General features: G+C 42.5%; 1 protein-coding gene and 3 pseudogenes across 1 annotated transcript; 1 reads left to right on the forward strand and 3 right to left on the reverse strand.

The window, feature by feature from the left end:
• Nucleotides 1-6,892: 6,892 nt before the first annotated feature.
• LOC138078779 (antigen WC1.1-like) lies at nucleotides 6,893-96,233 on the reverse strand. The gene is made up of 14 exons (XM_068971524.1): nucleotides 96,161-96,233; nucleotides 80,329-80,663; nucleotides 65,854-66,166; nucleotides 58,676-58,996; nucleotides 56,184-56,504; nucleotides 45,375-45,695; nucleotides 41,683-42,003; nucleotides 38,260-38,580; nucleotides 35,309-35,629; nucleotides 31,461-31,781; nucleotides 19,405-19,713; nucleotides 18,972-19,313; nucleotides 7,368-7,460; nucleotides 6,893-7,269 (listed from the first exon to the last, which is right to left on the reverse strand). The coding sequence occupies exons 1-14, from the start codon at nucleotides 96,231-96,233 to the stop codon at nucleotides 6,893-6,895; spliced, it is 4,089 nt and encodes a 1,362-aa protein (XP_068827625.1).
• LOC138077995 (DNA-directed RNA polymerases I, II, and III subunit RPABC4 pseudogene) lies at nucleotides 92,079-92,252 on the forward strand (annotated as a pseudogene).
• Nucleotides 96,234-111,249: 15,016 nt separating the features above from the next.
• Nucleotides 111,250-165,168, reverse strand: LOC138077649 (antigen WC1.1-like; annotated as a pseudogene).
• Nucleotides 165,169-178,564: 13,396 nt separating this feature from the next.
• On the reverse strand, nucleotides 178,565-237,247 carry LOC138077648 (antigen WC1.1-like; annotated as a pseudogene).
• Between the last annotated feature and the right edge of the window lie 2,435 nt (nucleotides 237,248-239,682).

Raw genomic sequence — 239,682 nt, forward strand, 5'->3', positions numbered from 1 at the left:
TAGGTTATTTTCTTTCATCACTTTAAGTATGTCTTGCCATTCCTTCCTGGCCTGAAGTTTCTATTGAAAGATCAGCTGTTATCCTTATGGGAATCCCCTTGTGTGTTATTTGTTGTTTTTCCCTTGCTGCTTTTAATATTTGTTCTTTGTGTTTGATCTTTTGAAATTTGATCAATATGTGTCTTGGGGTGTTTTGCCTTGGGTTTATCCTGTTTGGAACACTCTGGGTTTCTTGGACTTGGGTTATTATTTCCTTTCCCATTTTAGGGAAGTTTTCAACTATTATCTCCTCAAGTATTTTCTCATGATCTTTCTTTTTGTCTTCTTCTTCTGGGACTCCTATAATTCGAATGTTGGAGCATTTCATATTGTCCTGGAGGACTCTGAGGTTGTCCTCATTTCCTTTAATTCGTTTTTCCTTTTTCCTCTCTGATTCATCTATTTTTACCCTTCTATCTTCTATTTCACTAATCCTATCTTCTGCCTCCGTTATTCTACTATTTGTTGCCTCCAGAGTGTTTCTGATCTCATTTATTGCATTATTCATTATATATTGACCTTTTTTATTTCTTCTAGGTCCTTTTTAAACCTTTCTTGCATCTTCTCAATCCTTGTCTCCAAGCTATTTATCTGTGATTCCATTTTGATTTCAAGATTTTGGATCATTTTCACTATCAATATTCGGAATTCTTTCTCAGATAGATTCCCTATCTCTTCCTCTTTTGTTTGGTTTGGTGGGCATTTCTCTTGCTACTTTACCTGCTGGGTATTCCTCTGTCTCTTAATCTTGGTTATATTGCTGCATTTGGGGTGGCCTTTCTATATTCTGGGAATTTGTGGAGTTCTCTTTATTATGGAGTTTCCTCACTGTGGGTGGGGTTGTATCAGTGGCTTGTCAAGGCTTCTTGGTTAGGGAGGCTTGTGTTGGAGTTCTGGTGGGTGGAGCTGGATTTCTTCTCTCTGGAGTGCTATGAAGTGTCCAGTAATGGGTTATGAGAAGTCAATGCTTTTGGAGTAATTTTGAACTGCCTGTATATTGAAGCTCAGGGGTGTGTTCCTGTGTTGCTGGAGAATTTGTGTGGTATGTCTTGCTCTGGAACTTGTTGGCCCTTGGGTGGTGCTTGGTTTCAGTGTAGGTATGAAGGCATTTGATGAGCTCCTATTGATTAATGTTCCCTGGATTCAGGATTTCTCTGATGTTCTCAGGATTTGGACTTAAGCCTCCTGCTTCTGGTTTTCAGTTTTATTTTTACAATAGCCTCAAGACTTCTCCATCTATACAGTACTGATGATAAAACATCTAGGTTAAAGATGAAAAGTTTCTCCACATTGAGGTTCACCCAGAGAGGTTCACTGAGTTACATGGAGAACAGAAGAGGCAGGGGGTAGTTAGAGGTGACTGGAATGAGATGAGATGGGATCAAAATAGGAGAGAGCAAGCTAGCCAGTAATCACTTCCTTATGTGCGCTCCACAGACTGGACCGCTCAGAGGTGTTCACGGAGTTATACAGGGAAGACGAGAGGGAGGAAGTAGACAGAGGTGGCCAGGAGGATAAAAGAGGGAAATGAAAAGGAGAGAGACAGATCCGGCCGGTAACCAGTTCCCTGAGTGTTCTCCACCATTTGGAACACACAGATTCACAGAGTTTGGTAGAGAAGAGAAGGGAGTGGGAAGAGACAGAGGCCACCTGGTGGAGAAAAAGGAGAGTCCAAAGGAGGAGAGAGTGGTCAAGCCAGTAATCTTGCTCTCAGGTAAAATTGGGTACTGAAGATTGGGTTTTTAAATGTACAAAATTGACAACAAATACCAAAAAGCAAAGATTAAAAATCTGGAGTAGAGATTGGATTTTCAAAAATACAATATTAAAGAAAAGAAGAAGAAGAAGAAAATAAACAAACAAACAAACAAACAAAAAACAAAATAAAACAAGAAATCAAAGCCACAAAAATTATTAAAAAACAACAACATCAGCCACAAAAAGACTATATACAGCGTTTGCTTTAAAAATATGGTATTTTTTTGAAAAGCAATAGTAGATTATAAAAATAATAATTATAGAAATAGAGGGCTTAAAAATTTAAGAAAGTTAAAAAAAGAAGAAAAAGAAAAGAAAAATCAATCATGCAACAACATCAACTCGAAAAAAAAATAAGAAAAAAGAAAAAAAAGAATGATCATAAAAATAGTAAAGGTATATCTGGCATTTTCTCTGGTGTTGTGGACAGTGTGGGGTCACTTCCAAGGAGGTTCCCTCTGTTCCCTCCTTCCAAGGAGGTCCTTCTTCTGTTTGCTGGTCTCTTCAGTGTCTGATTTCCGTCTTGATGCAGGGAGGGTGGTGGTGGGCACTTTTTTTTTTTTTTTTTAGGTTCACTTGTTCAGTCGCACTGTGGGGAGGGAGGGATGCTGCAAACAAATATTACTGGCATGTGCTTGCATTGTTTCATCCATGCTGGGCTTGCCCCTGCTCACAGTGCACACCGCTCAGGCTCTACGTTGCTCTGCCAGGGAAGCATCTGAGGCCGGTCCTAGGCTTCATCCACCTCCCCAGTCTAAGCTGCTCAGGCTTGGCACTCAGGGAGCCCTCAGAGGCTCAGATTTGGTTGGGCCTGCGTCTTGTGCCCTTCCCAGGTCCAAGTAGCTCAGGAGTTTGGTGAGCGCAGTCGCTGCGACTAATCATCTTCCCTGCTGCTTAGTTTTCTGGGTGTACCGCTGGCCTTCCTTCTCAGGTGGATGTTGACTGTCTGGAACCCCTAGAAGTCTTAGTTAGCAAAGAAGCCTGCATGCATTTTGGTAGGTAATGTCTCTCTTGGGCTGCAATTGCCCCCTTCCAGCCCTTAAGTCTCTGGCTGCCTGTCACCAGAGGGGGATGGTCTGCAGCCAGCTATTTCCATTCCATCCTTTGTTCTATGCACGGTCCTGGCAGTGTCTTATGTTATAGCATTTCACGTGGCAGCTATCCCAAGTTAGTTCTCTCTGGCCATGTGTGGAGTGTTCCGGCCCGATTCTTAAAAAAGCACTGCAGCCTGCACCTCTCGCTCCTCCCTGACCAGCCCCCACTTGCTAGTGGTGGATGCAGGCATCTGTGCTGCTTATCTGGTGGGAGAGTTACTGTTGGGCTAGTAATCTGTTGGTTTTAATTATTTATTTATATTTCCTTCCTGTTATGTTGCCCTCTGTGCTTCCAAGGCTCACCACAGACTCGGCAGCAAGAATGTTTCTTGGTGTTTGGAAACCTCTCTTCTTAAGAGTCTCTTCCAGGGACGGGGGACAGGACTTCCTTTCCAGGATGGAGCTTCCTCCCTACCTCCTTTGTCTCTCTTTTCATCTTTTATATTTTTTCCTACCTGTTTTTGAAGCCAATGATCTGCTTTTCTGGGTGCCTGATGTCCTCTGCCAGGATTCAGAAGTTGTCTTGTGGAATTTACTCAGCATTGAAATGTTCTTTCGATGAATTTGTGAGGGAGAAACTGGTCTCCCTGTCCTATTCCTCCGCCATCTTAGGACCACCCCCTGTTTTTTTTTTTGTTTTTTTTTTTTTTAAAGACACTTAATGTTGGCAGTGGGGAAGGCAATGGCACCCCACTCCAGTACTCTTGCCTGGAAAATCCCATGGACAGAGGAGCCTGGTAGGCTGCAGTCCATGGGGTCACAAAGAGTTGGACACGACTGAGTAACTTCACTTTGACTTTTCACTTTCATGCATTGGAGAAGGAAATGGCAACCGACTCCAGTATTCTTACCTAGAGAATCCCAGGGATGGGGGAGCCTGGTGGGCTGCCGTCTATGGGGTCGCAAAGAGTTAGACATGACTGAAGCGACTTAGCAGCAGTGTTGGCAAGGCTGTGGAGAAATTGACACTCTATCTGTACTTATCCACATTAAATGTATAAATTGTACTAATAAAACTATGTAATCCAGGGGTTAAATCTCTGGGCTTTCACTGTCATGGGTCAAGGTTCAATCCGTGACCTGGGAACTATGAGCCCATGAGCAACAGCACAGCCAAAAACCAAACAAACAACAGCACAAAAACTATGACCGAAATATCTGTATGATTTATACTGATGTCCCTTTTCATTCTTGGTATTGTTAGCTTCATTTTCTCTCTGCTCTGCATTAGTATTGCTCAGTGTTCATCAATTTTCAATGAGCCACGTTTAAAGGGTTTTCTTCCATATTTTCTATCTTATGCTTACCTTCTTTTCCATTAATTTTTGTTCCTTTTTAAATTAACCCCAACATTCTACATTCTTTAGACTTTCTCATCTAGTTTCTTAATTGGAATCTTACTTTTTTTCTTTTTCAGTCTTTCCTCTTCTCTAAATCTAGGCTATAAACTTCCCTTAGGCACTACTTGAGTTTTATTAGAGGAATTTATCATACCATTATTTTGTGTTTATTATCATTATTTCACAATATTTTGTAAGTTTTAAATTTATTCCCTGACTCAGGTGGTGTTTGGAACGATCTTGCTGAATTTCCCCAAATAGAGGTGGCTATAAATATTTCCTTATTAGTTCTTAATTTTATTCCACTGTGGTTAGAGCAAATATTCTGTATGAATCCAAATATTCAAAGTATGAATTCAAAGAGTGAAAGATTTTGTCCTATTACGTGGTCATTTTGGTAAAAGTTCCGAGTGCATTTGCAGTAATGTGAACTCTTGCATTGTTGGGTGCATTGCTCTATGTGTTACTTAGTTAAACGTGCTGACTATGTTGTTGTACATCTACTGAATTCTTCTTTGTTTCTTGTATGTTTGGTCTGCATGCTATTGAAAAAGATCTGGTAATAATCCCCCATTTTGATTGTGATTTTGTCTATTTCTTCTTTTGACTCTGTCAAGTATGTTTCTAAGTTATGTTCTGTTACCTTGAATTTTGTTGTCTAAAATATCTTTATTAAGGGTGCATCACATTATAATCATGACAATTCCCTCTTTAATTCAGTGTATCTTGGCTAAAAGTCTGCTTTCTGGGACATCGATATAGCTACTCCAGTTTGTTACAGTTAGTACATTTTTTCCATCATTTTACTTTCAACCTTTCTTTGCTTTCATAATATAAGGTGGGCATTTTGCAAGTAACATTTGTGTCAATTTTGTTTTTTCTTAATCCATTCACTGTGAATGCAATTACTGATATTGATGTGTTGGTATCTGCCATTTGCTTTTAATTGATCCACATGCTTTATGTTCCTTTTTGTCTCCTTTTTCCCCCTCCTTTTGTATTAAATAAATCTGTTATTATTTCAGATTTTCCTTTTTCCTTTTGATTTTCAGCAGCTTTATTAGGAGTGGGGGTTTTCATACTCCTCCATTTATTTTTTTCAAAAAATTCTCTATTGTTATATCTTCAGATATTACTTCTGCAGCTCTGTCTGTCTGTCTCTGTATCTCTTCTCCCCCTCCTCCTCCTCTTTCTTCTCTTTCTCATCTCTCATCTTTCAGTTCAGTTCAGTTCAGTTCAGTTCAGTTCAGTTGCTCAATCGAATCTGACTCTTTGCGACCCCATGAATCGCAGCACGCCAGGCCTCCCTGTTCATTCAGATTCACATCCATCGAGTCAGTGATGCCATCCAGCCATCTCATCCTTTGTCGTCCCCTTCTCCTCCTGCCCCCAATCCCTCCCAGCATCAAAGTTTTTTTCCAATGAGTCAACTATCACATGAGGTGGCCAACGTACTGGAGTTTCAGCTTTAGCATCTTTCCTTCCAAAGAAATCCCAGGGGCTGATCTCCCTCAGAATGGACTGGTAGGATCTCCTTGCAGTCCAAGGGACTCTCAAGAGTCTTCTCCAACACCACAGTTCAAAAGCATCAATTCTTTGGCGCTCAGCCTTCTTCACAGTCCAACTCTCACATCCATACATGACCACAGGAAAAACCATACCCTTGACTAGACGGACCTTAGTTGGCAAAGTAATGTCTCTGTTTTTGAATATGCTGTCTAGGTTGGTCATAACTTTTCTTCCAAGGAGTAAGCGTCTTTTAATTGCATGGCTGCAGTCACCGGACTCCTCTAAATCACTATATTCTAATTTCATGAGAAGACTGACTTTTGCCTCCCTTTCACCTAACTTTGTCCATTTGTATCTGTCTTTCTATTTCAACCACAAGGATGTAGTGGTTACGAACAGAGGAAGACCAACCAGGCACTTACAGGTCAGGGGAGCTGAATCCTGCTTCCTGACAAAACTTCTAACGACTGTGTGAAAATATGTGATGTGCCAGTGAGGTGGTTGACAGTGTGAACCCCCAGAAATGTGTTACCTTACATTTTGAAAGGGGCTTCACAGATGTGATTAATAAGGACCTTGGGATGGTGAGATTAAGCTGGAACAATGTGGATTAATCACCTGAGCCCAGCCTAATCACCTCCTTAGCCCTAATACTCTTAGATGGATCACCTTGCAAAGCTCCAGTTAGAGGGAAATGTGAGTGAGGAAGAACAGTTGGAATATTCACTGTTGCCTGCAGAAGAAGAAGAAAGGGGGCCCTGAACCAAGGAATGAGGCCACGTAGAAACCAGGAACGGCTGGGAAAGGAGTAATCCACAGAGCATCCAGGAAGAACACAGCCCTGTGGACACTGGGATGTTGGCTCACAGAGGCCATTGTCAGACTCCTAGCAAACAGAACTGAACAGAATAAATCTATGCTTTCATTACAACATCACCAGGATCTTCAGACTGTATTACGACAGGGAACTGCAGAGTGAGCCCTGCTTTCATGTGGAAACTGTGAGAAACGGCTCTGGCAGGAAACACTGCTGAGAAGAAAGGACCAGAATCTCAGCCGCTGCAAGCACCTTGTCTTCTCGTCTGCTGGAAACACAGGCTCCATGGGAGGAAGCCTCCTTCTCTGATCCTTTCAGCATCTCTCCCTCAGCGCTCAGACCCCCGTCCTCCTGGACATTCCCCTCCCCCAGCCTGTGGACAGTGTGGAGTGCTGACCTGAGCAGATGAGCCCCGCGTCCTCCTTGTGTCTGCAGTCGTGCCGCCCCCAGCCCCGGGAAGGGCATCTCCACACATGGGACTCATTTCCTGTGCAGTTCAGGTCGTCCAGCCAGATGGGCCCTGATCCCGCCCCAAAGTGAGCAGACTTCATGGCATTGAGGGCGTCTCCACAGCCCAGCTGCCTGCACACCACGCGGGCATCGTCCAGGTCCCAGCCATCATCACAGATGGTGCCCCAGGAGCCCTGGTCAAGGATCTCCACTCTCCCGGCGCAGGGACCGCCCCCGTCCACCAGGCGGAGCTGTCTGTTGTCTGAGGAGAGAGAAATGGGACAATGGGGCGGTGACGGGTGATGAGAGGGGCAAGGAGCCAGGGGGTAAGAAGGATCGTCTGTCCTGTGGGACTCTCACCTGAGCAGTAGGGGGCGCTCTCCTCTGAGGCTGCAGAGCCTGCTGGTTCAGACACGGAGTCATTGCACTGGGGCAGCACCTGGGTCTGGTTTCCTGCAGAAAAGGCAATGATCAGGGGATTGGGAGGGTTAAAGAACAGAAAATTGAATTAAGGTGAATAATGACCTAAGTGGTGGAGCCTGAGATAAACACTGTAACATAGTAGTAACCTTATGGTAATTTTAGAGTTCACCTTCTCTATGGAGAGTTCTGTGTCTGACAATGCCAAAATTTCTGTTTTAAGCCAAGTGCTGCACTAAGAATAAATTTACAAAAGTGAGAAATTATCAGTACTTTTGATATTGTTGTTGAGCTACCCAAGCAGTGAAAGTTTTTGGAGCCAAGCTCTCAGAGAGAATAAAGGGCAGAGGTAAGCCACTTCTCTGAGGCTTTTGTCAATTCAGAGGTAAGAGCTGAGACTCTGAAAAGCTCAGCAGAGATTCTGCCAGACACACTAGCTCAGGGAACATGAAGCACTATTCAGGGTCTGCCTGGGAGAAGGTTAGCCAGGATCAGGGCATGGTAAAAGGAAAGTGAGCTAAAAGTTGATCCTTTCCCAAGGAATGGATGCCCAGTTTCTATTTTCTTCACCCTCTTTCAAGTAAGGTGATCGACCCTAAATTGGGTGCCTGGAGGAAGCTATAAAATAAGATCCTTTCTGAAGGAATTCTACAATTTTTCACCTATAATGCTTGTCAATCAAAAATACTCAGTCACAAAAGATAAAAAATTTGACAAAAATGTATGAAGAAAAAAATGCATTAGAAAGAAATGTATAGGATACCTGGCTACTGGAGTTAACCTGGCAAAAGTTTAAATCACCATGGATGAAATGTTCAAAGAATGAAATGACAAGATAGAATTTTGGCAGAGAAATGATCACAAATAATTTAATAAAAATTCTAGAATTTAAAATATCAGTTTTTGAAATAACTCAGAGGATGTGTGTAATTCTCCATCAGACCAGCACAAGATAGCAATACTAAAAGGGGGCATAATGAAGCACAGAAAGAAAAAAATGGAAAATGTAAAAATGTACAGAAAGATGCTAAATAGGTCTGGCATTCATATATACTAAGTCTTAGATACATAAAGCCAAAATTGACAGAACTAAAGGCAGAAATTTAGAATCAACAATTTCCCATTTTATACACCCTGGTGGGTTTTAAACATCCACAAAATCTTAACATCCACTGAGAAGTGAAGTCTATGCCTCCCTCCGTTGAAGCTCTGCTGACCATGAATTCCCTGTAAGCAATAGAAGGGAGTGTATGTATCACTGCTCGAACTTTGCACTAGGTCTGAAGACCATTCAGCCTCCTCTGAAATCACTGAGGACTTTTGCTTTAGGGCAAGGAGAGACAAGAAAGCCTTCTTAAGTGAACAATGTAAAGAAATAGAGGAAAACAATAGAATGGGAAAGACTAGAGATCTCTTCAAGAAAATGAGATACCAAAGGAACATTTCATGCAAAGATGGGCAAAATAAAGGACCTGGAAAGGACATTTAGGAAATGGCAAGAACCTAACAGAAGCAGAAGATACTAAGAAGAGATGGCAAGAAGACACAGGAGTGCATGCTAAGTCACTTCAGTCGTGTCTGACTCTTTGAGACTCCATGGACTGCAACACGTCAGGCTTCCCTGTCAATCATCAACTGCCGGAACTTGCTCAAACTCATGTCCATCGAGTCAGTGATGCCATCCAAGCATCTCATCCTTTGTCGATTCTTCTCCTCCTGCCTTCTATCTTTCCCAGCATCAGGGTCTTTTTCAGTGAGTCAGTTCTTTGATTCAAGTGGCCAAAGTATTGGAGCTTCACCTTCAGCTTCAACGTCAGTCCTTCCAATGAATATTCAGGACTGATTTCCTTTAGGATGGATTGGTTTGATCTCCTTGCAGTCCGAGGGACTATCAAGAGTCTTCTCCAAAACCACAGTTCAAAAGAATCAATTCTTGGCCCTCAGCTTTCTTTATGGTTCAACTCTCACACCCATAAATGACTACTGGAAAAACCATAGCTTTGACTAAACAAACCTTTGTTGGCAGAATAATGTCTCTGTTTTTTAATATGCTGTCTAGGCTGATCATAACTTTCCTTCTAAGGAGTAACCGTCTTTTACTTTCATGGCTGCAGTCACCATCTGGAGTGACTTTGGAGCCCCCCAAAATAAAGAAGTGTCTCACTGTCTCCGTTGTTTCCCCGTCTATTTGCCATGAAGTGATGGGACCAGATGCCATGATCTTAGTTTTCGGAATGTTGAGTTTAAGCCAACTTTTTCACTCTCTCTTTCATCAAGAGGCTCTTTAGTTCTTCTTCACTTTCTGCCATAAGGGTGGTGTTATCTGCATATCTGAGGTTATTGATATTTTTCCTGGCAATCTTGATTCCAGCTCATGCTTCATCCAGCCCAGCGTTTCTCATGATGTACTCTGCATATAAGTTAAATAAGCAGGGTGACAATATACAGCTTTGGCCTACTCCTTTCCCTATCTGGAACCAGTCTATTGTTCCATGTCCAATTCTAACTGTTGCTTCTTGACCTGCATGCAGATTTCTCAGGAAGCAGTTTAAGTGGTCTGGTATTCCCATCTCTTTAAGAAGTTTCCACACTTTATTGTGATCCACACAGTCAAAACTTTGCCATAGTCAATGAAGCAGAAGCCAATGTTTTTCTGGAACTCTCTTGCTTTTTCTATGGTCCAACAGATGTTAGCAATTTGATCTCTGTTTCCTCTCTCTTTTCTAAATCCAGCTTGAATATCTGGAGGTTCTCGGTCCATGTACTATTGAGACTAGCTTGGAGAATTTTGAGCATTACTTTACTAGCGTATGAGATGAGTGCAATTGTGTGGTAGTTTGAAGATTCTTTGGCATTGCATTTCTTAGGGATTGGAATGAAAACTGACCTTGTCCAGTCCTGTGGCCACTGCTGAGTTTTCCAAATTTGCTGGCATATCGAGCCACTTTCACAGCATCATCTTTTAGATTTTGACATAGCTCAACTGGAATTCAATCACCTTCACTAGCTTTGTTCATAGTGATGCCTCCTAAGGCCCACTTGATTTCATATTCCAGGATGTCTAGCTCTAGGTGAGTGATCACACCATTACGCTTATCTGGGTCAATGAAGATCTTTTTTGTATAGTTCTTCTGTGTATTCTTGCCACCTCTTTGTAATATCTTCTGCTTTTGTTAGGTCCATACCATTTCTGTCCTTGATTGTGCCCATCTTTGCATGAAATGTTCCCTTGGTATCTCTAATTTTCTTGAAGAGATCTCCAATCTTTCCCATTCTGCTGTTTTCCTCAATTTATTTGCACTGATCGAAGAGGAAGGCTTTCTTATCTCTCCTTGCTATTATTTGGAACTCTGCATTCAAATGGGTATGTCTTTCCTTTTTCCCTTTGACTTTAGCTTCTCTTCTTTTCTCAGCTGTTTGTAAGGCCTCCCTCCTCTGACAACCATTTTGCCTTTTTGCATTTCTTTTTCTTGGGGATGATCTTGATCTCTGTCTCCTGTACAATGTGATGAACCTCCATCCATATTTCTTCAGGTACTCTGTCGATAAGAACTAATCCCTTGAATCTATTTGTCACTTTCACTGTATAATCGTAAGGAATTTGAGTTAGGTCATATCTGAATGATCTAGTGGTTTTCCCTACTTTCTTCAATTTAACTCTGAGTTTTGCAATAAGAAGTTCATGATCTGAGCCACAGTCAGCTCCTAGTCTTGTTTTTGTTGACTGTATAGAGCTTCTGCATCTTCGGGTACAAAGAAATCTTGCACATCTTTGTGCAAAGTCACACATCTTTGACTGTGTGAATCACAACAAACTGTGGAGAATTCTTAAAGAGATGGGAATATCAGAACACCTTTCCTGCCTTCTGAGAAGCCTGTTTGCAGGTCAGGAAGCAACAGTTAGAATTCGACATGAACAATAGACTGTTTCCAAATTGGGAAAGGAGTACATCAAGGTTGTATATCGTCATCCTGCTTAATTAACTTCTATGCAGAGTACATCATGTGAAATGCTGGGCTGGATGAAGCTCAAGCTGGAATCAAGATTGCTGGGAGAAATATGAATAACCTTAGATATGCAGATAACACCACCCTTATGGCAGAAAGTGAAGAGGAACTGAAGAACCTCTTGATGAAGGTGAAAGAAGAGAATGAAAAAGCTGACTTAAAACTCAGCATTCAAAAAACTCATTTGAATCAGTTCTGATGAGATGGATGAAACTGGAGCCGATTATACAGAGTGAAGTAAGCCAGAAAGAAAAACACCAATACAGTATACTAACACATATATATGGAATTTAGAAAGATGGCAATGACGACCCTGTATGCAAGACAGGAAAAAAGACACAGCTGTGTATAACGGACTTTTGGACTCAGAGAGAGAGGGAGAGGGCGGGATGATTTGGGAGAATGGCATTCTATCATGTATACTATCATGTAAGAATTGAATCGCCAGTCTATGTCTGACGCAGGATACAGCATGCTTGGGGCTGGTGCATGGGGATCACCCACAGAGATGTTATGGGGAGGGAGGTGGGAGGGGGTTTCATGTTTGGGAACACATGTAAGAATTAAAGATTTTAAAATTTAATAAATAAATAAATAAATAAATAAAAATAAAAATGAAAAAAAAAAAACTGAAATCATGGGGTCTAGTCCCATCACTTCATGGCAAACAGATGGGGAAGAAATGGAAACAGTGACAGATTTCATTGTCTTGGGCTCTAAAATCACTGCGGACAGTGTCTGCACACATGAAATTAAAAGATGTTTGCTCCTTGGAAGAAAAGCTATGACCCACCTAGATAGCATATTAAAAAGCAGAGACATCACTTTGCCAACAAAGGTCCATCTAGACAAAGTTATGGTTTTTCCTGTAGTCATGTATGTATGTGAGAGTTGGACCATACAGAAGGCTGAGTACCAAAGAATTGATACTTTCAAACTGTGCTGCTGGAGAAGACTCTTGAGAGTCCGTTGGACTGCAAAGAGATAAAATCAGTCATTTCTTAAGGAAATCAACCCTGAATATTCATTGGAAGGACTGATGCTAAAGCTGAAGCTCCAATACTTTGGCCACCTGATGGGAAGAGTTGACTCATTGGAAAAGACCAATGGGAAAGATTGAAGGTGAAAGGTGAGAGGGTGTGAAGGAAGAGTTGTGGTTCACTTTTTTTTTTTCCCCATGAAGATATTCAGCCAGTACATCATTTTTTTTAAAAAAAATTATATTTTCCCTTTTGAGATATCTTGATGCCTTTGGAGAAAATCAACTTATTATACATAGGTTTAGGCCTGTTACTGAACTTGATTATGTCCTGTTGATCTATTATCAATCCTAACTCAAAGACTGTGTTGCCATGGACACATTGTAGGAATCTTGAAGTTAGTTTACTTCCATTTTTGTTATTATCTTTCAAATTTGTTTTATCCATTTTAGCTCCTTTCCATTTTAATATGTACACAAATGTTTAGAATAGGCGTATAAATTCACCTCACTGCTCTTTAGCCAAGACAGTCTGTGTGCATGGATAAATCATGTATAAACCATCAATCTACGGTCCTGAAGGATGTGAACAAGCTGTTCCTGGGTGCTACCAAGGGAGACATTTTTAAACAACACATTATAGGAACTTCCCTGACAGTCCAGTGGTTAAGACTCCACGCTTCCACTGAAGGGGTATGGGTTTGATCCCTGGCAGGGGAACTAAGATTCTGTGTGCAGTGAGGTAAGGCCAAAAAAAAAAATCTTTTTTTTTTTTAATTTAAACATAAACAGCACGTTATAATCATTTAGTTCTTCCACCTCATTCTTAGTCTGTCCATTAATCAGTTCCAAACAATTTGGCATCTGCAAATATAAGCACAGAGCAGACTCAGCAGACCCAAGGATGTCAGAGCCTCAGAGTTGGTGATTTATTTTGTAAAGGGGAGGATTGTAAGGAGCTGGAAGGATATCTTTGCCCAACAGGTGATTGATCATTAAGAAAATTACACAGGCTGCAGGGGAGAGGTTCAAGAAAAACAAAACAGGAATACTAACTAAAAGAATTAAGCCACTTTGTGGGTCAGTATAAACAATTTTCTTTTAAATCCTCTAGTGAAGTAGATTTGTGCAAAAGTGCCAAGAACTACTTCAAATTCTACTGAATGGAAAGGCAGGTCGAGTCTTACTCAGAACTCTTAGTTTGCTGCAGCTTCTACATACATGTGGACAGAGGAACAAACAGCCTCTTGGTGGGCTCGATAAAGGCATGAGTACTTAGCGCACATCCTGATTAAGAGAATTATCCAAGTCTACCCTTAAATGAAATATTCTCTTGGAGCCTGCTGAAATGAAAATACAAGCAACTTTGGTATGTTTAATGGTGATACTAATATTCTCTGAAGCTATAACTTTCATGAAAATGATGGTTGAAGCTGAGACAAAAGAGATTCCTGCTGGTTGGGTTCTTTATGTGACTTTATTATTGTAAAGATAAGATGATTTGTCAAGGGAGATGTCACAGATAGCTTTCCAAGGCTACTGTAAATGTATCTGAGTAATGGGGAAATGACTGGGGTTTTTTAAAAGGATAAGAATCAAAGACAAAATGGCAAAAAAAAAAAATGGAGGGCATCTAAACTTACTGAAAGTATACAGATGGTTGACTGGAAAATAGCATGAAAGATGAGGAGACAGGTGGAATAACTGCTAAAAATTTTACTGATTCTCTATAAGAGATTATATGATCAGATTGCCTGGAATATCTCCTCAAACTGTAAATAAACATGACAACTTAATTCATCATAACCTTTATGAATCATTAAAATATTATGTAAGAGATGAATCTACAGGCCCTTTAGAGTCAGTACTGAATAAATTAATGCAAAGTAAAGGAGAAGATTATGACTCTGAGTGACAGGTGGGCCAATATGTTTTGGCACAATGCCCAGCAGGCAGCAGCCTGAAGGTGGTAAAGAAACTTTAGTGGGGTTGATGGACACTGGTTCTCAAAGAATTGTAATACAAAAATGAAAGTTAGATGGCAGTATACAGTATTTAGGGCTTCCCAGGTGGTGCTAGTGGTAAAGTATCTGCCTGTCAAAGCAGGAGATGACAGAAACGTGCATTTGTTTGATCCCTGGGTCAGGAAGAACCCCTGGAGTAGGAAATGGCAATCCACTCCAGTTTTCTTGCCTGGAAAATCCCATGGACAGAGGAGCCTGGTGGGCTAAAGTTCATGGGGTCACAAAGAGTCAGACATGACTGAGCAACTGAGCATGCACCCACACAAATGTCTGTTAGATCCTTCATTCTGAAGTATGGTGCAAGCCTCATGGTTTGTGTGGATTTTCTCTCTGGATGATTTGCTGAAAGTGCAGTATGAGTATTCCCTACTAATACCGTATATCGGTCTCTTTCTCCCTTTAGATCTGTTCAGTTCAGTTCAGTCGCTCAGTCATATCCGACTCTTTGTGACCCCATGAATTGCAGCACGCCAGGCCTCCCTGTCCATCATCAACTCCCGGGGTTCAATCAAACTTATGTCCATCGAGTCGGTGATGCCATCCAGCCATCTCATCCTCTGTCATCCACTTCTCCTCCTGCCCCCAATCCCTCCCAGCATCAGGGTCTTTTCCAATGAGTCAATTCTTCACATGAGGTGGCCAAAGTATTGGAGTTTCAGCTTCAGCATCAGTCCCTCCAATGAACACCCAGGACTGATCTCCTTTAGAATGGACTGGTTGGATCTCCTTGCAGTCCAAGGGACTCTCAAGAGTCTTCTCCAACACCACAGTTCAAAAGCATCAATTCTTCAGCTCTCAGCTTTCTTCACAGTCTAACTCTCACATCCATACATGACCACTGGAAAAACCATAGCCTTGACTAGATGGACCTTTGCTGGCAAAGTAATGTCTCTGCTTTTTAATATGCTATCTGCTTTTTAATATGCTTCAATGGGGAAGTATATATTTGTGACTATTAAATCTTCTTGATGAATTGACCCCTTTATCATGATATAATTACCTTCTTGTTTTCTTATTACTATTTTTGGCCTAAATACTATTTTGTCTGACATAATGTAGCTACCCCTGCTCTTCTTAGGTTTTCACTTGCCATGGAGCATCTTTTTCAGTCCCTTTACTTTGAGCCTTTGTGTGTTCCTAAATCAGGAGTGACTCTCCTTTAGGCAGCAAATAGTTTGGTCTTGATTTCCATGCAGCTAGTAACTCTTTTTGAGTGATGAATTTAATCCACTTCCATTTTGACTGATTATGGATATGTAAAAATCCCTAATGCCGTCTTACTGCTTTCTGACTGTAGTCCCATTGCCTTGTTTTTACATTAGTAATTACTATTTATTACTACTAGTATTACTATTTATTACTATTATTATTTATTATTACTATTTATAAGAGATTTATTAAATCTCTTACTGTGTTAGTATATTATTCTTCTGATTTCATTGAATTGCCATTTTGAGTTTTCTTATAGCTCATTTGAAGTGGTAGCCTACTTTTTTACATTGGTAATTTTTCATGATGGTCTTCTATGATTCCCCTTTACCTTTTGTAAGTATACTCCACATTTTTGCCATGCAGTTACCATGAGTTTTACATGAACATACTATATATAAAACAGTTCATTTTATATTGATAGCAAATTAAGATGCCTACAAACACTCTACTTTTTAACCTTCCCTTACATATTCCAATGTCACATTTTATCTCTTTTTATGTTGTGTATTTGTTAACAAATTATTAAATCTACATTTGTTTTTACTACTCTTTTCCTTTAATCTTTATTCTAAAGTGAGATGATTAACACAGACTGTTGTATATACATTCATTTTTTTTTTTCCATCTCACAAATTAACAGCATTTTGTTTAGGCTTGTAAAACCCCTTTCAGCATTTCTTGTGAGTCAGGTCTAGCAGTGATGAACTCCCTCAGCTTTTATTTTTGTGAAAATCTTTCCTTCTCTTTCTTATGTGAAGGATAATGTTGCTCGATAGAGTATTCATGGCTGGCAATTTTTTTCTTTCAACACATTGAATATGCCATTCCACTCTCTCCAGGCCTATAGAATTTTTGCTGAGAAATCTACTGATATGGTTATCTCTTGAAATTTTTGACAGTTTCATTATACAATATCCAGGAGAAGATATTTCTGCATTCAGATAACAGGGTTATTACCTTTATAAACTTGGATGTCCAAGTCTCTTCCTTATGCTTGGAAAGATCCTGGCTATTATTTATTTAAATAAACTTTCTTACAGTTTCTCCTCTCTTCTCCTTCCTGAACCTTAATTATTCTAATATTTGTATGTTTAATGGAGATTAATAGATCACATAGGATATTTTGTTCTTTTCTATTCAATTTTCTTTATTTTCCACTGATAAGAGCTGTTTCAAAGTTCCTATCTTGTAGTCACAGATTCTGTCTTGAATTTGGTCTACTCTATTTTAGATGCTCTCTATTACATTTTTCTCATTTCATTTATTAAATTCTTCAGGATCAGAGTTTCTGTTGGTTCTTTGTTATCATTTCTATCTATTTATTAAATCTCTTACTGTGTTAGTATATTATTCTTCAGATTTCATTGAATTGCCATTTTGAGTTTTCTTATAGTTCATTGAGATTCCTCAAAACAACAGTGTTCGATTCTTTCTAAGTTAGATCACAAAATTCTAAGTCATCGACATGTCCCTCTGTCAGTTTGAAAGATATTTGTCACCCTTTGTGATGATGATATCTTTCCACCTTGATGGGCCTTGGAATTTTGCACTGGTGCTTTTGCATTTGAAGTGGTAGAGAACTCTCACCGCCCCCCCCCCCCAAATCTTCAGTGATTACTTTCAGATGATACATACTCTTCTCTGACCTTGTATGGATACACCCACTTCACTCCCTCAGCTTTTATTTCTTTGTGAAAATCTTTCCTTCTCTTTCCTATGTGAAGGATAATGTTGCTCGATAGAGTATTCATGGCTGGCAATTCCCTGCTCCTTCTGCAGCAAAATTTTAAACTTTGTTGTCTTCTCTGGTTCTTACCACTCACCAGGCTGGCTGCTGAAAACCTCTTTTTTGTTTTGCACAAGATTCTACTTCTGCTCAAGTGTGTGGTTACCCCCTTGCCCACAGGACTGTCCTGTTTTCCTGAAAACATTCCATTTACTGAAGTTTACTCTCAACTCCACACTTGAGAATATACACAGGGAGCTGTCAACAGAGTAGAGGTAGGTGTAAATTGAGTACTCAGGGCACTGGGGGCACCAATAGGCCCAGAGAGAAGGATCCTCCTTTGGGGTTTCCCCAGAGGCTTGTGTACAAGTTTTTTGTTGAAGTCTTGAGCACAGTCAGCAAGAACTGAATCCATCTTCTACCCTTTGACATTCTTAATGACCTTTCACATCGTTTCTCTGCCCCCAGTCATGAGGTCTGGCCCCAGAACTCTGGGTGCTATCAGAGAGAAATGGGTTTCTTTGTGCCTCCCACAGAACTGGGGAGCTGGGCACTGACAGATTTCTTTTCTTTCTCCTAAAGGGAAAGGCCCCACTGGCTAGTTCAGCTCCATAGTGCTTCACCTTGGGATGAGGGAAGCACTGGAAAATGACTCTTACTATCTGCAATCTTTCTTTTTTTCTCCAATGGAATGTTAAAATCTGCTTTCAGGAATCCTGGACTCTACCAAGTTTCCTTCATGCATAGGTGTCTGACCAAGTCAGAATTCTCCAGATTTCTCCAGGTTTTCCCCATGGCCTAGAGGACATGGAGCAGGTTCCCTGGCTTCTGCTAACTCCTGTGACATAACAAAGGACTTAGATCCTCACTGGGAGCACAGGTGAGTAAGTATCCTCCTGGCCCCCTGGCACTAGATACTGGCGCCTTCAACATTCACAGAGGCATTTGAGATAATGGATGTCCATGATGTCCATAGCTGCAAATGCAGGAGACCTGGGTTTGATCCCTGGGTTAGGAAGATCCCTTGGAGCAGGGAACAGCTACCCACTCCAATATTCTGGCCTGGAGAATTCCATGGACTATCCATCAGGTTGCAAATATTAGGACATGACTAAAGAGAAAGCCCACAAGCAGCAATGAAGCCCCAGCCCAGCCAAAAATAAATAAATAAATCTTTAACAACAATAATAATATTGTGTGTAATTAACATTTTTCTGAATTTCAATGGATGTCTTTGTACTTAAAAAATGCATGCTGGGTAAAGGAACCTGATATGTATAAGTCATTTTTAAATGGTTCAGAGGGGAAAAAAAAAAAAAAAAACCCTGAATGAAGTATATGCTTATTATTTACACATTGTTCTCAGTGGTTATATGTTCAGTTCAGTTCAGTTCAGTCGCTCAGTAAATATTAATGTTTATTTTTAACTGTATTATTCTTCTTAACATTTCTGCCCTGACTTGAAAACGGATGAACAATTAAAAGAATCATTTCATAAAATATAAGGACGTTTCATGAAATATCTACCTTTTGAAGCCAGTTTTCCCTCACTCTTTACTCTTGGAGACATTTCATTCCAGGAGCATCCTGAGCACCAGTAGCCCTTCCCTCTCTCTTTCCTGAGCAGATCACAGAGGCTGTGTTACCATGGGAACAGTCAGGACCACCCAGGACAGTCACAGGGCAACTCCACAGGAAGGACTCTGCCCCCAAACAGTGAAATCGGACTGTTGAGATCTGATCACTTCCTTCCACAAAGTGTGGTCCTCTGGGAGTGGAGATGGCAACTCCACAGCCGAGCTGATGGCAGACAACATTGGCACTAGCCAGACTCCAGTGGGAGGCACACAGAGCTCTCCATCTTCCAGAAGTGTTCATCTTCACTTGCCCCTCACACTGAGAGGTGCCATTTGACATGAGCTGGACTTCTGAGTATGCTGGATACAAGAGGACAGGATTTCAGAAACATTTCATGATTTCTCACCTGAGCAGAGTGTGCAGGGAGGTTAGTCCTGACCTGCATCTCACCTGAACAGACAACTTGAGCAGCTCCACTGTGGTGACAAGTGCCCCCTGGACAGGGCACTCTGGGACAGAACTGGAGCTTAGGCTCCTCCCCTTTACACCTGAACTCTTCAGCCCAGACCTGGCCATCAGACTCTCTGAAGGGCATGGGTCCCAGGACAAACCCTGCTGTGCCGCATTCCAAGTCTGCACAGATGACGTGGGCAGTCGAGAGTGCAAAGTTGCCATCAGACACTGGGGTCCAGTCTTCTCCAGAATGTACTTCTACTCGCCCTAAGCAGGATCCATCCCCTTCAACCAGACGAACAAATCCTAAGGGAAAACAACAACAAAGCAGTGAGTCTTCATGATCCTGGCTTGACAAATGGAAACAACACATCACAGGCAGCGATGTGAAAGCTTTTCGTTTCCAGGAGTGGAGCATGAAGAGAGAACTTGACAGTTACTCCTACAATTACATTTTCATAAGCAAGTTTCTGAAGAGAAATTCAGAAAAACCAGCCAGCAGGATCAATTTGGAATGAATGAATTCCAAGAATGTATACTTTGAGATTGGTTAGAAAAGACTATTCCTTGGTCTAGGAGCCTGCAAACTACAGGGCTTAAGACAGATGATTGGAATTGCTGAATACAAGGAATATATAATTTACCATTAGATACCAGATGACTTTCCATTTATTTTTATCTTTATTAATTTCATTCATTGCCGGGAGCCAGCATGAGGAATCCCGCCCATGACAAGGTCATGAGGAAGGAAGCCTGACAAAATGCAAGGACGTGATCAGGCTTCAGGGTTTCCCCCTGGAATTTCCTGAGCATATACCCCAAAAACCAAAAATCTGCTGGCTTTTGTACTCTGCTTCTCCACTCTTCTGATATTCTCTGGAAAAAGTCAAATCAGGGCTTTAGTCTTCTGCATTTGAAAGGGATGTTTCGGTTAAACCCCCTCTGATAGCTCTCTAGCTTGCCTAACAGGTTCCCCCGACCTCTTACAGCTTGTGAGTTGCTTACAGCCCCCCAACCACAAGAGGCACAAAGCTTAAAAGCATCTTAAAGATACAGAGCCTTTTCTAAAGAGTTAAAAATTATATCGGTAGAAGGTTTTCACTGTTGACTCGATGACTGCTGCCTGGCCTCCATATTCTTTATCTTTTAGGCACCTGGGAGGATGTTAATCAATGTAATCAGGATATGGAAAAAGATATATAGTAGTTTTGATGTTAGCAACACTAGACTTTTGAGTTAATTACTTTTCTTTTGTTGTAAATCACTGTACTCCTTTTACTTGTTATAAATTGCTGTATCTTTGCTATGTAAGAATGTAACTTTATTTAGTGCTTTCTGAGAGTGGCACCAGACTTTGGGAAGATCAACACAAATAAGTATTCTGGTTGACAAACCCTTATCAGAAAAAAGGCTGTAAAATGTTCATTGGCCCTTTTGGCCAGAAGATGATGTAAATCACCTAAGACTTGTGTATACAACTAGGTATGCAGAGAGAAAAGCATAGTTTTGATAATAGTCTGGGCTGCTAATGCTGCATAATTTTGTGTTACCCATTGATCTCCATGTACTATCAAAAGTATAAAAGGCCTTCTGAACAATAGAGGACGGGCCAGTCGCTGGACTGGTTTCCCCCGTGTCTCCTCTTTAATTTCAGGCTGAATTCCCATCTGGGGTGTGGAGGCTCACCATGTGTACTTACTTGTCCTGGCTTCTAAGATCCATAAGAGAGAGAGCCCAAGGCGGGGCACTCTCCAATATTCAAACGGACGCCGGTGGCCTAACGTAGATGGTGTAAGTTCCTTGTCTGGAACTTTATTGGTTTTCCACGTAAACCAAGTTATACAGCCTCTTTTCTCCACTTAATTTTCCTACTATACTATTGTTTTTTAATCTAATCTTATATCAATAAATAAATAAGTTTTCCTCGCCTGTGCCGTCCACACTTCGAATCACCCTGGATCCACTGGGGCTGGACCCCGACAAGAAATATTTTGCTATTGTAAAAGAAGCTGACATGCTGCCTATGGATAAAGAGGAGGAGATGGAGAATGAAATGAAGGAGGCAGTGAACAAATACACCAATTTGAGGAGTTCCAAGTATCCAATTTGGCAATAAGGAGCTCATGATCTGAGCCACAGTCAGCTCCTGGTCTTTTTTTTTTTTTTTTTTTTTTTTTTTTTTTTTTTGCTGACTGTATAGAGCTTTTCTGTCTTTGGCTGCAAAGAATATAATCAATCTGATTTCAGTGTTGACCATCTGGTGATGTCCATGTGTAGAGTCTTCTCTTGTGTTGTTGGAAGAGGGTGTTTGCTATGACCAGTGCGTTCTTTTGGCAAAACTCTATTAGACTTTGCCCTGCTTCATTCTGTATCCCAAGGCCAAATTTGCCCGTTACTCCAGGTGTTTCTTGACTTCCTACTTTTGCATTCCAGTCCCCTATAATGAAAAGGACATCTTTTCTGGGTGTTAGTTTTTAAAAATCACTTCATGGGAAATAGATGGGGAAACAGTGGAAACAGTGTCAGACTTTATTTTTTTGGGCTCCAAACTCATTGCAAATGGTGACTGCAGCCATGAAATTAAAAGACGCTTACTCCTTGGAAGAAAAGTTATGACCAACCTAGACAGCATATTGAAAAGCAGAGACATTACTTGGCCAACAAAGGTCCGCCTAGTCAAGGCTATGGTTTTTCCAGTGGTCATGTATGGATTGAGAGTTGGACTGTGAAGAAGGCTGAGCGCCGAAGAATTGATGCTTTTGAACTGTGGTGTTGGAGAAGACTCTTGAGAGTCCCTTGGACTGCAAGGAGATCCAACCAGTCCATTCTAGAGGAGATCAGCCCTGGTTGTTCTTTGGAAGGAATGATGCTGAAGCTGAAACTCCAATACTTCGGCCACCTCATGCAAAGAGTTGACTCATTGGAAAAGACTCTGATGCTGGGAGGGATTGAGGGCAGGAGGAGAAGGGGACAACAGAGGGTGAGATGGCTGGATGGCATCACTGACTCGATGGACATGAGTTTGAGTGAACTCTGCGAGATGGTGATGGACAGGGAGGCCTGGGGTGCTGCGATTCATGGGGTCGCAGAGAGTCAGACAGGACTGAGCGACTGAACTGAACTGAAGTATCCAATATGGATAAAACATATAAATATTTGGGGAAATATGAGTGGAATAAGTTTCTAGACATTACATCACCCTCTTCTTCTCCCGTCTGCCACTTAACCCTGCCATCCTTTTATATTTCTTCCACTTCAAACAAGTAAACACCATCTTAAAAGATTCAGATTGATGGGAAAATGAATCAAAAAGGAAGCAATTGCTATAGAAGTGGAGTGTAGTGTATGTGGCAGGTAAGGTGGGATCACAAATCAAAATAAAAATTTATCACTTGGTCATAAAAGGAATACATTTTGAAGAGAATGAAGGTAACTCAATGGAAAAAAAAAAAAACATTTAACTTTTCAAGTACGACTCTCTTGTTTCTGAGTGTGTTCTGATCATTTATTGCTAGAGTTCTTACTAGTAAAGTATTGCCAAACAATTTCCAGCATCCAATCAAAAAATTACCAGAATTCCCCCCAAAATAAAAAAGTGACCCATAACAAGTTTTTAAAAAAGGAATCACTGAGGGGGGTTCAGGATGGGGAACACGTCTACACCCGTGGTGGATTCATGTTCATGTATGGCAAAACCAATACAATATTGTAAAATAATTAACCTCCAATTAAAATAAATAATTTTATATTAAAATAAGAAAATATACTGTATTGGTGTTTTTCTTTCTGGCTTACTTCACTTTATAATCACAGACTTTTGGACTCTGTGGGAGAGGGAGAGGGTGGGATGATTTGGGAGAATGGCATTGAAACATGTATAGTATCATGTAAGAAACGAATTGCTAGTCTAGGTTCGATACAGGATACAGGATGCTTGGGGCTGGTGCCCTGGGATGACCCAGAGAGATGATATGGGGAGGGTGATGGGAGGGGGGTTCAGGGTTGGGAACTCTTGTACACCTGTGGTGGATTCATGTCAATATATGGCAAAAGCAATACAGTATTGTAAAGTAAAAAAATAAAATTAAAAAAGTAAATAGATTCAGAAATTACAGATATGATTGAATTGGCTGATAAGATCTTTAAACCACTAATATTAATACATTTAATGAAGCATAAAAAGAGGAAAATCTAGAAAGAAAACAAATGGGACTTCTAAACAGTATCTGAAATGAACAATTATTTGGATTACTTTAACAAGAGGTTAGACATCGCAGAATGAAAGAATTAGAAGTTAAACAAATAGCAATAGGAAATACCCAAGCTGAAGCAGAGATAGAAAAAAGAAAAATATAAATGGAAACTCAGTGGCATGTGGGAAAATATCAAATTATATAAAACATGTGTATTTGAAGATGCAGAATAGGAAATGAGGAGAAAATGTTAAGAAATGACAGATAGAATTCTTCCAAATTTAATGAAAACTGTAAACCCACCAGTCCAGGAGGTTCAACAAATCCCAAATGAAATCAAGAAAACATTCTTAGAAAACCCTATAATACAATTGCTGAAATCCAGTGATAAACAACCAACCAAACAAAAAGAAACAGTCTTAAAAGCAGTTTAAAAAGCTGACACATTATATACAGGAAACTAAGACAAGTTGTCCTGACTTTTTGTTGGAGGCAACATAAGTTCCTTAAAAGTCAAAACATATTTTAAGCACTGGAGCTGGGGGAGGTGTTACCTAGAATTCAGTCACCTATGAAAATATTTTTCAAAAGTGAATGGAAATTTAAATGATTTCAGATAAATAAATGATAGTATTTGAGGTGACCAGACATATGCTGCACAAAACTGCTACAAAATGTCTTCAGGCTAAAGGCAAACGATAAAAGATGAAAATGTTGATCCACCCAAAGCTATGGACACTGCACTAAACAGTAATTTTGTGGATAAATATAAACATTTTTTCTCTCATTTTTAATATAATAGAATATTTAAGGCAAAATAATAGCAACATTTTATAGGATTCATAATGTAATTATAAGTAGAATGTATGACAACAATAACACAAATGACAAGAACAGGGAAGTGGAAGTTTACTACAGTAGGTTTGACATTGTGTGTTGTGACAAAATGTCATTTCAAGGTAAAATGTGATTGTTTTTCTTGTTCAGTGGCTAAGTCGTGTCTGACTCTTTGTAACCCTACGAACTGCAGCATGTCAGGCTTTCCTGTCCTTTACTATCTCACTCTCTTGAGTTTGCTCAAACTCAAGCCCATTGAGTCTATGATGCCATCCAACCATCTCATGCTCTGTCAAACCCTTCTCCTCCTACTCTCAATCTTTCCCAGGATCAGGGTCTTTTCCAATGAGTTGGCTCTTCACATCAGGTGGCCAAAGTGTTGGAGCGTCAGCATTGGTCTTCCCAAAGAATATTCAGGGTTGCTTTCTTTAGGATTGACTGGCTTGATCTCCTTGAAGTCCAAGGGACTCTCAAGAGTCTTCTCCAGCACCACAATTCTAAAGTATCCATTCTTCTGGGCTCAGCTTTCTTTGTGGTCCAACTTGCACATCCATACATAATTGCTTGAAAAACCATAGCTTCATCTATATGGACCTTTGTTGGCAAAGTGATTTCTTTGCTTTTTAATACATTGTCTAGGTTTATCATAGCTTCTCTTCCAAGGAGCAAGTGTTTTTAATTTTTATGGCTGCAGTTACCATCTGCAATGATTTTGGAGTCCAAGAAAATGAAATCTATCACTTATTCTACTTTTTTCTCTTCTATTTGCCATGAAGTGATGGGAGCAGATCCCATGATCTTAAGTTTTTTTAATGTTGAGTTTTAAGCCAGTTTTTTCACTCTCCTCTTTCACCCTCATCAAGAGGTTCTTTAGTTCCTCTTCACTTTCTGCCATTAGAGTGATAGTATCTGCTTATTGGAGGTTGTTGATATTTCTCCCAGCAATCTTGATTCCAGCTTGAGCTTCATCAAGTTCAGCATGTTGCAGGTTGTACTCTGCATAAAAGTTAATTAAGCAGGATGACAATATACAACCTTGATGTACTCCTTTCCCAATTTTGAACCAGTCCATTGTTCCATATCAGGTTTTAACTGTTGCTTCTTGTCTTGCATACAGATTTCTCAAGAGGCAGGTAAGGTGGTCTAGTATTCCCATCTCTTTAAGAATTTTCCACAGTTCATTGTGATCCACACATCGAAGGCTTTCCCATAGTCAATGAAGCAGATATGGATGTTTTTCTGTAATTCCCTTGCTTTTTCTATGATCGAATGGATGTTGACAATTTGATCTCTGGTTTCTCTGCCTTTTCTATGCCCAACCTGTACATCTGGAAGTTCTCCATGCACATACTGCTAAAGCCTACCTTGAAGGATTTTGAGTATAACCTTACTAGCATGTTAAATGAGGACAATTGTACAGTAGTTTGAATGTTCTCTGGCATTGCAATTTTTGGGGATTGGAATTAAAACTAACTTTTTCAGTTTTATGGCCATTGCTGAGTTTTCCAAACCACTGACATACTGAGTGCAGCACTTTAACATCATCTTTTAGGATTTTAAGAAGTTCATCTGAAATTCCATCACCTCCACTAGCTTTGTTCATAGTAATGCTTCCTAAGGTACACTTGACTTCAGACTCCAGGATGTCTGGCTCTAGGTGAATTTCCACATCATCATGGTTATCCAGGTTATTAACACATTTTTCATATTGGTTCTCTGAGTATTCTTGCCACATCTTCTTGATATCATCTGCTTCTGCTAGATCATTGCCCTTTATTTTCTTAGAGTCCTCAACTAGTATCATCAAAAATTTGCTGAAGGTGAGATTGGAAAATATCACTTTTCCAATGATCTTCCCAACATAACACAGGGAACTGATTGACTGTGGCTGCTAAGGACCCACTACAGATATCCTCAGGGATCCCTTGTCCCACCTTCTCATCAGGTGGGATAACACGTTCCTGAGACCCAACAACCAGTATCAGAGAATTTGCAGGGATATATGATAATATTACCTCAATTCTGGCTATTAGCATGGAATTAATGTCCTGGACAATTCATCAAACATTCCTATAACAACTGAAAATATCTCTTGCAAAAACTGTGACCACCCAGTCACATTCTAATTTCCACCTTGGCTCAGGTCAAATACACTTAGGCAGCATAGAGCCCTTATTATGTATCAGTCATCCTCTCTTAACCTCACTGCCCTGAGTTTTGCTCCAGCTTCTGTGTTGTAATTACCAAACTTCAGGTTTTCCTGCAGCTTCAACATCCCCATAAATAGGATGTGAACTCCCCACCTAGGTGAGAAGGTGCACCGGTATGAGACAAACCCTTGACACAATTCCTCCATCTTTTTCTTCCCTGTGACCTGGTGACCTTCAAATGCATCGATGATATCATCTCAAACCTTTTCATAGTGAAACTAAACCCTGGCCCTGAGTACTGTCATTTGTTCATGGGTCTCCACACCCCATTTTGGGTCACTGCTCCTGTTTTAAGGCTTTTCTATTGGTCCCTCTCCCATGTACCCAGCCACTGGCACTCTGTCTCTCTAGGACTTGGGAGTATAATACACTTTGTTTGCCCGCACCTCTCCTATGTCCCCCTCATGTAACTGCACTTATCTGACCATCCCATGAAAGAATACAAGCTACCATGATGAACTTAAATCCTACAAGTTCAGCCTGGCAATTGTACCTGTATGAAGCATTTGACCTCATCTCCCTTCCTCCTATGAAGACCACATGACTGGAAGGGCTCGGTGACCAGTGAGTATGGCTTGATTTCTCTCCAGGGACAAGCAAGCCCTTCTGCTCCCTTGAGCACCTAACATTCAAGGAGTCACTGACTCTTGGAATCTTCAGCCAAGAACGTCCTAAAGGCTGTGATCCATATTCTCATAGTTATTCTGGGAATGAGACTGAGGCTTCTTCTACTAGGGATTCCCTTTTGGACCAGACAGCACTTACCTGAGCAGACTGCTCCAGCATCCTTGCCATGGGAATGGTGCTCTGGACGATGGTCTTTCACAGTAGGATAACTGCATTTGGTGATAGCTGACTCTGGCCCTTTGCAGTAAATATAATGAAACCAAATGGGTCCAATTCCTGGTCCAAATTTAGCCCCTTTGGGAGCATCAACAGCAGTTCCACACCCCAGTTGTCTGCACACCACAGATGCCTCCTCCAAGCTCCAATTTAAGTCATTCACTGTACCCCATTCTCCTTGGTGCTTCACTTCCACTCTCCCCTCACAGCGGTGGGCTCCATCCTTCAGTCTCAGTTCCAGAGCTGCAAGACAGACACAGACACAGGAAATGGTTCACAGAAGAAATTTTAGAAGAGCATGAAATAGTATGCTGGTTAGGTATTTAAAAAATGAATAATCTCTGGGGAAAAAAATCACTGTGAATAGCACTTGTTGACCTCTGTGGTATAAATTTTCCTGCTGACCCAACTCGAAGCCCCCAATATGCCTTCACTGAACCTGGAGCAGGAAGGGAGGCACCAGGTTTTCTCACGAGTCTGTAGAACCAGCTCTAGGGACACCACTGAGGACAGGCCTTCAGAGACTCTGGATGCTGCCCCCCACCACCCCCTGTAGATGTGCCCAAGGCTACTAGGGCCCAGCTTCTCCATCTCAATTACAGCTCATGGCCCCGGATCCAGGGAGAAATCTTCCCCCTCCTTCCCTGTCCATAGGGAGCATCTCATCCAGCTCAGGAACAGAGGGCTGTGGTAACAGGCTGTTAAATGCCCAGTTATTCCTGCCACCTGTGTTCACAACCTTGTGTAATTCCCATTCTTGAATGTACCTAGAAACTTGCATCTAACAAATGGAATTTGACAAAAGTGTTGAAATGTCAGTTAGATTAGGTTTCAAGATGACTCTGCTTTCTCCCTTGTTGACCTTCCTGCTCTCTCTCTTGCTCTGTTGAAACCAGCTGCCACATTGTGAAAACTTATGGAGTGCCCCTCATGACAAGAAATGGAGGAAGGCCTCTAGCCAACAGTCACCTAGGGACAGAGGCTCTCAGTTAAACAGTCAAATAGCCACCAGCATCCAGGTGAGTATGTTGAATGATATCCACCCCTGCTTGAACCTTCAGATGACTACATCCTTGTAGGCATCCTGAGTCAGAGGACCCAGGTAAGCCATGTCCATTCCTGGTCCACACAAAGTGTGAGATACTAGGTGTTTGCTGACTTAAGCTGCCAAGTTCAGCAGTAATCTGCTGCACAACAACATGTAACTAATGCATGACTTCCCTCCAGGGTCGGAAGACGGGGGGTGAACAAGCTGGAGGGTTATACCCGAGCCTTCACTACTTCATCCAGATGAGACTTCTTCCTGTGTGACCAGGTCTGCTGCTTGGTCCCAAGTGGAACTGGGACTCAAACCCCCTCTCTCTCTTACATCAGATCTCACCCAGTGTCCCAGGTTCCTGCCATCCTGTCGGGAACTGAGAAGTGAGTTTCCTGAGACCTTAAATCAGCTCCATTAGCTTTGAATTCAGGTCAGAAAGTGAGAGTTTTTCTTATAACCTAATGAAATGTGGTCCCTGGGGCACCATTCACACTGCTTAAGTCTACACCTCGCCCCCTGTCCTTTTACTCTGGAAACAGAAGAGGTGCATCACAGAGGAAACATCTGGGAAAATAAACTGGAGAAGATCCTGGTGTGTAGTCAGATTAGGCAGGTCTCCATGACAGAATACCACTGACTAACTGGTTAAACAACAGAAATGCACTTATCTGATCACAGTTCTGGAAGCTGGTAAGTCCGTGGTCACAGGGCTGGCAAGGTCTCATTCTGAGTGCTCTTCTCTTGGCATGCAGGTCATGGCTGCCTCACTGTGTGCTCACCTGGCCTTTTCTAGGTTATGGGCACCCAAAGAGAGGGAGGGAGATGCGTCTCTTCCTCTTCTTATAATGTCATGTACCAGATTAGGGCTATATCCTTATGGCCTTATTTAATCTCAGTTAATTCCTACAGGCCCTATCTCTGGTGCAATAACAGTGGGAAGTAGGACTTCAATATATGAACTTTGGAGGGACACAGCTCAGTCCATAGACCTGTGAGTCTCATCCATGATGGTAATAAAGATAAGTGGGGATAGTATAAAAGATAAAGTATATTCTAGTTGGAGTTAATATCAAGACATAAATTTTCTTAAATTGTAACATTAGAAGCTCCAATATGGCTCAAAATTTCAAAAGTTCAGTCCATTATTATTCACTGACTGATTTATCAAAATAAGACAGGGCCGCCTGTAATGCTCCACAAGTCTATCCACAGTTGGAACCATGATTACGACATTGTGACAAAAAGGACAGTTGTTTGAAATGCTAGAAAACAAGTTTTCTTAAACCAATTGCTCCTAACTGAAATCAAATGCCCTTTGAAAATAATTCTTTTTATCATAACACGGTAATAAAGAGGATGAAGGAAAACTTTTGAGGAGATGAACAGGCTTAAGACATAAATTGTGGGAATGATTACACAGATGTATATTGATCTCCAAACTCAAAAGTTGTAAATATTAACTATGTACAGTTTTTGTGTGTCAGTCACACTTAAAATGCTTAAAAATAAAGGAATTTTTAAAGAGGAAAGAATTGTTTCCTTAGAGACCTCAAGAGTATCATCAAACATCTGCTAAAGGTGTGGTTGGAAAAAACTACTTTTCCAGTGATCTTCCCCAACATGACACCAAAGAGTTGACTGACCGTGGCTGCTAAACACTTAGCGACAATGTCCTCAGGTCTCCCCAGTGTCACATCAGATGGCATGACACTTTCCTAAGACCAATCACCAGTATTAGAGAATTTGCGATTATATATGATAATATCTTACTCAGTTCCAGCTATTTTCATCAGGTTAATGTCCTGGACAATTCATCAAACATTCCTATAACAACTGGAAGTGTCTCTGCCAAAATGCTCTAACCATCCAATCACATTCTACTTTCCTCCTTGTCTCAGGTCAAATACACTTAGGACTGAATCCTTATGTATCATTTCATGCTCTCTTAACCTCACTACCCTTAGGTTTGCTTCAGTTTCTGTGTTGTAATTGTCAAGCTTCCGGTTTTCTTGCAGCCTTAACATCCCCACAAATAGGAAGTGAGCTCCCCACTCAGGTAACCAGGTGCACCAGGGTGATGAGACTACCCCCTGAAACATATCCCCTCTTCTTGTCCTCTCTTGTGACCTAGTAACATTCAAATGCATCAGTGAAATACCCTCATGTCTCCTCCTTCTCTAACTCCACCCAACCCCCATACTGTATCTTGTTCACAGGTCTTCATACCCCATTTTAGGTCACCACTCCTGTTTTATGACTTTCCTATTGGTCCCTCTCCCATGGTGGCTCAATCAGTAAAGCGTCTGCCTGCAATGCAGGAGACCCGAGTTCAATCCCTGAGTCAGGAAGAACCCCTGGAGAAGGAAATGGCAACCCACTCCAGTACTCTTGCCTGAAAAATTCCATGGATGGAAGAGCCTGGTGGGCTACAGTCCATGGGGTTGCAAAGAGTCGGACACGATTGAGCGACTTCACTCTCCCATGAACCCACCTGCTGGCGCTCTGTCTCTCTGGGACTTGGGAGTATAATACACTTTATTTGCCTGTACCTCTCCTACATCCCCTCTTGGAGTTGCACTTTTCTGACCATCCCATGAAAGAATACAGCAAGCTACCATGATGAACCTAAGTCATAGAAGTCCAGCCTGGAAGCTGTACCTGCACGAAGCATCTGACCTCACCTCCCTGCCTCCTATGAAGACCACAGAGCCTGGAAGTGCTCAGTATCAATAGGTGCGGGGACTTTTCTCTCTAGTGACAAGTAAGCCCTTCTGCTCCCTTGAGCACCTAACATTCAAGGAGTCACTGGATCACTGGAATCTTCACCCAAGAATGTTCTAAAGGCTGTGATCCATATTCTCATAGTTATTCTGGGAATGAGACTGAGGCTTCTCCTGCTAGGGATTCCCTTTTGGACCAGACAGCACTTACCTGAGCAGACTGCTCCAGCATCCTTGTCATGGGAATGGCCCTTGGGACGATGGTCTTTCACAGTAGGATAACTACACCTGGTGATAGCTGACTCCTGCCCTTTGCAGTAAATATAATGAAACCAAATGGGTCCAACACCTGGTCCAAATTTAGCCCCTTTGGGAGCATCAACAGCACCTCCACACCCCAGTTGTCTGCACACCACAGCTGCCTCCTCCATACTCCAGTTGTGATCATTCACTGTACCCCATTCTCCTTGGTGCTTCACTTCCACTCTCCCCTCACAGTGGTGGGTTCCATCACTCAGCCTCACCTCCAGATCTGCAAGAGAGACACAGACACAGGACACAAGAGATTTTAGCAGACCATGCAGTGGACTGCTGGTAATTATTAAAATATGAATACTCTGATGTCTGAAAACAAATCCTTGTGAATAGCATTTATGACCTTTGTGATATAAACATTCCCACCATGGCCAACGCTAAGCTCCCAATGTGCCATCACTGAACCTGGAGCAGGAAAGGAGGCACAGGTATTTCTCACAAGCCTGTAGAAACAGCTCCAGGAACACCACCAAGGACAGGCCTTCAGAGACTCTGGATGCAGCCCTCCCTGCAGATGTGCCCAAGGCTACTAGGGCCCAGCTTCTCTGTCTCAGTTACAGCTCATGGCCCGGGATCCAAGGAGGAATCCTCTCTCTCTTTCCTTGTCCATAGGGAGCATCTCATTCAGCTTAGGAACAGAGGGCTGGGGTAACAGGCTCTAAAGTGTCCAGGTTATTTCTGTCACCTGGTGTTCATCTAATCCCCTTGTCTAATCTCCAGACAAAAAATGAACCTAGTAACGTATATCTAGAAAAACAATTTGCAAAGTGGTGAGATGGCAGTTAGATTAGGTTTCAAGGCGACTCTGGTTTCCCCTTGGTGACTTATCTCATTCTGTCTCTTGCTTTAATAATGCCAGCTGCCATTCCATGAGCTGTGTATGAAAAAAAAAAACCCTCATGACAAGGAATGGAGGCAGGCTTCTATCAACAGCTGGCAAGGGACTGAGACTCTCAATCAAAGAGCTAACCGAAGGTCTGAACACTGCCAACATCTGGGTGAGAACATTTGCGCGATATCCATCCCTGGTTGAACCTTCAGATGATTGCACCTTGTGAGTCATCTGAAGAGATAGATTCTAGGCTATAAAAATATCACACAAAGAAAACTGCCACTTTCAATGGCCAGCACTTCCACAGAACTCAGAAATGACTCCCACATCAGCATAAAGGAAGAGAGGGCAGGAAGGAATGAGGGCAGGAAGCGAGTGAGATGGAGCTGTGGTGAGCACGGGCGCTGACCTGGATCGCGGCCCGTCTTCCCTCCTGCATTTCGTGCATCTTCATCCCTTCCCCATTCTGCACCTCAGGCCTCAGTCTTTTCAGCTAGTGAGTCTCCTCCCAAATCTGTCTCTGGAACCGCCTGGAATCTACTCCTTCATTCATACAAGCTCCTCTACATTACTGTTTTTTCATTCAGTCCCTTATTCATGTCCAACCTTTTGGGACCCCATGGACTACAGCACGTCATTGTTTCCACAATGGGATTTCTCCTAAACACAATTCATCACTTCTAAAAATCCACTGCAGAGGATAGAATTTCTCTTCCATAATCAACTCTTGTGATTGAGAGGAAGAAACTCCAAGAGTTGCATTTCAGTGAAAATCATGAAAAGTCATTCTGTTCTAATCTCAGTTCTGCTGCATCAGCACCACATTCACCCACCATCACATCACTAACCATAGTTCCTGAAAATACAGAAAATACAAACCAGTAGGAGGAAACTGGTGACTAAAATTAATAGAAGGAAACTGGAGCAGTTCATAAAAATGTCAGAGCCTAAGTTAGAGCAACGACATCAGGGAGTAAAAACCACAGTCAGGGTTTAAATGCCAGAGCACTCTCAAATCCTTATATTTTAAAGTATATCCTACCTGGAGTTAATATCAAAACGTAACTTTTTTAAAAACTGCAATGTTAGGAGCTCCAATATGATTCAAAATGTCAACAACTCAGTCTATTTCTATTCACTGGCTGATTATTCAAAATAAGGCAGGGCTGCTTGTAATGTTTCCACAAGTTGATCCACAGTTGGAACCATGATTATGACATTGTGACCATAAGGACAGTTACTTGAAATGCTAGAAAAGAGTTTTCTTAAACCAATAATTCTTAACTGAAATCAAGGGCCTTTTGAAAATAATTCTTTTTAATCATAACGCGGTAATAAGGAGGATGAAAGAAAACTTTTTGAGGAGATGTACAGGCTTATGGCATAGACGATGGTAATGATTACACAGATATATACTGATGTCCAAACTCAAAAGTTGTAAATATTAACTATGTATAGCTTTTGGTACGTCAATCATACCTCAATAAAGGAGTTTTAAAAAGAAAAGAACTGTTGTCTTAGCCTCAAGAGTACCATCAAAGACCTGCTAAAGGTGAGTTTGGAAAAGATCACTTTTCCAATGATCTTTCCCAGTAAAACACAGAGAGCTGATTGGCTGTGCCTTCTAAGGGCCTACTGCTGATGTGCTCAGAGCTCCCCTGTCCCACCACCTCAGCTGCTGGAAGAATACTTTCTTGAGACCCAACCATCTCTGTTAGGGACTTTGCCGTGATATCTGATATTATCTTCCTCATTCCAGCTATTGGGGTGGGTTTATACCCTGGAAGGACATCTCTGATGACTCAGTGGTAAAAAATCTGCCTGCAATGCAGGAGACACAGGTTGAGTCCCTGGATTGGGAAGATCCCCTAGAGGAGGGCCTGGAAGCCCTCCTAAATTTTTGCCTGGAGAATCCCATGGACTGAGGAGTTTTGTGAGCTATAGCCCATTGGGTTGCAAAGTCAAACACAACAACTGAAGGGAATGAGAACTCACACACGTATACCCTGGAAAGTGCGCCAAACACTCTGAAAACAACAGGGGACATTTCTCGCAAATACTGTGACCACCCAATCACATCTAGTTTCCACCTTGGCTCAGGTCAAATAACATAGAAAGAATCGATCTCTTGATATATATCATTTCAAGTTCTTTTAACCCCATTGTCCAGTTTCTGTGTCATAATTGTTGAATTTCAGGTTTTCCTGTAGCCTCAGTATCCCTACAAACAGGATGTGAGCTTCCCACCCAGACAACCAGGTGCACCAGAGTGGTGGGTCTATTCCCTGCTACAAATTCCTCTTCTCATCCTTCCCTGTGACCTAGTGACATTCAAATGCACCAGTGAAGTGCTCCCTTGCCTTGTCCTTGTGTGACACCACCCAGACCCCCAGTAATGTCACTTGTTCATGGGTATCAACTCCCTTCTTTGGTCCTCATTTCTAGATTGATCTTTGCCAATTGGTACCTCCCTCATTACCCACCTGATGATCTGTCTCTCTAGGATCTGTGAGTATAATGAAATATGTTTGCCTGAATCTCCCATGTATTCCTTCTTGTCTGACCATCTCATGAAAGAATAGAAGAAGCTACCATGATGAAATTAATTCATACAGGTCCAACCTGGCAGTCGTACATGTATGAAACATTTGAGCTCACCTCCCTGTCTCCTATGACACATCACAGAGACTTGAGGGACCAGTGCCTATGGGTCTGCAGACTTTCTCTCCAGGACCAAACAAGTCTTTATGTTCCTTTGAGCACCTAATATTCAAGGTATTAGTTACTGTGTGAGTGGAATTTTCACCCAAGTATGTTCTAAAGGCTGTGATCCATAGTCACAAATTTACTCTGGAAATGAGACCTAGGGCTTTTCCTACTGGGGATACCATCCAAGATCAGGCAGGGCTTACCTGAGCAGACTGCTCCAGCATCCTGGTCATGGGAAAGGCCCTCAGGACGATAGTCTTTAAGAACAGGATAAGTACAGGTCGCGAGCACTGACTCTGTCCCTTTGCAGTAAATATACTGAAACCAAATGGGGCCAATCCCTGGTCCAAAATGAACCCCTCTAGAAGCATTAATGGCAACTCCACACCCCAGCTGTCTGCACACCACAGCTGCTTCCTCCAAGCTCCAATTTTGGTCATTCACTGTGCCCCATTCTCCTTGGTGCTTCACTTCCACTCTTCCCTCACAGCTATGGGCTCCATCCTTCAGCCTCAACTCCAGAGCTGCAAGAAAGACAGAACAGAGCAGAGATTTTAGGAGACCATGTGGTAGTATTCTGATAAGTACTAAAAAAAGGAAAATTCTGGTGTCTGAAAACAAAGCCCTGTGAATAGCATTTCTTGACTTTGTGGTAGAAATATTGCGATCATGGTCAACTCTAAGTCCCCAATGTGCCATCACTGAACCTGGAGTAGGAAGGGAGGCACCAAGTGTTTCTCCTGAGCCTGTACAACCAGCTCCAGGGATACCACCGAGGACAGGCCTTCAGAGACTCTGGATGCAGCCCTCCCTGTAGATGTGCCCAAGGCTATTAGGGCCCAGCTTCCCCGTCTCAGTTAGAGCTCATGGCTTGGAATCCAGGGAGGAATCCTCCCTCTCCTTCCTGTCCACAGGGAGCATCTCATCCAGCTTAGGAACAGAGGGCTGGGTAACAGGCTCTAACATGTCCTGATTATTCCTGCCACATGGTGTCATGCCCTTGTATAATCCCCACACTCGAATGTACCTAGTAATGTGTATCTAACAAATGGAAATTGGTAAAAGTGATGAGATATCAATTAGATTAGGTTTCAAGGTGAGTATGATTTTTCCCTTGGTGACCTTTCTTGCTGTCTCTCTCTCTTGCTCTGATTAAGCCAACTTCCATGTTGTGACCTAATTTGGAGAGAAACCATGACAAGAAATGGAGGCAGGCCTCTAGTCAACAGTCAGCCAGGGGCTGGAACTGTCAGTTCCATAGTCCACCAAGGTCTGATGCTGCCAAAGTTCAGGTGAATATGTTGGACGATATCCTCCCTTGGCTGAACCTTCAGCTGATTGCATCCTTGTAAGACATCATGAGTCCAAGGACCCCATTAAGTCATGTCAATTCCTGGCCCAGAGAAAGTGTGAGATACTAGGTGTTTGCTAACTTAAGCTGCCAAATTCAACAATAATTTGCTGTATAGCAACACATAACTAATATAGGGTTTCCCTCCAGAGTCAGAAGACAGGGGGTGAACAAGCTGGAGGGTTATACATCAACCTTCACTACTTCATCCAGACAAGACTTCTTCCTGTGTAACCAGATCTGCTGTCTGGTCCCACCTGGAACTGGGACCCAAACCACCTGTCTCTGTCACCAGGTCTCACCCAGTGTCCCAGGCTCCTGCCTTCCTGTCAGGAACTGAAAAGTGAGTTTATTGAGACCTTGAATCATCTTCATTAGCTTTGAATTCATGTAAGAAAATGAGAATTTTTCTTATAATCTATTGAGATGTGGTCCCTGGGACATCATTTACACTGCTCAGGTCTCACCTGGCCCGATATACTTCACTCTGAAACCAGCAGTAGTGAGTTAAAGAGAGGAATGTGTGGAGAAATACTGAACTGGAAAAGATCCTCATGCATTAGAAGTCTCCAGTTGCTGCCTACCACAAGATACCACAGATTGGCTGGTTAAATAACATAAATGCATTTATTATATCAGGTTTCTGAAGACTGGGAAGATCACTTTTCCAATAATCTTCCCCAGTGTAGCATCCAGGAGCTGCTTGTCCATGGCTGCTAAGACCTAATGCAGGTGTCCTAATGCCCTCCCCTGCCCCACATGCCAGCATCTGGCATGGCCCTTTTTTAAAGACCAATCAGCTCTATTAGGGAACTTGTTGTGATGTCTGATCATTTCTTCCTCAGTTCCAGCTATCCTGATGGGATAAATGTCCTGGACAATTCACCACAAATTTTGATAACAACTGGGAATACCTCTGGCAAACGCTGTGACCCACCCAATCACATTGTAATTTCTACCTTGGCTCAGTTCAAATACATTTAGACGGGATTGAGCCCTTGTTATGTATCACGTCAGGTTCTTTTAACCTCACTGCCCTTAATTTTGCTGCAGCTACTGTGTTGTAATTGTAAAACTTCAGGTTTTCCTGCAGCCTCAACATCCCCACAAACAGGATGTGAGCTCCCCACCCAGGTGAGCAAGTGGGGAGAGTGATGAGTGTGATGAGACTAGCCCCGGACACAAATCCTCCACCTTGTCCTCCCCTGTGACCCAGTGACCTTCAAATGAACCCATGAAATCCTCTCACACCATTACATAGTATAGCTACACCTGGACCCCAAGTATTGTCACTTCTCCATGGATCTTCACTCTTTTGTGTCACCGCTGCTTGTTGAGCCTTCTCTCTTGGCACCTCCCCCATGTACCCACCTGATAAAACTCTCTAGGATGTCTCTCTAGGATCTGTGAATATCACAAGCTTTGTTTTCCTGCACCTCTCTTCTATCGCTTGTTATAACCATACTTTTCTGACCATCTCATGGAAGAATACTACAGGCTGCCATGGTGAACCTAAATCACAGAGGTCCAACCCAGCAGCAGCACACGTATGAAACATTTGAGTTCACTTTCATGCCTCCCATGACATGTCACAGAGACTAGAGGGACCAGTGACTGCAGATCTGGAGACTTTTTCTCCATGACCAAGTAACTCCCAATGTTTCTTTGAGCACCTAACATTCGAGAAATCCCTGGAATTCTCAGCCAAGAATGTACTAATGGATGCGACTTGTATTCTCATGTTATTCCCAGAAAGAGACTTTCTCCTGCTGGAAATCCCCTCCCAGATGAGACAGGACTTACCTGAGCACACTGCTCCAGCATCCTTGTCATGGGAAAGGCCCTCAGGATGATGGTCTTTAAGAGGAGGATAACTACACTGAGTGAGCATTGCCTCTGTCCCATTGCAATAAACATACTGAAACCAAATGGGGCCAATCCCTGATCCAAAATAAGCCCCTTGGGGAGCATCAGTGGCAGCTCCACACTTCAGCTGTCTGCACACCACCTGTGCCTCCTCCATGCTCCAGTTGTCATCATTCACTGTGCCCCATTCTCCTTGGTGCTTCACTTCCACTCTCCCCTCACAGTGGTGGGCTCCATCCTTCAACCTCACCTCCAGAACTGCAGAGGGACAAGGACACAGGAGACATTTTAGGAGGCTATGAAGTGGCATACTGGTAAGTATTAAAAAATGGAATATCTGATTTCTGAAAATGAACATGAGTTTGAGCAAACTCCATGAGATAGTGAAGAAGAGGGAAGCCTGGCCTTCTGTAGTCCATGGGGTCACAGAGAGTTGAAAATGACTCACCGACTGAACAACGATAACTAGGCACATGGAAATACTAACAGTTTCTTGCTTATTTGAAATGAAGCATAACCATGTAATCTGACTTATCCCATGAAGTGTGAGAACAAATAATGTCACTTTTACAAAGAAACATTTAAGAGTCAATATATTTTCTACTGAGGAAAATCTTGCAGCCTTTTGTTAAGATGGTAGCATAACTATATGGTGGGGCATTCAACAACCTGGTGCTTGATAAATTATGATAAACAGAGACCTGGGAAAACTGAATACAATACATCATATGAGAAGAAAATAGCTATTAGTTAGTACGTTATAACCTGACTTACTTTGTCTATAGTTATAAGAAATAGAAGAAGATTAAGAAAGTGAAAATATTAAGATAGAGACTTAGCATATATTACTTGAAATTGCAAGGCAGTTACATTAAAACCGAAGTCCCTAAGAACATGAGAAGCAAATAACGAGTAAACTGAAGCCTCAAATGTACTAAGAAAAATTGCCAATCTCAAACTTTATAATTAAAAAACACTTTTAAAGAATAAAGCCCTCGGAGAATGGCATTGAAACATGTATAATATCATATAAGTAATGAATCACCAGTCCAGGTTCGATGCAGGATATAGGATGCTTGGGGCTGGTGCACTGGGATGACCCAGAGGGATGGTACGGAGAGGGAGATGGGAAGAGGGTTCAGGGTTGGGAACACATGTACACCTGTGGTGGATTCATGTTGATGTATGGCAAAACCAATACAATATGGTAAAGTAATTAGCCTCCAATTAAAAGAAATAAATTTAAAAAAAATTAAAAAAAAAAGAATAAAGCCCTGGAAAGTGACTTCACCAAGCTGATGATGTTGGAGACAGGAGTTTCCATCCCCCCCAAAAAAGATCAACAATTAAGCAGTTATCTACAGACAGAAACAACTCTGGACAGATCTGAAATCCCCTGAATAAATTTTAGCAACACAAAGATATCATCATTTTTCCAGATCATTCCATCCCCCAAGCCAGCATCATTCGATGCCAAGAGAGTTCCCCTTGCCAGGAACCTCAGAGCAGTCTGAGAAACCAGGGTTCTGGCCTTGTGGGGCAACATGTGAAGGTTGTGTTTGAGTTTCACCTCACCCAGACCCACACAGCTGAGACACATATAAAGGCCTGGAATAAGGAAGAAAAGAAGGGGCTACAGCAGCTGCCACCCAACAGGAACAACTGCAGTTCATGGTGTCCTGCTCTGTAAACGAATTCAGCAGATTCTGCCCCTGAAGAAACCAATGCTGCAGACCTCCTGCAAATTTCACCAGATCACCCGCCCCGGTAACACATTCACTGACATCAGATCCAGAGTATCTCCAGCTTCACTTCCTCCAGAGCCCAGCAACAGCATTGGCAACAGGCTCAGTTTTCTGGCTGAACAAGTGCAAGTTTCTGTTCAGTCGCCCAGTCATGCTGCCTCTTTGCGACCCCATGGACTGCGGCAAGCCAGGCCTCCCTGTTCCTCGCCATCTCCTGAAGTTTGCCCAAGTTCATGGCCCTTACATTGTCTGCAAGACACTAGTCTAAACCCACGGTGCTGACCCCAACACCATGTACGTGTTCATGGCTAGACCCTCCACTGTGCACTTGAATCCCACCAGCCTGGCACCTGTCAGCCGGCTCCACTGCAGTGCACGTGCCCAAGGAAGAGAGTGCAGGAATGGGAGAGCACACCGAGGGCTAGAGTCCCCCAGGCTGCCAGGGAGCCCTTCAATGGCCCAGGCACTTACTGCCTTCTTGGGTCTCCACCACTACATGTGTGTATAACTGGCACCTCCTCCACACAGGCTAAATCTGGTACCCCGAAAAACCAAAACAGAAAACAAATTTGAGTAGAAGTACTTGTGGAAGAAATAGATTTCATATAAAAATTTCCCACAAAAAACTGCAACTTTCAAGGGTCAGCACTTCCACAGAGATCTGGAACAACTCCACATCACTCTGCTTGAGTTTTTGTGTTGTAATTGTCAAACCTCAGGTTTTCCTTTTCCCTCAACATCCCCACAGATAGGATGCAAGCTCCCCACCCAGGTGAGCAGGTGCACCAGTGTAATGAGCCTAGCTCCTGCCACAAATCCCACATCTTGTCCTCCTCAGTGACCTAGTGACCTTCAAATGCTCCAGTGAAAGCCCTCACCCCGTTCTTTCTGAAACTTCACCCTGACTCTCAGCATTGTTCATGGGTTTTCACACCCATTTTGGGAAACTGTTTCTGGGCTGAGCTAGTGCTATTGGTACCTCCCCCATATACCAAGCTGATGATACTCTCTCCGGGATCTGTGAGTATAATAAACTATGTCTGCCTGCACCTCTTCTGTATCCTTTCTTTCAGTCACACTTGTCTGGCCATCTCATGAAAGAACACAGCAAGCTACCATGATGAACCTAATGGATACAGGTCCAACCCAACAGTTGTACACGCATGAAACATTTGAACTCACCCTCCCGCAGACCTGGGTTCGAACCCTGGGTCACAAAAGTCCCCTGTAGAAGGGAATGGCAACCCACTTCAGTATTCTTGTCTGGAAAATCCCATGGATAGAGGAGCTTGGTGGGCTCCACTGCAGGGGGTGGCAAAGAGTAGGACACAACTGAGCAAGTAAAACTTTCACTTTCTTCCTCCTGACTTCTGTGACACATTACAGAGACTGGAGGGACCAGTGACTATGGGTCTGGAGCTTTTCTCTCCAGGGCCAAGCAAGTCCTTTTTTTTTTTTTCTTTTTTGAGCAGCTAACATTCACGAAATCACAGTGCGAGTGAAATCTTCACCCAAGTAGTTCTAAAGGCTGTAATCCATATGCTCGTAGTTAATCTGGGAATAAAACTGAAGGGTTTGTTGCAGGGAAGACCCTCCCAGACCAGACAGAACTTACCTGAGCAGACTACTCCAGCATCCTTGTTATGGGAATGGCCCTCAGGATGGTGGTCTATAACAACAGGATAACTACACTCGTTGATAGCTGACTCCTGCCCTTTGCAGTAAATATAGTGAAACCAAATGGGTCCAATTCCTGGCCCAAATTTAGATCTTTTGGGAGCATCAACTGCAGGTCCACACCTCAGCTGTCTGCACACCACACGTGCCTCCTCTATGTTCCAATTGTAGTCATTCACTGTGCCCCATTCTCCTTGGTGCTTCACTTCCACTCTCCCCTCACAGCTGTGAGCTCCATCCCTCAGCCTCAACTCCAGAGCTGCAAGAGAGACAGACACAGGACACAGGAGATTTTAGGAGACAATGCAGTGGTATGCAATTAAATATTTAAAAAATCTTCTCTCTGAGGGGAAAAAACATCCTGGTAAATATCATTTGTTGACTTCTGTAATACACATATTCCCACTGTGGCCAACTCTAGGCTCCCAATGTGCCATCACTGAACCTGGAGCAGGAAGGGAGTCACCAGGTATTCGTCATGAGCCTGTAGGACCAGCTCCAGGGACACCACCGAGGACAGGCCTTCAGAGACTCTGGATACTGCCCAAGGCTACTAGGGCCCAGCTTCCCCATCTCAGTTGCAGCTCATGGCGCAGGATCCAGGGAGGAATCCTCTCTCTCCTTCCCTGTCCATAGGGAGCATCTCATCCAGCTTAGGAACAGAGGGCTGGGGTAACAGGTTCTAAAGTGTCCCAGTTATTCATGCCACCTGGTGTTCTTGTCCTTGTGTAATCCAAATACCATATTTGAAAAATATTGGCTGAGAATTTTGCAGAACTGATGACAGATACCAAGCCTTAGAATGAATAAGTGCAATAAAACTAAGGGAACACATATGAAAAGCTATTAATTTGTAGGCACATCACTGATGTAAACACCATTCCTGTTTAGTGATTAGTGAAATTCTCTTTTCCTGAGCACATGGAATAACTAATGCTTTCTTGTCTATTTGAAAGGAAGCATAACCACATGTTCTGACTTATGCAATGAAGTATAGTAACAAATGATGCCATTTCCACAGAGAAACATTTATGAGCCAATGTATTTTTCCTGCAGGGTTGTGCTGAAGTGGTACAATAATAAGATAATGGGGAATTCATCAACCTGGGTGCTTAAAAAATTATCATAAGCAGAGGGCCTGCCAAACTGAATAGAACACATCCTGTGCAGATAAATTTGGGTTATTTGTTAATACTTTATAACCTAGCTTATTCTTTCTAAAATGATAAGAAATATCAGGAAATTGACAAAGAGAAAAAATATTAACATAGAGACTTAGTGTGGATTACCTAAGACTGAAAAACATCTACACTAAGTTGCTCAGAATATGAGAAGCCAATATTGAGTAGACTGAAGACTTAGATGTGGTATAAAAATGCAAATTTAAAACTGCATACTCAAAACCTCTCTTTTAAAGAATAAAACCCTGGAAAGTGACATCATGAAAATGATGATGTAGTAGACAGCAGACTTTATCCCCATAGAAACCTCAACAATTAGACAGTTATCCACCAACAAATACAGTTCTAGAGTGAACAGCAGTCCTCCTCAGAAATTTTAGCAACACAAAGATATCATCATTTTGCCAGCATTCCATCCCCCAAGCCAGAATTATTCGATGCCAAGAGAGTTCCCCTTGCCAGGAAGGTTAGAGCAGGCTGAGTAAACAGGGTCCTGGCCTTGTGGGGCAACATGTGAAGGTAGCTCTTCCATTTCACCTCACCCAGATCTGCAAAGCTGAGATACATATAAAGACCTGGAATAAGGAAGAGAAGGGGCTACAGTAACCGCCACACAACAGGAACAACCGCAGTTCACAGTGTCCTGCTCTTCTGTAGGCAAATTCAGCAGATCACACCCTTGAAGAAACTAATGCTGCAGACCTCCTGGGAATTTCACCAGATTACCCACTTTGTATGCACATTCATTGACATCAGACCAAGAGTATATCTACCTTCACTTCCTCCAGAGCCCAGGAAGAGCACTGGCAGTCAGCTCAGTTCTCTGGCTGAACGAGAGCAAGACACTAGTCGAAAGCTAAGGTGTGAGCCCAACATCATACATGTGCTCATGGCTAGACCCTCCAACTATGCACTCGAATCCCACCAGCCTGACACCTGTCAGCAAGCTCCACTGTAGTGTGCATGCCCAGAGGAACAGAGTGCAGCCACGGGAGAGTACACCAAGAACTAGAGCCCCTCAGGCTGTCAGGGAGCCCCTCAACGAGCCAGGCCCTTGCTGCCTTCTTGGGGGCCCACCACTATAGGTGTGTCTATAACTGGCACCTCCCCCACATAGGCTAACTCTGGTATGAAAAAAAAGAGAGAGATATCTACATAGTCTTATATTTGCTAAAGAAATAGATTCCATATCATAAAAATTTCTCATAGTCTATTCTACAACCCCGAAAGGCCAGAACTTCTGCAGAGCCCAGAAATGACTCCCACATAAAGATATAGAAGAGAAATCAAGAAGGATGAGAGCATGAAGGAAGTAGAACACAGAAACTGTGCTGAATATGGGACTTGACCTGAACCTTGATCCCCAGTCTTCTTTCATGCAATTCTTGCATCTTCATTCCATCACCAGTTTGCTTCCTAGAAGCTGGGATGTCCTATTCCTAAGACCCAACCACCTCTAGTAGCAACTTTGCTGAGATATCCGATAATAACTTCCTCAGTTCCAGCCATTATGATGGTATTTATGTCCTGGACAGTTCATCAAACATTCTAAAAAGAACTGGGAACATCTCTGGCAAACACTGTGACCACCCAGTTACATTCTAGTTTAACCTCGCCTCAGGTCAAATACACATAGATAAGATTGAGACCTTATTATGTATCATCTCAAATTATCTTAACTTCAGGGTCCTTAGTTTTGTTCTAGCTGTTGTAATTGTCAAACTTGAGGTTTTTCTGCAGCATCAACATCCCCACGAATAAGATGTGAGCTCCCCACCGAGGGGATCGGGTGCACTAGTGTGATGAGACGATCCCCTGACACAAACCTCCCCATTTTGCCTCCCCTGTGACCTAGTGACATTCAGATGCACCAGTGAAATCCCCTCCCACCTTTTCCTTGTGTAACTCCACCCTGATCTCCAGCACTGCCACTTGTTCATGGGTGTCCGCTCCCTCCTTGTGGTCCTCACTTCTAGGTTGACCCTTGTCTATTGGTACCTTCCTCATTACCCATAAGATGACAGCTGTCACTCTAGGATCTGTGAGTGTAACGAACTATGTTTGCCTGCACCTCTCTTGCATCCCTTCTTACAGCTGCGCTTGACTGACCATCTCAAGAAGAAAACAAAAATGACTATGATGAACTGAATTCTTGGAGGTCCAGCCTGGAAGTTGTACCTGCATGAAACATTTAAGCTCACCCCCCTGCCTCTTATGACACATCACAGAGACTAGAGGGACCAGTTACTATGGGTCTGGAGCCTTTCTCTCCAGGGACAAGCATGTCCTTATGTTGCTTTGAGCACCTAATTTCAAGGAATCATTGTGTGAGTGGAATCTTCACCCAGGTACATTCTAAAGGCTGTGATCCATAGTATCATAGCTACTCTGGGAATGAGAGTAGGGCTTTTGCTACTGGGGATGCCCTCCCAGACCAGACAAGACTTACCTGAGCAGACTGCTCCAGCATCCTGGTCATGGGAAAGGCCCTCAGGACGATAGTCTTTAAGAGAAGGATAACTGCACACTGTGAGCAGTGACTCTTTCCCTTGGCAGTTAATAGAATGAAACCAAATGGGGCCAATCCCTGGTCCAAAATAAGCCCCTCCAGGAGCATCAATGGCAGATCCACACCCCAGCTGTCTGCACACCACTTGTGCCTCCTCTATGTTCCAGTTGGGATCATTCACGGTGCCCCATTCTCCTTGGTGCTTCACTTCCACTCTCCCCTCACAGCTGTGGGCTCCATCCTTCAGCCTCACCTCAAGAGCTGCAAGACAGACACAGACACAGGACATGGGAAAGAGGTTAGGAGATCATGCAGTAGTATACTGACAAGCATAAAAAAAGAAGATTCTGATGTCTGAAAACAAACACTTGTAAACAGCACTTGCTGACTTCTGTGATATAAATATTGCCACCATGGCCAACGCGAAGCTCCCAATGTGCCATCACTGAACCTGGAGCAGGAAGGGAGGCACCAGGTTTTCTCACGAGCCTGTAGAACCAGCTCCAGGGACACCACCAAGGACAGGCCTTTGGAGACTCTGGATGCTGTCCTCCCTGTAGATGTGCCCAAGGCTTCTAGGGCCCAGTTTCTCTGTCTCAGTTCCAGCTCATGGCCCAGGATCCAGGGAGGAATCCTCCCTCTCCTTCCCTGTCCATAGGGAGCTCCTCATCCAGCTCAGGAACAGAGGGCTGGGGTATCAGGCTCTCAGTGTCCCGGATGTTTCTGTTACCTGTGTTCACATCCTTGTGTAATCCCCATGCTCGAATGTACCTAGTATCATGCATCTAACAAAGTAAATTTGCCTAAGTGAAGTCACTTAAGAGAGTAAGTTTCAAGATGACTCTGGTTCCTCCATCATTGATCTATCTTACTTCCTCTCTTGCTTTAATGAAACCAGCTGCCACGTTGAGAAAACTTATGAAGAGACTCACATGACAAGGAACGGAGACAAGACTGTAGCCAACAACCAGCCAGGGACTGAGGTTCTCTGTTCAACAGTCCACCAAGTTCAGAATGCTGCCAACATCCAGGTGAGTATGTTTGGATGATCTCCATCCCTGGTTGAACCTTCAGATGATCACATCCTTATGAGAAATCATGAGTCCTAGGACCCAGGTAAGCCATGTCCATTCCTGGCCCACACAAAGTGTGAGATACTAGGTGTTTGCTGACTTAAGCTGCCAAGTTCAGCACTAATTTGTTGCACAACAACACATAACGGTATAGGACTTCTTCCAGAGTCAGAAGACATGGTGTGAACAAGCTGGAGGTTTATACTTGAGCCTTCTCTGCTTCATCCAGATGAGACTTCTTCCTGTGTGATCAGGCTTGCTGCTGGGTCCCACTTGAAATTGGGACCCAAACCACCTCTCTCTGCCACATCAGGTCTCACCCAGTGTCCCAAGCTCCCGCCTTCCTGTTGGGAACTGAGAAGTGAGTTTACTGAGACCTTGAATCAGCTCCATTAGCTTTGACTTTGGGTCAGGAAGTGAGATTTTTTCTTAAAATCTAACATGATATGGTCCCTGGGGACCAGGCACACTGCTCTGGTCTCCGCTCTGCCCCATGTGCTCTCACTCTGGAAACAGAAGTGGTGCATCACAGAGGGAACATCTGGGAAAATGTTAAACTAGAGAAGATCCTGGCATGTAAATGGCTCAGGCCAGCGCCTACCACAAAATAGCACAGACTGGCTGGTTAAATAGCAGAAATTCATTTATTTTATCAGAGTGCTAGAAGCTAGTAAGTCCAAGGCACAGTGCTGGCAAGGCAACGCTCATCCTGAAACCTCTTTCTTTGGATTTCAGGCCACTGCTGTCACACTGTGTGCTCACCTGGCCTTTCCTAGGACATGTGCACTTAGAGAAAGAGAGGGAGGCCTTTCTCTTCCTTTTCCTGTAATGTCACCTATTAAATTAAGGCCACATCCTTCTGACCTTAATGAACCTCAATTACCCTTCCTAAAGGCCCTATCTCCTGCGGTCACTGTGGGGTTAGGTCTTCACGATATACCTTATGGAGGGTCACAGTTCAGTCCATAGATTTGCAGAGGTTCATTCTCAGAAGGAAATAATGATAAAAGGGGAGGAGATGAAAGAGACAGTAGACACAGGGAGATGTCCTGTGATACTTACTCAGATGTTTTAGAATCTGACACTGAAGCGACAGTAAAGGATTGAAATAGGATCCTGAAAGTTCATGAGAAGCTAGTTTTATTAATAATAAAATTATCTAGGGATATTGGTTCAAGATGGCGGTATAAAAGGACATGTGTTCATATCCAAAAATGGACTGGCTGAGTGGATGAAAACATGTGCATGTATGCACTTCCACTTACCACGTCTCTCTATTTAACTGCCCGATTTGTATGTAATTATTTTATATTGTTAGGTTAATCATGTTTCTATTATGGCTTGCAATTGTAATTATCTTTTTTTTTGGTCTGGCTATTGATTGTGATAAACATATTTTGCTATTGTGATTATGTAGCTATTATTCATTTTAATACCACTCTTTCATGACTGGTCAACAGAAAGTAGTAGAATTCTGTATCACCAAAACTACCATTTAAGAGAAAAATCTTAATCACTTTTTAAAATCCAGATGCACATTAGAATTTATCTTGGAATTTTTTGAAAAATACAAGTGTCCAGGTATATTTTTTTCTCCAAAGCTTCAGATGTAATTCTGGTGAGCATCCATGTTTAAAATAACTGGATTATATGATCTTTTCCTAGTTTGTTTCACTTTTTCTACTTCATATTCAGTGCTCTCATTCCACTTAGTTTATGTTTGCTAATTTTTCCATCTCTTTGTTGATGTTCTGTCTGAAGCCTTTAACAATTGTAATGGAGAAGTTTATACATACAATGTATAATGTGGTAAAAGAATCCACCTGCCAATACAGGAGATGCAGGAGACACAGGTTAAATCCCTGGGTGGTGAGGATCTCCTAGAGGATGAAATGGCAACCCACTCCAGTATTCTTGCCTGGAAAAATCCCATAAACAGAGGAGCCTGAGGCTACAGTCCATAGGGTCACAAAGAGCTGGACACACCTGAGCTACTGAACACAAGCCCATAATGTAATGTATATATTTCAGTAAGCTTTTGAATTTTTGCTTAGTTAAAACATTTATGACATTTTGGTTCCACTTGCTTGACTAAATATGAATAGAATGCTAGATTTCTAATTTATATTCACTCAAAGAGTTGATATAGCTCCATTTATTCTGGTATCTAGGATTACTGCTAAAAGTCTAGAAAGCATATTATTTTAGTGATTTTTAAAAGAAATTTGAATGAGGCTTGAAACTTCCAATCCAATCTGAAGATACCATGTTTAAAAAAAGGGAAATTAACCATGTTTTTTAAAACACAGGAAAATTAACATGTGATACAATATTACTAACCAAAGTACAGATTTGTTCAAATTTTATAAAATTTTATGCTAGTGTCCATTATTTGTTTTCACATATTGTTCAATATTTAGTTGCACTGAGAAGTTTCAGCTGAATTTAAAAAATTCTGATAAATTTTCTTTTCATTTTTTTCTGTTACAAATATTGTCTGATTTTCCTGGTTATGGCTTCTTAGATACACCCATTATTTAAAAGTGAATGCTTAATTTCTAATTAAGTAACCCCAATATAACTTCAATTACATAGGGTTTTTAGGGTATCATTGACGCTAATTTCTCATTTTGATATTAATTTCTCATTTAAAGGCTTTCTTCTCTTCAGTCATTCTCTGTATTTTTTGAGTCTTTTAAGTTTTTTGAGGATTTCAATGGCTAAATCAAAGATCTCTCCTGGTAAATGTCACATTGCACTTGAAAATATGTGGGTTATTTTCAAATATTTTAAACATAATTCCATTGTGATAAGAGAACAGACTCTGTATGACTCCAATACCTTTAGACCATAAAAGTTTTGCACATTGTTTTATGCCCCTGGATATGTTCCAGTGTCTCCTGGTTTATAGTATCTGGAAACTTGAATAGAATTTGTATTCTGTTGTTGTGTGAAAACTGTGCAAATCTTAATTATGTTGAATTGGGTCATAGTGTTTTTCAGGTCTACTACATCCTTCTACATTTCTGTTTATTCATTCAATAAATTTTTGAGAGTTTGATATTTAAACTTCAACTAAAAATCTTAATTCATCTAGTTAAAAAATGGTAATATATAGTGGAACTATATGTGGAAGTATGTCAAGGCTGTATATTGTCACCCTGTTTATTTAACTTATATACAGAGTACATCATGAGAAATGCTGGGCTGGAAGAAGCACAAGCTGGAATCAAGATTGCCGGGAGAAATATCAATAACCTCAGATATACAGATGAAACCACCCTTATGGCAGAAAGTGAAGAGGAACTAAAGAGCCTCTTGATAAAAGTGAAAGAGGAGAGTGAAAGAGTTGGCCTAAAGCTCAACATTCAGAAAACTAAGATCATGGCATCTGGTCCCATCACTTCACGGCAAATAGATGGGGAAACAGTGGAAACGCTGTCAGACTTTATTGTTTTGGGCTCCAAAATCACTGCAGATGGTGACTGCACCCATGAAATTAAAAGACGTTTACTCCTTGGAAGGAAAGTTATGACCAACCTAGATAGCATATTCAAAAGCAGAGACATTATTCTGCCAACAAAGGTCCGTCTAGTCAAGGCTATGGTTTTTCCAGTGATCATGTATGGATGTGAGAGTTGGACTGTGAAGAAAGCTGAGTGCCGAAGAATTGATGCTTCTGAACTGTGGTGTTGGAGAGAACTCTTGAGAGTCCCTTAGACTGCAAGGTGATCCAACCAGTCCCTCCTAAAGAGATCAGTCCTGGGTGTTCATTGGAAGGACTGATGCTGAAGCTGAAACTCCAATACTTTGGCCACCTGATGTGAAGAGTGGACTCATTGGAAAAGACCCTGATGCTGGGAGGGATTGGGGCCAGGAGGAGAAGGGGACGAGAGAGGATGAGATGGCTGGATGGCATCATCGACTCGATGGACATGAGTTTGAGTGAACTCCGGGAGTTGGTGATGGACAGGGAGGCCTGGCATGCTGCAGTTCATGGGGTTGCAAAGAGTCAGACACGACTGAGCAACTGAACGGAACTGAACTGATATGTAATTTTGTTGTATATTTTCTGAGTCTCCTATAAATGTGTTATCATACTCTCATAGTTTAAAATATAAAACGAAAGAAGATTTCAAAAAATAATAAAAATTATCTATTGGGAGGCAAGTCTTGTGCTGTTAATGCAGAAAAAAGTAAGAAAATGTTCCTGCTTTCATGTAGCTTTTACCTAGTTGATGACACAAACAAGGAAGTACGTGATTTCATTACTGTGTTAAGTTCCAGACCTCATAAGTTAAGACCTCATAAGACTGGAACAAAAGGTCAGGGCAATCTAAGAGTAAATGGAAATTCATGGAGTCAGTAATCTGCATTTGCTCTGAGGGCTCTAAGTTATTCAGGAAAGTGTGTGGTGTTTCTTGTGGCCCTTGGTGTGCAGAAGGGCTTCCCAGGATGTGCTAGTGGTAAACAATCTGTCTGCCAATGTAGGAGACATAATACATGAGTTTTTCATTCCTGACTCCAGAAGATCCCCTGGAGGAGAGCATGGCAGCCCACTCCAGTATTCTTGCTGGAGAATCGCATGGACAGAGGAGCCTGGCAGGCTACAGTCCATGGGGTCACAAAGAGTCGGACACAACTGAAGCGACTGAGCATGCATGCACACAAGGTGGTAAGGAGACATAAATCAAATCGGAAAACCACACCCAGATGAGAATCCAGCAGAAGGCATTCTCCACAACATGCTGGCAGTTAAAACAGGCAGGTTTTGCACAGAATTAGATTCAGAGTGTGAATCTCTGGATCGTCTAGGTAATATCCATTTCTGCACTTGATAATACCAAAAAACCATGAAAAAGTATCTATGTATTCCTTTCTATAGTAAATTACCTTCATCCAAGCTTTTAATTATCTTTATAAATATTTTTATAGAGAAAGTGACCAGTATATTGTCAAAAAAGAAAAGTATATCAAGAAAATGGTCCATGAACACAAACCAAGAGAAACAACTGAAGTTGAAGCAGAGACTTCTCATATTCAGTGTATCAGACACTAGGCTGTATATCTTCCACATATACCATATTTAAAGAAATAAAAACACTGTTGAAGGATCTTCAGAGGACTAAAAAGTACACAGAAAAAAAATTTTAAACTGAGCTTCTATGAATGAAAAATATACTTAAAATTACAATGTTTGCATCAAATTAACCTCAGTAAAACATAGAATCAGTGAATTTTATAATAAGTCAGAAGAAATCATCAGGAATACTACTGCACAGAGCAACAAAAACATGAAAAATCCAGAGACAGAAAATGGAGCAAGATGTTTCAAATAAGTTAAACTGACATATGGGCATAAAGAGAGAAAAAGAGGTAGAGAAGGAGAGACACAAAGAAAAACAAAGAATTGAACAGAAGAAATAATTGAAAAACACTGGCTGAGCATTTTCCAGAATTGATGAACAATATCAAGCCTTAGAGTGATAAAAGGGGGCTACCAGTGGCAAAAAGAAAAAAAAAAACTCAAGGACACACATAGATAGCAATTAAATTCCAGACACTTCAAGGATATAAACATCATAAATGTTTAGTCATATTTAAAATTCTCTTATTCTGAGTACATGGAAATACTAATAGTTCTTTGCCTACTTGAAAGGAAACATAACCATGTAATCTGACTTATCCAATGAAGTGTGAGAACAAATGATGTCACTTCCTCATAGAAACATTTAAGAGTCAATACATTTTTTTAAAATAGCAAATCCTGCATCCTTGTAGTGAAGTAGTAGCATATTAATAATAAAATGATGAGGCATAAACAATATAGATACATGAGTAATTATGATAAGCAGATCAAAAAAACTAAGATCATGGCATCTGGTTCCATCACTTCATGGCAAAAAGATGGGTAAAAAGTGGAAACAGTGACAGATTTTATTTTCTTGTGCTCCCAAATCACTACAGACAGTGACTGCAGCCATGAAATTAAAAGACGCTTGCTCCTTGGAAGGAGAGCTAGGACAAACCTACACAGTATATTAAAAAGCAGACACGTCACTTTGCTGACAAAGGTCCATCTCGTCCAAGCTATGGGTCTTCCCAGTAGTTATGTGTGAGTGTGAGAGATGGATCATAAAGAAGGCTGAGCACCAGAAATTGATGTTATTGAACTGCGGTATTGGAGAAGACTCTTGGGAGTCCCTTGGATAGCAAGGAGATCAAACCAGTCAATCCTAAAAGAAATCAGTTCTGAATATTCATTGAAAGGACTCATGCTGAAGCTGCAATACTTCGGCCACCTGATGCGAAGTGCTGACTCATTGGCAAAGACCCTGATGCTGGGAAAAATTGAAGGCAAAAGGAGAAGGGAGTGGCAAGGAAGAGATGGCTGGATGGCATCATCAACTCAATGGACATGAGTCTAAGCAAACTCTGGGAGATGGTGAAGGACAGGGAAGCCTGGCCTACTGCAGTCCATGGGGTCGCAAAGAGTTGGACATGACCTAGTGATTGAACAACAGCAAAAGGAGAGCAAAGGTAATCAGGGGATATAAACCACTATGAGTGTTAAATCCCATGGCACTCTCAAATCTTTCTATTTTTAAGTATATCTTAACTGGAGTTAATATGAAGACATTATTTTTCTTAAAATTATAACATTAGAAGCTCCAGTATCACACAAACTTCAACATCACACAGTCCATTTTATTTCAGATGCTGATTTATCAGAATAAGGCAAGGACTCCTGCAGTGTTTCCACGAGCTTTTCTGCATTTGAAACCATAATGAAGACATTGTGACAATAAGGGATGTCATTTGAAATGCTAAGAAATGGGTTCTCTTAAAACAAAAATTTCTAACTGAAGCTCAAATGCCCTTTGAAAACAGTTACTTTGATAGTAATACTGTAATAAAGAGGATGAAAGAAAACTTTGGAAGGGATGAACAGGTTTATGGCATAGATTGTATTCATGGTTTCACAAATGTATACTGATCACCAAATTCATCAGGGGTAAATACTAACTATGTACAGTTTTTGTAGGTCATCTTTACCTCAATAAAGTAGCTTTTACAAAGGAAAGAATTGTTTTCTTAGCAACTTCAAGAGCATCATTAAAGTTTTGCTAAAGAGATTCATCAAACATGCTGATAACAACTGGAAACATCTCTGGCAAATACTGTGACCACCCAACCATTCTAATTTCCACCTGGCGTGCATGCTCAGAGTCATATCTGACTCTGTGTGACACTATGGACTGTAGCCCACCAGGCTCCTCTGTTCATGGGATTCTCCAGGCAAGAATACTGGAGTGGGTTGCCAGCGTATCTTTCTGACCCAGGGATTGAATGCATGACATCTCTGGCGTCTTCTGCTTTGCAGTCAGATTCTTTACCACTGAGCAACCCAGAAAGACCTATTTCCACCTTCAGTTCAGTTCAGTCACTCAGCTGTGTCTGACTCTTTGTGACCCCATGAATTGCAGCACGCCAGGCCTCCCTGTCCATCACCAATTCCAAGAGTTCACTCAAACTCACGTCCATTGAGTCCGTGATGCCATCCAGCCATCTCATCCTCTGTCATCCCCTCCTTGTCCTGCCCTCAATCCCTCCCAGCATCAGGGTCTTTTCCAATGAGTCCACTCTTCGCATGAGGTGGCCAAAGTATTGGGTTTCAGCTTCAGCATCAGTCCTCCCAATGGACACCCAGGACTGATCTCCTTTAGGACAGGCTAGTTGGATCTCCTTGCAGTCCAAGGGACTCTCAAGAGTCTTCTCCAGCACCACAGTTCAAAAGCATCAATTCTTCGGCACTTAGCTTTCTTCACAGTCCAGCTCTCACATCTATACATGACTACTGGAAAAACCATAGCCTTGACTAGACGGACCTTTGTTGGCAAAGTAATGTCTCTGCTTTTGAATATGCTCTCTAGGTTGGTCATAACTTTCCTTCCAAGGAGTAAGCGTCTTTTAATTTCATGGGTGCAATCACCACCTGCATTGATTTTGGAGCCCCCAAAAATAAAGTCTGACAGCGTTTCCACCATTTCCCCATCTATTTGCCATGAAGTGATGGGACCAGATGCCATGATCTTAGTTTTCTGAGCTTTAAGCCAATGTTTTCACTCTCCTCTTTCACTTTCATCAAGAGGCTCTTTAGTTCCTCTTCACTTTCTGCCTTGGCTCAGGTCCAATACATTTATACAAGATATGGTTTTTCCAGTAGCCATGTATGCATGTGAGAGTTGGACTGTAAAGAAGGCTGAGCACCGAAGAATGGATGTTTTTGAACTGTGGTGTTGCAGAAGGCTCTTGAAAGTCCCATGGACTGCAAGGACATTCAACCAGTCCATTCTAAAGGAGATCAGTCCTGGGTGTTCTTTGGAAGGAATGATGCTAAATCTGAAGCTCCAGTATTGGCCACCTCACACGAAGAGTTGACTCATTGGAAAAGCCTCTGATGCTGGGAGGGATTGGGAGCAGGAGGAAAAGGGGACGACATAGGATGAGATGGCTGGAGAGCATCACTGACTTGATGGACGTGAGTTTGAGTGAACTCCAGGAATTGGTGATGGACAGGGAGGCCTGGCGTGCTGCAATTCATGGGGTCACAAAAAGTCAGACATGACTGAGTGACTGAACTGAACTGAACTGAACTGAGCCCTTATTACATATCATTTCAGGTTTTCTTAACTTCACTGCCCTTAGTTTCACTTCATCTTCTGTGCTGTATTTGTCAAACTTCAGATTTTCCTGCAACCTCAACATCCCCACAAATAGGTTATGAGCTCCCCACCCTGGTGAGCAGGTGCACCAGTGATGAGGTGGTCCCCTGCCCAAATCCCCATCTTGTCCTCCCCAGTGACCTAGTTATATTCAAATGCACCAACGAAATCCCCTAATGCTTTTTTGTCGTGTAACTATACCCTGACTCTGGGTATTGTCATTTGTCCATGGGTCTTCAATCTCTCCTTGTGTCATTGCTGCTTCATTGAGGCTGTCTCTTGTCACTTTCCCCATGTACCCAACCTGATAATACCCTGTATCTTTGAACATAATAAGCTGTATTTGCCTGAACCTCTCCTCTAACCCCTCTTGTAGCCACACATGTCTAAACATATCATGAAAGAATACAACAGGCTATCATGATGAGGTCCAACACAGCAGTTGTACCTAAATGAAGCATTTGGGCTCAGCCTCCTGCCTCCTAGGATTCCCTGTTGGCTCAGATGGTAAAGAATCTGCCTGCATTGTGGGAGACTCAGGTTCAATGCCTGGGTCAGGAAGATCCCCTGAAGAAAGGCATGACAACCATCCCAGTATTCTTTCCTGGAGTATTCGATGGACAGAGGAGCCTGGCGGGCTACAGGTCCATAGGGTCAAAAAGTTGTACACGACTGAAGTGACTTACTTTACTTTTACTTTTTTCCCTGCCTCCTATGACACACAATAGAAACTGGAGGGCCCAGTGACTATGGGTCATGAGACTTTCTCTCCAGGGCCAAGCAAGTGTTCATGTTTTCTTTGAGCACCTAATGTTCAAGAGGTCACTCTATGACTGGAGTCTTCACCCAAGAATGTACTAAAGACTGTGATCCATAGGCATATGCTATTCTCAAAAAGAAAAAGAGGATTTTCTAGCTAAATATCCCCTCCCAGACCAGACAAGACTTACCTGAGCAGACTGCTCCAGCATCCCTGTCATGGGATAGGCCCTCAGGAAGGTGGTTTTTAAGAGGAGGATAACTACACTCCATGAGAGAAGATTCTGTCCCATTGCAGTAAATATACTGAAACCAAATGGGGCCAATCCCTGGTCCAAAATGAGCTCCTCTGGAAGCATTAATGGCAGCTCCACACTCCAGTTCTCTGCACACCACAGCTGCTGCCTCCAAGCTCCAGTTGTGATCATTCACTGTGCCCCATTCTCCTTGGTGCTTCACTTCCACTCTCCCCTCACAGTGGTGGGCTCCATCCTTCAGCCTCACCTCCCGAGCTGCAGAGGGACAAGGACACAGAAGACATTTTAGGAGACAATGCAGACGTATAGTGGTAATATTTAAAAATGAAATCTCTGACTTCTGAAAAAAAAATCCTGTGTTCAGCATTTCTTGACTTCTATGGTATAAACATTCCCACATGGCCAACCCTAAGCCCCCAGTGTGCCATCACTGAACCTGGAGCAGGAAGGGAGGCACCAGGTGTTTCTCAGGAGCCTGTAGAACCAGCTCCAGGGACACCATCGAGGATAGGCCTCCAGAGACTCTGGATGCTGCCCTCCCTGTAGATGTGCCCAAGGCTACGAGGGCCCAGCTTCTCTGCCTCAGTTACAGCTCATGGCCCAGGATCCAGGGAGGAATCCTCCCTCTCCTTCCCTGTCCATAGGGAGCATCTCATCCAGCTCAGGAACAGAAGGCTGGGGTAACAGGCTCTGAAGTGTTCCAGTTATTCCAGCTGCCTGGTGTTCATGTCCTTATGTAATCCCCACACTCAAATGTACCTAGTAACATGCATCTAACAAATGAAATTTGGCAACAGGATGAGATGTAATTTAAGAGATTAGATTTCAAGATGACTATGGTTTCCCCTTGTTGATCTATCTTGCTCTTCCTTTTGCCATAGCAAACTGAATAGAACACATCGTATAAGAAAAAAAAAAATTGGCTGCTCACTAATACATTAAAACCTAGCTTACTTTGGCTATTGTGATAAGAAATAGAAAGAAATTGACAAAGAGAAAAAATATTGAGACAGAGACTTATTTTATATTACCTCAAATTGCAAAATATCTGTGCTAAAACTGAAGTCACTAAGAACATGAGAAGCCAATGTCATGTAGGAAAAACCTTAAATGTGCTAAGAAAAATTGCCAATCTAAAACTATATTCAAAAAGCACTTATTTTAAAAGAATAAAGCCCTGGAAAGTGACATCATGAAACTGATGATGTAGGAGACAACAGCTTCCTTCTCCTTCCTCAACAAAGATCAATTCCCTTGAATCTTTTTGTCACTTCCACTGTAAAGTCATAAGGGATTTCCAAATTCATCATTTTGTAAATATTAACAATGTACAGCTTTTGGCATGTCAGTCTTACCTCAAATAGGAATTTTTAAAAAAGAAAAGAATTCTTTGCAACCTCAAGAGTATCATGAAAGATCTGTTAGTGGTGAGATTGGAAAAGATATTCCAGTTGTTATCAGAATGTCTGATGAATTTTCCAGGGTTTAAACCTACCACAATAGTTGGAACTGAGGAAGATATTATCAAATATCACAGCAAGCTGAGAATATCCTTGGTAAATACTGTGACCACCCAATCACATTCTAGTTTACCCCTTGGCTCAGGTCAAATACATGTAGACTGGACTGAGTCATTATTACGTATCATTTCAAAGTTCTCTTAACTTCACTGTCCTTAGTTTTGCTTCAGCTACTCTGTTATAATCGTCAAGCTTCAGGTTTTCCTGCAGCCTCAACATCCCCACAAACAGGATGTGAGCTCCCCACCCCGGTGAGCAGGTACACCAGTGTGATGAGAGTGCCACAAATCCCAAGTCTTGTCCTCCTCTGTGACCTACTTACATTCAAAAGTACCAATAAAATGCCCTCAGGTAGTTTCTTTCTATAACTTCACCCTGACCTTGTTATTGTCAATTGTTCATTGATCTTCACACCCATTTTGGCCTCCACTTCTGGGTTAAGCCTGTTCTATTGGTACCTACCCTGTATACTCATATGAGGATACTCTCTGTAGAAATTGTGAGTATAATAGAGTAAGTTTGCTTGCACTTCTCACATATGCTCTCCTGTAGTCCCACTTGTTTGACCACCTGATGCAAGAATGCGAGCTACCATGATGAACCTAATTCGTAGAGGTCCATCCCAGTAGTTGCACCTGCATGAAACATTTGACCTCACACTTCCACCTTCTATGACAGACCACAGAGATTGGAGGGCCCAGTGACTATGGGTCTGGAGTTTTTTCTCCAGGTCCAAGCAAGTCTTTATGCTCTTCTGAGCACCTAATGTTCAAGAAATCATTGTGTGAGTGGAATCTTCAAAGAAGTATGTTCTAAAGACTGTGATCCACGTGCCCATAGTTTCTCTGGGAATAAAACTGAAAGATTTCCTACTGGGAATCTCCTCCCAGACCAGATAAGACTTACCTGAGCAGATTACTCCAGCATCCTTGTTATGGGAATAGCCCTCAGTACGATGGTCTTTAAGAGGAGGATAACTGCACTCGGTGATAACTGACTCCTGCCCTTTGCAATAAATATAATGAAACCAAATGGGTCCAATTCCTGGTCCAAATTTAGACTCTTTGGGAGCACCAACAGCAGCTCCACACCTCAGCTGTCTGCACACCACATGTGCCTCCTCCATGTTCCAGTTCAGATCATTCACTGTGCCCCATTTTCCTTGGTGCTTCACTTCCACTCTCCCCTCACAGCTATGGTCTCCATTGATCAGCCTTAGCTCCAGATCTGCAAGACAGACACAGGCACAGGACATAGGAGAGATTTTAGGAGACAATGCACTGGTGTGCTATTAAGTATTAAAAAAATCTTCTCTCTGAGGGGAAAGCTCTGTGAACAGCATCTGTTGACTTCTGTGGTATAAATATTCCCTCCGTGGCCACCTCTAAGCTCCCAGTGTGCCATCACTGAACCTGGAGCAGGAAGGGAGGCACCAGGTATTTCTCATGAGCCTGAAGAACTGGCTCCAGGGATACCACTGAGAACAGACCTTCAGAGACTCTGGATGCTGCCCTCCGTGTAGATGTGCCCAAGGCTACTAGGGCCCAGTTTCTCTGTCTCAGTTATAGAGCATGGCCCAGAATCCAGGGAGGAATCCTCTCTCTCCTTTCCTGTCCCCTAGGGAGAATCTCATCTAGCTTAGGAATAGAAGGCTGGGTAACGGCCTCTAAAATGTCCCAGTTATTCCTGTCACCTTTTGTTCACATCCTTGTGTAATGCCCACACTCAAATGTACCTAGAAACATGAATCTACCAAATGGAATTTGGCAAAGTGATGAGATGTCACTTAGATTTCAAGATGATTCTGATTCCCCCTTCCTAACCTGTCTTGGTCTAATAAAACAAGATGTCATGTTGTGACCTACTTATAGAAACACTTGCATGACAGGGAATGGAGGCAAGCCTCTGTCCAACAGCAAACATGGACCGAGACTCTCAGTTCATCAGCCTGCCAAGGTCTGAATGCTGCCAACATCCAGTCAATTACATCTGGACAGTTAGCACTCCTGGTTGGACCTTCAGATGATTGCATCCTTGTGAGACATCATGAGTCAGAGGACCAAGGTAAGCCATGTCAATTCCTGGCCCACCAAAGGTGTGAGGTACTAGGTGTTTGCTGATTTAAGCTGCCAAGTTCAGCACTAACTTGTTGCACAACAACACATAACTGATGTCAGGCTTCCCTCCAGTGTCAGAAGGCAGGGGTGAACAAGCTGGAGGTTTACCTGATGTGACCTCTTTCTGTTTCATCAAGTCTCACCTAGTATCCCAGGGTCCTGTTTTCCCATCAGGAACTGAGAAGTGATTTTTCTAAGACCATGAATCAGCTCTAGCAATTTTGAATTTGATTCAGAAAATGAGAATTTTTCTTATAATAACAAGATATGGTCCCTGGGGCATCACTAACACTGCTCAGGTCTAGACCCCACCCCATGTGCTCTCACTCTGGTAACAGAAGCGGTACATCACAGAGAGAACAACTGGGGAAATGCTGAGCTGGAGAAGATTCTGGTATTTGGTCAATTCAGGCAGGTGACCACCCGAAGATACCACAGCTTGGATGATAAAACAACAGGACTGTATTTACTTATCACAGTTCTGGAGGCTGAGCTCAAGGTGCTGACAAGGATGTGCTCATTCTAGTTCTCTGATCTTGGCATGCAGGCCATGGTCCCTCACTGCGTTCTCACCTGATCATTCTTAGGACATGTGCACAGGGAGACAGGAGGATGGTCTGTCTCTTCCTGTTTTTGTAATGTCACATGTTGGATTAGGGCCGCAACTGTATGGTCTTATTTAACCTCAGTTACCTCCTAAAGGCCATTTCTCCAATCCAGTCACTGTGGGGCTAAGACTTCAAGATATACATTTTGGAGAGAAACAGTTCAATCCATAGAGCTGGGGAGGCTCACTCTCAAAAGGAAAGAAAAGGATACAAGGTAAGGAGGTGAAGGAGACATCGGGTGCAAAGAGACAGCCTGTGATGCTTACTCAATTTGGGTGTTATTTTTTACAGTCAAACCCTGAGAGGAGAGTAAGGTTTGACAAAGTATCATGGAAGCACACAAGAAGCTACTTTTATGAATTCTAAAATTATTTATGGAAAGGCAGTGTAAGTGCTGTAAATGCAGAAAATGGTGAGACAATGACCCTGCCTTCATGTATCTTTTATGTAATTGATGAGAGAAACAAACAAGTACATGATTTAATTACTGTGATAAATTCCAGGAGATTATCTCAGTAACTGTCAGCTTGGTTATTGAGGGTATCTTTTCTGCTGAAAATAAATAAAATGGAATAAATTCACTAAAAATTATCTTAAAAGCATTAAAGACCTCACATGATGGCTAAAAAATTCAGGAGAAATCAGAAAACTTAAATTTTTCACTGAGGTACAGGAACGTGGAATGCAGTTTTACCCTGACAGCACTAGGCCATTCAGGAAAATGTGTGGCTTTTTAATGGCCCTTGATGGTGAGGAGGTATAAATCATATAGGAAATCCACACCGAAATGAGGATCCAGCAGAAGGCATTCTCCACGTGAGCCGGACACCAGTTGAAACAGACCTGCTGTTGCATAGAATCAGAATTAGGGTTTGACTTTCTGGATTGTCCAGGTAATATCCATTTTTGCACTTGTATGAAGGTGGCCCACTATTGATAATACCACAAAATCATGAAAAAATAAATATGAATATCTTTCTGGAGTAAATCACCTTCATCCTAAGTCTAAATTACCTCTACAAATAGTTTTTATAAATCAAGTGACCCAGTATAGTGTCATAAAAAAGTACTCCAAGCGACAAAATGTCAAAACACAAACCAAGAGAAACTACTGAAGCAGAAACAGAGATTTCTCATGTTCAAATATCAGATATTGGCTATATATCTTCTACTATACCATAGTTGAAGAAATATAATCTTCACAGACTGAAAAAATGCATACAAAAAATTTAAAGCATGATTTTTACAAATGAAAAATATGCCTTCTTAAAATTAAATGTGTGCATCAGATTAACCTCAGAAAAAGACAGATTAGAGAAGTGAATAATAAGTCAAGATAAGTTATCTGAAATACTGAACAGAGGAGCAGAAGGATAAAAATACAGAAGAGTAAATTAGAGACAAAACATGGAGGGAAAACTTAAAACAAGTTAAATTTAAATATGGGGAGAAGGAGAGGGTGCCTGAGACAAGGAGACATAAAGAAAGGGAACTGGCATATGCCATATTTGAAAAAATATTAGCTAGAATTTTCCAGAATTGATGACAGATGCCAAGCCTTAGAGGCTTCCCTGGTGGCTCAGATGGTAAAGAATCTGCCTGCAATGCAGGAGACCCGAGTTTAACCCCTGAGTCAGGAGAAAGACATGGCAATCCACTCCAGTATTCATGCCTAGAGAATCTGATGCAGAGAGGAGTCTGGTGGGCTACATTCCATGGGGCCGCAAAGAGTTCGACATGGTTGAAGTTATTTACTTTACTTTTTTTTCCAAGCCTTAGAGTAAGTGCAACAAAATTCAGGGGACACATATTGTAGACATATCACAGATGTAAATATCCTAATGCTTAGTGATAATTAAAATTCTCTATTCTGAGCACATGGAAGTATTAATACTTCCTTATCTGTCTGAAAGGAAGCATAACCAAGTGATTTGACTTATGCAATAAAGTATGATAACAAATGATGTCACTTCCACAATGAAACATTTAAGAGCCAATAGTTTTGTCTACCACAGCAAATCCTACAGCCTTGTGTTAAAGCGTTAGAGTCATAAGATGGTGGAGCAAAATCAACCTGGGTGTATAAAAATTTATGATAAGCAGATACCCTGCCAAACTGAATAGAACACACCCTGTGAGGACAAATTTTGGCTATTTGTAAATACTTTATAATGTAGTTTATTCTTGCTAAAGTGATAAATAGCAGGAAATTGACAAAGAGAAAAATATTAAGAATACATTTCCTCAACTTGAAAAATATCTACATGAACCCCTAAGTTGCTAAGAACATAGGAAGCCAATACAGAGTAGACTGAAGACTTGTATGTCCTATTAAAAAAAAAAAGTGCCAATCTAAAACTCTATATTCAAAACCACACTTTTAAGAATGTGTGTGCTTAGTCGCTAAGTCGTGTCTGACTCTTTGCAACCCCATGAACTGTAGCCCACCAGGCTTCTCTGTCCATGGGGATTCTCCAGGCAAGAATACTGGAATGGGATGCCATGCCCTCCTCCAGGGGATCTTTCTGACCCAGGAATTGAACTGGGGTCTCCTGCATTGCTATAGTCCATGGGTTCACAAAGAGTTGGACACAACTGGGCCACTTTCACTCCACTCCTGCATTGCAGGTGGACTCTTTACCAGCTGAGTTACCAGGAAAGCCAACTTTTAAGAATAAAACCCTGGAAAGTGACATCATGAAAATGATGATGTAGTAGACAGCAGCCTCCCCTCCCCCACTTTCTGCCTGAAAGATCAACAATTAGACAGCTATCCACAAATAAATATAGTTCTGGAGAAAACAGGAGTCCTCTTTAGAAATTTTAGCAGCAAAAAGACATTTTTATGCAAAAAAAAATTTTAGCAGCAAAAAATGATGAGTCATTTGCCAGCATCTTTCCATTTCCCAAGCCAGCATTACTTGATGTCAAGAGATTTCCCTTGCCAGGAATGTCAGAGCAGGCTGAGGAACCAGGGCCCTGGCCTTGTGAGGCAACACGTGAAAGTTGTGCTTGAGTTTCACCTCACACAGACCTGCAAAACTGAGACACATATAAAGACCAGGAATAAGGAAGAAAAGAAGGGGCTACAGTAGCTGTCACACAACAGGAATAACTGCAGTTCAGTTTCCTGCTCTGTAGACAAATTCAGCAGATTCTGCCCTTGAAGGAACTAATGCTGCTGGCTTCCTGCAGATTTCACCAGTTTTAACCAACCCCAGTAACACATTCACTGGTATCTGCCAACAAGCACCTCCCCCTTCACTTCCTCCAGAGCCCAGGAACAGCACCTGCAACAAGCTCAGTTCTCTGGCTGAACAAATGCAAGACATTAGTATAAACCTAACGTGTGACCACAACACCACGCATGTGTTCATGGCTAGATACTGCAACTGTACACTGGAATCCCACCAGCCTGACACCTGTCAGCAGGCTCCACTGTAGTGTGCATGCCCAGGAGAAGAGAATGTGGCCATGGGAGAGCACATGGAGAGCTAGAGGCACCCAGGCTGCCAAGGAGCCCTTCCATTGCACAGGCCCTTGCTGCCTTCATGGGTGCCCACCACAGCATGTGTCTACAACTGGCATCTCCCCCATGCCGGCTACATCTGATACCAGAAAAAAGAGAGAGATCTGCACAGTCCTCTACTTGCTAAATAGATTCTATGTTATTAAAATTTCCCACAAAGAAAACTATGATCTTGAAAGGCCAGCACTTCCCCAGAGCTCAGAAGTGACTCCCACATCAAGAAAAAGAAAAGTCAGGAAGGAATGAGAGCAGGAAGGAAGTGTAACACAGGAGCTGTGGTGAACATGGGACTTGACCTGGATCATGATTCCCAGTCCTCCTGAGATATCAGATAATAATTTCCTCAATTCCAGCTCTTGTCATGGAAATTATATCCTGAGCAATTCATCAAACATTCTGCTAACAACCTGGAACATCACTGGCAAAAATTGTGACCACCCAATCCTTCTTCTTTTAGCCTTGGCTCAAGCCAAATACGTATAGACAGGACTGATCACTTATTGCGTATTCTTTCAAGTCTCTTAATTTCACCGTCCTTAGTTTTATTCCAGTCTGTGTCATAATTTTCAAACTTGAGGCTTTCCTGCAGCCTCAATATCCCCACAAATAGAATGTGAGCTCCCCACTCAGATAAGCAGGTGCACCGGTGTGATGAGACTAGCCCCTGCCACAAAATCCATTTTTGCCACCCCTAACTGTGACCTAGTGACCTTCAAATGCACCAGTGAAAGTCTCTTGTGCCTTTTCCTTGTGTAATTCCACCCTGACCCTCAGTATTGTCACATATTCATTCCCTCCGTATAGTCCTCACTTCTAGGTTGATCTGGATCTACAGGTACCACGCCCATTTTCCAACTGAAGATATCTGTCTCTCCAGGATCTGTCAGTATAATTAACTGTGTTTGCCTGCACCTCCCCTATATCCCTTCTTACATGCGCACTTGTCTGACCATGTCTTTAAAGAATACAAAGAGCTACTGTGATAAACCTAATTCATAAAGGTACAACCAAGCAGCTATACATGCACAAAACATTGAGCTCAACTTCCTGCCTCCTGTGACATATCACAGAGACTGGAGGGACTAGTGATTATGGGTGTGGAGCCTTTCTCTCCAGAGACAAGCAAGTCCTTATGTTCCTTTCAGCACCTAATGTGCAAGGAATGACTGTGTGAGTGCAATTTTAGTATTGTCTAAACTGCTTGGAAGAAAAGTTATGACCAACCTAGATAGTATATTGAAAAGCAGAGACATCACTTTCCCGACTAAGGTCCATCTAGTCAAGGCTATGGTTTTTCCAGTAGTCATGTGTAGATGTGAGAGTTGGACTGTGAAGAAGGCTGAGTGCCAAAGAACTGATGCTTTTGAACTGTGGTGTTGGAGAAGACTCTTGAGAGTCCCTTGGACTGGACGGAGATCCAACCAGTCCATTCTGAGGGAGATCAGCCTGGGGATTTCTTTGGAAGGAATGATGCTAAAGCTGAAACTCCAGTACTTTGGCCACCTCATGCGAAGAGTTGACTCATTGGAAAAGACCCTGATGCTGGGAGGGATTGGGGGCAGGAGGAGAAGGGGGTGACAGAGGATGAGATGGCTGGATGGCATCACTGACTCGATGGATGTGAATCTGAGTGAACTCCGGGAGTTGGTGATGGACAGGGAGGCCTGGCGTGCTGCGATTCATGGGATCACAAAGAGTCGGACACGACTGAGCGACTAAACTGAACTGAACTGAACTGAAACTCTGTGATCCGTAGTCTCATAGTTACTCTGGGAATGAGACTAGGGCTTTTTCTGATGGGGATCCCCTCGCAGACCAGACAGGACTTACTTGAGCAGACTGCTCCTGCATCCTGGTCATGAGAAAGGCCCTCAGGGTGATAGTCTTTAGGAACAAGATAGGTACACGCTGTGAGCACTGACTCTAGCCCATGGCAGTAAGTGTAACGAAACCAAATGGGGCCAATCCCTGGTCCAAAATGAGCCCCTCTGAGAGCATCAGTGGCAGCTCCACAACCCAGCTGTCTGCACACCACTTGTGCCTCCTCCAATCTCCAGTTGTGGTCATTCACTGTGCCCCATTCTCCTTGGTGCTTCACTTCCACTCTCCCTTCACAGCGGTGGGCTCCATCCTTCAGCCTCACCTCCAGATCTGCAAGAGAGACACAGACACAGGGCATAGGAGGGATATTAGGAGATAATGAAGTAATGTGCTGGTAAGTATTAAAAAAAGAGAAAATTCTGATGTTTGAAAACAAACCTCTGTGAATAGCATTTCTTGACTTCTATGGTATAAATATTCCCACATAGCCAATTCTAAGCTCTCAATGTGCCATCACTGAACATGGAGCAGGAAGGGATGCACCAGGTATTTCTCATGAGGCTGTAAAACTAGCTCCAGGGACACCACCAAAGACAGGCTTTCAGAGACTCTGGATGCTGCCCTCCCTGTAGATCTTCCCAAGGCTACTAGGGCCCAGCTTCCCCATCTCAGTTACACTTCACAGCCCGGGATCCAGGGAAGAATCCTCCTCCTCCTTCCCTGACCATAGGAAGAATCTCATCCAGCTTAGGAACAGAGGGCTGGGGTAATAGGCTCTAAAGCTTCCCCATTATTCCTGAAGCCTGGTGTTCATGTTCCTGTGTATCCCCATATACTTGACTATACCTAGTAACAGGCATCTAACAAATGGAAATTGGCAAAAGTAATGAGATGTCACTTATGAGATTAGGTTTCAAGGTGAGTATAGTTTTTGTCTTGTTGACCTATCTTGCTTTCCCTTTTTCTTTGATGAAACCAGCTTCCATTTGTGACCTACTTTCAATAAACCTTCTTGACAAGGAAAGGAGTCAAACCTCTAGCCAACAGTCAACCACAGACTGGGACTCAGCTCAACAGTCTACCAAATTCTGAAATCTGCCAACATCCAGGTGAGTATATTTGAGTATCTACTCCTGGTTGAACCTTTAGATAATTACATCCTTGTACTGAGCTAGAACTGTGTTTGAGTGTCTCCTGTGAAGGTACAGGTCAGCAGTGGACTGCTGCAGGGGCAGGGGCTCTGGATGCAGCAGACCTGGGTAAGGCATAAGCCCTCTTGGAGGAGGTCACCATTAACCCCATCATAGAGCCACCAGGGAAACAGACTCTTGAAGGGCACAAACAGAACCTTGTACAGACCAGGACTCAGGAGAAAGGAGCAGTGACCCCACAAGAGACTGTCCTAGACTTGCCCATGAGTGTCCAGGAGTCTCCAGCAGAGGCGTGGGTCAACGGTGGCCTGCTGTAGGGTTGGGGACACTGAGTGCAACAGTGAGTGCATGGAACCTTCTGAAGGAGGTCCCCATTATGCTCATTACTTCCACCATAGTTTGGTCTCAGGTCAAACAACAGGGAGGGAACACAGCCCTGCCCATCAACAGAAAATTGGATGAAAGATTTACTTACCATAGCTTCTCCCATTAGAACAAGACCCAGTTTCCCTCTCAGTCAGTCTATCCCATCAGGAAGCTTCCATAAGCCACTTATCATTATCCATCAGAGGGCAGACAGAACAAAAACCACAATCACAGCAAATTAACCAAACTGATCATATGGACCACAGCCTTGTCTAGCTCAGTCAAATTATGAACCATGCAGTGGAGGGGCATCCAAGATGGACAGGTCATAGTGGAGAATTCTGAGAAAACACAGATGACACCACCCTTAGGGCAGAAAGTGAAGAGGAGCTAAAAAGCCTCTTGACGAAAGTGAAAGAGGAGAGCGAAAAAGTTGGTTTAAAGCTCAACATTCAGAGAATGAAGATCATGGCATCTGCTCCCATCACTTCATGGGAAATAGATGGGGAAACAGTGGAAACAGTGTCAGACTTTATTTTGGGGGGCTCCAAAATCACTGCAGATGGTGACTATAGCCATGAAATTAAAAGACACTTACTCCTTGGAAGAAAAGTTATGACCAACCTAGATAGTATATTCAAAAGCGGAGACATCACTTTGCTGACTAAGGTCCATCTAGTCAAGGCTATGGTTTTTCCAGTAGTCATGTATAGATGTGAGAGTTGGACTGTGAAGAAGGCTGAGTGCCGAAGAATGGATGCTTTTGAGCTGTGGTGTTGGAGAAGACTTTTGAGAGTCCCTTGGACTGCAAGGAGATCCAGCCAGTCCATTCTGAAGGAGATCAACCCTGGGATTTCTTTGGAAGGAATGATGCTAAAGCTGAAGCTCCAGTACTTTGGCCATGCGAACTCATGCGAAGAGTTGACTCATTGGAAAAGACTCTGATGCTGGGAGGGATTGGGGGCAGGAGGAGAAGGGGACGACAGAGGATGAGATGGCTGGATGGCATCACGGACTTGATGGACGTGAGTCTGAGTGAACTCTGGAAGTTGATGATGGACAGGGAGGCCTGGCGTGCTGCGATTCATGGGGTTGCAAAGAGTCGGACACGACTGAGTGACTGAACTGAACTGAACTGATGGACTACTGGAGAAGGGAATGGCAAACCACTTCAGTATTTTTGCCTTGAGAATTCCAAGAACAGTATGAAAGGAAAAAAGATAGGACACTGAAACATGAACTTCCCAGGTTGGTAGGTGCCCAATATGCTACTGAAGATCAGTGGAGAAACAATTCCAGAAAGAATGAGGAGACAAAGCCAAAGCAAAAACAACACCCAGTTGTGGATGTGACTGGTGATAGAAGTAAAGTCCGATGCTGTAAAGAGCAATATTGCATAGGAACCTGGAAAGTCAGGTCCATGAATCAAGGCAAATTGGGAGTGGTCAACAAGAGATGGCAAGAGTGAAAATCGACACTTTAGGAATCATTGAACTAAAATGGCCTGGAATGGGTGAATTTAACTCAGATGACCATTATATTTACTACTGAGGGCAAGAAACCCTTAGAAGAAATGGAGTAGCCACGATAACAAACAAAAGAGCCCAAAATGCATTACCTAGATCCAATCTCAAAAATGACAGAATGATCTCTGCATTTCCAAGGCAAACCAACTATTCAATGTCATGGTAATTCAAGACTGCCCTGACCAGTAATGCTGAAGAAGCTGAAGTTGAGCAGTTCCAGGAAGACCTACAAGACCTTCTAGAATTAACACCCAAAAAAAGACATCCTTTTCATTATAGGGTACTAGAATGCAAAAGTAGGAAGTCAAGAGATACCTGGAGTAACAGGTAAATTTGGCCTTGGAGTACAAAATGAAGCAGGTCAAAGGCTAACAGAGTTTTGCCAAGACACCACACTGGTCATAGCAAAAACCCTCTTCCAATACCATAAGAGAAGACTCTACACATGGACATCACCAAATGGTCAATACTGAAATCAGATTGATTATATTATTTGCAGCCAAAGATGGAGAAGCTCTATACAGTCTGCAAAAACAAGATCAGGAGCCAACTGTGGCTCAGATCATGAACTCCTTATTGCCAAATTCAGACTTAAATTTAAAAAAGCAGGGAAAACAAGTAGACCATTGAGGCATGACCTAAATGAAATCCCTAATGATTATGCAGGAGAAGTGAGAAATAGATTCAAGGGATTAGATCTGATAGACAGAGTGCCTGAAGAACTATGGACAGAGGTTTATGACATTGTACAGGAGGCAGGGATCAAGATCATCCTTAAGCAAAAATGCAAAAAGGTAAAATGGTTATCTGAGGAGGCTTCACAAATAGCTGAGAAAAGCAGAGAAGTGAAAGTCAAAAGAGAAAAGCAAATATACACCCATTTGAATGCAGAGTTCCAAAGGATAGCAAAGAGAGATAAGACAGCCTTCCTCAGAAATCAATACAAAGAAACAGAGGAAAACAATGGAATGGGAGAGACTAGAAATCTCTTAAAGAAAATTAGAGATACCAAGGGAACATTTCATGCAAAGATGGGCACAATTAAGGATAGAAATGTTATGGACCTAACAGAGGCAGAAGATATTAAGAAGAGGTGGCAAGAATTCACAGAAGAACTGTACAAAAAACATCTTCACAACCCAGATAGTCATGATGATGTGATCACTCACCTAGAGCCAGATGTCCTGGAATGCAAAATCAAGTGGGCCTTAGGAAGCATCACTATGAACAAAGCTAGTGGAGGTGATGGAATTCCATTTGAGCTATTTCAAATTCTAAAAGATGATGCTGTGAAAGTGCTGCACTCAATATGCCAGCAAATTTGGAGAAGTCTCCAGTGGCCAAAGGACTGGAAAAGGTCAGTTTTCATTCCAATCCCAAAGAAAGGCAATGCCAAAGAATGCTCAGACTACCATACAATTGCACTCATCTCACACACTAGTAAAGTAATGCTCAAAATTCTCCAAGCCAGGCTTCAACAGTATGTGAACCGTGTATGTGAACCATGAACTTCCAGATGTTCAAGATGGATTTAGAAAAGGCAGAGGAACCATAGATCAAATTGCCAACATCTGTTGGATCATCAAAAATGCAAGAGAGTTCCAGAAAGACATTGTTTTCTGCTTTATTGACTACACCAAAGCCTTTGAATGTGTGGATCACAACAAACTGTGGAAAATTCTTAAAGCAATGGGAATGCCAGACTACCTGACCTGCCCGCTGAGCAATCTGTATCCATGTCAAGAAGCAACAGTTAGAACTGGACATGGAACAACAGACTGGTTCCAAATTGGGACAGGAGTGTGTCAAGGCTGTATATTGTCACCCTGCTTATTTAACTTATATGCAGAGTACATCATGTGAAATGCCAGACTAGATAAAATACAAGCTGAAGTCAATATTTCTGAGAGAAATATCAATAACCTCAGACACCACCCTTAGGGCAGGAAACGAAGAACTAAAGAGCCTCTTGATGAAAGTGAAACAAGAGAGTGGAAAAGTTGGCTTAAAGCTCAACATTCAGAAAACTAAGATCATGGCATCTGGTTCCATCACTTCATGGCTAATAGATGGGGAAACTGTGGAAACAGTGACAGACTTTATTTTCTTGGGCTCCAAAATCACTGCAGATGGTATCTGCAGCTATGAAATTCAAAACGCTTGCTCCTTGGAAGCAACATAGACAGCATATTAAAAAGCAGAGACATTATTTTGCAACAAAGGTTCATGTAGTCAAGGATATGGTTTTTCCAGTAGTCATGTGTGGATCCAAGAGTTGCAGCATAAAGAAAGCTGAGTGCCAAAGAAATGATGCTTTTGAATTGTGCTGTTGGAGAAGACTCTTGAGAGTCCCTTGAACTGAAGGAGACACAGTCAATCCTAAAGGAAATCATTCCTGAATATTCATTGGAGTGACTGATACTGAAGCTGAAACTCCAGTACTTTGGCCACCTGCTGTGAAGAAGTGTCTTATTGAAAAAGACCCTGATCCTGGGAAAGATTGAAGGTGGGAGGTGAATGGGATGACAGAGGATGAGATGGTTGGATGGCATCACTGACTTATGGCCATGAGTTGAGCAAGCTCCAGGAGTTGGTAATGGATAAGGAGGCCTGGCATGTTGCAATCTATGGAGTCACAAAGAGTTGGACATGACTGAGCAACTGAACTGAATTGAGACATGCTGAGTCCGAGGACACAGGTAAGTAAGCCATGTCAATTCCTGGCCCGCAAAAAGTGTGAGATACTAGGTGTTTGCTGACTTAAGCTGCCAAGTTGAGCACTAATTTGTTGCATAGCAACATGTAACTAATGCAAGGCTTCCCTTCAGAGTCAGAAGACAGCAGGTGAACAAGCTGGAGGTGTATACGTGAGCCTTCACTGCTTCATCCAGACGAGACTTCTTGCTTTGTGATCAGGTCTGCTGCCTGGCCCCACCTGAAACTGTGACCTAAACCACCTCTCTCTGTCTCATCAGTTCTTACCCAGTGTCCCAGGTTCCTGCCATCCTGTCAGGAACTGAGAAGTGAGTTTACTGTGACTATGAATCAGTTCCATTAGCTCTGAATTCGGGTCAGAAGTGAGAATCTTTCTTCTAACTTAATGAGATGTGATCACTGGGGCAGCATTCACACTGCTCAGGTCTATACCCTGCCCCATGTGCTCTCACTCTGAAAACACAAGCGGTGAATCAAACAGGGAGCATCTGGGGAAATGCTGAACTCGAGAAGATCCTGATGTATCAGAAGGTTCAGTCTGGGGACAATCACAAAATACCACAGACTGACTGGTTAAACAACAGAAGTTATTTATCTTATCAGAGTTCAGAAGGTTGAGAAGATCACTTATCCAGGGATCTTCCCGAACGTAACACCCAGGAGCTGATTGGCCATGGCAGCTAAGGACCTAGTGCAGCCGTCCCCAAGGCTCCCCTGTCCTACTACCCCAGAGCTGGCATGGTTCATTTTTATGACCCAATCACTTTTATTAGGGAACTTGTGATATCTGATAATTTCTTCCTCAATTTCAGATATTCTGATGGGATTAACATCCTGGACAATTTATCAAACATTCTGTAACAACTGGGAACATGTCTGGCAAACACTGTGACCACCCAACCATATCCTACTTTCCAACTTGTTTCAGATCAAAGACATTTAGACAGGATTGAGCCCTTATTTTGTATCATTTCAGGTTCTATTAACCTCACTATCCTTAGTTTTGTTTTAATTGTCAAACTTTTGCTTTCTGTTTCAAAATCCCCAAAGTAGGATGTGAGCTCCGCACCCAGGTGATCAGGTATGATGAGACTATACCCAGCCCAAATCTCCTGTGACCTGGTGACATTCAAATGCACCAATGAAATCCCCTGAAACATTTTCATAGTGTACTTCCCCTGGCCCCAAGTATTGTCACTTGTCCACAGGTCTTCACTATCTCTTTTGTATCACCACCGCTTCATTGAACCTGTTCTCTTGGCACCCCACCTCAAGTACCCACCTGATAATAATTTGTCTCTCTGGCATCTGTTAGTACATCAAACTATGTTTTCCTTCACCTCTCCTTTATCCTGTCTGGTAGCCATACTTATCTGACCATCTCATAAAACGAAACAACAAACTACCATAGTGAACCCAATTCATAGAGGTCAAACCAAGCAGCTGTACGTATGTGAAACATCTGAGCTCACCTCTCTGCCATTAACGACACATCACAGACTGGAGGGCCAGGGGACTATGGATACAGAGACTTTTTTCCAGGGCCAAGGAAGTCCTTATGTTCCGTTGAGCACTTAACATTCAAGGAATCACTGTGTGACTGGAGTTTTCACCCAAGAATGTACTAAAGGCTGTGATCCATATTCTCATGCAATTCCCAAAAAGATAATGAAGATTTTCCTGCTGGGGATCCACTCCTAGAGCAGACAGGACTTACCTGAGCAGACTGCTCCAGCATCCCCGTCGTGGGAAAGGCTTTCAGCATGATGGTCTTTAATAGGAGGATAACTACACTCCGTGAGCACTGACTCTGTCCCATTGCAGTAAATATACTGAAACCAAATGGGGCCAATCCCTGGTCCAAAATGAGCCTCTCTGGAAGCATTAATGGCAGCTCCACACTCCAGCTGTCTGCACACCACAGCTGCTGCCTCCAAGCTCCAATTGTGGTCATTCACTGTGCCCCATTCTCCTTGGTACTTCACTTCCACTCTCCCCTCGCAGTGGTGGGCTCCGTCCTTCAACCTCACCTCCAGAACTACAGAGAGACACAGACACAGGAGAGATTTTAGGAGACCATGCAGCAGTATACAAATAAGTATTAAAAAGTGGAATCTCTAATTTCTAAAAAAAAAAAAAAAAAAAAACCAAAACCAGAAAAACCCTCTGTTTAGCATTTCTTGACTTCTGTGGTGGAAACATTCCCACATGGCCAACTCTAAGCTCCCAATGTGCCATCACTGAACCTGGAGCAGGAATGGAGGCATCAGGTATTTCTCATGAGCCTGTAGAACCAGCTCTGGAGACACCACTGAGGACACGCCTTTGGAGACTCTGGATGCTGTCCTCCCTGTAGATGTGCCCAAGGCTTCTAGGGCCCAGCTTCCCCATCTCAGCTACAGCCCATGGCCCGGGATCCAGGGAGGAATTCTCCCTCTCCTTCCCCATCCATAGGGAGCATCTCATCAAGCTCAGGAACAGAGGGCTCAGCCAACAAGCTCTGAAATGTTCGGGTTATTCCTGCCACCTGGTGTTCACATCCTGGTGTAATCCCCACAGTCAAATGTACCTAATAGCATGCAACTAGCAAATGGGCTTTGGCAAAAGTGATGAGAAGTCGCTTAAGAGATTAGACTTCAAGACGACTCTGGTTTCCCCTGTTGACCTGTTTTGCTCTCTCTCTTGCTCTGATGAAGCCAGCTGCCATGTTGTGAGCTGCATGTGAAGAGACCTTCATGACAGAGAATGGAGACAGGCCTCTGGCCAACAACCAACCAGGGACTTGGACTCTCAGTTCAACAGTCCATCAAGGTCTGAATACTACCAACATTTAGGAGAGTGTTTTGGACGAGAGAGTTGGACTGTGAAGAAGCTGATCACCGAAGAATTGATGCTTTTGAACTGTGGTGTTGGAGAAAACTCTTGAGAGTCCCTTGGACTGAAAGAAGATCCAATCAGTCCATTCTAATGGAGATCAGTCCTGGGTGTTCTTTGGAAGGACTGATGCTAAAGCTGAAACTGCAGTACTTTGGCCCCCTCATGAGAAGAGTTGACTCATTGGAAAAGTCCCTGATGCTGGGAGGGATTGAGGGTAGGAGGAGAAGGGGATGACAGAGGATGAGATGGCTGGATGGCATCACCAACTCGATGCACTTGAGTTTGTGTGAACTCTGGGAGTTGGTGATGGACAGGGAGGCTTGGCATGCTGCAATTCATGGGGTCGCAAAGAGTCGGACGTGACTGAGCGACTGAACTGAACTGAACTGAACTTTGGACGCTATCCACCCCTGGTTGAACTTTCAGATGATTGCATCCATGTGAGACATCAGGAGTCAGAGGACCAGGTAAGCCATGCCCATTCCTGACCCACAGAAAGTGTGAGATACTAGGTGTTTGCTGACTTAAGCTGCCAAGTTTAGCACTAATTGGTTGTACAAGAGTACATAATGAATACAGGGCTTTCTTTCAGAGTCAGAAGATGGGAGTGAACAAGCTGGAAGTGTATACGTGGGCCCTCACTGCTTCATCCAGATGAGACTTCCTGTGTGATCAGGTCCGCTGCCTGGTCCTACCTGGAACTGGGACCCAAACCACTTCTCTCTGTCTCATCAGGTCTCACCCAGTGTCCCAGGCTCCTGCTTACCTGTCAGAAACTGAGAAGTGAGTTTACTGAGACCTTGAATCCACTCCATTAGCTTTCAATTTGAGTCAGAAGATAAAAATTTTCATAATCTGATGAGACATGTTCCCTAGGCCACCATTCACACTGTTCAGGTCTACGCCCCGGCCATGTGCTTTCACTTTAGTAACAGAAATGGTGTATCACAGAGGGAACATCTGGGGAAATGCTGAACTGGAGAAGATGTTGGTGTGTAGGCAGCTCATGCAGGTGATGACAAGAAGATACCACAGCTTGGCTGATTAAACAGTAGAAATGTTTTTATCTTATAATAGTTCTGGAGGTTGGGAAGTCCAAGATCAAGGTGCTGGCAAGTGGTGTCATTCTGAGTACTCATCTCTTGGCTTACTGACCATGACTCCTCATTGTATGTTCAGGTGACCCTTCCTAGGACATGGGCACCCAGAGAGAGGTTGGGTGATGTATCTCTCTCTTCTTATAATTCTTCCATTGGATTAGGGTCATGGACTTCTCCAGTGACTCACCAGTAAAGAGTCCGCATGCAGTGCATGAGCCGCAGGAAACACAGTTTTGATCCCTGGGTTAGGAGGATCCCCTGGAGGAGGAAATGACAACCCACTCCAGTATTCTTGCCTGAAGAATCCCATGGACAGAGGAACCTGGCGGCTACAGTTTGTAGGGTTGCAAAGAGTTGTACATGACAGAAGCAACTTAGAACTCATACACATTCGTATATTTAACCTCAGTTACCTTCTAAAGGCCCTGTCTCCAACATTGTCATAACTGGGGCTAGAGCTTTAAGATACACATGTTGGGGGGGGGCACAGTTTTGTCCATAGGCCTGAGGAAGCTCATTCTAGGAAGGAAATACAGATACATGGGGAAGATGTAAAGGTGACAGTAGACACAAGGAGTCATCCTGAGATGTTTACTCAGAGGTTTTTTTAAGAAATCTGACATTGAGGTGATAATAAAGAATTTAAATAGAATCCTAAATGTACACAAGAAACTACTTTCATTAATACTACAATTATCTCTTGGAAGGCATGTCCTGTGCTGTAAATGCAGAAAACAGTAAGACCATGTTCCTGCCTTCATGTACCTTTAATCAAGTCAATGACACAAACAAACAAGCAGATTGCTTCATTACTGTGATAAGTTCCAGGAAATCCTGTCAGTAAATGTAGGTGTGCTCATTGAGGGTATCTTGTCTGTTGAAAATAAAATGGAATAAATTCACCAAGAATTATCTGAAAAGCATTCGGTTCAGTTCAGTTTCTCAGTCGTGTCCAACTCTTTATGACCCCATGAATCGCAGCACTCCAGGCCTCCCTGTCCATCACCAACTACCAGAGTTCACTCAGACTCATGTCCATTGAGTCCGTGATGCCATCCAGCCATCTCATCCTCTGTCGTCCCTTTCTCCTCCTGCCCCCAATCCCTGCCAGCATCAGAGTCTTTTCCAATGACTCAACTCTTCTCATGAGGGGTTCAAAGTACTGGAGTTTCAGCTTTAGCATCATTCCTTCCAAAAAATCCAAGGGCTGATCTCCTTCAGAATGGACTGGTTGGATCTCCTTGCAGTCCAAGGGACTCTCAAGAGCCTCCTCCAACACCACAGTTCAAATGCATCAATTCTTTGGCGCTCAGCCTTCTTCACAGTCCAACTCTCACATCCATACATGACCACAGGAAAAACCATAGCCTTGACTAGACGGACCTTAGTCGGCAAAGTAATGTCTCTGCTTTTGAGTATGCTATCTAGGTTGATCATAACTTTCCTTCCAAGGAGTAAGCATCTTTTAATTTCATGGCTACAGTCACCATCTGCAGTGATTTTGGAGCCCCCCAAAATAAAGTCTGACACTTTTTCTACTGTTTCCCCATCTATTTCCCATGAAGTGATGGGACCGGATGCCATGATCTTCATTTTCTGAATGTTGAGCTTTAAGCCAACTTTTTTGCTCTCCTCTTTCACTTTCATCAAGAGGCTTTTTGGTTCTTCTTCACTTTCTGCCATAAGGGTGGTATCATCTGCATATCTGAGGTTATTGATATTTCTCCCAGCAATCTTGATTCCAGCTTGTGTTTCTTCCAGTCCAGCATTTCTCATGATGTACTCTGCATATAAGTTAAATAAGCAGGGTGACAATATACAACCTTGACATACTCCTTTTCCTATTTGAAACCAGTCTGTTGTTCCATGTCCAGTTCCAGCTGTTGCCTCCTGACTTGCATACAGATTTCTCAAGAGGCAGGTCAGGTGATCTGATATTCTCATCTCTTTCAGGATTTTCCACAGTTTATTGTGATCCACACAGCCAAAGGCTTTGGCATAATCAATAAAGCAGAAATAGATGTTTTTCTGGAAAGCATTAAACACCTCAAAGATAGGAACAAAATGTCTGGCCAAATCTGAAGATAAAGTGGAAAGTCACTGAGATCCAGGAGCATGGAATGTGGTTTTGCCCTGAGGACACTAGACCATTCAGGAAAATGTTTGGCTTTTTTATCACTCATGATGTTGAGTAGGTAGAATCAAATCCCACACTTACACCCAGATGAGAATCCAGCAGAAGGCATTCTCTGTAGTAAGCCAGACACCAGTTGAAACAGGCAGGTTTAGCATAGAATATGATTCAGAGTTTGAATCTCTGGACTGTCCTGGTAATATCCATTTTTGCATTTGTATGAATGTGGTCCACTAATGATAACACCACAAAATCATGACAGAAAACATGTGAATCCCTTTCTGGAGTAAATTACCTTCTTCCTAGGTCTCAGTTATCCCTATAAATTTATAAATAAAGGAATCTGTATATTGTGTTAAAAAAAAAAAGAACACAAAGAAACCAAGGTCTATGAACACAAACCAACAGAAACTACTGAAGCAGACACAGAGACTCCTCATATTAGATATACCAGACTCTAGACCATACAACTTTCACATGTACTATATTTAGAGCTTTGCAGGTTGGGCCAGTGGTAAAGAATCTGCCTGTCAATGAAGGAGATATAAAAGACATGGGTTCAATCCCTCGGTCAGAAAGATCCCCAAAGTAAGAAATGGTACAGTATTCTTGCCTGGAAATTTCCATGGACAGAGTAGCCTGACAGGCTATAGTCCATGGAGCTGCAGAGTCAGACAGGACAGAGCAAATGAGCACTGGAAGAAATAAAAATTCACTGCTGAAGAATCTTCAGGGGACTAAAAAATGCATAAGAAATTTAAAACTTAACTGTGTGTATGAAAATGTACTTCTTGATATTAAAAAAGTGTGTATTAGGTTACCCCTCTGAAAAAAATAGAAATAATAAGTGAAAAAAGGCTGAAGAAATTACCTGAAAGACTACACAGAAGGACAACAACAACAAAATATGAAAAATACAGGAAAGAAAATCAGAGACAGAAAACAATGAAAAAAGTTTAAAATAGGTTAAACTGAAATACCTAGAGGAAGACAGGAAGAGAGACACATAGAGATGCAATATAGGAAAGAGAATTTAACAGATGCAATAATAGAAAAGTATTGGCTGAGAAATTTCCAGAAATGATGATAGATTTCTGGATGTATAAAAGGTAGAAGAATCAGAGATTAAAAGGCCAACATTGGTTCAATCATAGGAAAAGCAAGAGAGTTCCAGAAAAACATTTACTTCTACTTCATTGACTATGCTAAAGCTTTTGACTGTGTGTATTACAACAAACTGTGGAATTCTTAAAGACATGGGAATAAGAGACCACCTTACCTGCCTCCTGAGAAACCTATTTGCAGGTCAAGAAGCAACAGTTAGAACCAGACTTGGAATAATAGACTAATTTAAAATTGGGAAAGGAGTACATAAAGGCTGTATATTGTCACCCTGCTTATTTAACTTATATGGAGAGTACATCATGTGAAATGCCAGGCTGGATTCAAGATTTCACAAGCTGGAATAAAGACTTCTGGGAGAAACATCAATAACCTCAGACACGCAGATGACACCACCATAAAGGCAGAAAGCAAGGAGGAAAAAGAGTCTCTTGATGAAGGCGAAAGATGAGTGAAAAAGCTGGCTTAAAACTCAAAAATGAACATCATGACCTCTGGTCCCATAACTTTATGGCAAATGGATGGGGAAACAATGCAAACAGTGACAGACTTCATTTGCTTGGATTCCAAAATCACTGCAGATGGTGACTGTAGCCATGAAATTAAAAGATGATTTCTCCTTGGACTTCCCTGGTAGCTCAGACGGTAAAGCGTCTGCCTACAATGCGGGAGACCTGGGTTCAATCCCTGGGTCTGGAAGATCTCCTGGAGAAGGAAATGGCAACCCACTCCAGTATTCTTGCCTGGAAAATCCCATGGATGGAGGAGCCTGGAAGGCTACAGTTCATGGGGTCGCAAAGAGTTGGACATGACTGAGCAACTTCACTTCACTTCCCTTTCTCCTTGGAAGATAACCTATGACCAACCTAGACAGCATAATAAAAAGCAGAGACATTACTTGCTGACAAAGATCCGTTTAGTCAAAGTGATGGTTTTTCCTGTAGTTAAGTATGAATGTGAGCTGGACTGTAAAGAAAGCTGAGTGCTGAAGAATTGATGCTTTTGAACTGTGGTGTTGTAAAAGATTCTTAAGAGTCCCTGGGATTGCAAGAAGATGCAATCAGTCAATCCTAAAGGAAATCAGCCCTGAATATTCATTGGAAGGACTGTCGCTGAAGCTGAAGCTCCAATACTTTGGCTACCTGATGTCAAGAACTGACTCATTTGAAAAGACCCTGATGCTGGGAAAGATTGAAGGCAGGAGAAGGGGACAACAGAGGATGAGATGGTTATATGACATCACTGACTTGATAGAAATGAGTCTGAGCAAAATTCTGGGAGTTGGTGATGGACAGGGAAGCCTAGCAAGCTGCAGTTCATGGAGTCACAAAGAGTCAGAAATGCCTGAATGACTGAACTGAACTGAACATTCAAGAACTCACTCTGTGAGTCGAATGCTAAGCTAAGTATGCTCTAAAGGCTGTGATCCATATGCTCATAGTTTCTCTGGGAATAAAATTCAAAGTTTTCCTGCTAGAAATACCCTCACAGACCAGACAGTACTTACCTGAGCAGACTGCTCCAGCATCCTTGTCATGGGAATGGCCCTCAGGACGATGGTCTTTAACAGTAGGATAACTACACTCTGTGATAGCTGACTCTGGCCCTTTGCAGTATATATAATGAAACCAAATGGGTCCAATTCCTGGTCCAAATTTAGCCCCTTTGGGAGCATCAACAGCAGCTCCACACTTCAGCTGTCTGCACACCACAGCTGCCTCCTCAATGCTCCAGTTCAGATCATTCACTGTGCCCCATTCTCCTTGGTGCTTCACTTCCAACCTTCCCTCACAGTGGTGGGCTCCATCCTTCAGCCTCAGCTCCAGATCTGCAAGAAATACCCAGACATAGGAGAGATTTTAGAAGACAGTGCAGTGATATGCTATTAAGTATTTTTAAAAATCTCTGAGAAAAGAAAAATTGCTGTGAATAACATTTGTTGACTTTTATGGTATAAACATTCCCACAAGGCCAACTCTAAGCTCCCAATGTGCCATCACTGAACCTGGAGCATAAAGGGAGGCACCGGGCTTTTCTCACAAGCCAGTAGAACCAGCTCCAGGGACACCACCGAGGACAGACCTCCAGATACTCTGGATGCTACCCTCCCTGTAGATGTGCCCAAGGCTACTAGGGCCCAGCTCCCCCATCTCAGTCACAGCTCATGGCCCAGGACCAGGAAGAAATCCTCCTCCTCTTTCCCTGTCCATAGTAACCATCTCATCCTGCTTATGAAGAGAGGGCTGGGGCAATAGGCTCCAAAGTGTCCCGATTATTCCTGTCACTTGGTGTTCACATCCTTGTGTGATTCCCCACACTCAAATGTACCTAGTAATGTGCGTCTAACAAATGTAATTGGCAAAAGTGATGAGATATCACTTAGATTAGCTTTTAAGATGACCATGGTTTCCTCTTGTTGAGCTATCTTTCTGTCTCTCTCATTCTGATGAAGCCAGCTCTCACAATGTGTCCTACTCACAGGGAGACCCTCATGACAAGGGATGAAGGCAGGCCTCTATCCAACAGTCAGCCAGGGACTGAGACTCTCAGTTCAACAGTCTGCCAAGGTCTGAAGGCTGCCAGCACCCAGCTGAGTATGTTGGATGATATCCTCCTCTGGTTGAACCTTCAGATGATTGCATCCATGGGAGACATCATGTCAGAGGACTCAGTGCCATGTCCACTCCTGACCCCCAGAAAGTATGAGATGCTAAGTATTTGCTGACTTAAGCTGCCAACTTCAGGACTGATTTGTTGCACAACAACACATAACTAATCCAGGGCTCCCCTCCAGAGTCAGAAGACAGCGGGTGAACAAGTTGGAGGTTATACATGAGCTTTACCTTCTTCATCCAGATGAGATTTCTTCTTGTGCAACCAGATCTGCTATCTGGTCCCACCTGCAGCTGGGACTCAAACCACCTCTGTCACATCAGGTTCTCACCCAGTGTCCAGGGTCCTGCTTTCCAATGAGACCTTGAATCAGCTTTGAATTCAGGCCATATACTAAGAATTTTTCTTATAATCCAAAGAGACAGGGTCCCTGGGGCACCATTCACACCGTTCAGGTCTACACTCCCCCCATGTGCTCTCTACTCTGGAAATAGAAGTGGTGCCTCACAGAGGGAACATCTGTGGAAATGCTAAACTGGAGAAGATCCTGGTGTGTAGTTGGGTCAGGCAGGTGACCTCAAGAAGATACCACAGCTTTGGCTGATTAAACAGCAGAAATGCATTTTTCTTATCAGAGTTCTGGGGGCCGGTAAGTCCCAAATCAAGGCGCTGGCAAGCTGTGTTCATTCTGACTTCTCTGATCTTGCTGTGCAGTTTGCATCCTTCATTGTGTGCTCACCCAGCCTTTCCTAGGACATGTGCACAGGAAGACAAGAAAGGTGATCCCTCTCTTCAAGTGCTTATAGTATCACCTGCAGTGTTAGAGCTACATGCATATAATCTTGTGGGTGCGTACTTAGTTGCTCAGTCATGTCCAGTTCTTTGCGTCCCCAAGGACTGTAGCCCACTAGGCACCTCTGTCCACAGGGTTATTCAGGCAAGTACACTGGAGTGAGTAGCCATTCCCTTATCCAGGGGATCTTCCTGACCCAGGCATCGAGACCCAGTCTCCTGCACTGCAGGAAGCTTCTTTACCATTTGAGCCCCTAGGGAAGCCCCACTGTAATCTTAAGTTCAGTTCAGTTCAGTTGCTCAGTCATCTCCGACCCTTTGTGACCCCATGGACCTCAGCATGCAAGGCCTCCCTGTCTATCACCAGCTCCTGGAGTTCACTCAAACTCATGTCCATTGAGTCAGTGATACCATCCAGCCATCTCATCCTCTGTCGTCCCCTTCTCCTCCTGCCCCCAATCCCTCCCAACATCAGGGTCTTTTCCAATGAGTCAACTCTTCGCATGAGGTGGCCAAAGGATTGGAGTTTCAGCTTTAGCATCAGTTCTTCCAATGAACACCCAGGACTGGTCTCCTTTAGAATGGACAGGTTGAATCTCCTTGCAGTCCAAGGGACTCTCAAGAGTCTTCTCCAACACCACCATTCAAAAGCATCAGTTTTTCAGTGCTCAGCATTCTTCACAGTCCAACTCTCACATCCATGCGACTACTGGAAAAACCATTGACTAGACGGACCTTAGTTGGCAAAGTAATGTCTCTGCTTTTGAATATGCTATCTAGGTTGGTCATAACTTTCCTTCCAAGGAATAAGCGTCTTTTAATTTCATGGCTATAGTCACCATCTGCAGTGATTTTGGAGCCCCCCCAAAATAAAGTCTGACACTGTTTCCACTGTTTCCCCATCTATTTCCCATGAAGTGATGGGACCAGATGCCATGATCTTCGTTTTCTGAATGTTAAGCTTTAAGCCAACTTTTCCACTCTCCTCTTTCACTTTCATCAAGAGGCTTCACTTTCTGCCATAAGGGTGGTGTCATCTGCATATCTGAGGTTATTGATATTTCTCCCGGCAATCTTGATTCCAGCTTGTGCTTCTCCCAGTCTAGCGTTTCTCATGATGTACTCTGCATAGAAGTTAAGTAAGCAGGGTGACAATATGCAGCCTTGACGTACTCCCTTTCCTATTTGGAACCAGTCTGTTGTTCCATGTCCAGTTCTAATTGTGGCTTCGTGACCTGCATATAGGTTTCTCAAGAGACAGGTCAGATGGTCTGGTATTCCCATGTCTTTCAGAATTTTCCACAGTTTATTGTGATCCACACAGTCAAAGGCTTTGGCATAGTCTATAAAGCAGAAATAGATGTTTTTCTGGAACTCTCTTGCTTTTCCAATGATCCAGTGGATGTTGGCAATTTGATCTCTGGTTCCTCTGCCTTTTCTAAAACAAGCTTGATCATCAGGAAGTTCACGGCTCATGTATTGCTGAAGCCTGACTTGGAGAATTTTGAGCATCACTTTACTAGCGTGTGAGATGAGTGCAACTGTGTGGCAGTTTGAGCATTCTTTGGCACTACTTTTCTTTGGGATTGGAATGAAAACTGACCTTTTCCAGTGCTGTGGCCACTGCTGAGTTGTCCAAATTTGCTGACATATTGAGTGCAGCACTTTCACAGCATCACCTTTCAGGATTTGAAATAGTTCAACTGGAGTTCCATCACCTCCACTAGCCTTGTTCATAGTGATGCTTTCTAAGGCCCACTTGACTTCACATTCCAGGATGTCTGGCTCTAGGTGAATGATCACACCTACAGAAGCTTAAATTTCTCATACATACCTGACACCTAAAATTGAGAGGAATAAACTCCAAAAGTTCAATTTCAACTGAAGTAATGAAAAGGTCAGCTCTTCTAATCTTATCTCTGCTGCATCACCACCACTTTGACTTACCTTCATATCAGTAAAACATTTCCTGAAAATATAGAAAAGAGATAGCAGTAGCAGGAAACTGGTGACAAAGATTAATAGAAGAAAATGGAAAGCGTTCATGAAATCTTGAGAACCTAGGTTAGAGCAATGGTAAATAGGACTTCCCTTGTGGTTCAGATGGTAAAAATCTGCCTGTAGTGCAGGAGACTCGGGTTTGATTCCTGGGTTGAGGATGGAATAGCAACCCACTCCAGTGTTCTTGCCTGGAAAATCCCATGGACAGAGAAGCCTGGCAGGTTAGAGGCCATGGGGTGACAAAGAGTCAGAACGAACTTGGAGACTAAATCACTGCTGCCGCCAATCAGAGAGTACAAATCACAGTCAAATTTTAAATGCCAGAGCACACCCAATCTGTTTCTTATTAAGTGTGTCCCCACTGGAATTAATATCAAGACACCAATTTTCTAAATATAATATTAGAAGTACCAAAATCACACAAAATTTCGAGAAAACACATTCCCTTTTTATTTAGATGCTGATTCATCAAAAGGTAGGGCCTCCTGTAAGGTTTCACAAGTTCATCTGCAATTTGAACCATAATTAAGACATTATGACAATAAGGAATGTTACTGGAAGAGTGACTCATTGGAAAAGACCCTGATGCTGGGAAAGATTGAGGGCAGAAGGAGAAGGAGGCGGCAGAGAATTAGGTGACTAGATAGCATCATCAACACAATGAATGTGAGTTTGAGCAAATTCTGGGAGATAGTGAAGGACAGGGAAGCCTGGTGTGATGCAACTCATAATATTGCAAAGATTCATACATGACTTAGCGATCGAACAACAACAACTGGAAATGCCCAAAGCCATGTTTTCTTAAAACAATAACTCCAATACAATAATGCAAAGTAATAAACCTCCAATTAAAATAAATAAATTTATATTAAAAAAACAATAATTCCTAACTGAAATTCAAATGCCCCTTAAAATAATTATTTTAATAATAATATTGTAATAAAGAGAGTGAAGGAAAACCTTTGAGGAGATCAACAGATATGTGGCATAGACTGTGGTCGGGATTTCACAAATGTATACTGATCACCCCACTCATCAAGTTTTACTAACTACATATGGCTTTTTGTATGTCAGTCATACCTCAATAAAGTACTTGTAAAAAAGGAAAGAAGTGCTTCCTATGAGACCTCAAGAATCCCATCAAAGATCTGCTAAAGGTGAGATTGGAAAAGATAATTTTCCAGTTATTTTCCCCAACAAAACACAGAGAGCTGATTGGCTGTGGCTGCTAGGGAGCTACTGCAGATGTCCTCGGGGTGAACCTTTAAACCACATCATCAAGTTGAGTGACCTTTTCCTAAGACTCAACCACGTGTTTGAGGGAACTTGCGATATCTGATAATATCTTCCTCAATTCCAGCTATTCTGCTGGGATTAATGTCCTGAAGAATTCATCAAACATTCTGATAACAACTGGAAACACCTCTGGCAAATACTGTGACCACCCAATCACATTCTAGTTTTAACCTTAGTGCAGGTGAAATACATATAGTCAGGATTGAGCCCTTTTTTTATGTGTCATTTCACGCTTCTTACCCTCACTGCCCTTAGGTTTGCTCCAACTTCAGTGTTGTAAATTTAAAACTTTAGGTTTTTCTGCAGCCTCAACAACCCCACAAATAGGAGGTGACCTCCCCACCCAGGTGAACAGGTGCACCTGCATAAGATTAGCCCCTGCCACAAATCCCCCTTCTTGCCCTCCCCTGTGACCAAGTGATATTCAAATGCACCCATGAAATCCCCCTTTTCCTAGTATACCTCCAGCCTGACCCCCAGTATTGTCACTTCTCCATGGGTGTTCACACCCCATATTGGGTTCCCACTGCTAGGTGGATCCTGGTCTATTGGCCCCTCTCCCATGTACCCATCTTATGGTCTCTGTCTCTCTAGGACCAGTGAGTATAATACACTTTGTTTGCCTGCTTCTCTCCTATATACCATCCTGTAGTTGCACTTGTCTGACCATCTCATGAAAGAATACAAAAATGAAATGATGAAACTAATTAATCAAGGTCCAACCTGACGGTTATACATGTATGACTCATTTGAGCTCACCTCCCTCCCTCCTATGAGACACATCACAGAGACTGGAGGAACCAGTGACTGTGGATCTGAAGACTTTCTGTCCAGGGTCAGTTCAGTTCAGTTGAGTCACTCGGTCATGTCCAACTCTTTGTGACCCCATGGACTGAATGCATGCCAGGCCTCCCTGTCCATTACCAACTCCTGGAGTTTACTCAGACTCATGCCCATTGAGTCGGTGATGCCATCCAACCATCTCATCCTCTGTTGTCCCCTTCTCCATCCCCTTTCAATCTTTCCCACCATCAGGGTCTTTTCCAATGAGTCACTTCTTCACATCAGGTGGCCAAAGTATTGGAGCTTCAGCTGCAGCATCAATCCTTCCAATGAATATTCAGGACTGATTTCCTTTAGGATGGACTGGTTGGATCTCCTTGCAGTCCAAGGGACTCTCAAGAGTGTTCTCCAACACCACAGTTCAAAAGTATCAATTCTTTGGTGCTCAGCTTTGTTTATAGAAAGCTCAGGGCCAAGTCAGACCTTAGGTTCCTTTGAGTACCTAATGTTCAAGAAAGCACTGTGTGACTGAAATCTTCAACCAAGTATGAAGTATAAAGACCATCCTGGTAGCCAGTGGTTAAGTATAAAGACCACCATCCAAGTAAGTTCTAAAGTATGTGATCCATATTCTCATAGCTATTCTGTGAATAAGACTGAGGCTTTTTCCGCTGGGAATCCCTCTTAGACCACAGGGCTTACCTGAGCAGACTGCTCCCGCATCCTTGTCATGGGAATTGCCCTCAAGGCGATGATCTTTAACAGGAGGATAACTACACTCCGTGATAGCTGACTCTGGACCTTTGCAATAAATATAACGAAACCAAATGGGGCCAATTCCTGGTCCAAAATGAGCCCTCTTGGGAGCATCAATGGCACCTCCACACGCCAGCTGTCTGCACACCACAGCTGCCTCCTCCATGCTCCAGTTCAGATCATCCACTGTGCCCCATTCTCCCTGGTGCTTCACTTCCACTCTCCCCTCACAGTGGTGGGCTCCATCCTTCAGCCTCACCTCCAGAGCTGCAAGAGAGACACAGGACACAGGAGAGATTTTGCAGACTTTCACAAGTGGTGTGCTGGTAAGTATTAAAATATGAATACTCTATTCTCTGGAAAAATCACTGTGAATAGAAAGTGTTGACTTCTGTGGAATAAACATTCCCACCATGGCCAACTCGAAGCTCCCAACGTGCCATCACTGAACTTGGAGCAGGAAGGGAGGCACCAGGTATTTCTCAGGAGACTGTACAACCAGCTCCAGGGACACCACCGAGGACAGGACTTCAGAGACTCTGGATGCTGCCCTCCCTGTAGATGTGCCCAAGGTTACTAGGGCCCAGCTTCCCCATCTCAGTTACTGCTCGTGGCCCAGGATCCAGGGAGGAATCCTCCCTCTCCTTCCCTGTCCATAGGGAGCATCTCATCCAGCTCAGGAACAGAGGGCTCGGATAACAGGCTCTGAAGTGTCCCAATTATTCCAGCCGCCTGGTGTTCATGTCCTTGTGTAATTCCCATTCTCGAATGTACCTAGTAACATGCATTTAACAAATAGAATTTGACAAAAGTGATCAGATGTCACTTTAGCGACTCTGGTTTCTGCATTAAAAAGGAGTTCATTTGTAGGAACATTATAGATGGAGACATTACTAGTGTTCAGCAACATTTAAAATTCTCTTTTTGTGAGCATGTGGAAATAGTAATACCCAGGAATGTTCTAAAGGCTGTGATCCATATTCTCATAGTTATTCTGGGAATGAGACTGAGGCTTCTCCTGCTAGGGATTCCCTTTTGGACCAGACAGCACTTACCTGAGCAGACTGCTCCAGCATCCTTGTCATGGGAATGGCCCTCAGGACGATGGTCTTTCACAGTAGGATAACTACACTCTGTGATAGCTGACTCCTGCCCTTTGCAGTAAATATAATGAAACCAAATGGGTCCAACACCTGGTCCAAATTTAGCCCCTTTGGGAGCATCAACAGCACCTCCACATCCCAGTTGTCTGCACACCACAGCTGCCTCCTCCATACTCCAGTTGTGATCATTCACTGTACCCCATTCTCCTTGGAGCCTCACTTCCACTCTCCCCTCACAGTGGTAGGTTCCATCATTCAGCCTCACCTCCAGATCTGCAAGAGAGACACAGACACAGGACACAAGAGATTTTAGCAGACCATGCAGTGGACTGCTGGTAATTATTAAAATATGAATACTCTGATGTCTGAAAACAAATCCCTGTGAATGGCATTTCTTGACCTTTGTGGCATAAACATTCCCACCATGGCCAACGCTAAGCTCCCAGTGTGCCATCACTGAACCTGGAGCAGGAAGGGAGGCACAGGCATTTCTCACAAGCCTGTAGAAACAGCTCCAGGGACACCACCAAGGACAGGCCTTCAGAGACTCTGGATGCTGCCCTCCCTGTAGATGTGCCCAAGACTACTAGGGCCCAGCTCCCCCTCATCTCAGTTGCAGCTCATGGCCCGGGAACCAGGGAGGGATCCTCCCTCTCCTTCCCTGCCCATAGGGAGCATCTCACCCAGCTTAGGAACATAGGACTGTGGTAACAAGCTCTAAAGCATACCAGTTGTTCCTGTCATCTGGTGTTCATGTCCTTGTGTAATCCCCACACTTGGGTGTATCTAGTAACATGGGTCTAACCAATGCAATTTGATGAAAGTGATGAGATGTCACTTAAGAGATTAGTTTTTAAGACAATTCTGGTTTCTCCTGGTGACCTATCCTGCTCTCTATGTCTTGATGAAGCCAGTTGCCACATTGTGAGCTATGTATGAAGAGACCCACATGATAAGGAATCAAGGGAGACCTCCAGCTCATGGCAGAAAGGGACTGGTGCTCTCAGTTAAACAGTCCAACAAGGTCTGAATGCTGCCAACATCCAGGTGAGTATGTTTGGGCGATATCTACTCCTTGATGAACCTTTTAATAAATGCCGGCCTGTGATACATACCATATGTGTGTCTATAACTGGTCCCTGATGTATATGGGCACCTGTACCTGGCCCCTCAATGCCAACTGGGTGCTCACTTCTGGCACTGACTCTAGCCACTGCCACTGTCTGCCATGGTCCATAGCCACTGGACCTGGGGGTACTGTTGTGTATACTAACAAACCCTACAGCCACTTCACATCTCCTGCAATGCTTGCCAAAGTCCTCAGAGTTGTCAGAGCACCTGAATTCAGTATACATCATTCAGACAGATAATCAATTAGAAACAGGGGATTTGAAGAACCTAATAAACAAATGGAATTAACACACATATACAGAACATTTTATCCAACAGCAGCAGAATACATATTCTTATCAAATACACACAGAATATTTTCTAGAATAGATCATGTTAAGCAACAAAACAAGTCTTAACAAATTCAAAAATATAGAAATATTGTCAAATATATTTTCTGAGTACAGCTATTTGGAATTTAAAAATCAGCAATAGGAGGAAACTGGCAAAATCACAAATATGTGGAAATTCAATAACAAGCTCCTGAATAGCCAATGACAAAAAAGAAATCCAAAGGCATATCAAAAATATTCTGAGATAAACAAAAGTAGAAACACACATTCCAACACTATATACTGCATCCAAAGCAGTTATGAGGAAAATTTATAGTGATAAATGCATACTTAAGAAAAAAAGAAACATCTCAAATAGACAGCCTATTATTACAAATCAAAGAACTAAGAGAGAAGAACAAAGTAAACCAAAATCTAGCAAAGGAAGGGAAAACAAAGATTAGAGCATAAATAAATGAAATAGAATATAGGAAAGCGATAGAAAAGATTAACAGAGGTCATTCTTGAAAAAAATAAACAAAAATGACAAACTTTAAGCTATACTAACCAAGAAAATAAATGAGAAGATTGAAATAAATAAAATCAGATAGGAAACAGGGGCCATTAAAACTGATACAACAGAATACAAATCATAAGAGGCTACTATGGAAAATTATAGGCCAACAACTTGGATACTACAGAAAAAATGATTCAGAAATTTTCGCTGGTGAATTCTATCAAATATCTATACAAGAAAAACATCCATTCTTTTTAAACTCTTCTAACAATTGAGAAATGAGCACTCCACAAATCATTTTATATGGCCTGCATTAGCCTGATACCAAAGCTATGTAAAAACACTACAAGAAAGGAAAATTACAAGCCAATGTCCCTGATTAATATAAATGCCAAAATTCCTAATAAATTTAGCCAAGTGAATTCAACAACACATTAAAAGGATTATACACTGTGAGCAAGTGGAATTAATCTCTAGGATGCAAAGATAGTTCAACATGTGTAAATCAATAAATGTCATACACCACATTAATACAATGAAAGATAAAAATCATAAGACTATCTCAGTAGATGCAGAAAAAATGTTTGACAAAATTCAACACTCTTAAATTTTTTACCTCTCAAAAACTGGATATAGAAGGAATATTTCTCAATATAATATAAATCGTATATTAGAAGCCCATAGTTAATATCAAATTCAATGTTTCTCTAAGATCAGGAATAACATAGGTATGTCCTCTGTTACCAGTCTTAATCCACATAGTACTGGAAGTCCCAGCCAAAGAAATTAAGCAAAAAGAAATAAAATTATCCAAATAGAAAAAGAAACTTTTCTCTGTTTGCAGAAGACACGATACTATATATAGAAAATTCTAATAGTATACCAATAAAAACAACTGTTAGAACTAATAAATTCAATAAAATCACAGGGGACAAAATCAATCTACAGAAATTGGTTGCATTTCTACACACTAACAAGGGAACATCTGGAAAAAAAAGAAAAAATCTCATTAAAACCGTATAAGAAACCATAAAATATTAAGAATAAATTTAACCAAAAAGATGAAAGAGCTATACACAAAAATCAATAAGACTAATGAGAGACATTGAAGAAGATACTAATAAAATAGAAAGAGAGCCCATGTTCATAGATTGGAAGAATTAATATTGTTAAAATGTCTATACTACCCAAAGCCATCTATAGATTCAAAGCAATTCCAGTAGCATTTTTCACAGAAATAGAAAAACATCTTAAAATTTGTGTCAAACCACAGAACCTCAAATAGCCAAAGCAATTTTAAAGTGAAAAAGAGAAAATAATAGCAAAACTGGAGGCGACTTGACTGGTGGTCCAGTGGTTAAGAATCTGCCTAGCAATACAGGGGACACAGTTTCCCTCTTGGGCCCAAGAAGATCCCACATTCCACAGAGTAACAAAGCCCGTGTACCTAGAGTCTGTGCTCCCCAATGAGAGAAGGCACTGCAGTGAGAAGAGTGCGCACCACAGGGAAGGGCAGTCCCGACTTCTGCAACTAGAGAAAGCCAGTGGGAAGAAACAAAGACCCAGTGAAGCAAAAATAAAGATAACACAAAAACAAATAAAAAACAAACAAACAAAATAAAGCTGGAGAGACTTCCCTGGGAGTCCAGAGGTTAAGACTTTGCCTTCTAATGCAGGGGGTGCAGGTTGAATACCTGGTCAGAAAGCTAAGATCCCAAATGCTTTGTGGCCAAAAAAATAAATAATAAAAAGTAAAAATAAAACAGAAGCATTATTGTAGCAAATCCAATAAAGACTTTGAAATGCTCACATCATCAGGAGACTTCCCTGGTGGTCCAGTGGTTAAGAATCCACCCAGAAGGGGGAAGTCGGCCATGGCACAGAGGAAAGTTGGAATCTGTCTGGAAAGGCTGAGAAGATTCTCTGTGTTACAGACAACAATGGACACCCAGAATGTTCAGCCCCCTAAGCAGGAACCAATGATATATATCTGTGGAGAATGCCACACAGAAAATGAAATAAAATCAAGGGATCCAATCTGATGCAAAGAGTGTGGATACAGAATAATGTACAAGAGAATGACCAAAAGACTGGCGGTTTTAGATGCTTGGTGAAACATGAAGTTCAGAGGAATATCTTACTTGGATTTGGTGTTAATGTTGTATAGATTTTGATCAGTGTACTTTACGAATACAACTATATACATATGATTTCATTTAAAAAACCTTATTGTATTTAGATAATCACAATGGTGTGATCACTCACCTAGAGCCAGACATCCTGGAATGTGAAGTCAAGTGGGCCTTAGAAAGCATCACTACGAACAAAGCTAGTGGAGGTGATGGAATTCCAGTTGAGCTATTTCAAGTCCTGAAAGATGATGCTGCACTCAATATGCCAGCAAATTTGGAGAAATCTCCAGTGGCCACAGGACTGGAAAAGGTCAGTTTTCATTCCAATCCCAAAGAAAGACAATGCCAAAGAATGCTCAAACTACCGCATAATTGCACTCATCTCACATGCTAGTAAAGTAATGCTCAAAATTCTCCAAGCCAGGCTTCAGCAATACGTGAACCATGAACTTCCAGATGTTCACGTTGGTTTTAGAAAAGGCAGAGGAACCAGACATCCACTGGATCATCGAAAAAGGAAAAGAGTTCCAGAAAAACATCAATTTCTGCTTTATTGACTATGCCAAAGCCTTTGACTGTGTGGATCACAATAAACTGTGGAAAATTCTGAAAGAAATTGGAATACCAGACCACCTGACCTGCCTCTTGAGAAACCTATATGCAGGTCAGGAAACCACAGTAAGAACTGGACATGGAACAGCAGACTGGTTCCAAATAGGAAAAGGAGTATGTCAAGGCTGTATATTATCACCCTGCTTATTTAACTTCTATGCAGAGTACATCATGAGAAACGCTGGGCTGGAAGAAGCACAAGCTGGAATCAAGATTGCCAGGAGAAATATCAATAACCTCAGATATGATATGCAGATGACACCACCCTTATGGCAGAAAGTGAAAAGGAACTAAAAACATGGTAATGATAACCCTGTATGCGAGACAGCAAAAGAGACACAGATGTATAAAACGAGCTTTCAGACTCTGTGGGAGAGGGAGAGGGTGGGATGATTTGGGAGAATGGCATTGAAACATGTATACTATCATGTAAGAAATGAATCGCCAGTCTATGTTCGATACAGAATACAAGATGCTTGGGACTGGTGCACGGGGATGATCCAGAGAGATGATATGGGGTGGGAGCTGGGAGAGGGGTTCAGGATTGGGAACTCATGTACACTCGTGGCTGATTCATGTCAATATATGGCAAAACCAATACAGTGTTGTAAAGCAAAATAAAGTAAAAATTAAAATTAAAAAAAAAAGAAAGTGAAAAAGGAGAGTGAAAAAGTCGGCCTAAAGCTCAACATTCAGAGAACGAAGATCATGGCATCTGGTCCCATCACTTCATGGGAAATAGATGGGGAAACAGTGGAAACAGTGTCAGACTTTATTTTGGGAGGCTCCAAAATTACTGCAGATGGTGACTGCAGCCATGAAATTAAAAGACGCTTACTCCTTGGAAGGAAAGTTATGATCAACCTAGATAGCATATTCAAAAGCAGAGACATTACTTTGCCGACTAAGGTCCGTCTGGTCAAGGCTATGGTTTTTCCAGTAGTCATGTATGGATGTGAGAGTTGGACTGTGAAGAAAGCTGAGCGCTGAAGAATTGATGCTTTTGAACTGTGGTGTTGGAGAAGACTCTTGAGAGTCCCTTGGACTGCAAGGAGATCCAACCAGTCCATTCTGAAGGAGATCAGTCCTGGGCGTTCTTTGGAAGGAATGATGCTAAAGTTGAAGCTCCAGTACTTTGGCCACCTCATGCGAAGAGTTGACTCATTGGAAAAGACTCTGATGCTGGAAGGGATTGGGGGCAGGAGGAGAAGGGGATGACAGAGGATGAGATGGCTGGATGGCATCACTGACTCAATGGACATGAGTTTGAGTGAACTCCGGGAGTTGGTGATGGACAGGGAGGCCTGACATGCTGCAATTTATGGGGTCACAAAGAGTCGGACACGACTGAGTGACTGAACTGAACTGAACTAATGGCTTATATAAAGATATTAGTTTTTGTAAAAAAAAAAAAAAAAGAATCTGCCTTTCAATGCAGGGGTCTCAACTAAGATCTCACATGTTGCGGGGCAACTAAGGCCATGCACTTCAACTACTGAGCCCTCTGTGCACTCGAGTCTATGCACCACAACTAGAGAGAAGCCCGTCTGCTGCAAGTGGAGAAGCCCATGCTGCAACAGATGCCACATGTTACAGCTAGAAGTTCACATGGCATAAGTAACACAGCATGCTGCAACTGAAGAACTGCGTGCTGCCTAAAGATCAAATATCACAGGTACTGCAGGCAAGACCTGCTGCAGCCAAATACATAAAAACAAACATTATGGCAATGGTATGAAAATAGACACATCAAGCAATTAACAGAACTGAGAGCCCAAAAATAAACCCATGCATGGACAGTCAATGAATGTTTGACACGAGAGGCAAGAATACTCAGTGAGGCAAGCATGGTCTTTTCAGTAAATGCTGTTAGGAAAACTGGATATTTACATGCAAAAGAATGAAACTAGATCCCTATCTTAGTACCACAGAAAAATAGACTCAAAATAGATCAAAGACATAAATCTATTTAAGACCTGAAACCACAAACTCCAAAAGAAAACATAGGGGAAAGCTCCTGGAAGTGGATATTGGCAATGAATTCTTGGGTGTGACAGCTAAAGCACAAGCAACAAAATCAAAATAAACAATGGGAGCACATTAACATCAAGCTAAAAAGCTCCTGTAGAACAGAAGAAACAGTACACAGAATGAAAGACAATGCGCAGAACGGAGAAAAAGAACTTTCAAATCATGTATCTCATGAGGGGTTAATATCCAAAATATATAAGGAACACATATGACTCAATGGCTAAAAGAGTGCTCCCTACAGAGTCACAGCAGATCCTGGGAGGGGGAAAGACCATCCCAGGCCCCCAGCACATCAGGAAATGTCACAGGGACTGGGGCAGGGACTCAGGAACTTATACGCCTGGGGCTGCACATCAACTGATCTCTACAGACAAGAGGTCCCCTCTCCTGGCTGTGGACTCCCCTCCTCCACAATGGACACCTGGTGGGAAGAGGTGAAGCCAGCAGGCAGAGCCTCTCACAGAGCCCAGTGCTGGGCAAACATGGCGATAAGCAGAGGGGAGCCCAGGGGACGGAGGAGAGGAGCCAGAGAGAGGCAGGCAGGTGCACAATTATCTCTGGTCCGGTTACATGCAGCAGCATGACACCCAGCCCTGTGGGGACCCTGTGTGCTTCACAGACCAGAGGACTCAATTCCTGCTCAGCAGCCCTGTTTCTCTCAAACAGACAGGCTCCACACACACTCACTCTCTCTTCTCTCTCTCTCTCTCTCACGTATACATGCATCCTCATACACACAGACACACACACACACACAACACACACACACACATCTTCAGACACATGCACACACCCTCACTCACCCTCACACACACACACAGCCTGACACACTACATATACACACCTAAGCACAGAGCCCACAGGAGCATAGACACAGGAAACACAGGGACCCTGGGGCAGTGCTCACACACCAGGCATGTGGAGCATGTGGGAACAGTCCAGAGTCCCAGCTGGGGTCAGTCATTGGATCTCCTACACACTGGGAGTCACTGGGACTCTAGAAGCTTCCTGAGAACAACGGAGATAGTGGAGGGACTCAGGGTGACCCAGCTCACTCCAGACCAAACCTCACTACTCTGCTCTTACAACCAGTAGCCCACCCACAGGTGAGGGACCAGTATTCACAGTCACCGTGGTTCCTTTTTGGTCAAAAACACTGAGGCCAGGTTCCACAAGTCCAGACACCTTTCCCTTCACCAAGGCATCCACTCCCTGCTGTGGACCCAGGACAGAGGGGCAGCTCTTACCTTGACCACCCACCACGGTTGCAAGGAGGAGGACACAGAGTCCCCGCAGGGAGAGGTGTCTGCCCAGAGCCATCCTGACCCCACGTCCTCAAGGTCACAGTCCCAGCTGCAGGATCAGCCTGTGAGGAGGCGTCAGGGTGCCGACTGGGGCCTATATAGACCACCCCTTACACCCTCCCTCCTGAGAGCCAATAGCGACACCTCTCACCATTTCAGGCATTATCGGAGGCTGCATCAGCCACTTTCTGCAGCTCAGACACCAATGAGCTTCTGAATATTCAACATCTCCTTATATGAGCAACATGGTCCTTTGGCCTTCTGCTTCTGTGGTCCCTGAGAGCCCCATGACAGGGGTTGGCAGAGAAAAGTTGCCTCAGAAAGCATGAGTGGTTTTTCTTCCCCAATCACACTGGCCGATCACTACAGACTGTGAGATCTCACAGGGTCAGGGTGTGGGATTGGTTGGCCCTTGGAGAATATCTCTGGTGGAATCAAGCATTCATCTTCCCCTGGACTGAGTTCAAGGCCAAAGCAGAGAAGTACAAGAAGGTTTGAAATATGAGAGTAATTGTCAGGCCAGCAGAAACTGAGGACAGGAAAACAGGAATTCACAGGTGAGCTTGGAGGGGTGAGGTGGAAACCATCAGGTTGCAGGGATGAGATTGTTGGTCTTTCCTCCCTTCTCAGAATGATCTGGAGACGGGCCCCTGGAGCACATGGGGGTCATAATAACACAGGACTTTGACAGAACCTAGCTTTTCCCATCAGGAATCTTTCTTATCCTCTCAGACCACTCTGTCTGGCAGGCACAATTCACCTGGGCTATACTCGCCTTCTGAAGAGTGAGAAGGGATGCAGTCTTCTGTATTTACAGACCCAACTCTTCCCCTCTGTGCAGCCACCCAGAAGCAGCAGTCCTTGTCCAACACATGAAGGTATCAGCTTCTACATGGATGCTGCTTGTCTAATAGCATCCTATTCCACTTTGTAAGTGTGCAGTTTATAGGACTGCAACAAGGTGACAGACTGGTGAATGACAAATTCCTGGAAACTAGAGTCACAGGTTTTATTTTCTTGAGCTCCAAAGTCACTGCAGATGGTGACTGCAGGCTTGAAATTAAAGGATACTTGCTCCTTGGAAAGAAAGCTTTGACAAACCTAGACAGCATGTTAAAGAGTAGAGACACCACTTTGCTAACAACAGTCCGTACAGTCAAAGCCATGGTTTTTCCAGTAGTCATGTATGGATGTGAGAAGTTGGATAAAGAAGTCTGAGGGCTGAAGAACTGATGCTTTTAAATTGTGGTGTGGAGAAAACTCTTGAGAGTCTCTTAGACCGCAAGGAGGACAAACCAGTCAATCTTAAAGGAAATCAACGCTGAATATCCATTAGAAGGACTAATGCTGAAACTGAAACTCCAATACTTTGGCCACTTGATATGAAGAACCTGCTCACTGGAAAAGACCCTGATGTTGGGAAATACTGAGGGCAAAGGAGAGAGAGGTGACAGAGGATGAGATGGTTTGATAGTATCGCCAAGTCAATGGACATAAGTCTGAGCAAACTCCAGGAGATAGTGAGGGGCAGAGAAGCTTTAGTTGCTGCAGTCCATGGGGTTACAAAGAGTCAGACATGACTTAAGCAACTGAGTAACAACAATAGCAAAAAAGTCAAGTAAGATTTAAGTGCTTTTTATTTTTTAAAGATCATAATCATATTACTTTCATATTTAAACTTCTTAGAATAGTCTATTGATGAAGACAACAGAGTCATTGTTTGAACTATAAAGAAACTAATTAAAATAGCGATGTCGATAGACGCTAAACAAATAGATCAACCCTGAATATACGTTGGAAGGACCGATGCGGAAGCTGAAGCTCCAATATTTTGGCCACCTGATGTGAAGAGCCGACTTATTGGAAAAATCCCTGATGCTGGAAAAGCTTGAGGGCAAGAGGAGAAGGGGCTGGCAGGTGAGATCATTAGATAACCTCATTGACTCAATGGACATGAGCTTGAGCAAACTCCAGGAGATAGTGAAGGGCAGGGAAGCCTGCTGTACTGCAGTTCACCGGGTTACAAAGCTAGACATGGCTTAGTGACTGAACAACAACAAAGAAATAGATTAAGGAGACTGGATGGATTGATGATGATGGCAGTGGTGGGCTAATAGATTAATAAGTAGATATAGAGAAACAATAGGTATATATAAGGGGCTTTTTAGACAGGCTAAATCCCTTTTCCTTAATTGCATTTCAACTAGTCCCCAACTGTGGTTTTAGGGAGAGAGAGAGATTGCTGCTACAGGAAATAAGCACAAGGTAAGAGTCATGGTTTAACTCTAGCCCTCCAAGATAGGATTCTGGAATCCCAAGAAGAATATATATAATTTAGAATGATGAACTTCCCATTTTTCCCCGTTGTATATTGAAAGTTTTGTTTGATAGGATTTTGAACATAATTGTATTATAAACCATAACTAAAGATGCCAAATAGAACTTATGGGAACAGCTCCCGACAGAAGGGGAAGTAGAAAGCCTTCTGCTAGAGGGTGGCTGAAGGCAGGGGGCAAAGAAGAGGCTAGTGAATCAGAGAAGAGAAGGGATTCGTGCTGTCTCCAGCCATCAGTGACCCCACATCCTCCGTTCTGCATTTGAGAGGAATGGTGGTGACAAGAATGGGAGCGCAGGTGGGTGGTGGGGACAGAGCCAAGTGGAAGGGGCTGATGTCCAGTGTGGCCATTGCTGCCTTGTTCCGTTTCCACTTAGCAGAGAAGCTCCCAGATGGTCCCCAGACTGCAGTGCTGGGATGAGTAGAGAGACTGAGAAAGGTCCTGAAGGGATATAAGACACTGACAAAATTCAAGGTCACTAACATGCTCCCCACAATCCTCACACCCTCTGAGGCTCAAGATTCCCCTGATGCACTCCTGAAGCCCACATAAGCCCACCCTGAGGCCTGCTCACCCTGACTCTTGTCATTTCAGCACACATGTGGAAATGACCCACCTGTGACACACACACTCCAGAGTCCCCGGCAGAGCCCAGAGACAATTTCACACCCTCCCCCTCCCACACCATAAGGTCTCAGTGGGGTGAACACGGAGGACAGCTGTGGGCCAGTCCACAGCCCTGTCACATCCCCACTGGAAGGACCCCTCAACCCGGTCAGCAGACACAGCTTCTCTGTCCTACGTTTGTGCTTCATCCTTGAGCCTCAGGTAAATAAAAAAGGAGAAAAGACACCTGAACATATGCATTTCTCCCTTTCAGTTCAGTTCAGTTCAGTTACTCAATTGGGTCCGACTCTTTGCTGTAGCATGGACTGTAGCACGCTAGGCTTCCCTGTCCATCACCAACTCCCAGAGCCTGTTCAAACTCATGTCCATCGAGTCAGTGATGCTATCCAACCATCTCATCCTCTGTTGTCCCCTTCTCCTCCTGTCTTCAATATTTTCCAGCATTGGGGTCTTTTCCAATGAGTCAGTTCTTAGCATCAGGTGGCCAAACTATTGGAGCTTCAGTTTCACCATCAGTCTTTCCAATGAATATTTGAGATTGACTGGTTTGATCTCCTTGCAATCCAAGGGACTCAAGAGTCTTCAACATCAAAGTTCAAAAGCATCAATTTTTTGATGCTCAGCTTTCTTTATGGTCCAATTTTATGGTCCATCCATGACTACAGGAAAAACCATAGCTTTGACTAGATGGACCTTTGTTGGCAACGCAATGTCTCTGCTTTTAAATATGCTGTCTAGGTTGGTCATAACTTTCCTTCCAAGGAGTAAGTGTCTTATAATTTCATGGCTGCAATCACCATCTGCAGTGATTTTAGAGCCCCCAAAAATAAACTGTTTCCACTGTTTCCCCATCTATTTCCCATGAAGTGATGGTACCGGATGCCATGATCTTCATTTTCTGAATGTTGAGCTTTAAGCCAACTTTTCCACTCTCCTCTTTCACTTTCATCAAGAGGCTTTTTAGTTCCTCTTCACTTTCTGCCATAAGGGTGGTGTCATCTGCATATCTGAGGTTACTGATATTTCTCCCAGCAATCTAGATTCCAGCTTGTGTTTCACCCAGCCTGGCATTTCACATTATGTATTCTGCATATAAGTTAAATAAGCAGGGTGACAATAACAGCCTTGACGTACTCCTTTCCCAATTTGGAACCAATCCTTTGTTCCATGTCTGGTTCTAACTATTGCTTCTTTACCTGAATACAGATTTTTCAGGAGGCAGGTAAGGTGGTCTGGTATTCCCATCTCTTTAAGAATTTTCCACAGTTTGTTGTGATCCACACAGTCAAAAGATTTGGCATAGTCAATGAGGCAGAAATATATGTTTTTCTGGAACTCTCTTGCTTTTTCCACAATCCAGTGGATGTTGGCAATTTGATCTCTGGTTCCTCTGCCTTTTCTAAATCCAGCTTGAACATCTGAAAGTTTACAGTTCATGTACTGTTGAAGCCTAGCTTGAAGAATTTTGAGCATTACTTTACTAGCGTGTGAGATAAGTACAATTGTGTGGTAGTTTGAGCATTCTTTGGCATTGCCTTTCTTTGGGAATAGAATAAAAACTGACCTTTTCCAGTCCAGTGACCACTGCCGAGTTTTCCAAATTTGCTGCACTTTCACAGCATCATCTTTTAGGACTTGAAATAGTTCAGCTGGAATTCCATCACCTCCACTAGCTTTGTTCATAGTGATGCTTCCTAAGGCCCACTTGACTTGGGGCTCCAGGATGTCTGGCTCTAGGTGAGTGATCATACCACTGTGGTTATCTGGGTCATTAAGTTCTTTTTTCTATAGCTCTTCCATGTATTCTTGCCACATTTTCTTAATATTCTTAATATCTTCTGCTTCTGTTAGGTCCATACCATTTCTGCCCTTTATTGTGCTCATCTTTGCATGAAATGTTCCTTTGGTATGTCTAATTTTCTTGACGAGATCTCTAGTCTTTCCCCTGGAGAAGGGAAAAGCTACTCACTCCAGTATTCTGGCCTGGAGAATTCCATGGACTGTATAGCCCATGGGGTAGCAAAGAGTTGGACATGACTGAGAAATTTCTCCCTCTAAATATGCTAATATTTATCCATTATTTATACAAGAATAGGGTTTCCAAGATGGCTCAGACAGTAAAAAATCCACCTGCAATGCAGGAGACCTTGGTTCTATCCGTGGGTTGGGAAGATCCCCTGGAGAGGGGCATGGCAACCCACTCCAGTATTATTTTTTTAATATAAGTTTATTTATTTTAATTGGAAGTTAATTACTTTACAATATTGTATTGGTTTTGCCATACATCAACATGAATCCGCCACGGTTATACCATGTTCCCCATCCTGAACCCCCCTCCCTCCTCCCTCCCATACCATCCCTCTGGAGAATCCCTATGGACAGAGGAGCCTGGTCAGCTACAGTCCATAGGGTCGCAATAAGTCAGACACAACTGAGCGACTAAGCACATATATAAGGACTGCTTACTTTTCATTTGGTCCTCTCACTCCCTGGCCCCATGACTGTACTTGAGCCCTATTTCCTTCTATATCTGGGCCTTTAACATATTAATGATAAAAACTGATCATAAATATCGGAACTAGAATTTAAACTCAGGTGCTGGAATAGGATCAGGATCTGCTGATTCACTTAGAATTGATTCTCTATTCCCTCTGGGCCCAGAGTCATCATTCCTTACCCAGTTATGGACTCTACACCATCTCCAGAAACCACTGGCCAGACACCTAGAACACAGGACGTGCCTTCTGGGGTCCAGTATCCCTCCCACCAGATGACACAGGGATTTGTTTAGTGAACCAGGTACACATGGTCTCACCTCAGGATGGAGCTCTCACAGGTAAGACACTCTTAAAGGCTCCAGACCCTGTTATAGGGAATGGTGGGCTGGAAAGTGAGGCGAAAGTATTAGTCTCTCAGTTGTGTCTAACTCTTTGTGACCCCATGGACGTTAGCCCACCAGTTTGCCCTGTCCATGGAATTCTCCAGGCAAGAATACTGGGGTATTTTTCTGCAGGGGATCTTCCCCAAACATGGAGGAGTTAACAGGGCTGGCATGTGATGCCCACAACTCCCCGTACCTACCCCAGAGCTGGGGGTGTGGGGTCAGCAAGGACCAACACACCCTCGGATGAAGGTGCATCTTCTCTGACACATAAGGAAATATCAGTGTCCAAGCTCATCAAAGATTTGAAGAAAGAAGGTTTTAGGGAGGACTGCAACCAGCTGCGTCCACAGTGAACTTGAGAGAGTGCAGTGCAAGGGTCAGGAGAACAGACTCAGGAGTCAGTCTGCCCTGTCCTGATTCACAGTTCAGCCATGTACCATGCATGCAACCTTGAACAGGGTTCTTGCTTTCTCTCTGTGTAGTGGTTTCCTCTACAAGTGGAGGGTTTTGTTTGGGCCTAGATGGCAGAATTTTGCTGAGGCTTAAATGAGTTGGCATTAGTAGTGATATTATAACCACTAGTTAGCAGTAGGACACAGTAGTGATACAGAAACATTATTAGGGCATCTTTCTCTATCCCTTCCTGGGAATCACAGGTGCATTAGAACAGGAATTCAATTCTGTTACCTGGAGCCTGGGTTTCCCTGATAGCTCAATGGTAAAGAATCTACCTGCAATGCAGGAGAACCTGGTTCGATCCTTGGGCTGGGAAGATACCCTGGAGAAGGGAAAGGCTACCCTCTCCAGTAATCTGGCCTAGAGAATTCCATGGACTGTATAGTTCAAGCAGTCCCAAAGAGTTGGACACGACTGAGCAACATTCACTTTCACTTTCACTTTTCACCTAGAGCCTTGACTGGAGCTGTCAGAAATCTCCCAGAAACCACATATTGTGATGGTAATTGGTGCCAATCAGAGTTGTGAGTCTTCCATACTTCACCCCTTCTCTCTCTGCCCCATTCTACTGCTCATGAATCTAACCTTACCGTCATGAATTGAATTGCTTCCTTGCTAATTTTACTTTATAAGCTGGAATCTACTTGGTAAAAGTCTGTGTCTAATTCACCTCTGTATCCCCAATGCCTGTTAATTAAAAATGTCAAACTATGTCTAATGAATAAATGAATGAATGAATGAATGGTACTCTGATAGATGTTTCACACAAATCATTCCTATCAAAAAGAACTGTTTTTCTTTGAAAACATAATTCAACTTGTTATGCGAACTTAACACAATGCAAGTTGCACCCTTTGTTGTAAAGGGATTTCAAAACTATTAAAAGATATGAGCTATGCGTGGCTCACAACAATGCCTTTCTGCAGTGAATGCAGTGAATTCCAATATCCAGAAAGGAACACAGCCCATTTCCAGAGCAGGGCTGAGATAGCCAGTTCTAAAAATGCATAGATGCTGTCAGTTTCCTTGTATCTGAAGATACAGAAGAAAAACCGCAGCTTACTGACAGTGAAGACCATGAAGTCTCATGCTCTGATCTTAATCAGATATGATGGTGAAGGGTTAATGCGGCCACAATAGGGAAAGTGGAGATGTGCTGCTTACAAACAAGATGTTCTGCCAAGGAGACGGACACAGCCTTGAGACTAATGGTCCCTTGCAAACGAGGGAACATTTCCTTCTTGTGATAAGGGCTCTGGACAGACTCTGCAGTAGGCCGGAATTTCACTCCCTGTTGCTGTACGATAACATGTATGCACCTGCGCTGTACTGAAAAGGCTTATTCATGCAGTCTGGAATTCTGCCTAGGGGGGCTTTATAATAATAAAGCGCAAATAGTTCGCGCTTCCTCTGGCTGGAGTGTGTGTATCATCTGTCTCGTGTGTGTGTGTCTTGTTTTGTGTCATTTCACTCGTAATCTCCAACATGACGGGGTGGGCAGGATGTTGATATATTTATCATTCAGCACGTTTTCAATGAAAGCAACATATGACTGTAACAGGAAGGAAATTTTGTTATAAAAAAGTTCGACAGATTCTATAGTGAATTAGAAGTGCTGAAGTAAAGAACAAAAAGAATTCCCTTCTTTCACTTAGGATAACTATTTCATTGGCCTTATGGATTGTAAAGCAATTCAGCACATTACAGCAGCATTATAATGTAGCATTATTATTCCCAAATTACACATGAGAAAATGGAGGTTTAAGAGACTAAATTCATCTGTTTTCTGAGGAAGGTAATAATTAAACATCCTTGCACAAGTGACATTTCCTCAGGACCAATCAGAGTGACTAAAATACAATACAGTTTTGACTTAAAAATTATCTATACAACATTACGGAATTGGCAGGTGGTCTAGTGGTTAGGACCCCATACTTTTACTGCTGAGGGTCTGGGTTGACACACCCAAACAATGGATACTCACCTCATCATCTGTGTTTCTTGCATGGATATTACAAGGTTTAGTAAAGGCTCCTTTATCAATGACCACTTAATCACAAGGGCATGAAGGAAGGCACAAGGTCATGAGCTGGCTGAGGCCTAGCCCATCATCCTTGTTCAGCACTTTGCAGTCTATGATCAGCAATATCTAACAAAGTGCTTGGCACTGAGTTGGCCTCATTCATTTCTCCACAGGCCCAGCTTCTGATGTCTAGAAACCAGAACAGATCAAAGCTACTAAATCAAAGACAGGCTGATTCCATATGGAGAGCATGCAGACCAAGGATGCTTCCCCATTGCCACTGGAGAGTAAGAAACTCCCTTGTCCCAGACACCATCTTGAGGGGATAAACAGTGAACATATCTGTTGAAAAACCAATTTTGGCAGGGAACCTAGAATCAGCGAGATAATTACTACTGAATTAAGTTGAAGGCCACATTTTAAATGAGAGAGTCTGTTAATTTTATTGAAAAATTTAATTATACAAATACTACTCATAGATGAGCAAGATTAAATCAATTATAAAAAACAGAAAATACTACATTTATGCACAGATAAATTCTGAAGGGCATATTTTCAAGTCCACTACAAATAGATGCTTCTAAATCTTCATGTTTTTAAATGCACAGAGCTGTCACCTCTGTGAAGCTCTTTCTGATCATTCTAGCTCAAAATTACTGCTGTGTCTATTTAGTCCATAAAAACTTGCTTACTATCTCCACCGTGGGAACTTCCTGAGAGCAAGTACTGTGTCTTATTCTTCAATGTCTCTTTAAGGCCAAGTAAACACACATAGTAACAGCTTAAGAAATATTGGATAATTAAATAAATGAATGAAAGAATAAAGGCTGAAAATAACCCTGAAGTTAGTGAAAACTCGGAGAAGACGGAGACAGTGGAGACACAGATGTGACTAATCCCACTCAGCACAGGCTGAAGTGGAGTAAGGAGTCAGAGACACACCAGATGAAGCAATTAAACAGACAATGCCTTCAAATCCCACTCGGGGTGGACCAGATCACATTCAATTCCTGCACAAAGCAGTACCTCAGAAGCTTCTCCAAGGTGAGAAAAAACTGACAGCACCACTATCAAGAGTTCCACTGAAGGGTGTGGATAGACAGTAATGCTCATCAAATGATTTATTTCTAGTCCTCAGTGACTCATTCTGGCCAATGAAACATGGGTGGCGTCTCCTGTGTCACTTTCGAGTGGAGGCATGAAAAGCCCAAGTGTAACTCTAGTCTCTCTCTTTCCTGCCCCAGAAGCTGTGTGTTCCAGATGGTGCAGTTGCAAGAGCCTCACTGACCACAGACATCTGTAGGTTGTGATGAATGTGTGTGTCCATGCGTGTGTATATATGTGCGTGTGTGTGTGTGTGTGTGTGTGTGTGTGTGTGTGTGTGTGTGAGATTTGGGGATCACTTGTTCCATCAGCAGAGCAGAGTCTCTTCTGATGGATACAAAGGAGAAGGAAAACTTGAAAAGAAGACAGAATCTGTCACATGAAGCAGGTACTTTCCTGGATCTGTGCGCTCGTCCCAAGCTGCTCCCTCAGGTCTCAGCTTGCTTCCCCTGTTGGGCTTGGTTGGTTCCCAGGCACCGTGTCTGACTGACCAACAGCTAGATCTAAGTTCTGTTTAAGAGCACCCACCCCTGCGGCATCTCCTTTTGCTTTTACACCAGTCAGCGCTGACAGTCAGGCTCCCATTTTCTCAGTTTGACCCTTAGCATCTTGACCTTCATTTTTAAACAGCTCTCTTTTCCTCTGAGTTAGTTAATTGTTGATCTTATTCTTACCTTCCACCAATACTGTACTAATGAAAAGGCAGCATGTGCTTTCTAAACCTCTTCAGTTTCTCCTTGATTTCCAGAACAAATATGATTCCTGGATTTAGTGCTCATGCACTAAATTAATTAACTTCTTCTTCACCTTTGGGTAAGAAATAATCTTACTGAATTGCTTCTTTTCCTCAACCCAAGAAAATGGCTCATTGAAAACCTATGTCCTTGTGAGCACAGTGCTAGGGGGCCCTTCCCTGCCTCCAGGCCTTGGAGCGGCTGGTGCAATGAGAAGCCCTGAAGGTGAAGCCTCATTAGCTTCACGATTAATCCACCTCGGCTCACAGTTGATGTACCAACTCCCAAGCTATTCAGTTCTTGTGGGTGGTCACTCTTAAACCCAAGGTTAGTGCCACTGGGGTGATACTCAGGATTCAAAGGCTGAACTCTATGAACTGATGCTCTATTGCACATGGAGCTTTGGTGCAGCTGAGTCCAGCCTGCAGACCAGCCTAAGAACACTAGAAACACAGCAAAATGCGTTCCTCCTTTAACATTTAAAAGTCTATGAACAGATTCTCTTTTCCTTCCCCATCTGGGCATGCTAACCAAGGCCTCTGCCAGGGCCCAGAATTGGAGTGAGGCCTCTACTTGTGTATAAGCTCTGCATTTCCAGTCTTTGTAACTTAATAGATGCTCAACTAATGTTTATTGAATGATTGAATGGCACTGTGCCAGACATTTAAAATAAATTATCACAAATATAAAGAACTGTTTTTGAAGACATCATTTAGCTAACTGATATTTTTGTTTTAAAGGCAAATGTTTTCAGCAATTACCAAGGTAAAATTTGATTTTCAAGAAGGAGCTTATCATCAACAGACATGTCACAACAAACGGTGCAGATCTCTATCTCTAAGGATACACAAGACAAACCACAACGTACTAACATGTGGCTTCTTATTAAGTCTTGATCAGAACCAACAGCGGAGAAAGGCTATTTGTATGATTTACCATTTGGCAGTTTTTCAATAAAACCACACAAGAATATCACAGGAAGAAGACTTGCAGTTTAAAAAGTATAGCTGCACTGTCTGTTTGGCATAAGGAAGGATATGACCTGCAGAAAGAATTCTTTGGCTTAAAAAAAAAATCCTAATTAGTCTTTCATGATGTGTAAGGAAAGTCCTCTTGTGCTTTAAGAGACCAGGACAACTCAACTGTTCTGCACAACAGCTAGAACTGTGAACTGATAATTTTGGATAATGTCACACTTTGATTCTCTTCTCTTTACTTTTTGTGAATCTACTGTAGGTTTTTACATTTTTGTTGGCATGGGGCTCACATGAAACATCTCATAGATACAACTGGTGGCTCAGAAGGTGAAGAGTCTGCCTGCAATGCAGGAGACCCATGTTTGATCCTTGGGTTGGGAAGAGCCCCTGGAGAAGGAGTTGGAAACCCACTCCAATATTCTTGCCTAGAGAATTCACGGACAGGGGAGCCTGGTGGGCTACAGTCCACGGGGTCAAAAAAGTTGGACATGACTGAGCAAGAAAAATGCACATAGACACAGTCTATATAATACTCACCTGATAACAAATTAATTTCAGTCACATACTAAAGCTCTACATTTTTATCCCCTCCTATGCTTTCTGTATTTGATGTCAGAATTTACCTCTCTTTATATTGTATACTGGATGTAACAAAATATTTTTCTCTATAGTTATTTCAATATTTCCTTTAGACTAGAGTTAATTGGTTAGCACACTACCATATTACAGTGTTAGAGTATTCTGAATGGGATTACATATTTAGGTTTACAAGTTTGTTGTATATTTTCACTTCTTTCATATAATAATTAACATCCTTCATTTAGCATGAAAAACTCCCCTCAGCAATCTTGCAAGGCAAACCTGTGTTGGTGAGCTCCCTCAACTGTTGTTTCTTTGGGAATGTCTTTATCTCATCTTCATTTCTGAAAGACAACCTTCCTGAAAAAAGTATTCTTGGCTGGCAGGCTTACTTTCATCAGTTTGAATATATCATCCCTTTCTCTCCTGGCTTGACAGGTTTCTTCTCAAAAGTCCACTGATATTCTTAAGGGGATTTCTCTTTTGTGAGCATTTGCTTTTCTCCTGATGCTTCTAAAATTCCCTCACTGTGTATTGGAGACGATAACTTTGAACGAACTCCAAGGGATGACCTATTAACTACATGAACTTGGATGTTTATATCTCATCAGATGTGGAACTTATCTGGTATTGTTTCTTTAAGTACAGTCTCTGTCCCTTTCTCCCTCTCTTCTGCTTCTGGTACTCCAATAATGTGTGGGTTGTTCCTGTGAATGTTATCCCATTGTTCACACAGGTTCTTTCACACTTTTCTGTTCTTTTTTGTCCTTTGTCCCCTGGCCGGCTAACTCAACTGTCTTGTTTTCGGCCTTACAGACTCTTCTGCTGTTGCTGATGCTCTCTGTAGCATTTTTCATTTTGCTGCATTTCATTTACTGTAATCTTAAGCAACAGAATTTGTTTAGTTAATTTGTCTGTTTGGTTCTTTTTTTTTTTTTTTTTTTCCCCTTTGCCTCACTGCACAGCTTGAGGGATATCAGTTCCCTGACCAGGATTGAATCCAGCCACAGTAGTAATGCATAGAATCCCAACCACTAAGCCATCAGTAAACTCCCTGTTTGCTTCCTTTTTATGATTTCTATCTCTGTTTAAAAAAAAAAAATCTGAATTTATTCTGTGGAGCAACTCAGCCTGTGCACAACAAATACTGAACCCATGTTCTTGGACCCTTCAGCCACAAATATGAGCTTGCATTCTGCAACACTGAAACCTGCTTGTCTAGAACCTGTGCTTCACAACAACAGAGGCCACGAAGAAGAGTAGCCCCTGCTTGCCACAACTAGAGAATGCCGGTGGCAGCAACAAAGACCGAGTGCAACCAAAAATTAAAGACAGTGCCAAAGATGATAATAAAAACTTTAAAAAATCTTATTTTGTTCACATATTCTCTTCCTGAATTTGTTTAATAGTGTATTTGTGTTTTCTTGGAGTTCACTGAACTTTTGTTGGATATACTTTATTTCTTTCATCAAATGTCATTTATTTCATCTCTTCTCAATGGTGGACGGCCATGTGAGCTGCACTGGGAGAAGCCCTGGGCATCTTCCCATCCCCAAGCACAGCCTAGAACTATGAGGACTGAAGGCATGAGTGTAGATCGGGGCTCAGGATCATGCATCAACCAAGTAACTGGGTGGGTTCAGCTCACATCCAGGCCACCACTCTCAGGTCTTATGTTAGATCAACAGCTTCTCCACATGTCCACAGTGGAATGAGGAGTGGGTGGGTAAGTGTAATCTTGACTTAGGCACTCCTACATGACAGCTCTCTCTACCCTCAAGAATCACAGCAGGATCATGTAGCCAGATTAAAGCAATCTTGAAACAGTATGTTTTCAGAGAAGCCCATTAGTCTGAAATTCTTCCTTTAAGAGTTTAGTCATATCAGACCCCTCCATCCACATCTTTGAAACAAGTAGACGAAGGTTCCTGATCATTCTATCTACATCCCTTTTAGTGCATCTGCTTAGGTCTTTCTTGCCCTCTTGTCCAACCTGGATGCAAGGTATGGGTAAGCACCAATATGCCCTCCATCAGCTTGAAGAGATATGTAAGCTGATATAATTCACTTACAAGGAGAGAGAACTGGAGAGACAAGAAATAGCAGCATCCTGAAGAAATAGTAGGAAGTGATGGAGAGGAAAGAATGGATTGATAAGGATTTGATAACCAACTAGACATGGGAGAAGAGCAAGAAGGAGTCTGTATCAGCTTGAGGAATAAGCAGATTAAGTAACCTAGGGAATGAGAGATGAAAAAGGAAGAAATAGTTGTGCTGAGTTACATTTTTAATTGGCCTGTGAAAATTTATTCAGGATAAGGAAAGCTGTATCCATTCTCTCCCACCAGCCAGCTTCCCTCTTTGAAACTCACACCCAACTCTAGTGCCCAAGAACAGGTTAAAAACGGATGATGTGACATCTCAGGAAAGACACAGGATTAGTTTTCTCCCACTAGTTTGTGAAATGAAAATATTTCCTGCCATATCAATAAACAAGAAATGTCACAGCCATCAGTGATTTCTGGCCTCCAAATGTAAGTGAGGGCTCCCAAAACTTTGATTCTGGGGATGCTGCCACCCCCCATGGTGATTACTGAGGAGCTGGGGAATGCAAGAAGCAGCCATCTGCCGCTCCATAAGGTGAACAGGGAAACAAGGTTGGCCCCAGATAGCGGAGCTGCATATGGAAGGAATGAATCCAGTGAGTCCAGAGGCTTGCATCTTCCCACACATAGAATGCTAAATTCCTTAACTTGATACCCGATCTTTGATGTTCAGCCTGACTGCTTCTTTTGTTGCAAACTCATGTGTAGCCTGACTTGCCCTCCTGCCTTTTTAGAGCAGTTTAGTCAGAGTTACTGAGATGCTGTCTCCAGGGCCTGGAGTCCTAAACATTCCCACCAAATAAAATAAAACTACTTTCAGATTCTGACTATAGTTTTTGGTTGAGAAGTTCATCTTGCTAAGAAGGAGGGTATGAATGTGAACCAAGTTTAGACTCTTTTTCTAAGAGTGACCTGGAGCATTTGTGATCCTGGGCAAAGTCATGACCTCATTAGCCTTTGAAGGAGGTGAGAAAACAGGGCCGTGCACTCATCGTGTATTTCCTTTGAGGAAAATGGTGTTTGAGGATCAATCATCTAAAAGCATCTGACATGGAACTTGCTAAATTACCAACAAAGCAAAAAAGTTACTTTATTCAGAATTTTCATTTTGAGCAATTTTCATGTAACACAATTAGAGGTCAGCATTACTGCACTGAAATACAGACAATTAGAATATCTGAGGCTTCATCTCATATTTAATGCAACATCACCAGAAAGTCACTGTGGATGTTCCCTGGACACTGAGTTCAACATCATCATACTCAGGGTCCCCTTTGTCCCCCTGGAGCAGCCAGGGGCTCTCTTCTCCTTCCCCAGGATTAGCTTCTTCTCTAGAAACATTTAGAGAAGAGCCTGAAAGAGGAAAGAGAAGTATGATTAGAACTGAGACAAGGGGACCAGACAATGTGGTGGAAGCAAGTTAAGCGTGTGGTGATGACAAAGCATCCCTGGGACCCAGGTGTGGGCAGGAGGCTCAGGCTACTCCGCATCAGTTACAGTGAGGATGGACCCGGGTTGTCCTCTCGGATCTGGTCCGTGTGGTCTCTGGGGCCTCAATTCATGTGGAAACCCTGCATCACAGGAAACCTGTGCTCACACAGGAGCTCTGGGAAGACCTGCTTCCAGGCTACACAATCATCAAGGAGATGCCCAGGAATGGTAAGAATCATAACAATGAATTTAAATACTCTCCTTTCACAACAGACAGATGTGAAATCACAATGAGAGAGTGGAGAAAGGAAAACCTCAGTTCTGCAATCACAAACCAGCTCTGCTCTTAGTTGACTTGACTCCTGTTCCCAAATGTCCACAAATACTATAACAGGTGCAGCCACAGAGGCCCCTCCCCAGGGACCACATGGGCCCTCAGATGGAAAAATGTTTTTTCCAGAGAATGAGTATCTTCTCTCAGCTACTGAACCATCTGGAGTAATTAGACTTTCAGTTCAGCTCAGTCGCTCAGTCGTGTCCGACTCTTTGCGACCCCATGAATTGCAGCACGCCAGGCCTCCCTGTCCATCACCAACTCCCAGAGTTCACAGAAACTCATGTCCATCGAGTCAGTGATGCCATCCAGCCATCTCATCCTCTGTCGTTCCCTTCTCCTCCTGCTCCCAATCCCTCCCAGCATCAGAACTTTTTCCAATAAGTCAACTCTTCGCATGATGTGGCCAAAGCATTGGGGTTTCAACTTCAGCATCAGTCCTTCCAATGAGCACCCAGGACTGATCTCCTTTAGAATGGACTGGTTGGATCTCCTTGCAGTCCAAGGGACTCTCAAGAGTCTTCTCCAACACCACAGTTCAAAAGCATCAATCCTTTGGAGCTCAGCTTTCTTCACAGTCCAACTCTCACATCCATACATGACTACTGGAAAAACCATAGCCTTCACTAGACGGACCTTTGTTGGAAAAGCAATGTCTCCACTTTACAATATGCTGTCTAGGTTGGTCATAACTTTCCTTCCAAGGAGTAAGCGTCTTTTAATTTCATGGCGGCAATCACTATCTGCAGTGATTTTGGAGCCCAAAAAAATAAAATCTGACGCTGTTTTCACTGTTTCCCCATCTATTGGCCATGAAGCGATGGGACCAGATGCCATGATCTTCGTTTTCTGAATGTTGAGCTTTAAGCCACTTTTTCACTCTCCTCTTTCACTTTCATCAAGAGGCTTTTTAGTTCCTCTTCACTTTCTTCCATAAGGGTGGTGTCATCTGAGTATCTGAGGTGATTGATATTTCTCCTGGCAATCTTGATTCCAGCTTGTGCTTCTTCCAGCCCAGCATTTCTCATGATGTACTCTGCATATAAGTTAAACAAGCAGGGTGACAATATACAGCCTTGACATCCTCCTTTTCCTATTTGGAACCAGTCTATTGTTCCGTGTCCGGTTCTAACTGTGGCTTCCTGACCTGCATATAGATTTCTCAAGAGGCAGGTCAGGTGGTCTGGTATTCCCATCTCTTGCAGAATTTTCCACAGTTTATTGTGATCCACACAGTTGACTTTAGCTGACTGTGGACTCAAACTCTGAGTCCATGACCCACCTAATAGTCTTTATGTTAAGGCCACTGTGTATCATTTATGCTTTTGAACTGTGGTGTTGGAGAAGACCCTTGAGAGTCCCTTGGATTGCAAGGAGATCCAGCCAGTCCATCCTGAAGGAAATCAGTCCTGAATATTCATTGGAAGGACTGATGCTGAAGCTGAACTCCAGTACTTTGGCCACCTCATGCGAAGAGCTGACTCATTGGGAAAGACCCTGATGCTGAGAAAGATTGAAGGCAGGAGGAGAAGGGGACGACAGAGGATGAGATGGCTGGATGGCATCACTGACTCAATGGACATGCATGTGAGTAAACTCTGGGAGTTGGTGATGGACGGGGAGGCCTGGCATGCTGCAGTCCATGGGTTCGCAAAGAGTTGCACACGATTGAGGGACTGAACTGACTGACCGTGTATCATAGATTTGTACATGTTAGTGCTGACAAACAGAGCTCACCTTAAATTATCAGAATGCCTCGCAAATTCAATACTGTAGTACATTTTTAAAAATCTCTAGCTACCTTTCATGTATAAGACAGCACAGAGGTGTTATCAAATATTTGTTCTATTTTTGGATTTTGTATATATGCCCAATTAATCTCTAAGTTTTCTTTTTCTTTTGGCCACTGAACAATGCTTGTGAGCTCTTTGTTGCTTGACCAGTGATTGAAGTCAGTTCCTAGCAGTGAAAGCGCAGAGTCCTAACTACTGGATTGTCAGGAAATGCCCTAATCTGTAAATTCTCATGCAAGCATATTACATATAAAGTGAAAATTGATGCTGCAGTATAGATGCATAATTGCCAAAAGTAGAGTGATTCCTCACAGCCAAGGAGTGTGACAGCATTAAAGACAACATATGGTTGAGAAGTGAAGTGACATTAAGTAGTGTCCAACTCTTTGTGACCCTATGGACTACAGCCTACCAGGCTCCTCTGTCCGTGGGACTCTCCAGGCAAGAATACTGGAGTGGGTGGCCATTCCCTTCTCCAGGAGATCTTCTCATCCAGTGATCAAACCCAGGTCTCCTGCACTGCAGGCAGATTCTTTACCATCTGAGTCATCAAATGCATATGATTACCCAAATTTGAAACTCTAGAGAGGCTGGGCATTGAGGAGCTCAAATAAACCCTTTCCAGGACAGAAAGAAAAGATTGCAGAAGATCAGCTAACACCACTCACGTGTCTGAGAGGACCTTATCCCATATTCCTTCTCTGCGAGCACTTCCTCTTCGCTCCCCTGAGAGGCAGGAGGAGCCCCAGGCACTGGTACCCCTTCAGCATCATCATAATCCTCACCAGGGGCATCAGTCCTCTGATCTGGGGCCTCTGAGGGCAGAGCAGGGGTCAGATGAAACCACAGTAAGTGGGTGGGTCTGGGAAATACCTAAGATCCCTTCTCACCCAGAGTTTCTGAGCCGCTAAATAGAGTCTGCTGCTGCTGCTGCTGCTAAGTCGCTTCAGTTGTGTCCGACTCTGTGTGACCCCATAGACAGCAGCCCACCAGGCTTCCCCCATCCCTGGGAACAAACCTTGTTTCAAAAGATTTTTTTCTCTAAGACCATGTTTCAGTTTGAAGTATCCAGAAGCCAAAACATGATTTTACTGATCTTTCTCAAAGGAACTCATACCATTGAGCATTACTAAAGTATTTTGACAAACTGTGCTTTCCAGATGTTATTTTTAAAAACATTTTGTTCCTGTTGTGATTCTGGACACAGAGAGCCCAGCCCCAATGTGAGATATCACAGAACAGCCAGAGAAGGGGAAGGACGGACCCCTTCCATCCAAGGGATGCCTCTGGTCCGTCAAAGGAAGACTGTTCCCCTTGCATCTTGTCTCTATGAGGGAAACCCCAAAGCCCAGCTGAAGCAGGTCCATCTCTATTACCTGGTGCAGACCTGGAGTCATTGTCCTCACCATCTGACAGGAAGCCTAAAGTGGAGAAAAACATCACACAACACACAGAATGACCTTCCCACAACCACAGGACCTGTGTTAAGGCTAAAAAGAGACAGGCCTGACTCCTGCAGTGTAGGTTGTGAGCTCTCGGGGCTATGAGAGGCCATACTACCACGTTGGAGGAGCCACCTCTGTGAGCCTGGGGCATGCGTAGGGTCTGAAGATGCTGAGAAGACCTGCACAGCCAGTGGGTGGTAACAACCCTAGGTACCAGGAGGGCAGACAGAGACACCCACCTGGGCTGTCCAGAAGACCCTCCTTCTGAGTCACAAGGTAATCGAGCTCCTCATACATGGCTTCAGCAAGAGCATCTTCATAGCTGGATAAGGCTGAGAGATCCCCCAGCAGGTCAGAGATGCCACCCCAGACACCCTGATCCAGCCAGCCCAACTTCATCTCCCCAGTGCTCACATGGGGGCTGCCAGGGCCTTGGCTTAAACTCCCACCCCGTGCACCGTGTCAGCACCTTCTCCCCTTATCTGACCTGAATCCACAGCTCAGCCCCGAACCTGTCTGATCTCATAGGAGTAGCCATGACTTATAAGAATTCACACCCCAGTCCTAAGAACTTCTGTATACTCAGACTTTAGAGTTTAGCATGGAGCACATGGAGTTCTGTAACTAAGAACAGAGACCTGGGCCAGGTTCCCCTCCTCACACCTGCCCCATCTCCTGCCTGCACACACCTTCCCTGGTCCCCAGTTCCCCTTGCAGCCCACCTCTGCGCTCTGCTCTCCATCTGAGCAGCTGAGTCACCAGGATGATGAGGACCAGGAAGAGAAGGGCCCCCAGGATGAGGCAGAGGACCCCAGGCAGGGAGAAGATGCCAGGGAGGGGATTTGAGGTTGTTCTGGTCCCTAGGAGAAAAAGGCAAGTGGGTGTGGAGAAGGTCACATAGAGGCACAGAGAAACCCCCTGTGCCAGCATTTCCAGGGAGCTCCAGACAATGGCGTTCCAGCCTCAGACACAAGTGCACTGACAGTGACTGGGGTCCTCCAGGTCTTGTCCTGAGATGAGTCAACTCCACTCCAGCTGAGGCAGAGCTGGGGATTGTCAGGGAGATGCCTGCCGGGACAACCTCTGAGAACCCAGCTCATCTCTTCTCCTTGGGCTTCAGGAGACAGAGTGTCAAACAGTCCTGTGACCTGCACCTCACTGATAAGCAGCAACACTCAGGAGCAGGTGGGAGATCCTTAGAATCTGCTCCATGGGAACCAGACTCACTTGGACCTCGGGCATGAGAACCTTCTGACCTCAGGAACCAAGGCAGGGGATTTCCCAAACATAATGCCCTGGTTTTCCCCCACCAGCCAGGGCTCCTCAGGCTCTTTCCTCTCCTGAGCTGTCAGAGAGCCCACAGAACAGGCCCCCAGTATTCGAGTATTCTCCCCTACCCACGGATGGACCACAGTACCTGCTGTATTTAAGGGCAATGTTGTCCTTGCACCTAGAAAGAAAAAGAGTAGATTGGAGCAGGGTGATTGGCTAGAACGCAGGGCAGCACATTTTCCCCTCCTGAGCCTGAAATCACCCCTCAGTCTCCACAGCATCAGTGTGCAGTCCTCCCAGCTCCCCTGCCCTAGATCAGAGCCCCAGCACCCGGGATGTCTGAACATAAACTCCCCACCATGCCCGACCCAACCCACTGCCCCCCACGCTGCCCCAGCTCACCCAGGATGGACCCCGAGCCCCTCACTCACCAGAGCACCTCACACCAGCATCCTCCTCGTGCTTGCAGTCACTCTGCCCCCAGGGCTCCGCAGCACAGTCCCACAGGGAGGACTCCCAGCCCCCGCACTGCACCTCGTCCAGCCAGATGCTCCCATTTCCAGGGCCGAATGTCGCGGCCTGCACGGCTTCCAGGGCCTGGCCACAGCCCAGCTGCTGACACACCACCTCGGCCTCTGCCAGGCTCCAGGAGTCATCACACACGGTGCCCCAGGAGCCGCTGTGCCAGACCTCCACCCGCCCTGAGCACTCGCTGTCTCCTCCCCTGAGCCGGAGCTTCTCCCTGTCTGAAAAGGCAGCAGCCCATCCTGTGACTCCCTTGGGGGGAGGAAGGAGCCCCTGGGAGCCACAGGGAGGGGGCGGGGCTGACGTACCTGTGCAGGGGGCAGCAGCTGGACAGCTCTTGGGTCTTCTTCCTGCAGAAGCAACAATGGGAAGCTATAGTTCAGGGACAGCTGGGGGAGGTCTTGTCCCCAAACATGAGTATCAAGGTTTTGGGTCACAGTCAAATGACAAGAGACCACAGAAGCTTCACCATCTACTTGACTGAGAGGGTCACTGCATCTTATCAGCAGCTGAAATTACTTTATCTAATTAGAAGTTTACCAGGCTCCACGTCCCATAACAACAGCAAACAAGCAGACACAGAGACAAATACAAACATACACCTACATTTTGTAGATTCAATCAAAACCCATCAATTAGATCTGAAAATATTAAATCATCCTAACGATATCCTACATGGTTGGGAGTGACATAGAAACAGACAGTAAGTCACCTGCACACGAGATATAGGCTTCCTCCTTTGGAGAGCATGAGTTGTAATTCCAAGGGTCAGAAGGACACTGCCAGAGAGAGGTGTCAGTTTTCCGACACTGGATTCCATCTACCCAGTGGGGTCTAGAACCTTCCCTAAGAGCAACAGAAGAGTTGAGACTTCCACTGTCCCCACACCCAAGCTGTCTGCAGATCATGGACACGGTGATGTCTTCCATTGGGCTGCGGCAGACACTGCCCCAGGTCCCGTTGTAGAAAACTTCCAGCCACCCAGTGCACTCCTGGTCCTCGCTCACCATCCTGAGGGCCAGGAACTCTAAGATTGAAAGGGAGGAGATGGGACACAGTGAGCACCCCACGCAGTGCTCTCCCCTAGAAGTTGTGACCATACATCCCTGACTCAGCGGAGGAGATGCCCACTGGGTGACAAGACTGACTTCTACCTCCCTTTCAGCTGACTTTGAACATTAATGTTTGTACACCTATTTCTACCGCAACAATGTAGATATGAACAGAGAGCAAGGCCAACTTGGGCACCTGCAGTGACAGGAGCTGATTCCTGCTTCCTGACAAAACTTCTAAAAGAACGGAATGTGATGTGGACAGTGAAGTGGTCGGCAGAATAACGGACCCCCAGAGATGTCCACAGCCTAATCCCAGAACCTGTGATATGTTACCTTACATTTCGAAAGGAACTTAACAGATGTGATTAATAAGGACCTTGGGATGGAGAGATAAAGCTCAAATATTGAGGATTAACTATGTGAGCCCCGCCTAACACGTCTTTAAACTCACTACATTGAGAAATGCATCATCTTTCCCAGCTCCAGTCAAAGGGAAACGTGAGAGAGGGAGAATGGTTGGAAGAGGCACTGTTGTCTGAAGAAGAACAAAGAGGGCTCTGAGACAAGAAATGAGGCCACACAGAAACCACAAAAGGCTGGGAAAGGAGTCCTCCCAGAGATTCCAGGAAGAACACAGCCCTGTGGACACTGGGATGTTGGCCCACGGAGACTCTCTTCAGACTCCTAGCAAACAGAACTGTAAAGGAAAAATCTGAGCTTTCACTATGTCAGGCTCCTCTGTCCATGGGATTCTCAGGCAAGAATACTGGACTGGGTTGTCATGCCCTCCTCCAGGGGATCTTCCTAAGCCAGGGACTGAACCCACATCTCTTACATGTCCTGCTTTGGCAGGCAGGTTATTTACCACTAGGGCAACTTGGGAAGCCCAGGATTTCAAGATGTTACTACCACAAGTAACTGCAGAATGAGCCGTGCTTTCAAGTGTTAACTGTAAGAAATGGCTCTGTCAGGAAACACTGGTGAGAAGAAAGGACCAGAATCTCAGCTGATGCAGGAGGAAGTGAAAGCACCTCGTCTTCACATCTGCTGGAAAGACAGGCTCCATGGGAGGAAGCCTCCTACTCTGGTCCTTTCAACATCTCTCCATCAGGGCTCAGATTCCCGTCCTCCAGGGCCCCACCCCTGCCCCAGAATGTGGACAGAGTGTAGTACAGACCTGAGCAGATGACCCCCGCGTCCTCCTTGTGTCTGCAGTCGTGCCGCCCCCAGCCCCGGGAAGGGCACCTCCACACGTGAGACTCATTTCCTGTGCAGTTCAGGTCGTCCAGCCAGATGGGCCCTGATCCCGCCCCAAACTGAGCAGACCTCGTGGCGTTGAGGGCTTCTCCACAGCCCAGCTGCCTGCACACCACGCGGGCATCGTCCAGGTCCCAGCCATCATCACAGATGGTGCCCCAGGAGCCCTGGTCAAGGATCTCCACTCTCCCGGCGCAGGGACCGCCCCCGTCCACCAGGCGGAGCTGCCTGCTGTCTGAGGAGAGAGAAATGGGACAATGGGGCGGTGACGGGGTTGTAAAGGGTCTTCTCTTCTGTGGGACCCTCACCTGAGCAGTAGGGGGCGCTCTCCTCTGAGGCTGCAGAGCCTGCTGGTTCTGACAGGGAGTCATTGCACTGGGGCAGCGCCTGGGTCTGGTTTCCTGAAGAAACAGCAATGATCAGGGTGTTGGTGATTGAAAAACAGGAAAATAATTAAACTAAATAATGACAAGCAGTGGGGCCTGAGAAGGAAAATGTGACATAGCAGTTTTTGCACTTTAGTTGCTCAGTAGTTTCCAACTCTATTTGACTTTATGGAGTGTAGTACTCCAGGCTCCTCTGTCCATGGGATTCTCGAGGCAAGAATACTGGGATGGATTGACATTTCCTCCTCCAGGGGATCTTCCCCAACCAGGAATCGAAATGTCATCTCCTGTATTTCCTGTATTGGCCAGCAGATTCTTTACCACTGAGCCTTTAGGGAATCCCAGGTTAACATAGCTGTAAAATTTTCATAACTGTAGTGTTCACCTTCGGTATGAAGAGTTCTGTTTCTGACAGTGCCACAATTTTTGTCTTAAGCACTAAGAATGAGTTAAATAAGTTATGTTCCTAAAGTGAAAGTGAAGTCGCTCAGTCATATCCTACTCTTTGCAACCCCATGGACTGCAGACTACCAGGCTCCTCCATCCATGGGATTCTCCAGGCAAGAGTACTGGAGTGCGGTGCCATTTCCTTCTCCAGGGGATCTTCCTGACCCAGGGATCAAACCCAGGTCTCCCACATTGCAGGCAGAGCCCCCAGAGAAGCCCCAAATCTGTCTGTCCCCAAATCTACCCCTAAATAGAAGAAGCAAAATGAAACACTTTCTGAAGTTTTTCTACAATTTGTCATCTACAGTGTCTGCATTTTAAAAAATATTTATTGAAAATAGATCTCATGAGAAACCAAGGGGAAATGTATACATTAGGAACAATTCCCCAGGACACTCAGCTACTAGAGTTATTTGACAGAGAATTTAAAGAGCCTTGATTAAGGTGCCCATGGAATTAACTGACAAAATATGCACCCTGATGAAAAAAAAAAATGATAACAACAAATACAAACTCTAGAGCTGAAAAACTTACTAGTGGAAAATAAGAACTAAAGAATGAGAATATCAGCACATTAGCTCAGCATAATGGAGAATCAATAAAGTGGAAAGTCATAGGACAAATAGACCTCTATTTAGAAGTGCTGGCCACATACTAAGTGTCCTGATTACACTGCTATATAACAAATTATAAAAACAGCCTCTGAAGCAATATATATATATATATATATATATATATACCCACACTCTTCATTTTCTTAAGTCTTCCTGGGCCAGTTATTTGAGAAAAACTCAACTTGGCAGTTGTGTCTTGGGATCTTTCATGTAGCTGCATTTAGATGTCATCTGGGTTTGAAGTCAGCCGAGGACTTAACTGCACTTTGGTTAATAAGGAAATTTCTTGAATTATTTTAGGGATAAAAGGACATCATGACTGCAACCTAATTCAGAAAGATTTTACATATTTATGGAGAAATGGAGCAGGAGGGGGACAGAGAGAGAGAGAAAGAGAGGAAGATTACAGCAAAATACTAATATTGGGAGATCCAGGTAAAAGTCATCTTGGAATTTTTATATTATTTTTGCAACTTTCAGGTCTTAAATTAGGTCAAAATAAAAAAAAATTAAAAGGTGAAAATAAGTCAGAAAGAATTCATTCCTAGGATACTTTCACTAAAAGAAATACAAATAATTTCAAAAATGTGAAACACCTAGAAGAAAATCTAGTAAAATATGTCAAAACCTCTGATAGACCTAAGTGAATGGAGGGATATCTCATGTCAATGAATTGGGAGACTCAAAATTGTCAAAGTCAATCATCCTCAAATTTCTGGTAGATTAAATATAATCTCAATCAAAATACATTTAGGAAGTTTCTTTTGGTGAAAAATAACAAACTAATTTCAAAAATTTTTTCAAAATGTAAAAGGCCAAGAATGACCAACACAGTTGGCAAGAAAAGCAACGTAGTTAGTTAATATAAAGTAACTCTTATATGGGCGTCCCTGGTGACTCAGAGGTTAAAGCATCTGACTGGAATGCGGGAGACACGGGTTCGATCCCTGGGTCGGGAAGATCCCCTGGAGAAGGAAATGCAGAGTACGTCAAGAGAAACGCTGGGCTGGAAGAAGCACAAGCTGAAATCAAGATTGCCGGGAGAAATATCAATAACCTCAGATAAGCAGATGACACCACCCTTATGGCAGAAAGTGAAGAAGAACTAAAATCCTCTTCATGAAAGTGAAAGAGGAGAGTGAAAAAGTTGGCTTAAAGCTCAACATTCAGAAAACGAAGATCATGCCATCTGATCCCATCACTTTATGGAAAATAGATGGAGAAACAGTGGAAACAGTGTCAGACTTTATTTTGGGGGGCTCCAAAATCACTGCAAATGGTGATTGCAGCCATGAAATTAAAAGACTCTTACTCCTTGGAAGGAAAGTTATGACTAACCTAGATAGCATATTCAAAAAGCGGAGACATTACTTTGCCAACGAAGGCCCATCTAGTCAAGGTTATGGTTTTTCCTGTGGTCATGTATGGATGTGAGAGTTGGACTGTGAAGGAAGTTGAGCTCTAAAGATTGATGCTTTTGAACTTTGGTGTTGGAGAAGACTCTTGAGAGTCCCTTGGACTGCAAGGAGATGCAACCAGTCCATTCTAAAGGAGATCAGTCCTGGGTGTTCTTTGGAAGGAATGATGCTAAAGCTGATACTCCAATACTTTGGCCACCTCATGCGAAGAGTTGACTCATTGGAAAAGACTCTGATGCTGAGAGGGATTGGGGGCAGGAAGAGAAGGGGATGACAGAGGATGAGATGGCTGGATGGCATCACCGACTCAATGGACATGAGTTTGAGTGAACTTCGGGAGTTGGTGATGGACAGGGAGGCCTGGTGTGCTGCAGTTCATGGGGTTGCAAAGAGTTGGACATGACTGAGCAACTGAACTGAACTGAACTGAACTCTTGTAAATTAAAATTACAATAATTAAGAAAATATAGTATTTGTGCAAGGATAGACAAATGATACAATGGAATAGAACAGAGAGTCTAAAAAAGGCTTAGACACATATGCCCTTCTCCTTATGGCAAAGGTGGCACACAGTGGAGACAAAAATATTTTCAGAAAAAGATTCTGAGTCAATTAGATGTCAATATGAAACTTGACCCTTATCTTACATAGATATCAATCTCAGAAGGAATATACAATTATATGCAAGAGCAAAGTAAATTTGTATAAGATACTATTAAAGAATGTTTTTATGGTCTTGGAGTAAGCAAAGTTCTTTTCAAAAGGATATAAGAAGTACTAAGTATACCGGGAAAAATTAGTAAGTTATATTTCCTTAAGATTAAGAACTCTGCTCATCTAAGGACACGGTACCATTCAGAAAATGAAAATAAAAGACCAAGGATTAAATAAATAGCATAGATTTTCACCCAAAGCCATTGTCCTGGTAAATTGTGGCATCATATTTGTAATAGTCAAGCACAGAAAACAATTCAACTCTACCATCAGTCAAATGGATCAGTATATAGTCATGTGATCATTCAAAGAACTACTCTACAGTAATAAAAATGAATAGTCAGCTGCTATAAACAACATCATGAGTGAACCCCAAACATAATGTTGAGTCAAGGAAGTGAGACACACAAGAAACATACTGCATGATTTTATATAAAGTTCAAAAATCAATAAAATATCCTATGGTTGTTGTTATTGTTGTTGTCCAACTGCCCAGTCATGTCCAACCTTTGCGATCCCATGGACTGCAGCATGCCAGGCCTCCCTGTCCCTCACCATCTCCTGGAGTTTGCCCAAGTTCATGTTCATTGCATCAGTAATGCCATCTAGCCATCTCATCCTCTGACACCCTCTTCTCCTTCTGCCCTCAATCTTTCCCAGATTCAGAGACTTTTCCAACAAGTCATCTGTCCACATCAGAAGACCAAAATACTGGAGCTTCAGTTTCAGCATCAGTCCTTCCAGTGAATATTCTATGGTAGTAGAAGTTAAACTGTTCTCACTGGAGAGGACACAGGACGTAGTTACTGGGAGGCAACGGTGACTCTGTAGTGCTGGGAGTGTTCTCTTGGCTTATCTGGGTTGGGGATCATGACTGGGGTCTACACTTATTGTTTGTACATTGTTTTCTATGATTATTTGTAAATAATAATGCTGCTTAAAAATATATTATTCCCTTTCACATTTCTTGCCCTGACCTGAAAAATGAATGAATAATGAGAAGAAGCATATTTCACCATGAAATATCTGATTTTTGAAGCCATGTTTCCTTCACTTTCTGCTCTTGGGAACATTTCGCTCCACGAGTACCAGTAGCCTTTCCCCCCTCTCTTACCTGAGCAGATCACAGAGGCCATGTTGCCATGGGAACAATCAAGACCACCCAGGGCAGTCACAGGGCACGTCCATAAGAAGGACTCAGCCCCCGAGCAGTGAAATCGGACTGTTGAGATATGATCTCCTCCTTCTACAAAGCGTGGTCCTCTAGGGGTGGAGATGGCCACTCCACAGCCGAGCTGACGACAGACAACATTGGCATTGGCCAGACTCCAGTGGGAGGCACAGAGTGCTCTCCATCGTCCAGAAATGTTCACCTCCACCTGCCCCTCACACTGAGAGGAGCCGTTTGTCATGAGCCGGACTTCTGCATACACTGGTAGAAGAAGACAGGATGTCAGCAAAATCTCATTTTTTAAAAAAACCTGAACAGAGATGGGGGAGGAAAAACAAAAACTTGAACACAGTGTGCAGGGAGGTCAAGTCCTGACCTGCATCTCACCTGAACAGACAACCTGAGCAGCTCCACTGTGCTGACATGCACCCCCTGGACAGGGCACTCTGGGGCATGACCAGAGCTCAGGCTCCTCCCCCTCACACCTGAACTCTTCAGCCCAGACCCGGCCATCTGACTCTCTGAAGGGCACATGTCCCAGGACAGACACAGCTTTGCCACATTGAAGCTCTGCACAGATGACCTGTGCAGTGGGAAGTGTGAAGTTTCCACCAGACACTGGGGTCCAGGCTTCTCCAGAATGCACTTCTACTCGCCCTGAGCAGGGTCCTTCTCCTCCAGCCAGACGCACAAATCCTAAGGGGAAAAATCAACAGCAGCTACAAACCCTGTGAGTGTTCATAGTCCTTGCTTGGCATTGGAAACAGCACATCATAGGCAAGGATGTGAAAGTGTTTCATTTCTAGGAGTGGGGCATGGAGAGAGAATTTGACAGTTAGGGTCAGAATTGTATTAATATTTTCATGAGCAAGTTTATGAAAAAGAACCCAGAAAAATTTGCTGTCAGTAAGAATGTATATTTTGAGGTTGATTAGGATGAGAATTCCTCATCTAGGCACCTGGAAACGACAAGACCCAAGGAAACTGCACTGCAGCAGGCATCAAACTTGAGCACAGAGCAGAACTAATTCAGAGTGAAGTAGGTTTATGGGATTCAATAGTTTAGAGGACTAAGAGCCAGACAAGGTTAGAAGGCCATCTGAGATTTCTGGAGCTAGAATTCTGGCCAGTTTTCTCTCAGGAGCCAATAATCAAGTCACTGAAGACAGGGGACCTCATAGTGGGATATCTATTAATTCAGGCTAGACTGTAGACAGACTTATGGCTCATGGGAGGAAAACTAGACATCATACCAAGTCTACAAGTCTATTATGATTTTTGTATATTATAACAAGCTTATTATGATTTCACATATATTTCTCATAATTCTTCATGATGAAAGATTCTTGGGATTTCTTAGGTGACTTGATTGTGAAAAGAAGTTGTCCATAGATGAGTCTGAATATTAAGAAAGTTCATAAAGTCATAGAAGAGGGAGGGGCTGGTCCTAGCCATCTTTCTTGAAAGCCTAGGATTTATCAAAGGAGAGAATGAGTTTTCAGTGGGAGTATGCAAATCAGCCGAGTTTGATTACTTTCTACTAGACATGGGGATCTAAGACATGGGAATCTTAGCAAATACTAAGAAATGATGATAATTTAATGTATTTTAATCCTACATATATGCTAACTGCGTATTCCTTTCCTATTTGGATTCTTGAGAAACAGCTAGCATGCAGTAAAAAAAAAAAAAAAAAAAAAAAGGAGAGGGAGAGAAAGAGAGCAGAGAGCAAACAAGCCATTTGTAATTTAGAGATTTCCAAATGCAAAAACTTCAATATGGATGAAAGATAGACTTGAGGAAAATATTTGTCCAAGTTTTTGACAGATTTTATCCACTGCGCTCCTCCCATCTGGCCACCTATCCCTGCTACCCTTTCCCATTTTACCAACTACAGACAAAGAGAATAATCGTAAAAGCTACAAATAGATGGAAAGGAGACCCTGAAACAGAAGAACTTCTGTATGAGTGGAGTGTGAGTGGGATCTATGATAAATTAAACTGGGAGTGGATGGAGTATAAAACTGAAAGAGATCAAACTGGTCTGATGGGGAGTTCGGTCACAGGCTACTCTTTCTAATTAAATAATTTTTACTCAACACCTTGTTAGTTTCTGTATTAATCCGACCAGATTATGAATTTAGGAAGAACAAATATTGCTTACATGTTATTGTAGATAGCCTGACACATGTTAGACACTCAAATATATTCAGAACAAAGTCTTATACACATCAGGATAGTCTCCCAAAACAAATTATTATTTCTTTTTTACTTTATATTTGCTTTCAAATGGAAAAATAAGTGTGGGAACATTGCAAGAAAATTTATGAACTAGAAGGATGATGTGAAGGGATAAGTTATTAAAAATAATAAAACCAACCATGTTCTTATATAACAATAGAGAGAATGGGGCAGAATATAAATATCTAACAGACACAAAGACATATACGCACAGAAATCTAGTATTTGAAGAAGATGATATTTTAAATCATTAGAGAAGACAGACTGTTCAATAAATAGTGCTGAAACACTTTTGGCCCCCATTTTCCAGGTTTAGTCCATTTGCAAAAGAAACATCAACCTGAGCCATAGGAGGGACCTCAGGGGCCAGGTTGTTAGGAAAGGACTCTGCCCCTATGCCTGAGCCTGGGAGAGCCCTGATTTTCTGTATCTCAGCTTCTGCTTAGGGCCCTTTGTCCCAGAGGCAATCTCACTGTTATAGCTTTGGGGCTGGATTTTATCCAGGAAACCATAAGAGTAAGAGGAACCTGGTAGGTTTTCATCATTGTTCATGTAGATCACATCCTTACTTCTCTCCCTCTGACCAAGGTGGCCTCTCTTCTCCCTGTAGCTGTGATGCATCTGCCCCCAGACCAACTCTCAGCCCTCTGACCTTCAGCCTGACCTGACCCTCTGGTTCTTCACCTATCACTCCGGATTCCTACTGGTTTGACTGGGACAGAGCACTGTGTGGCCTGGGGTGTAGGAAATATCCTTGTTGGGTGAGGGATGTGGCCTCTCAGAGATCCACAAAGATCAAGTATCTTCCTGGAAGGCCAGACCTGCCCTCGCCCCTTGGGCTGCCCATTCTCCTCTGAAAGCCAGAGGGGATCAGCATGACCTTTCCATCAAGGTGCAGCAAAGGTCAAGGAGAGTGGGTTCCTAGAGGCACAGTAATAGAACCTCTGATTGGGAAATGAAATAGAGAGAGAGAGGAGAGGCTACAAGGGAGTCATATCTGAATCCTCTGCAGAGGTCTGATATTTAAGTAGGAGGATGTTATTTGAAGGTAATATTGAGAATCTATTTTCATGTGGTTTATTACAAATACAAGCACCTTTTTAGAGTCTGTTTTACTCAGGAATTTTGGCCAATGTTGGGAATGTAAGTCACAGTAAAACAATGCCCTTATCTTTTTAGAAGTGCAGGAGAAAAACAAGTAGACCGTTTAAAGCCCTCCAAAATGTTTATGAGAGACTTGGATAATCAAAGAAAGGGAAATTGCCCTTCCAGAGGGCCATTTATTTATATGAATGAACTGCAATAAAGACAAAATGAAACTGTGGTCAGATTTATCCTTGTCTGGTCTCTTGCTGTACAGACATCCTGTGTCCTTAGGCGCACGTAGCATCCTCCACACCACACCTGGACCCTCAGTGCTGCTCAGAGAACCCACAGGTGACTTTGTCAGCTCCCATTGCCCTTCTATCCCTCCTAGCTATGATAACTCTCTTCCAGGTTCTTCAAAAATTATATTTGTCCCCTTACTTCTATTCCTATCAAATAAACTCCCAAGTGTAATCCTCTAATATCACTGAAATCATCAGGTATAAACTATATAATCTCTTACTATAAAGCACAGAATCAATATTTCATTATCTCTACCACTGATGTGTCAATGCACAGCTAAGTGTTCTTTCAAAGTTTTGGTTTATGCTGATGTCTTAAAAGAAAACATGGACAAAGAATCTTTTCTAATAACAATGGAAGGAGAAGCTATGACTCAGAGCATTTCATCCACAGTTCTCTGGTCCTACTAGCCAATGGCTATAAATATTTACATTTAAATTTGCAAAGGAGACTTGAAATTTGGCATAAATGCCTAAATTGCTTTCTGATTGTTTACTGATATCCCCTGTGCCTCCCTCTACTCCTACTGACCTAGTGCAAAATAGCGTGTCATAGGGTAACTACAGACACAACTCCACCCAGGGAGGTGGACCGTCATTCTTGTCCCTCCCTCCTATGGGTTCACTGTGCAAAGGGGTGTGTGTGTGGTGATTTGCAAGTATTTCACCCTTCCAAAAATTATATAAAAATTATGAAGATCAATTATAATTGGAAATAACAGATTAAACTCTGTCAGGTAAGATCACTGGAGAAGAAGTATCAGAGACTGACAAGAGGGAAGCAGTGAAGCCCATCCTCACAGATAAACGTGCCCTCAGGGAGGACGGGTAGACGTCTAGACCTCCCTAACTCAGTCATCTTCTATGACTATCCATGATCAGACACCAACTTCCTTGGAACTTTCTACTTTCTCAGCCCATGGACAATGCACTGACTGTACCTGAGCAGACGATCCCAGCATCCTCTGCATGCCCACAGTCGTGCCGCCCCCAGCCCTGGGAAGGGCACCTCCACACGTGGGACTCCTTTCCTCCTCAGTTCAGTTCATCCAGCCAGATGGGCCCTGATCCCTGACCTAATTGAGCAAATTGCAAGGCAGTGAGGGCTCCTCCACAGCCCAGCTGCCTGCACACCACGTGGGCATCGTCCAGGTCCCAGCCGTCATCACAGATGGTGCCCCAGGAGCCCTGGTCAAGGATCTCCACTCTCCCGGTGCAGGGACCGCCCCCGTCCACCAGGCGGAGCTGTCTGCTGCCTGAGGAGAGAGAAAGGAGACAATGAGGGGTTGACGGGGGCGTAGGGGCCTGGGACGGGTTGGTAGGGATGAGGAGTCTTCGGGTCCTGAGTCTCCATTGAGGCTGCAGAGCCTGCTGGTTGAGACACGGAGTTTTTGCACTCTGGAAAGCACCTGAGTCTGGTATCTTATAGCAGCAATAAGAATAATAAGGTTGAAAATGGGCAAAAATAGGAAATATTACTCCACTGAGTAGTGTGAGACAGATGATGTTACCCAAGTCCTATTGGTATTAACCTTCTGATTTGTAGAGTTCTGCATTGTTGTTTTTGGGTCACCAAGTCGTTTCCAACTCTCTTGCGACTGTATGGACAGTAGTCTGCCAGGCTTCTCTGTCCATAGGATTTCACAGGCAAGAATACTGGAGTAAGTTACACCATTTCCTTCTTCAGGGGATCTTCCCAACCCATCAATCAACCAGGCATCTCCTTCACGGGAAGGTAGATCCTTTAACACTGAGCCACCAGGGAAGCCAGACAAAGGTCTGTCTAGTCAAAGTTGTGGTTTTTCCAGTATGGATGTGAGATATGGACTATAAAGAAAGCTGAGCACTGAAGAATTGATGCTTTTGAACTGTGGTGTTGAAGAAGACTCTTAAGAGTCCCTTGGACTGCAAGGAGATCCAGTCAATTCTAAAGGAAATCAGTCCTGAATATTCACTGGAAAGACTGATGCTGAAGCTGAAACTCCAATACTTTGACCACCTGATGGGAAGAATTGGCTCATTGGAAAAGATCTTGATGCTGGGAAAGATTGAATGCAGGAGGAGAAGGGGACAACAGAGGATGAGATGGTTGGATGGTATCACCAACTCAATGGACATGAGTTTGAACAGTCTCCGGGAGTTGATGATGGACAGGGAAGCCTGGCATGCTGCAGTCCATGGGGTCGCAAAGAGTCAGACACGACTGAGTGACTGAACTGATTGATAAATAAAAAAGAAAATTTTAAACATTCTAGAGAAAAATAAAAATGGTAATGAAAGCTATCATAAAGTCTTCTAAAATAACTTTAAATATTTACTGGTTTATCACTCCCTGCATCTAATAACAAATATAAAAACAGACATACAGACATCTACAAATGTGTACACACACACACCAAAAAAAAAAAAACCCTACCTGAATTAAATATCACTAGAGGAAGGACTTTGCATATCTTATTTACCCTGTGATTCTATTAGGAGAGTGCCTACATATTGTGTGCACTCATTCAACAAGATTCAACTAGTATGTATATGGAGAACATTTTCTAAACACCATGATAGTTGCTTAATAAGTATTTATTGAATGAATGTGTAGATGAATAAAATTCATGAAATAGGAGTTCTTTAGCTTCATGCTAATCAGTGAGATATTAATAGTAAAGCAAATATAAATTAAAGGTAATGTTTTGTGATAATAAATAGTGCATATTAAAAATAAATTTAATTTACCACACAGCATTGCTATTAGGTAGGCATTGCTGGGTTTCCCCAGTGGCTCGGTGGTAAGGAAACTGCTAGAAATGCAGTAGATGCAGGTTTGGCCTCTGGGTCAGGAAGATCCCCTGAAGGAAATAGCAATCCACTCCAGTATTCTTTCCCGGGAAATCTCACGGATAGAAGAGCCTGGCAAGCTACAGTCCATGGGGCGGAAAAGAGTTGAACACAACTTGGAGGCTAAACAACAGCATGCTTCCAGCACTAAGGTTAATGTCATGAGGATATAATGTACAGTATGGGGAGTACAGTTAATGTGTGCATGTGTGGGTGCTCAGTCTTGTCCATCTGTTTGTGACCCATGGACTGTAGCTTGAGAGGCTTCTCTATCCATCGGATTTCCCAGGCAAGAATACTGGAGTAGGGTTGCCATTTCCTCCTCCGGGGATCTTCACAACCCAGGGAGGGAACCCACGTCTCTTATGTCTCCTGCATTGCCAAGGGGATTCTTTACCACTAGCATCACCTGGGTTAATACTGTATCTTATATTAGAAAGTTGGTAACAAAGTACACCTTACAAGTTCTCATCACAAGAAAAAAGTAAGGGTTTCCCTAGTGGTCCATCCACCTTGCAGTGCAGGGGACACTGGTTTGATCTCTGGCCCAAGAAGATCCTACATGCCACAGGGCAACTAATACTGTGTGCCACAATTACTAAGCCTGTGCTCTGGAGCCCTTGAACCAGAACTACTGAGCCTGTGTGCAGCAACTCCTGAAGCCCTCGTGCCCTGGAGCCACTGCTCCACCACAAGAGAAGCCTGCACAGCACAACTAGAGAAAGACTGTGTGCAGCAAGGAAGATACAACACAGTCAAAAATAAACACAGAAAAGCTGGTAGCTATACTATCCTTAGGATAGTCAACATTTTCCGATACGTACAAATACATAAACATTATGTTGTACACCTGCAACTAATACTAATACTCTTATGTGAATTATAGTCAACTGCAAATTTTTTAAAATAGTGTTGGAACATGTGGATTAAGGTTTCGTCTTAACTTCTGAGTCAAATTCACCCATTCCAGTTAATTTTAGTTCACTGATTCCTAAAATGTCAATGTTCACTCTTGCCATCTCCTGTTTGACCATTTCCAATTTGCCTTGATTCATGGACATAACATTCCAGGTTCCTATGCAATATGGCTCTTTACAGCATTGAACTTTTCTTCCATCACCCATCACATCACAACTGGGTGTTGTTTCCTTTTGGCTCTGTCTCTTCATTCTTTCTGGAGTTATTTCTCCATGCTTCTCCAGTAGTGTATTGGGCACCTACCAACCTGTGGAGTTCGTCTTTCATTGTCATACCTTTTTGCCTTTTCATACAGTTCATGGTGTTCTCAAGGCAAGAATACTCAAGTGGTTTGCCATTCCCTTCGTTTTGTCAGAACTCTCCACCATGACCTGTCAATCTTGGGTGGCCCTACACGGCATAGCTCATAGTTTCATAGAGCTAGACAAGGCTCTGGTCCATGTGATTGGTTTGGTTAGTTTCCTTTGATTGTAGTTTTCATCCTGTTTCTGTCCTCTGATGGATAGGGATAAGAGGCTAATGGTAGCTTCCTGATGGGAGAGACTGACTGAGGGGGAAACGGTCTTGTTCTGATGGGTGGGGCCATGTTCAGTAAATCTTTCATCCAATTTGCTGTTGATGGGTGGGGCTGTTTCCTTCCTGTGGCTTCACCTGAGGCCAAACTATGATAGAGGTCATGAAGATAATGGTGACTTCCTTCAAAAGGTCCTCTGCACCCACTGCTGCACTCAGTGCCTCCGACCTTGAAGCAGGCCACCGCCAACCCACACCTCTGCTGAACATTCCTGGACACACGTGGGCATGTCTGAATCAGTCTGTTGTGGGGTCACTGCTCCTTTCTCCTGGATCCTGGTGCACACAGGTTTTGTTTGTGCCCTCCAAGAGTCTGTTTCCCCAGCCCCGTGTAATTTCTGGTGGTGCTATGACAGGGTAATGGTGACCTCCTCCAAGACGGCTTATGCCATACCAGGTCTGCTGCACCGAGAGCCACTGCAGCAGGGCACTGCTGACTTGCACCTCAACAGGAGACACAGACACAGTTCCGGCTCAGTCCCAGTAGGGAAAATGACGAGACAATTCAGGTATGGCCTAAATCAAATCCTTTATGATTATAAAATAGAAGTGGCAAATAGATTCAAGGGATTAGATCTGATAAGAGTGCCTGATGAACTATGGATGGAAGTTTGTGACACTGTACAGAAGGCAATGATCAAGTCCATCCCCAAGAAAAAGGAATGCAAAAAAGCAAAATGACTGTCTGAGGAGGCCTTACAAACAGCTGTGAAAAGAAGAGAAATGAAAAGCAAAGGAGCAAAGGAAAGATATACCTATTTAAATGAAGAGTTCTAAAGAATAACAAGGAGAGATAAGAAAGTCTTCCTCAGTGATCAGTGCAAAGAAATAGAGGAAAACAATATAATGGGAAAGACTAGATATTTCTTCAAAAAAATTAGAGACACTAAGGGAATATTTCATGCAACAATGAGCACAATAAAAGACAGAAATGGTATGGACCTATCAGTCAGTCAGTTCAGTCCCTCAGCCATGTCTGACTTTTTGCGACCCCATGAACCACAGCACATCAGGCCTCCCAGTCCATCACCAGCTCCCAGAGTCACACCCAAACCCATATCCATTGAGTAGGTGAAGCCACCAAACCATCCCATCCTCTATCGTCCCCTTCTCCTCCTGCCCTCAATCTTTCAGCATCACGGTCTTTTCAAATGAGTTAGCAGCTCTTCACATCAGGTAACCAAAGTATTGGAGTTTCAGCTTCAACATCAGTCCTACCAATGAACACCCAGGACTGATTTCCTTTAGGGTGGACTGGTTGGGTCTCCTTGCAGTCTAAGGGACTCTCAAGAGTCTTCTCCAACATCACAGTTCAAAAGAAGAAGCGTCTTTTAATTTCATGGCTGCGATCACCATCTGCAGTGATTTTAGAGCTCGGAAAAATAAAGTCAGCGACTGTTTCCACTGTTTCCACATCCATTTCCCATGAAGTGATGGGACCATATGCCGTGATCTTCGTTTTCTGAATGTTGAGCTTTAAGCCAAAATTTTCACTTTCCTCTTTCCCTTTCATCAAGAGGCTCTTTAGTTGTTCTTCATTTTCTGCTACAAGGGTGGTGTCATCTGCATATCTGAGGTTATTGATATTTCTCCCAGCAATCTTGATTCCAGTTTGTGCTTCTTCCAGCCCAGCATTTCTCATGATGTACTCTGCATAGAAGTTAAATAAGCAGGGTGACAACATACAGACTTGACATACTCCTTTCTCGATTTGAACCAGTCTGTTGTTCCATGTCCAGTTCTAACTGTTGCTTCCTGACCTGAATATAGGTTTCTTAAGAGGCGGGTCAGTGGTCTGGTATTCCCATCTCTTTCAGGATTTTCCACAGTTTATTGTGATCCACACAGTCAAAGGCTTTGGCATAGTCAATAAAGAAGAAATAGATGCTTTTCTGGAACTCTCTTGCTTTTTCCATGATCCAGCAGATGTTGGAAATTTGATCTCTGGTTCCCCTGCCTTTCCAATCTCCAGCTTGAACATCAGGAAGTTCAAGGTTCATATATTGCTGAAGCCTGACTTGGAGAATTTTAAGCATTAGTTTACTAGTGTGTGAGATAAGTGTAATTGTGCGGTAGTTTGAGCAATCTTTGGCATTGCCTTTCTTTGGGATTGGAATAAAAACAGGCCTTTTCCAGTCCTGTGGCCACTGCTGAGTTTTCCAAATTTGCTGACATATTGACTGCAGCACTTTAACAGCATCATCTTTTAGAATTTGAAATAGCTCAACCGGAATTCCGTCACCTCCACTAGCTTTTTTAGTAGTGATGTTTCCTAAGGCGCACTTGACTTCACATTTTAGGATGTCTGGCTCAAGGTGAGTGATCACACTATGGTGATTATCTGGGTCGTGAAGATCTTTTTTGCATAGTTCTTTCTCAGCTGTGGCCACAGGACTGGAAAAGGGCAGTTTTCATTCCAATCCCAAAGAAGGGCAATGCCAAAGAATGCTCAAACTACCGCACAATTGCACTCATCTCACACGCTAGTAAAGTAATGCTCAAAATTCTCCAAGCCAGGCTTCAGCAATACGTGAACCGTGAACTTCCTGATGTTCAAGCTGGTTTTAGAAAAGGCAGAGGAACCAGAGATCAAATTGCCAACATCCTCTGGATCATCAAAAAAGCAAGAGAGTTCCAGAAAAACATCTAATTCTGCTTTATTGACTATGCCAAAGCCTTTGACTGTGTGGATCACAATAAACTATGGAAAATTCTGAAAGAGATGGGAATACCAGACCACCTGACCTGCCTCTTGAGAAATCTGTATGCAGGCCAGGAACCAACAGCTACAACTGGACATGGAACAACAGACTGGTTCCAAATAGGAAAAGGAGTATGTCAAGGCTGTATATTGTCACCCTGCTTATTTAACTTCTATGCAGAGTACATCAAGAGAAACACTGGACTGGAAGAAACACAAGCTGGAATTAAGATTGCTGGGAGAAATATCAATAACCTCAGATAAGCAGATGACACCACCCTTATGGCAGAAAGTGAAGAGGAAATAAAAAGCCTCTTGATGAGAGTAAATGAGGAGAGTGAAAATGTTGGCTTAAAGCTCAACATTCAGGAAACAAAGATCATGGCATCTGGTCCCATCACTTCACGGGAAATAGATGGGGCAAACAGTGGAAACAGTGTCAGACTTTATTTTTGGGGGCTCCAAAATCACTGCAGATGGTGACTGCAGCCATGAAATTAAAAGACACTTACTCCTTGGAAGGAAAGTTATGACCAACCTAGATAGCATATTCAAAAGCAGAGACATTACTTTGCCGACTAAGGTCCGTCTAGTCAAGGCTATGGTTTTTCCAGTTGTCATGTATGGATGTGAGAGTTAGACTGTGAAGAAGGCTGAGCGCCAAAGAATTGATGCTTTTGAACTGTGGTGTTGGAGAAGACTCTTGAGAGTCCCTTGGACTGCAAGGAGATCCAACCACTCCACTCTGAAGGAGATCAACCCTAAGATTTCTTTGGAAGAAATGATGCTGAAGCTGAAACTCCAGTACTTTGGCCACCTCATGCGAAGTGTTGACTCATTGGAAAAGACTCTGATGCTGGGAGGGATTGGGGGCAGGAGAAGAAAGGACGACCGAGGATGAGATGGCTGGATGGCATCACTGACTCAATGGACGTGAATCTTAGTGAACTCCGGGAGTTGGTGATGGACAGGGAGGCCTGGAGTGCTGCAATTCACGGGGTCGTAAAGAGTCGGACACGACTGAGCAATTGAATTGAACTGAACTTTGTGTATTCTTGACACCTCTTCTTAATATCTTCTGCTTCTGTTAGGTCCATACCATTTCTGTCCTTTATTGAGCCCATCTTTGCATGAAATTTTCCCTTGGTATCTTTAATTTTCTTGAAGAGATCTCTAGGCTTTCCCATTCTGTTGTTTTCCTCTATTTCTTTGCATTGATCACTGAGGAAGGCTTTCTTCTTTCTCCTTGCTATTCTTTGGAACTCTGCAATCAAACGGGTATATCTTACCTTTCTCCTTTGCTTTTCACTTCCCTTCTTTTCGCAGCTATTTGTTAGGCCTCTCCAGAGAGCCATTTTGATATTTTGCATTTCTTTTTCTTGGGGACGGTCTTGATTCCTGTCTCCTGTACAATGTCACAAACCTCCGTCCATAGTTCCTCAGGCACTCTCTCTTTCAGATCTAGTCCCTTAAATCTATTTCTTACTTCAACTGTATAGTCATAAGGGATTTGATTTAGGTCATACATGAATGGTCTAGTAGTTTTCTCCACTTTCTTCAATCTAAGTCTGAATTTGGCAACAAGGAATTCATGATCTGAGCCACAGTCAGCTCCTGGTCTTGTTTTTGCTGACTGTATCGAGCTTCTCCATCTTTGGCTGCAAAGAATATTATCAGTCTGATTTTAGTGTCGACCATCTGCCAAGAAAAAGCACTGGACTTAACAGAAGCAGAAGATATTAAGAAGAGCTGGCTAGAATACACAGAAGAACTATACAAAAAAGACCTTCATGACCCAGAAACCATGACGGTGTGATCACTCACCTGGAACCAGACTTCTTGGAATGCAAAGTGGGCCTTAGAAAGCATCACTATGAACAAAGCTAGTGGAGGTGATGAAATTCCACTTGAGCTATTTCAAATCCTAAAAGATGATGCTGCGAAAGTGCTGCACTCAATATGCAGCAAATTTGGAAAACTCAGCAGTGAGCACAGGACTGGAAAAGATCAGTCAGCATTCCAATCCCAAAGAAAAGGAAAAGGCATTGCCAAAGAATTGCACTCATCTCACACCCTAGCAAAGTAATGCACAAAATTTTTCAGTCCAGGCTTGAACAGTACATGAACCGGGTACTTTCAGATGTTCAAGCTGGATTTAGAAAAGGCAGAGGAACCAGAGATCAAATATTCAACATCCATTGGATCACTGAAAAAGCAAGAGAGTTCCAGAAAAATATCTACTTTTGCTTTATTGACTATGCCAAAGCCTTTGACTGTGTGAATCACAACAAATTGTAGGAAATTCTAAAAGAGATGGGAATATCATACCACCTAACTTGCCTCCTGAGAAATCTGTATGCAGGTGAGGAAGCAACAGTTAGAACTGGACATGGAACAACAGACTGGTTCCAAATTGGGAAAGGAGTACATCAAGGCTGTATATTGTCAACCTGCTTATTTAACTTATATGCAGAGTACATAATGTGAAATGCCAGGCAGGAAGAAGCACAAGCTGGAATCAAGATTGCCGGGAAAATATCAATAACCTTAGATACACAGATGACACCACCCTTATGGCAGAAAGCAAAGACGAACTAAAGAGCCTCTTGAAAGTGAAAGAGGAGAGTGGAAAAGTTGGCTTAAAACTCAGCATTCAGAAAACTAAGATCATGGCATCTGGTCCCATCACTTCATGGCAAATAGATGGGGAAACAATGGAAACAGTGACAACATTTATTTTTCTGGGCTCCAATATCACTGCATTTGGTGACTGCAGCCATGAAGTTAAAAGTTGCTTGCTCCTTGGAAGAAAAGCTATGACCAACCTAGAAAGCATATTAAAAGCAGAGACATTACTTTACCAACAAAAGTCCATGTAGTCAAAGCTATGGTTTTCCCAGTATTCATGTATGGATGTGAGAGTTGGAATGTAAAGAAAGCTGAGTGGCAAAGAATTGATGCTTTTGAACTGTGGTGTTGGAGAAAACTCTTTTTTTTTTTTTTAAATTTGGGAGAAGACTCTTGAGAGTCCCTTGAATAGCAAGGAGATCCAATCTGTCCATCCTAAAGGAAATGAGTCCTGAATATTCATTGGAAGGACGGATGCTGAAGCTGAAACTCAAATACTTTGGCTACCTGATGTGAAGAACTGACTCATTAGAAAAAACCCTGATACTGGGAAAGATTGAAGGCTGGAACAGAAGAGGATGACAGAGGATGAGCTGACTGGACAGCATCACTGACAGAGTGGACATGAGTTTGAGTGTGCTCCAGAAGTTGGTGATGGACAGGGAAGCCTGGCAAGCTTCAGTCCAATGAGTTGCAAGGGGTCGGACACCATTGATTGACTTAACTGTACTGGTCTTAACTTCATTTTGTAGACCTAAATTAATTACTTAAATATGAAAATATAAAATCTCACTATTATCATTCTATGGGTTTAAGACAGACACAGAAACAGATAGTAATTCACCTGCACATGAGATGTAGGCTTCCTCCTTTGGAGAACATGAAGTATAATTCCAATGGTTAGATGGACACTGCCAGAGAGAAGTATCCGTGTTCCGACACCGGATTCCATCTACCCACCGAGGTCTAAAACCTTCTCTAAGAGCAACAGAAGAGTTGAGACCTCCACTGTCCCCACAGCCAAGCTGACTGCAGATGATGGACACAGTGATGTCTTCCATGGGGCTTCGGCAGACACTGCCCCAGGTCCCATTGTAGAAAACTTCCAGCCACCCAGCACACTGCTGGTCCTCGCTCACCATTGTGAGGGCCAGGAACTCTAAGATCGAAAGGGAGGAATCAGGACTGGTGAGAACTTCACTCAGTGCTCTGGGTTTTCCTCTCTCCCAGAAATAGTGCCCATTCATCCCTGAACTAGCTGAGGAGACACCCATTAAGTGATAAGACTGAAAGTTGTCTCCCTTTTACCTGACTTTGTCCATTTGTGTCTATATTTTTAAACATTTCTACCACCATGATGTAGTGAATATGAACAGAGAGGAAGAGCAACTTGGGTACCTGTAGGGAGGGGAGCTGAATTCTGCTTCCTGGCAAAACCTCTAAGACAGCGTGAAAGGGATGTGATATGATTTTGGAGAGGTGGCAGAATAATGAACCCTCAGAGGTCTCATCCAAATCCCTGGAACCATGAATGTGTTACTTTACCTGGCAAAAGGGATCTCACAGATGTGATTAAGGTTAAGAATCTCGGGATGGTGAAGTTAAGCTGGGCTATTGTGGATTAACTGTGTGAACCCAGTCTAATCACATTCTGTTGGGTTGGCCAGAAAGTTCCTTTGGTTTTTAAGTCAAAATAAAAGACATTTTTCATGTTCACCAAGAACTTTATTGAACAGCATATTCATGATTTTGTTCCACTACCTTCTGCCGTTTTCAGGCAACTTCATAATTCCCTCTTCCCAAAACTTTATCTTTCCAAGCAAAGAAGTATTCCAAGTGTGTTTTATAGTTTTCCAGGGAATTTAAATTTTTTCCATTAAGAGAAATTTTGTAAAGATTTAAATGAATGGAAAGCTGAAACTGCAAAGTCTGGTAAATGCAATTAATGAATCAGAACTAGCCAAACTGTGGCAGTTTTTGCCTGGCCTACAAAGATGTATGTGGTCTTGTATTATCCTGATGGAAGATTATGCATTTTTGTTGGATTAATTCTGAATGTTTTTCATTAAGTGCTGCTTTCAGTTGATCTAATGGTGAACAGTACTTGTTAGAATTATCAGTTGGTTTTCTGGAATATACTCTCTTAATAGAGGATTCCTTTCCAATACCACCACATATACATCATCACCTTCTTTGGAAGAAGACTGGCCTTTGGTGTGGTTGGTGGTGGTTCATTTTACTTGTGCCACAATCTCTTCCATTCTACATTATTGTGCAGTGGCATCCGCTCCCATCACTTCATGGGAAATAGAAGGGGAAACAGTGGAAACAGTGTCAGACTTTATTTTTTGGGGCTCCAAAATCACTGCAGATGGTGATTGCAGCCATGAAATTAAAAGACGCTTACTCCTTGGAAGGAAAGTTATGACCAACCTAGATAGCATATTCAAAAGCAGAGACATTATTTTGTCGACTAAGGTCCGTCTAGTCAAGGCTATGGTTTATCCAGTGGTCATGTATGAATGTGAGAGTTGGACTGTGAAGAAGGCTGAGTGCCGAAGAACTGATGCTTTTGAACAGTGGTGTTCGAGAAGACTCTTGAGAATCCCTTGGACTGCAAGGAGATCCAACCAGTCCATTCTGAAGGAGATCAGCCCTGGGATTTCTTTGGAAGGAATGATGCTCAAGCTGAAACTCTAGTACTTTGGCCACCTCATGCGAAGAGTTGACTCATTGGAAAAGACCCTGATGCTGGGAGGGATTGGGGGCAGGAGGAAAAGGGGACGACAGAGGATGAGATGACTGGATGGCGTCACTGACTCAGTGGACATGAGTCTGAGTGAACTCTGGGAGTTGGTGATGGACAGGGAGGCCTGGCATGCTGCGATTCATGGGGTCGCAGAGTCAGACACGACTCAGCGACTGAACTGAACTGAACTGATCCACTTTTCATCACCCATCACAAATTGTTTTAAAAGCAAAACGTTTTCATTATGTTTAAGTAGAGAATCTCATATAGAAATACTGCCATGAAGGTTTTTTTCACCTATGTGAAACCCAAACATCAAAGCAATTACTATAACCAAGCTGGTACAAATGACTTTCAGTGCTTGATTTGGATATTTTGAGTATGTTGTCTATCTCTTGCATGGTTTAACATTGATTGTCTTCAAGTAATATCTCAATTAGATTGCTATCAACTTCAACTGGTCTACCCTACTGTGCAGTACTGTTTAGTGAGAAATGTCCAACACAAAACTTCATAAATCACTTTTGATTAATGTGATCAGTTACCTCACTTCCATACACTCTACAAATTCGTTTTGCATTTCAGCTGTGTTTCTAACTTTTCTTGAAATAATAAAGCATGATATGCTGAAAATGTTGCTTTTTTCCCTTCCATTTTCAGTATTAAAATGGCTATTCAAAAATTCACCAATTTTGATTTTTTTTTGAAAAGATGCATGTTGATATGATAGCTGCCACAAAACAGTCTAACAAAATTGTTTCAAATGAAGTGAAAGACAACTAAGTGTTACTAGACCATCTTACAGGAAAAAAGAAGGAACCTTTTGGCCAAACCAACAGAAGCACTCTTTTCTGGCTCCGTCTCCAGGGAGGTGTGACTCTGGATAATGGTTAGAGATGTGCAGTGTTGCTGGTCTGATGATGGATGAAGGGAGGCTATGAGCCAAGGAACGCAAATCGTTTGAAAAGAAACTTGATATAAAAAAACGGGATTCTTCACCAAAGACTCAGAAGTGATGTGGCCCTGCTGAAATCTTAATTCCAACAGGGAGATCCTGTTGAACATCGACCCTACAGAACTCTAAGGCAATAAATATACGTTGTTTTAAACTATTGTGAGGCAATTTGTTACAGAAGCAAACAGAAACTAGTACGATGGACTTAAGCTTTTTGTCCCATATGTAAGGCAAGGTGAATCCTACTTTCAACTGGAAATTCTAAGAAACGGCTCTGCCAGGAAACTCTGCTGAGAAGAAAGGACTAGAAGGTCTGCTGCTTCAGGAGGACGTGAAAGCACCTAGTCTTCACGTCTGCTGGAAAGACCAGATCCACGGGAGGAAGCTTTCTTCTCTGGTCCTTTCAGCGTCTCTCCCTCAGGGCTCAGACTCCCGTCCTCCAGGGCCCCACCTCTCCCCAAGCCTGTGGACAGTGTGCAGCACAGACCTGAGCAGATGACCCCCGCGTCCTCCTTGTGTCTGCAGTCGTGCCGCCCCCAGCCCCGGGAAGGGCACTTCCACACGTGAGACTCATTTCCTGTGCAGTTCAAGTCGTTCAGCCAGATGGGCCCTGATCCTGCCCCGAAGTGAGCAGACCCTGTGGCATTAAGGGCTTCTCCACAGCCCAACTGCCTGCACACTACGCGGGCATCGTCCAGGTCCCAGCTGTCATCACAGATGGTGCCCCAGGAGCCCTGGTCAAGGATCTCCACTCTCCCGGCACAGGGACTGTCCCCGTCCACCAGGCGGAGCTGTCTGCTGTCTGAGGAGAGAGAAATGGGACAATGGGGCGGTGACGGCGGCGGGGGCGGGGAAAAAGTTCTTCTGTTCTGTGGGACCCTCACCTGAGCAGTAGGGGGCGCTCTCTTCTGAGGCTACAGAGCCTGCTTGTTCAGACATGGAGTCGTTGCACTGGGGCAGTACCTGGGTCTGGTTTCCTGTAGAAACAGCAATGATCAGAGGATTGGTGGATTGAAGAACAGGAAATTGAATTAAGCTAAATAATGATGAAGTCTGAGATAAACAATGTAACAGTAAGGTTATCATAATCTTAGGGCTCACCTTCTCTAGGGAGAGTTCTGCTTCTGACAATGCCACAATTGGTTTCAGGCAACCATTGCACTAAGAATAAGTTTAATAAGCCCTTTTGTCTCTAAATCTATCCATAAACAGGAAAAGTAAATTAAAATCTTTCCCAAAGGGATTCTACCACTTTTTCATCTACAGTGTTTGTCACTAAAAACAATACACATATAAAAGAAATCTCATAGAAAACCAGGCAGAAATAGACATTAGAAAGAATTTCCCAAGTTATTCAGCTACTAGAGTTATCTGATGGAGAATTTAAATAGCCTCCTAGAATTAACTGACAAAAGAAATTGACAAAATAATAACAGATAAAAATTCTAGAGCTGAAAAACTTAACAGCCACTATTAAGAAATAAAGGGTAAGCGTTTCAACGCAGTAGCCTGGCATGAGGTAGGAACAGTAAACAGAAGATCAGAGGACAAATAGTCTTCTATTTAGAGACGCATGGGTCTCTAAATAAAGGTCATGTAACAAGCGTCCCGGCTGTTGTTGTTGTTTAGTCACTCAATCATGTCTGACACTTTTAAGGATCATATGGACTGCAGTCTACCAGGCTCCTCGTCCATGGGAATTTTCAGGCAAGAATATTGCAGTGGGTTTCCATTTCTTCTTCCAGGGAATCTTCAAGACCCAGGGGTGGAACTTCTATTTCCTGACTTGGCAGGTGTGTTCTTTACTACTGAGCCACCAGGGAAGCGTGTCCTGGTTATATTGCTATATAATAAAATTTCCTGTAAAACTTAGCCACTTAAGCAAAAAAAAAAAAATACTTCATTTTGCTTAAGACTTCCTGGGTAAGTAATTTGGGAAAGATCCCACTTGGCAGTTCTGTCTTAGAGTCTTTCGTGTGGTTGCACTTAGATGTCATCTGGAGCTGAAGTTGTCTGATGACTTGACTGAAGTGTGATTACATAAGGAAATCCCTTGAAGCATTTTAGGGATAAAGAGACATCATGTTTGCAACCTAGTCAGAAAGATTTTACATATTCATGGAGAAATGTGGTGGGAGGGGGACAGAGAACAAAAGACAGAAACAGAGATAGAGAGAGATGTCAGTTGGGGGAAGAGAATAAAGCAGAATACTAACGTTGGGAAATCCAACTAAAGGTCTTCTGAATTCTTATATTATTCTTACAGCTTTACTGTAAGTCTTAAATTACATTAAGATTTTAAAAAAGGAAAAGTAAAAACAAGTCAGAGATAAATCATTCCTAGGACATTTCCACTAAAAGTAATACTTATAACATCAAAAACATAAAATGCCTAGGAGAGAAACCTAGCAGAAGATGAGCAAAACCTCTGAGAGAAACTGGAGACCTAATTGAATGGAGGGATATATATATATATAATGCCAATGAATTGGAAGATTCAACATCGTCAGTCAATCACCTCAAATTTCTGTGTAGATTAACTCTAATCTCAAACAAAATACATTTCTGCTTTTTTTTTTTTTTGATGAAAAATGACAAGATGAGGGACGTCTCTCCTGGTCCAGTGATTGAGACTCAACCATGCAATGCAGAGGACTCAGGTTCGATCCTTGGTGTGAGAACTAAGATCCCACATGCCACAGAGAATCTCAGCAAGAGCCTCACAACTGGGCAGTCCATGTGTCATAACAGAAGATCTCACAAGACATAATGAAGATCCATACACTGCAACTAATGCCCAACACTGTCAAATAAATACATAGGTTTTTTAAATGAAAATCTGATTCCAAAATTGGAATAAAATACAAAAGAACCAGAATGACCAACACAGTTGACCAAAAAAGCAACGAAAGTGGAAGAGTTAATAATATAAAGTAACTCTTATACATTAAAATTATCCAGACTTACTATAAAGTTACAATAATTAAGAAAATGCAGTATTGGTGCGAAGATAGAGAAATGATACAATGAAATAGAAGAGAGAGTCTTAAAAAAGACTCAGACGTATGCTCTTCTTATGATAAAGGTGGCACTGCAGTGGGGAAAAGAGTCTTTTCAGAAAAAGATTCTGAGTCAGTTCGATGTCATATGAAACTTGATCTTAACTTACATGGATATCAGTTGCAGAAGGGATGCACAATTCTATGCAAGAGAAAAATAATTAAACTTCTATGAGACACTCTTGGAGAGTGTTCTTATGGTCTTAGAGTAGACAAAGTTCTTTTTAAAGGATATAAGGAGCATTAAACGTTAAGGAAGAAGTTAGTAAGCAGCAATTTCTTAAGATTAAGAGATTGCCTCATCAAAGGACACCATACCATTAAGAAAATGAAAATGAAAGACCATAGGTTAAACACAAAAGATAGCATGTTTGCACCCAAAGTCATTGTCAACGGTAAGTTGTAGCATCATTTTTGTAATTGTCAAGAATAGGAAACAATTCAAATCTCTACTATCTATTGTGGAATGGATCAATTCATGGTCATGTGATCATTCAAAGACATACTCTACAGTAATAAAGATTAATAAAATGCTTCTACAAGCAACATCATGAGTGAATCTCAAATATAATGGTGATGCAATGTTATACACAAAAGAAAACATACTGCATAATTTTATACACAGTTCAAAAAACGATAAAACACTCTATGGTAGTAGAAGTTGGGAAGGCAGTTTTAGCTGGAGAGGAGGGAGACAGAGTCATGGGGAAGGAACAGTGACTGTGATGCTGGGAATGTTCTCTTTGCTGATCTGGGTATATGTTTAAAGTCTACACTTACTGCTTTTACATTATTTTCTATGATTATATTTAAATAATACTGTTACTTAAACATACATTATTTCCCCTTACCACTTCTTGCTCTGAGTTGGAAAATGAATGAACAATGAGAAGAACCACATTTCACCATGAAATATCTGACTTTTGATGCCAGTTTCCTGTCACTCTCTGCTCTTCAGGACATTTCACTCCAGAGCATCCTGAGTACCAGTAGCCCTTCACCCTCTCTTACCTGAGCAGATCACAGAGGCCATGTTGCCATGGGAACAGTCAGGACCACCCAGGGCAGTCACAGGACAACTCCACAGAAAGGACTCCACCCCGGAACAGTGAAATCGGACTGTTGAGATCTGATCACTTCCTTCCACAAAGTGTGGTCCTCTAGGGGTGGAGATGGCGATTCCACAGCCGAGCTGACGACAGACAACATTGGCATTGGCCAGACTCCAGTGGGAGGCACAGAGTGCTCTCCATCGTCCAGAAATATTCATCTCCACCTGCCCCTCACATTGAGAGGAGCCATTTTTCATGAGTCGGACTTCTGTGTACATTGGTAGAAAGAGACAGAGTTTCAACAGTCTTATTTTCTCACCTGAACAAGGTAAGTGGAGAGGTTATAAACCTGATCTACATCTCACCTGAACAGACAACATGAACAGCTCCACTGTGGTGACAAGTGCCCCCTGGACAGGGCACTCTGGGGCAGGACCAGAGCTCAGGCTCCTCTCCTTTACACCTGAACTCTTCAGCCCAGACCCGGCCATCTGACTCTCTGAAGGGCACGTGTCCCAGGACAGACACAACATTGCCACATCCTAGCTCTGCACAGATGACCTGTGCAGTGGGGAATGTAAAGTTCCCATCAGACACTGGGGTCCAGTCTTTTCCAGAATGAACTTCTACTCGCCCCGAGCAGGGTCTATCTCCATCAGCTAGACGCATAAATCCTAAGAGGAACAAACAAGGAAACCTAGTGAGTGTTCTTGATCCTGACTTGACAAATGGAAACAACACACACAGGCAATGATGTGAATGCTTTTCTTTTCCAGGAGTGGGGTATGGAGAGAGAATTTGATAGTTGGTGTCAGAATTGCCTTTTCATGAACAAGATTCTGAAGAGAAATTCAGAGGAATTTGCAGGGTCAGTTTGGATGACTTTATCCCAACAATGTATACTCTGAGAATAGTTAGAAATATGAATTCCTTAATCTACAGGCCTGGAAACTACAGAGCCCAAAACCTATCATCAGAAATGGCTGAATACCAGGAACATGTAATTTATCATTGGTTGGAGAAGTGAATTTTACATGTAGGAGCCCAGGACTACAGAGCCCAAGGAAATTGCATAATGTGTTGGCATTCAAATGTGAATGCAGACATATGAAAAACAGAACCACCCCAGAGAGACAAGAACTATGACAGAGTAGAGATCTGTCATCTAGACAAAGTTAGAAAATTTTCCTGAGACTTATGAGTCTATTATTTTGAATAGATTTCTTTCCCAGGAGCTAGTTCTCAAGTGACTTAGGTAAGGAAAATCATGAAGCAGGATCTAAGAATGCATGCCAACCCTGTAGGGAGGTTGTCTGAGAGAAGAAATATAGACATTATAAATAATTGACATTTATGGTTTTTATATTTTTCTGATAATTTTTAATGGCAAAAAGTCCAAGAATTTCTTAGGTGACTTCAGTGGGAAAGAACATGAGTTAAGATAGCTCAGAGAGTCATAGAAGAGGGTGTGTGGTCCTAACCATCTCTCTTGAAACCCCAGGATTTGTCAATGACCTTGGGAGAGAGTGAGTTCTGATTGGAAGTTTCAGGACTGTGAGTTTGCCAAACAGTTCCTATTACAGGTTTTCCTTCTGACACAGGAATCACAGAAAATGCTAAGGGGTGATATTTAACTGATTTTAATTCTATTATTGTGCTTTTTCTGTATCCATATTTGACATCAAGATGATAGAAAAGGAGATTCCCCTGCTGTCATTCTCCCACAGAAACAGGGTGCCCCCAGCAACATGCCTGCCAACTTCAGACAGAACTGTGGACCCAGAATCAGCTCCATAATGTTGCTCCAGCTCTGCACCACCATGTTCTGGGCAGTCCTGTCTGCCCAGACATCCAGAAGGAGGCACAACCTGTTGGAAACTCTGGTAATAGGAGGGCCAACTGCAGACCTGAGTACGGATTATGAAGCAGCCCCTTCACTTATCCAGACCCATTCTACCAAGGGAGGCAATCCTGACCATGCAGGAACCCAGAGAAAACCACATCCATCCATGCCTTTGCTACATACCCACTGACCATAGACCCCAAAGCAGCTCCAGGAGCAGCAACATAACCTAACTCCAGCTTTGCTAGTCCCTGATTCCAGAGGCAGTCCTATCAGTTCAAGGACAAGGCAGTAAATATTTACTTGTGGAAACCGGTCTGTAAAGTCTGGAAGAGGTGTCTGCTCCTTCAAATGCACAGTCACCAGTGAAAGCCTACCCAGATGATGAAGAATCTAGCAAACATGACACCACCAGAGGAAACTAATAAAGCTCCCAAACTGATCCTAAAGAAATAGAGATCTATGAACCGCTTGATAAAAAATTCAAATTCATTGTTTTGAAGCTCAGTGACCCACAAAAGAATGCAGAAAGACAAGTAAACACAATCAGGAAACCTATACATGAACAGAAAAAGAAGCTTCATAAAGAACTAGAAAACATAAATAAAAGAACCAAACAGAAATTCTGGAGCTCAAGGATTCAATAATTGAATTACAAATCCAAAGGAAAGCATCAAGGAAACTCTATCAAGAAAATCAAAGAATCAGTAAGCTTGAAGACATTCCATTTGAAATTATCAAGTTAGAAAAACAAAACGAAAAAACAGTGAACAGAATACATAGCACATATGGGATACCATTACACACACACACACACACACACACACACACACACACACACACACACACATATACTTGAGAACCCCAGTAGGAAAAAAGAAATAAAGGAGCAGAAAGCTTATTCAAAGAAATAATAACTTAGAAATTTCCATATCTAGGGAGGGAAATGGACATCTTGATTCATGAAGCCTATGAGTTCCCAAATAGGTGAAACGCAAAGAGGTCCACACCAAGACACGTTATGATTAAATTACCAAACTTTAAGATAAAGAGAAATTTTTGAAAACAGGAAAAAATAGTGACTTGTCACCAAGAAAAACCCTTTAAAACTAGAAATCTTGAAGTCCAGGAGAGCAGCATAATACATCAAAAGTACCACAAGAAAAAAACCTTGCCAACCCAATCATCAAAGCTTTACATGGATAAACTATCCTTTAAAAATGGGGGTATTAGATATATACACATATATATGTATACACACACAAAAGGGCTTCCCAGGTTTCTTAGAGGTAAAGACTCAGCCTACCAATGCAGGAGACACAAGTTCAAACCAAACCACAACCAGTACCCAAACAATAATATATGTATATTATATATGTTATATAATATGTGTGTGTGTACACTATATAACATATACATGTTATATATACATTTGTGTGTGTGTTAGTTGTTCAGTCATGTCCAACTCTTTGTGACTCCAAGGACTGTAGCCCTCCAGGTTCTTCTGTCCATGGAATTCTCTAGGTAAGAATACTAGAGTGGGTAGACAATCCCTTCTCCAAGGGATCCTCCCAACCCAGGGATCAAACCTGGGTATCCTGCACTGTAGGAAGGTGTTTTTTACCATTTGAGCCACCAGGCTCTCTCTATATATATGTCATATATATAAGCGACAAGCAAAATCTGAAGGATTTCATCATCACCACATTACCAAAGTGCTAAAAGGGTTCTTCAAGTTTCAGTGAATAAATAAAACAAGGATACAAAAGTATCTTCACATATGAAAGTGTAAATCTTACTGGTAAATCTAAAGAGAAATACAGAATATTGTAATATTGGTACATAACTTGCTTTTAACATTAGTATTTAAATATAAATCAAAAGACCATCATAAGAGTAACTATAATTACAGAAAGCTGCTGTTGGAAACACAATATAGAAAGAAGTAAACTCTGATATCAATCACTTAAAATGTATGGGAGGAATAAAATACAGTTTTTGCAAGCTATTGAAATTAAGTTGTTTTCATAACAGTACTTAACTTTGCTATAGACTGCTATAGCTAGAAAATGTTTTATACAAGTTCATTGGTAACTACAATAAAAAGTATGGTACATACACACAAAAAAGAGAAATTAATCAAAGCATACCACTATAAGAAATCATCAAGCCATAAATACAACACAGAAGAAAGGAGGAGCAAGAAACTATAAAACAGAGAGAAAACAGTTAATAAAAAGGCAATGTAAGTCCTTATCCTTCAATATGATTATAAATGTGAATGTACTGTACTTTCAAATGAAAAAGTATAGATTATCTGAATGGATTAAAAACAAGATCCAACTACATACTGTGTATAAGAGACTCACTTTAGATTTCATGACTCAGGTAGGCTGAAAGTGAACAGGTGGAGAAAGAGATGCCATGCAAATAATAACCTAAAGAGATCAAAGTCAGACAAAAGAGACTTTAAGTAAAAAACTGTCACAAGAGACAGTTCAACTGGAAGACATAACAACTACACATATATATGCACCCAACATTATAGCATTTCAGTATACAGGACAGCATGGACAGCTCTTCAGGGAGAAGCAGAAGCAATACATTAACAATAGAAAACTTCAATATCTCACTCTCTATAATTAACAGATCATTCAAACAGAAAATCAATATGTATTCTTCTCAAGCACACATGGAATATTTTCCAGGGTAAATGCATTGTTAGCCTACAAACCAAGTCTTAACAAATTCAAGAAAATTTGAAAATTCTTTCTGTTAAAGGACATCCTAGCAGTGCCCAACACCCAATCAAAAAGTTACAAGGCTTTCTAAAAAAGAAAAATGTAACGCATAGCAAAATTTGAAAAGAGCAATCACTAAAAACAGATTCCAGAATAACAAATTATTTAATTGACTGCTAATAAAGACAGTAATGTAAATATGCTTAGCAAAAAAATAAATAAATAAAACAAAGAGAAAAAACTAGAAAATAGCCAAATGGAACTTCTAAAACTGAAAAATAAATATGTGGAATGAAAAATTGTCTGGATTAGCATAAAAAGAGGTTAGATATGGCAGAACAAAAAAAGGGGGTGGGGAAATTAAACACCTATCAATAGAGACTATCCAAACTGAGGCAGAGAGAAAAAAGAGCCAGAAAATGAACCATGGATGGGAACTCTGTGGCACTTGGGACAAGAGTAAACCATGTAAAAATACATATATCTGGAGACTCAGAATAAGGGATGAGTAGAAAACTAGTTGTAAATAATGGATGGAATTTTCCCCAAATTTAACAAAAACTATAAACGAAGGCAAAAAGCTAAACAAACTCTAAAAGATAAAAATAAGGAAAACTACCTCAGACACCTAATAATATAATTATGGAAAACCAGTGATAAACCAAAAAAAAAAAAAAAGTGGCATGAAACATTGACATGTTATGTAAAGGGGGACAAAAATAAGTATTCAGTTCAGTTCAGTTGCTCAGTCGTGTCCGACTCTTTGCGACCCCATGAATCGCAGCACACCAGGCTTCCCTGTCCATCACCATCTCCCGGAGTTCACTCGAAGTATTACTGGTTATTTATTAGAGGCAATGCTAGCCATAGGCCAATGTAAAAATGTCTTCAGTGTGGTGAAAATTTCTAAACTAGAACACAGTCACTGGTGAAAATATTTTTAAAAATTATTAAAAGTTAAAATGTTTCATATAAAAAAGGTGATAGAATTTGAGACCACCAGACCATCACTACAAACACACACAAAAGGTTCCAGTAAGGTACAAGAAAGTGATAACATGTGGAAATTTGGGTCTACCCGAAGCTATAAAGACTGCTCTAAATGATAATTCTGTGAATAAATACAAAAACTATTGCACATGTTTGAGATAATAGAATATTTAAGATAAAAATAGCAGCAACATTTTATAAGATTTATTAATTTGTTTTATTATTTAAGTGACAAACTGTCATTTTAAGGGCTTCTGTGAAAACTCAGTTGGTAAAGAATCTGCCTGCAATGCAGAAGAAGCCAGTTCAATTCCTGGGTCAGGAAGATCTGCTGGAGAGGGGATAGGCTACCCACTCCCAGTATTCTTGGGCTTCCCTGGTGGCTCAGCTGGTAAAGAATCCACCTCCTATGTGGGAGACCTGGGATCGATCCCTGGGTTGGGAAGATCCCCTGGGGAAGGAAAAGGCTACCCACTCCAAGATTCTGGCCTGGAGAATTCCATGGACTGTTTAGTTCATGGGGTCTCAAAGAGTCGGACACAACTGAATGACTTTCACTTTCAGTTTTCCCTTATCCTTTTAAGATAAAATATGAAGGATGGCAGAGTATAATGACTTAAGCTTACCTCCTCTCACAAAAGCACAAAAATCACAACTAACTTGTGAACAACCATCAACAAAAAAGAGTATAACCTATTAGAAATGATATTCTACATCCAAAGAGAAAGAAGAAGCCACGATAAGATGGTAGGAGAGATTTATTTACAATATAATCAAACCTCATACCCACCAGGTGAATGATTAACAAGCTGGAAAATAATTATATGACAGATTACCCACAGAACGTTTCTGAAACTCAGGTCAAGCTCCCCACCCTGGGGGTCTGGCGTCAGGAAGAGGAGCCCCCAGAGCACTTGGTTTTGAAGTACAGGGGGCTTGATCATAGGAACTCCACATGAACAAGGGAAGTGAAGTGAAGTGAAAGTCGCTCAGTCATGTCCAACTTTTTGTGACCACATGAACTGTAGCCTGCCAGTCTCCTCTGTCTATGGAACTCTCCAGGCCAGAATACTGGAGTGGGTAGCCTTTCCTTCCTCCAGGGGATCTTCTCAATCCAGGGATTGAGCCCAGGTCTCCTGCATTGCAGGCAGATTCTTTACTGTCTGAGCCACCAGGAAAGCCCAAGAATACTGGAGTGGGTAGCCTATTCCTTCTCCAGTGGATCTTCCCAACCCAGGAATTGAACCAGGATCTCCTGCACTGTAGGCAGATTCTTTACCAGCTGAGGTCCCAGGGAAACCCACTGGGGCCCAGGGGAAAAACCATGACTTCACAGAAGCCAAGGCCAGACCTACCTGCTTGTCTTATAGAGTCTTCTGGGGAGGTGAGGGCAGCTGGGGCTCACTGCAGGGACAAGGACATTGGTGGCACAAGTACCAAGGAGTACTCATTGGCATGAGCTCCCCTGGAGGCTGCCATTTTGACACCAAGACCTGGCCCCACCCAACAGCCTGCAGGCTTCAGTGATGAGATGCCTCAGATCAAACAACCCACAGGGCAGGAACACAGCCTTGCCCATTAGCAGACAGGCAGTCTAAAGTCTTCCTGAGCCCACAACTGCCTCTATACACATCTTTTGGCATGGCTCTGCACACCAGAAGATCAAGATCTGGCTCCTCCCACTAGTCAGCAGGGACCAAAACCTCCACCAGGAAGCCTGCACAAGCCTCCAGATGAGTCTCACCCATCAGGGGGCAGACACCAAAAGGAAGAATGACAGTTCCACAAGCCTGTGGAAGAGAGACTATAAACACAGAAAGTTAGATAAAATGAGACAGCAGAGGAATATATTTTAGAAAAAGGAACAAGATAAAATCCCAGGAGAACAACTAAGTGAAATGGATGTAGGCAATCTGCCTGAAAAAAAAATGCAGAGTAATGATAATAAAGGTGATTCAAGATTTTGGAAAAAGAATGGAGGCGTGGAATGAAATGATACAAGAAATGTTTAACAGAGAGCTAGAAGATATACAGAACAGAGTTGAAGAATAATACAGTAAAAGAAATGAAAAGTATACTAGAAGGAATCAACAGCAGAATAAATGAGGCAGAGAAATAGATAAGTGAGCTAGAAGACAGAATGGTGAAAAGTCACTGCTGTGGGACAGAAAAAATAATGAAAAGATGTGAGGACAGTGTAAGAAACTTCTGGGACAACATTAAATGCACAAACATTCGCATTGTAGGAGTCCCAGAAGGAGAAGAGAGCTGAGAAATATTTGAAAAGATAATAGCTGAAAACTTCCCTAACATGGGAAGGGAAATAGTTACTGAAGTCCAGGAAGCACAGAATCCTAAACGGGATAAACCCAAGAAGAAACATGTCAAGACTCACATTAATCAAACTGACAAAAGCTAAAGACAAAGAGAAACTATTAAAAGCAACAAATAACTTAAAAGGGATTATCATAAGTTTTTCATCTGATTTTTCAGCAGAAACTTTGCAGGCCAGAAGGGAGTGGCATGATATATTTAAACTGATAAAAGAGGGAAACCTACAATCAGGATACTCTACCCAGCAAGGCTCTTATTCAGATTCTACGGAGAAATCAAAAGCTTTACAGACAAGAAAAAGCTAAAAGCATTCAGCACCACTGTACCAGCTTCCAAGAGCTAAAGGAACTTTTCTGGGCAGAAAATTAAAAGGCCAGAGAAGAAAAAAGTAAAGTATGAATGAGAAAGCTTACCAGTAAAAGCAAACTTACAATAAAGTTAGAAAAGCATTCTTTTTTTTTTTCACACACAAATATGATACTGAAACTAGCAATCATGAGGAGAATAAAAATGCAAGATATTGGAAATCCATTAGAAATTTAAACCCAGCAGCTTGCAATAGACTGCATATCAAAACCTCATGGTAACCACAAATCAAAAATCTACAGTATATATTCACACAATAAAGAAAAAGGAATTCAAACATAGCATTAAAGATAGCCATCAAATCATGAGAAGAGAACCAAAGAGGAAGGGAAGAAAAAAAGACCTACCAAAAAAATATAAAGCAATTAACAGAGTGTGAGTAAGAACATACATTTCCATAATTACCTTAAATGTAAACTGATTCAGTGCTCTAAACCAAAGACAGAGACTGGCTGGATGAAAATGAAGACAAGACATATATATATATATATATGTCCATGGGTCCTCACACTCCATTTGGGGGGCACCACTGCTTGGATCAGGGTGTTCTACAGGCATCTCCCCCAAGTACCCACCTACTGATACTCTGTCTCTGTAGGATCTGTGAGTATAATAAACCCACACCTCTCCTTACCTGCACCTCTCCTGTATCCCCTCTTAGAGCTGCACTTGTCTGACCATCCCATGAAAAAAATACAAAAAACTATGATGGTACTAAGACTATATTAAATAATTAATGTAGGTTCAACCAGGCAGTTGCACATGTATGAAACATTTGATCTCACCTCACTGCCTCCTGTGACACATCACACAGACCGGAAGGGCACAGTGCACACTGGATCTGAAGCCTTTACTGTCCATTGCCAAGAAAGCCCTTCGGCTCCCTTGAACACCTAATGTTCTAGGAATAACCGTGTGACTGAAATCTTCACTCAAGTATGTACTAAAGTCTGTGATCCATATTCTTATAGTTAGGCTGGGAATGAGACTGAGGCTTCTCCTGCTAGAGATCCCCTCCCAGGCCAGACAAGCCTTACCTGAGCAGACTACTCCAGCATCCTGGTCATGCGAAAGGCCCTCAGGACGATAGTCTTTAACAGCAGTATAAGTACACTCCGTGATAGCTGACTCTGTCCCTCTGCAGTAAATAGCATAAAACCAAATGGGGCCAACTGCTGATCCAAAGTGAACCCTTTGGAGAGCATCAACAGCAGCTCCACAACCCAGCTGTCTACACACCACAGCGGCCTCTTCTAAGCCCCACTTGTAACTATTCACTGTGCCCCATTCTCCTTGATGCTTCACTTCCACTCTCCCCTCACAGCGGCGACCTCCATCCTTCAGCCTCAGCTCCAGATCTGCAAGAGAGACACAGACACAGATGCAGGACAGATTTTAGTACACCATGCAGTAGTGTACTGGCAAGTAATAAAAAATGAGCACTCTGATCTCTGAAAAAAATTCCCTGTGTACAGCATTTGTTGACTTCTGTGGTATATATATTCCCCCCATGGCCAACTCTAGGGTCCCAATGTGCCATTACTGAACCCAGAGTTGGAAGGGAGGCACCAGGTGTTTCTCATGAGCCTGTAGAACCAGCTCCAGGGACACCACCGAGGACAGGCCTCCAGAGACTCTGGATGCTGCCCTCCCTGTAGATGTGCCCAAGGCTACTAGGGCCCAGCTTCCCTGTCTCAGTTACAGCTCATGGCCAAGGATCCAGAGAGGAATCTTTCCACTCCTTCCCTGTCCATAGGGAGCGTCTCATCCAGCTCAGGAACAGAGGGCTGGGGTAACAGGCTCTAAAGTGTTCCAGTGCTTTCTGTTGCCTGGTATCCACATCCTTGTGTAATCCCGACACTCAAATGTACTTAGTAACATGCATGTAACAAATGGAATCTGGCAAAAGTGATGAGATGTCACTTATGAGATTAGATTTCAGTTCAACAATACACCAAAGTCTCAATGCTGCTAACAACCAGGTAAGTACATGGGCGATATTCTCCCCTGGTTGAACCTTCAGATAATTGCATCCTTGTGAGACATCATGAATCCGAGGATCCAGGTAAGCCATGTCAATTCTTGACCCACAAGGGGCGTTCCTAATATGGTGGAGGAATAGGACTGGGAGACCACTTTTTCCCCCACAAATTCGTCAAAAGAACATTTAAATGCTGAGTAAATTCCACAAAACAACTTCTGAATGCCGACAGAGGACATCAGGCACCCAGAAAAGCAGCCCATTGTCTTCGAAAGGAGGTAGGAAAAAGTATAAAAGACGAAACAAAAGAGGGAGGGACGGAGCTCCGTCCCAGGAAGGGAGTCTTAAAAAGAGAGAAGTTTCCAAACACCGGGAAACACTCTCACTGCCGAGTCTGTGGTGAGCCTTGGAAGCACAGAGGGTGACGTAACAGGGAGGAAAAATAAATAAATAATTAAACCCCACAGATTACGAGCCCAACGGTAACTCCCCCAGTGGAGAAGCAGGGCAGACGCCTGCACCCACCACTAGCAAGCAGGGGCTGGGCAGGGAGGCGCTGGCTGCATCACTTAGAGTAAGGATCGGGCCTGAATGCCCCTAGGGCAATCTGAGCGAACTAACTTGGGCTAGCGAACCAGACTGTGGGATAGCTACCAGCGCGAAAAGCCTAAAGACACCACCAGGCCCATGCACAGAACAAAGGCCTGAACAGAACTAGCCGGCTGCAGACCATCCCCCTTCGGTGACAGACAGCCAGAGCCGGAAGGGGACAATCGCAGCCCCAGAGAGACATTATCTACCAAACTGCAAGCAGGCTTCTTCACTAACTAAGACTTCTAGGGGTTCTGGACAATCAACATCCGCCTGAGAAGGTGCACCGGTTGTACACCCAGAAAACCAAGCGGCAGGGACGGGGGAGGCAATAAGTCACAGCAACTGCGCTCACCAAACACCTCATCACCTAAGCTGCTCGAACCTGGGTAGGGCACAAAACGCAGGCCCAACCGAGTCTGCACCTCTGAGGACTACCTGAGTGCCTGAACCTGAGAGGCTTAGACCTGGGAGGTGCATGCAGCCCAGGGCCAGCCTCGGACTGTTCCTGGTGGAGCAACCTAGAGCCTGAATAGTGTGGGCAGGGAGGGTACAAGCGCCATGAGCAGGGGCAGGCCCAGTGTGGCTGAGGCACTGCGAGCACACACCAGTGTTATTTGTTTGCAGCGTCCCTCCCTCCCCACAGTGCAACTGAACAAGTGAGCCTAAAAAACGTGTCCACCACCGCCCCCTTGTGTCAGGGCAGAAATCAGACACTGAAGAGATCAGCAAACAAGAGAAGCTAAAACAGAGGGAATTGCCTTGGAAGTGACAGGTGCAATAGACTAAAACCCTGTTGTAGTACCGACTACATAGGAAGGGACCTATAGAGCTTGAGAAATATAAGCCAGACCAAGGAACTATCCAAAAATGAACTGACCCCACAATACCCACAACAACACCAGAGAAAAATCCTAGATATATTTTTACTATTTTTATGGTCATTCTTTTTTTTTTAATTAAAAAAAATTTTAAGTCCTCTATTACTCCTTTAATTTTCACTTTTATAACCTACTATTACTTTGAAAAGCAAAAAGAAGACCTTATTTTTTAAAAGCAAACTTCATATGTATATATATATATTTTATAATTTTTGTGACTTTTTTTCTGTTTCTTTTTTTTTCTTTTCTTTAATATTGTATTTTTGAAATTCCAAACTCTACTCTAGATTTTTAATCTTTGCTTTTTGGTATTTGTTATCGATTTTGTACTTTTAAGAATCCAATCTTCAGTTTCCATTTTTACTTGGGAGGGAGATTACTGGCTTGACTGCTCTCTCCCCCTTTGGACTCTCCTTTTTCTCCACCAGGTCGCCTGTGTCTCCTCCCTACCCCCTCTCTTCTCTACCCAATTCTGTGAATTTCTATGTGTTCCAGACAGTGGAAAACACTTAGGGAACTGATTACCGGCTAGATCTGTCTCTCTCCTTTTGATTCCCCCCTTTTATCCTCCTGGCCAGCTCTGTCTCCTTCCTCCCTCTTCTCTTCTCTGTATAACTCCGTGAACATCTCTGAGCAGTCCAGTTGTGGAGTGCACATAAGGAAGTGACTACTGGCTAGCTTGCTCTCTCCTCTATTGATTCCACCTCATCTCATTTGGGTCACCTCTAACTCCCTCCTCCCTCTTCTCCATGAAACTCTGTGAACCTCTCTGGGTGTCCCTCACTGTGGAGAACCTTTTCATCTTTAACCTACATGTTTTATCAGTGGTGCTGTATAGAAGGAGAAGTCTTGAGACTACTGTAAAGATAAGACTGAAAACCAGAAGCAGGAGGCTTAAGTCCAAACCCTGAGAACACCAGAGAACCCCTGACTCCAGGGAACATTAATCAATAGGAGCTCATCAAATGCATCCATACCTACACTGAAACCAAGCACCACTGAAGGGCCAACAAGTTCCAGAGCAAGACATATCATGCTAATTCTCCAGCAACACAGGAATACAACCCTGAGCTTCAATATACAGGCTGCCCAAAGTTACTCCAAAACCACTGACATCTCATAACTCATTACTGGACACTTCCTTGAACTCCAGAGAGAAGAAATTCAGCTCCACCCATCAGAACACTGACACAAGCTTCCCTAACCAAGAAACCTTGACAAGCCACCTGTACAACCCCACCCACAGTGAGGAAACTCCACAATAAAGAGAACTCCACAAACTGCCAGAATACAGAAAGGACACCCCAAACTCAGCAATATAAACAAGATGAAGAGACAGAGGACTGCCCAGCAGGTAAAGGAACAGGATAAATGCCCACCAAACCAAACAAAACAGGAAGAGACAGGGAATCTACCTGATAAAGAATTCCAAATGATGACAGTGAAAATGATCCAAAATCTTGAAATCAAAATGGAATCACAGATAAATAGCTTGGAGACAAGGATTGAGAAGATGCAAGAAAGGTTTGACAAGGACCTAGAAGAAAAAAAAGAGTCAATATATAATGAATAATGCAGTAAAAGAGACCAAAAACACTCTGGAGGCAACAAATAGTAGAATAACAGAGGCAGAAGATAGGATTAGTGAATTAGAAGATAGAATGGTAGAAATAAATGAATCAGAGAGGAAAAAGAAAAACGAATTAAAAGAAATGAGGACAATCTCAGAGACCTCCAGGACAGTGTTAAACACCTCAACATTCGAATCATAGGATTCCCAGAAGGAGAAGACAAAAAGAGAGACCATGAGAAAATACTTGAGGAGATAATAGTTGAAAACTTCCCTAAAATGGGGAAGGAAATAATCACCCAAGTCCAAGAAACCCAGAGAGTCCCAAACAGGATAAACCCAAGGCGAAACACCCCAAGACACATATTAATCCAATTAACAAAGATCAAACACAAAGAACAAATATTAAAAGCAGCAAGGGAAAAACAACAAATAACACAAGGGGATTCCCATAAGGATAACAGCTGATCTTTCAACAGAAACTCTTCAGGCCAGGAGGGAATGGCAAGACATGCTTAAAGTGATGAAAGAAAATAATCTACAGCCCAGATTACTGTACAAAGCAAGGATCTCATTCAAATACGAAGGAGAAATCAAAAGCTTTACAGACAAGCAAAAGCTGAGAGAATGCAGCACCACCAAACCAGCTCTCCAACAAATGCTAAAGGATCTTCTCTAGACAAGAAACACAAAAAGGGTGTATAAACCCGAACCCAAACCAATAAAGTAAATGGCAATGGGATCATACTTATCAATAATTACCTTAAACGTAAATGGGTTGAATGCACCAACCAAAAGACAAAAACTGATTGAATGGATACAAAAACAAGACCCCTATATATGTTGTCTTCAAGAGACCCATCTCAAAGCAGGGGGACACATACAGACTGAAAGTGAAGGGCTGGAAAAAGATTTTCCATGCAAATAGAGACCAAAAGAAAGCAGGAGTAGCAATACTCAGAGCAGATAAAATAGACTTTAAAACAAAGGCTGTGAAAAGAGACAAAGAAGGCCACTACATAATGATCAAAGGATCAATCCAACAAGAAGATATAACAATAATAAATATATATGCATCCAACATAGGAGACCACAATATGTAAGACAAATGCTAACAAATATGAAAGGGGAAATTAACAATAACACAATAACAGTGAGAGAATTTAATACCCCACTCACACCTATGGATAGAAAATTAACAAGGAAACACAAACTTTAAACAATACAACAGACCAGTTAGACCTATCTATAGGACATTTCACCCCAAAACAATGAATTTCACCTTTTTCTCAAGCGTACACGGAATCTTCTCCAGGATAGATCACATCCCAGGCCATAAATCTAGCCTTGGTAAATTCAAAAAAATTGAAATCATTCCAAGCATCTTTTCTGACCACAATGCAGTAAGATTAGATCTCAATTACAGGAGAAAAATTATTAAAATTCTTGACCCAGAGAAAGTGTGAGATACCTGGTGTTTGCTGACTTAAGTTGCCAAGTTAAGCACTAATTGGTTGCACAACAACACATAGCTGATGCAGGGCTTCCCTCCAGAGTCAGAAGACAGCGGCTGAACAAGCTGGAGGTGTATACGTGAGCCTTCACTGCTTCATGCAGACGAGACTTCTTCCTGTGTGACCAGGTCTGCTGCCTGGTCCCACCTGGAACTGACACCCAAACCACCTCTCTCTATCACATCAGGTCTCACCCAGTGTCCCAGGCTCCTGCCTGCCTGTCAGGAACTGAGAAGTGAGTTCCCTGAGACCTTGATCAGCTGCACTAGCTTTAAATTCAGGTCAGGAAATGAGAATCTTTTTATAATCTAACAAGACGTCGTCCTTGGGGCACCCTTAACGCTGCTCAGGTCTCTGCCCCGCCCCCTGTGCTCTCACTCTGGAAACCAAAGTGGTGCATCTCAGAGAGAACACCTGGGGGGATGCTGCACTGGAGAAGACCCTGGTGGACAGTCAGACCAGGCAGGCAGCCACCCAAAAGCTAGAGAGGCTGGTTAAAAACAGAAATTACTTATCTTATCCCAGTTGTGGAGGCTGGTAAGTCCGAGACCAACGTGCTGGCAAGGCCGTGTTCATTCTGAGCCCTCTGCTCTCGGCTTGTAGCCATGGCTCCCTCACTGTGTGCGCCCCTGGCCTTTCCTCGGGACAGATGGACAGGGAGAGGGGGAGGGGAATCTGTCTCATCCTCTTTTTATAAAGTCTCCTATTGGATTAGGGCCACATCCTTATGACCATATTTATCCTTGGTGTTAGTGGTTTAGTCGCTAAATTGTGTCCAACTCTCGAGACGTCATAGACTGTAGTCTGCCAGGATCCCCCATCCTTGGGATTTCCCAAGCAAGAATACTAGAGTAGGTTGCCATTTCCTTCTCCAGGGGATCTTCCTGACCCAGGGATCAAACTTGCCTCTCCTGCATTGGCAAGAGGATTCTTTACCACTGAGCCACCAGGGAAGCCTATTTAACCTCAATTACTTCCTAAAGACCCTGTCTCCAGTGCAGTCACACTAGGGGCTAGGATTCAACATATTAATTATGGAGGGACACAGTTTAGTCCACAGACCCAGGGAGGTCCATTCTAGGAAGGAAATATAGATCCCTGGGGGGAGGTAAAGGAAACAGTAGAAGTAGGGAGACATCCTATTACTCAGATTTTTTAGAATTCTGACACTGATGTAAGAGTAAAGGATTTGAAGAGGATCCTGAAAGCACACAGAAGCTATTTTTATTAATACTAAATGATTAAAATTTTATTAATGATAAAATTATCTATGGAGAGGCAGGTCTATTTTAAGTACTATAAATACAGAAAATAATAAGACAATGTCTTTGCCTACATGGAGCTTTTCTCTAGTTTATGACACAAACACATAGGTGATTTCATTACTGTGAAGAGTTCTAGGAGATTTTCTCGGTAATGTGGGCTTGCTTATTGAGGCTATCTCTTCTGCTGAAAAAGTAGAATTAATTTACTAAAAATTATCTAAAAGCATTAAAGACCTGATAAAATAGGAGGAGGAAATAGGCCCAAATCTGAAGGGAGCTTGTAAATTCATTGAGTTTCAAACAGATAGAAAACATTAAAAAAAAAAAAAAAAAAACCTAACCAGAAATTCTGGAGCTGAATAATACAACGAGTGAACTGAAGAATTCAATACAGAGCATCAAAAACAGATTTGACTATCAGATAGAGAAGGAGAAATATCATATGATATCCCTTATATATGAATCCAAAAACAAAAATTTTAATGGACTTATTTACAAAACAGAAAGAAACTCACAGATTAGAGAAATTAACTTATGGTTGCCAAGGGAAAAGAATGAAGGGAAGCAATATGCAAGGAATTTGGGACCGACTCCTACTCACTGCTATATTTAAAATGGATAATCAACAAGGGCCTACTGAACAGCACAGGGAACTCTACTGAATGATATATGGCAGCCTGGATGGGAGGGGAGTGTGTGGGAGCATGGATACACACATATATATGTATGGCTGAGTTTCTTTGCTGTTCACCTGAAGCTATCACAACATTGTTAACTGGCTATATGCCAATATGAAACAGAAAGTTAAAAAATGCAGACTTGACCAAGCAGAAGACTCAATGAGCTAAAAAAAAGATCGTTGAAATTATCCAATCAGAGGAGAAAAATAATGCAAAAGAAAAAATAAAACCTAGAGGAATTATGGATGCCATTAGGAGAAACAAGGTACCCAAGATGCCTGCTCAGTTGTGTCTGACTCTTTGCAACCACATGGACTGTAGCCGCCCAGGCTCCTCTGTCCATGGGATTCTCCAGGCCAGAATATTGGAGTGGGTTGCCATGCCCTTCTCCATGTGATCGTCCTGACCCAGGGATTGAACCCATGACTTTTACATCTCCTGAATTGGCAGGTGGCTTCTTTACCACTAACACCACCTGGAAAGGCCAATGCTCAGGTTCTAATTTTACCTGTGCTACTTACTCAAATCTTATCTGTCTTATTTAGGCAAATGATTTAACTTTGCTTTGCCTCAGTTTCCTGATCTGTTTTTTAGAGATAAATGTACCTTGCCTTGTAGGACTGTTGTGCACTCAAATTCATATACGTAACAGCTAGTGGAGGTGATGGAATTCCAGCTGAGCTATTTCAAGTCCTAAAAGATGATGCTGTGAAAGTGCTGCACTCAATATGCCAGCAAATTTGGAAAACCCAGTAGTGGCCACAGGACTGGAAAAGTTCAGTTTTAATTCTAATCCCAAAGAAAGGCAATGCCAAAGAGCATTCAAACTACCAAAGAGTTGCACTCATCTCACACACTAGCAGAGTAATGCTCAAAATTATCCAAGCCAGGCTTCAACAGTACATGAATCGTGAACTTCCAGAACTTCAAGCTGGATTTAGAAAAGGTAGAGGAAACAGAGATCAAATTGCCAAAATTCACTGGATCATCAAAAGAGCAATAGAGTTCCAGAAAAACATCTGCTTCATTGACTACACCAAAGCTTTTGACTGTGTGGATCACAACAAACTGTGGGAAATTCTTAAAGAGAGAGGGACACCAGACTACCTTACCTGCTTCCTGAGAAATTTGTATGCAGGTCAGGAAACAACTGTTAGAACTGAACATGGAACAAAGGACTGGTTCCAAACTGGGAAAGAAGTATGTCAAGGCTGTTTATTGCCACCCTTATTTAACTTATATGCAGAGTACATCATGAGAAATGCCAGGCTTAATGGAGCACAAGCTGGAATCAAGATTGCCAGGAGAAGTATCAATAACTTCAGAAATGCTGATGACACCACCTTTATGGCAGAAAGTGAAGAAGAACTAAAGAGCCTCTTGATGAAAATGAAAGAGGAGAGTGAAAAAGTTGGCTTAAAGCTCAGCATTCAAAAAACTAAGAGATGGCATCTGGTCCCATCACTTCATGGCAAATAGATAGGAAAACAATGGGAACAGTGGCTGACTTTACTTTGGGGGGCTCGAAAATCACTGCAGATGGTGACTGCAGCGATGAAATTAAAAGACACTTGCTCCTTGAAAGTAAAGCTATGAACAACCTAGACAGCATATTAAAAAGCAGAGACATTACTTTGCCAACAAAGGTCCATCTAGTCAAGGCTATGGTTTTCCCAGTAATCATGTATGGATGTGAGAATTGGACCATAAAGAAAGCTGAACACTGGAGAATTGATGAATTTGGACTGTGGTGTTGGAGAAGACTCTTGAGAGTCCCTTGGATGGCAAGGAGATCAAATCAGTCCATCCTAAAGGAAATCTGTCCTGAATATTCATTGGAAGGACTGATGCTGAAGCTCCAATACTTTGGCCACCTAATGGGAAGAACTGACTCATTTGAAAAGACCCTGATACTGGGAAAGATTGAAGGCAGGAGACGAAGGGGATGCCAGAGGATGAGATGGTTGGATGGCATCACCGACTCGATGGGCATGAGTTTGAGCAAGTTCCAGGAGTTGGTGATGGACAGGGAAGCCTGGTGTGCTGCAGTCAGGGCATGCTTTGTGTCCACAAAGAGGTGGACACAACTGAGTGACTGAACTGAACTGGCATAGTAGTCACAGTCATTGTATAGAGAGCTCCAATATAAATCATGCCAAAATGACAAATATCACAGTTTAAAAAGCACAATGTCATGAGCAAGCAATGAAGGAGGAAATGAAGCAATAAATTAGTGAATATATGCTAGTTTTTGCTTATGAAACTGGGTAAGATTTTAAAGCTTGGTAAAAAGCAAATGTTGGTGAGGGTAAGTGGAAACTAATATTCTCACACAATATAGTGGAAATGAAACTCAGTGCAAACATTTCAAAAGGCACTTTATCTCTATGTACCAAAAGCCTTAAAGATATTCACAGGCCATGAAACAAAAGTTCCACCCAGAAAACATTAGAGAAATAATCATGAATGGTCCTTACATTTAAATACAGAAAGGCTCAGACCAACTTTTCTCATAATAGCAGAAATATTGAAAGCTACCAAATGCCTGAAGAAATAAAATTTATATTTTAAAGCAGGATAAGAAATATGGGAGGCTGGAGGATGGGAGAGAGGACCCAGAGAGAGGCAGGCAGGCAGGTACACAATAATCTCTGATCTGGTTACATGCAGCAGACATGACACCCAGCCCTGTGGGGACCCTGAGTGCCTCACAGACCATCACACTCAGTCCCTGCTCAGCAGTCCCATTCCTCTCACACAGGCAGACTCCACACCCTCATACATCCTCATACATCCACAGACACCCTCACATGCACCCTCACACACACACACACACACACACACACACACACACACACACACACACACAAGCACAGAGCCTACAGGAGCACAGACACAGGAAACACGGGGACCCAGGGGCAGTGCTCACACACCAGGCACGTGGAGCGTGTGGGGACAGTCCAGAGTCCCAGATGCGGTCAGTCACTGGACCTTCCACACACGGGGAGCCACTGGGACCCTAGAAACTCTCCGAGAACAAGGGAGACAGTGGAGGGGACTCAGGCTGACCCAGCTCGGTCCAGACCAAGCCTCACTGCTCTGTAAAATCTGCCGCTATGACCAGTGTAGCCCGCACAGGAGACGGACCAGTATTCACAGTCAGTGTGGTTCTTTTTTGGTCAAAAACACTGAGGCTCGGCTCCAGAACTCCAGACACCTTTCCCTTCACCAAGGCATACACTGCCTGGTGTGGACCCAGGACAGAGGGGCAGCTCTTACCTTGACCACCCACCACGGTGCCGAGGAGGAGGACACAGAGTCCCTGCAGGGAGAGGTGTCTGCCCAGAGCCATCCTGAGCCCACGTCCTCAAGGTCACAGTCCCAGCTGCAGGATCAGCCTGTGAGGAGCATCAGGGTGTCGACCGGGGTCTATATAGACCACCCCTTACACCCTCCCTCCTGAGAGCCAATAGCGACACCTCTCACCATTTCAGGCACTATCGGAGGCTGCATCTGCAAACTTTCTGCAGCTCAGACACCAATGAGCTTCTGAATCTTCAACATCTCCTTATATGAGCAACACGGTCCTTTGACCTCCTGCTTCCGTGGTCCTGAGAGCCGGGCTCCATGACTGAGGCTGGTGTAGAAAAGCTGCATGAAAAACCATGAGTAACAGTTTCTCATCTGATCACCCTGACCGATACCATAGACTGTGAGATTTGTCAGGGTCAGAGGAGGGGATCTCTTAGCCGGTGGAGAATTTCTCTGGTGGAATCAAGCATTGATCTTCCTTGGGACTGAGCTCAGGGACAAAAAAGAGAACTACAAGAAGGCTTGAAATACAAGAATATTTATCAGGCCAGCAGAAAGTGAAGACCAGGAGCAGAGGAATTCATAAGTGACCACGGTGTGAGTGACGTGGGATCCATCATGTTGAGGGGATGAGTTTGCTGGTCTTTTCCCCCCTTCTCAGAAGGATCTGGAGCCTCGATACTGGGGCACGTGCATGCATTCTCAGTTGTGTCTGACTCTTTGCAACCCCACAGACTGTAGCCCTACCAGGCTCCCCTGTCCACAGGATTTCCCAGGCAAGAATACTGGAGTGGGTTGCCATTTTCTTCTCTGGGGGATCTTTCTGACTCAGGGATTGAACCCGCGTCTCCTGTGTCTCCTGCATTGGCAGGCAGGTTCTTTACTGCTGAGCCACCTGGAAAGCCCTATAAGGGATTTTCAGACACACTAACTCCCTTCCCCTTTCTTGCATTTCAGTTTATGTGAAATATCCCTTTCAGCTAGTCACCAAATAATGCTTCATGAGAGAAAGAGATTGCTGTTATAGGAAACAAAGAGAAAGTAGGAGTCATCATTCAACTTGAGCCTGCCAAATAGGATTTGGGCATCTCTAGAATAAACCATGTAGTTTAGAAAGACTTAGGTTTCCTAAACTTCATGGTTTCCCCCTTTGCATATTGACAGTTTGGTTTGATAAGATTCATTATATTATAAGCCATTACTAAAAAAGATGCAAAATATAATTTAAGGGAACTTCCCCAGACGGAAGGATAAATAGAAAGTATTCTGCTACATGGTAGCTGCAGGCAAGGGGTCAAAGAACAGGCCTGTGAAGCAGAAAAGAGAAGGGGTTCATGCTGCCTGAAACTATCAGTGATCCCACCTCCTTCATTCTATATTTAACAGGAAAAGCGGCGACAAGAATGGAAGCCCAGGTGGATGAGGGAACAGATCAAAGCAGAAGGGGCTGAAGTTCAGTGTGGCCATTGCTGCCTTGTTCTGTTTCCACTGATCAGAAGAAGCTCCCAGATGGTGACCAGAAAGTAGTCCTGGGGTGAGTAGAGACTGAGAAAGACAGTAAGGGGATATAAGATAGTGACAAAACTCAAGGTCACTAAGATGCTACCCCCCATGCCTCATGCCCTCTCAGGCTAAAGATGCCCATGGTGCACCCCTGTGGTCCACACAAGCCCACACTGAGGCCCCCTCACCCGTCTGACTCTCATCATTTCAGCAGAGATGGGGGAAAGACACATCTGTGACACACACACTTCAGAGTCCCCACCAGAACTCAGAGATGGATGGCTCCATGAACCCCACACACGCATACACCTTAAGGTCTCAGTGAAGGCAACACTGAGGGCAACTGAGGGCCAGTCCACAGCCCTGTCACATCCCTGACCAGATGGACGCCTCGTCCTGGTCAGCAGACATAGCTTCTCTGTCCTGTCATGCCCGTCCTTCCTATTTGAGACTCAGGTAAATGAAAAGGGAGAAAAGTTAATTGAACACATTCTTTTCTCTCTCTCTATTTAAATGTGCTAATGTTTTATTTTACAACAGTTTCTTACTTGTTCTGTGTTCCTCTCACTTCCAAGCCCCCATCTGTACATGAACTCCATCTCCTTCTGTATGCTTGACACAGTGGTGATAATCACTGATTATAAATGTCAGAACCAGAATATAAACTCAGGCGCTGGAGTAGGACCAGGATCTGCTCAGTCACTTAAGAGTCGATGGTCTACTCCCCCTGGGACCCAGAGTCATCATTCCTTACCCAGTTATGGACTCCACAGCATCACCAGAATCCATGAGGCAGACACTTAGAGCACAGGACATGCTTCCTGGGGTCCACTCATCCCTCCCACAGGATGACACAGGGAGGTACATACGGTCCTACCTTGGAATTGCGATCTCACAGATAAGACACTGTTAGGGGCTCCAGACTCTATTATAGGGAGGGGTGGGCTGGAAAGGAGGGGCTAACTCAAGGCTAGTATAGGGTCCCCAGCACCCACTATCCCAGAGCTGGGAGTGCAGAGTCAACATGAACCAACTCACCCTCTGATGAAGGTATGTCTTCTCTGACACATAAGAAAATCTGTGTCCAATCTCATCCAAGATTTGAAGGAGGAAAGCTTTAGGGAGGACACCAACCAACTTTGTCCACAATAAACTTGACAGAGTGCAGTGCAGGGGTCAGGAGAACAGACTTAGGAGCCAGTCTGCCCTGTCATGACTCAGAGCTCAGCCACGCACCACATGTGTGACCTTGTACAGGGTCCTGACACTCTCAGTGTACTGGCTTAGTCTGTAAGAGGAGAGTTATGTTTGTGTCTAGGTGACAGAGTTTTGGTTAGAATTAAATGAGCTGGCATTAGTAAGAGATATAACCTTTAGTTATTAGTGGTACATAGTAGTGATAGAGAAGCAATATTAGGGCCCCTCTCTCCATCCCATCCCAGGACTCACAGAACTCTAGAACAGGAATTAAATTCTGTTATCTGGAGCCTTGACTGGAGCTGTCAGAACTCTCCCAGAGTTTTGACGTGCTATGATGGCGACTGGTGCCAGAGTTGTGAGTCTCCCACACATCATTCCTTCTCTCTGTCCCTCATTCTACTGCTCATGAACTTTGACCCTACCAACTGTGAACCTCATGAATTAAGTCGTTTACTTGCTAATTTCACTTTATAAATGGACTTGGTAAAAGTTTTGTGTCTAATTCACCTCCTTATCCCCAAAGCCTGCTAATAAAAAATCCTAAATGATGTCTCTTGTATATCTGAATGAATGAGTGTCAGCCAGGTATTTTACACAAATCATTTCAATCAAAAGAAATCTTTTGAGAAATAATTTAACTTGTTGTGAGGACTTAAGAGCACAATGCAAGTTGCGTCAATTTTTGTAATGATATTTCAATATGATTAAATGGTATAAGCTACGTTTGGTTCACTTCAACACTTTGCTGCAATGAATGCAGTAAATTGCAATACCAGAAACAAGGCTAGCCCCACTCCAAGAGCAGTGCTGAGAGAGCCAGTTCTAAACACGTATAAAAAAGCTGCAAGTGTCTTTGTATATCTGAAGATAAAGAAGATAAACCACAGCACCCTGACAGGTGAAGGCCATGAAGCCTCCTGTTCTTGTCTTAATCAGATATATAGCCAACTGGTCAGGATGTTTATGTATGTATCATTTAGCACATTTTCAATTCAAACCACACATAACTGTAACAGGAAGAATTTTTTTTTCTAAAAATTTTATTTTAACAGCTTCCATATTGAATTAGAAGTGCAGAAGCAAAGAGCAGGAAGAATCCTTTTCTTTAACTTAGACTGTTTACCTGGTCTTATGGTAAAGCAGTACTATCTGTAGCATTATTATTCCCAAATCACCACGAGAAAATAGAGGTTTCAGAGGTTCAGTAATCTCTTTGCCAGGAAAGTTAATAATTAAACCTGCTTGCTTGAGGAGTATTTCCTCAGGACTAATCAGACAGAGTGACTAAAACACAAAATATATTAAAATTAAAATAGTGGTACACAGTTTAAAAGGAAATAATTCATTGAGTTGTTACACCAAAGCATTGGAGATCTGCGTCACCATCCATGTTCCTTGCATGGATGGATGGACCAGGGTTCGTAAAGCCTCCTTTACCAAAGACCGCTTCATCACAAGGGCATAAAAGAGGGAGCAAAGTCATGAGCTGGTGATGTCCAGCCCATCATCTCTGTTCAGCCCTTTACGGTATATAACCAGCAATATCAAACAAAAAGTATGGCTCTGGATTGGCCTTATTCATTCCTCCATAGTGCAGCATCAGATACCCAGAGACCAGAAACAATCAAAGCTACTAATTCAAAGACAATCAGATTCTAAGTGGAGAGCAAGCAAACCAAGGACCCTTCCCCGCTGCTGTTGGAAACAAAGAAGCCCTCCCACCCCAGACACCATCTGTGGGAGGAGAGAAAAGAAGATACCTCTTTAAATAGAGGAAAACCAGTCTCAGCATGGAGCTTGAACTAGAAATGACAAGACAATTATTACAGTGAACCCAAGCTAAGTTGAGGGATAAATTTTAAATGGAAGAGTCTGTGTTAATGTTATGGAACTTTCAATCCACACAAACACACCTTGCTAGTGCACAAGATGAAATCAGTTATAATAATAGAGAATATTACATTTATGTATATTTGAATTCTAGAGGACACATTTTTAAGCCTACTACAAAAAAGAAAATTGATAAATCTTCTCTTGTTTTTAAATGCATAGAGTTTTCACCTCTGAGAATTCTTTCTAATTCCTCCAGCTCAAACTTACCGCTACATCTATTTAATCTATATAAACTTTCCTGTATATACTATATGGTGTCCAAAGTGCAGGCTTCTGGAGAGCAAGTATTGTGTCTTATTCTTCAGTGCCTCCTTAAGGTCAAGTAAAGGCACATAGAAAGAGCTTAACAAATATTGGCTAACTAAAGAAGTGAATTCATGGGCAAATGCTGAAAATCACCCTGCAGTTAGTGATACTGAGAGGAGAAGGGAGGTGGGGGCAGGGGAGATACAAATCTGACTAATCCCACTTGGCACAGACTGAGGTGGAGTAAGGAGTCAGAGACACACAAGCCAAAGGATAAAAATAGGAAATGCCTTCAAGTCCCACTCAGGGAGGGTAGGATCACATTCAATCTCTGCACAAAGCTGTACCTCAGAAGCTTCTCCAAGGTGAGAAAAAACTGACAGCACTGCTCTCAGGAGTTCCACTGAAGGATGTCGATAGACAGTGATGCTCATCAAACAGCTGTATTTCCAGTCCTCAGTGACTCATTCTAGGCAATGAAACGTGGGTGGTGTCACCTCTGTCACCTCTGAGTAGAGGCATGAAAAGCCCAGGTGTGATTCTCTAGTCTCTTTCTTTTCTGCCCTAGAAGCTGTATGTTCCAGAGGGTGCACATGGAAGAGTCTCACTGACCACTAACAACTGTAGGTTGTGATGAGTGTGTGTGTGTCTGTATATGAGTGTGTGTGTGTCTGTATATGAGTGTGTGTGTATGTGTGCATTTGTGTGTGTGTGTGTGTGTGTATGTGTGAGATTTGGGGGTCACTTTTTCCAGCAGCAGAGTAGAGTCTCTTCTGATGGATACAAAGGAGAAAGAAGACTTGAAAAGAAGACAGAATCTGTCACATGAAGCAGGTACTTTCCTGGATCTCCTCTCCTTCTGTGTCTTCATCCCAAGCTGCTCCCTCTGATCGCACCTTGCTTCCTCTGTTGGGCTTGGTTGTTTCTCAGTCCTGTTTAAGAGCACCTCCCCTGGTGCATCTCCTGCTCCCTTTATATCACTCTGTGCTGACAGTCAGGCTCAGGTTCCCAAATTTGTCTCAGCATTTTGACCCTCATCCTTAAACAGCTCTCATTTCCTCTGAGTTGGTCAGTCCATCATCTCTGATCTTATTTTCACCTTCCACCAATCCTGTACTAATGAGAGGGTAGCATGTGCTTTCTAAGTCCCCTGTTTCTCCTTGATTTCCTGAAGAAATCTGATTGTGCATTTACTGCTCCATGTATGTAATTAACTTCTTCCCCTTTCAGTTCAGTTTAGTCGATCAGTAGTATCCGACTTTTTGTGACCCCGTGGACTGCAGCACGCCAGGTATCCCTGTATCACCAACTCCTGGAGCTTGCTGAACTCATGGCCATTGACTCAGTGATGCAATCCAAACAGCTCATCCTCTGTCATCCCCTTCTCCTCCTGCCTTCAATCTTTCCCAGCATCAGGGTCTTTTCCAATGAGCCAGTTCTTTGCATCAGGTGGCCAAGGTATTGGAGTTTCAGCTTCAGCATCAGTCCTTCCAAAGAATATTCAGGACTGATTTCCTTCAGGATTGACTGGTTGGATCTGCTTTCAGTCCAAGTGACTCTCAAGATTCTTCTCCAACACCACAGTTGAAAAGCATCAATTTTTCAGTGCTAAACTTTCTTTATGGTCCTGCTCTCACATCCATATATGACTACTGGAAAAAACATAGCTTTGACTAGATGAACCTTTGTTGGCAAAGTAATGTCTCTGCTTTTTAATATGCTGTCTAAGTTGGTCATAACTTTTCTTCCAAGAAGCAAGCTTCTTTTAATTTCATGGCTGAAGTCACCATCTACAGTGATTTTGGAGCCCAAAAAAATAAAGCCTCTCACTGTTTCCATAGTTTCTCCATCTATTTGCCATGTAGTCATGTGACCAGATGTGGTGATCTTCATTTTTTGAATGTTGAGTTTAAAGCCTGCTTTTTCACTCTCCTCTTTCACTTTCATCAAGAGGCTCTTTAGTTCCTCTTCACTTTCTGCCACAAGGGTGGTGGCAGAGGTTATTGATATCTAAGGTTATTGATATTTCTCCCAGCAATCTTGATTCCAGCTTGTGGTTCATCCAACCCAGCATTTCACATGACGTATTCTGCATATAAATTAAATAAGCAGGATGACAATAAACAGCCTTGACGTACTCCTTTCCCAATTTGGAACCAGTCCTTTGTTCCATGTGTGGTTTTAACTGTTGCTTCTTGACCTGCATACAGATTTCTCAGGAGGCAGGTAAGGTGGTCTGGTATTCCCATCTTTGAAGAATTTTCCACAGAAAGAATTCTTCACATTTGAGTAAGAAATAATTTTGCTAATTTTCTTTTCCTCAACTCAAGAACATGGCACATTCAAAACCTATATCCTTGTGAGCACAGCCCTAGGGCCTGCCTTGGAACATGGGAGGAGTTGGTGCAAGGAGAGTCTGTGAAGGTGAGGCTTCATTACCTTCATGATTAATTCACCTCTGCTCAGAATTGATGTAATTACCAACTCCAGAGCTATTGAGTACCTGCAGGTGGTCATTCTTAAGCCACTTAAACTCAAGATTAGTGCTACTGGGATGGCACTCAGAATTCAAAGGCTGGGTGGTTGCTCAGACTTGAACTCTATGACCTGATGCTCTATTGCACGTGGAGCTTTGATGGAGCTGAGTCCAGCCTGCATATCAGCCTAAGAACACTGGAAATATAGCAAGATGTGTTCCTCCTTTAACATCTAAAAGTCTGTGAACAGATTCTCTTTTCCTTATCATTGACTCCTTCCCCATCTGGGCATGCTACCCAAGGCTCCTGCAAGCTGCAAGTATCTGCTGAGGCCCTGCCAAGGCCCAGGATTGGAGTGAGGCCTGTACCTGAGTATAAGTTCTGTATTTCCACTCTCTATAACTTAACAGATGCTGAGATAATATTATTGAATGATTGAATTAGACCCCACTAGACATTCAAGAGAAATTATCTTAAATATAGAGAACTGTTTTTGAGGAGGTCACTTAGCTACCTGACATTTTTGTTTTAAAGGCAAATGTTTTCAGCAATTAACAGGGCAAGTTTTTATTTTCAAACAGAGGGAGCTTATCACCAACAGACATGTCACGACAAATGCTGCAAATCTCTATCTCTAAGGATACACAAGACAAACCACAACATACTAACCTGTGGCCTCTTATTAAGTCTTAATCAGACCCAACGGAGGACGGAGGAGACAAGGTATTCACATGATTTATCATTTGGCAGTTTTTCAATTAAAACCTCACAGCGATATCACAGGAAGAAAGTTTGCAATTAAAAAGTACAGCTGCACTCTCTGTATGACATAAGGAAGGAGATTAGCTGCAGAAAGAGTTCTTTTGTTTAAAAAAAAAAAAGCAGACTAATTCTTCTTTCACTTTGTGAAAGGAGAGTCCTCTGGGGCTGATCCTGAAGGATGCTGTAGAGACCAGGACAACACAACTGTTCTGCATAACAGTTACAACTGGGAGCTAACAACTTTGGATAATGGTGTGCTCTGACTTCTTTCTTTTTACTTTTTGTGACTCTACTATAGGTTTTTACATTTTTGTTGCTGTGAGGCTCACGTATAACATCTTACAGACACAACAGTCTGATAAATTAATTTCAATCACATAAAAAAGCTATACCTTTTAATCCCCTTACACTTTCTGTTTTTGATGTCAGAATTTGCCTCTCTTTATGTTGTATATCCACTAACAAAAAACTTTTCTTTATGGTTATTTTAATACTTCCTTTAGACTACAGTTAGCTGGTTAGCACATTTAGAGTATTCTGAGTTGTATTACACTGCCGGAGCCAGCGTGAGGAACTCCGCCCATGGCAAAGGTCATGAGGAAGGAGGCTCAGCATATGCAAAGGCGGGATCAAGCCTCAGGAGACCCCCTATTCCCAAGCATCTACCCCCAAAACCAGAGTCTGCCTACTTTACTGCTTCATGCTCTCACCTACACCTCTGACTCTACGGGGCGGGGGGTGGGGGTGCTGTCCCCCACCACCTCTCTCGGAGAAGGAGTTAACTTACAGCTCCAAGAGTGTTTCAACTTACAAACTCCTCTGAAAGTTCTGTAGCTTGCCTGACAGGTTCGTCCAGCCACATGTGATTGTTCACAGCCTCCCAACCGTGAGAGACATGAGATGTTTTAAACTTTCTAACTACAGACTCTTTTGAGAAGTTAGAAAATTATTAGTATAGTATTAGTGGTGAAGGGTTTTCATTTGTTGGGCCAATATTTGCTGCCAAGTCTCCATATTCCCTGCTCTTATACACATAAATGAATATAACTAGCATAATGGAGAAATAGGTATTAACCTTTGATATTAATCATGTTAAACTTTAGGCTAACTAAATTCCTTTCTTAATTGTAACCCACTGCACCTTCACCCTATAGGAATGCAACTTTATCTGGCGCCTGGTTTAAGAAAATTCACCCCTGGAAGAATAAGTTTTCTGGTTGACTGACCATATTCAGAAAGAAAGGGCCATAAAATGTTAGTTCTCTTGGCCAGAAGATGATGTAAATCCCTTAAGACCTTTATATACATCTGCCTAAAGCACCTGATTTTGATAAGGGTCAGGTCTGCTGACCCCGTGTGACTCTGTATTCATCCCTATGTATAACAAAAAGTATATAAGCGGACCTGAAAAATAAAGAAACGGATCAGTTCCTGGAAAGACTGGTTTCCCCTGTGTGGTCTTTTCTCCTTCTCTTCTTTTCTGGTTGAATTCCCATCTGGAGAGTGGAGGGTCGCCATGTCTACTTACTTGCCCTTGCTTCTAAGAACCACGTGGGAGGGAGCCCAAGGCAAGGCACCCTCCACTATTCAAGCGGATGCCTGTGGCCTACGTAGATGGTGCAAACTCCTTGTCTTGGAATTTTATTGGTTTTCCACGTAAACCAAGTTATTCAGCCCCTTTTCTCCACTAATTTTCCTACTACACTATCCTTTTCTAATCTCTCTTTATAGCTGCAATTAAATAAGTTCTTTCTTAGGACACCGACTCCGTCCCCCCTTCGAATTCCCTGGATCCACCGGGGCTGGACCCCGGTATTACACATTTACATTTACAAGTCCATTGTGTATTTTGTGGGCTTCCCTGATTGCTCAGTTGGTAAAGAAACCACCTGCAATGCAGGAGACCCTGGTTCATTTCCTGGGTCGGGAAAGATCCCCTGAAGAAGGGATATGCTACCCATTCCAGCCTTCTTGGGCTTCCCTTGTGGCTCAGCTGGTAAAGAATCTGCCTGCAGTGTGGGAGACCTGGGTTCGATCCCTGGCTTGGGAAGATCCCCTAGAGAAGGGAAAGTCTACGCACTCCAGTATTCTGCCCTGGAGAATTGCATAGACACTCCAGGGGGTCGCAGAGTTGGACACCACTGAGCGACTTTCACTGTACATTTTGTATATTAGAGTATTCTGAATTGGATTACATACTTATATCCACAAATCTGTTATATCTTCTTTCATATGATAATTAGTATCCTTCATTTACCTTGAAGAACTCCCTTCAGTAATCTTGTAAGACAAACCTGCGTTGGTGAAATTCCTCAACTGTTGTTTGTTTGAGAAAGTCTTTGTATCATCTTCATTTCTGAAAGACAACTTTCCTGAGAAAAATATTCTTGGTTGGAAGTTTTTGCTTTCATCACTTTGAATATATCATCCTAATCTCTCCTGGCCTGCCAGGTCTATTCTCATAAACCCAATGATATTCTTAAGGGAATTTCTTTTCTGTGAACATTTACTTTCCTCTTGATGCTTCTAAGATTCTCTCTTTGTCTTGATTACAGGAAATGTGTCTTGGAGAGAATAGTTTTGAATGAACTCCAGGGGTGACCTATTAGCTACATGAACTTGGATGTCTAAACCTGGTCCAATTCGGGACTTATCTGGTATTATTGCTTTAAGCACAATCTCTGTCTCTTCCTCCCTCTCTTCTCCTTCTGGGATTCCAATAATATGCAGGTTGTTTCTCTGAATGGTATCCCATAGTTCACACAGGTTCTTTTACATTTTTTCATTCATTTTTTCTTCTTTGTCTTCTGGCTGCGTAATTTTAATTGTCTGCTACATCACAGATTCTTCTGCTGTTGCTGATGCTGTCTGTAGCATTTTTCATTTTGTTGCGTTTCATTCATTGTAATCTTAAGCAAAAGAATTTGTTTGGTTCCTTCTCCTCTTTTTGCCTCATTGTAGAGACTGAGGAATCTCCGTTCCCAGACTAGGATCAATCCAGGCACAGCAGTAAAATGATAGAATACTAACCACTAAACCATCAGCAAATTCCTTGTTGCTTCCTTTCTTATCATTTCTATCTCTGTAAAACAATTAATTTCCTTTGTGGAGCAACTCAGCCAGTGCACAACAACTACTGAGCCCATGCTCTAGGACCTGCACACCGCAAACAGAAGCCTGCATGCTGCAACCATTGAAGCCTGAGTGCCTAAAGCCTGTGCTCTGCAACAAGAGAAGCCCCCACATAGAGAAGCTGCTGCCCACAAAGAAGAGTAGTGCCTGCTTGTCGCAACTAGAGAAAGCCCACATGCAGCAACAAAGACCCAGTGCAACCAAAAACAATAATAATAATGATAAGAAATATTTTAATCTCATTTTGTTCACATATTATTTTCCTGAACTTGATTGTTTATCTGTGTTTTTTGGAGTTCACTGAGCTTCTTGGTGGGTATACTTTATTTCTTTCATCATATGTCATTTATTTCATTACTTCCCCATGGTGAATAGCTATGTGAGCTGCCCTGGGAGAAGTCCTGGGCATCTTCCCACCTCCAGGCACAGCCTAGAACTACAAAGACTGCAAGTGTGAGAGTAGGTTGGAGCCCTGGACACCATGCAGGCCATCAAGCAGTAACTGGGTGGACTCAGCTCACAGCCAGGCCAGCACTCTCAGTTCTTATATTAGTTCAGCAGCTTCTCCATGTGTCCACAATGGAATGGGGGTGGGGGGAGACGTGTTGTGTAAAAATAGTATTTACTTGGCCACTCCTACATGAGAGCTGTCCCTACCCTGAAAAATCACAGCAGGATCACATTAACATTGTCAATAGTAACCAGTTTAAAGCAATCTTGAAACAATATGTTTTCAGAGAAGTCCACTAGTCTGAAATTCTTCCTTTAAGTTTTCAATCATATCAGACACCTCCGTCCACATATTTGAAACAAATACCCAAGTGTTCCTGACCTTCCCATCTACATCCCTTCTTCTGCATCCCCTCTGCCTAAGTCTCCACTTTCTTGCCCTCTTGTCCCACCTGGATGCAGGGTGTGGTGAGCACCAATTTGCCTTCCATCAACTTAGAAAGAGATATGAGCTGATATAATTCACTCAGAGGGATAGATTACTGGAGAGACAAGAAATAGCAACATCCTGAAGAAATAGCACAAAGGGATGGAAAGAATGGATTCATAAGGATTTGATAACCAACTAGACATGGGAGAAGAGCAAAAAGGAACCTGTATCTGCTTGAGAAATAAACAGATAAAGTAACCTAGGGAATGGGTAATGAAAAAGGGAGACGCAGTTACCTCGAGTTAGATTTTTAACTGGTCCATGAAAATTTAGGCAGGATAAGAAAAGCTGTATCCATTCTCTCTTACCAGCCAATGTCCCACTTTGAAACTCACATCCAAATCTGGTGCCCAATAATAGGTTAAAAACAGGTGATGTGACATCTCAGAGAAGAACATACAGGATTGGGCTTTTTTTCCATGACTTTCTGAAATGAAAATATCTCCTGCCATATCAATAAACAAGAAATGTCACAGCCATTAGCGATTTCTGGCCTTCAAATGTGAATGAGGGCTCCCAAAACTGTGATCGAGGGGATGCTGCCACTCCCTGCATGGTGATTGCTGAGGAGCTGTGGGATGCAATCAGCAGCCGTCTGCCGCTCCGTAAGGTAAACAGGGAACCAGGGTTGGCCCCAGATAGCTGAGCTGCATGCGGAAGGAATGAATCCAGTGAGTCCAGAGGCTTGCATCTTCCCAGAAGCAGAGTGCTAACTTCCTTAACTTGATACCTGACTTTGATGTTCAGTCTGCCTGCTGCCTTTGTTGCAAACTTGTATATAGGCTGACTTCCCCTCCTGCCTCCTTGGAGCAGTTTTCTCAGAGCTGCTGAGATGCTGTCTCCAGGGCCTGGAGTCCTAAACATCCCCACCAAATGAAATAACTCTATCAGATTCTGACTGTATTTTTTGGTCGACAAATTCATCTTGCTAGGTTTGAGGGTGTGAATGTAGACAAAGTTTAGATGCTTTTTCTAAGTAAGAGTGACCTGGAGCATCTGTGATCCCAGGCAAAGTCATGGCCTCATTAGCCTTTGAAGGAGGTGAGAAAAGAAGGCAGTACATCTTGTTTTCCTTTGAGCAAAATGGTGTTTGAGAACCAGACCAACCTTTAAAAGCATTTGATGTGTAACTTGTAAATTAGCAACACAGCAAAAAGTTACTTTATTCAGAATATTTCATTTTGAACAATTTCCATATAACACAATTACAGTAGGTCAGCATTACTGCATTAAAATACAGGCAATTAGAATATCTGAGAATTCATCTCATATTTAATACGACATCATGGGAAAATCACTGTGGATGTTCCTGGGGCACATCAATGTCATCATACCCAGGGTCCCCTTTGTCCCCCTGGAGCAGCCATGGGCTCTCTTCTCCTTCCCCAGGATCAGCTTCCTCTCCAAAGACGAATAGAGAAGAGCCTGAAATAGTAAAGAGAAGAATGATGAGAACTGAGACAAAGGGGACCAGACCGTGTTGTGGAAGTGAGTCAATTAAGTGGTGATAACAAAGCACCCCTGGGACCCAGGTGTGGGCAAGGAGGTTCAGGCTGTTTCACATCAGTTACAGTGAGGATGGATCCCGGCTGTCCTCTCAGATCCAGTTCTTGTGGTCTCTGAGGCCTCAGTGCATGTGGAAACCCTGCATCACAGGAGACCTGTGCTCACACAGGAGCTCTGGGAAGACCTGCCTCCAGGCTACACAATCAGCAGGGAGATGCCCAAGAACGGTAACAACATACCAACGAGTTTAATGTTCTCCTCTCACAACAGACAGACGTGAAATCACCATGAGAGGGAGAGTGGACACAGGAAAATATGAGTTCCTCACTCACAAACCAGCTCTGCTCTTAGTTAACTCCTGTTCCCAAATGTCCACAAATAGTATCAAGGTGCAAGCACAGGACGCCCCTTCCCAGGGACCACACAGGCCCTCAGATGGAGAAATGCTCTTTTCTAGAGAATGAGTGTCTTCTCTTGGCTACTGAGAAGTCTGGAGCAAATTAGACTTTAGCTGACCACAAACTCTGGTCTATGAACTAGCAACATGGCTTAATATTAAGGCCACTGCATATCATAGATTTTGTACATTAGTGCTGACATATAAACAGAGCTCATCTTAAATTATCAGAATACTTCACAAATTCAATACCGCAGTACATTTTTAAAAATCTCCGACTACCTTTCATGTATAAGACAGCACCAAAGAGTTATCAAAACACTTGTTCTATTTGTGGATTTCATAAATATGCTCAAATAATCAAGTTTTCTTTTCCTTTTGGCCACTGAACAATGCTTGTGGGATCTTAGTTGCTTGACCAGGGATTGAACTCGAGTCCTAGCAGTGAAAGTGCAGAGTCCTAACCACTGGATTGTCAGGAAATGCCCTAATCTGTAAATCTTAGTGCAAGCATATCACATATAAAGTGAAAATTTGTGTTGCAGTGTGGAGACATAAATGCCAAAAGGAGAATGATTCCTCACTGCCAAGGAGTGTGATAGCATTAAAGATAGTATATGGTTGAGACTGTCATGTCCAACTCTTTGTGACCCTATGGACTACAGCCTGCAAGACTCCTCTGTCTATGGGATTCTCCATACAAGAATACTGGAGTGGGTTGCCATTCCCTTCTCCAAGAGATCTTCCCAACCAGGAGGGATCAAATCTGGGTCTCCTGCATTGCAGGCATATTCTTTACCATCTGAGACACCAGGGAAGCCCATCAAATTCATGAGATTACTGATGTTTTGAAATTCTAGAGAGGCTGGGCATGGAGGAGCTCAAATTCACCATTTCCAAGACAGAGACTGAAGACTGCAGGAGAGGAGCTGATCCCACTCACCTGTCTGAGACCTCATCCCATCTTTCTTCTCTGGGGGCACTTCCTCTTCTCTCACCTGAGAGGCAGGAGGAGCCCCAGGCACTGGTACCTCTTCAGCATCATCATAACCCTCACCAGGGGCATCAGTCCTCTGATCTGGGGCTTCTGGGGCAGAGCAGGGGTCAGATGAAATCACGGTAAGTGGGTTCGTCGGGGAAATACCTAAGATCCCTTCTGACCCAGAGTTTCTGAGCTGCTAAATAGAGGCACCTTGTTTCAAAAGATTTTTTTTTTTCCTCTAAGACTATGTTTCAGTTTGAAGTGTTCATAAGCCAAAACATGATTTTACACATCTTTCTCAAAGGAACTCTCATACCATTAAGCATTACTAAAGCATTTTGACAAATTGTGCTTTCCAGATGTTATCTTTAGAAACAATGTGTTTCTGTTATGATTCTGGACACAGAGAGCCCGGCTCCAAATGTGAGACATGACCGAACAGCCAGAGAAGAGGGAGGATGGACCCCATCTCGACAATGGATGCTACTGCTCCATCAAAGGAAAACTGTTTCCCTTGCCTCTCATCTCTATGACGGAAACTCTCCTCCCCAACACCCAGCTGAGGCAGGTCCATCTCTACTACCTGGAGCAGATCTGGAGTCCTCATTGTCCTCACCATCTGACAGGAAGCCTAATGTGGAGACAAACATCACACAATGTACAGAATGACCCTCCCCACACCCAAGGGAACAGTGTTAAGGCTGAGAAAGAACTAGCCTGGCTCACGCAGTGTAGATGGGGGCTGGGGGCTCACAGGGCTCTGAGAGGCCATCCTACCACTTTGGAGGAGCTGCCTCTGTGAATCTGGGGCATGCGTGGGGGCTGCGGATGCTGAGAAGATGAACACAGCCAATGAGAGGTGACAACCAGACGTCCCAGGAGGGCAGGCAGAGACACCCACCTGGAGTGTCCAGAAGACCCTCCTTCTGTGTCACAAGGTAATCAAGTTCTTCATACACAGCTCCAGCAAGAGCATCTTCATAGCTGGAAAAGGCTGAGAGATGCCCCAGCAGGTCAGAGATGCTGCCCCAGACACCCTGGTCCAGCAGGCTGAGAGGTCCCTCAGTAGGTCAGAGGTGCCATCCCAGATACCCCGATCCAGCAGACACACCCTTTATCTCCCCAGTGCTCACAGAGGGCTTGTCAAGACCTCAGGATAGCTTTCCACCCAGTGCACCTGTTTGCACCTTCCCCCCTCATCTGGCCCTGAATACAGCTCAGACCCAATTCTGTCTCATCTCACAGGAGAGGCTATGATTTATGAGAGTTCATACACCAGTCCTAAAAGCCTCTGTCTACTCAGCACTCAGAGCTCAGCATGGAGCACATGAAGTTCTGCAGACTCAGAACAGACACTTGGCCCAGGTTCCCCTCCTCACACCTGTGCCATCTCCGGCCTCCACACACTCTCCCTGGTCCCCTGTTCCCCCTGCAGCCCACCTCTCCGCTCTGCTCTCCATCTGAGCAGCTGAGTCAGCAGGATGACGAGGACCAGGAAGAGAAGGACTCCCAGGATGAGGCAGAGGACCCAAGGCAGGGAGAAGATGCCAGGGAGAGGATTCGAGGCTGGTCTGGTCCCTAAGGAGAACAGGAAAGAGGGTTGGAGAAGGTCCTGGGCAGAGAAACCCTCTGTGCCAGAATTTCCAGAAGCTCTGAACAATGGTGTCCCAGTTTCAGATACAAGTACACTAACAGTGATTCTCCAGGTCTCCTCCTCAGACAAGCCAACCTCACTCTAGCGTGTTGCCCCAAGGCAGAGCCAGCGATTGACACTGAGCTGCACTGCCAAAAAAGCCTCTGAGGACCCGGCTCATCCCCTCTCCTTAGGCTTCAGGAGACAGAGCATCAAAGACTCCTGGGACCTGCACGTCACTGATGAGGAGCAACACCCAGGGGCAGGGGGGAGAACCTTAAATTCTGCAACATGGGAACCAGACCCATTTGGACCCCGGGCATGAGAACATTCTGACCCCGGGAACCAGGGTAGGGGAGCTCCCCAACGTAATGCCCTGGCTCCTCCCCAACAGCCAGAGGCTCCTCAGACTGTTTCCTCTCCTGAGCTGTCAGAGAGCCCACAGAACAGGTCCCCAGAATCTTAGTATTCTCCCCTGACCATAGATGGATCACAGTACCTGCTGTAGTTGGGGGCAATGTTGTCCTTGCATCTAAAGAGAAAAACAGGAGTTTGGGTAAAGGGAATTGGCCAGAATGCAGGGCAGCCCTTTTATCACTCTTGAGCCTGAAATCACCGCTCAGTCTCCACGACATCAGTGTTTGGTCTTCCTGGCTCCCTCTTCCTAGATCAGAGCCCCAGCACACAGGATGTCTGAACATAAACTCCCCACCATGCCCAGCCCAGCCCACTGCCCCCGTGCTGCCCAGGGTGGACCCCAAGCCCCTCACTCACCTGAGCACCTCACACCAGCATCCTCCTCATGCTTGCAGTCGCTCTGCCCCCAGGGCTCCGCAGCACAGTCCCACAGGGAGGACTCCCAGCCCCCGCACTGCACCTCGTCCAGCCAGATGCTCCCATTTCCAGGGCCGAATGTCGCGGCCTGCATGGCTTCCAGGGCCTGGCCACAGCCCAGCTGCTGACACACCACCTCGGCCTCTGCCAGGCTCCAGGAGTCATCACACACGGTGCCCCAGGAGCCGCTGTGCCAGACCTCCACCCGCCCTGAGCACTCGCTGTCTCCTCCCCTGAGCCGGAGCTTCTCTCTGTCTGAAAAGGCAGCAGCAGCCCCTCCTGTGACTGCCCTGGTGGGAGGAAGGAGCCTCTGGGAGCCATGGGGAAGGGGCGGGGCTGACGTACCTGTGCAGGGGGCAGCAGCTGGACAGCTCTTGGGTCTTCTTCCTGCAGAAGCAATGATGGGAAGCTCTGGATCAGGGATGGCTTGGGGAGGTCTTGTCCCCAAACATGAGTATCTAAGGTTTTGGTCACAGTCAAATGACAAGACCACAGAAGCTTCATCATCTACTTGGCTGAGAGGGTCACTGTATCTTATCGGCAGCTGAAATTACTTTATCTAATTAGTTGTTTACCATAACAACAGCAAACAGACACAGAAACAAATATAAATACACATGTACATTTTGTAGATTCAACCAAAACCCATCAGTTAGATTTGAAAATATGAAATCATACTAACGACATCCTACACGGTTGGGGGTGACACAGAAGCAGACAGTAAGTCACCTGCACACGAGATATAGGCTTCCTCCTTGGGAGAGCATGAGTTGTAATTCCAAGGGTCAGAAGGACACTGCCAGAGAGAGTGGTCAGTTCTCTGGCACTGGATTCCATCTACCCAATGGGGTCTAGAACCTTCCCTGAGACCAACAGAGGTGTTGAGACTTCCGCTGTCCCCACAGCCAAGCTGATTGCAGATGATGGACACGGTGACATCATCCATGGGGCTGCTGCAGACACTGCCCCAGGTCCCGTTGTAGAAAACTTCCAGCCAGCCAGCACACTCCTGGTCCTCACTCACCATCCTGAGGGCCAGGAACTCTGAGATTGAAAGGGAGGAGATGGGACACAGTGAGCATTCCACTCAGTGCTCTGGGTTTTCCTCTCTCCCAGAAATAGTGACCATACACCCCTGATCCAGCGGAGGAGATGCCCACCGGGTGACAAGACTGACTTTTGCCTCCCTTTCTCTGACTTTGCCCATTGTTGTTTGTACATCTATTTCTACCACAACAATGTAGATATGAACAAGGAGGAAGACCAAACGGGGCAGCTGCAGTGATGGGAGCTGAATCCTGAGTCCTGACAAAACTTCTAAAAGAACATGTAAAAGGAATGTGATGTGGACAGTGAGGTGGTTGACAGAATAATGGACCCCCAGAGATGTCCACAGCCTAATCCCCGAACCTGTCACAGTTACCTTACATTTCAAAGGAGATTTTACAGATGTGATTAATAAGGACCTTGGGATGGAGTGATAAATCTCAAATATTGTGGATTAATCATGTGAGCCCAGCCTAACACATCTTTAAACCCGCTATGCTGAGAAATGTGCCATCTTTCCCAGCTTCAGTCAAAGGGAAATGTGAGTGAGGGAGAACGGTTGCAAGAGGCACTGTTGTTGAAAAAGAATAAAGAGGGCTCTAAGCCAAGAAATGAGGCCGCACAGGAAACCAGAAAAAGCTGGGAAAGAGTCCTGCCCAGAGACTCCAGGAAGAACGCAGCCCTGTGGACACTGGGATGTTGGCCTATGGAGACTCTCTTCAGACTCCTAGAAAACAGAACTGTAAGGGAAAAATATGAGTTTTCACTATGCCAGGCTCCTCTGTCCATAGGATTCTCAGGCAAGAATCCTGGAATGGGTTGTCATGCCCTCCTCCAGGGGATCTTCCTAACCCAGGGACTGAACCCACATCTTTTATGTCTCCTGCAATGGCAGGAAGGTTCTTTAGCACGAGCACAACCTGGGAAGCCCAGGATTTCCAGGTGTTACTTCCACAGATAACTGCAGAGTGAGCCCTGCTTTCAAGTGTTAACTGTAAGAAACAGCTCTGTCAGGAAACACTACTGAGAAGAAAGGACCAGAATCTCAGCTGATACAGGAAGAAATGAAAGCACCTCATCTTCACGTCTGCTGGAAAGACAGGCTCCACGGGAGGAAGCCTCCTTGTCTGGTCCTTTCAGCATCTCTCCCTCAGGGCTCAGACCCCCGTCCTCCAGGGCCCTCCCCCTGCCTGTGGAGAGTGTGCAGCACAGACCTGAGCAGATGACCCCGGCGTCCTCCTTGTGTCTGCAGTCATGCCGCCCCCAGCCCCAGGAAGGGCACCTCCACACGTGGGACTCATTTCCTGTGCAGTTCAGGTCGTCCAGCCAGATGGGCCCTGATCCTGCTCCGAAGTGAGCAGACCTCGTGGCATTGAGGGCTTCTCCACAGCCCAGCTGCCTGCACACCACGCGGGCATCATCCAAGTCCCAGCCGTCATCACAGATGGTGCCCCAGGAGCCTTGGTCAAGGATTTCCACTCTCCCGGCGCAGAGACCTCCTCCATCCACCAGGCGGAGCTGTCTGCTGTCTGAGGAGAGAGAAATGGGACGATGGGGTGGTGACCTTAGGGGTTGAGTAGCATCTTCTGTTCTGTGGGACCCTTACCTGAGCAGTAGGGGGCGCTCTCCTCTGAGGCCGCAGAGCCTGCTGGTTCAGACACGGAGTCGCACTGGGGCAGCACCTGGGTCTGGTTTCCTGCAGAAACAGCAATGATCAGGGGTCTGGTTGGGTTGAAGAACAGGAAACTGAATTAAACTAAATAATAACCTACTGATGGATGAAAGCTGCAACAGCAGTGAAGTTATTATAGAGTTCAGTTTCTCCATGGAGAGGTCTGCTTCTGACAGTGCCACAATTTTTGTTTAAGCCAAGCTTTACACTGAGAACGAGTTAAATACTGTGTTCTATACCTAAATCTATATCTAAATAGAAGAAGCAAAACAAAATGTTTTCTGAAAGATTTCTAAAAGTTTTTATCTTCTTGTCTGTCACTAAAAGAAGAAAAAAGCTCATATAAAAGAGATCAACGGAAAACCAAAAGGAAAAAGAAGACTCCCCAAAATTTCCCCAAATATTCAACTATTAGAGTTACCTGACAGAATTTAAATATCCCTGATTAAAGTGCTCTTAAGATTAATTGAAAAGATGGGTTTCTTGGCAGAGAAAGTTTAACAAAAAAGAAATAAAAGTTCTAGAGCTAAAAAACTTAATATTTGCAATTTTTTAAGGAATCTCCACACTGTTCTCCATAGTGGCTGTACTAGTTTGCATTCCCACCAACAGTGAAGAGGGTTCCCTTTTCTCCACACCCTCTCCAGCATTTGTTGCTTGTAGACTTTTGGATCACAGCCATTCTGACTGGTGTGAAATGGTACCTCATTGTGGTTTTGATTTGCATTTCTCTAATAATGAGCATCTTTTCATGTGTTTGTTAGCCATCCATATGTCTTCCTTGGAGAAATGTCTATTTAGTTCTTTGGCCCACTTTTTGATTGGGTCATTTATTTTTCTGGAATTGAGCTGCATAAGTTGCTTGTATATTTTTGAGATTAGTTATTTGTCAGTTGTTTCACTTGCTATTATTTTTTCCCATTCAGAAGGCTGTCTTTTCACCTTGCTTATAGTTTCCTTTGTTGTGCAGAAGCTTTTAATTTTAATTAGATCCCATTTGTTTATTTTTGCTTTTATTTCCAGTAACCTGGGAGGTGGATCATAGAGGATCCTGCTGTGATTTATGTCAGAGAGTGTTTTGCCTATGTTCTCCTCTAGGAGTTTTATAGTTTCCGGTCTTACATTTAGATCATTAATCCATTTTGAATTTATTTTTGTGTGCGGTGTTAGAAACTGATCTAGTTTCATTCTTTTACAAGTGGTTGACCGGTTTTCCCAGCACTGCCTTATGACCCAGCAATCCCACTGCTGGACATACACACTGAGGAAACCAGAATTGAAAGAGACACATGTACCCCAATGTTCATCACAGCACTGTTTATAATAGCCAGGACATGGAAACAACCGAGATGTCCATCAGCAGATAAATGGATAAGAAAGCTGTGGTACATATACACAATGGAGTATTACTCAGCCATTAAAAAGAATACATTTGAATCAGTTCTAATGAGGTGGATGAAACTGGAACCAATTATACAGAGTGAAGTAAGCCAGAAAGAAAAACACCAATACAGTATACTAACACATATATATGGAATTTAGAAAGATAGTAATGATAATCCTGTATGCGAGACAACAAAAGAGACACAGATGTATAGAACGGACTTTTGGACTTTGTGTGAGAGGGAGAGGGTGGTATGATTTGGGAGAATGGCATTGAAACATGTATACTATCATGTAAGAAATGAATCACCAATCTATGTTCGATACAGGATACAGGATGCTTGGGGCTGGTGCACAGGGATGATCCAGAGAGATGATATGGGGAGGGAGGTGGGAGGGGGCTTCAGGATTGGGAACTCAGGTACACCCGTGGCAGATTCATGTCAATGTATGGCAAAACCAATACAGTATTGTAAAGCAAAATAAGGTAAAAATAAAAATTAAAGAAAACAATATTTGAATTTAAGAACTAAAGAATGAATGTATAAGCACGTTAGATCAGCATAAGGCAGTTCTTGAAACTGAAGATCAAGGACAAATATTCTATTAGGTTGGTGCAAACATCACTGCGGTTTCAGACCACGAATTTTAAATCATTATAATTAGGCTCAGACATATCTTTATTAATCAAATTAGGAACCATTACAATCAACACATTTTTGCCAATGAGAAATTAGTTTGTTTTTTCCTAGAGTGTAAAGCTGTGCTTTGGGATTTGATGAACTCTTGGAAAGCCTTTTCTGCCTCCTGTTGGTTGTGGAAGCATTTTCTCTGCAAAAAGTTGTCGAGATGCTTGAAGAAGTGGTATTGAGTTGACAAGAGGTCAGGTGAACATGGCAGATGAGGCAAAACTTCGTGGCCCAACTCGATAAACTTTTGAAGCGTTGTTGTGTGATGTGTGGCCAGGTGTTGCCATGGAGAAGAATTGGCGCCTTTCTGTTGACCAACGCCGACTGCAGGTGTTGCAGTTTCTAGTGCGTCTCAGTGATTTGCTGAGCATACTTCCCAGATGCGATGGTCTCACTGGGATTCAGAAAGCTGTAGTGGATCAGACTGGCAGCAAGTTTGGCCTTGGGAAGTGCTTTGCAGCTTCTTCTTAGTCCCACCACTGAGCTGGTCATCGCCAGTTGTTGTATAAAACCCACTTTTCGTCACAGGTCACAATTCAATCGAGAAATGGTTCATTGTTGTGTAAAACAAGAGAAGATGATGCTTCAAAATGACAAGATTTTTGATTTGTGGTCAGCTCATGAGGCACCCACCTATCAAGTTTTTTCACCTTTCAACATTTGCTTCAAATGCCAAATGACTGTAGAAAGGTCAGCATTCAGTTCTTAGGCAACTTCTCATGTAATTGTAAGAGGATCAGCTTTGATGATTGCTCTAATTGGTTGTTGTCAACTTCCAATGGCAGACCATTGCACTCCTCATCTTCAAGGTTCTCATCTCCTCTGCAAAACTTCTTTTAAAAAAATTATTTATTACTTGTTTTTGGCTTTGCAGGGTCTTTGCTGCTGCTCAGGCTTTTCTCTAGTTGTGGCGAGTGGAGACTAGTCTTTGTTACAGTGCACAGGCTTCTCATTGTGGTGGTTCTCGTGTTATGCAGAACAAGCTCTAGGGCTTCTGGGCTTCCATAGTTGTGGTTCCCAGGCTCTAGAGCACAGGCTCAATATTTGTGGTGCACAGGCTTAGTCGCTCTGCAGCACGTGGCATCTTCCTGGACTAGGGATTGTACCTGTATCTCCTGCATTGGCAGGCAGATTCTTTACCAGAGTCACTATGGAAGCCCTGCAAAACTTTTTGAACAACCACTGCACTATATGTTCAGTAGCAGTTCCTGGGCCAAATGCATTGTTGATGTTGCAAGTTGTCTCTGCTGCTTTACGACCCATTTTGAACTCGAATAAGAAAATGACTTGAAATTGCTTTGTGTTTAACATCATGTCTATAGTGTAAAATACATATAAAATAAGCAGCAAGTAATAAACCATTAGCAAAATAAAAAGCAAGAAATACACATTAAATGATGTGTAACATAACCACATTTGTTTAAGAATACATTCCAATATTACATTCCAATATCAAATGGCAAAAAAAAAAAAAAAAATTCAACAGCGCAAAAACCACAATTACTTTTGCACCAGCCTAACTGCAGGTCACATGGTAAGTGTCCTGGTTATAGTGCTGTGTAACAAATTTCCCCCCAAAATTTAGCCACTGGAGGAGAAAATATATACTTCATTTTGCTTAAGACTTCCTGAGTCAGCAATTTGGGAAAGACTCAACAGTTCTGTCTTGGGGTCTTTCAGTGCTGGCACTTAGATATCATCTGGGGCTGCAATCAGCTGAGAACTTGACTGAACCTGTGGTTACATAAGGAAATTCCTCATAGCATTTTAGTGGTAAAGGGACATCATGATAGCAACCTAATCCAGAAAGATTTTATATGTTCAGAGAGAAATGAGACAGAATGAACCAAAAACTAGCACTAAGGGATTCTAGTTAAAGGTCATCTGGAAATGTTTATATTATTCTTCTAGCATTTCAGTTAGTCTAAAATTACATCAAAAAATTTTTTTAAATGTTAAAAGGTGAAAACAAGTCAGAGACAATTCATTCCTAGGACATCTTCCATAAAAGAAATACTAATAACATTAAAAAATAAATAAAATCCTTAGGAAAAATGTAGAAGAAGGTGGACAAAACTTCTGAGAGAAATTCAAGATCTAGCTGAATGGAGGGATATATTATGTCAATGACTTCCCAGGTGGCTCAGTAGTAAAGAATCTGCCTGCCAGTGCAGAAGTGGGTTCAATATCTGGGTCAGGAAGAAGCCCTGGAGGAGGGCATGGCAATCCACTCCAGTACTCTTGCCTGGGAAATCCCATGGACAAAGGAGCCTGGCAGACTGCAGTCCATGGGTCACAAAACAGTTGGACACAACTTTGTGACTAAACAACAATAAAAATTATGTCAATGAATTGAGAGAACCAAAATTGTCAAAGTCAGTCATTCTCAAATTTCTGTGTAGATTAAATCTAATCTTAATAAAAATATCCTTATGCTAATTTTTTAGGGAGTGTGAAAAATAACAAGCAGATTCCAAAATTTAGACAAAATACAAAACACCAAGAATGTTGATGTATGGTAAAACCAATACAGTATTGTAAAGTAAAATAAAGTAAAAAATAAAAAAAATAAAACTCATATATTACACACACACACAATAAAATAAAATAAAATAAAAGACTATCCTCAATGATTAAAAAAAAAAAAAAACACCAAGAATGACCAACACAGTCGGTAAGAAAAGGGACAAAGTTAAAGGAGTTAATATAAAGTAACCCCTGTAAATTAAAATTATCTAGACTTATTATAAAGTTATAGTAATTAAGAAAATGCAGTATTGGTGCAAAGATAGACAAATGATATGGTGGAACAGAATACACAGTATTAAAAAGGATTCAGACATATGTGCTCTTCTGCTTAAGATAAAGGTAGCACTGCAGTGGGGAAAAATGTCTTTTCAGAAAAAGATTCTGAGTGAATTGGATGTCCATGTGAAACATGACTTATCTATCTTACACAGATATAAATCCCACAAGGAACGTACAATTACATGCAAGAGAAAAAGAAACTTTTGTAAGATACTCTAAAAGAATATTTTCATGATCTTGGAGTAGGGAAAGTTCTTTTCAAAGGGATATAAGAAGTATTAAATATACAGGGAAAAGTTGGTAAGTTATATCAATATTTTCTTCAAATTAAAAACTTGCTTCATCAAAGGTTACTGTACCATTAGGAAAATGAAAAGACAAGACCAAATGTTAAACACATAAAATAAGTAACATATATTTGCGCCCAAAATCATTGTCATGCTACATTCTTGCGTCATATTTATAATAGTCAAGAGCAGGAAACAACTCAAATCTCTAACATCAGTTGAATGGATCAATGGCCATGTTATCAATGAAAGCAATATTCTACAGTAATAAAAATGAACAAAGTACTGCTATAAACAACATCATGAGTGAATCCTAAACAGAAAGTTGAGTCGAAGAAGTCACACACAAAAGAAAACACCCTGCATGATTTTATATAAAGTTCAAAAACCAATAAAACACTCTGTGGGAGTAGAAGTTAGATAAGCAGGTTTCCCTGGAGAGGAGGGAGGCCACAGTTATTGGAGGCAACAGTGACTCTTGGCGCTGGGAATGTTCTCTTTGCTGCTCTGGGTACATGACTGAAGTCTACACGCTTTGCTTATATGCTGTTTTCTATGATCATATGTCAATAACAATGTTGCTTTAGAGGCAAGAATATACAATGGAGTAAAGACAATCTCTTTAACAAGCGGCGCTGGGAAAACTGATCAACCACTTGTAAAAGAATGAAACTAGAACACTTTCTAACACCGCACACAACAATAAACTCAAAATGGATTAATGATCTAAATGTAAGACCGGAAACTATAAAACTCCTAGAGGAGAACATAGGCAAAACACTCTCTGACATAAATCACAGCAGGATCCTCTATGATCCACCTCCCAGGTTACTGGAAATAAAAGCAAAAATAAACAAATGGGATCTAATTAAAATTAAAAGCTTCTGCACAACATAGGAAACTATAAGCAAGGTGAAAAGACAGCCTTCTGAATGGGAAAAAATAATAGCAAGTGAAACAACTGACAAACAACTAATCTCAAAAATATACAAGCAACTTATGCAGCTCAATTCCAGAACAATAAATGACCAAGTCAAAAAATGGGCCAAAGAACTAAATAGACATTTCTCCAAGGAAGACATATGGATGGCTAACAAACACATGAAAAGATGCTCAACATCACTCATTATCAGAGAAATGCAAATCAAAACCACAATGAGGTACCACTTCACTCCAGTCAGAATGGCTGTGATCCAACCGTCTACAAGCAACAAATGCTGGAGAGAGTGTGGAGAAAAGGGAACCCTCTTACACTGTTGGTGGGAATGCAAACTAGTACAGCCACTATGGAGAACAGTGTGGAGATTCCTTACAAAGTTGCAAATAGAACTGCCTTATGACCCAGCAATCCCACTGCAGGGCATACACACTGAGGAAACCAGAACTGAAAGAGACACGTGTACCCCAATGTTCATTGCAGCACTGTTTATAATAGCCAGGACATGGAAACAACCTAGATGTCCATCAGCAGATAAATGGATAAGAAAGCCGTGGTACATATACACAATGGAGTATTACTCAGCCATTAAAAAGAATACATTTGAATCAGTTCTAATGAGATGGATGAAACTGGAGCCAATTATACAGAGGGAAGTAAGCCAGAAAGAAAAACACCAATACAGTATTTACTAACACATATATGGAATTTAGAAAGATGGTAATGATAACCCTGTATGTGAGACAGCAAAAGAGACATAGATGTATAGAACGGACTTTTGGACTTTGTGTGAGAGGGAGAGGGTGGTATGATTTGGGAGAATGGCATTGAAACATGTATACTATCATGTAAGAAACGAATCACCAGTCTATGTTCGATACAGGATACAGGATGCTTGGGGCTGGTGCACAGGGATGACCCAGAGAGATGATATGGGGAGGGAGGTGGGAGGGAGCTTCAGGATTAAGAATTCATGTACACCCGTGGTGGATTCATGTCAATGTATGGCAAAACCAATACCGTATTGTAAAGTAAAATAAAGTAAAAATAAAAATTTTTTTAAAAAATTAAAAATTCACAAGAAAAAAAACCTGGAAAAAATAAAATAAAATACATTATTCTTCTTCATCCCACTTGCCCTAATCTGAAAAATGAGTGAACAATGAGAAGCACCATATTTCATCATGAAATATCTTCCAAAGCCAGTTTTCCCTAACTCTCTGCTCTTCAGGACATTTCACTCCAGGAGCATCCTAAGTACCAATAGCCCTTCTCTCTCTCTTACCTGAGCAGATCACAGAGGCTGTGTTGCCATGGGAACAGTCAGGACCACCCAAGGCAGTCACAGGGCAACTCCACAGGAAGGACTCAGCCCCCGAGCAGTGAAATCGGACTGTTGAGATCTGGTCACCTCTCTCCACCAAGTGTGGTCCTCTGGAGGTGGAGATGGCGACTCCACAGCCGAGCTGACGACAGACAACATTGGCATTGGCCAGACTCCAGTGGGAGGCACAGAGAGCTCTCCATCGTCCAGAAATGTTTATCTCCACCTGCCCCTCACACTGAGAGGAGCCATTCGTCATGAGTCGGACTTCTGAGTACACTGGTAGAAGAAGACAGAAATTCAGTAAAATCTCATGATTTCTCACCTGAACAAAGTGTGCAGGGAGGTTAGTCCTGACCTGCATCTCACCTGAACAAATAACCTGAGCAGCTCCACTGTGGTGACAAGTGCCCCCTGGACAGGGCACTCTGGGGCACCACCAGAGCTTACGTTCCTCCCCCTCACACCTGAACTCTTCAGCCCAGACCCGGCCATCAGACTCTCTGAAGAGCTCGTGTCCCAGAACAGACACAGCCTTGCCGCACCCCAGCTCTGCACAGATGACCTGGGCAGTGCGGAGTGTGAAGTTCCCATCAGACACTGGGGTCCAGTCTTCTCCAGGACGTACTTCCACCCGTCCTGAGCAGGGTCCATTGTCTCCAACCAGACGCACAAATCCTAAGAAAACAACAAGAAATCCAGTAAGTGCCATAGTCCTGGTTTGGCAGATGGAAACAATGTCACAGGCAATAATGTGAAAATTTTTCTTTTTCAGAAGTGGCACCTGGAGAGAGAATTGGACGCTTATTCTCAGAATTTCATGAGCAAGTTTCTGAAAAGAAACCCTGAAGGATTTTCAGGGTCGGTTTGAAATGGCTGATTTCCAAAAACATGCATTTTGAGGTTAATTAGGAATGTGAATTCCTCATCTAGAGGCCTGGAAACTACAGAGCCCAAGGATACTGCTCTGTAGTGGGCACCAGACTCAGGTTCAGAGCTGAACTAACCCAGAGGGAAGTAGATCCATGGGCCGCAAGAGGTTAGAGGACTAAGAGCCACACAAGGTTAGAGGCCATCCTGAGGTTTCTGAGGCCAGAATGCGGGCCAGTTTTCTCTCAGGAACCGATAATCAAGTCACTGCAGATCAGGAAAATCATGTGGGCTGGATCTGTGAGTGCTCGCTGACAGTAGACAGACTTCTGGTTGACAGGAGGAAAGCTAGACATTACAAGAAGTTTTCACACATGTTTCTCAAATTTTCATGGTGAAAAATTCCAAAAATTTCTTCAGTTCAGTTCAGTTCAGTTCAGTCACTCAGTCATCTCCGACTCTTTGCGACCCCATGAATTGCAGCACGCCAGGCCTCCCTGTCCATCACCGTCTCCCAGAGTTCACTCAGACCCACGTCCATCAAGTCAGTGATGCCATCCAGCTATCTTATCCTCTGTCGTCCTCTTCTCCTCCTGCCCCCAATCCCTCCCAGAATCAGTCTTTTCCAATGAGTCAACTCTTCGCATGAGGTGTCCAAAGTACTGGAGTTTCAGCTTTAGCATCATTCCTTCCAAAGAAATCCCAGGGCTGATCTCCTTCAGAATGGACTGGTTGGATCTCCTTGCAGTCCAAGGGACTCTCAAGAGTCTTCTCCAACACCACAGTTCAAAAGCATCAATTCTTCAGTGCTCAGCCTTCTTCACAGTCCAACTTTCACATCCATACATGACCACAGGAAAAACCATAGCCTTGACTAAACGGACCTTAGTTGGCACAGTAATGTCTCTGCTTTTGAATATGCTATCTAGGTTGGTCAAAGCTTTCCTTCCAAGGAGTAAGCATCTTAATTTCATTGCTGCAGTCACCATCTGCAGTGATTTTGGAGCCCCAAAAAATAAAGTCTGACACTGTTTCCACTGTTTCCCCATCTATGTCCCATGAACTGATGGGACTGGATGCCATGATCTTCGTTTTCTGAATGTGGAGCCTTAAGCCAACTTTTTCACTCTCCTCCTTCACTTTCATCAAGAGGCTTTTTAGTTCCTCTTCACTTTCTGCCATAAGGGTGGTGTCATCTGCATATCTGAGGTTATTGATATTTCTCCCGGCCATCTTGATTCCAGCTTGTGTTTCTTCCAGTCCAGCGTTTCTTATGACATACTCTGCATATAAGTTAAATAAGCAGGGTGACAATATACAGCCTTGACACTCTCCTTTTCCCATTTGGAACCAGTCTGTTGTTCCACATCCAGTTCTAACTGTTGCTTCCTGACCTGCATACAGATTTCTCAAGAGGCAGGTCAGGTGGTCTGGTATTCCCATCTCACTGAGAATTTTCCACAGTTTATTGTGATCCACACATTCAAAGGCTTTGGCATAGTCAATAAAGCAGATATAGATGTTTTTCTGGAACTCTCTTGCTTTTTCGATGATCCAGCAGATGTTGGCAATTTGATCTCTGGTTCCTCTGCCTTTTCTAAAACCAGCTTGGACATCAGGAAGTTCATGGTTCACATATTGTTGAAGTCTGTCCAGAGATCAGTTTGGATAGGAAAAAAGCTCAGAGTCATAGGAGAAGGGGCTGGTCGTAGCCATCTTTCTTGAAAGCTTAGAATTTATCAAAGAACCTGGGAGACAGTGAGTTCTCAGTGGGAGCAGGCAAAACAGCTGAGGTTTTTGATTACTTCATACTAGACATGCGAACTTTAGGAAATGCTAAAAAGTGAAGATAAGTTAAAGTATTTTAATCCTGTCTATATGCTAACTGTTTCTTCCTTTCCTATTTGGATTCCTGAGAAATAGCTGCTATGCTGTAAAGAACGAGAGGAAGAAGAAGAGAGCAGAGGGCAAATAGTGAAGTGAAGTGAAGGTCACTCAGTCATGTCTGACTCTCTGCGACCCCATGGACTATACAGTCCATGGAATTCTCCAGGTCAGAATACTGGAGTGGGTAGCCTTTCCCTTCTCCAGGAGATCTTCCCAACCCAGGGATCGAACCCAGGTCTGCATTGCAGGCAGATTCTTTACCAACTGAGCTACAAGAGAATCCCAAGAATACTGGAGTGGATAGCCTATCCCTTCTCCAGTGGATCTTCCCAATCCCGGGGTCTAACTGGGGTCTCCTGCACTGGAGGTGGATTCTTTGCCAACTGAGCTATGAGGGAAGCCCAGAGAGCAAATAAGCCATACATAATTCAGAAATTTTCAAATTGCAAAAGCCTCAATATGGACGAAAGGTAGAATATTTGGGGGAAATATTTGTCCAACAAGTTTTTGACACATTTTACCCCCTGTGCTCCTCCCATCAACCACTTCACCCTGCCACCTTTCCCATTTCTCCCACTGCCGACAAGAGAAAACAATCTTAAGAACCACAAGTGGGTGGAAAGGAAATTCTGAAAGGGAAGACCTTCTGTAGGAGTGGAGTGAGGTAGGGTATGTGGTCGGTTAAATGGGGAGTGGATGGGGTATGAAAATGAGAGAGAGAGAGACCAAAGAAAAAACTCATGATCATGGTTTGAACTTCAGGGACCATACTTTGGGTAGAGGAAGGTAATCCAAATAAAAAAGAAAACCACAACATAAAACACTTTCTTTAACACACTTGTCTGGTTTCGAAGTATGCTCATGATAAATTATGTACATGGTGAAATTCTTTCTGGTAAAGGATTCTGATTATATAAATATGTGAACTTTGAAGGTTCAGAAAGAATATTCTAACAAAATAAAAATCTACTACAGAAAACAGAAAAAAAGAAAACAGAAAAGACCTAAAAGAAATTAAAGACTTGAAGGATCAGCTTGACCACTTTTACAAGAGTGAATGGTGAGAGAGAAGATGGTCTGCTTGCCTTTTATTATTTATCACTTTCATCTCCCCAGAGAGACACAGTCTGGTCTGGTTGGGAGTTCGCTCATAGGCAACACATTCTAATTAAAGCATTTTCAGTCAACACTTTTTGGTTGCTATATTAACCCCATAAGATTACTGATTAGGCAGAACACGAAAGAAATATTTGTTATATGCTGTTTTATGGTACCCTGATACATGTTAAATGCTCGAATATACACTGAATGATCAATAGTCTTATATACATAAGGATAGACTTTTCTGAGACAAATTATGACTTCTTTTTTGTTTTCTATTTGATTTTAAAATTTATGTGGAAGATTATGTGTGTGGAAACTGCGAGAAAGTTTGTGGAATAGAAGGCTGATGTCAGTGGATAAGGATAATAAATAAATAAAAATATATCCTTCTCTGGTCTCTTGCTGTACAGACATCCTGCATCCTTAGGCACACACAGCATCCTCTACACCACTCCTGGACCGTCAGTGCTGCTCAGAACACCCCACATGTGCCTTTTTCAATTCCTATTACAGTCCCTCTCCCTCCCAGCTGCTATAACTCTCTTCTACCTTCTTCAAAAATTACATCTGTCCCCTAACTCCTATTCATATCAAGTAAACCCCCAAATTCAATTCTCTTAAATCACTGAAGTCATCAATTATAAACTATATAATTTCTTACCATAAAACACAGAAATTTTATTGCTTCCACTTTTGACTTGTCAGTGTATGGCTAAGTGTTCTTCCAAAGTTTTGGCCTGTACAGATGTCTTAAAAGAAAAAATGGGCAGAGAATCTCTTATAGTAACAATGGAAGGAGAACCCATGGCTCAGAGCACTTCATTCAAAGTTCTCTGGTCTTACCTGCAGAGGCCTATGGACATTTACATCTAAAATTTCAAAAGAGGCTTGCAATTTGGCACAAATCCATCAATTCCTGTCTGATCTGTTTCGGGACATCCTCTGTGCCTCCACTCCTACTAACCTAGTGTAAAATAATGCCTCACACTGTAGGTACAGAAACAACTCCATCCACGACGGTGTGTCCTCATTCCAGCCCTCCCTTCCTATAGGCTAATTGTGCGAAGGGATTTGTGTGGTGATTTGAAATGTCTCATGTGATTGATCTCCATCTTCATTATGAAGATCAATTTTCATTGGAATAGTTTAATCTACTATGCCAGGTAAGATCACTGGAGAAGAAACAGCAGAGACTTACAGCAGGAAAGTAAACGAAGCACATCACCCACAGAAGCTTTGTGCATTCAGGGAGGATGGGCCTGTCTCAGTCCTCTCTAGCCCACCTATCTCCTATTGCCCCAGTGATCAGACACCAACTTCCATGGACCTTTTCATTCTGCCATCACAGGGCAATACACTGACCATACCTGAGCAGATGACCCCGGCATCATTATCATGACTGCAGTTGTGCACTCCCCAGCCCTGGGAAGGGCACTTCCACACGTGAGATTCCTTTCCTCTGCAGTCCAGTGTGTCCAGCCAGATGGGCCCTGATCCTGACCCAAAGTGAGCAGACCCCATGGCATTGAGGGCATATCCACAGCCCAGCTGCCTGCACACCACACGGGCATCGTCCAAGTCCCAGCCGTTATCACAGATGGTGCCCCAGGAGCCCTGGTCAAGGATCTCCACTCTCCCGGCGCAGGGACCTCCTCCATCCACCAGGCGGAGCTGTCTGCTGTCTGAGGAAAGAGAAATGGGACAATGGGGCATTGACAGTGGGGGTAACGGTCTTCAGTCCTGTAGGACCTTCACCTGAGCAGTAGGGGGCGCTCTCCTCCGAGGCGTCAGAGTCCCCTGGTTCTGACAGGGAGTCATTGCACTGGGGCAGCACCAGTCTGGTTTCTTACAGCAGTGACAGGAGAATAAAAACATTGAAAATGGGCACAAACAGGAAATATTACGCTACTGAGTAGGGTGAGACAGGAGTATTAACCTTTGATTTGTAGAGTTCTGCACAGCATCTGAGAAAGATTTACAGGAAATGTTAGTCTGTCTACCCGGAGCAGTTGAATGAGTTCAGAGTCACAGGAATGAGCTGGCTGCTGGAAGGATTCCTTACAAGCCACACACATGTTGGTGCCCTTGACCTGAGAGTTAAAGGGATTAGATTAAAGGAAATGGAATCAGGAACTGGCCTCATCAGAAGCCTCAGGTAGCAGCCATGAATCCTCTATCGTTAGAATCTTTCTCCTTGGTACAGTCATGCAGAATTGAAAAACAAATGGACCTTGAGATGTCTTGGTTTGCCCCAGAATACTTCACTGATGGTTCTAAGCTTGAGACTGCAGACCTGGATACTTTGTTTTAAGAAAATGGGATCTCTTTGAGTGGATTGGGCAACCTTGCGTAAGAAGTTTGTCAGGTGATATTGCGTGACATCGACCAGATTCCACTGGGAATCTTGGAATGCTGCTTCTTCTCTCAAGTAAATATTATCTTTTCTTGCATTTTGTGGCAGGAATCGCTATTATTCAAAGTTGGGAGCTATTTGTTCTCCAGAGGGAAAATATTATGCATTTCTAACTTTACCATAGAGCAGAAATAGGTTAAATTCTTGCTCTGAAAGCACTTGAACAAAGGATATTGACAGACTCACTGTGTTGTTCTTCTTTAGTACATAAAAAACCATGTAAGGAAAGGTTAAATGATGTCTACTCGGTGTTGCACTTTAGGTGAATGCTGAAGCGGAGAATAAAATCTAGAATTTTGTATTTCCACGAAGAGGGGTTCCAATGGAGGGGTTCACAGCAGGCCAATCGTCTACTGGATACAACTTAAAATGCTATAAAATGTTAGATAAAAAATGAAGATATTAGACATTTGTGGACACAATATGAACTAAACATGCTAAAATTCTAAAGAGTGGAGATCATTTCATTGTTAGCCAAGGATCTGAAGCTTCTCTTTCTCTATGGGAATTTCCCAGTTTGTTGCCTGGGTTAATGGATCAAAGTGGAACAGAGAAGCCTGAATGATTTAGGGGTTACCTGGTGCTGCAGTGACAAAATTGCAGACTTGAGAGCCTCTCTCATATAGCAGATTTTCTCCTCAAATATCTGCCCAGTAAACACACTGTCAGTGGCAGAAGGCCAGAGAACTGTGTCAAACACCTTGGAAACAGAGTGGATCTTCCCTCATCCTCCTGACGGCTGAGCTACCAAAACAATCAGGTTTTCAATTATAAACTCTGAAAGCCCATAACACAGGGGCAGAGAAATCAGAGGTAGACTGAGTGCTACAAATACTGCCACCCAGACTTGTGACAGCTCAACTCTAGCTAGTGTTTAGACATTTGGGTGATCTAAGCCCCTCCTCCCACTTGCTTAACAAAACAGAATATGAATCCTTTTAGGTGTTAGAAAATGTATCTGGGATATCTTATTTTCTTATGCATCATTTCTCTCATTCAGTTAAAAATTGCATGGCATGTAAAGAAATGGATGACATGACAAATTTAAAACTTGAAAAAAGGAAGGTAAGAGAAGGCAGAGACACACATGCTAGATATGCTGGAGTTAGCAGATAAGGATTTTAACTATGAACAATGTGTTTAGGGGAAAAGGGGAAAGGAAAGAATCAATAGGTGAAAAATGAAAAATGTTAACAAATAATTGTAACTATAAGAAAATCAAAGGAACAGTTGCCAACTGAAAATAAAATATCTAGAATTAAGAACTGAATGAATAGGTTGAAAAGAATTTTAGACAGAACTGAACACAGAATTAGTGTTTTAGAGGAGTCCTAGAGTTGAGAGATGAGGAGGAGGAAAAAGAGAAGGAGGAGAAGGAAAAAGAGGGGGAATAGGAGGAGAAGAGAAACAGAGACAGTGCAGCAGAAGTAATATTTGAAGATAAAATTATTAAGAATCTTTTTAAATGGACGGAAGGCTATGAAAACCTCCACATCTAGTAAAGCTGCAGAAAATCAAAGGAAAATCTGGAATAAATGTGTTTAATACCAAAGAAAGAACAAAAGGAGAGAAAAAGGAACTTGAAGCACATGGGTCAATTAAAAGGAAATGGTAGATACTAACCCAACAATATCAGTAATTGGATTTGCAATCTAATTACAATGGATTAGATACTTCAAATTAAAGCCCCTCTACTAACTGAAAAACCAAGAAAATTCATGTAAAGTCTACCTGCAAGATACTCACATTGTATATGAGAGCAAAGAAAGGTCAAAAGTAAAATGATGGGGGAAACTGTATATACTATGTGAATGCTAGGCTTCTCAGGTGGTGCTAGTGGTAAAGAACCTGCCTGCCAATGTAGGAGACATAAAAGACGTGCGTGCAATCCCTAGGTCAGAAAGATCTCCTGGAGGAGGGCATGGCAACCCACTCCAGTATTCTTGCCTGGAGAATCCCATGGACAGAGGAGCCTGGCTGGCTACAGTCCTTAGCAAAGAGTTGGACATGACTGAAATGATTTAGCAAGCCGCACACATGTGAATACTAACTATAAGAAAGCTGCAGTAGCTATAGCAAGGTCACAGAAAGGAGACTTTAAGGGAGGATGTGCTAATTTAGTTAAACAGGATAATATCATGATTACACGGTGGCACACCCTTAATAAAGATATTACAGATATCAGAATCCAGGGAAGATATCGAAACATAGCTTTGAAATACAGAATAATACTTGACAGAATGAAAAGGAGAAATGGACAAAATAACAATCAACCTGGGGGAACTTTAACAAATCTTTTTCAATACCATGCAGACCAGGCATACAAAATAGAAGGAAGACTATAGTAGACGTAAAACACCACAATCCACACATTTAGCTAAATAACATATAAAGAGCAATGCACCCAATAATGAAAGAATTCACATTATTGTAAATGCACTAGGAACATTTATCAAAAATGACCATATAGTAGGACAAAAGCCTTCAGATAATTGAATTTATACAGAGTATTTACTCTGACCACAGTGTAATTAAATTAAGAATTAATAAGAAAATATGGTTAGCCATCCTTATTGGAGAAATTAAGCAACACCCTTCTGAAACAGTACCTGGGTCTGGGAAATTAAACATTAGAATTTAAATATTAGAAAATATTGTGAAATAGTGATAGCAAAGATATGATATAACTAAATTCTTCTAATGCAACTAAAGTAGTGCTTAAGGGAAATTTATGCCTTAGATTTAGAAAAGAAGAAAGGCTAAAAATGAAAAAACATGTAAGCTTCTATTTAAGAAACTAGGAGAAGAGAAAATAAAGCATAAAGGATACAGAAGTTAGGATTAACAAAGAAAAGAACAAAAATTAATTTTAAAAAAGAAGGTAAGGATGGTGGTAGTGATGGTGGTTTACTCCCTAAGTCAAGTCCTACTCTTGCGACTCCATGGACTGTGGCCCACCAGGCCCCTCTGTCCATGGGATTTTAGGCAAGAATATTGGAGAGGGTTGCCGTTTCCTTCTCCATGGGATCTTCTTAACCCAGAGATTGAACCTGCATCTCCTGCTTTGCAGGTGGTCTCCTGCATTGCAAACAGATTCTTTACCGCTGAGCCACCAGGGAAGCCCAAGGTAAGCATGAGAGAGAAAACAGAGGAAAACCTTTCAAACACGGCTCCTTGAAAACTGATAACCACTGAGCAATACTAAATGAGAACAAGGAGAAAATGAAGTTAACAATACCAAGAGTGAAGAAATGTCATTATAAATCATTCAAATTTTTTGGTCATAGTTTTATTGAGATTAAATTTGCATATCTAGGGTCAGACTTTATTTTTGGGGACTCCAAAATCACTGCAGATGGTGACTGCAGCCATGAAATTAAAAGACGCTTACTCTTTGGAAGAAAAGTTATGACCAACCTAGATAGTATATTCAAAAGCAGAGACATTACTTTGCCGACTAAGGTCCGCCTAGTCAAGGCTATGGTTTTTCCTGTGGTCATGTATGGATGTGAGAGTTGGACTGTGAAGAAGGCTGAGCGCCGAAGAATTGATGCTTTTGAACTGTGGTGTTGGAGAATATTCTTGAGAGTCCCTTGGACTGCAAGGAGATCCAACCAGTCCATTCTGAAGGAGATCAGCCATGGGATTTCTTTGGAAGGAATGATGCTAAAGCTGAAACTCCAGTACTTTGGACACCTCATGCAAAGAGTTGACTCATTGGAAAAGACTCTGATGCTGGGAGGGATTGGGGGCAGGAGGAGGAGGGGACGACCGAGGATGAGATGGTTAGATGGCATCACGGACTCAATGGACGTGAGTCTGAGTGAACTCCGGGCGATGGTGACAGACAGGGAGGCCTGGCATGCTGCGATTCATCAGGTCGTAAAGAGTCAGATACGACTGAGCGACTGAACTGAACTGAACTGAATGTGGATAAATACTCAGAAGATTTTCAGTTTCTCCACAACCTTGCCAACACTTCTTTTTTTTTTTTTTAAATCATAGCCATTTTGAGAGGTGGGAGATGATATCTCTTATGGCTTTGATTTACATTTCCCTGATGACTAATAATGTTGAGCATATTTTCCTATACCTGTTGGCTATTTCTATATCTTCTTTGGAGAAATGTCCATTCAAGCCTCTGACTAATTTTTTAATTGGGTTATTATGGTTTTTTTCTTGTTGTTGTTTTGCTCTTGAGTTGTGGGATTTCCTTATATATTTTGCAAATTGTCTATTTTTGCCTGTTCTTTTGGTGTCATATCCATGAAATCATGAAATAATGTGTATGTATTTGGTGAGGAACTAAATTATCAGATATCTAAAATGTAATTTGTATCTGCTGATGATATTAAAACATCACACACAGTAAAATAAATTCAGATTCAGTAAGGTTATAGATATTCTTTACTCAAATTATAAAATTATTTGAAGAAAATAAAATGATTAAAAGCTATTTTGAGATGAAGAATGGCATCTGAAACACTGCATTAAAGGCAGAATTCATAAAAGTAAAGCATAGTATATTTGATCATATAACCACAGCACATACACAACCCTAAAGACATATGCCAAAAGTGGGGTAAATACTTTCAGTAGTATTTAAGAAAAGCAGTAAGTGGTGTTAATTTGTAGAGAGTTCCTATAAAAAAATGAAATTTTAAACACTCTGGAGAAAAAAATATAAACGATGATGGAAGATATCTTAAAGATATCTGAAATACTTTTAAGTATTTACTTGCTTATCATGTCCACATTCCACAACAAATACACACACATATATACCCCTGAATGAAAGTTCCAGGGAAGGACCTTGCATATCTTATTTACTCCATGTTTCTGCTATTAGGATGGTGATTGCACATTCACCATTCAACAAGAATGCATGGAGAAGCTTTCCTAAATACCACGATGGGGCTTGATAAATATTTATTGAATGAATAAGTAGATGAATAAAATTCAATGAAATAGAATTTCTTTAAATTCATGGTAATCAGCAAAACAGTAAAGCAAATATAAATTAATGGTAATGTTTTCTGATAATAAATGGTGCAAATTAAAAGTAATTAGTGCATTAGCACAGAATTAATTTATATTCAAATTTCCACTCATGCAAAGTTTTAAATGTTTTTCTTAAATTTATTTTTGGCTGTACTGGGTCTTGGTGCTGCACATGGGCTTTCTCTAGTTGTGGTGCACAGGCTTAGTTTTTCCATGGCATATGGAATCTTCCTGGGGTGTGTGCAGGTGTGTGCTGTTTCTTCAGTCGTGTCCAACCCTGTGTGACCCAATGGACTGTAGCCTGCCAGGCTCACCTCTTCATGGGGTTCTCCAGGCATGAATACTGGAGTGAGTTCCCATGCCCTCCTCCAGAGGATCTTCCAGACCCAGGGATCAAACCTGCATCTCTTATATCTTCTGCACTGGCAGGCAGGTTCTTTACTGCTTCCTGGACAGGAGATCAGACTCATGTCCTCTGCATTGGCAGGTAGATTTTTAACCACTGGACCACTCGGGAAGCCCCACTTATGCAATTTTCAATGGACAATTATTAAATGAATTCTAAGCTACTGTTATGTGTTATTCAGTATGGCATTGGTCAGGCAAAGGTTGCTATAAAGAGAGAAAACTCTTAAAAAATGGAATATATTTAAAAAAGTCAGAAAAAAAAAAAGCTACCTAGTAAGGCAGACATGCCTGCAGTAGACTTAAATAAATTTTCTAAGAAAGATATGTATTTAGAGGAAGCAAAAATAACCAAAAAAAAAGACACAAAAGAATTGTAAGTGAAAGAAATACACATAAGTTCAAAAAACACAAGAAAATGGAAGTGTAAATGGTTCTTGTCATAAAATATGAGAACTTGTGTATTCTCTCCACATCATCCTACCAAACTTTCTACCCACTTCATGCAGAGAACCTCTGAAAAAATGATGGCATGGCCTCTGGGGGTGATTGCTCACTTTCAGGGTCAGAGACTTCCCCACAACCCATTTTATGGTGCTTTATTGTCAAAAAAATATCATATATAAAAGTCCAATAGTTTAACACTACTTTGTCCTTTGAATGAAAAGACAAAGAGATGAAGAAACAGAGGCAAGGAAAGGGACAAATCTCTGCTTTTGAAATATCTATCTCATTTAGTTTAATCCAGCTCATTCTCTCATTTGTAGATTTCAAGCAATGCCCAACATATCATTCAAGGTATTCCTGAATGGGGTGTGTGTGGAAGGTGGGGAATAAGAGAGAGAGAAATGTTGAAGGAAGTAAGGTGCTATGGTTTGACTATTTGTCACCCCACCAACTTTTTTTTTTTAATTCCAATTCCCAGTGTAATGGTATGAAGCGGTGGAGCCTTCTCAAACTCTTCCAAAAAGGATGAAAGGAACACTTCCAAAGCCATTTGAGGAGGCCAAGATTATCCTGATACCAAAACCAGACAAGGACACCACAAGAAAAGAAAATACTGGCTAATATCCCAAATAAATATAGATGCAAAAATTCTCAACAAAATATTAGAAAACCAAATTCAACAATACATGAAGAGAATACTGGACAACCCACTCCAGTATTGTTGCCTGAGAAATCTAAGACAGCGGAGCCTAGCAAGCTATAGTCCATTGGATAGCAAAGTATCAGACACAACTTAGCGACTAAACAACAACAATAATAACAACACCAAGATCAACAGAGATTTGTTCCAAGGGTGCAAGGATGGCTCAATATTCACAAATTAACCGATGTGATACACCAAATAAGATAAAGGCAAAAAAATCATATCCTTTCAACAATATATTTGACAAAATTCAACAGCCATTTATGATACAAAAGATCTTTACAAAGTAGGTATAAAGGGATTATTCCTCAACACAATAAATATCATATGACAAACCCTCAGCAAACTCCCTACTCAACTGTAAAGAGCTGAAAGCTTTTCTTCTGAGATCAAACACAAGGCAAAAATGCCTACTCTTATCACTTTTATTCAACATAGTTTTGGTAGTTCTAGTCAGAATCATCAAGCAAGCAAAAGAAAATAAGACCATCCAAATCTGAAATGAAGAGTCAAAACTGAGACACTATCGAAAACTTTAGACATTGTGAAAGATATTGAAGAAGGCACAAATAAACTGAAAGATATTCTGTGCTCATGGATTGGAGGACCTAATATTGTTAAAATGCTCATACTACACAAAGCAACCTACAGATCCACTACCATCCTTATCCAAATTTCAGTGAAAATTTTCAGAGATATGGAACAAACGATTCTAAAATTTGTGTGGAACCACAAAAGACCCTGAATAGCCAAAGAAATCCTGAGAAAGAATGATAGAAGTGTCATGCTTCCTGATTTCACACTATATAACAAAGCTGTGTTAATCAAACAGTATGGTATTGCTCTAAAAATGGACACAGAAATCACTGGAACAGAATAGAGATCCCAGAAGTAACCCCAAATATATGTGGTCAATCAATTTATGACAAAAAAGTAGAGATTATACCATCGGGAAAGGCTTGTCTCTTCAAAAATGGTGTTGGGAAAGCTGGACAGTTACATGCAAAAGAATGAAACTGGAAATTTCTTACACCATTCACAAAAATTAACTCAAAATGGATTAAAGACTTGATCATAAGTCCTGAAGCCATAAAAGTCCTAGAAGAGGGGCTTCCCTTGTGGCTGTGGTAAAGAATCCACCCACCAATGCAGGAGACTCAAGTGTGCTCCTTGACCCAGGAAGATCCCACATCCCACAGCCCATTGGCCACAACTATTGAGCCTGTGCTTTAGAGCCCAGGAATGGCAACTACTGAGCCCACGTGCCACAACTACTGAAGCTCAGTTCCCTCCAGCCTGTTCTCCTCAAGAAAAGAAGCCACTTCAATAAGAAGCCTGTGCAATGCAATGAAGAGTAGCCCCTGCTCACTGCAACTAGAGAAAAGCCCATGCAGCAACAAAGACCCAGCACAGCCAAAAATAAATAAATTTTAAAAATTATTTTAAAAAAAATCCTAGAAGGAAAATTAGGATGAAAAGTTCCTGACGTCAATCATCATGAGGATATTTTGGGTTTAATGTCAAAAGCAAAAGCAACAAGAGCAAAAATAAGCTTTGAAACTATAGAAAACTAAGAAACTTCTGCACAACAAAGGGAAAAGGTCAACAAAATGAAAAGGTAATTTATGGAGTTGGAGAAAATTTCTGACAAGGGTTAATATTCAAAATACTTAAAGAATTCATACATCTCAATAGCAAAAGCAAACCAACAAACAATCTCATTAAAAAATGGGCAGAGGACATGAATAGACATTTTTTTTTTCAAAGAAGACATAAAGCAGGCCAACAGGTACATGAAAAGGTGCACAATGTTATGTCATTAGAAAAATGCAAATCAAACTATAACAGGGTAATATCTCACATCTGTTAGAATGGCTTTTATCCAAAAGACAAGAAATAACAGGAGTTGGTGAAAACGCAGAGAGAAGGCAAACCTTGTGCACAGTTGGGCAGGGAGGGGGGAATGTAAGTTGATGCAGCCCCTATGGAGAACAGTATTGAGGTTCTCCAAAAATTAAAAATAAAACTGTCATATGGTTCATCAATTTCACTTCTGGGTATTTATCTGAAAGAAACAAAATACCAACTTGAAAAAACTATGTGCAACCAAATGTTCATTGCAGCATTATTTACAATAGCCAAACAACATAGGTCTTCACTGATGGATAAATGGGTAAGGAAAATGTAATATGTACAACCAACAAAAAGAAGAAAATCCTGCCATGTGTAGCAACATGGATGAACCTAGAGGGCATTATGCTAAGTGAAACAAATACCATTTGATCTAATTTATATGTGGAATCTTAAATCAAATTTAAAAAAAAGTGGGGGGGGCAGTTCAGAGATGCAGAGAACAGTGTGGGGATTGCCAGAGGTGGATTGATGTGGGCAAAACAAGTGGAGGTAGTCAAAAGGTACAAACTTGCAGTTCTAAAGTGAATTCCATGAAGATGTAATGTACAGCATGGTGACTACAATGAATTCTGCATTGTATACTTGAAAGTTGGTAAGAAAAATTCTCCTTAAAAAATTGTAATGATATATGGTGATGGATATTACTAGACTTATTGTGGTGATCATTTACCAATATACAGAAATATATAAGCATTACATTTTACACCTGAAACTAATATAATGTTATGTGATATATCCAAATTAAACTCTAAATCACAGGGTTGAAACATGGATTAAATTAGCTCCATCCTAACGTTATTTTGTGGACCCAACTTAAACTCATCACTTAGACATTTTAAAATATAAAATCTCACTACTGACATCCTACAGGGTTGGGACAGACACACAGAAACAGACAGTAAGTCACCTTCACACGAGATATAGGCTTCCTCCTTGGGAGAGCAGGAAGTGTAATTCCAAGGGTCAGAAGGACACTGCCAGAGAGAGTTATCAGTTTTCCGACACCGGATTCCATTCACCCACTGGGGTCTAGAACCTTCTCTAAGAGCAACAGAAGGGTTGAGACTTCCACGGTCCCCACAGCCAAGCTGTCTGCAGATGATGGACATGGTGACATCATCCATGGGGTTGCGGCAGACACTGCCCCAGGTCCCGTTGTAGAAAACTTCCAGCCACCCAGCACACTGCTGGTCCTCACTCACCATCCTGAGGGCCAGGAACTCTGAGATTGAAAGGGAGGAAACAGGACACAGTGAGCATTCCACTCAGTGCTCCGGGTTTTCCTCTTTCCCAGAAATCGTGAACACTCACCCTGACCCAGCTGAGGAGATACCCACTAGGTGACAAGACTGAAATCTGTCTCCCTTTTACTTGGCTTTGTCCATTAATGTCTGTCTTTCTATTTCTACCACAATGATGTAGTGAATACAGAGAGAAAGGCCAACATAGGCACCTGCAGGGAAGGGCCCTGAGCCTTGTTTCCTGAAAAAACCTGTAAGAGAGCACGTGAAAGGGATGTGGGTAGTGGAGAAACAGGCAGAATGGTGAACCCACAAATGTCTATGTTCCAGTCTTTCAATCCGGTGAATGTTGCCTTATATTTCAAAAGGCATTTTACAGGCATTATTAAGACAAGAAACTTGGGAGCTTGGGATGGTGAGACTAACCTGCAAGATTGTGAATAAATCATATAAACCCAATCTAATTATCCCTAAAATGGAATACTCTTCCTGAGTGTGGTTAGAGGAAGATGAGAAGTCTGAAGAATGGTCAGGGGAGGGAATGTTGTCTGAAGAAGGAGATGGGCTCCAAGCCAAGGAATGAGGCCACATAGAAACCAGAAAAGGCTGGGAAAAGAGTCTTCCCCAGGGCCTCCAGGAAGAATGCAGCCCTGTGGACATGGGCATGTTGGTCTGCAGAGACCCTTGTCAGACTCCTAGGGTACAGAACTGAACGGAGTAAATCTGTGCTTTCATTACAACGTCAACAGGCTCTCCAGACTGTACTACCACAGGGAACTGAAGAGAGAGCCCTGCTTTCATGTGGAAACTGTGAGAAACGGCTCTGCCGGGAAACACTGGTGAGAAGAAAGGACCAGAATCTCAGCTGCTGCAGGAGGAAGTGAAAGCGCCTCATCTTCACATCTGCTGGAAACACAGGCTCCTTGGGAGGAAGCCTTCTTCTCTGGTCCTTTCAGCATCTCTCCCTCAGGGCTCAGATCCCCGTCCTCCAGGGCCCCACCCCTCCCCCAAACTGTGGACAGTGTGCAGCTCAGACCTGAGCAGATGACCCCTGCGTCCTGCTTGTGTCTGCAGTCATGCCGCCCCCAGCCCCGGGAAGGGCACTTCCACACGTGGGACTCCTTTCCTGTGCAGTTCAAGTCATCCAGCCAGATGGGCCCTGATCCTGCCCCGAAGTGAGCAGACCTCGTGGCATTGAGGGCTTCTCCACAGCCCAGCTGCCTGCACACCACGCGGGCATCATCCAAGTCCCAGCCGTCATCGCAGATGGTGCCCCAGGAGTCCTGGTCAAGGATCTCCACTCTCCCGGCGCAGTGACCGCCCCCGTCCACCAGGCGGAGCCGTCTGCTGTCTGAGGAGAGAGAAATCGGACAATGGGGCGGTGACCGAGGCGGTGACCCGGGCGGGTGGGCGGGGTGGGGGGCGGTGGTTAAGCGCCTTCTGTCCAGTAGGACCCTCACCTGAGCAGTAGGGGGCGCTCTCCTCTGAGGCCGCAGAGCCTGTTGGTTCAGGGAGAGAGTCGCTGCAATGGGGCAGCACCTGGGTCTGGTTTCCTGCAGAAATAGCAATGATCAGAGAGACATGAGTTAAAGCAAACTCCGGGAGATAGTGAAGGATAGAGAAGCCTGGCGTGCTGCACTCCAGGAAATCGAAAAGAATTGGACACAACTTCCAGTAGTCATGTATGGATGTGAGAGTTGGACTGTGAAGAAGGCTGAGGGCCAAAGAATTGATGCTTTTGAACTGTGGTGTAGGAGAAGACTCTTGAGAGTACCTTGGACTGCAAGGAGATCCAACCAGTCCATTCTGAAGGAGATCAGCCCTGGGATTTCTCTGGAAGGAATGATGTTAAAGCTGAAACTCCAGTACTTTGGACACCTCATGCAAAGAGTTGACTCATTGGAAAAGACTCTGATGCTGGGAGGGATTGGGGGCAGGAGAAGGGGACGACAGAGGATGAGATGGCTGGATGGCATCACTGACTCGATGGATGTGAATCTGAGTGAAGTCCGAGAGTTGGTGATGGACAGGGAGGCCTGGCGTGCTGCGATTCATGGGGTCGCAAAGAGTCGGACACGACTGAGCGACTGAACTGAACTGAAATGAGCGACTTTATGGCAGCACATAATCTTTGCTGTTACATTCACTGAGAAGTGAGGTCTGTGCCTTCTTCCCTTAAAGTTCTGCTGAACTTCGTGAATTCCTAGTAAGTAATGCTGCTGCTGCTAAGTCGCTTCGGTCGTGTCCGACTCTCTGCGACCCCATAGACGTCACCCCACGAGGCTTCTCTGTCCCTGGGTTTCTCCAGTCAAGAATACTGGAATGGGTTGCCATTTCCTTCTCCAATGCATGCATGCATGCCAAGCCGCCCCAGTCATGCCCGACTCTGTAGTGATAGAAGGGAGTTAAGATAAAGTTGCTTGACTCTCAGCACTAGGTCTGAAAACTCATGCAGCCTCGTGTGAAATCACTGAGGACCTTTGCTTTAGGGCAAGTCTGCCCTGTTGAGACTTTTGTCCTGAGGAGATTGTCATATGCAGGTCTCTCTGGTCGCTCAGTTCAACCCAGCTGACCTCCCAGCTGCCAGGCTTTCCTCATGAACCATCCTGGGTCCCCAGCCCAGTGTCCTCCAATGATGTCAGCCCCAGCTGATACTGGGCTGCAACCTGATAAGACTCCAAGACAATACAAATCGGAGCACTTCCCAAATTCCTTCCCAAACTCCAGGAAACCATGAGCAAAAGTAAAAAGGGGTTTTAAGATGCTAAGTTTTGTGGGAAATTTGGTTAGGCAGCAATAGTAACCAAACACTTATAATTAGCATATTACTAACTATTTACTGAAGACAAACGAAGTGTTTGTTTTCAGAAGAAAAGTATATGCATTTTTATATGCATATATTTGTATATGCAAATTTGTATATGCATGTATACCAAGGAATGAGGCCACTATACAAATAGTATAAATTTGTGTATGCATATGCAGAGCATCTTTATCCATAATGGTGCAAATTTGGAATGCCACCTAAAATATGTGACATTGCTTTTGGAACAAAGTAACAGGCAGAACCTAGAAGGGATGGAGGAGGCTATTAGCAGAAGCCTGATGGGCTTGGGCAATGCTGTCAATGAGGATTGAAAGGAAGTGAGGAAATACATTTGGGGCTGAAGGAAAAATATATGGTGATATTTATGCAAAATAAAATGGTTGCCATAAGTGACTAGATTTTGAAGTACTTTGTTACCAGGCAACAATAACCAGAAACACCTTTCTTCAGTCTCAGTAACTATAGAGCAAAACAAGCAAAGCCAGTCACTAAATATTTAGAACATTTGAGTGGGGTGATTTAACAAACATACCTCTCAAAACTAGAAAATACACCTTATTCCAAGCACTTACAGATCATTTTCCAAGGCTGATCATATATTTTACAAAAAGTGAGATCCAAAAAATTTTCAAAGGGTAAAATAATTAAAAATATGTTTTTTTTATTAAAGTAGAATTAAGCTAAAAACAAAAGACAAATAGTAAAATCTTCTGTTGTTTGTTTAGTAGCTAAGTCATGTCTGACTCTTTTGCAGCCTCTAGGGTTGTAGCTCATCAGTCTCCTCTATCCATGGGATTTCCCAGGCAAGAATACTGGAGTGGCTTGCCATTTCCTTCTCCAAAAACCTTCTGTAGTGAGATATAATTTTCATGCATAAAATACACATATTTTGAGTATGTTTTCATGAGTTTTGACAGTTGCATGTGCCAGCATAACCATTACCACAGTTAAAAGTCAGAATATATAACATTATTCACAAAGTTCCTATATGCCTCTTGCAACCAATAAAACCCCCACAAACCCAGATCTAGGCAAATACTGATTTGTCTTTTATCATAAATAGATTAGTTGTGTTTTTTGAGAATTTAATAAAATCATACAGTATGTAATCCCTTTTAGATGGTTTCTTTCACTTAGCATGCTTTGAGATTTTCTGTGTAGTTGGATTTATGAGCAGCTTTTTCTTTCTATTGTTAAAGTCTTACATTATATGAATATGCCAAAGAAAGTTTTCCTTTCTCTCATTAAAGAAAATTAGAGTGGCTTATATTTTTTACTCTTTTAAATAAACATGTCTGATTTTTCAGCCTAAATTTTTTGTGGACATCTTTTCATCCCTCTTGGGTAACAGAAATTTTGGGTGACATAGAGTTGCTAAGAAATGTTTTCTGTTACGTTATCATCAGCAATGTATAAAGGTTCTAGTGGATCAATAACCTTCTCCAAACTTGGAATTGTCAGTCTCCTTAATTGTAGCCAGTCTAATTTGTGAATTTACATCTCATACTTTTTTAAATTTGAATTTCTTTTACTAACTAATGATATTTGGTATCTTTTCATTTACTTATTGGCCATTTGTATATAATCTTCGGGAAAGTGTCTTTCTTAATATTTTGCCCATGCTTAAACTGGATAGTTCTTTCCTTATTTTTCTGTTATAAAATTTTCACTTATTCTTGTTACAAATCCTTTGTTAGATATATGTATTGCAATTAATCTCTCCCTATCAGTTGAATGCCTTTTCATTTTCTTAATTTTTTTTTCAAAAAGCAAAAAGTTTTAATTTTAATGAAAATCACATCTCAGTTTTTAATGGTTAATGTCTTATCTGACTTAGGAAATGTTTGCTTACTCCATAATCATAATAATTTTTCTTATATTTTCTTCTACCAGTTTCATAATTAATTTTTATATGGGAATAACCATTTATTTGAGCTACCCTGATGGACTGGGGTTTTTCTTCAGGGTGAGGATGGGGGGAATGGCGCTTATGATGTGAAATAAGGATCACAGTTCATTCCCCCCAATGCAGATATTCAATTAGCAGATCGTTTTTTGAAGAGAATGTATTTTCCCCTTTGAAATATCTCTATGCTTTTGTAGAATTTCAACACATACATGGGTTTGGGTCTGTTACTGAACTTTATTGTGCTCTGTTGATCTATTTAGCTATTCTTATTCCATAGCCATGTTGCTGTGGATATGTAGTAGGAAACTTGAAGTTAGCATACTTCTTTTGGGCCCTTCTTTTTCAAAATTGTTTTGTCCATTCCACTTCTTGCACATTTAAAGAAATGTTTAGAATTTGCTTGTAAAGTTCTACAAAAATATTGCTTGGGTTTTTATTAGGATGAGATTTAGTTTGTATATTAAGTTAAGAGAATTGACAGCCGTTTAAGTTTTCTAATCCATGAACATGGTATATGTCTTTATATTTTTAGATGCTCTGTGACTTTCAGTGCAAGCCGTTTAGATATTTTAAGTTTCTTCCTACATATTTAATAGTTTTCATACTATAATAAATGGGATTTCCCCCTAGATTTTGCTAGTATAAAGAAGTACCACTTATGTCTGATTTATGCTTCATTGGTCACTAGTGAAGACAGTCTGTCTACATGAATGAACTATATCTAAGTCATCAATCTGCAACCCTAAGCAATGTGAAAATGCTGGTTCTGCATCTGACCAGCAGTTTGAAATTTTAAACAGCACACTAAATAATCATTTAGTTATTCCACTTTATTCAATATTTTTTCTGCTACTTTTATTGATTTTTTACAGTTTAACTATAATGTTTCTAAGAAAAGGTCTTTTTCATAAGGGTTATAAGGTGACCTATTAGTTTTATCAGCTTGAGTTTTCAAGCCTCTCCCCAAGTCAGAAACTGTTCATTTAAATACACTTTTTCCCACCCTCTCCCTCTCCCTCTCCTCTCCTAGATATTTTTATGTTAGTGTAGATGCATAAATCACATAGGATATACTCTTTCTTTTATACTCATTTTTAACCACTGATTCTCTTTAATTTGATCTACTCTGTTGTAGATGCTATCTGTTGCATTTTTCCCCATTTCATTATTAAACTTTTCAGCACCAGAATTTCTGTTTGGTTCTTTTTAGGACTTTGCTTTGTTAAACTTCTCATTTTTTCATCTATTGTTTCCCTGATTTCATTGAATTGCCTTTCTGTCTTTTCTTACAGCTCATTCAGTTTCCTCAAAGTAGCTGTGTTGGATTCTTTACAAGCTAGATTGCGAAGATCCATGTCATTGACATGTGTCTTTGTCAGTTTTGAAAAGTTACTGTTACTCTTTGGTGATGACAACTTTCTTTAGTTCTTTAAGTTCCTTGAAATTTTGCTTTGCTGCTTTTGCCTGAGATGTAGCAGACACCACATTAAATCTTTACTGATTACCTTCAGGTGGTATATACTGTTCTCTGACCTTGTATAGACTCACTCTACATTTCTTGCTTCCTCTTATAGAAAATACCTTAAGTTTTTATGTCTTCTTTGGTCCTTAAAACTCAGCAGGCTGCTGGAAACCTCTCTTTTGTTTTGCAGAATGTTGTGCTACAGCTGAAGCCTGTGGTTACCTCCCTGCCACAGACCCTAGTCTGTTTTTGGAGATCACTCCAATTACTGGAGTTTGCTTTCATCTCCATACTTGGAAACACATAAAAGCAGCTGTTAGAAAAGTGGCAGTAAAGATGATTTACTAAAGATTTAGTACCTTCAAGGACTTGGAGTACCTACGGGCCCAGGAAGACAGATCTTTGGGTGACATTCTCCTAGAGGCTTGTGGATGGGCTTCCTGCTGTAGCCCTGAGTGTAGTCGCAGGAACTGCATCCCTTTTACATTTTTTGACCTTCTTAATGATCTTTCATATTTCCTCTCTCCCCTCAGTCACAGAGGTTCAGCCCCAGAACTCTGGGTGCTGCTGGAGGGAAACTGGTTTCCCCAGCAATATCAAGTGGGCACTAACTCACTACTTTCCCTTTCGCCCATGAGAGAGGCCCCACTAGCTAGTTCAAATTTATGCTGTGTCACCTTGGGGTAAGGAGCAGCACTGGCAAAATCCTTTAATCATCTTCAATAATTCAAACTTACTTTTTTGGCTCCAACAGAGTAATGAAATCTCCCTTCAGGAATCCTGGACTTCTGACAATTTCTATAGGTATTCAACCAAATGAGCACTCACCATGTTTTTCCATGTTTTCCCTGACCATGGCCCAGGGGGCTGGGACCGCTTCACTAGCTCCTGCTGGCTCCAGTCTGTACCAATGTCTACCTGACTATTACTGGATGCCCAGGTGAGTGACGATCTTTCTGGTCCTTTGATATAAGTTGTGGGATCCAAAAACTTTCAAAGAGGGACTTTTAATCATGGATATACGGTTAATTAGTTGTTAAAAAGAGAAGCAAATAAGAAGGAAGCAAGCCACCATGATGCTGACATCACTCCTTCTTTGCCAAGACTTTTACACAATTAGCTGAAGTACAGAAATTCTTTGAATAGTTCCATTTGAAATGACATATGGATGAATAGAAAATCTGAATAATTCTGATTTATTAAAAATACTGAATTTGTAGTTAAACCTTTCTACTATAACTTCAAAACAAAACAATTTCAAGTTCAGGTGTATTTCAAAATAGTTAATAATGTTGTGTGAAATGGAAATTTCCTGAATTTGAATGAATGTCTTAAGAAATGGAGAAGGCAATGGCACCCCACTCCAGAACTCTTGCCTGGAAAATCCCATGGATGAAGAGCCTGGTAGGCTGTAGTCCATGGGGTCTCTAAGAGTCGGACACGACTGAGCGACTTCCCTTTCACTTTTCACTTTCATGCATTGGAGAAGGAAATGGCAACCCACTCCAGTGTTCTTGCCTGGAGAATCCCAGGGACGGGGGAGCCTGGTGGGCTTCTGTCTATGGGGTCGCACAGAGTCGGACATGACTGAAGTGACGTAGCAGCAGCAGCAGTCTTAAGAAATACATACTGAGGTTATCAGGTAAAGGAATCTGATGGGTATAGAAATTCTCACATGGTTCAGTGGGGGAAAATCCCTGACTGAGGTGTATTTGCTTATACATTGTTCACTATGATTATGCCTAAATAGCTATATTTACTTAAAATATGTATTCTCCTTTATGCTTCTTGCCCTGATCTGAAATATGAATGAATAATTACAAAACCCGTATTTCATCATGAAATATCTAACTTTTGAAGTCAGTTTTCCATCCCTCTCTGCTCTTGGAGACACGTCATTCCAAGAGCATCCTGTGTACCAGTAACCCTTCACTTTCTCTCACCTGAGCAGATCACAGAGGCTGTGTTGCCATGGGAACAGTCAGAACCACCCAGGGCAGTCACAGGGCAACTCCATAGGAAAGACTCAGCCCCCAAGCAGTGAAATCGGACTGTTGAGATCTGGTCATCTCTGCCCACCAAGTGTGGTCCTCCGGGGGTGGAGATGGCGACTCCACAGCCGAGCTGTCGACAGACAACATTGGCATTGGCCAGAGTCCAGTGGGAGGCACAGAGCGCTCTCCATCGTCCAGAAATGTTCATCTCCACCTGCCCCTCACACTGAGAGGAGCCATTTGTCATGAGCCGGATTTCTGAGTACGCTGGTAGAAGAAGACAGAGTTTCATCAAAATCACATGACTTTCTCACCTGAGCAGGGTGTTCACAGAGGTGAAAGGCCTGACCTGCATCTCACCTGAACAGACAACCTGAGCAGCTCCACTGTGGTGACAAGTGCCCCCTGGACAGGGCACTCTGGGGCAGGACCAGAGCTCAGGCTCCTCCCCTTCACACCTGAACTCTTCAGCCCAGAACTGGCCATCAGACTCTCTGAAGGGCATGTGTTTCAGGACAGACACAGCCTTGCTGCACCCCAGCTCTGCACAGATGACCTGGGCAGTGGGGAGTGTGAAATTCCCATCAGACACTGGGATCCATTCTTTTCCAGAATGTACTTCTACACGCCCTGAGCAGGGTCTATCCCCTCCAAACAGACGCACAGATCCTAAGATAAAAATAATGACAAACACAGTGAGCGTTCATTTTCCTTGCTTGCAAATTGAAAACAATATGTCACAGGCAATGGTGTGAAAACTTTCCAGGAGTTGAGCACAAACTGAGAATTTAACAGTTAGTGTCAGAGTTGCATTTTCATGACCAAGTTTCTAAAGAGAAACCCAGAAGCAGGGTCAATTTGGAATGACTGGATCCCAGCAAGGTATACTTTGAGGTTGGTTAGAGATGTGAATTCCTTATCTAAGGTCCAGGAAACTACAGGGACCAAGGCAGATCATCTGTAATGGCTGAATACCAGGAACATAGATTTAATTTTGGTTGGAGAAGTTTCTCATTTAGGAGCCTGGGATCTACAGAGCCCAAGAAAACAATGCATAATGTGTGGCACTCAAACTTGAGTATAGAGACATGAAGAGTAGAACCAAACCAGAGCAAAATGGCTATGAGAGTGCAGAGATCTATCCTTTAGACAAAGTTAGAAAGCTTTTCTGAGACTTTCTGCTTCTAGTCTAATCAGATTTTTCCCCCACGAGCCACTCCTCAAGTGACTTGGAATACAGAAAATTGTATAGGCTGGATCCATTAGTGCATGCCAACCTGTAAACAGATAATGGCTCAAGAGAAGAAATACTTACATAATAACTAATCCACTTTCAAAGTAACAAATTTTATTTTTCTGATAATTTTTGATGACAAAATACTCCAAGAATTTCTTAGATGACCTAAATAGGGGAAATGATGAGTCTGTTCTGTTAAGTAAGCTCAGAGAGAAAAAGGACTTGATATATGAAGCTCAAAAGTTCATAGGTAGGTAGAACCAAGACTTGCTATAATTAATTTACCAAAATTCAAACACAAAGATAATTTTGAAAGCATTAAAAGAAAAATGACTTGTTACATATTAGGGAGTTTCTGTCATAAAGCAGATTTCTCAGCAGAAACCTTGCTGGCCAGAAAGCAGGGTAACATATACAAAGCATTTAGTGAAAAAAATCTGCCAATAATCAACTCTTTATCTAGCAAACTGTCCTTTAAAAATGAAGAGAGTGTTTTTTTAATTTTAAAAAAGCAAAAACTGAGGGGTTTCATCACCACTCATCTTGTCTTGCCTCTCATTAGTAAAGATAAATATAAAGAGAAGTACAGAATACTGATATATTGTAATCTCAGCACGTGATTTTAACCATGTTTTGTAAATCAAAAGTCAAACACAGCAAGAATAACTATAATCACAGAAATTTGCTGGTGGAAAAAGAATATGTAAAGAAATAAAATCTGACGTCAATGATATAAAGTATTGCGGAGATAGTAAAATACAGAGTTTCCATTTGCTATCAAATTTAATTTGTTACCTTAATTGTACTTAACTTCAGTTATGGACTATTATAGCTATCAATTGCTTGATACAAGTTCCCAGGTAACCACAAGTAAAAGTTTAGTGGATAACAAGATAAGGAGAAAAGAGTCAGAGCATAGCACTATGAAAAGTCACTTCACAAAGAAAGCAACGGAAGAACAAGAGAACTACAAAAGAGACAGAAAACAGTGAACAAAGTAGTAACAACAAGTCCTGACCTTTCAATAATGATTTTAAATGTAAATGTATTAAACCTTCCAAATGAAAAATGATGAGTGGCCTGAGTAGATTAAAAAACAAGACCCAACTACATACATTAGATTTCACGACACACATAGGATGAAAGTGAAGAGGTAGAGAAAGAGATTCCATGCAAATAGTAATCAAAAGAAAGCAAAGTCAGGCCAAAGAGAAGTTAAGCCAAAACCATCACAGGAGACATAATGATTAAATAGTTCAATAAGAATCGATAACCCATGTTATTACATATATATTCAATATATGCCCCCAACATCAAAAAATGTAAATAAACAAAGCCAACATTAACAGATCTTAGGGAGAAATAAAAGCAGCACAAAAATATCCCACTGTTTATAATGGATGGATCGTTCAGACAGAAAATCAATAAGAAAGCAACAGAACTGAGCAACACTATAGGCTAAATGGCATTACCAGACACATAGTGCCCATTGACCCAATACACTGACCCAGAGAGCACATTTTTATCCAATGTATAGAAAAATACACATTCTTCTCAGTGACACATGAAATATTCTCCAGGACATGCTAGGTCACAAACAAGCCTCAGAAAATTTAAGAATATCAAAATAATTCCAAGTGTCTTTGCTGACCATAATGGTAGCGAGAAATGAAGAATGAAAAGAAAACAGGAAAAATTCAGAAATACATGAAAGCTAAATGCCACACTCATATTTTGAGGCTTTTCTCTATTTATATACAGAATGCTATTGAGATTTTGGTAGGGATTGCATCAAGTCTATAGATTACTTTGAGCACTGTAGACATTTTAGCAATATTAATTCTTTCAATCTATTAACACAGAATGATTTTCCAATTATTTGTGTCTTTTTAATTTTTTTCATGCAGGTTTAACGTATTAAACATTTTATAATTTTAAAAGAAACTGACATTTAGAAAAAAAAAAGGTAGAAGATGAAAGTAGGGAGCAAGAAAGCCATTATTTGGAGAGCTCCCAGTTGGAGAAAACTAAGATCATCGCATCCAGTCCCATCACTTCATGGCAAATAGATGGGAAAACAATGGAAACAGTGACAGACTTTATTTTGGGGGGCTCCAAAATCACTGTACATGATGACTGCAGCCATGAAACTAAAAGATGTTTGCTCCTTGGAAGAAAAGCTATGACCAATCTAGACAGCATATTAAAAATCAGAGACATTACTTTGCTGACAAAGGCAATGGAAACCCACTCCAGTACTCTTGCCTGGAAAATCCCATGGACGGAGGAGCCTGGTAGGCTGCAGTCTATGAGGTCGCTAAGAGTCGGACACTACTGAGCAACTTCCCTTTCACTTTTCACTTTCATGCATTGGAGAAGGAAATGGCAACCCACTCCAGTGTTCTTGCCTGGAGAACCCCAGGGATAGGGGAGCCTGGTGGGCTGCTGTCTATGGGATTGCACAGAGTCGGACATGACTGAAGCGACTTAGCAACAGCAGCATGGTTTATCCAATAGTCATGTATGGACGTGAGAGTTGGACTAGAAACAAAGCTGAGCACAGAAGAATAGATGCTTTTGAACTGTGGTGTTCGAGAAGACTCTTGAGAGTCCCTTGGACTGCAAGGAGATCCAACCAGTCCATCCTAAAGGAGATCAGTCCTGGGTGTTCATTGGAAGGACTGATGCTGAAGCTGAAACTCCCATACTTTGGCCACATGATGTAAAGAACTGACTCATGGGAAAAGACCCTGATGCTGGGAAAGATTGAAGGCGGGAGGAGAAGGGGATGACAAAGAATGAGATGGTTGGATGGCATCACTGACTCAGTGGCCATGAGTAAACTCTGGGAGTTGGTGATGGACAGGAAAGCCTGGCATGCTGCAGTCCATGGGGTTGCAGAGTCGGACATGACTGAGCGGCTGAACTGAAGTTGTGTAAGCCTCAATACTGATAAGACACATAAATATTTTGGGAAAATATTAGTTAAAACAGTTTTTAGCATATTTCATCACCCTCTGCTCCTCCTATCACCTAACCCTGGATTTTGTCATTTCTCCTGCTTTACACAAGTAAGTTCAGTTCAGTTCAGTTCAGTTCAGTCACTCAGTCATGTCCGACTCTTTGCGACCCCATGAATCGCAGCACGCCAGGCCTCCCTGTTCATCACCATCTCCCGGAGTTCACTCAGGCTCACGTCCATCGAGTCCGTAATGCCATCCAACCATCTCATCCTCTGTCGTCCCCTTCTCCTCCTGCCCTCAATCCCTCCCAGCATCAGAGTCCTTTCCAATGAGTCAACTCTTCGCATGAGGTGGCCAAATTACTGGAGTTTCAGCTTCAGCATCATTCCTTCCAAAGAAATCCCAGGGTTGATTTCCTTCAGAATGGACTGGTTGGATCTCCTTGCAGTCCAAGGGACTCTCAAGAGTTTTCTCCAACACCACAGTTCAAAAGCATCAATTCTTCAGTGCTCAGCCTTCTTCACAGTCCAACTCTCACATCCATACATGACCACAGGAAAAACCATAGCCTTGACTAGACGGGACTTTAGTCGGCAAAGTAATGTCTCTGCTTTTGAATATGCTGTCTAGGTTGGTCATAACTTTCCTTCCAAGGAGTAAGCATCTTTTAATTCCATGGCTGCAATCACCATCTGCAGTGATTTTGGAGCCCCCAAAAACAAAGTCTGACACTGTTTCTACTGTTTCTCCATCTATTTCCCATGAAGTGATGGGACCGGATGCCATGATCTTCATTTTCTGAATGTTGAGCTTTAAGCCAAATTTTTCACTCTCCTCTTTTACTTTCATCAAGAGGCTTTTTAGCTCTTCTTCACTTTCTGCCATAAGAGTGGTGTCATCTACATATCTGAGGTTATTAAGATTTCTCCCAGAAATCTTGATTCCAGCTTGTGTTTCTTCCAGTCCAGCGTTTCTCATGATGTACTCTGCATAAAAGTTAAATAAGCAGGGTGACAATATACAGCCTTGACATACTCCTTTTCCTATTTGGAACCAGTCTGTTGTTCCATGTCCAGTTCTAACTGTGGCTTCCTGACCTGCATACAGATTCCTCAAGAGGCAGTTTAGGTGATCTGGTGTTCCCATCTCTGTCAGAATTTTCCACAGTTTATTGTGATCCACACAGTCAAAGGCTTTGGCGTAGTCAATAAAGCAGAAATAGATGTTTTTCTGGAACTCTCTTGCTGTTTCCATGATCCAGCGGATGTTGCCAATTTGATCTCTGGTTCCTCTGCCTTTTCTGAAACCAGCTTGAACGTCAGGGAGTTCACGGTTCACGTATTGCTGAAGCCTAGCTTGGAGAATTTTGAGCATTACTTTACTAGCATGTGAGATGAGTGCAATTGTGTGGTAGTTTGAGCATTCTTTGGCATTTCCTTTCTTTGGAATTGGAATGAAAACTGACCTTTTCCAGTCCTGTGGCCACTGCTGAGTTTTCCAAATTTGCTGGTATATTGAGTGCAGCACTTTCACAGCATCACCTTTCAGGATTTGAAAGAACTCAACTGGGATTCCATCACCTCCACTAGCTTTGTTCATAGTGATGCTTTCTAAGGCCCACTTGACTTCACTTTCCAAGATGTCTGGCTCTAGATAAGTGATCACATCATCATGATTATCTGGGTCACGAAGATCTTTTTTGTACAGTTCTTCCATGTATTCTTGCCACCTCTTCTTAATATTTTCTGCTTCTGTTGGGTCCATACCATTTCTGTCCTTCATTGAGCTCATCTTTGCAACATGATCTTAAACATACAAATGTTTATTGATTTAAAGATGGGTTTGTCAAAAAGGGAAGCAACTGCTATAGAATTGAAGGGTAGGTATATATGTGGGGCTTGTGGCTAGTAAGCTGAAATCATAAAAAGTTTTGAAGCTTAGGAGGGAAACCTAAATGACAATGTATCATTAGTCATCCAAGGAACATATCTTGAAAAGAATCAAAAGGAATCAATTACTTATTTTTTTTTAATTCCCTTGTTTCTGAGTATATGCTGATTATTTATTACTAGAGTTCTTTCTGGTAAAGACTACCTGGTAACGCCTGAATCCAGTCATAAAACTAGACTTCCAAAAAGAAAAATATAACCCATAAAAAATTTTAAATGAGCAATCATTAAAAGCAAATTCAGAAATTACAGAGATGATTTAATTGGCTGATAAGGTCTTTAAACCTCTACTATAAATATACCTACTGAGGCATAAAAACAAAGTAGAGAAAAAAATAAGCAAATGGAGCTTCTAAAGTAAAATACAATATCTGGAATGAAAAATTGTCTGGATTAACTTAACAAGAGACAAGACACTGCAGAATAAAAGAATTGGAAATTCAACACATAGAAATTGACCATCCAAATTGAAGTAGAGAGAGAAAAATATGAGTAGAAATTAGTAGCATGAAGGATAATATCAAACCATGTAAAGTATGTTATTTGGAGATTCAGAATAAGGGATAAGTAGAAAAAAAATTTTTTAATGATAGATGAAAGTTTTCCAAATTTAATGAAGCTATAAACCCACTGATCCAAGAGGCTAAACAAACCTCAAACAAGATAAACTAAATAAAACCACCTAGGGCACTTGATAATATATTGCTGAAGTCCATTCATTAACAAAAATAACTCTTAACAGCAGCCAGGAAATTTTGACACACTATATATACAGGAACAATGCTAAGTATTACTGGTTTCTTGTTTGAAGTAATGCAAGCCACATAATTATGCAAAAACATCTTTAGAGTACTCGGCGGGGGGCAAATATTAACAGAGAATTCAGATACTTTTGAAAATAGCATTCAAACCTGAAAGAAAATTAAAGTGTTTTCAGATGAATAACAGATGATAGAATAGGAGGCTATCAGACATACACTACACAAAAATGTTATCTAAAGGTCTAAAACTTAAAGGAAATTGATAATAAATTAAAGCTTGGGTCTACCCAAAGCTATAAGAACTGTGTTCAATGATAATTCTGCAAGTAAATATTTTAAAATCTTCTTCTCATTTCTAAAATACTACAATATTTAAGACAAAAATAACAATTTTGTATTACAAATTCATAATATATTTATAAGTAGAATATATGACAACAGTAACATAAATAACAAGAGCAGTGAAATAGAATTATACTATAATAAGGTCTTAATTATATATTAAGTGACATGATATCTAAAGAAAAATGTGATTAAAAAGTAATATTCTCAACATTATGATAAGCTCTGCAAAAAGAGATATAGCCAATAAACCAAGAGAGTACATAAAATAGAGTATTAAAATGCTCAATTAAAGATTACAATAGGAACAAAAAAGCATAAAACAAACAGCAAGCTAGTAAACTTAAACACAAGTATATAAATAACTACATTAAATTTAAATAATTTAAACACTCCAACTAAAAGAAGATGATCAGACTAGATAAAGTAAGACAAAATCATACACTGTATAAACACAGAGACATAGGGTCACAGAGATATACCATGCAAACACTGATCAGAGAAAGCTGTATTATATAGATTAATATTATATGAAGCAAGCCTATAGGATAAAGAATATATTCAGAGAGAAAAGAACAATTCATGATGATAAAATACAAAAGAAATTATGTATGAAAAGAAATTATGTATTATGTATGTACTGATTTCAAAATCAATATGAAGCAACTGAAATGGTGTTTAGAGGAAAATTTACAGGCTTTATGCTTCCTTGAGGCTTACATTAGAAAAGAAAAGAAAACAGAGAGCAAATGATCTAAGATTCCACCTCAAGAATCTGTAAAAATACAGCAAATCAAAACCAAATGAGAACAAAAACTAATAGAAATCAATGAAATAGGAAACATAAACAATAAAGAAAATCAGTAAAGTCAACTGGTAATTCTTTTTGAAAGGCTAATAAAACTGATAATCTTCTAGCAAAAAATTCAATCAAGAAAAACTAAGAGAACACAAATTTAACAACACCAAGAATGAAAGGGGGTTATCACTTTAGATCCTACCGATATTTAAAAGATACATTGTTGTTCAGTCACTAAGTCGTATCCAACTCTGCAACCCTCTGGACTGCAGCACCCAAGCCTTCCCTGTCTTTCTCTATCTTCTGGAGTTTGCTCAAATTTGTATCCACTGAGTCAGTGATGCCATCCAACCATCTCGTCCTCTGTCACCCCCCTTCTCCTCCTGCTCTCATCTCAATCTTTCCCAGCATCAGGGTCTATTCCAATGAGTTGGCTCTTCACATCAGGTGGTCAAAGTATTGGAACTTCAGCTTCAGCATCAGTTGTTTCAATGAATCTTCAAGGTTGATTTCCTTTAGGATTGACTGGTTTGATCTCCTTGCTGTCCAAGGGATTCTCAAAAGTCTTCTTCAGCACCACAGTTCAAAAACATCAGTTCTTTGGTGCACAGTCTTCTTTATGGTCCAACTCTCACATCCATATTGCACTACTGGAAAAACCATAGCTTTGACCTTTGTCAGCAAAGTGATGTTTCTGCTTTTTAATATGCTGTCTAGGTTTATCATAGCTTTTCTTCCAAGGAGCAAGCATCTTTTAATTTCATCGTTGAAGTCACCATCTGCAGTGCTTTTGGAGCCCAAGAAAATAAAATCTGCCACTGTTTCCATTTCTCCCCCATATATTTGCTTCCCAAGTGATGCTAGTGGTAAAGAACCTTCCTATCAATTCAGATAGACATAAGAGATGTGGGTTCGATTCCCTTCCATCCTGGGAAGATTCCCTGGAGGAGGAAACGGAAACCCACTTCAGTATTCTTGCCTGGAAAATCCCGTGAACAGAGGAGCCTGGCAGGCTACAGTCCATAGGGTTGCACAAAGTTGGACACAACTGAAGCAACTAAGCACTGCGCATTTGCCATGAAGTGATGGGACTGGATGCCATGATCTTAGTTTTTTAAAAATATCGGGCATGTTCAGGATGGTGTGACCATAGACTGATCTTAGTTTTTGAATGTTGAGTTTTAAGTCACTTTATCACTCTCCTTTCCTCTTCATCAAGAGGTTCCTTAGTTCCTCTTCACTTTCTGCCACTAGAGTGATAACATCTGCATATCTGAGGTTGTTGATCTTTCTCCTGAATATCTTGATTCCACCTTGTGCTTCATCCAGTCCAGCATCTCGCATGATGTGCTCTGCATATAAATTAAATAAGCAGGGTGACAACATACAGCCTGGTCATACTCTTTTTCCTGTGTTGAACCAGTCCATTGTTCCATGTTTGAGTCTAACTGCTGCTTCTTGACAGGTTAGGTAGTCTGGTATTCCCACCTTTTTAAAATTTTTCTACAGTTTGTTGTGATGCACACAGTCAAAAGATTTAGCATAGTCAATGAAGCAGAAGTAGATTTTTTCTGGAATTCTCTTGCTTTTTCTATGATCCAACAGATGTTGGCAATATGATCTCTGGTTCCTCCTCCTTTTCTAAATCCAGCATGTACATCTGGAATTTCTCATTTCATGTACAGTTGAAGCCTACCTTGAAGGATTTTGAGCATTACCTTGCTAGCATGTGAAATGAGTGCAGTTGTGTGGAACTTTAAACTTTCTTTGACATTGTCCATCTTTGGGATTGAAATGAAAACAAACTGGCCTTTTCCAGTTCTGTGGAACTCCATTGCTGAGTTTTCCAAATTTGCTGGCATATTGAGTGCAGCACTCTAACAGCGTCATCTTTTAGGATTTGAACTAGCTCAGGTGGAATTCCATCATTCACAAGCTTTTGTTGTCTTAATGCTTCCTAAGGCCCACTTGACTTCAGACTCCAGGATATCTGGCTCTAGGTGAGTGACCGCATCATCATCGTTATCTGGGTCAATAAGACCTTTCTTATGTAGTTCTTCTGTGTATTCCTGCCACCTCTTTTTTATCTCTTTTACTTCTGTTTGATCCTTGCATGTCTTCCCTTGAAAATACAACTACCAATATTTGAAAGCACAAAAAATGGAAAATCTGAAAAAAAATCTGAAGTTTCTTAAAAAGTTCCCATTAAGAAAATTGCAGTCCTCCAATGTCAGCTCTTTCACAGAGCTCAGAAACAATTTCTACTCTGGATTTATCCTAAACACAGTACTTCACCTTCACCAATCTGATAAAGAGGGTGAAATTCTCTTTCACATCACTTTCCTAAAATTGAGAAGAAACTCCGAGACTTCAGTTTCAATTAGAGAATTGGAACAGACATGCTATTCTCTTCTTACTTCTCCTGTGTCACCACTTTGACCTGCCTTCACTAAAACATGTTTCTGAAACTGACAAAGAGATTAACACAAGAAAACTGGAACAGTTCATAAACATGTGAAAATCTAAATTAGAGCAGCGTTCAGGAGTAAAAACCATAATCAAGGTTAAAATGCCAGAGCACCCTGCTAATTTTTAAGTATATCCTACTGCTGCTGCTGCTAAGTCACTTCAGTCGTGTCTGACTCTGTGCAACCCCATAGACGGTAGCCCACCAGGCTCCCCTGTCCCTGGGATTCTCAGGGCAAGAACACTGGAGTGGGTTGCCATTTCCTTCTCCAATCTGAAGGGTCCAGCAGTCCACAGATCTGGAGTTTTTACTGTCCAGGGCCAACCAAACCCTTACTCGCCTTTGAGAACCTAATGCTCTAAGAACCAAGTGTGACCAGAGTCTTCCCCCAAGAGTGCTGTAAAGCATGTGATCTGGTTTCCCCATGGTCATTCTGTGAATGAGACAGAGGTGTTTCCTGCTGGGAAACCCCTCCCAGACAAGACAGGCCTTACCTGAGCAGACTGCTCCAACATCCTGGTCATGAGAGAAGGTGTCATTATAGTTTTTAAAATCAATATGGACACACTTATAGAGAGTCAAAGTTGATTCAACCTCTCTCCTCTCACAGGAAACATATAAAAACCAAATGGGGCCAAGTCTTGGTCCGAAATATGACCCTCTGGGAGCATCAATGGCAACTCCACATTTCAGTTGTCTGCACACGTTTTCTACATGTACTAGGAGCCAGTACTCAGTATACACTGTGCCCCATTCTCCTTTGTACTTCACTTCCACTCTCCCCTCACAGCGGTGGGCTCCATCCTTCAGCCTCAGCTCCAGAGCTGCAAGAGAGACACAGACACAGGACAGAGGAGAGATTTTAAAAGAGAGTGCAGTGGTATGCTGGTGAATATTAAAAAAAAAAAAACTCTCTGAGGGGAAAAATATCCCTGCATTTGTTGACTTTTATGGTATAAATATTCCCACATGACTAATTCAAAGTTCCCAATGTGCCATCACTGAACCTGGAGCAGCAAGAGAGACACCAGGTATTTCTCAGGTATGTAACAAATGGAATTTGGCAAAAGTGATGAGATGTCACTTAAGAGATTAGGTTTCAAGATGACTCTGGTTTCCCTTTGAAGACCTATCTTACTCTCTGTTTTATTTCTGCTTTATTGACTATGCCAAAGCCTTTGACTGTGTGGATCACAATAAACTGTGGAAAATTCTGAAAGAGATGGGAATACCAGACCATCTGACCTGTCTCTTGAGAAACCTGTATGCAGGTCAGGAAGCAACAGTTAGAACTGGACATGGAACAACAGACTGTTTCCAAATAGGAAAAAGAGTAGGTCAAGGCTGTATATTGTCACCTGCTTATTTAGCTTATATGCAGAGGATATCATGAGAAATGCTGGGCTGGAAGAAGCATAAGCTGGAATCAAGATTGCTGGGAGAAATATCAATAACCTCAGGTATGCAGACAACACCACCCTTATGGCAGAAAGTGAAGAGGAACTAAAAAGCCTCTTGATGAAAGTGAAGGAGGAGAGTGAAAAATTTGGCTTAAAGCTCAACATTCAGAAAATGAAGATCATGGCATCTGGTCCCATCACTTCATGGCAAATAGATGCGGAAACAGTGGAAACAGTGTCAGACTTTATTTGGGGGGGCTCTAAAATCACTGCAGATAGTGATTGCAGCCATGAAATTAAAAGACGCCTACTCCTTGGAAGGAAAGTTATGACCAACCTAAATAGCATATTGAAAAGCAGAGACATTACTTTGCCAACAAAGGTCCTCTAGTCAAGGCTATGGTTTTTTCAGTGGTCATGTATGGATGTGAGAGTTGGACGGTGAAGAAAGCTGAGTGCTGAAGAATTGATGTTTTTGAACTGTAGTGTTGGAGAAGACTCTTGAGAGTCCTTTGGACTACAAGAAGATCTTCAAACTATAGCATGACTATTTTAAGATATTAAGAATTTATGCAATGATTTCTTACTTTGCTGAACATGAAAGTGACAGAGATCTGTATTATTTTGCTAATATAGTCTTAGAGTCATTCTTCTAATTCCATTTCATAGGTCTATAAAGTGCTTATTGAAAATCAAAGGTATGTGTAAACATTAGTAAAATCTCAATATGATTATTTCATTAAATATTATAATTGTATTTTTAAAATAATGCTATAGTTTCATTTTATTCATTAAAAATCTAAGTATATAAAAAAAGAAGATCCAACCAGTCCATCCTAAAAGAGATCTGTCCTGGGTGCTCATTGGAAGGATTGATGTTGAAGCTGAAACTCCAATACTTTGACCACCTCATGCGAAGAGTTGACTCATTGGAAAGAGCCTAATGCTGGGAGGGATTGGGTGCAGGAGGAGAAGGGGACAACAGTACGAGATGCCTGGATGGCATCACTGACTCGATGGACATGGGTCTGGGTAGACTCCAGGAGTTGTGAAGGACAGGGAGGCCTGGCATGCTGCAATTCATGCGGTCCCAAAGAGTCGGCCACGACTGAGTGACTGAACTGAACTGAACTGAACTTACTCCGTCTCTTGGCAACAGCCAGCAAGAGACTGAGGCTCTCAGTTAAACAGTCTCCTAAAGTCTGAATGCTGCCAATAACCAGGTGGGTGTGAGTGGTACCCACCCCTCATCGAAACTTCAGATGACTGAACCAGTGAGACAACACGAGTCAGAGGACCCTGGTAATCCTTGCTGATTCCTAGTCCATGGAAATTATGAGGTGCTAGATGTTTGCTGCTTTAAGCTGTTGTTTTGTTTTATTTATTTATTTTTGGCTGTGCTGGGTTTTTGTTGCCACTCACAGACTTCCTCTAGTTAGAGAGTGGAGGCTGCTCTTCATTGTGGTACATGAGCCTCTCATGCCGGTGGCTTCTCTTGTTGCTGAGCATGGGCTCTAATCACTAGGGCTAAGGTGCCAAGATTTCAGTAATTTGTAGCACAGCAACACATAACTAATGTAGGAAGGCATTATGCTAAGTGAAAGAAGTAAAACAGAGAAAAGCAAATACTGTTTGATCTCATTTATATGTGAAATCTAAAAAAAAAAAATTCGTAGATAAGGAGAGTAAATTGGTGGTTGTCTGGGTAGAGGTGGGAGTGGGAGGAAAGGATGATGGTGGTACAAACGTCTACTTAAAACATAGATAAGCCCTGGGGATGGAATGTACATGTGACTGTAGTTGACAATCGTGGTTGTTTAGTCACCAAGTCCTGTCCGACTCTCTGCAACCCCATGAACTTCAGCATACCAGGCTTCCCTGTCCTTCACTATTTTCTGGAGTTTGCTCAGACTCATGTCCATTGAGTTGGTGATGCCATCCAGCTCTCTCACCCTCTGTCACTCCTTTCTTCTCCTGCCCTCAGTCTTTCCCAACATCAGGGTCTTTTCCAGTGAATTGGCTCTTCATATCAGGTGGCCAAAGTATTGGAGCTTCAGCATCAGTCTTCCAATGAATATCCTTTAGGATTGGCAGACTTGATCTCCTCGCTGTCCAAGGGACTCTCAAGAGTATTCTCCAGCACCACAGTTTGAAAGCATCACTTCTTCAGCGCTCAACCTTCTTTATGGTCCAGCTCTCACAACCATACATGACAACTGGAAAAGCCATAGATTTGATTATAGGGAGCTTTGTTGGTAAAGTAATCTCTCTGTTTTTTAATATGCTGTCTAGATTTGCCATAGCTTTTCTTCAAAGGAGAAAACATCTTTTGATTTCATAGCTTCAGTCACCATCTATGGTGATTTTGGAGCCCAATAAAAAAAAATCTGTCACTGTTTCCACTTTTTCCCCATCTTTTTGCCAAGAAATGATGGAATCAGTTGTCATGATCTTAGTTGACAATACTGATTGTATATTTGATCATAACTAATAAAGTCAATCTTAAAAGTTTTCATAACATACACACAGTAACTATGTGACATGATGTGATCAATGTGTTAGCTAACTTAATTATGTTAATAGTTTCAAAATACATATGTATTTCTTTTTTAATACCTTACTTTTTGGAGTATAGCTGATTTACAATGTTGTGTTAGTTTCAGGTGTGCAGTAAAGTGACTCAGTTATATATTTTAATACATATACTCATTCTTTTTTAGATTCTTTTCTCTCCTAGCTTATCACAGAATACTGATTAGACTTCCCTGTGCTGTACAGTAGGGCCATGTTGATTATCTGTCATATATATAGTAAGGTGCATGTGTGTTAATTTCAAATTCCTGATTTCTCCCTCTCCCTAACTCCCAACATTTCCCCTTGTGTAACCATAAGTTGTTTTGGATATCTGTAAGTCTGCTTCTGTTTTGTAAATAAGTTCATTTGTATCCTTTTAAAATTAATTTTTATTGGAGTATAGTTGCTTTACAATGTTGTATTTCCTCTGTACAACAAAGTGAATCAGTTATTTGTTGTTGTTCAGTTGCTAAGTCATCTCTAACTCTTTGTGAATTCATGGACTGACACACTCCAGGCTCACCTGTCCTCCACTATCTCCTGAAGCTTGCTCAAATTCATGATGATTTCTAATCATCATGCTATCTAACCAGCTCCTCCTCTGCTGCACCCTTCTCCTCTTGCCTTCAATGTTTCCCAGATAATTTCCAATGAGTTTGCTCTTGGTTGAGTCTCTTTTCTCCACACCATCCCCAGCATTTATCATTTATAGAATTTTTGATGGCCAATTCTGACTGGTGTGAGGTGATGCCTCATTGTACTTTTGATTTGCATTTCTCTGATAATTAATGGTGCTCAGCATCTTTTCATGTGTTGTTTGGACACCTGTATGTCTTCACTGGAGAATATATACATATGTATTTCAAGTCATCATACTGTATACCTTTCACTTATATCTTATTATATGGTGATTACCTTCCAATAAAGCTGGAAACAATAGACAGAAAAAAATAGAGAGACAAAAACTTTTGCAAATTCAAGGGAAAAATGACAGGAATAATAGTAATGGGAGCTGGAAATATATTTCTCAGCTTTTAATACTTGAAATGGTCATCTGAACTAAATTCAATGGGGAAACAGTGGAAGTAGTGACAGATTTTATTTTCTTGGGCTCCAAAATCCCTGTGGACAATGACTGCAACCATGAAATTAAAAGACACTTGCTCCTTGGAAGAAAAGCCATTGCAAACCTAGTCAGTGTATTAAAAAGCAGAGACATCACGTTGCCAACAAAAGTCCGTATAGTCAAAAGCTATGTTTTTTCCTGTGGTCATGTATGGATGTGAGAGTTGAACCATAAAAAAAGCTGCGTGCATGTGTGCTAAGTCGTTTCAGTAGTGTCCAACTCTTTGTGACCCTATGGACCACAGTCTGCCAGGTTTCTCTATCCATGGGATTCCCCAGGCAAGAATTCTGGAGTGGATTGTCAGTTCCTTCTCCAGGGGATCTTCCCAACCCAGGGATGGAAACTGCATCTCTTATGTCTCCTGCATTGGCAGGCGGGTGCTTTACCACTAGCACCACCCGGGAAGCAGCACCGAAGAACTGATGCTTTTGAACTGTGGTGTTGGAGAAGATTCTTGAGAGTGCCTTGGACTGTCAGGAAATTGAAACAGTCAATCCTAAAGGAAATCAACCCTGAATATTCATTGGAAGGACTGATACTGAAGTTGAAGCTCCAATACTTTGGCCACTTGATACAAAGAGCTAACTCATTGGGAAAAAAACAAAAACAAAAAAAATCGTGCTGGTGTCCCCACTGATGGCACTTATCAGAGTTTATTATAATTTCTAGTTTTATTGTCCAGCTTCACTAGACTATCAGTTAATATGGGCCAGGGAGCTTTATTCACCATCATCAGGGCCTCAGCATCTGGTGAATTGCAAAGGGTATGGGTTGAATGCCCCACAAACCCATCTTTAAATTAATAAACATTTGTGGAATGAAAGTCTAAATAAATTCTGAAAAGAAGATATGGAAATGATATAATTTAGCACATTTATGGCCTTCAAATCAGTAAGAAAAGAAAAAGAAATAATTCAAGAATGACATTGGAAAAAATAAAATTAGGTAGAATGTCATATCATACATAAAATAATTGACACAATTATTTAGTATTTACACATGTAAATATATTCATAAAATTATTACAGATAAAAATAATTTATTTAAATATGAAGTGGGGAAGAACATGCTTGACAAGGCTCTGAAAGTGGAAACAAAAACAGGAAATTTTAACAGGCAATTAATATTATTAGAAACTTCCATGAGGGACTTCCCTGGTGGTCCAACAATTAGGACCCTGCACTTCCAATGAAGGTAACCCAGGCTTGATTCCTGGTCTGGTTTGGTACAGTCAAAAAAATCAAACAATAAACTGAAGGAAGCATATTCAGTCTAAAAAATAATGTAATTCAATAGGACAGGGAGTTGCACCAAAACTGCTTGGTTTCAAGTCTTACCTCTATTTCTTACAACTGACTCATCTTGGGCAAGTGACTTTGCTTTGCCTCAGTGATCTGTTTGGTGGATAAAATATATACTCTGCCTTGTTGGACTGTTGTGTGCTCAAATGAGTTCATATAAGTAAATGCACTGTTGGTTGTTGCAGTAGATGATAGTAGTAGTATAAAGAGCTTGAATACAAATCATGACAAAAATGATAGCCGTCACAAGGTAAAAAGGACAAACGTAATGAGCAAAGTAATTCACAAACGAAGGATTACATTAGCTAATATATGCGAGTATTTGCCTACCAAACTGGCTAAGATTTTAGAACATCATAAGAAGACAAAGTTGGTGAAGCTGTGTGGAAACTAATATTCTCATTCACCATTTGTAGAACAAAAGTTCAATGCAGCTATTTCTGGCAAGCATTAATCTCTATGTACCAAAAACTTCAAAGTTATAGGTACAAAGCCTTAAAGCCTTAGAGGTACTCAGCCTATAAAGCAGCAACTCCACTTTTTCTTTCAACATTTAAATATTTGTTTATTTGTCTGTTTATTTGACTGCCCAGGTCTTAGTTGCCATATGCAGGATCTTTAGCTGAAGGATGCAAACTCTTAGTTGCCACATATGGAATCTAGTTCCCAGACCAGGGATTGAATCTGGGATCCTGCAGGCAGCATGGAGCCTTAGTTACTGGACCACCAGGGAATTCCTGGAAACCTCACCTTCAGAATAGGATTAAGAGAAGCAATCATGGATGGTCCTACATTTAAACGCAGGGAAGTTCAGAGTAACATTTTTCATAATAGCAAAAAATTGTTGAAAACAACTAAATGCTCAATACAGACGGTCAGGTGAGCATATTGCACTTCTGCATATAGTGAAATAACTGGAGGCAGTTAAAAAATTCAGTACTATCCCTGTGATAGCCTGTATTTTTAAATTCTACAATAGAATGCTTTAGTGTGTAAAAGAATAGTTAATGATATAGAAAAATGTCCAAAATATATTCTGGATTGTAAAACGGGATAAAAAACAACATATGCCAAATTATCTAATCCTGAAGATCTACATTTTTGTCTAATGGTATCAACTGCATTTGAGAGATAGTTTTATGCCAATGCCCATCATGAATTTCAAGGTGGAGATTCCTGTAACGTGTGAGAAATCATCAGGTGCTCAGAAAAGCCAAGACTCTTATTTTACAAGGAGCAAGTCTACTGTAGCATGAAGTAGAAGATTAAGATGTTATAGGATAAGTCTGAATGGTGTTGTTTCAAAGAAAATGAAAATACTGCTTGCTTTGGTGAAATATTCTTGCTTCTTAAAAACAGCTGATGATATTTCCTACAATTTTCCTTGTAACAGGAAGGGGCCATGCATCAAAACATCCGTCATCTCCCCCTTGTGAGACCAAAACCCACCTCTGACCTCCAGAGCCCTCAGGAGGAGACACTTCACCAGCATCTGCTCAGCACTCAAGGAGCAGAGATGAGGAGCGAAGGGACTTCCCAAGGAGAGCGGTGGACTGGAGGCTGAGGTCTAGGGGATGACAGTGAGCTCTGAGATGAGATGGGGCTGCAGTGAGTCTCAGCCAGACCAGTACCCACATCTGAGAGGGCCGCCTCCACCAGACTGGAGACCAGATTCTCCACAGCCGCAGCCCTGACGCCTGCTGTCCTCTCACTCAGGGGAAACCAGCTACAGGGAGGGACAGGAGAGGGCACGAGGCAGAAAGTGCTCCCTACAGAGTCACAGCAGATCCTGGGAGGGGAAAGGACTATCCCAGGTCCCCAGCACATCAGGAAATGTCAGAGGGACTGGGGCAGAGATTAGGGAACTTAGACACCTGGGGCTGCACAAGTGATCTCTATAGACAAGAGGTCCCTGCTGCTGGCTGTGGGCTTCTGCTCCGTAATGGGGACAGGTGAGATAAGCAGGCAGAGCCTCTCACAGAGCCCAGTGCTGGGCAGACGCAGCAACATGCAGAGGGGAGCCTGGGGGATGGGGGAGAGGAGAGAGAGAGAGGCAGGCAGGTGCGCCATCATCTCTGATCTGGTCACATGCAGCGGCCATGACCCCCAGCCCTGTGGGACCCTGTGTGCTTCACAGACCCGCGGACTCAGTCCCTGCTCAGCAGCCCCATTCCTCTCACACAGACAGGATCCACACACACTCACACGCACTCACACGCACATACACACAAACTCCTCATACACTCCCACTCCACACACACACACACAAACTCCTCACTCACTCCTCACACACACTCACACACACACTCCACACACACACACCCTCACACACTCCTCACACACCCTCAAACACACACAAACTCCTCACACATGCCTCACAATCACACACACACACTCCACACACAACCTCGCACAATCCTCACACCCAAACACACTTTACACACAACCTCACACACTCCTCACACCCAAACACACTCCTCACTCACCCGCTCACACACACACTCTCACACACTCCTCACCCTCACACACACTCTCACACACTCCTCACACACTAACTCCTCACACATCCTCACACCATACACAAACACACACAAGGTCCTCACACACTCCACATACACACACATACCCCCTCACACACTCCTCACACACCCTTGCAAACACACATACCCTTGCACACAAACACAAACTCCTCACACACTCCACACACACACCCTCACACACACACACACCCTCTCTCAGACACAGCCTCTCTCTCACACACACACACACACACACACACACACATTCACACACTCATCACAAACCCTTGCAAATACACATATCCTTGCACACATACACAAACTCCTCACACACAGACACAGACACAGACACACACACACATGCATACGCACAGAGCCTACAGGAGCACAGACACAGGAAACACGGGGACCCAGGGGCAGTGCTCACACACCAGGCACGTGGAGTGTGTGGGAACAGCCCAGAGTCCCTGCTGGGGTCAGTCGCTGGAACTTCCACACACTGGGAGCCACTGGGACTCCTAGAAGCTCCCTGAGAACAAGGGAGACAGTGGAGGGGACTCAGGCTGACCCAGCTCAGTCCAGACAAAACCCCACTGCTCTGTAAAATCTGCCGCTATGACCAGTGTAGCCCGCACAGGAGAGGGACCAGCATTCACAGTCAGTGTGGCTCTTTTTTGGTCAAAAATACTGAGGCTCAGCTCCAGAACTCCAGACACCTTTCCTTTCACCAAGCGGTCCACTCCCCTGCCGTGGACCCAGGACAGAGGGGCAGCTCTTACCTTGACCACCCACCATGGTGCCGAGGAGGAGGACACAGAGTCCCCGCAGGAAGAGGTGTCTGCCCAGAGCCATCCTGACCCTACATCCTCAAGGTCACAGTCCCAGCTGCAGGATCAGCCTGTGAGGAGGCGTCAGGGTGCCAACCGGGGTCTATATAGACCACCCCTTACACCCTCCCTCCTGAGAGCCAATAGTGATGCCTTTCACCATTTCAGGCACTATCGGAGGCTGCATCTGCCACTTTCTGAAGCTCAAACACCAATGAGCTTCTGAATCTTCAACATCTCCTTATATGAGCAACACGGTCCTTTGACCTCCTGCTTCCGTGGTCCTGAGAGCCGGGCCCCCTGACCAGGGCTGGAGTAGAAAAGTCTCATCAAAAATTATGAGTACCATTCTTTCCTCTGATTACCTTGGCCAGTCCCCAAGGACTGTAAGATCTGGCAGGGTCAGGCTATGGAATTCACTGGACCACGGAGAATAACTTCAGTGATATCCAGCATTGATATTCCCCAGCACTGAGCTCAGGGTCAAGAAGAGTACTACAGGAAGGCTTCAAATACAAGAACATTTCTTGGGCCAGCAGAAAATGAGGGCAAGGATTTCAGGAATTCACAGGTGACCGTGGAGAGGGTGGGGAGGGAACCGTTAAGCTGAGTGGATGAGATTGCAGGTCTCCTCTCAGAATGATCTTGAGACTGGGTCCCGGAGAAGCTGCCTGTGAGCTCAGTTGTGTCCTACTTTTTGTGACCCCGGGACTGTAACCCGCCAGGCTCCTCTGTCTATGGGATTCCCTAGGCAAGAGCACTGGAGTGGGTTGCCATTTCCTTCTTGAGGGAATCTTCTCGACCCAGGCATCGAACCCACGTCTCCTGCATCTCCTGCATTGGCAGGCAGGTTCTTTATTGCTGAGCCACCTGGGAAGCCCTATAAGGGATTTGCAGACATGCTAAGTCCCTTTCCCTTTATTGCATTAATTTTATGTGAAATACCTCTCTCAGCTAGTCAACAAATGATGCTTCAAGAGAGAAAGAGATTGCTGTTACAGGAGACAAAGAGAAAGTAGGAGTTATCATTCAACTCTAGTCTGCCAAAATAGGATTTGGGGATCTAAGAGAAGAAAACATATAACTTAGAAAGATTTGGATTTTCTAAACTTCACATTGTCCCTCTTTGCATATTGAGAGTTTGGTTTCATAGGATTCAGAACACCCTTGTATTATAAGCCATAACTAAAGAAGATGTAAAATATAATTTAAAGCAACTGCCCCCAGACAGAAGGATAAATAGAAAGTATTCTGCTGCACAGTGGCTGCAGGCAAGGGGCAAAGAAGAGGTGAGTGAAGCAGAAAACAGAAGAGGGTTCATTCATTCTAGTCTAAGAGGAAAGGTGGCAGCAAGAATGGAAGCCCAGGTGGATTGAGGGCACAGAGTCAAGCAGAAGGGGCTGATGCCCAGTGTGGCCACTGCTGCCTTGTTCTGTTTCCGCTGATCAGAGAAGCTCCCAGATGCTCTCCAGATAGTAGCCCAGGGATGAGTATAGAGACTGAGTAGGGCCATAAGTGATGCAAGACAGAGCTCCCCCATCGAAATTCAAGGTCACTAACATACTGCCCTCATTCCTCATAATCCCTCAGGCTCAAGATGCCCCTCTGTGGTCCACACAAACCCACCCTGAGGCCCCTTCACCCTGACTCTCATCACTTCAGCACAATGTGGGGAGGACCCACCTGTGACACACACGCCCCAGAGTCCCTACCAGAGCTCAGAGATGGCTTCAGACCCTCCCCCTCCCACACCTGAAGGTCCCAGTGAGGCCAACACTGAGGGCAGCTGCAGACCAGTCCACAGCCCTGTCACAACCCCACTGGAGAAACACCTCATCCTGGTCAGCAGACATAGCTTCTCTGTCCTTGAGACTCAGGTAAATAAAAAGGGAGAAAAGTCAACTGAACATATGCTTTTCTCCCTCTAAATATGCTAATATTAACCCGTTATTTTGCAACTGTCACTTATTTGCCCTGTGTTCCTCTGACTTCCAAGCCTCCATCTGTACATGAACCCCATCTCCTCTGGATGCTTAAAACAGTAGTGATGATAACTGATTATAAATATCAAAACCAGAATATAAACTCAGGGACCGGAGTAGGAACAGGACCTGCTCAGTCACTAGAGTCGGTGCTGTACCCCCCCTGGGTCCCAGAGTCATCACTCCTTACCCAGTTACAGACTCTGCAGCATCACCAGAAACCACCAGACAAACACCTAGAACATGGGATGTGCTTCCTGGAGTCCAGTCATTCCTCCCACAGGATGACACAGGGATGTGTTTAGTGAACCTAGTTCACAGGGTCTCATCTCAGGATTGAGATCTCACAAGTGAAATACTGTTCTGGACTTCATACCCTGCTATAAGGATGGAGTGGGCTGGAAGGAGGGGTTAACCCAGGGCTGGCAGGCTGTGCTCAGGGAGCACCCTCTACCCCAGAGCTGGGGATGCAGGGTCA

The sequence above is a fragment of the Capricornis sumatraensis genome, chromosome 4 (genome assembly GCF_032405125.1).
Source record: "Capricornis sumatraensis isolate serow.1 chromosome 4, serow.2, whole genome shotgun sequence".
NCBI classification, from domain to species: Eukaryota; Metazoa; Chordata; class Mammalia; order Artiodactyla; family Bovidae; genus Capricornis; species Capricornis sumatraensis.

What these genes read in the sequence shown, in the direction of transcription:
- LOC138078779 (XM_068971524.1), bottom strand. Translation starts at nt 96,233, where the DNA reads ATGGCTCTGGGCAGACACCTCTCCCTGCGGGGACTCTGTGTCCTCCTC. An exon ending in TGCTGGAGCAGTCTGCTCAG is followed by an intron (nt 19,714 to 31,460) that starts GTAAGTGCTGTC and finishes GTTTTCCCTTAG; the next exon opens with GATTTGTTCGTCTGGTTGAA. An exon ending in GAGAGAGGGAAGGGCTACTG is followed by an intron (nt 7,461 to 18,971) that starts GTGCTCAGGATG and finishes CCTTTTCTGCAG; the next exon opens with GAAACCAGACCCAGGTGCTG.